Source organism: Vicugna pacos, chromosome 11 (assembly GCF_048564905.1).
Source record: "Vicugna pacos chromosome 11, VicPac4, whole genome shotgun sequence".
Taxonomy (NCBI): Eukaryota; Metazoa; Chordata; class Mammalia; order Artiodactyla; family Camelidae; genus Vicugna; species Vicugna pacos.
This window is the reverse complement of record NC_132997.1, coordinates 30,061,065-30,284,572: the sequence shown is the minus strand read 5'-3', so window position 1 is coordinate 30,284,572 and position 223,508 is coordinate 30,061,065. Positions and strand designations below refer to the sequence as shown.

The 223,508-nt window shown below is 44.8% G+C and overlaps 1 protein-coding gene and 3 long non-coding RNA genes across 9 annotated transcripts; 2 read left to right on the top strand and 2 right to left on the bottom strand.

Moving 5' to 3' along the window:
• Positions 1-63,254: 63,254 nt before the first annotated feature.
• Positions 63,255-212,442, top strand: LYST (lysosomal trafficking regulator). Of its 6 annotated transcripts, XM_072971018.1 has the most exons (54): positions 63,255-63,341; positions 86,034-86,161; positions 87,924-88,122; positions 95,124-95,214; positions 96,876-98,958; positions 100,379-101,399; positions 103,049-103,210; positions 104,928-105,084; positions 107,037-107,263; positions 107,762-107,828; positions 113,590-113,699; positions 115,056-115,482; positions 118,446-118,590; positions 119,570-119,743; positions 123,099-123,259; positions 124,029-124,219; positions 126,643-126,888; positions 128,926-129,099; positions 130,008-130,157; positions 133,491-133,628; positions 137,138-137,336; positions 139,579-139,710; positions 142,285-142,870; positions 143,549-143,726; positions 145,638-145,807; positions 147,215-147,445; positions 149,274-149,440; positions 150,117-150,266; positions 154,055-154,216; positions 154,865-155,056; positions 156,992-157,173; positions 158,836-159,042; positions 164,940-165,116; positions 165,674-165,750; positions 165,887-166,075; positions 167,914-168,059; positions 168,149-168,245; positions 169,181-169,242; positions 170,704-170,759; positions 172,799-172,951; positions 175,966-176,210; positions 177,852-177,918; positions 179,259-179,415; positions 182,156-182,296; positions 184,963-185,180; positions 191,839-192,069; positions 193,762-193,951; positions 195,090-195,226; positions 198,052-198,150; positions 203,373-203,512; positions 204,273-204,370; positions 208,938-209,094; positions 209,505-209,576; positions 210,489-212,442. In XM_072971018.1, exons 3-54 carry the CDS (start codon positions 87,931-87,933, stop codon positions 210,625-210,627), a joined length of 11,520 nt encoding a protein of 3,839 aa, XP_072827119.1. In that variant the 5' UTR covers positions 63,255-63,341; positions 86,034-86,161; positions 87,924-87,930; the 3' UTR covers positions 210,628-212,442. The 6 variants fall into 6 exon arrangements, 4 of the variants coding, with proteins under 4 accessions (XP_072827119.1, XP_072827120.1, XP_072827118.1 ...); XM_072971019.1 differs by lacking the exon at positions 86,034-86,161 and having other exon boundaries at positions 63,267-63,341; positions 210,609-212,442; XM_072971017.1 differs by lacking the exon at positions 86,034-86,161 and having other exon boundaries at positions 63,267-63,341.
• Positions 68,184-72,013, top strand: LOC140699730 (uncharacterized). Its single transcript, XR_012077976.1, has 3 exons — positions 68,184-68,392; positions 70,033-70,172; positions 71,872-72,013. It is a non-coding gene; the product is annotated as an uncharacterized lncRNA (long non-coding RNA).
• LOC140699729 (uncharacterized) lies at positions 84,446-85,218 on the bottom strand. Its single transcript, XR_012077975.1, has 2 exons — positions 85,146-85,218; positions 84,446-84,873 (listed from the first exon to the last, which is right to left on the bottom strand). It is a non-coding gene; the product is annotated as an uncharacterized lncRNA (long non-coding RNA).
• Positions 114,831-118,074, bottom strand: LOC140699253 (uncharacterized). Its single transcript, XR_012077289.1, has 2 exons — positions 117,772-118,074; positions 114,831-115,407 (listed from the first exon to the last, which is right to left on the bottom strand). It is a non-coding gene; the product is annotated as an uncharacterized lncRNA (long non-coding RNA).
• Positions 212,443-223,508: the final 11,066 nt, after the last annotated feature.

Below are 223,508 nucleotides of genomic sequence, written 5' to 3'. Positions count from 1 at the left end.
CTCCCTTCCCTACCTCTAGAGGAAACCAAGATGCCTTCCTGACGTTGGCTGTGAAGTAAGACCGCTGATCTGCTCTAAGCTACAATCGGTGGTCAGTGCTGCCCATGCTCGCCCCTGGGAGGGTGAGCACGGGCCTTTGACTTGGACAGAGCATTGCAGGAATGGGGTGCTCAGAGCAGCAATTGTAGAGAGGGGAACGGGCACATAGTGAAGTGACCTGCTGGTGAAGCGACCATCAGTGAATCAGCCACCAATGTGAGTTTTCTGACGGGGACAACCTATGTTAGGGCTAAAACTTACAGTGTGTTTTATTCTGGTCATAAAATCTGGTTACCTACAGGTGACGTCAGGGAAGGGGGTGGAGTAAAAGCTCCAGGAATCCATCCCTCTAGCAAAAGAACCGTTGAACTGGCAGGAGCCGTCGGAATAAACTCCTCTCTGCCGAGGAGGCAGCTTGATGAAGTGGCTGGTCAATTTTGGTCAATTTCTGTCAGTTTCAGCTTCCCTTTAATATCACCCTCCATCACCCAGCCCCAGGACAGTCAGCCATAGGACAGCAACCCACGTTCCTAGTGTGGCCGCTAGAGCCAGGGGCCTGCTTTAAGCAATAGGAGCTGACATTTCTCATCAAAAATCAGGGTTGTGGGTTCTGATTGCTGATTGCTGCTTTCAGCTGTTGGGAGGGTGGGCAGCACAGAGTGACGACTTCTTCACGACACTGGGTTTAGCAATGATTTCTTGTATATGACACCAAAGGCACAAGCAGCCAAAGAAAAAGAAAAATTGGTCTTCATCAGAATTAAAAACTTGTGCATCAAAGGAGCCCATCAAGACAGTGAAAGACAACCAGTCCACGGAATCTTACATCTGATAAGGGTTAATATCCAGAATATATAAAGAGCTACAATTCAACAATAACAAAAGCAACCCAACTCAAAAACTCAAAGTTTTTTAACAAATATTTTTTCAAAGAGGACATACAAAGAGCCAATAAGCATACGAAAAGATAGTCAACATCATTCATCAGGGAAAAGCCAGTCAAAACCACAGCTAGATACCACTTCACACCCACTAGGATGGCTGTAAAAAAAAGCACCTAACTAGTGTCGAGGAGGGCGCGGAGAGCTGGGAACCTTGCGCACCGCCGGCGAGGTTCCCCACCTCAGACGTACCCTTAAACCTCCCTCAGATACCCGAATGTAAGTACATCTGGCTTTTGCTTGAGAGTGCCAACTGGGAGAAAAATAAAACATAAAAAGCACAACATAGAAGTTGAGAATTGTGTTTTATTCAGCAAACTTACTGAGGACTTAAGCCCGGGAGACAGCCTCTCGGCTCTGGGGGACTTTTTGAAGATAAACGACAAACAAGTAGTCGGAACATCGTAAGATTACTGCTGAAGAAAACCAGACATCTCACGTGAAGGAGTGCTCTTCCGTGCATGGGAGGATGCGGGAGTCTGCACTCGCTGGAATCGTTCCTTTGCGATGCCTTCTAAGCATCTAATGGGCCAGCATCCTGCTTTTGCTGGTCCTGAATCCCCTCAGGGTGCACCATGGGGTGGGGGGTGTCGCGGCAACACGCTTTGTTTACTGCCGTGGCAGGTGACATTCCTCACCCGCGAGAGCCTGTCAGCGTTCCCCGCTGCGTCACCGGGGCCTCGGGTGTCCTTGGCGCTGATGCGCCTGTGCCGGCTGCAGCCCCGCGCCCAGGCTGCCAGCTTCCTCCTGCAAGGCTCCCAGGGAGCGGGCGGAGCCCCGGGCAGGCCCCGCCCCCCGGGGCCCTCAGCCCGGGGCCTACAGCCAGGGAGGCACGCCCTCCTGGAGCCAGAAGGGAGCTGAGAAGAGTGAGTAATCCACCAGCCTCACTCCTCCGGCCTGCAGCGCCGTCTACCCCCTGCTCTGCAGGTCTGTGGTCTACCCCGCCCGACAGGCTCCCTGTCCTTTCCCCCGATGGGCACCTCCCTCAGCATCCTTTTCCTTCCCTCAAGTCTGGGTTATTCAGTCCAGGGTAGTCCCTGAAAGACTTTCCAGGATAAAAACATACCTCATTACCATTACATCTTATGGGGAATAGGAAAACAGAGAGAAAGGCGGAGGGTTTCACATCTCCTTCCAGCAGCTGCTGGTAGATGGGAAATCGCTGGGGTAGCTGGGTTCCCGGGATACGAGTGGGGAGTGATGGAACCGGTTTGTTTTTGAAATGCCAACGTGGACAGTGCACTGGAAGGTAAACCTCTTCCTAACGAAGCAAACCTATGATGAAAAATGTTTCCTATAAGAACGCCGGCGGAAACCTGGTTGTGCAAAATTCTTTTAGCCGGTCCTGGAGCGAGCGCATGGGAAGGCCGAAGGTCTGGAAGTTCTGGGAGGAGGAGGAGGCAGGGCCCCGGCCCCCGGCCCCCCGCCCACCCTGCCGCCGCACCCCGGGCAGGACGGCTGCTGCCCGGCCGTGGCTCTGAGGGCCGGCACGGGCTGCTGCCCGCTCCTCCCGAGCCTGGGTGTGGGGCGCTGCCCGAAGCGGACTCCCTTACTTTGGAGAAGGACCCTTACGAGGGGCCCTTGTGAAAACAACACACTGTTAAGAGACAGAAGGGCCAAAAAGCCTTGAAAAACAGGCCGAGGTTGGCTCCCCGGTAAGGCGCAGGTGGGGACAGGTGAGCTTTCCCGCCCCTGTGACGCGGCCTCCTCGGAGGCAGTTCCAGGAGAGACCACTAGAGGGCAGGGGACGCCGCTCAATGCCCGCCTGGCTCGGAGGGGTGGGGTGGGGTGGGGTGGTGAGCGGTTGAAAATCCCAGGCCTGAATGCCCAGATAACTTCCCCAAAAGAAGCCCGGTTCACACTTTCCCATCGTGCTACTCAAGAACTTTCTTAAGATCAGTTACCTAACCTGCCACCAAAGGAAGTCAAAAGGTTAGTCTCCCAAATATGTTCCAGCCTCTTCGTTTTAATGCAAATTTCCTCCCAAACAGCCCAGCACGGTTCTCACAGGGTCACCTCTTACTTCCCAAGTGTTTGCAGACAGACATCTATGCACTCGGTCCCGGAAATGTGAGAGAGGGACACATAGACGTGTTCACGTGAGCATCCTTCTCTCCAGAGACCGGTTCCCAGAGTCTCTGAGTGGAGGACCGCACAGAATCCCAGGCTCATTCCAGACACTGCAGGCCCCTTGCAAGCAAGACGGGGCCCTCACCAACAAGTGTGTCTAACTGCTTAGTCCATATTAATACCAGGTGGTGCTGAGTGCTGAGTGCCAACATTAAGGCCTGTAATTTACAGAGATCAGAGAAGCGACGGGGCTCCGGAAGGATCCCAGGGTGAGACGCTTTCATTTGCTGAAGATAAATGGGAAATGGGGTTCCTTCCTCAGAATCACCTGGTGAAGTAGAATTTCTCCTGCACATTGTGCAACTCAGGAAACTGAGGCCCAAAGTGAAGTCACTCGGCAGAGGTCATGCCCTTCGTATCAGGGCACAGTCTGGTTTGTGCTAAAGGTACATCCTTCCCACCTCCCCTCTCACAAAATATTTTCAATGGAAATGAAGTTTTACTTTATCTCACTTTATTATTTCTTTGTATTTAATGCATTTGCATTTAGAGAACTAGGAAAGAAAAGTGATGTACAAGAACAAGAAAACATGAGAAATCTCATTATTCAGCAACTGTCTCAATACATCTGTATCTTATCCCAGAAATGTACATATACACACACACAGAGAATCGTGTTATATGTATTTTGTAAAAAAAAGAAACAAAAAACAAAACAACAGCAACAAAAGTGGGATCCTGATAAATATACTTTTAGGTATTTTTGTTTACCTCTTAAATAAACGTGCACATGAGCATCACTTTAAAAAATTTTTTTACTGAAGTATGGTTGATTTATAATGTGTTAGTTTCAGATGTACAGCGAAGTGATTCAGTTATACATACATATATTCTTTTTCTGATTATTTTCCATTACAAGACTTTGAATATGGTTCCCTGTGCTAAACAGTAGGACTTTGTTGTTTACCTATTTTATATACAGTGGTTTGTGTCCGCTAATCCTGAACTCCTAATCTGTCCCTCCCCCTTCCTCTCTGGCAACCATAAGTTTGTTTTCTACATCTGAGTCTCTTTCTGTTTTGTAAATAAGTTCATTTGTGTCATTTTTTATTAGATTCCACGTATAAGTGATACCGTATGGTACTTGTTTTTCTCTGTCTGACTTAACTTCAGAACTCAGAACCCCTGTCTGTCAGGCAGGGTCAGCCCAGGTCTAAATCAGAGGCCCTAAGATAATATTGATGGGGGATGAGATACATCTGTAGATCAATTTGGGGAGAATTGCTTCATTCTTCAGAACACTGAGGCTTCTAATCCATCAACATGGGATGTCTCTCCATTTATTTAAGAAGAGCTGCAATTCTTGAGTAACTATTACTCTGATCTGTGAGTTACATCAAGTATAATCCGCATTTTTTTTTTTTGATGTGTCATCTGAGCCCAGAGAGGTAGAGAAATCTCAAATTTGGCACAGCAAGCATGCTGGAACCCGAGCTTGATCTGTCTGCTACTCTTTCCACTTTCCTCTGTGGTCTCTTCTTGCTACTAAGTGGCCAACAGCCCTCAGCCAGTTCTTGCTTAGGGCCTTTCGTTTGCATAAGCAGTTGCCTTAAAAAAGAGATGGGGGGAGGGACAGCTCAGTGGCAGAGCGCATTCCTAGCATGCACAAGGTCCTGGGTTCAACCCCCAGTACCTCCATCCAAGAAAAACAAAAAGTCAACCAAATTATCTCACCCTGCAAATAAATAGATAAAACTAACTTTTTTTAAAAGAAACGAGGATTGGGTGATCTTTAGTAACATGGAAAGACGTTCAAAATGCAGAGGTAAGCGAGTAAGGAAGCCACAGCACACGCTGTGTCCTGCCGCCTTTGTCGGTACAACCAGGAATATGCGTGTTTTGCACTTAGGGACAGCCAGGAGGTGACACAAGGAATTGGTCACACGGGTTCGGGGGGGGGGGGGCTTGACGTGTTGGTGGGTCAGTGAGAAGGGGTCTAACTTCTCAGCACAGACCATCCTCCACCGTCGTCAGAGTGCTTTACTGGAAGCATGCGTTACCTTTGAGGCGGGAAGAACCTCGGCTGAGCGAGCGGTGGGGAAGGACCACCCCCCACGCCGGTTGCAGAACCCTGCCGATGCGAAGTGCCTCGCTTCCCCTTCACAGCCGTCCTGGCTGCGGGGTACTGCCGCCCTCCCAGGGGCGCCGGGCGGGGGCGGGGCTGCCGCGCCCGAGGGAGCCCCCGTGCTCCCGCCCGCCCCGCCCCCGCCCCCGGGTCCTCCGCGGAGCGTGGTCGTCGCTGCGGCCCTGAAGAGGGCGCCGCCGGTTGTCCGCCGGGGTGAAGGCCCCTTACCCGTCTCCGGAGCTGTGCCACCCAGGGCGACGCAGGGCCTCACAGCAGTTCCTGTTTGGGGACCCCGTGAAAGTGACAAAGAGGAAGCTGTGGCGGCGACAGTGAAAGTGCGGTGTGGAGAGACCTCCCTTTGCCCTCTGGGGAGGGACCGCTCCCGGGACGCCTACAGCAGGCTCTGCCCGGCAGGGGGTGCTCCCTGCCCGGGGTCCTGGACACCTTCACCCTGATCCTCTTTCTCCCCCTGTCATCGCCACCGTCCCCTCCCCCACGGCACCCACCCTTCCCTCCCCCAGCCACTCCTCACCCTGCGCTGAAACGACCCATGTCTTTCTCCTCCTTCCAGACTGGCCTGTGCATTTATTGAAAGTGGGGACTCCATCTGACTCACCTTTGCCTTCTCAACGTCCAGAATCATACAGGGGACGTAACACGCACACCTTACATATTGGCTGGATGAACAGAGGGATGCATGAAGCTGGTGCAATGGAAGGGGAAACGCCCCCACCCAAAAGACACTCCTCCCAAACTCCCTCCCATTGCCTAGACGCGGCCGACCCGGTCAGCCTGCTGCCCAGAGAGCGTGGGCACACACGGAGCACAGCCTGGGAGACACGGGGTGTCTGTCCTCGTCGGCCCTCCTGAGTGTCTGAAAAGTGGAGACAGGTCACAGACTGGGAGAAAACATTTGCAAAACACACATCTGATAATGGACCGGTATCTAAAATACACAACGAGCACTTACAACTCAACAGTAAGAAAACAAATGACCCAGTTTTAAAAATGGGCAAAAGAGCTAAACAGATACTTTACCAAAGAAGATCTATAGATGGCAAATATCACACGAAAAGACGCTCAGCACCGTATACAGCTGGGGAAGTGTAAACTAGAACAGTGATGAGATGCTGCTACGTCCCTATTCGAATGGCCAGACTCCAGGACACTGACACCACCAAATGCTGGAAGAGATGTGGGGCAACGGGAACTCGTGCTAATTGCTATGGGAATGCAAAACAGAGCAGACACTTTGAAGACAATTTGGTCATTTCTTACAGAACTAAATATACTGGTGGGGAGGGAAGGATGGGCAGTGGGAGTGGAGACTCCTTTAGCGGAGTTTTCCCCTGACTTTTATGACCATTCGGCTATGATCTTTGTCCTTTAATATTTTGATTTCCTAAGCGCTTCCTGCCATGGATAAACCCCAGTGCTATGACTGAGGAATGATTCCTCTGTTTTGAAAAGCTAGAAGTTGTTGGTCACCCCTGTAATTTTTATAGAATTTACTTTCACATCTAGGAGTTTCGGCCAAGATGAAGCTGACCTCCTCCTGCCAGGCCGGTGTAGCAACAGCTCATTGTTCACAGTCCTGTGAAAACGTAAAAGACCCCGTCTTAGGGAGCGAGGAGTTTCAGCATGGGTGTTGTTAATGATTACACTCCCTTTGCCGTACGACTTTATGCATTTACTGTCCAAAGGTCCCCCCCCCCGGTGTTTACATGTTACTGACTAAACTTCACTGCTATTTTTAAACACTTTTGCTGAGATATAATTGACACATTACATTGGTTTCAGGTGTGCAGCATAACGGTTGTGAAAGGATCACCACAATAGGTAGTGAATGTGTGTCACACACACAGTTACAATTCTTTTTCCCCTTGTGATGAGAACTTAAAAAAAATTTTTTTTTTGGTGAGGAAGTTAATTAGGTTTATTTATTCTGACGGAGGGACTGGGGACTGAACCCAGGACCTCATGCACGCTCAGCGTGCGCTCTACCACTGAGCTACACCCACCCGCCTCTTGGCAACTTTCAAATACACAACACAGTATTATTGACTATGGTCACCACGCCGTATGTTACATCCCGGGGGCTGACTGACTTTAAAACTGGAAGTTTGTACCTTCTGACCCCCTTCACCCCTTCACAGTGAACGTTTGTTACAATAAAATGCATTGTTTGCTTTGTAAGAATGTAAGAAGGCGCCCGCCCGCCTGGCTGTGCTGAGCGAGAGGACCTGACACCTGTGATTTTACCCTCGATGTGTTTACACGGTGCCTCGCCGGGGCCTCAGCTGACTCCGGTCCTCAGCCAGGAGCTCGGCATGAGCAAAGGCTGCCCATGGGGCTGATCACGCCGGGCATGCGGCTCCCGCTGGAGCGGAGTAAACCGTCCATGGGGCCATCGCTCTTCTCCAGGGCTGACTTCCAAGGAGGCGGTTTGTCCGGGAACCGCTCATCGTTTACAACTGGGGCCTTATGGAAGGCTGAAAGGAACACGGATCTGGAGCCTGGAGACCCAGGTTCAAGCCCTGGCTTTCCCTCTTCGCTGGCTGCATCTCTCCACTTTTCTCAGCTTCGGCGTCTCCTGCGCGGCCTGCGGCGTGGCCTCTGTGACTGTCTACTCGGCAACCGCTCACACGAGCTTCTCCCTGCAAAGTTTTGCCTGGTTTTGTCTGCAACGCTTGCCTGTCTGGGAACTGCTCTCAGGACCTGTTTCTTGGTCCTAGAGGGCAGCAGGAGCCCACTGACTCAAAACTGCACACAGTCCAGGAATACAGTGGCTGCACTGACACAGGAAGTTAGCCAGCCCCACTCGGCCGATCGCTGGGCCTCGGGTCCTGGAATTGCCTGGAATTACCCGGTGCCCTGTTGAAACGGAGGAGCCAAGCCAGGTGAAGAGGAGTCTAGGGGAGAAGGACTCAGTCTTCACCCGGTCCTCGGCCGCCAGGCCCCAGCCTGGTCACGTGGCGGTGAACTCTTGTGCAAGGTGCCCTGTGACCCTGGGTGTGACATTAAGCAGAACGTTTCCGGAGCGGAAAGCTGCGAAGGAAGGACTTCTCCACACACAGTAAGTGAAACCAAACCCAGCCTCACTTCGGGTGAAGGTGACCCCTGCCCCCTTGGTGCACCGCCAGGGCCAGATCCAAATTAGCCAAATTAGACGCCAGGCCAGACCCACAGCAGAGTGGATGTGCAGGGGCCAGTTCTGGCCGCGTCCGTGACCTGTCTGGACTCAACACAAGTGATGAGTTTTGCAAGCAGACCTCGCCCACGGTCAGGTCTCAGACCCGCCTGCCAGTTTATGATTCTTTTCCTTTCCCTTCTGCTGGGTTTCTTTCTCACTGGCTTCATCTGTGAGGAGATCCCTGTTCACCCTGCTCTGTCCCTCTGTGAGCGCATGTGCATGTGTGCATGTACGTGTGTGTGCAAAGCCGCCCCAGATGCGTTCATTCAATCAGCGAATATTGATCAGGCGCTTCCGATGTGGGAGAACGAGGGATGGAGCAGGGTAAAGAGAAACAGGATCCCTGCCCACTGTGGGGCCCTGCCTGGCCGGCCATGTGCTGCTAAGGAGACCGGGGCAACGATGCTCGGGTACCAGGCGGGGCAGCCTCGCTCCAGCTGGGAGGGGCTCGGGGAGACCCGGCTTCCCTGCTTACACGCATCTCATGGAGGGTCCCCCTTCTCAGCACCCACGTGCCCGGCCTTCACCTACAGAGACGCTTGGGAAGCCTTGCTTCTCCCGTGGGCTTCTCAGTGTGTGCGGGCGGAGGCCTTGGCCCACAGCGCCCGCAGGAGGTGTGTCTTCTCAGAGTTGTGAGGGGAGAGGGCATGGCTTTCAGGCCATCACAGGTCTTTTTCTTTCTTTCTTTCTGTTTTTCTCTTCCTTATTCTTTATTGAGATAGAGCTACTTACAGCATTGTGTTAGTTTCTGGTGTGCAGCGTAGTGATTCAGTTGTACACATATATACTCTTTTTCAGATTCTTTTGCATCCTAGGTTACTACGAGCTATGGAATATAGTTGCCTGCATCACAAGGCTTGAGCTTAGGCCTGGCCTCCTTCCTCCAGCAGCCAAGCTGGCTCCAGGGTGGCCAGCAGACGGCCGTCTACTCCTGTGTCTCACGCAGTTTCCCTCTGTGTTTGTCTGTGCCCCCACCTCCTCGTCTCATCCCGACCCCAGTCAGACTGGATCAGGGCCACCCCAGGGACCTCATTTTACCTTAGTCACCTCTTCAAAGGCCCATCCAAGGACAGTCACCTTCAGAGGTCCTGGGGACTAGGACTTCCACATATGAACATTGGGGGACAATTCAGCCCATGACAATGTGTGTGTGTGTGTGTGTGTGTGTTCACACGTGTGTGTGCACATGATGGAAAGCGCACAGCTCGGGGGACACCCTGGTCAGCTGCCTGTCCCATAAGTGCTGGTGCGTGGAAATCCGACTTTCCTTCCTGCCTCGTCTGGGTTTGGGAGTTTCTGGGGAGGCCAGCGAGCTCTTCCCGTCGCCAGGAAGCACGGTTCTGTAGGTCCCGGGAATGGAGATGAGTTCCTCCCACGTGGGTGTGGTGTTCCTCCTCCACTCAAGCAGCCCCTCCCTGAGCACCACCCTGAGCAGCGCGGGGCCCACTGCCCGGACACTGCCTTCAGCAGAAGCATCACAGGCTGGGGGCAGCGGCCCCCGTCCCAGGGTGAGGGGTCTGCCTGCCACCAGCCCTCGGGCCTGACCTCGTGGCCTGGCACTCTCCTGCCGCAGTGTCATCCTCTGTCTCCCTCAGGCCACACTCTCCATTTTTTGTTTTTTGGTTTTTGGTTTTTGGTTTTTTCTGAAGCTAAAAAAGACATTTTTGAAACTCTCTGTCGTAGGTTAACCTCGTCATTTCACAGCGGGAGCTGTTCCCGGTTTGCAGGGGGTGGGGCAGTCGTTCATTTCAGGCCTCCCCGAAGGCGTGCTGTCCACTGGGGATGGGTGATTACCTACGAGGCGTCCTTCGTGGGTTCCAGTAGGAAAGAGAGGGGTGCTCACCAGCTTCCTTCTGGAAAAGCCTTGGCCGTGGAGACACTGCCTTCGAGATACATGTCAGTCTGCCTATCATTACTTATTAAGCACCCATGGTATGCAGGACACTGGGAAGCAAAGTGAGGACATGGTGACATTGGCCTTTTAGCCAGAGGATTCTGGTGGCCATTAGAAGGGTGGGGAGGTGGGATCGAGGCCAGAGAGCAATGAGAAGACCAGGAGTGGGTGGGGGGTGACAGCCTCATCTAAGGACCCAGCAGTGGGTGTCCGTGGGATCCTGTCTCGCTGTGACTTGCAGACCAGCTGGTGGGAATGGGGCTGGGCAATCCTGAGCAGCGTCTCCCCTCGCCTTCCCTCCGTCTGCCAGCACCAAGCCCTGGCCACCAGCTCTTTGCCTTCTCTCTCAGCATTTCTGAGTGTGCCAGGACACCCCCTTCTGTCCTCATGATCCATCCATGTCTGCAGCTGACCCTGTCCTCCCAGGTCCCCAGGGCTGCCCTCCTCCCGGGCTCAGCGTCAGGCTCGCCTCCTCCAGGAAGCCTCCCCATGGAGGTTCCTCGAAGCCCACACTCCCTCGTCTGACTGCCACAGCCTTGCTTTCCACACCCACCATGCTGGTTTTGCACTGTTAGTGACACATTCGGATCTCCTGTCACATCCCTCAAGTCTGGAAGAAGCTCTCTGTGGGAGTGACGACATGAGCCAGAAAGTGCCGCCTCGTAGTCGGAATCAATAGATCACTGATGGATTGATCCCTTATCTGCCTGCCTGCCAGGATGCTCCTCCACAGCACGCGCGGGCTTCAGTGTTACTGGGTGGTATGTGGTCGGAAGAACCAGTCCTGGACGTGAAGTCAGAAGCCTTGACCATTTACCGTAACTCACAACCTTGGACCGGCCACTTAACCTCTTTGGACTTCCATTTCCTCCTCAGGGAAATGGCAAAGGCTGATGCACGGTCATTAACTACCTTTTCTCGACAACAGAACCCCTTTGAGATGTGGACTGGCTTCCGTGCAGCAGAGGGAAGTGATCCTGAGACAAACCCCATCACCCCTACTCCTCCTCCTGCTCCCCCATCCACAGTAGACTGAGAAAAAAATCTGAAATGCCCCAGGGCTGAGTGGTTCCTTCCAAGACTCAAACGCGTCTGTAGCTACAGGACAGTGAAGATGACCCGTGTGATGGCTCTTGGTCTGAGCGCTGCTCGTGTCTACCCAGGCGAGGCTGGGTCTGGGCTACGCTCATTAAGCAGAGGGAAGCAGTTACTGCAGAATTTCCCGAGGAAACCAAAGCTAGGGTTTGGCTTCCACTTAAATTGAGCAACTTCCTTCCAGGGCACTCAGCCCCCTCAACAAATGTTCTCATTCCACACAGGCCGTCCACTAACACACAAGGGTTGTGATTGTACGTTTGCCATGGCTATCTAAGTGCACCTTCAGGAGAAAGCTGGTGAGGAGGTTCACTTGAGTCCCATTGTCCACCTTAATGATCTTGAGAATCGGAGCTGGGCTGAGGCCGCAGTTCAGAGGCCTCCCTTCCCCCAGCTGGGCCCATTCAGCGTGCCCCCCGCCGCCCTCCACCCCAAGCTGCCCCACAGGCTGGGAGGGCAGCTCTCAGCCTTCAGTCTAACCAGGTTCTGAGGAGGAACAGGAAACGGTTCCGTTAAGCTAGGCCGTTGCCTCCACGAGGCCACGTTCCTGGGTTCACGTTCCTCTGACTGGCTCCTGGGCATGTCTGGACTGGTTGTGGCTGGCGGGCTACAAGGACGGTCTTCTGGTTAGATCTGCCGAGTCTTTCCTCTCCCTGTGGGCAGCTTGATCTGAATTTCCCAGCCACTGCCTACTGGCCATGACGCTCGCCCAGCTTAGACCTCCCGGTTGCTCACTCACTTCCAGTTTGCTAACATTCTCTCTCTCTTTCTCTCTCGAAGTAAATAACTTCCAACTTCAGCTTTTTCTACCCCTCAGGGGACGGCTGGGGTCAGAGATAGCCCCTGTGAGCCTATCTGCCCTTGAGCAGCAGGGTTCCTGGTCCTCCTCTGGGGTGGTTGTCGCAGGGACGCGTGGGAACTGTGTCGTCCCCAGAAGCGCGGCTCGGGGTAGCAGGTGGCGGGTGTGGCCAGGCAGCGGCCTGGGCCATCGCAGACCACAGACGCGTCTGCGGGGGTTCAGACCCAAAGAAGCCTGGACGGTGTGTGCAGAGGCGGGCAGGCCGGCAGAGCCAAGCACTCTGACCTCCTCGCCAAGGGGCTGCTGTTGGCGCAGGCAGGACCCAAAGTGAATGAGCTATTTTGTCTATTGGATAATCATCTCCTTTTGGGATTCCGTGTCAGTGATGGTTCTGTCTGTAGATATTTACTACGAAACCCAGGAAAGGGCCTAGAAGTTGAAGGGGGCTGGTGGACTCCAGAATGTTCCAGAGTGGCTTCTGGTCTTCCTGTGGGATGCGCGTCCTGCTATATATGCATGTGGGGTGTCCACATGACGGCTTCCCTCCCAAACCTGCTGTCACTTTCATAGTCATTCACTTCTGTTTACAAGCCCCAGGTTCCAGAAGGTTCTGCATGGCAGTGATTTTTTTCTCTGTTAGCTCTTTCTACAATTATTTATTTATTATTATTATTTTATATTTTAGGGTGATAGGAGCAGCAAAAGACAAAAACCTAAGCCAGTTTTACCCCTAATGAATTGATGTATTTTTCTATTGTTTTTAGGTTATTACAGAATAATGGCTATCTCTCCCCCGTGCTGTACAATATGTCCTTGTTGCTTATCTGTTTTATGCAGAGTAGTTTGTACCTCTTAATCCCCTCCCCCCTTCCCTATTTCCACCGGTACCACTAGTTTGTTCTATTTATCTGTGAGCCTGTTTTTGTTTCGTTATATTCATTTGTCTTATTTTTTAGGTTCCACAAATAAGTGATAACATAGAATATTCCTTCTCTCTGTCTGACTTAAGCATAGCACCTTCTAGGTTTACCCATCTTGTTGCAAATAGCACAAATGCGCTGATTGTTAATATTTCCACATTTGCCTTATCTTTTTCTCTCTGTATACATACATGCTATCATTATTATTTTTTCCCTAAACTATCTGAGAGTTAAATTGCATTATTTTGCCCTTTGCCTCTAAGAACAAGGACGTTATCTTATATAACCACAATACAATTGTCATGTTCAGGAAATTAAACATTAATACGATGCAGGATCTAATATTCAGGCTATATTCAAATTTCACCCACTGACCCAATGATGTCCTTTTGAGAATGGCTTTTCCCTGTTCTGGGATCCAGCGCTGCCTTCAGTGGCCGGGACACACTAACTGTAGGCTGTAGGCTGGGATCGCTCCTCTGTCTCTCCTGTCGGATCGTGGCAGTCTGTGGAACGCCCCTCGTCTGGGCCCGTCTCATTGGTTCCTCATGAGGAGGTTCAGCTCTTTTGGTGGAAATGCTACCCACGTGATGTCTTCTTAGTGTGTCACACCAAGAGGCAGACGATGTCGGTTTTCATCTGTGGGGAGAAGCTATGAAACTATAAGTATCCTGTTCCTCTCCAACTTGCACCCAGTCATTTGTCGAACAGACCAGGAGGCCTCATGCTCTCTGCACCCGGCCGCCCAGACCCTCCCTCATCTTGCCTGGTCCTCCCTGCCTGCCCTCCACCTGCTTTGAGAACAGGGTCTGCTCCTCACACACCCCCATTCCAGAGCTTTGCACAAAACAGGGACTCCCTAAATGCTTGTCAGATGGAAATAAATATAAAAAATATAACCTGAGGTTCTGTATACCTGCCTAGGAATGCGTGTGCCTTTTGGAAAGATTTCACTTACAGCTGATGGAGATGGGGCCTCCAAGAACACAGATATCCTTCTTTCCATCTGCCTGTGGGGTATTCAGACTGAACGACCCCTAGGCAGAATATATGCTAAAAACAAGGAATGGAAAGGGAGTAGGAAGAGATAAATAGGGAGTTTGAGATTCGCAGACACTATTATATATATAAATAGATAAAGAACAAGGTCCTACTGTACAGCACAGGGAACTATATTCAATATTTTACAGAAACCTATGATGAAAAGAATATGAAAAGAAATCTGTGGATGTATATGTCTGACTGAAACATGATGCTGTGCACCAGACATTGACAAAACATTGTAAGCTGAGTAAACTTCAATTAAAAAAATGAATAAATAAATGATTATTGCCAAAAAAAAAGAGAAAGTTTACTGTGAATACACTTTCCATCCCAGCAACTCTGTATCACATGGTGTTTCTGGTAGCAGGAAATAAAAGACCACCCAGGTGTCCTCCCTAGAGAAAGAGTAAAATGTGATGGGTGCAGACTCATTTGTTTACTGGACAAATATTTGTTAAGAACCCATTGTTGGCCCTGTCAGTCTGGCGCGGTCTCCTCTAAAACACAGCTGCGATGAAAACCTGTGCTCGTGGGACACCCATCAGCGCCCGCAAGCAGACAATCAGCAGACGGTACCCACCTGCCTACACATGCACGCTCACGCCGGAGGGACAGCGAGGGGGTGAGGGTGGTATACTTTGCACCATCTGAAGTAATAAACTAGGTTGACAAACGTTCGTGTGAGTAGAACTTAGAACCAGAGCCTATTGCAAGAAAGCACAGAATAAAATGAGCGGCACGGTACCACGTCTAGAACATAAAAACATACAGAATGACGCACTACAGGTGTACATGTACATACGTCTACTTGTGCATATGAGCATACATTCAGGGATACACCTGTCTCTAAGGACATGTACGTAAACGTGCTAGTGTGCAAACCACATGGGGGTAAGAATGGACACCTGGAAGGGGGATAAAGGGGAAAAATAGAAAATAAAACAAGAGATGAGCTTTGGATGGATGCCAGGGTGCCAGGGAACCGAGGTGTGGGATAATCTTAACTGAGTGCACTGGGGGTCACAGAAGAAAGAGGGGGGAGATTTTGTTGCCAAGTACGAAGGAATGAATGCACTTTGCCCTGCTCCATGCATTCCGGGGCCAGGGCTGTCCTGGCGGGCGTCTCTGTGTCTCTCCCTCTGTGGCACCTGCACTCCTGCCCCCGCGGGGAACAAGGCTGGTGGTCCTGCGAGCAGGAGGAGGTGGACCAGCAGGAGGCAGGGATACGTGACATTGAAGCAAATGCCTTAATCTCACTAAAGCTCGCTTTCCCCATCTGTGAAGTGGAGACAGTGCCCATCATCCCTTCAGAAGGTGGCGGGAGGATCCCACCAGCCAGTGCCTGGAACGCCCTCCTGGCAAGGCCTGGACCACAGGGCATTTTTGGCGATTCTGTTATTAGTATCCTCTTCTGCAACCCAAAAAAGACTGCCACACTCGCCTCGTTTCAGAACCTCTCTGCCTTTTCGGCACAGGGGTGATGCCTACCAGCAGGGTACTGGTCGCCTCTGCTGAGGACGCCTGAAGCTTTCACTTTCTAAACACAGCACACCCGAGCCTTCACGGTCCGCTCCCGCGACAGGGGGCCGGAGATCAGGCTGGGACAGACTCCACGTGGGCGCGTCCGGGAGCGAGCACCGAGGAAAGCCTGCACTGCCCTGCGCATCTCCTCTCCTCGGAGCTGCTGGAATCGCTCGTGTTTATTTCCCAGTGCACTGTGCCCAGGACAGCTTCCTTTTTCCAGAAATTTGGGATGGAATCACATCAGTGATTGGCTCAGAGCACCAGAGAGAGGGCGTGTGGAAGCGAGTGTGCATGTGAGCGTATCATCTTGGCCCAGGGAGTGGCTGTGTTCTCATCTCTGTTTTCATTTTGTGGCATTTCCTGCACTCAGCGCTCAGCCCAGGCCGGGGAGGTCAGCCTGCGTTCAGGCCTGATGTTGGCAGGAATTGTGAGCGCTGTCTGGAAAGCTCTCCTTATCAGAGGGCACCAGGTTGCAGAGTGGTGGTGGTTCCAGGACAAGCCAGACTTTCACTGGGACAACCGGTGGAGCTGCTTCTTGTGGCTGAGATTACAGAGTTGTCAAAGCCACTGCGCCCTCTGTGTGGTGGGGGACAGAGGTCACAGGGGCCCCCTGGGAGGAGTGGGGTGGCCGCTGCGCCCTGCTGTCCTCCCTTCAAAATCACAAGCCGGCTAGGGCGACACTGGGAGCTGGCCCCTTAGCGATCAGCAGGAAGTCCCTGTGGTCAGGGGCAGTGCCTAATTCATCTTGTTCTCCTGGGAGCTGGCACAGGACTTGGTCCATAAGTAGCTGTTCCATAAGTGTTGGGAAAATTGAAACAGAGATTGAGGGAATATGATAGAAGCTTATATACATATATTCGTTTTCATATTCTTTTTCATTAAAGGTTATTACAAGATATTGAATACAGTTCCCTGTGCTGTACAAAAGAAATTTGGGTTTTTTTAAAACATTTTTTATTGAGTTATAGTCATTTTACAATGTTATGTCAAAGAAATTTGTTTTTTATCTATTTTTATATATAGTGGTTAACATTTGCAAATCTCAAACTCCCAAATTTATCCCTTCCCACCCCCTTTCCCTGGTAACCATAAGATTGTTTACTGTCTGCGAATCTGTTTCTGTTTTGTAAATGAGTTCATAGTGTTCTTTTTTCTTTTTAGTCTCCACACATGAGTGATATGATATGGTATTTTTCTTTCTCTTTCTGACAATCTCCAGGTCCATCCATGTTGCAGCAAACGGCATTATTTTATTCTTTTTATGGCTGAGTAGTATTCCATTGTATAAATATACCACAACCTCTTTATCCAGTCATCTGTTGATAGACATTTAGGTTTTTTCCATGCCCTGACTATTGTAAACAGTGCTGCTGTGAACATGGGGGTGCAGGTATCTTTTCAAATTAGAGTTCCCTCTGAATATATGCCCAAGAGTGGGAATCCTGGATCATATGGTAAGTCTATTTTTAGTTTTTGAGGAATCTTCACACCATTTCCCACAGTGGCTGCACCAAACTCCATTCCCACAGCACTGTAGGAGGGGTCCCTTTTCCCCACACCCTCTCCAGCATTTATCATTCATGGACTTTTGAATGATGGCCATTCTGACTGGTGTGAGGTGACATCTATCTCATTGCAGTTTTGGTCTGCATTTCTCTGATGATTAGTGATACTAAGCATTTTTTCATGTGCTGTTTTGGACTTTTGCTTAATCCCCTTTACGTTGAGCCCAGATCCACTTTGCTGGAACTCCGGCATGGTACCTGGTAGACGTGGTGGATTGCTAGTGACTGAGTCAGCAAGTCAACTCATGCCAAAGCAAACACTGAAATTCAGTATGTCTGATGTGTCTGACAACATTAAACACCCTTTTCCTTGATTAAAACATCAGGATGTCTCTTGCAGTCACTGTTTACACATCCCTACACAACCTGCCTGGCCTCAGACTCCTAGGCCAACCGCTCTGTCGGACCATCCCAGGCCCCCGGTCTCCCTACTCACCTGCCTCCGTCCTCCGGGCCCCCGTTCAGAAGGGCCTGCTCACAGATCTCTCTCAGACCCTCCTCTCTGACCCCACGACTCCTCCCATGTAGCCACCAGGCCTGGCATGTCCTTTCATGGTGATGAAATTCTTCCTAAGTGTATTTCACTGGGCTCTGCTTTTGTACCCCTCACGCAGCTGGCATCCCATGCACTCGTGCCCTGAAGGTGGCTGGGCTCTGGCATGGCAACGCCTACTGTGACTTGTGCTCTGCAGTGACAGTCCCCAGCCCCCCACTGCCCACCATCCCTGCCCCGCCAGCCAGAACTGCAGTCACTGCCAGCAACTCCCTGCTCTCCAGGGTCGTGTCTCGTGATCTTCCTTCACCTGCTCACAGGAACTCCCAGGCTCCTCTGTAGCAGAGCCCTTCGACTGCACGTGGTGTGTGTGTGTGTATGTGTGTGCTTGCTCGCGTGCACACACCAGGATCATTTCACTCATACCGAGAGCATTCATTGCCTTACGAGGAACCAGCCTCGGGCATCACCACACACTTGACGTTTGCATTCTGTCGTCAACTGTAGCTCAGTACCCTGCAGATCAGGTGGGAGCCTCCACTCCAAGCCGCCCTGCCTTGTGTCTGGCCCCAAGCCCTCGCCGGCCCTCTTTTACACGGCAGTGTTCATTAGCCCAGGAGCTCTCACGTCTGACAGCCCATCCGAATCACTGGAGAACATTTGTCCCGTGTGGATTACATGGTAGCACCTCTGAATCATGGTAGGCTCTGGGAGAGGGACCCTGGAATCTGGACATTTCAAAAGCTGCCCAGGCTGAACCAAGTTTAGGAACCACTACCCTACCAGCAAGCTACCCTCTCCCAGACAGAACCCTCCAAAATGGGCCTCACACGGGCACCTGGTCTGTTAGGGGGCAAGGTGTGATCTCAGTTGTACGGCTGGAGCAAGCGAGGCCCTGGCGGCTGTGTGACCTGTCCGGGGGACAGGAGGATGCTGGCACTCGGGGTGTTTGCCCCCCAGGGCCCTCGCTTCCCACTGCCCACGGTTCCGCTCACACGGGTGAGGAGGGCGAGCTCTGCGAGCCCTTGACATGCACGTGCTGCACCACGTTCTAGATCGTAACCCTGGGGCCACACAGACCACACCTGGGCACCGCCTGACGACAGAGACGCATCTCACCGCTCTGAGGGTTAGAAGTCCAAGGTCAGGGTGTCGTCAGCGCTGGCGCCTCTGAGGGACATGAAGAGAGCCTGCCCCAGGCCCCTCCCCCGCTCCCGGTGGCTTACTGACCGTCCTTGGGGTTCCTTGTTCTGCAGAAGCACCTCCCCGTCTCTGCCCTCCTCCTCGCACGCTGCTCTCCCTCTGTCAGTCTGTATCCACGTCTCTATTTCTTATAAGCGCATGGGTGGTGCTGGATCAGAGCCAAGACTAATGACCTCATTTTAACTCGATCACTTCTGTAAAGACCCTGTCTCCAAACAAGGTCACGTCCCGAGCTCCTGAGGGTTAGGACCCCAACACAACCTTTTTCGGAGGGGACACAGTTTAACCCATCACTCGTTTCATGACTTTGAACAAGTAGCAGACTCAGAAAACCTCACTTTCTTCCCCTCTGAAACCAGGATTTAAAAAAAAAAAGATCCTACTGCATGAGTGTTTTTCTTAATAATTAGTATCAGATTAGATAAGTGACTTAAATCTGTGTTTGTTTTAAAAGCACGGGACAGAACAGTGAGATTAGTTGCTATAATCTGGGTTAAAAGAGGTGGGGGACCTCTCTGTTCTGTGTGTGTGTGTGTGTGTGTGTGTGTGTGTGTGCATCATGGACTGTGACAATCTAAATCATCAGACCCTCAGAGTCTAAGGCAGTCAGACTCTAACACAAACCACATATCACACAAACATGATGACTTCGAGTTCTCACTTGAACGCAAGGCATTATCAACACTAAGATCAAGAACTCTGGGTGCTGCGAAATCGTCCTTGTCATTTTGCTCACAGTGAGTGGTGTGCTCCCCAAACCTCCTGCTCAGACCTGTTAAAAGCACAAATCTTCTCCCCAGAAAGCCGGGTCTGGCCGGTCTGGGTAGGAATTTTTTTTTCACTTTTATGCATTTATGTGTCAATACGTGCACAAGCATCTGTGTAGACAAGCTTTTGTTCCTCTGGGGTTTACACCTAGGAGTAAAATTGCTGGGTCGTACGATTGCCCCATGTTGTAATCTTGTCCTGTCGACACAGACACTTCCACTAAGCTGACCCCATTCACCCAGGCAAACCGCCCGACCAGGACGCGTGCGGCCCTGGAGGAGGCTGAATCCTTTGCAGGACGGGAAGGATGAGCACAGCTGGGCGGGCTTTTGGTGAAATCTGCGCTTTACCATCTGCTGGGTTTGCCGTTTTGGACAGGAAGCCCGGGAACCCAGGCAGAGCGGAGCAGGGCTGGTCTCACGCTGGGGGGCCTGGCTCCCCGCCACGGCTTCTCCTGCTGCTGTCTGGCCAGGTGTAGGTCACCGAGCCTGGGGGTCCTCGGTGTCCTCAACTCCAACGTTGTGCCTGATGTTGAGTGGAGATCTCACAGCCCTTTCCAGCTCTGAGATGCCATCCCTTTGCTCTTTGGTTCACACTTGTCTACATTAGAATATGCTCTTTGCAGGGGGTGGTGGTAATAGCTCAGTAGTAGGGCACATGCTTAGCACGCACGAGGTCCTGGGTTCAATCCCCAGTCCCTCCATCACCAAAAATATAGAATAGGCTACTTGAATACTGCTGACATCTTTTTCCAGATGTCTTCCCACCAGCTCAGTGGGTGTTCAGCCAAGCTGACCTGCTGATGGACCAGAATAAAATGCGGACGAGAGCAGATGACCAGGGAGTCAATCCAGGAGCAGAACAACTTCAGCGCAGGCTCTCCACCTCAAGCAGGGGAGAGACCATCTTGCTCGGCCCTTCAGGGGAAGCCGGGAACCAGCTGGGCGGGTTTGTTCCAGGCTCACCTGTTAACACGGCCCCTTTGTGAATCATTGTTCCAAAAGATGGTTGGTTTTTCAGATGCCCTTGGCAGGCTCAGTGTTTTAGGATGAGCCAATTGTTTTGACTGTTTTGTTTCATCAGATGAAAGAATGAGTTACTCTCCTACCCTGCTGGTAGGAATGCAAACTGGTGCAGCCGCTGAGGAAAACAGTTTTGCAGTTTCTTAAAATGTTCAACACAGAGTAATCATATGACCCAGTAATTCTACTCCTGGGTATAAACCCCAGAGAAATGAAAGCATGTCTGCACGGACATTTGTGCATGAATGTTTATAGCAGCATTATTCGCAGCAGCCAAAAGGTGGAAACCACCCAAATGCCCATCAATGGACAAGTAGATAAACAAATTGTGGTATGCCCACACAATGGAATATTATTCAGTCCTAAAAGGAATGAAGTACCGTTATATGTGCCAACTTGGATGAACCTCGGAAACAGAAGGTTATAGGGGGAGGGGATAGCTCAGGGGTAGAGCAAGTGCTTAGCATGCACGAGGTCCTGGGTTCCATCCCCAGTACCTCCACTAAACGGATAAATAAACAAACCTAGTTACCTCTCCCTCCAGGGGGAAAAAAACCCAGAACGTTAACCAGTCAAAAGGGGTGGCAGGTTGTATGATTTCTTTATACGAAATGTCTAAAATAGGCAAATCTACAGGGGCAGAAAGCAGATTAGGGGTTTCTGCCAGGGCCTGTGGGAAGGGAAACGGGAGTGACCCCTTAGTGCCCACGGGGAGCTCTGGAGTGATGAGAAAGCTTGGAAACCAGAGAGAGATGATGAATGCACAAGAGTGAAGGCACTAAATGCCACTGAGTCATGCGCTTTCAAGTGATTCACTGTGTGCTGTATGGATTTCACACTGACAAAAGGAGAGGGCGGGGTGACAGAGAATGTGGTGGGGGAAGGGAGAACGGGAGAGAGAGAGCGGGTGGGGTGGTGGAGATGTTATCCCCCCCGATGGGATGTTCTGAGTTTAAAGGAAAATGTGAGCACATGTCAGTGAAGCAGAACAGAAAGCATCACTCTGAGCACAGTGACCACAGATCTCCGCGGGGGGTGGGGGGGCTGGCATCACTTCCTCCCGCCAGCAGCGGTCTCTGACACCGCAAGTCACAGGACCTGGTGGCCAGCGTGGTGTCCTTGGACTGACTGACTGAGGCCCCGGCAGCATTCTCGCAGTGTGGCGCCGGCAGCTCAGAGGTCTCCGCTCGGACTCTGGGCCACACGAGGTTCTTCCAGCCTGGGGTCCAGCCGACCACCTCCCTCCCGGCTCACTGGGCACACGGGGCATCCTGGGAGTGTAGGCCCTTCCAGGCTGCGGGGTCTCTAGCCCGTGTGTAGGGACCCCTTTCCATCAGCTCTTCACTGTGTACATCATACTTCTCCTAGTGCCTGGCAGGGTAAAGACTTGGATTTAAAAAAACTAGACACACTGATGGGGATTTGAGCTGGGCGACAGAAGACGTGCCAGCGGTCAGGCTAGAGAACGCATTTGAAAGGGTCTTGGCACAAGTCGTTTGGGGCTGAGCTTTGCAACCCTGATGTCAGGTCCCTTTCAGATGAGTCTGCATGAAGCTGTCAGGCAGGGTTGACCTTGTAACAAAACCTGTTCCTGTGGGGAGGGTACAGCTCAGTGGTGCAGCGTGTGCTCAGCATGAACGAGGGCCTGGGTTCAATCTCCAGCATCTCCATTAAAAAATAGCAAAAAACAAACAAACAAACTTAACCCCCCCAAAAAAACACAAACCAAAAATAATGTAATAAAATTTAAAATTTTAAAAATTAAATGCTAAAAATGTGATTAAAAAATACCAGAAATTGACACAACATTGTACACTGACTGTATTTCAATTAAAAAAAAAACAAACCCAACACAGCTCAGGGTGAGAATGGAGCTCTGCAGAATTCGTTCACTCACAAGTCCTGCCCATGTGGCTGTCTGAATGCCTGCCCTGGGCTGCTGGCCTGGACTTCTGCCTCCAGGACCACCCTGCTGGGGGCTGGAGTCCAATGGTGGGCACGAGCCATCACCACTGTCATCATCCTTAACGAGCAGTGGCTTCCAGATCTCTGACTCAGTCTGTGTCCCACTCGCAGGCAGTGAGCACTAACTCTGACCAGTCCTGGATGCAGGGTCTAGGTTGGTGGTTGCCTCAGAATCTCGGTTGAGAAGCTGTTTGAAAAGAGGCCATGGCGACTCCTAGCACAGTCAGGGTGGGGGTGTTGGGGGCACTCCAGGCGTCTCCAAGGACACATGCTCCCTTAGACCCCTTGGAGCGGAGGCCTCTGCGCTGGAGCCCAGGCAGACCCAGGACTCTGCGGTCCCAGGCCAGCCAGGCAGCTCCTCCAGCACCTCAAGCATTGCTTGTTGTGGTTTAGATCGACACTAGGTAGCTGCCCTGGGCTCACGGCCACCTGGTGCCTCCTTGCTGGAGTTCCCTGCCCAGTGGGAGGGGGCGGGGCGGTCCTTGAAGGGCTGCTTTCTCTCCCCTCAAGTCCTCACTGCCCTGAGCCGGTTCTGAAGCAAAACTCACGGTGCCCTTAGAGTCCTCTGATGGTGGCTGTTTTCTGCACATTTGAGTATTTTGGCAAATGACTTCCTTGTTCTTCTGCCTAAGACTTCCAGGACAGTGCGCAGTCTTTGAATCGGATAATTAAATGAAAATATAAATTGCGTTTGGGGGGAGGGGATAGCTCAGTGGTAGAGCGCATGCTTAGCATGCCTGAGGTCCTGGGTTCAACCCCCAGTACCTCCATTAAATAAACAAATAAACCTAATCACCTCCTCCGCCAAAAAGAAAGAAAGAAAGAAAGGAAGGAAGGAAGAAAGGAAGGAAGAAAGGAAGAAAACATAAATTGCATTTAAAATTAAGTGAAAACTGAAGAGTATTGACATTTACAAAAACGCAGCACAGTTGTGAGACCCGGGTCGTAATCTGCCCCCACGCCCCTCCCCCGCTCCCGCCCCCCCCCCCCAGCCAAACTTGATCCTGGTAATCCTGCCTGGACTCCGCCTCCCGCCCCCGGGATGGAGCCGGTGCCAGGTCTCCCTGCGGGAGCGCACAGCCGCCCGTCACATGGTGTGGCAACTCATGCTTCTTAATCAGAGCATCAGATGATTCGGTGGACGCAGTTGTGCTTTTATTTTCGCAAAGCTTCTCCCCTGCGAGGCCGGCTCTGAGCTCGCGGGCCTCTCCTTGGCTCCACTTCAACAGCTCGATGGATTTGCTGTGCGAGGGCCTCGTCGCCAAGACCCCTCACGTGAGCCACCACATCAGAGCCCGAACGGACTTCAGAGTGTCCGCAGGAGGGGGGGCCCTTCCGTAGGTGGCTTGGGCACCGTGAGAACTGAGCCCTGGCGCAGGAAACTGAAGGAAGTCTGGGCGGGATGTCTTGCTTTGCCCCTTAGTAGCTGTGTGACCTTGAGAAAGTTAGTTGACTTCTCTGGGCTTCCGTTTCAACATCTGTAAAACAGGACTTACAAACAGGATGCAAAGAGAGAAAGGGGCTCAGGCCCCAGAGTGAGGCAGAGATGCGTTCAAACCCCCAGCGCTGGGTCCTACTTGGTTTGTGCCCTTGGCCGTCCCTTGACCTCCCAGAGCCTCAGATGTCCACCTCTGTGAATGGGAGAGATGCAGCCGGCCTCTCTGGGTGTTCTCTTGGAAATTAAAAAAGAAAATGTCTGGACCATGCCTGGCACGTGCTTAGGCACTGAAGAAATGTTTTTGTTGACTATAAAATAAAGAGAAAACACCATATATCTACCTCCATGGACTTTCGAAAGGATCAGATTAATATAGGTGAAAATACAGTGTAGACTATAAAGTAATATAAAATGTCATTATCATTATTGGAATCTGTTTTTTCCCTGAGACCCTTCCTTTTTTTTTCAAATTGAAGTATAGTTAGTTTATAGTGTTGTGTCGGTTTCTGTGTACAACATAGTGTTTCAGTTATACATACACATACATACATTCATTTTCATATTCTTTTCCATTATAGGCTACTGCAAGACACTGAATATAGTTCCCTGTGCTGTACAGAAGAAACTTCTTGTTTACCTATTTATATGTGGTAGTTAGTATCTGCAAATCTCGAACTCCTGTTTTATCCCTTCCCACTCCATTTCCCCCCTGGTAACCATAAGTTTGTTTTCTATGTCTGTGAGTCTGTTTCTGTTTTGTAAATAAATTCATTCGTGTCTTTTTTTTTTTAAGATTCCACATATGAGTTGTATCATATGATATTTTCCTTTCTCTTTCTGGCTTTACCTGTGGCTATTTAAATATTTTATTTTATGAAGTATATTTAACCTGAAGTATATTTGGTTTACAATGCTGTGTTAATTTCTGGTGTACAGCATAGTGATTGTTGCACATATATAAAGTTTTTAATTGCAGATATAGCTCACATTATAGTTCTGTTGGAAAGCACTGTTCTAGAATGTTCTCTCCTGCATTTTTCCCCCTCTCAGGACATGGACACTTTTGAACAATCCAGGCCAGTCGTCTTATAGAAGACCCTACTGCCAGTCTTTGTCTCCATTTGACTAGATCTGGTTTAACCTTTCTGACAAGAATACGACTTAGGTGGAATTGCTACTTTACAAAGCATCACGGCCGGAGGCTCATGGTGTCTCATTATTGGGATCACAGAGTCTGATCACTTGGTTAAAGTGGCATCTGCCAGATGTCCCCAATGTGAAGGTTTCTCCGCCCTCTTGTAATCAGTAAATAACCTCAGGAGTGACCCTTTGAGACCATGCGAACATCTTGCTCCTACAACCTTTAACCCAATGTTTTTAGCATCTAGTGAGGACTTTTGCCGCCACCCATTATTATACATCAGAGGTTGCAAAATTCGCAGGTGTCTTAACTTTTTATTTTGACTCAGTGGCTTGACTAATTTCCTGGTTGTGTCATTTATGTATGCTAAGCCAGGATGTGAGCAATTCACTAACTTATAAATCTCATCACATTACTGATTGCAGGGTTTTCCATCGTATAGAATCCGGAATGCAAAATATTTTATATAATCTCTGTTGGTGATTATTTAAGTCATTTCTGTTTTTTTGCTACTAAAAATATTGATTCCACGAACACCCTTTTAGACTATCCTTGCAAACTTCTCCTTTGAGATATGTCCCCAGAAGAGGCGTTGCTGAGTATGTTTAGCTAAGTTTTTGACACGCATAGTCAGATTGCCCTCCGGAAATATTGCACAGTTCACACTTTTAGTGGATCGCCCAGGATGCGTTGCGCTGCACAGGAGCAACAACCCCAGTGCACACTGGCTTAAGCAACAGAGACGTCTACTTTCTCCCACAAGCCAGAACTCCAGATGAAAGGTGCCATATTTTCACTCGACTTCATCTTTTAGAGAGACCCTGATTGTGAACCAGCAAACAAACTTCGTGTTTACAGTCTGAAAAATACTGGCTTGGACTACTTGGATTCCATCCTGGAGGTGGAGGCAGGCGGCTACCTGAACGAATTCTGACTACTGTTAGGAGAGGAGGCATGGAGTTGCGGGACACACCTTCCCCCAGGCCCCCGCCACCCCCTCCCTGGCCATCATTCAGCTCCCTAGTCTTTGCTGATCTAATAAGTGAGTGGGCTATCTCTCTTTTTAAATTTCATCTGTGTAACAGTGAGATTTCACAGCAGGCAGTACTCTACAGTGTAGGATCTTGTGAGAGAACTGCCTGGCTTCATGGTCTGGAACCACCACTTATCAGCTGTGTGATCTTGAGCAAGTTATTCACCCTCTCTGTGCCCCTGACGCCTCATCTCTAAAATGGAGATAATAAACCTAATAGGCTGGTTATGAGATTTTAAAGAGATAATTTGTATAAAGTGCTCAGCACAGTAAGTGCGTTTCAAAAAGCAACTTGTTTTTCATTTGCAGATTTCTGTTGCTCTTTTGGGATGAAATCCGGGCTTGAGAAGTCAGCTGGAACGGGATCTGTGCTGGCTGGACTGCGTCCTGGTTTCCTGACACTACACAGCTCTGGTACATGGACACTGAAGGGAAAGGCTGCTTGAGGATAGAGCCCTGGGGCCCCACGAGGCCGAGAGAAAAGATGACAGGGACTCTGTCTTCCGGGGCTTCATTAAGGAAAAGATGGCAAACAAACACTCAAATATATATGCCTTCAGCACAGACGTGTTTCATACACAGCACACGCAGCGCCTTGCCCTCTGCTCGCCCCCCGTTTACAGGTTCACGGCAGCCACTTCACCGAGTCCGGTGTCTCCTTTCAGGGTCCTCTCTTTGGTCTGAGATCCTTATGCCTTGGTCCACGCCCTCCCATCTTTGGATAGGGGCCAGCACCCTGTCTGACACAGCGTGCAGGCTCTGTAGATGGCAGGTGATTGGCCAAATAAATGCAGTTTACAGCCACGTAGCGGAGGATGCTGGGGTACTTGGAGTGAAGTTTTCCACTTGATTTCAGCGTTCCCTCTAGGGTCCGCAGCGGCTTATGTACAGAATCTCATCGTCAGTGTCTCTTGAGTGGGGGAGGAGAGCCTGAGTATTTTGGGGAAATGGGAAGTGACAAAAGGATTAAGAGGAAGAAAAAGAGGTGTAAATTGTTCTTGCAAAAGAGCTGATAGTGTGAAAGGGAAGTCTGTGGGACGACGTGGGCAAACTAAAGGGGCGGGTGAAATCGGCTGGGTTTCAGGGCAGACCAGGGCCAGGCTGCTTCATTTCGCTCACGGTCTAAGAGCCTTGACATACTGTCATTTGAAAGCGTGCAGGTAGATTTCAGTTGAGATTAATAAGGAAAAAAGGACTCACCCATAATTCAAAAGCAGGCAAATGACACAAGCAGGTAAATTATAGAAGAAGAAGTCAAATATTGTGTTGACATTGATCACCCAGTGTCATAACTGACACCATCAATATGGTGACAAGTGAACAAGATTGTTTCAAATTGTAACTGGAACGGGCATAACAGTAATAGCCAACAGTCACAGTGATGGTTGTCCCTGTGACTTCTTTTCCCCTGGCGTGACTATCCCAACAGAACAACAGAAATCCACAAACGGAAAAAGCAGTGACTTTCTGGAACGCATTTACCATGCTAAGCATTTTACATGAATTTCCTCTTTTAATCCTCATAACAAATCTATAATGTAGATATTTTTATCCCCATTTTAGATTTGAGGAGCCAGAGGCTCCTTAACAGAGAGGTTAAGTAACTTACTCCAAGTTGCACAGCAGACACCGGGTTATGAACCCAGATCATGAACCCAGGCAGTTCTCTCAGAGCCTGCACGATACAATGCTGTGTGCGTATGAAACCTCACTGCTGTGCAGACAGCACAGAAATGCAGCAGCTTTCTGAAATATAAGTATACTCTAGAGAGTTAACTCAGAGGCCTGGAGATGTCCCCCAGGTTGGTGACACCAGTTATTGCAGTCTGCTAGACAGGGAAGAGTTATAGCTGGAGTGGTGCTGAAATTTCCAGGTACTTTAAAAAATACCTGGGGTTTAGGGGGGCCACTTCTTCGACCTTCATTGTGGGAAATAATCAAATCGAAGTCCCCTCCACTCTGTGACTAATACCCTTTTCCAGGGCAGTCCCATAATGCTACAGCAGCCCCTGTAATGATGAAGCCATCAAGATACCTTTTTTCCTAATGATACATGCTGCATATGACCAAATTCTATTAAGCCCGTCTTTGAGTCTGGACCCGGAGGGGAGATTATGTCTCTGTCTTTCAAATTAGTCTCAAAGGACCAATACCTGTTACCATAATGGGACCCAAGTCTCCTCCTCTGGGATGCCTGACCCCACCAGCTCATTCTCATCTCTTGCCTGGTGAACCTGCTTCAGGCTCATTGTGGGCAGTCAACCGTGATCACATCTCCCTGAGAAGGGGGGTGTTGGACCGGGCCAGGCCTAGGGGCTCCTCAGTGCACCCCATCTTGGGTTATTTAACAGTTTCTCAGGGCCACATACAGCACTAAATCAAGGCAACAAACCAGAAAAAAGCAAGGACCATCATTCACTGCACCAATGTCTTTATTTTTAAGCCGACCCCGTCTGGAGTCCTTTCTGACTCTGACATCCTAAATTAGGGTCCTCAGCAGTATTTATCTAGACAACTTACATCAGTTGATGACTTCCCTGGTTACTTATAAACTGTGAGGGTCAGAGGGGAAGAAACAAGTCCAATTAAGTGTCTTAAACTTGAAGTTATTTCAGATATTGTATTACAGGCATATCTCGTTTTATTGCCCTTGGCTTTATGACGCTTTGCAGATACTGTGTTTTGTTTTTGTTTTGTTTTTTTTACCAATGAAAGTTTTAGGGCACCGTGTGTTGAGCAAATCTATCAGGGCTGTTTTTCCAACAGCACTGGCTCACCTTGTGTCTCTGTGTCATGAAAGACTGTAATTCTCGCAATATTTACAACTTTGTCCTGATTATTCTGTTATGGGGATCTGTGATCAGCAATCTCTGATGTCACTGCTACGACTCACTGAAGGCTCAGGGGATGGTCAACAGTTTTTAGCAATGAAGCATTTTTAAATTAAGGTAGGTACATGGTCTTCTTTTGACACAATGCCATTGTGCATGACAAACTATAGCAGAGTGTGAGCATAACTTTTCTATGCACCGGGAACCCAAAAAAGTTGTGGGACTTACTTTATTGCAGTGGTCTGGAACTAAACCCACAGTATGTCCGGGGTCAGCCTGCTACTGAAATTGAGTTCTAATGTTTGGTGTATGTAGCCTCTTAACCAAAATCCTGGCCTTTTTCTCAGCTTCTGATAATAAAGAAAATCTGTTGAGACTATTCTCAGCTTAAAACTTGTCAGTGGCTCCAGGTTAGCCTCGGGATAAATGCAACCCTGCTACCCTGGTACAGAAAGGTCTTCCCAACCCAGTCTTTGCTGACCTTGTTAGTCTTACCTCTTAGCGCCCTGACCTCTGTCCCCAGCACGGCCTCAGCCCCCTGGCACCAACACACCAAGGTCTCTCTGTTTCTTGGCAGGTCTAGGAGATCCCCTCACCTGTTTTTTTTTTCTTTTAATTGAAATATAATTGATTTACAATGTTCTGTTAGTTTCTAGTGTACAGCATAGTGATTCAGTTATACATATACATGTATGAATTCTTTCTCAGATTCTTTTCTATTTTAGGTTACTACAATGTATTGAATATAGTCCCCTGTGTATACAGTAGGGTCTTGTCATTTATCTATTTTATATATAGTAGTGTGTGTACCTGCAAATCACAAACACCCAATTTATCCCTTCCCAACCTCTTTCCCTCCTGGTAACAATGTTTGTTTTCTGTGTCTGTGAGTCTGTCTCAATTTTTTACATTCCACATATAAGCAATATCATATGGTATTTGTCTTTCTCTGTCTGACTGACTTCACTTAGTGTGATCCTCTCTAGGTCCATCCATGTTGCTGAAAATGACACTGTTTCATTCCTTTTTCTGGCTGAGTAGTATTCCGTTGTATAGATATACCACAGCTTCTTTATCCAGTGTTCTGTGGATGGACACCTAGGTGGCTTCCCTGGCCTGGCTGCTGTGAACACCCCCTCCCTACCCTCATCCCTCCGCTCTTACCTGGCTGAGTGAGTCTTTGTGCTTCTGTCTCTGCTAGGATGCCTTTCCTCCTGGAAGCTTTCCTCCCTCCCCACCAACCCCTGCATGTGTGGGAGCCACTCCTGCGTGTTTCCATGGAGGCGCTCAGCAGTTTCCAGGCTGTCTTATGACGGCCCCTGATTCCCCCAGGTCCCTCTCTGACTGTGAATTTTTTGAGAACATAGACAGTTACCTTCATTGCTACATTCCCAACCCGCAGCCATTGTGTCTGGCACTTAGCAGATGTTTGATAAATATTTGTGATTGAATGCTATCCATGTCCACATGATTTTTTAATATTTCTCACTAACTCCCACTTTCCCCACCCCAAGCTAATGCCTACTCCAGCCATCCGGAGGGCAGTCCTCTCTCCACCCCTCCCACAGACTGAGCCAAGCCTCCACCCTGCTGTGTAGGAACTTGAATGTTACCCCAGGGAACTGGCTTTCATTCAGCTAGGAGGGTGAGTCAGTGGACGTGTGTTTAGGATCAGGCGAGTGTGTGATGACAGCTCTGTGCCAAGGTGAACGTGGGTGGACTGGAGCACAGGAACCTGAGAGGAAGGGAGATTGGTTAGGGAACTGGGACAGGAATCGGTGTAAATTGGGCTATGGAGGATGGGAATGGAGAGGAAAAGCCAGATCTGCACTAAGAGGTAGGATTTGGCAATTCATTAGGTACGGGGACAGAAAAAGAGAGAGGCTAGAAATTGACTTCCAACTCTTGGGTCTAGATAATGGACAGGCAGGTAGGATTAGCAGACACGCACTACTGCATATAAACTAGAGAAACAACAAGGACCCACTGCACAGCACAGGGAACTATGTTCAACATCAATAACCTGTACTGGGAAAAAATCTGAAAAAGAATATGTATATGTAACTGAATTGCTTTGCTGTACACCTGAAACACTGTAAATCAACTAGACTTCAATAAACTTTTTAAAAAATTTTTAAAAAGTAAAAAGAAACTGGGAAGGCAGGTGATACCACTAGGAGAAGTGGGGGCTGCTGGAGGGGGTGGTGTGAGTGTTTTGTTTTTCGGGGGAGAGGTGTGCCTTGGATCTGCTAACAAAGTATGCAAGTTAAGAAGCTCAGTTATTCACATAAAAATTACGGACTGTGTATTAAGTGGCTGCTAGGTACCAACCACTCTACAGCATTCACTTCTTTCATGCTTACTGCAACATCATGAGGTCCATTCTATTACTCTCCCCATTTTACAGATGAGGAGACCGAGGCTTAAGTCCCTTTCCACATTCACGCAGCTTCTCTGGGCAGCGGAGCTGAGAACCAGCCTGGGCTCCGTGACCCCAGCACCTTCAGTCTGGTGGGAACCGAGGCTCCAGAGAGGACTCAGAGCTCTCCGAGGACTTCAGGGCCCTCCGCTGTAGGGTGTTCAGCAAACACTGGTTGGACGAGGTTGTCAACAGAGGTAAACCGGCAGAGGAAAGCATTGAGCACCAAGCGTGGAAACGGAAGACTAAGACGAGCAGTGAAGGAAAGAAGGGAAAACAGGTGGAGACCAAACAGGCACAGCCCAGGAGAGGGGGTGGCGTCAAGCATCGTAGGGTCATGTGGAAACAGGTTCTGGGAGAGTCTGATGATGGTTTTGAGCTGTACAGAGAAGGTCAAGAAGGAGAAGTATTTTCAGGCCATGGGAGTGTTTAGTTACTTGTTGATCGATACACTTGCCGAAGTGTCCCCAGGCCTCTGCAGGCAGAAACGTCGAGGGAGCAATTTGGGTGATGTCAGCAGCATTCCGGGAACCGTACCGGGACCAGCTCAGAAAACTGGAGGGAAATTTGTGCTGTGGTTTCCATGCTTTGAAGTTGCAAAGCTGTGATGTGCCGAGTATTAAGGTCACTTGAAACCCACAGGGTGTCACTCCAGCACAACTAAAGCCTCAGAATCGCTCGGGGTTAACACACTGGCATTTAGTTTGAACACATAATCTGAGTCAGCCTTGGCCCTGCTGTACTGGGGCCTCTACGGTCTTTTGCCAGAGATCCAGGTCTGATTTCGAGCTCTCCTTTCAGGCTCGGCACCAGATGATGGAGGGTGGCCATGTCCAGAATTAGCTAGAACTGCTGTTCATCTGGAACCATTCATGTGCAATGACAGACTCTACAAACCGAGGACATCCTCTTCAAATTTGCCAGTGGCTAATTAATCTCTCAGCTTGACCTGCAAAGTTTCAGAAACTCAAGGAATTTAAAACGATCGCTGCTAACACTGGCCTCTTTGGAAGAGGAGAGCTTTCTTTGCTTTTTCCTTGGTTAAATAATAAATGAACTGGCATCCCTGTGGCTAAAACTGAACTCCCATGAGGGTTGTTTTTTTGAAGTACAGTCAGTTACAATGTGTCAATTTCTGGTGTACAGCACAGCATCGCAGTCATGCATATACACACGTATATTCATTTTCATATTCTTTGTCATTAAAGGTTTTTACAAGATATTGAATATAGTTCCCTGTGCTGTACAGAAGAAATTTGGTTTTTTATCTGTTTTTATATATAGTGGTTAACATTTGCAAATCCCATGAGGGGTTTAATGGCTTCAAAGTATATGTGCCAGAGGGGAGGGATAGGCCATCCCAGTAGTCTTGGAAAATTGTAGAATGTTAAGACTAAAGCAATATTAAAAACCATTACACTCAAGTCCTTATTTTGCAGATAAGCAAAATGAGGCCTGGAAATGTGGAAGGATTGGCTCAAGTCCTGGGGCTGGTTACAGCACTACGACCAGAGCCTAAGTCTCTTCACTTTAATCCACTTCGCTTTCCACCGTCCTGTTCAAAACACGAGGCACCGATCCCAGCGTCCTCTCTCTGGCATCCTATGCGTGTTAGCATCGAATGCCACTTACCATCTACATAAGTTCACACTGTGCCTTAGGCAAGACAGAAGGGAAGGAGCCGGCAGACAAGCCCTTCAAAACATACTGAGCAGGTACCCAAGGAGCTTCTTTTTGTTGTGATTTTTTGTTTTATACTTTTATTTATTTAATTGACATATAGTTGATTTACAATGTTGTGTTAGTTTCTGGTGTACAGCATAGTGATTCAGTTATACATATATATATATATATTCCTTTTCATATTCTTTTTTATTATAAGGCATTACAAGGTATTGAATATAGTTCTCTGTGCTGTACAGTAGGACCGTGTTGTTTGTCTGCTTTATATACAGTACTGTGTATCTGCAAATCCTGAGCTCTCAATTATCCCTCCACCAACCCCTTTCCCCTCTGGTAACCATAAGTTTGTTGTCTATGTCTGTGAGTCTGTGTTTTATAAATAAGTTTGTGTCTTTTTTTTTTTCTTTAGATTCCACATAAGAGTGATATCATATGATATTTTTCTTTCTCTTTCTGGCTTGCTTCTCTTAGAATGACAGTTTCCAAGTCCATCCATGTTGCTGCAAAAGGCATTGTTTTTTATGGCTGAACAGTGTTCCACTGTATATGTACTACGTCATCTTTATTAGTCTTTATCCAGTCATCTGTTGGTGGACATTTAGGTTGCTTCCATGTCTTGGCTACTGTAAATAGTGCTCCTATGAACATTTGGGTGCGTGTATCTTTTTCAATTAGAGTTTCCTCTGGATACTTGCCCAGGAGTGGGATGGCTGGATCGCAGGGTCAGTCTATCTCCAGTTTTCTAAGGAATCTCAAGGCACTTCCTGAGAGGTAACGTGAGCTTTGGGGAAAGACCACCCAGGCTTTGGCATATTCACTCTTGTTTCTAATCTTGGCTCCATCCTATCTCATCTGTGACATGGGGCAAATTATTACTTAAAATCTACATGGCTTGTCTACAGCTGCTGTAATATATTACACAAACCTAGTAGCTTAAAGCCACAGGAATGTATTCCAGTACAGTTCTAGAACAAGTCCAAAATGCGTCCTACAGATGAAAGCCAAGTGTTGGCAGGGCAGTTTCCTTTGGGAGAGTTGGAAGGAGACTGTTTTTCCCTACTGTTTCCAGCTTCCAGAGGCCGCCTGTGTTCCTTGGCTTGTGGCCCCTTCCTCCCATCACCCCAACTTCTTCCATCTCCCCCAACTGACTTTGGCCTTCTTGCTTCCCCCTCATAAGGGATTGTATGTGGTCACATCGGGCCTACCCAGTTAACCCCAAATAATCTCCCCATCTCAAGACGTTTAACTTAACCACATCAGCAAAGTCTCTTTTTTTTTACCGTAAGGTACCACACTCATAGGTTCTGGGGATTAGGATGTGGGCATCTTTGGGGGCCAGTATTCTGTCTTCCACAAACTCTTTGAGGCTCAGAGGTAACACGGGAGATAACAATTTCCATCAAATAGCGCTTAGACATCACTTCCCATGAGAAGTCTTCCTGGGCTCCCCAAAACTGGGTTAGGGTTTCTCTCCATGTGCTCCCAAAGCCGCCTGGGGTCACCTCTTTGCCCTTATGCTGTATTATCACTTCCTGATCGCGATTGTGTCTTCCACACTAGACTACACAACTCTGAGGACCTGTGCCCAATTTTCTCGTGTCTGTCCTGTCCCCAGCAGTGTCCAGCACATGGTAGTGGCTCGATAAACAGTTGTTATCACAAGGATTAAATAGAGGGCACACACACCACGCCCACTGGTAGCCGGCTGAAATAGGTGTTCAGTGGGTGAAGGATGCTGTTACTAACACCTCTAGGCCCAAGCACAGGGGAGGGTTTCTATGGGTGACAAGTAAAATGTCTCCATCCCTAACGGGAAAATGCAAGATGGCATGTCTTCCAGCTCAGGGACAAAGACTCCTGGGGGCAATGGGAGTCAATGTCACAGCTCACCTTTTCTGTTTTTCTGATAACGCTGTTTTGCGCAGAACCCAGCACACACTTGCTGCAGAAAGAGTGCTGGCTGACTTTCAGAAGTCGGGTGGCACAGGAGCTGCTGGGAAGGAAGAAACCCACCACCTGTGCTTGTTTACCCCGCTGGGCAGCACAGAAATGCGACTTTCCAAGTGCCATGAACTTGGGTGTCTGTGTCTTCTCATCTCAGTGGCCAGATCCACCTGGTCCAGGGGAGGGATGAGAAGATGGGCAGCAGGCTCAGGGGTTCGTGGTGGCGAACCTGCCATGTTCTTGGAATCACCGTCTGGCCTCATGCAAGTCGTTCCCCTTTCAACTAACTCTGTGTCTATAAAATGCATGCCTCACCTCTCAGATGCCAAGAAACTCAAAGACTGTTTTCCTGTCATTAAAGGAGAAGAGTTAAATAAAGAAATAAATAAAAAGCTGCCGTAGACATACCTACCCATTATTAGACCAAAGCTTGGGTCAAGGCCAAAGCAAGCTTTGATTTTATTTCAAAGCCTGGAGCAGGGGGTCTGGTGCCAGAACTTTAAAGATGCGTGCTGTTTAGAGGGTGCCCGAGCGCCCTACAGCTTAGATTCAGATTCAGACATGTCCTGCTATGGGGACCCTGGTTCCCCTACGGATCCACTGTTCTGGCCAAGCAGTGGCGTGTCCCGAATGCACACATAGCCAGAGCCTAGCAAACTAATTCAACTGGGATCCACCAGAATTCAGAGATCTTGGGTGAGGCAAAGCCTGCAAAACCCAGGAGAATGTCATACCAGAAGCCAAGGAAAGACGGTGCTTAAGCAGGAGAGTGGTCACTGGTGCCCAGTGCTGCTGAGAGGCCAAGTCCAGTGGGGATGGAGGAACGACTGATTTACAGGGGCTTCCGTGATGAGGCAGCATCCCTGACGGCCTTGAGAGAGCAGTTTTAGTGGAAAGGAAAGGGCCAGGGCCAGCGGGAGGGGCTAGAAGAAAGGAAGAGAGAAAAGGGTGTGGACCAAAAAGACAAACCACCCAATCCAAAAGTGGGCAGAAGACCTAAACAAACATTTCTCTGGTGAAGACATGCAAATGGCTAACAGGTACGTGAAAAAAGGCTCAGTATCGCTACATATCAGAGAAATGCAGATCAAAAGTACAATGAGGTATCAGCTCACAGCAGCCAGAATGGCTGTCATTAAAAAGCCCACAAATGACAAATGCTGGAGAAGGTGTGGAGAAAAGGGAACCCTCCTACACTGCTGGTGGGAATGTAGTTTGGGGCAGCCACTATGGAGGACAGTATGGAGGTACCTTAAAAAGACTGAAAATATATTTACCCTGTGATCCAGCCACCCCACTGCGGGCATATATCTGGAGAGAAAAGTGTGTGGACAGTTTTCCTGGAAGAGGAAGTGAAGCGATGGAGCCATAGCCAAAGGAGAATGTGGGCTCGAAGTTTTTTTGTAAAGATGGGACCGTGGAAATAATTTGTATGTCCAGAAGACTGCTAGCCGGAGGGAGAAACAGATGGTGTTGGAGAGAGGGGATAATTGCAGAGGAAAGTCCTCGAGAAAACTAGAGGCCTCTCAGAAGGAGCGGGGCGCTCCGTTCAGGATAACCAGGACGAAGGGCGGGAGCCAGCGGCAGAGGGGCTGATGCTAGATTCAGCTCAGTGTCTTGTGCTCCCAGGAATTGAAGCTAAGGAGATGTTAAAAAAAGAAAGAAAGAAAAGAAAGGAAAGAAAGAAAGAAAGAGGAAAGAAAAGAAAGAAAGAAAGAAAGAAAGAAAGAAAGAAAGAAAGAAAGAAAGAAAGAAAGAAAGAAAGAAAGAAAGAAAGAAAGAAAGAAAGAAAGAAAGAAAGAAAGAAAGAAAGAAAGAAAGAAAGAAAGAAAGAAAGAAAGAAAGAAAGAAAGAAAGAAAGAAAGAAAGAAAGAAAGAAAAACAACAACAACAAAAAAACCCTATGACTAAATAATTAAATATGGAGTCCAGGTTGCAAAAAGTATGTGTGTTGGTGGAGGAGACGGAGCAATGAAGAGGAGCGGGGGAAATGTGTGATTGTGGAGTGTGCGGCTGTGGAGTAGCTGTTCGAAGGGACAGCTGGAAACAACCCTGTTTGCCAAACTAGGCTGGATGGTATGCTGGACCTGTGAGGGCAGGTGACTCCCCGGTGACTCGGGGAACTGTCCCTCTGCTGCTTCTCCAACCGGCCCTGCTGATGGGAAAGGTCACAGCAATGCCACATTTTGAAGGTGGTATCTGTGGCGGTTCAAAATCTGTCATTAATTTGAAGGAGGTAAAGAGATACGCTTTGCCGTTTACCTTCCCACCTACCTGGGCTTGGAGCCCAGCCTGTGGAAGAGGAAATTCTGGGAGTTCTGAAGCAGCAAGACGTCGCCTCTTTGCAGTGGCTGATATTTGGCCAATTACATCATCGTCATCATCATCGTCATCATCATCGACTGAACACTTGTTATGCGCAAGGCGCTGAGCTGAGTACTTGAAGTAAATTATCTTATTTAATCCTTTTGTAGACCAATGAAGTCTAGACAATTAGTGAGTTCTCATTTTACTCGAAAGGAATCTGAGGCTGGGGACAGTGAAGTTAGAGGAAGTGTGACGGAGGTAAATTTTGAAACCAGTCTCTGCAGAGGCTGCATTTGCTTCTGAATCTCTCTGACCCTCAGTTTCTTCATCATAAAGTGGGACTGAAAGCACCTCCCATGCAGGAGTGTTCCCTGCTTACTATTATCATACTGTAAGTATTTCCATTTTAATAAAGGACTAAAGAGGAAGAGTGTGTGTTTTCATGTGTGTGAGAGGAAGAGAACAGTAATAATCATAAAGTCATAACTTAGGGTTGGTGAATTTTGAATGTTGGTAGGAGAGACTTTGTGGGTTGCTTTCCCTTAACGCCTCAAATCGTACAAGTTCCTCAAGATGGTTTCAATTTTCAGGGCTGGGACCAGGGAGAAGTGAATGAGGCAGTAGCCTCTGGCATAACTTTCAAAGGAACACAAATTATTCGTTAGCAAGATACATTGAGTGTGTGCGTGTCTGTTTAAATACCTCTGAGCGGACTAGTTCTATAAAAGTGTGTATTTCTCCCACATTTGAAGATGGATTTTTGGTATTTAAGCTTTTCACTATTGGGTGAAATTATTTCTCCTTTCTTGCCTTACTCTGAGACTTACTTAGAAATAGTATCTAAATTTTATAGCTCTCCCCTTCTCCCCAAAAAGGAGTTAGAAATGTGTGGGTTTTGCTTTTGAGATACACTTAACATACAGCATTACACGAGGTTCAGGTGTATCCTAGAGTGATTTGATGTTTGTATGTATTGTGAAATGATCACCTCAATAAGTCTAGTTAACATCCATCCCCTGAACATAGGTACAATTTTTTTCTTGTGATGAGAACTTTTAAGATCTATTAGCAACTTTCAAGTTTACAATACTTGAATTATTATTAACTCTAGTCCCAGGCTGTCCATTACATCCCCAGGACATATTTATTTTACAGCGAGATTTCTCCTTTTTGACTCCCTTCAGCCATTTTGCCCACCCACCCCCACATCTGTACCAATGAGGTTTTTGTTCGGGGTGTTTTGTTTTTTAGACTCCCCAGATAAGTGAGATCATACGGTACTTGTCTTTCTCTGTCTGACTTACTTCACTGAACAGGACGCCCTTCAGGTCCGTCCACGTTGTTGCAAATGGAAGAACCTCCTCCGTTCCCATGGCTAGCATCCCATTGTACATGTATACTACATTTTCTTCATCTGTTCATCCACCAGTGGACACTTAGGTTGCTTCTATGTCTTGGCTATTGAAAATAATGCTGTAATGAACATGGCGGGGGCAGTGCATGTCTCTTCAAGTTAGTATTTTTATTTCCTTCAGATAAATACCCAGGAGTGGGACTGCTGGATCATATGCTAGTTCTAGGTTTAATTTGTTGAGGAACCTCCATACTGTTTTCCATAGCAGCTGCACCAATTTACATTCCCACCAACAGTACACAAGGGCTCCCTTTTCTCCTTGCCAAATCTTGTTATTTCTTTCCTTTTTAATAATAGCCATTTTAACAGGAATGCGATATCTCACTGTGGTTTTGACGTACATTTCCCTGACGATTAGTGATGTTGAGCACCTTTTCATGTGCCTATTGACCATTTGTGTGTCTTCTTTGGAAAAAGGTCTATTCTGCCCATTTTTAATTGGACTGTTTGGGGTTTTTATTGTTGTTAGTAAGTTGTATGTGTTCTTTATATATTTTGGATATGACCTCTTTATCAGATATCTGACTTGCAAGTATTTTCTCTCATTCATTGGGTTGCACTTTCATTTTGTTGATGATTTCCTTTGCTCTGCAGAAGCTACTTAGTTTGATGTCATCCCACTTGTTAATTTTTGCTTTTGTTGCTTTTGCTTTTGGTGTCAAATCCAAAAAACTCATCACCAAGACCAACATCAAGGAGCTTACCACCTATGTCTTCTTTCAGGAATTTTATGGTTTTAGGTCTTGTGTTCAAGTCTTTAATTCATTTTGAGTTGATTTTGGGGTGTGATTAATTTAGTGGTCCATGTTCATTCTTTTGCATGTGGCTGTCTGGTTTTCCCAACACTATTTATTGAAGAGACTGTCCCTTCCCCATGGTATATTCTTGGCTCCTTTGTAGTAAATTAATTGACCATATTGTGTGAGTTTCTTTCTGGGCTGTCTATTCTGTTCCATTGATCTATGTGCTTGATTTTATGTCAGTACCATACTGTTTTGATTACTAGAGCTTTGTAATATAGTTTGAAATCAGGAAATGTGATGCCTCCAGCTTTGTGCTTCTTTCTCTAGTTGGCTTCAGCTATTCAGGGTCTTTTTGTGGTTCCATACAAACTTTAGGATTGTCTGTTCTATTTCTGTGAAAAAAATGCCATTGGAATTTTGAAAAGGATCTTGCATTGAATCTGTAGAATACTTGGGTACTATGGACATTTAAATAACATTAATTCTTCCAATCTGTGAGCATGGACTATCTTTCAATTTATTTGTTTCCATTTATTTCCATCAATTTCTTTCATCAGTGTCTTATAGTTTTCAGTATACAGGTGTTTCTCCTCCTTGGTTAAATTTATTCCTAGGTATTTTGCTCTTTTTGATGCACTTGTAAGTAGGGTTGTTTTCTTAATTTCTCTTTCCAATAGTTTGTTGTTAGTGTAAGAAATGCAACTGATTTCTGTGTATTGATTTTGTATCCTGCAGTTTCACTGAATTTGTTTATCAGTTCTAACAGTTTTTTGGGTGGAACCTTTAGGGATTTTAAAATATATAATCTCATGTCATCTGCCAAGAGACAGTTCGACTTTTTCCTTTCTGGTTTGGATGCCTTTTATTTCTTTGTCCAGCTTAATTTTCCTGGCTAGAACTTCTCACACTACGTTGAATAAAAGTGGCAAGAGGGTGCATCCTTGTCTTGTTTCTGATCTTAGAGGCAAAGCTTTCAGCTAGATCATATTTTACTGCAGTATTTTTTTTTTAAATCAAACTGACAAACTGTGGCCTGTGGGTAGCCGTCTGTTTTTGTCAATAAAGCCTTACTTCTAAATTAAAACAGAACTCTTGTTTACACTCATACCAGCAAGTATATGAGTTCTGGAATGTTTCTATACCTTCACTGACACACCAATAAATGGTTCATGTTCCTAGCATTGTGTATTTTTCCTTTGCTTTATAACAGGTCAACACTATGCAGCTTTGGATCTAACTTTAGAAAATAGAACATTACTGAAAATGTAAAGAAAAAGCTCTCTATAAAATGACCAGCTGATAAAGTGAGTCTTGGATCTGTTCCCCTCAAACTACATAGTGACACCAGGTAACAAAACTATGTAACAAAGTTCTTTGCTACACAAAGTGTTTTAGGATATACTCTTGAAGAGGGGAGGGTAGAGCTCAGGGGTAGAGCGTGTGCTTAGCATGCGAGGTCCTGGGTTCAATTCCCAGTATTTCTGTTAAATAAATAAATAATCTTAATTACCTACCCCCCACAAATAAAATAAAATAAAATAAAATAAATAAAATAAATAAAATACATATACATACTACTGAACCTTAGAAATCACCAAGAGAGCGAGCGGAAGGCCCCCAGAGCTTTGCTGGGCCCACAAGTGGCCCATTCAAGGCGGAGTCGCTATGACGCCTGAGAGCCCCGCCCCGTCAGTCACGTGATCTCTCTCTCTCTCTTCGCTAATACGCACATTCTTAGACGAAGGACGTTCATAGGAATTGTGCGCACATCAGAATGATGGTGCCCTGCCACAGTCGGCAGCGGTTTTCAGTTTTGAACGCTAGCACTTAAGAGAGAAACCGAAATAATTCATGATAAGGCTCCTGAGAATGTAGATCTCAATACAGAGTTTTTTCTCCCTTCAGTAACTCTTTAGGGCCCAGAAATGTTAACCAGCAACACTGCAGCTGCCTTTTTCTGTCTCTACGAGAAAGGCAGAGAAAATCGAAGAAAGAGCTTTGCATCTGATTGACGAAGGACCCGCAGGCGCGGCCGCCCCTCCCCTCCTGCGGGAGGACCCGCCCCGCGCGCCCCGCGGCGGCTCCCCGCCTCGTTAAGCGTCCGCCCTGGGGCACGTCGCTCGCCTGGGCGGCGCTTCCATCCCACCCCCAGCCTCGTGGGGCTCTTGTGCGGAGTGAAGGACTCCCGCAGGCAAAGCGCTTAGAATGTCCGTAGTGCGCAGTAAGTGCTCAGTGAATGACGGCTGTTACTAGCTGTTAGAGGTGGTTACGCAAGTCTAGGTGAGACCTGCAGGCCGTGCGAACAAGATTAACAGGCCCGGAAAAGCAGGTGGCTGCGGGGCTGGGGTGGGAAATGCTAACTACATCCACCTTTCTCCCACTCCCGGTGAGGACAAAGGCTGGACCCCATCCTTGGCTCGCCGCTCCTTGTGTTTCACATGCTCTCCGAGGAGTGGTGACTCCCAAACCGCTCTCTCTGGTACCTCCGCCCCAGGTCAGAGCCTCATCAAATTCACCTGGTCTCCCTGCCTCCAGATGGATGAGTCCTCTCAAGTCCACCACCTCCCCACTCCACCGCCCCCTCCCCCCATCAAAACTTTCAGGGACATCTTCCTGCTTAAACCATGGCTTCTAACCATGACTCGGTAACCTCCCCATCAGGCCCGGGCTCATCTCTCTGACTTATTTCTCAGCACTGTCTGGCTTGCCCTTTATTCTCTAGCAGCACTACAGTGCTCATGGTTTCCATGTCCACGGAATGTTGGTTCCATGTCTGGGGTCATGCAGTTCCCTGTGCTGGTAATGCCTTCCTCCCCTTTACCTGGCTCCCGTCCAATGGCATGTCCTCCAGAAAGCCTGGCCAGACCTTCCTCTCTCCCTCAAAATGAATTAGATCTCCTTCCTCTGGGAGACTGTCTTTGTCTTTCATGCAGCAAATCATTGCCCCTGCTACAGAATATTACAGTTATGCACTCCTCTCCCTAGACTGTGAGCTCCTGGAAGCTGGGAAATGTATCTTATTCATCTTTGAATCCTGAGTGCTTAATATAGGGCCTGGCACTTCACAGGCACTTAGGAAGTAAATACTGAATGAATTAATATTTTTGACCTTCCCCTGCCCCCGTACACCTTGAGACTGAGTGCCATTTGAAGAAACTAGATGAATGTAAATATGGACACTAGCTGTAAGCATTTTTGTTATTCTTACTGAGAGATGGGGCCCTGGGAAAGGAGGGTAATTTTTACCTCGCTCCGGTACACACCCAAAATGGGAGGAGGCAAAGCCAGGACAGGCTCATATCTAAACCCACGCCCTTTCGGCCCATCTCATGAGATTTAGAGCCAAGTTAGCAGTGGAGTCAATAAAAGGAAAAGCTCACGCACCATCAGGCTCTTTAGGCATCGCGATGGTTACCTGGGAAGCTTGCTTAAGCTCCTTTCTGAAAATTATTCAGAATAGAATACACAGACCCTTCTAATTCAGAAGCTGGCAGCCCCATAAATATTCAATCAATTTCAATATTAACCATCTCTGGGGAGAATTTCTTTGGCCAATAATCTGTGAGAGCAACATTTCTCATTTAACATCATTAATCATGGTGCCTTCATCATTACGTAGTGGATGGAATATGTATTTACTGGTCACGTGGATTTTGTCTTTGCCTCTGTCCACTTGGCTCTCCAGCTTTATGAACAACATTGACTACAGCCTCTTCACGATCACCTGCAGGGGTTTCCCTTCTCATTTACTGTCAGATATCTGGTTACAGGTCTCCAGGCTCACAGGCCCACAGCTCCTTGCACCACACACCGGAGCAAAAAGTGGGACAATCCATTTCCACTTGAAAACATAAATAATAATGGTCCTGGTTGTTAGTAAAACTGTGAAAGTGGCTTTTTACCCCCAATAAAGTAGAACTCCATCACTTAGTTTTATGTATCATGAAATTGTGACATAAAATCCGTAATGATCCTTCTTTAAAATACTGTGCTTCTTGGTATCCGTGCTAGGAAACAAATTTCACAGTCCAGCACACCTTGTAGAATTTTCAAGAGAAATTAGTTGAGCTAGTAGAGAAAACAAAAGCATGTCACCTCAAATATTTACTTCGGCGTGAACCCGAGTGTCCCTGTGTTCCAGGTTAGGGTCATCAGCCCTGAAGGCTGAAGTGAGGGGATGGGAGCGGGGGGGCTTAGTCCAAACTCCTCTCTGTCCCCATTCCTACTTCCCCTCCTGTGCGTCTTCTCTTTTTTGTGTTAATTTTAGAAAAAGCGCAAATAAGCAACTGGTGTTTGCAGTCCTTTTACCTCTGAATCTGGCATCGCACGCATTGCGTGGGGGAGGGTTTAGGAGACACCCCCACCCCGAACCCCGCTTTCCTGGTTCACATTCAGGAGCCCAAAGCCTGGACGGTCTGTTTCTCTTGACAAAAGAACAGTGTCTGCAGGTCAGAGGATAACTGAGAAGCCTATTTATCTTCCCCAGAGACTTTGACCAGCCACTTCCCCTTTCTCAGTCTCCTGGAAGGCCTTGTACAGCCTTGCCCAGCCCTGTGTGGTGGGCTGTCTCTGCTGCCCCTCTCAGAGCCTCTGGGGATCCCCGTTTTCACAGTTGCTTTTTTATAAACAGACACGCAGGGGGCTCATTAAATAAACAGATGAATGAGGTCTCGGCGCCATCGCCCTTCTAATGACCTTTCGACCTAAGGGAGATACTTGGGCCTCAGGAGCAAAACGAGGAGCCCTCAGAGCCTGGGCCCTTTCCCCCTCCCGATGTGGGGCCCTGTGGGGCGGGCGGTGGCCCGGGTGCGCAGCTAGCGTGCTGAGGACTTAGCCTTCCTGGCTTTCAGTGGGCATTCTCCTTCCAGAACACGCCACGTGGCAGGGCGATCGCCTCGCCTACAGAGAGCACTGAGCCTCGGGGCTCTGGCCTGCCGACCTGGAGTGTAACAGGGACGGGAAGCTCCCAGAGGGCTCTGTGCATCCTGACGCTCAGGGAAATTTGGGGAAAGGTTGAGGGGAAGGGGCTGCAGGGAAGCAGAGGCCACGTTCTACAGGTGGCCTCCTTGATGGGGACTGTGGTGGGACCGAGCCTGCGGGCTGAGTGGCTGGTGAGGATAAAGTGGGTGGATGGGGGAGGGCGGCTTGTAGCAGTGCTACTGCTGCAGGGAAACTGGGCAGGAGAGAATGGCTGTGTCCCAGGCCTGGGGTGCGCTCCTGGGGTGCTCCCCACCGGGTGAGGGTCCTTGGCTTCTCACAGGAAAGAATTCAAGAGAAGCCACAGTACAGTGAAAACAAGTTTACTTATAGAGATACACATTCCATAGACAGAATGGGGTCCATTGCAGAAGAGGGAGCAGCCCCAGCGCATGGGGTCATCTAGGAAAGTGAGAGTGGCCCCCGGGTGAGGGCGTGGTTGGTTTTTACGAACTGGGTAATTTCATACGCTAACAAGTGGGAATATTATTCCAACTGTTTTGGGGAAGGGGAAGGGGTGGGGATTTGCAGGAATTGGGCCCCACCCCCACTGCTTGGCCTTTCCCAGCCAGCCAGGGAACTGACCTGGCACCTGTGGGGGTGTCATTTAGCAGCTGGTGTGTTACAGCGAGCCTATAATGAGGCTCAAGGTCTACTGGGAGTTGAATCGTCTGCCATCTTGGGCCTAGTTGGTTCTAAACAGTTTTTTTCTTACCCTCAATGGCTGTGTCATTCTTTTCACCAGAATGTCCTTTCTTTTCAAGGTTGAATATCTTTCCATTGTGTGGATATGCCACATTTTGTTTATCTATTCATCTATCCATCAATATCCATTCATGCTTCAGTTCCTCCCACCTTTTGGCCATTGGGAATAATGCTGTCGTGAACATGGGTGTATAAATATCTGTTTGAGTCCCTGCTTTCAGTTCTTTTGGGTCTATACCCAGAAGTGGAGTTGTTGGTAATTCCATGTTTAACTTTTTGAGGAGGTGCCAAAGAAATCTCCCTTTTTATATAGCAAGAAAGGATTCTAGAGGGTGGGGAGGTGGGGAGGTGGGATGGTGGTTCTAAGAATCAAGAAACAAGCCCCCTTAGGAAGAAGGTTAACTGAGTTTGTCGGTCCTCTCTGTAGGTGGTGCCCTCTGAGCCACCCCAGCAGGGGGTAACCCTCATGTCTTTCTTATCCAACTGATTTCTCAGCCCTTCCAAACTGCATGAACAGGTACTGAAGGCTTGTGCAAAATAGCTGCTTGAACTTTTCTCTCTGCTGCACCCCTCCCTGTACCTCTGACATGTTCTAACGTGTCCTTCTCTCAGCTCTAATAATAATAGTAGACAACCTATAAACAGGGGAAATAGTTAATGCGGCTTATGTTTTCCTGTTGATCTGTTTTAAAGAGTACAATAACTCTTTTATTTTTCATCGAAGTACAGTTGGTTTGCAATGTTGTGTTAGTTTCTGGTATACAGCATCGTGGTTCAGTTATACATAAATATTCTTTTTCATATTCTTTTTCACTACATGTTAATACAAGTTACTGAATATAGTTCCCTGTGCTGTACAGTAGGACCTTGTTGTTCATCTATTCTGCACGCAGTAGTTTGTATCTGCTAATCCCAAACTCCCAGTTTATCCCTCCCCCTCCCTTTTCCCCTTTGAGAACCATGTTTGTTTTCTATGTCTGTGAGTCTGTTTCTGTTCTGTAAATAAGTTCATTTGTGTCACATTTTTAGATTCTACATATAAGTGACATATGATATTTGTCTTTCTCTGACTTACTGCACTTAGTATGACAATCTCTAGGTCCATCTTCACTGCTGCAAATGGCGTGATTTCATTCTTGTTGTGGCTGAGTAGCATTTCACTGTGTATATATACCACACCTTCTTTATCTAGTCATCTGTCAATGGATATTTAGGTTGTTTCCATGTCTGGGCTGTTGTAAATAGTGCTGCTGTGAGCACTGGGGTGCAGGTATCTTTTAAAATTAGAGCTTTCTCTCTCTCTATATATGCCCAGGAGTGGAGTTGCTGGATCGTAGGGTAACTCTATTTTTAGTTTAAGGAGTCTCCATGCTGTTTTCCGTAATGACTGCACCTAATCTCATTCCCACCAGCCGTGTAGGAGGGCCCCCTCTCCTCCACAGCAACTCTTTAGGGATAAATGGCTTATTCTCCCTTGCATTTACTGTCATTAGTTTAATGCCAATTTAGTACCATTTATCTTGAGCAGATAAAAGATTGAAACTTTTCTCTTTTTTTGTCTGACCTATAGTAACCTATGGTATCTGTCTCATTCCCTTTTGTGCACTGGTTACCAGGAATCTAGGCTGAATTCAGAGCCCAACTATAATAACCAGCTCATCTCAGGTAACTGGTTATATTCATCCATTTACAGAGTCCCTATTGTATTTTCAATCTTGTAAATTACCCTATTTTTTATTATGTTTACATTTGGAAAACTCTCTTGTGCCCTTTCAGAACTAGGCAGGGTATAAATTCTAAATAAATGGAAGTAACACCACACCTTTATGAAGTTAACCCTTTCAAACTACCTGGGTCCCACTTGGTGTATCGGTGTAACAGGGTAACAGAACCGCACAGTCTCTTCAAGACGGAAATATCTCAGAGAAAACCTAGTTTACTGTTTGTGTGGCCCTAACTGACCTGTTTATCCCACAAAATCAGGACCTCCCTCTGAGACCTCTGAGGGAGGATGATCGGCTACTGAAAATGTACATCAGGCATTTTGGAATCTGCTTCAGCTTTCAAGCTGTTTGATATCACTCTGTGACTCAGGAGAGTGTTTTTTGTTTATTTGTTGGAGGGGTAATTCGGTTTATTTATTTGTTTCTTATTTGTTTATTTAATGGAGGCACTGGAGATTGAACCCAGAACCTTGTGCACATTAACCACACGTCTACCACTGAGCTGTACCCTCCCCGCAAAGAGCGTTTCCGTGGTTGAGACCTGTGAAGGTTCTCTGTCTTCCAGATGAGTCACTTGTATCCTATTTGTAACAAAGATCTCTAAGTCCCAAATAGGCCCAAGGTAGTTCTTCCTCCAGAAAGCTTTCAGGAAGAAAACATTAGCTCAGTCCATCAAGCCCCGGTAGGTAATCACACAGCAGTGGTATTAAGTGAGGCAGAAAATACCATGAGAAATGCATGTAACTCTTGGCCAGGGGAGTCTTCACAGGTATTCAAAATACTTCAGGGCCTTTTGTTGTGTTACAGCGTGAAACCAAGCTAACAAACCTTTCACCATAGAGAAGGAATTTTTTTCCCTGGAGGTGTACGTTGATGGTGACTTTATTAGCAACAGCTTTCAGACCGTTTTCGTGTTCTGTCTGTCCCTTTCACCTTTACAGCTCTTCTGTTGGGTGTGTCACTGGCTTAAACCTCGGCTGACACAAGAATGGTAAAGACCATTAACCTACCCTCGTTTCACCGAGGGTGGCTGGGCGGGTCGCAGACGCGGCCAGACAGTGCTAGACGTCACAAGCAGGGATTGCAAGCACTGCTCATTGGGAGGATATTTATCAAGAGGACACGAAATACATTAGAACGGACTTACAACTATTTGTTTAGGAACTACTTACAAAGCCTGTGCCAGGTGCTTGCGTGTTCAGCTGGGCGTGGACATGGAGACCCATAAGGCATGCGATAATCTCTCTTATAAGCATCCACTTAAAATTTTTTAACACATTTTTCTTGTGTTTTTTTTTTCTTTTTTTGGAGGGGGGGAGGAGGCGATTAGGTTTGTTTGTTTGTTTATGAATGGAGTTACTGGAGATTGAACCCAGGACCTTGTGCATGCTAGGCGTGCACCCTACCACTGAGATATACCCTCCCCTCTGTAAGCATCCACTTTAACAGCCATTGTTCTAGGCTTCACCATGATGTTATAATATGAAGTTGTTTAGCTATAATCTGTGCCCAGAATATACCGTAATTAGCACCACTTGCTGGCTTCAGCAGTAACACTGAAAGTTCTGAGCTAATAATACAATTCATGACAGTAATTCAACAAATATTTGTTGCACATTTTCTCTATAGACTATACGCACGTCCGTGCATCTCACATACACTCACACACACAAACAGCAGCCTAGTAAGCAGTTAAGAGCATGGAACTGGAAGTTAAACTGCTTACTGCCACCATTGAAAAGCAGTGGGAAGTCTCAGATTTCTTATCTACAAAATGGACACAAACACTTACCTGGCAGACTTGCTGTGAAGATGAAATACGATAATGTTTGCAAAGTGCTAACCTAGGACCCGGCTTAAATGCTTCGTAAAAGGTAACAATTTATTGTTTTTATGTATACATATAGATGCCCATGTATTGGTTAAAAAAATACTAATTCAGAAATCCATAATCAGCATGGGGTTAAAAAGATGACAATATTTTAAAATCAAAATTAAAAAAAAAAAAAGAGTAATAGCAGGAAAAGAAAAAGGAGAGAGACAGAAGTCAGCATCAAAGAAGGGCAGAAGTCCCTCACTGAACTACACCATGAGTTTGGTGCATTTGTAACCAGAGGGTGGGTGACAGTGGCTAGGCTCAGGACTCACACTTTGGTGTTTAGTTTGGTTCTGTGTCCTCCAAGAACTGCAGAATTCTCAAAACCAGAGTAATGATGACCCTCGCGGAGGTGCTCTCGGGCCCTCCCCTCTGCAGGAGAATCATGGCGCTCTGACTCATGGGAGCCACCACAAGAATCACTAACTGGAAATCCCAGCCGCAGCCACACTGCAAAGGCATCGGACTTGTTTTGCCAAATTCCCCATGTGATCCAAGCATGGCCACCCGCCAAAGAGCCAGAGGCAGGGAGGGCCACTCGCCTTCCTGGCAACACAGAGACTGCCTGGCCCCTCGCCGCAGGGGAAAGCTTACAAGAAGCCCTTTCCAATGCCGACTTGGCTCTGACAAGCACAGCTGTAGTGCCAGGGTGCCTGGTGCATCGTCCCCCGTGGCCACGTGTCTGCTCTTCCACGGGGAAGTTGTGTTGTGAGGTTCTTGTGGTGCACGAAGCTATTCCTCCACCATCTGCTCCTGTGGCTTCATCCGGTGACATGCGAGAATGCAGCAGAGTTTGCCTTTGCCATCCAGTGGGGTTTCAAGCTGTTTGACTCAACTGTGCAGGTTCTTACAATGCCAGGAGCGTGATTCTGTCTGAAGTCAGCAGGACGGAAGCCAGAAGTTAACCACGAACAAGTGACCCCATTTGCAAAACAGCGCGGAGGATTCCAGTTTCACTGCAGCAAGAGTTGATGGTTGCTAATTAGCCTGCAGGGAAGATGCCTACAGCATGACGACCAAAGGGAAGAGCTCCTTGCTCACCTGAAAAAGGTAATGTGTTTCTGAGACATCCCAGCGGCAGCCGAGTGTGTGGGCAGGGCAACTTTGGGGTCAGGCTGGGTACAGGCTGAGAGCTGAGAACCACTGGAAAAGGTGATTAGCAGATGAATTGCTGGCAGCCCTGGTGCTCGCAGGAGTTGCTTCCTCCAGACTGCTGCCCAAAGGAAGGAGAGTGAAGATATTCCTCCGGAGTAGGGTGAGCCAGTGCCCCTCACTGGAGAGATGCCGGCTCTGGTTCTTGGATGTCAGGAAACTGACATTGCTTATCTTGGGTGTGGCATAGTCACAAGGACTTACGCAATAAGTGGGTGCATGTGGGCTCATGGGATGCTGTCAGACAAGGTGCCTCCAACCCACCTCATCCAAAATGCACCTTCTCCTCCTCCCCACCCCTCACTGCTAGTCCTCATTAAGCCATCAGCCTCTGTTATATTCCTGATCTATGCTAAGGATGTCTCATGGCCCTCTATCTTGGAGGCTGGAGACTGGTCTAGGAGAAGGAGGGAGCCAGCCCAGAACTAAGGCTTGGAGTGGGGAATTACGAAGGGATAAAGAAGAAATTCCAAGGCTGGAGCTGTAGGGGAAGGGCAGGCTGCGGGTGAGATCTGAGGGAAAGCCAGGAGGAGGCAGAGCGCCTGCCACATGGGCTGAGGACAGTATGGGATCCAGGGATTTAGAGGTTGGGAGGTAAGAGCAAGCCCAAGGAGGGTCAAGGTCGGAGGGAGTGTTGAGCAACTGTTCTGATGCAAGAGACCTGGAGAGCTCGTGGGTGGGTCAGCCGGGCTGGGGGATGTGGATGAAGAAGAGGAAAAGACAGAAATGGATGAAGAGACAACTCCATCCACTCAGAAGCCAAGTAGCCTGGGTTGCCCTCCTCGCTGCCCACCTCCTGCTGGTCCCCACAGCCCTCTCCATGCCCACATCCTCTCAGCCTGCTCATTCCCACCCCCCTTTCTCTCTCTCTCTCTCTCAGGATATTGCAAGAGTCTCCCCGCCTCGGGCCTCTTTCCCCTCCCACCCACTCCTCACACAACGGCTGAACGTTATCTTTCCAAAACGCAAGCTTGGTCAGGTCCCCAAGTTTAAAGGACTCCTGTGGCTTCCCGCTTCCTGCAGAATAAAGCCCAAACTCGCTGCATGTCATGCAGGAGCCAAAACCTACTCTCTGCCCCCCCCAGCCCCCGCCATTGCAGCTTCGTCTCCTGTAGCTAACCTGCAAGTGCGCCGTCACCTGCAAGTATCTGGTCACGTGGATTCTTTGCTCTTCCTTGAACATGACCTTGTTAATTGCCTTCCTACTTCCAGAAGCCCTCAGCCTAGAATACCTTTTCCTTCTGTCCTGCCTGCCAAACCTCTCGTCATCTTTCAAGACAAAGCCACCTCCTCTGAGAAGCCTTCCTTACACTCCTCCCTCCAGATCAGGGTTAACTGTTCTCTCCTGTTCTGTGTGTGTGTGTGTGTGTGTGTGTGTGTGATAAAATATATGTAACATGGAATTTACCATTTGAACCATTGTTAGTGTATAGTTGTGGCATTAAGTACCTTCACATTGTGTGCAACCATCACCATCATCCATCTCCAGAACTTTTTCATCCTCCTCAACTAATACTCTGTCCCCATTAAACACTGACTCCCCACTCTTTCCTCCCTCTGGCAACCATCATTCTCCTCTGTCTCCGTGAATTTTACTCTAAGTGCCTCATAGGAGTGGAATCACATCATGTATTTCCCTTTGTGGCTGGCTGGTTTCACCCAGCGTAACGTCTTCCAGGTTCATCCATGTTGCAGCAGGGTCTCAGAACTTCCTTCCTTTTAAAGGCTGAATTGTATTCCATTGTTGCATGCACCGCATTTTGTTTATCCATTCGTTCATCTGTAGATACTGGGGTTGCTTCCACCTTTTGATTCTTGTGAATAATGCTGCTGTGAACATCAGAGTTACAAGTATCTGTCCAAGTCCCTGCTTTCTCTCCTTTGGGGGTCTACACCCAGAAGTGAAATTGCTGTGTCATATGGTAATTCTAACACCCATTTTTTCCCCTCGAAAGTAACTGTGCAGGGAGAGTGTGCATCTTCAATATCATAATGTCATCACATATACATTTTCTTGGAATAGTGTTCTATCATTAAAGCACAGCAAAGACTCTGGAAAGAATATTTGACTGTTCCCTGCAGTGAGAGCGGGTTTGCCACACAGAGAAACTGCACAGCGGGTGAAACGTGACAGTGCTGTTAGCGCTTGAACCCTAAAATTAGAGTCTGGCCAAAGTGCTTCTTCGGAAACCCTTTCAAGAGATCCAGTTAGGAAGTTTTGCAGCTATTACTCCGTCATGACTTGCTTGGAAATTTAGAATCAAAAAACCTGAGTTTCAGCCCTGCCCTGCCCGTTACTAACAGTAAGTTACCTAATCCTCCAGGCTCGAATTTTACCATGAGTGAAATAACAAATGCCCCCCATACATTCATGAGAAAAGAGCAACCCAAATGACAGAATTCTGGGAACTTCAGAAAAAAAAAAAGAGGATCATCTGAATTATCGTAATAACTGGCACCCCATGAAGCACTGGGGCATATTTAGCTGACCCGAATGGTGGTAAAGTGGACCCACTTTACCTTCCTTTGTCCTTCGTCAAAGGAAGCTAACTGGAACTTAAAAAAAAAAAGGTTAGTGAAAATACCAAGGACTGAGCCCAGGACTCTGCGCATGCTAGGCACGTGCTCCACCACTGAGCCACGCGCCCTGAAGTTACTTACAGGGCGATGTGCAGCCATACTTGTTCATTCCCATTTGGAGAAGCAAAATCTTTGAGTAAGAAGTGGAATTCCAGGGACATTTGACGAGTGCTAGGAAAGCTGCTGTTGGGGTTTCACAGCTGGGCGGTCAAGGAGACAGTTTTCCATGGATAAGATACAGGCACAGAGGAAGAAAACCCTAAGCCAAGATTGTTTTAAAAAAAAAAACACTGTTGGTAAAAATAGGTGGTGAGTCCTATACTGTACGTGGGCATTCCATCCAGGCAGGACTGATGTGAGTTTTTAGGAAAACCTGTAGGTAGAATACACACTCAAACCTACTGCACATGGTCATTTCTGGCTTAAAGTACTTACCAGGCGTGGCAAAGAGGTGAGAGTCGCTGTTAAGATGTTAGTACCGAATTATGAAATTTATACTGAATAATAAACTGACACAGCTTTCTTGCCTTAGAAGAACCAAGCAATAAAGTTACTTTTAGATCTTGCAACCTACACTCTTCTCTTTTGTGTCTTCAGAATGTCTTTGCTGTTGATTCTCCAGAGGGGAAGACAGTATAAGGCAAGACTACTGATTTTTTTTTTCACATAGACTGGTAAATTAGTTTTGAATGGGATGTATTCTTCCTTTATTCCTCCCTCTTCAATCCCTGAAGTTGATCACGTGGTGAGGAAAAAGAATACCTGTTTGGGACAATGACAGAACTCAGGTGACATAATCCATCACTTGTATTTACAAGACAGAAGGCACAGTGCTATGCACGTCATAGCAGCTACAGAAAAAAATGGGATGGCAGTTCTTCTTCTGAAGAACTTCTGGAAATTAAGACCCATTTCCAGGGCTCTCAGTTGATAGATCTATATTTCTCCATTCTAGACAGTTCACAAACAGCCTAGAAAATAGAAAGAACTTTACTATGCAAGAGAGATGACAGTTCTAATTAGAGGGGAAAAGACGAATATGTGCATGATGTGAAGAGTATCCATTTGAGGAATATGTTTTTGTTTATTTTTGTTTTTTTAATTGAAGTACAGTCAGTTACAATGTGTCGATTTCTGGTGCACAGCACAGTGTCCCAGTCATGCATATATATATTTCATACTCTTTTTTATTAAAGGTTATTACAAGATATTGAACATAGTTCCTTGTGCTATACAGAAGAAACTTCTCAAATCTATTTTTATATATAGTGGCTAACATTTGTAAATCTCAAACTCCCAAATTTATGCCTTCCCACTCCGTTTCTCTGGTAACCATAAGATTGTTTACTATGTCTGTGAGTCCGTTTTGTAGATGAGTTCATAGTGCTTGAGGAATGTGTTTTTTTCCCTGTTCTCTTTCCCTATAAATGGTGTCTTTCACTAATTCTCAGGCATCTGGTTAGGGAACCGGTAAGCAGAGGTGGCACTTGAGGTGAATATTGTTGGCACGCAACCATTTCCCATCATACACACCTCCTTGGCTAAACCAGTCCCCAGTGGCCAAGGGTGTGTCTTATTTTTGAAGATGTCCATTATATGCCTGACTTGAATTGATCCTATTTTAGGAAGCTCCCACACACCTGCAAGTGCATTGGCCCCAGGGATGAATGTTCTAATGTCATTTCTCTTTCTTAAGAATCAGCCATGGTGGGTGAGATGCTCACCTGATAGCTGCCTTCCAGGTGTGAAGAGCTCAGCGTGCGGGGTTGCCTGAGTTGGGCGTGGTGGAGGGCAAGCTCAGGGTTCCAAGCCAGGTTTCCAACAATGAACCGAGGCACAGCTGCCCAGTAGAGACGGTGCTGTCTGCATTCTGTCAGGAAACCCTCACTGTCTCTGAGACCCAATCATTGGCCTGCAGCTGAGGTCCAGAGGTGGTGCTCTAGGTGGGGCCAGAAACAAGCCAGGAGAGGTTATGCTGAGGGGCAAGTGCCCTTGGACAGTGCTTTATCGTACATTTCCTGGCCATCTATTCCTTTGACTCGATGACCTCAGGTTCTTGGCTGATGCTGTTAATGTCTGGAGTAGAAAGTCGTGCAGTATGAGCAGCAAGAGCAGAAGCAGGGCTATAAAATCTTTGCTTTTACTTTAGGTTGCTGGTACCTGATTCTTAGGGCTGTTGGAGGGAGGGAGGGCGGGAGGGAAAGGGGAGTACCTTCCAGAAATCACATAGAGTAAGTCAAGTGGCTGAGCTCACCTGCTCCTGGATGTCGCCTTGGGGCTTTGCTGACTAAACTACTCTATCACAGTGGCTTGACTTTTAAGAAAAATACGGACGAAGATCCAGAAGCTTATATTATTCAATAGACCCAGATGTTTAAAATACCTTGCTTATTTAAGGTCCTTTACAATTCACAGAGGGGCTTTAAAACATCTTCCCTGTATTCCTCAGATTTCTAGAATCTAGAAACACCCTGTCTTGTTTATCAGATATTTCAGCAATTGGTTTTCCAACAAAATGTCTGCATTTTCCCCCCTATTAGTGTATGTTTGGGACTACTTTTACAGGTTGCATAGTGTTATACTTCCAAACAGAGTCTACATCTTCTTTTCAATAAGGTGGCACTCCTGGGCGGCATCTATACTATAAAGTCACACAGCTGTCTCAGAACTTTACTCACGGACCAGCTGCATCAAAAGGACAGAGTTGGCCATAAGTCAGCTGTTTACAAAGTGCATTCTGTGTTCCCGTGGGGCCTGTACATTTCCTGCGTTGCTCTGAAGTCAGCACAAGCTGGGTAGAGACAAGCACTTTGACATCTCAGGACTTAGAAAATATCTCAGATGCAGGTGGGGAGCAAATCTGGATACCAGGCACTAGGCTGTACCTCCCTTCATCCCTTCCCTTCTGCAACCCAAGTTTTATTATTAGATGAGTTTAGGTACCAGAGAGCCTTAGAATGAGAGCTTGTCAGAATACCCTTCTTTCATCATGGAAATCTACTCCCGGAGGGCCCTATGGGGACCCCTACCACTCCCACCATCTGAATTCCACAGGTAAACGCCACTTAGGCTCAAGGTAGGACCACAGTACACTAATATTGAGTTCTGATTCCAAATATGTGACAGTTCTATGTCTCTCGAATTAGTTTACATGGTGAACTGAGGAAATGATTATATAATTTTTACAAGTTTGAGCTCTTGTTGCATGAAATAGCACTTTAGTAACAGGATGCCATATCAGAAGGCACACAAATGTGAAATATTCTGGTATGGCCATTATGAAGAAGTCCACAAATGATAAATGCTGGAGAGGGTGTGGAGAAAAGGGAATCCTTGTGCACTGTTGGTGGGAATGAAGTTTGGTGCAGCCATTATGCAGAACAGTATAGAGAGTCCTTAAAAAACTGAAAATAGACTTACCCTATGATCCAGCAATCCCACTCTTGGGCATATAGCTGGAGAAAATTCTAATTTGAAAAGACATGTATACCCCAATGTTCACAGCAGCACTAGTTACAATAGCCAAGACATGGAAACAACCTAAATGTCCATCAACAGACAAGTGGTTAAAGAAGATGTGGTATATTTATGCGGTGAAATACTATTCAGCCATAAAAAGAATAAAATAATGCCATTTGCAGCAACATGGATGGACCTAGAAATTGTCATACTGAGTGAAATAAGTCAGACAGAGAAAGACAAATATCATATAGTATCACTCATATGTGGAATCTAAAAAAATATATAAGTGAACTTATTTATAAAACAGAAACAGACTCACAGACACAGAACGCAAACTAATGTTTACCAGAGGGGAAAGGGGAGAGGTGAAGGGATAAGCTGGGAGTGTGGGGTTAGCAGATACTGACTACTGTATGTAAAATAGATAAACAGCAAGGTCCTGCTGCACAGCACAGGGGGCTATATTCAGTATCTTTAAATATCCTATAATGAAAAAGAATGCACATATATATGTGTAACAGAATTGCTGTGCTGTACACCAGAAGCCAACACCACATTGTAAATCACCCATACTTCAATAGAAAAGATAAAAAATAAATAAAACAGACTCTCCGTCGCCCACGGAGAGAGCACAACCAGGTACCATGGTTGGTTTGTCAGCCCCAGCTAACTGCCGCGATAAGAGGCCCAAGGTATTTATTTGCCCCCCGAGGGTTTGTAATCTACGTTTGGAGGTTCTTCAGGAAGTGGTTAGACAGTTTAACAATATGGAACATGGCTTCGCTAAAAGCCGACCAGGACGGAATGCGGACTAGTCGCCGACCCGGCAGCTGGAGCAGAGGGGCCGTCACCGTCTGCTCCCGCCTGCCGCCTCCCCAGCGCCACGCTCAGCCTCTTCCTGCTTCAACAGCCGCCGCAGTCTCTCCCACTAATTTTCACACACGCTCTTCCCTCCTCTAGAAGAGGGCTTCCGAAACTTGAGTGTGCGCAGGAATCACTTACTGAAGTGCCAAATCGGACGCGGTGCAGCCTGGGGCGTGGCCCGAGAGCCTGGGTTTCTCCCAGCTGGAGCTCCCCGTGCGAGGAGCGGTTGGGCCTGGGGCGTCCGGCCTGGCCCGTCCTGGTTTCTGGACCCACGGATTTTATAGACTGCCACCGAAAAAGTAAAACTAATAACCACATCAAGAACAAAACAGTAAATGCTTTCAGGAAAGTACCAATCAGCTTGCCCACTTTTCATTGCCAGTTAATTGGTCAAGAAGGGGCATTGCAGAGGAGGGTGTAGCTCAGCGGCAGAGCGCATGCATGCATGAGGTCCTGGGTTCAACCCTCTGCACCTCCATTAAACAATAAATAAATAGTAGTTCGTATCTCCATATCTTAAACTCCCAATCTATCCTTTCCCACCCCCTTACCCCCGGTAACCGTGCAGACACTAACTACTATATATAAAATAAATGATGAGTTTCTCCTGTATAGCACAGGGAACTGTATTCAATATCTTGTAGTAACCTATAATGAAAAAGAGTATGCAAGTGAATACATATGTATGTATGTGACTGAAACATTATGCTGCACACCAGAAACTGACACATTGTGAACTGACTATATGTCAATAAAAAATAATGCAAATTAAAATAAAGAAATAAATAAACCTAATTACTCCCCCCTCCAAAAAAAAAGGACATTAAACATACACATGGCAGCTGTATCATAAAGAAAGGTTATTTATATCCTAAAAAAGTAGGAAGGGCATAGTTTCAGAAAAGAGGACAATCTTTTGAATTGAATAAACTTAACTTTGTGGAAGAACTCACTACCTTGATTTCATTTTTAAAATGTTGTCTTAGACTTGGGGGCACTAAAAGTGTTTAGGAAAAATTGGCCTGCCTGAAACTTACTGAGTCTCTCAAGTCTGAAGTCTAGAGTCAGCTTTTCCAAGAAGTCTTTTGTGATCCCCGAGGTGGGGTTGGATGTCCCTCCTCTGTGTCCCTGAGAGCCCTGTGTGTGACTCTGTCACAATGCTCATCACCTCCACTGTCATTGCTTGTTTACCTGTCTGGAGCTCCCTGTCGTCCTAGAGTGTCTTTTATGTTCCTCTGTGTCCCCAAGCCTCAAGCACTGCAGGTGCACAGAAAAGACACAGTAACTGAACGAATCCCTGAAACACCGCACCAGTCTTACAGTCTTACTAGTGGATTCCATGTGTGGTATCAGATAGAATTAGACACATTTTTTTGAAGTGGTCTAAAATAGCGGTGTGTGTGAAATTATAGAGAATGTGTATATTAAGAATCTTTTTATGTGGTCCAGGATTTTTTTGAGTAGGCAGTGAAACACGTAGATCTTTGCCTGTTCCATACTTCGAACCTGACTGGTCCTTTCCAACTCTTGCTTTGAACAGGTTGAGTAATACTCTGTTTTGCTCACTGGCTGGTAACTTGAACAATTTGTTTTCCTGGCCTTCCAAATGAGCTACCATGAGCTTTCGAGAGTTCTTGTGAATTTTTAATCTGCTCTGATCCCCTGGGCTCTTGGCTTTGTTAACAGGAATGGATAGCAAACATGCATTTCTTATGAAAACACTTCTTAATTTCCTTCCACATCTTAGCCCGTCTATTGTGTTGGATAGACTTAGTTTTCTTTTTTAAAATGAACAGTTCATGCAGCCTACAGCTCAAAGTTAATCAGAAACATGTTAACCATAGGAATATATTGAGAATTAAGACAGACAACTATTAAATGTCAACTATTAAAATAAGAAATGGCTAGTAAATCACTTGGCTAAGAATCATGCTCAATAGTGAATTCAAGTTCCTCTTTTTTCAACAATGGTGATGTGATAATAACAACACACACACACATACACAGACACCTCTGTGGGCATACACACCACTGACTGGTGGTCATTTCTTGTGTAATATCACAGAAGCCTTTCATTTTTCTATGTTGTATATTTGTCTTAACATTTGAACTTATTACTATTATGTATTTTCTGTTCTAAGCAGAAAAAGCAATTCAGAATTTAACAAGAAGAAAGAAACTTTTATGAGAATTACTGACATTTGCCCGTAAGTATAGTCTTTCCTACGTGAGGAAGCAGGACACTGAGATGCCCTCAGCAGGAAAATTTCCCAGCAAAGAAAGGAATATTAGGGTTGTTTTTAATACTTTTAGCTGGTTGAAAATATCATCCCATAAAATATTTTTTAATGTTTACAAATCTTTTGGTACAATGACCTAAGAGTTTTTAAAGTAAAGTATACATACTTTGGTGGATTTAAAGCACTCTCAGTGATTTAGCAGAGAAAATTATATAAAAGAATCTTATTAAAATCCAGTCTGATAAGCTTTACAAACCAGCGTGGATATCTCTAACAACTTAACGAAGACATTAATTATACCTTGACCTCTTCAATAAAGTTTCAAGGGACCTATTAAAAAGAACATTTTTAAAAAAGATCCATTATACATCCCAATAAAGGAAAGTACTCCAAGACTAAATTCATGCATCTATAATTTTTTAATGTAGCAATTACTTGGTCTGTAGTCAAACATGGATGGGTCTGTATAATTGTGACCATGTTACGGTTCTTGACATGACAGCCCTGCACCCCTCTGCCCCTTCACAAAACCATGTCCACTGCGGGGCAATGGAGGGGCATTAAAGTTGTCATGCTTCATCTACAATTATGAGTATCTTACTATCTAGATATTTATCTGAATTTGAACCAAATCTCCTTCATTAAACTATTCATTCAAAAAATATTTCCTGAGTGCTGACTACATGCTGGGTACTGTCCTGGCACCTGGGATTCACCACAAACAGACCAAGAGTTGTTGCCTTCAGGGAGCTTACAGTCTAAATGTAGCAGACAATAAAAATAAACATAGTAAATGGGGAAATGATGTAGAATGTTGGAAGCTGTTAAGTGCAATGAGAAAGATAATGTTTAAGATCACATCATGCTGACTCTTTAGTGCCAATCCTGACTGGCAGAGAACCCATGAGTTCTGTAATAAAATTATTTTGGGGGGTATATTAATCTGCTAGGGTTGCAGTAACAAAGTACCATAGAGTGGCTGGCTTAAAAACAGAAATTGTCTCCTAGTTCTGGAGGCTGGAAGTCCAAGATCAAGGTGGTAGCAGCGTTTTGCAGACAGTTTGCTGACGGCCGCAGTCTCCCTGTGTCCTCCCATGACTTTTTCTCTAAGCACTCGTGGGAAGCTCTGGTGACTCTTGCCCTCCTTATAAGGACGCTAGTCCTATTAGATGAAGGCCCCACCCTTATGGCCTCATTTAACCTTAATTAGCTCCTTAAAGGCTCCGTCTCCAAATAGAGTCACATGGTGGGTTAGGGTTTCAACCAATGAATTTGGTGATGGAGGGTGGAAATCAATTCCACTCAGCACAGATGGCATTTGTGGTATGAAGGATACTAAAGTATGGGGCCCAGGGCAGAGTCCCTTCTTGTCTAGGCTTAGGGCAGTGTTGAGCTAAACTTCATTGAGAAGGTGAAATTTCAGCAAAGACAGGAAGGAGGTAAGGGAGTTATCCATGTGGCTTCTGAAGAAAAAGCATTTCAGGTAACAGAACAGCCCGTGCAAAGGTTAGGAATGTGCCTGGAATGTTTGGTAAACAGTAAAGAAGCCAGTATGTCTGCTGGATGGCGAAGTAGGAAGAGATGAAGTTATGGGGAGTGAGACCGTGAAGAGCTCTGTAGACCATTGTAAGGGCTTTGGTCTTACCTGAGAGAAAAGGGGAACCACTGCAGGCTTCTGAGCAGAGGTGTGACATGGTCTGATTTACCTATCCATATGGTCATGAGATGATTATTTTAACATATTCTGGCGACTTCAATGTGCAATTATCCACAAATACATTAACTGCATCTTTTAAAATCTTGATTTTAGAACCTCCTTTTAAAATCTAATTTTAGAGTCAGTTTATCTGGAGAGTTTCCTACTTACAAAGTTTTCCAGTATGTTACAAGCACATAAGTAAGTCTTCCTTCTAGATATCTATTACTTTTATTTAAGCTTTTTTTATTTTTTAATTTTTGGGGGTAATTAGGCTTATCTCTTTATTTTAATGGAGGTACTGGGATTGAGCCCAGGACCACAGGCATGCTAGGCATGTGTATTACCACTGAGCTACACCCACCGTCCCCTTCCTTTCCTTTATTCTCTCTTCTATTGCATGTACTTGATCACACATTATTTTGTGTGTTCATTTGAATATTTTAAACTAAGTTTTATCTAATATGTATACTTAATATCTCTGTTCTAAGATACTCTTGTACAAAGTCAATACTGTGACAGTTTGGTTAAAAATACTTTATAATTCAGATATGAAGAGACAAGAATAGTCACAAAAGACATTGCTTTGTAACTTTTACCAAAAAATACTACTTTGAGGGTCAGCTGTGTACCATTGTCATAGGAAGTCTGTTTCGTTCTCTCTGACTTTAGAGAAATAATGATCATCTACTATAGTCTACTCAAGAGAAACAGGAACTGACTTGTTACCTAACAGTTCAATGACTTCTTTTGTCCATTGGGAAAAAAAAAAAGTGTTTTTGAGATTAGTGCGTGAATCTTGATGTGTAAATAAGAGTAGGTTGGGTTATTGGTCAAACTGTGAAACATGTCAGGTTTGGCTTCCTCTTCCTCTTTGAGTTCGGGGAAATTCACCAAAGTATCTCCAGCACTTACCACACAGTACCCAGCACATAGTAGGTGTTCACTATTTGTTAAGTGAGTGACATCTCTTTCACTTACTTGCTGGGGACTTGTGTGTTGCACATGCCTGGAGTATTCGCCTTTTAAAGGAATGCCAGAGAATGGGGGCAACCTCTGCACAAAGGTATGAACTTCAGGTGTCGGGGCGGGGTATCTTAAAGTACCAGATTTTCCTGAGAGTCCCTTCAAATCACATCACAGGGTGCCTATTTAGTTGGCTTGTCACTGGGTCCAATGGGCGTTTGAGGTATTAAAAGCTGCGTTTGGTATACAGCCGTAGGATACAATATCCTAAATTATTTTTATTTCTTGAATCTTATGCAAAAATGACTGTAGTTGTTGGTTCTAAAGCAGTTCCTGGCTCTTTGTAGACCAATGCCTATACAATTGACTCTTGAACAACAGGGGTTTGACCCATATCGCTCCAAAATTTCTTCACTAAATCTGTATTACAGTAACACCATCCGAGGCTGGTTGAATCCACAGACGGAGGGCTGATTATAAAGTTATATGCAGGGTTTTCGACTAGCGAGGATAGGTGCCTCTAAAAATTCCCCCTTGTTCAAGGATCAGCAGTGCTTTTTATTAGGTGGGACTGAACCCCAGACCCTCAGACTTCAAAGTTCGGGCTCCTTCCCAATACCTCTGACATTCCACCGCCAGGCCTGCCACAGTGACTGGATGGTGAGGAGGGGTGTCCTCTGAAATGCCGAACTGCTGCATCAGCAGCCTGTCAGCCATGTGCTGGGCCTGGCATTCAGAGATGCAACTAAAACATCCTTCTGTTGAACACACGGTTCCCACACCCGGGCGGCACGGCTGTTTTAGGGCATGCAACGTTGACAGCGCGCGCTGCTTGCAGCTCGGTTTGAAGAGGGTTAGGCTGAAACATACCCCTTCGCGCTGAATTAATTCTGGGGTGGCATCGTAAACCTCTTTGTTTTCTGAGAGATGCCTACGACAACCTTAGTAAGATCATGTTTTTCCAGGCCCCCGAGGAAGGGCACTGTTCCTCGTGGATGATCCCCCTCCCTGTCCCGCCCCTTCCCCTATTCTTTCTACCCCCACCCTCGGCACCCACACAGGAGGACGGGATGACAGTCCGGGTCGGGGAGGAACGCTGTGCATGTGCTCCGTGCGCTGCAGACAGAGCTCGCACGGCTCGAGAGTGACGCAGGCGGGTTCGCGGAGCGCTGGGGAGGGAGGCCCCGCCCAGCGGCCCGGCCCGCCCTCTCCCCTTCCCCATTGGCTCGTCAGCCCCTCGCGTCACGCCTGCGACGCTGGCGCGGCCCCGCCGGTGAGGGGCGGGGCTCGGGGCGCGTGAGGCGGGCCAGCGCGCAGGCGCAGGCGAGCGGGCCTGGGGCGACGGGGGGAGGGAGGGGTGGTGTTCCCGGTTTCCCGGGTTACCTGAGGGGGCGGGGGTGGGGAGCTCGCAGCGGCTGTGGTATCGGCGGCGGCGGCTCGGGGTTCTCCGGATGAGGCGGGACGCGCGGCGGCGGCCAGCGAGCAGGTAAGGGCTGCCGCGGGGTCCGGCGATGCCGACAGAGGGCTGGGGTCCCCGACCCGTCGGTGGCCGAGGGGGAAGGCGGTTTGGGCGTGGGGGGGGTCGCGGCGGCCGGGCTGAGGGCGCAGGGGACCCGGCCCGACGCGCCGGCCCGGGGTTTCTCTCCGGCTCTGGGGCCCCGGGATGTCTCCCCGCCGCTCCGTGCCGCCTGTGGCAGCAGCTGAGCCGCGGCGGGAGCTCCCCGGCCGCTCCGGACCTTCGCGGCGGCCGCGCGGCCCCCGGCCACTAACTTTATCCCCCGGCGCTCGGAGGCCGGAGGGCGAGCGGGCTGGCGGCGACCTGCCGCAGTCTGGACCGTGTTTCTTATCCTGCGCCCCGGCCAGGCCCACGCTGGCAGGCTGACGGCTGGAGTTGACAGTTCGCGCCGCCCTCCGCAGGTCGCCCCCTGCGATCTGGCCCTGCGGCTGCTCGCCCGCCCGCCCTCTCTCCCATCATCTCCCCCGGGCGCCTTGGTCCGCTGCTTTTCTCCTGCCGGCGACACCCTTCGCCCGGGGCAGAGACTCTCCGGAGGCTCCATTGAGACATCTGCCGCCTGCCCCGGGCATCCTTGGAGCCTTGGCTGAGCTGCCCTTTCGCCTCTGGTGGGATTAAACTGTGCGGGAAATGCTCCAGGAAGACCCGGCACCTCAGTGTGGAGGCCAGCGGGTTGCTTAGTGGCGGAGGGGGTAGGCACAGAGGCTTCAGAAAACGCTCCCTAGCTCTCGTTCTTACCAGTTTAAGCAAAACAAAACATTCCCTATATGCCCAGCAGACCATACACACCCAGTGACAGCACTTGGTCGGTGATGAGGTTGTATTAAGCAGACAGAACATTTTGAGGGAGTTGAATCTTGCGTTGAATACTTTGGTGTTGAATTCAGACCAGTGTTCCCTCGAGTATTGAATTCACCTCGCACTTTCCCTAGGGTTTGTTTAGCAGATTGGTAGTACGAACTGAACTGGGCTTTTCTTCCTGGTGATCCTTGGCTGCTCTGCTCTGTTACTTTAAGTTTCCACACCCAGAAACCTTATGCTAGTAAAGATGTTGACTCTGAGCTTTCATTTTATAGAAGTAGTTAATTCATTTGGAGTATCTGTTTTAAAGAGCTTTGTAAGTAGCCAGCAACTTTTTTTTCTCCTGATAGCTCTTTTCTGTTATCCACATTGTTACTGCAGAGATTGGAGAATTTGGGGGAGTGTGGGTTTTTTGAGCATGAGCTGGCCGTTCTCCTTACTTGGCCCTGCAATAAACCTTTCTCTGCCAAAAAAAAAAAAAAAAATCGGAGAAGAGGGGGCGTAAGGAGAAAATGAGTTATTATATAATTTACATGAAAGCAATTTGTAAACTATAAAATTATATATAAACTTAGTATTTTTTGAGCCCTACTGTGTGCCAGACAGTTTTCTAAGCTGATAAATATCCCTTCCTACATGGAGCTTACATTCTAGTAGGGGAATCTCAGATAATAAACAAATAAAATATATGCTGTGTCAGATGGTGTTAAGGACCATAGAGAAAAAAGAAGAGAAGAGAGAGAGACTTGCAATTTTAACTATAGGTAGCCAAGGAGGACTTCCTGGAGAAGGTGACAGTTGATTCCAAGACCAGAAGGAAGCGAGAGGGTAATCCATGCACCTCTTTGAGGGTAGAGTGTTTAAGCAGAAGGAAAGGCACTTGCCAAAAGCTTGGAGGCAGGAGTGTATGGGGCATGTTTAAGGAGGGCAGGGAGGGTGGTTTGGCAGCAGTGAGTGAGCAAAGTAAGAGGGGTAGAAATGAGGGTGAGAGGTAAGTGGGAATGGAAGTCAGATTGTATAAGGCTTTGAGGCCTTTGTAAGGACTTGGGTTCCCACTTGGCGGGTGGAGGGGGAAGGGGGCGCATCCTTTTGAATAGAGAAGGGATATATTAGACTTGCCTTTAAAAAGGGTCACTCTGGTGGCTGGATGGAGAATAGACTGTGTCTGAGGTTGGGTGAGGCCTTGGGCAGAAGTAGGAATGTCAGTTCCAGGACTCTTGCCATAATCCAGGCCAGAGATGATGTGGTATGGACCAGAGTGGAATTGTTGGAGAGACTTAAAGAACACCCCAAGTTTTTGTCCTGAGCAAGTGGAAAGATGGAGTAGGCATGTACTGAGATAGTTTATGAGAGGAGCAGTTTGGTAGGAGAAGGTGAGGAGTTGGTTAGAAAACAATGAAATGAGACTCCACTTGGAGATTAGTAGTAGTAGATGCTAGTAACTTTGTATTGAAGACACTTTTCATGTTATCTTGATTATAGCAGGGGCTTAATATTTTCAACCATGAACTGCCAACTTTTTTCATGCTCCTTTGTTTTTTGGACCCTCCTAGTCATCTTTTTTCACCCCATGTACTTTTGTTTTTCTTTGCTTGCACTGAGAGAATCTTTTTGTTAGTTTCCGTTGTAGAGAAAGCCCTGTAATCCAGAATTTCAGAGTATCTTTTTAGTTTGTTGCTGTTTTTAACTTGAACACCTTCATCTGATTAATCTTTTTCTGAATAATGTTTAGATGCCTGGCTTAAGTTCAAGAATTTTTTTTAAGCCTCAGAAATCTTGTTATCAAATATAGCTTCACTTGGCCATTTGTGAAATTACAATGGAAATGACCTGCATTTTTAATACTTCGCTAATAGTAATATAGAGATTATCCTAATTCTTCTGTTTCATTAAAGATGGCTTGAAATAAATGGGCCATTACATGTTAAATGGGGATCTTTTTCATCAAATTATGCAGCATTTGGAGCCTAGAAGTTGACCTGTAAAACATGTATCAAAAATATATTAACAGAACCAGCATTTCTGTTTCTTCCTTCCTCTTCTAATAAACCTGCTTTTTTCCAAAATACCAAAAAAAAGATCTGCTCCTTACATTAAGAACTTAGGCAATAAGGTAATATTTTTAAATGAATTTTTAACCTGAATATAAATCTGTCAGATAAATAAGTATAAATGGATCTCAAGTCCATAGGGACACTATATTCTCATCAACGCCACTTTCTTTTGCTATTGCTTCTTATCAGTGTTCGTCCTTCTGCCTCTTAGCTCTGGCTTCGCTTTACAGTAATTGAGACATTTGGAAATTTTGAATGTTTTCCAGGTCTAACTTATGGGGAGGAAAAAACAACAACAAAGAAAAATCTTATCTAATAATATGAAAGAGTAACACATGAAGTGTAATCATCTTAATTAGCTGAGAAAGAAATCAATTTTCCAAGAGGCTAGTCATTATACCATTCAGATGTGATTCTTTGATGTTGAAACTCAGAACCAGGAAATAAGAGAACTTATAGCCACTTTAGATGGGTGGAGGAAACACATGAGTGATGAGGTAGATTACTACACAGACTTAGATCTGTTCAAACGACTACTGCTAGTAGTCTTTAAAAAGTAAAGAGAAGATTTTTGCCAGAAACCTAAAGAATTGCACATTTTAAATTAAAAAAACAGAGTGTGGGGAGATGAAGCCCAGAAACTGTACTTTGAACATCATGACACTGACTGATTCCTAGAAAAATTGTAGATCAGATTGCCAAACAGATGCTTTGTGATTTGTGATTAGAAAAGAAAGCATTGATTACTAAGATGTAAAATTGTTTTGTTAAGAACAAGTTCTAGTAAGCTAACCTCATGCACACTTTGCCAAAGATATAATATTAAATAAGCTTTGTAAGCACCTCACATCTTACAGAGTGCATTCCCATTTATTATTTCATTTAACCTTCACAACATCCCTGTGAAATGGGAGGAGGGCCTTAACAGTAGGAGTCCTGGGGAGACACAAAGGGGACAGATGTGGGAGATTTTAGAAAGAACTTGCTCAGATTTGGGAAAGCAGAGGAAGAATTCGAAGTGGGCCTTAAGGAGTCTAGGTTGTCAGGGTGAATGGTGATGCTGGTAGTCGATCTTAATTCTCAAAATACAAGTGGAGGAGTTGATAAGGAGATATGAAGTGCATCAGTTCACATCAGTTTGTTTAAAATAACTGCTTGTTTGAAATAGCTGTTTTATTTTCTTTGTTGGAACCGAATCTGGAATGAGTCACATATAATTAAAATTTTTTAAATATATAGGTCTGGAGCTCAGGAGAGAACCAAACAAAAAAGCTTGCATTCATTCAGTAAATATATTCCTTCAAATACTTTTGGTAAAGAAGGGAGGGCACTGGATGGAAGCTGGAGCAAGGACATGTGATCAGGGAAGGTTTGTTATTATTTTAAAGATGGAGGAGATAAGGATACTTTGTGGAGGAAGGGAAAGGGGCCATTCAGGAAGAGAGAAAATTGAAGTCACAAGAGAAAGAATTAGACTGAATCTCAGAGGAAATGGATGGGTTGGGGACAGGGGCACAGGTGAAAGGGTTATCCTGAAGAAAAGCAGTGATGCATCTTCCTTTTAAAAAAGGACAGGAAACGGAGTAGATACAGAGACAGATGTAGGTAAGTATCCAGGGTAGCATCATCTGTCGCTGGGAAGCTAAGGCTATCTGCCGAGACTGAGAGGAAGAGCATGCATTGGGGAATTTTTGAGGGGGAAAGAAAAGTTACCATTGTGATTGGAAAACGGACTTGAGCAGGCACGAGTGACTAATTGCTAAATAATGTTAAACACCCCTGCAATCACAAATGTAGAAAGAGGCTATCAGAATGGTTAAGCCTTTTTCTCCAGTAGCTCCCATAACAGCAGAAAGCAAATAGAGTGAACCTGGATGGGGATCGGAAGGGAAGGTATGATGGAGAACGTGGGCGGGGGGCCGGGAAGAGGGGGATGGTGTGAAGTCAGAAATTGAGGGTGGTAATGAGGTTGACTGAAGGGCTGAGTCATAGGGATCCTGCTTGATTCTGGAGGAAAGCCAAGACCAGACAGGGCTGATAAACGTGGACAACGAGGAGGATGAAGAGTCCCAGCAGGACGAGTGGAAGTGAAGGAGTACTCGAGACGGAAAAATGTGATGTGGGAGTCCTAAGTTGCAGATCCTGGAGTTGCAGCAGCTGCAGGTGATGGTAAGGGCCAAACTACGGCTGACGGCAGAGGGCAGCCAGGGTTAGTAGTGCTGGTTACGGCGGGAGTAGTAGTAACGAAAGCTACTGCTTACTGAGCTTACTGATGCTGGTCACTGGCCACTGGTCACCGCTGTTGCTTGCTGGTACTAGTCGCTGTGCCGGATGCTTCCCATAGGTTGTCATACTTATTTTCCACAACCGTCCTGGGAGGTGTCTGTGAGGAGCTCCATTTTACAGATGAGGAAACTGGGGCTCGGTGAGGCTATGCCATTTTCCCCAAGGCACACAGCTAGGAGGTATTGAGTCCTTCCAGCCCCAAAGCCCTTATGCCCAACTACTAAACCATGTCAGCCTTCTGCAGAGTAGGGACCACTGACGGAGAGGAAATCAGAGAGCTCCAGATCCTAGGATGTTGGGATTAGTTGCTCTTATGGATAGTGAAGCGCCCAGAATAATAGATCTTGTGTGGAGAGGAAGACAGGAGTTGTATGACCAAGTTCTCAGTAGATGGGGACGAATGACTCAGAGGTGACGGCTGTAAATATGGCTATCATATAGCCTTAAGAGTGGGCGAAATGAAATAGTAATAATGTACAAGTCACCCTGGGGAACCAGGAGAGTACTGCTTGTCTTGTGTGTAGTGATTTATGAAAGGGGGTTGAAGCGGTCCTCCTGGGTGAAGATGGAGGATGGAGGGAAGTTTCTTAGCAACAGAACTAGGGATCCTAATGGTACGGAGTAAAGGCTCATGGAGGGAGGAGGACTCCTCTAGTTGTGCAGGGAAAATCAGAAAGAATGGTAGCAGGCAAGGTGACTGTATAATGTATTGACTGAACAGGTGTTATTTCAGAAAGAAAAAGAATATCGTTAATAGTTACTCTGGGACAACAAGCAAACCAGGACTGCCCTGGGCAGATGGAAATGTTTAGTCATATTGGTGATTGGTACTGGAGGACCCTCACCCTAGAAGGGAGTTGTGGATATTGAGAATGAGTGAATTGAGCCATCAGTTAGAGGGTCTTGAATGGGGCTTACTGGCCTAAGATAATTCTCTAGCCCCTTAACGCTGCCCTGCCCTGCCCTGTTCCAGGTATGTCTTGCTCTATGAGGGTCTGGAAATTTGGAAGAAGTTCTGAATTCATCTCTAGGTAAAAATTTGGAAGCCATTAGCAAAAAGGTGGCACTTGAAACCTTAGAAGTGGATGAGATTTTCCTAGAACACAAGGGAAGGGAAGTGAGGAGGAGAGAAGAATGAAGGAGCTGGCCAGGAAGCAGCCATCCAGGGAGACACAAGGAGAGGCCAGAGGGGCAGGAGGAAAACCAAAAGAGATTTGGCATCTTCCAAGTCAAGAGAGAAGAGAGGTTTAAGGAATGAAGGATTGATAGTCTCATATGCCCCATGCTCCTCAGGTCAAATGAGATAAGGACTGGAACGTGCCTATTGGACTGGCTTTGGCAGTTAGGAGGTTATTGTTGGTCTTGACCTGGGCGGTTTCCGTAGAGCCGTGTGGGCAAATGTCAGACTGCAGGGCACCGAGAGGCGAGGGGAGGTGAGAAGACTGTTTCCAGTGCAGGTTACCCTTGAGTAATCTCGAAAGAGGAAGGTGTCAACAGGATTTTTTTCTTCTTCTTTTTAAAAGTAGGCAGTAGAGAAGCCCCTGGAGATGAGGGGTTAAAAACAGAGGGGATGGAAGTCCAAGCAGTGCCTCCTGATAACGTCTAGTGGTAATCTTGTGTGATCAAAGGAGTGAAAGTAAGGAGAAGATACATTTTAAATCAAGTAAGACAAACTTCATAGTAACTAATTTGTCAGAGGCTGGGGTGGTTGGGGAGTGTTTATTGAAAAGATGGAATTCCTAATTTGGGGAAAGTACTGGAAAGTGACATCTGGGTTGTGGACTAGCTCTGGGGTTCTGTTCCTTCCTCTACTTTTACACCTGTTTTGAGGGGAGTAGTTTAACCACTTTCCACACGTGAAGTTGTTGTTGGGATGGTCTTACTCTTTTCTAGGGATATGTTCTTACACTTCACTCCTCTCTCTTTTAAGTTACCTGTGTCTTTGTACATTGAAAATATTTTCTGGTTAAGTATATTTAAATTTTCTGTTGTAGCACTTGATTCTTGGCTGAAATCGCTGTTTTTAGTAATTTTTATTTAGCAAAAGTGAAATCAAATGTATATGCTGGTTTTATATTATGAACTTTTAAGGAGCAATAATAGTAATTTTTTTCCTTTCTCTTCCCTCTTTAAAATCACTGTGGTCAAAATGTGATTTGCTGCAATGGAATTCTTATTAGTTTTGTAGCTCACTTGTCTTAATTTCCTAGGTAGAAGAATAATAGTCATAATTGCATATATATTATTGCAAAGCATAATTATTGTACTAAGTTTGGATGACTGTAAAATTAAAACAATGGTGAGAAGGATTTCCTCTTTTATTATAACAATGTGCTTTATTTGAAAGGGCAACCAAACATATCTATCAGTTCATAAAATGCATTCATTGTTATTGCTCCCGGATATTCATTCATTGAAGTACAAAATTCAGTGTATTCTAGCCAATGATAAAAGGAGGTTTTGCTGGTGTGACTTGTAGGACAGCTGTCTATATCCATCAGCTCACTCTTACACTATTCTAATATTTGCTCATCTGGACCTTTAATGCACTGTGACTTAGAGTTTTCTAGAGATTAAAGTCCTTTGCCATTTCCTGAATTTCCTCTTAATGAGGCTTCCAAAGACAGTAATGCTGATAACTTGTTTTCCCCTCTTAGCTTTATTTAAATATTTTGGAGAATATTTCTAAAGCCATACATTCCATACTACTGAAATATATTTATTTTTTCTACACCTTATTTTTAAAGAATAAAATCCCAGTAGTTTTGACACAACCTGGTTATGCACAATTTAAGGAAACATTTAGAATGTGTAATTTTAGTCCTAAATTAATCTTGGTGCCATTACTATATGACTATCACTGTATTGCTATTTTCTGACTGCTGTGCTGCACATAGCCTAAAAAATATTTAGAGATCATCTAGCTTTGTTTTTGTTTTTTTTTTAAATATGTCTAAGAAGAATGGGGATCAGAAAGGCTACACACTTTGCCTGAGATTCTGAAGAGTTCGAGGCAAAACAGAAAGCCAGAGTCTTGACTTTTGGTCTAATATTCTTTGTCCTATACCACCAACTTCTTGAACATTTTAACACATTTTAAGAAAGTAACCCCATAACCGAAAGATGCCTTAAACACCATGGAAAATGGTAGTGTTTGATTTCTAGTGTGTAATTCACTTGTAACTCGAACCCTTTTTCTTTGCACTTGTCTACATTTAGATCACAGGAATAGAAACTAAATGGTGATGATACCAGTGCGGTAGGGAAAAAAAACATGAAGTGTAGGTTGAATTTGAAGTGCATTTGCTCAGAAAGTATTTGACATATATTCCATTTCTGTTTCTGTTCTTCATCACTCCCAGCCCCAGTGCCCTTCTCCCCTGCTGTCTGCCCGTCTTCCTGGCTGGTGAGACAGAACAGACTAAGCGACAGGATCTCAGTTTGATTGCACTGCTGTTTTTCTTGCTGTGGAATATTTTGTAACAGTAAACACAGTTGTCTCTACTTGCCTCAACTGCGTTTTTTTCTTTAGAAGGGGGGCTAATTTTCCTTGCCTGTAAGAATTACCCGGGAATGAAGACACTAGTACTGCCTGCACTTGCAAGGTGTCTTTAACTCTTGTAAATATCTGTGTTCGGTATTTCTAAATTTATTTTGCAGTATCTTCTACCTTGTACAAAATATATATTAAAAATTATCGATCATTATGATGTTGCTATATAAATTATTTTTTGTTATTTTTATTTCACATTTAGGATAGGGCTCCAAGGTTTTCAAATTTTCTTTAGGATGTATGGAAAACAATCACGTCTACTGTTGATTTTAAAGAACTTTGAAAGTGTATACTCTGAATTATATAATTTTTCTCACAGGGAATAAACAGCTAAGGTTTTACTGCTGACATTTTTTGGTTTTAATCTGAAAAAAGTTTGGTAAGATTTTTAGGCGTTTCTGTAGCACTTTCCTTAGTGCCTTGAATTCTTGCTGTGGAATGGAGAAAGGCTTTTGTAAATGTGCCTGTTTGTTTCTCAGTGCTTTAGCTGCGGGATATTTCCTAAAGGAATTTGAATAATAAAAAATTTTCAATCAAAGTTAGTATTAAGTGAATTGGTTTTTATTTGTTGAGCTCGTACCATTTGTGGCAAGGTGCTGGTTTTTTGATTTTTGTTTTTTAACTGAATAAGACCTGATTTTCCTTCTTAAGGAAAGTGTAGTCTAGCTTTGAAAGAAATGATATAATCCTGCAATACAATGTGGTGAGTCCTAAGATAAAGGCGTGTAGAAAAGTCATTGGGAATTAATGGGAATTTCTGTAGCAGCAGCAACATGATTAAAAGAAACAGTGAAATAGTGTTGAGAAAGGGTGCACCCGTAGGAGGAATTATGGGGTGGCCCAGTGTGTCACGAGCTGTGCTGAGAGGTTGAAAAGGGTAGGTGGTGGAGGGGATTCCTGAGCGTGATGATCAGGAGCTGGCACCGTATTCCCTAGGAGCTGCAGGGTCGTTTGTGATGTTGAGGAACGTGAGCGACATTTTTAGCAGTTGTAGAATTTGAACTGAATGGAAAATAGACCAGGCAACGTGACCAATGAAGGAGCTGTTGGTATTACAAGTGACAGAGGTGAGGGCCTGAGACTGCTTACACGTAAGGTCGTTAGCGGGGAGGGACCAGACCAAAGGTGATGGGCATGATCGCTGATAATTATTGACCTTCCTGCAGTCGCCAGGCACCAGGCTGTGCATTTTATATCAGCTGTCTCATTTAAAGCCGCAGCAACTTTAGGTGCTCTTAGGAATTCGGTTTTATAGATAAGAAGCTGAGAGTTGAAGAGAGGAAGTCAAGTACCCAAGGTCATAGAGTTCCAAGCAGCAGATGCAGATAGGAGCCAGCAAGCTGTCAAGAGGAAAAACTGACCCGGCCCCAGATGGAGTGCTATTCTGGTTTCTCTCTTGAGTGGCTGGGTAGAGGCCATTAACTGAAATAGGAAAGAGGAAGGAAGAGCTGGTTTGTTGGAGGGAGGAGTCAGTGTTTGTTTTAGAGAACAGAAATTTGTATGCAGAATTCAGAGAGATTGCCTGGGTCTGAATCGTGCCCCTGACACTTGTAGCTCTGTGACCCATGCTTCAGGGCCTGCCGTGTGACCAGTAGGGATGTATTTGTATTTATGAGATTGTTAGGAGGTTTAAATCAGCCACTACAGTAGAGTGCTTACAGAGGTGCCTGGTGTGGAGTGGTGATCATTGATGGTGTCAGCTGGGTCATCACCATCATCATTCTGTCAGAATATGGAGATCTGTTATGGAGATAGAGGAGCTACTCAGGGTGACACTTCTAGCACAGTTCCTCCTGGTAGGGATGTGAAGCCGCGGAAGGTGATTTCCCTGGTAGGGCCTTCCTGGTCCCTTTTCACGCAGCGTCACTGGGGCCAGTGTCTCAGAATCTCCCGCTCCTGTGATGCTCAGGATCACACTCAGCTCCTCTGAGAGCTCTAGTTGCCCAGTTTGTTTGTTTTAAAGAGCGTGAACTGCTTGTTGAAGGGCTTTTTTTGTTTTAATTTTTATTGAAGTGTAGTTGATTCACAGTGTCAGCTTGAGGTGTACAGCAAAGCGATTCAGTTACACATGTATATATATGTATTTTCTTCTCAGATTCTTTTCCATTATATGTTATTATAAGGAGTTGAATATAATTGTGAAGGACTTAAGTCTGATACGTTTGGGTGTGACTTCCTTAGAATTTTCTTTAAAAATCTCCCTTGCTACACTGTGCCTGGGTTCCCTTTGTTTCCTGGCCAGCTCTGTCACACGAGGAGGCAGGATGACCTCTCAACAGGTTTCAAGGCAACTGCTAACCCAGACTTAAGGGGTGTGGGGACGGGGAGGGAGACCGGCTGTTGACTCCCTGAGATGTGAGAAAGAAGAGTACATATACTTTCCTGGAGCCATTGCTTTTTTCATTGTCTACCCTTTCCCCCCAGACCACCACGCTGTTTCATTTTACTGAGTTTTCTATATTTGAGCAGCCTGTACAATTCTACATAAATGGAAAATATTTCATTCAACACGTTTTTGTATGTTGACTTAGCCTGAATGCATAAATACAGGATAAAAGTAGGAACAGCACACCAGTTTTAGCGCCCATTTCCTAGTTAGGGATTGGTACGGTCCTGCGTTTTCAGTGTGGAACATCTGGGTCAGAGCCGGCTTTACCCTCTTATGTTGCATTGCCCATTAGAGCTGAAGGTGTAGTTACTTCTTGTTAAAATGTAAATACTTCTTTCTAGGAGGAGCGGAATTTTCCTTTCCCCCCCCCCCCCAGTCACTTCCAGATGTAAATGAGAAATGGGGAAATGTATGGGAAGAGGTATATGAGCCTGTAGGAGACTGAGACGTGTGGGGTGGCAGGGCGTGTCGCCTGGAGGGCAGACAGGCAGGATTCCTGCCTCATTAGGCAGTGCCAGGCCTGATCACTGAAATGTTCTGGTAGAGAGCGTGCTGGAAAGTGTAGTTTGCCTGTAAGAAGTCTGTCTAAAATTTCATGCACTGTTAGGAAGAACATAAGGGAGGAAACTGAAGAGCTAGCCAGGAAGCCCTGTGACTTTTGGGAAATCTCTCAGCCCCCATCTACCTTAGGGCCTTCCTTATCTGTAAAATTTTGAGGGAAGTGTAAGATTGTTTAACTCTCTGTGTGTTGACTTTATAATAGATTTTCATTCTCAAATAATTCATAACGTGCAAACTGACTTCATGGCAGGTTTCCTCTACCGGCAGACAGCTTGTTGCCTGCTCCAGTGTTCCTGACAGAACTTGAGGTGCGGCAGTTATTTCTCATGAGTGATTGTGTTCCAGACTCACTTCTGAGACGGTTGCTCAGGATGTAAATGAGTTGCCCTCCCGGGAAGTGTTAGATGAGGTGCTTCTTCGTGCCTGGCTCTTCCCCTGGCTGTGTACCCTGCAGCAGACGGGGCGGAAGGGCTGGGGGGATGCTGCGCTTACCTCTGCAGGCTCACCTGGCCTGCTCTTGCCTCTCAGGCTGCTCCCCCACCTCTGGAGCCTTTCCGCAGAGCAGCAGAGCCACCACAGAAGGCTTGGAGGTGTGGGCATCCCTCCTCCCCTCGCCTGACGGGCAGGGTACTGGGGGGGTGGGAGGCACGTGGGTTGCTCACAGTCCAAATTGGTCCAATGTCTAGCGGGGGCTTGGGTAGTTACTCAGACTCCACGTGGTCTGGAGTGCCAAGCCTTAATGACATTTTTTGTGTGTGATACCACATTAGTATCTAAGGAGCTGGAGACCGCAATCCAGACTTCATAAGGATGTGCGACATCCTGACTTCTGATCCGCTACTCCTGGGTGCAGAATTAAGAAAATCAAATTCAGTATTTGCCAAGAAGGGCCTGAGTTCTAAACAACTGCTAGAATCTAAAACAACGCTTATGATTTCTTTTGAAGTTAATTGATTAAATGACGGTTGAACATCGTCCTCAGGTATGGTGAGTTGTCAGTAATTGTGGGACTGTGGCATCTTGTGAAGTTTCCAGTTTGTGAAACCATTTATCTTTTTGCTGATTCTCCGATTCAGCTATTTAATTTAGACTTGTTAAAGTGTCATATCCTTTCCTAATTCTCATTTCAAATTACAAGAATTTTATAAAAACAAGCCCATTAAAATATATTTTAATTTTTCCTATTCAGTGACTATCAAATTTTACTTCAATTTTCTCAATAGAACATTTATTATCCACTATAACAGGTTGTAAAGAGGCTTACATTAATAAAAAATGTATATAATAAAATGATAGGTAACAAGGATATAGTGTGCAGCATGGGGAAATATAGCCATTGTTTTGTAATAACTTTAAGTGGAGTATAATCTATAAAAATGTTAAATTACTGTGCTGTACACCTGAAACTAATATAATTTTGTAAATCAACTATACTTCAATTAAAAAAAAGAAAACAAGCTACTTGCAAGAAGAAAAAAATATCCTAATAAATTTCCTGTCTTAAGTCTGTGGTTGGGAATCATTCTGATGGTTATCACTTAACACATCAAGTAGGACAAAAAAACTCACAGGGTAGAACTTACATTAATAGATATTTCCTTACTTAAGCATTACATAATTTAATTCACCTTACGTGCCTTAACTAGCTTCTTCCTTAGAGAGAATTCTGTCCATCTGAACAAGGTCAGGTCATGGTATCCTCTCCCCTCTGCCACCCAGGTTTCCTGCATGTCAGACATATGGCTCTGTGTTGTAGTTGCAGAAGTGTGAAGAGAGAGATTTTCAAATCTTGTTTCCAGGTGTACACATTGCAAACTAGTGGATTTGAGAAAAGGTTCTGGATAACAATTCGAGACGGCATTTAGTGTTAAGGAAACTTCTTCCCCCATTCTCTAATTTTTAGTTGACCTGACAGAAGAAGAAAGGCTGTGTCTTCTAAATTTGCTTATTTTACTTCTAGTTAATTAGCTCCAAAAATATCGTATAACTCCCAAGACGACTGTCATGGACCTTGGACCCACTGACTTCAGTTTTTGCCACCGATAGAATGTGAGCTTGGAGAATGTGATGTCTAAAGTTTCTGCCATTGTTTATAATTCTGACTTATTCATGTTTATTCCTTTATTCCTGTCATTTATGAAATGGTATAAATAGTGTTAGCATTTTTTCCTTCTTTTTTTTTTTTTTTTTAGTGATGTAAAGAATCTGTGAGATCTTTGGGAAGGTCATTAATCAGTCTATAATCAATATATATTGAACTGTGGAGAGATGGGACTTAGCATATTTGAGTCTGTATGAACCAACCTTTATTTTTCATGAAGGCTGCTTCAAATCATGACAGATTCCGACTCAGCAGAATTCACTGAGTACTTACTATTCTGTACACTGTTTTATTTAATCCTCACAATAATCCTATGATTTGTAGCAGTCACCTCCTTTTTGATGCATAATACATTTCTGAAAAATATTCTTTCCAATGGTAATTTCTCTAATACTATTGTAATGAACAGATTTGGGCAAGTACACAGTGTTATTTTAAAAGACAGTTTAGCAGGATTTTTGGCATTTGATGAAACATTAGAAATTGACTCCTTCAGGTGGTACTGTTTGATGAGAAAAAAGCATGTTTTCTAATCAGGCTATAAGAGTAAAGTTCATTATTACTACCTTTTTTCTTGTCTTTTTCCTTTTCCTTTTCTGTAGAAGGCACAAGGCAGGGAAAAGGCAAAAAATGCTGGTACCCTCTGCTTTTATTTTCAGTGTTTCGTTGGAAACTGTATCAGCATACAGCAGAACATGACCACGCCCATGTGAACTGGCCTGCGAGGAAGGGCTGTAGTGATCTTTTCCTCCTCCAGATGGCACTCTCTGCCATATCATGTGCAGCTCATGCCAGGCATTTGAAATAGAACTGCGTGTAACATTTACCTAGCATGTTAACTGACGTTATATAATCTCCGGAGAGCCACACAGCAGCTCTCTGGGATAGACAGCTTACGGAACAGGAAGCCGGAGTTCACACAGCCGTGTGTGACGGGCTGGTAATTTCTAGATTCCCAGTCTGCTGCCTTTGTTTGCACCACTGTCACCATGCTGCCGATTTGACTATTCAGGACAGTTTCAGAAACTAGCCGAAATAGAAGATATATTGAAATATTTGTTGAAGAAGTAATAAATATGGGTTGAAAGAGTGACTGAGTGAATGAATTAGTGAAAGTGAACTGTAGCACCGTGGACTCTTCCCTTATTAGTGCCACATCACTTGTTATTTCATAGTTGTTGAGGAGGAAAGTTGGGGACCCAAGGAGTACTTCCTGCCATATTGTTGAGCTTCAGATTTTATCTGCAGTGATAAATGTAACATCATTGGTAGCACCAAAGTGGCAAGATATTTGAAAATGCCTGAAAGTAAAACATTGATTAAAGAAATTAAAGAAGACTTAAAAAGATGGAAAGATATCCCATGCTCCTGGATTGGAAGAATCAATATTGTTAAAATGGTCATACTGCCCAAGGCAATCAACAGATTTAATGCAGTCCCCATCAAATTACCCAGGACATTTTTCACAGAACTAAAACAAATCATAATAAAATTTATATGGAATTACAAAAGACCCAGAATTGCCAAAGCATTACTGAAGAAAAAGAAAAAGCGTGGAGGAATAACTGTCCCAGACTTTAGACAACACTACAGAGCTACAGTAATCAAAACAGCATGGTATTGGTACAAAAACAGACATACGGATCAATGGAACAGAATATAGAGCCCAGAAATGAACCCACAAACTTTTAGTCAGTTAATCTTTGACAGAGGAGGCAAGAGCCTACAATGAAATAAAGACAGTCTCTTCAGCAAATGGTATTGGGAAAACTGGACAGCAGCATGTAAATCAGTGAAGCTAGAACACTCCCTAACACCATACACAAAAATAAACTCAAAATGAATCAAAGACTTAAACATAAGACAAGATACAATAAACCTCCTAGAAGAAAGTATAGGCAAAACATTGTCTCACATACATCTCAGCAATGTTCTCCTAGAGCAGTCTACCCAAGCAATAGAAATAAAAGCAAAAATAAACAAATGGCACTTAATTAAACATACAAGCTTTTGCACATCAAGGGAAACCATAAGCAAAACAAAACAACAACCTATAGAATGGGAGGAAGTTTTTGCAAAAGATGAAACTGACAATGCCTTGATCTCCAGAATATATTAACAGCTCATCTGACTTAATAGGAGAAAAACAAACAACCCAATCCAAAAGTGGACAGAAGACCCAAACAAGCAATTCTCCAAGGAAGAAATGCAAATGATCAATAGGCACATGAAAAAATGCTCAATATCACTAATTATCAGAGAAATGCAAATCAAAACTACAGTGAGGTATCACCTCACACCAGTCAGAATGGCCATCATTCAAAAGTCCACAAATGACAAATGCTGGAGAGGCTGTGGAGAAAAGGGAACCCTCCTACACTGCTGCTGGGAATGCAGTTTGGTGCAGCCACTGTGGAAAACAGTATGATGATTCCTCAAAAGACTAGGAGTAGACTTACCATATGACCCAGGAATCCCGCTCCTGGGTATATATCCAGAGGGACCCTACTTCAAAAAGACACCTGCACCCCAATGTTCATAGCAGCACTATTTACAATAGCCAAGACATGGGAACGGCCTAAATGTCCATCAACAGATAACTGGATAAAGAAGATGTGGTATATTTATACAATGGCATACTATTCAGCCATAAAAACCAACAACATAACGCCATTTGCAGCAACATGGGTGTCCCTGGAGACTGTCATTCTAAGTGAAGTAAGCCAGAAAGAGAAAGAAGAATACCATATGAGATCACTCATATGTGGAATCTTAAAAAAAAAAAAGACAAATGAACTTAAATATAAGACAGAAACAGACTCACAGACATAGAATACAAACTTGTGGTTGGCAGAGGGGAGGGCAGGTAGGGATAGACTGGGAGTTCGAGATTTATACTGACAGGTATGTATAGAATAGATAAGTTTATATTGTATAGCACAGGGAAATATGTACAAGATCTTATGGTAGTTCACAGTGAAAAAGAATATGAAAATGAATATATATAGCTTCATGTACAACTGAAAAACTGTGCTATACACCAGAAATTGACACAACATTGTAAACTGACTATAACTCGAAAAAAAATGCCTGAAAGTGAAGAATATATGTAGTAATGGTGTGGTGTGGGGGCAGGTGTGCTAGTTCTGTATGCCAAGAAGATAAATGTGTGAAAATCCACGAGACTGGGGGTGATAGCTTAATTCTGTGATCTTTTGGATGACAGGTTGTGGAACTTAATCACAGAACCAGACCAGAGCTAAAATATAGAAGTCAGCTCTCCAGATATCTATGGGAAGTCTCACTCAATAAAAACAAAACTTACTTTATTGACCATTTCATTTGCAGAAGGTAAAGGAAATCATCAGGGGGCTGATACTCTGAGCCTGATTTTGACCCACTGTGAGGGCTTTGCTAGACAAGTGAGCAGAATGGGAGTCCTGAGAGAAAAGCCACGTCGTTCGTTCAGCCAAGTCCATGGGTGTCTGAATGCCTCCTCAGTGCCACGTGCTGTTCTAGATGGTGTAGATTTAGCAGTACATGCAGCAGGCAGATTCCCTCCCATCAACGAGCTTTCATTGGAAGAGCTTACAGTGATCAGTCATCCAAGAAACTGGCTTCATGGTTACTTACCTGCAGGGACCCAGACTTCACTTACCCTCAGACCCCTGCTTTCAGGGTTGCACTTTGGGTGTTGTTGCCTCTGAAACTGCTTGTTCAGAAATCTGAAAGTTCCCATCTCCTCCTTCACACGTTTCCATCCTTCTGTCGCGTAGAGATTGCCTGCCTTGTGTGCCAGCGCCTGCCTGGCCGCCTCCTCTCCCCTGCCCTTCTGTAGCCCGTCTTTGACCGTACGGATTGTTCTTTCACCTGTACCCCCACTTCCCTTCCACTTACGCCTCTGCCCTGCGAACCCCCATCTCAAGATCAGTACCTCAGTCCGTGTTCTCTACTTAGACCTGGGCAGCTGAATCCTGCTAGAGGACCCCAGACAGCGGAGGAGCTGACCCCACCAGACGCTCACAGTGTCTGGCCCAGGAAGTCCTGTTCTCTGTCCTGAGTCACTGCTCTCCAGCCTTGTTTTCCTGCTTCTCATTTGCTTTTTGATATCAAACGTGCTGTGATTCTCCCAGCGACTTGATGTGAGCCTCCCTTTCTGTCTGTGATGCCTTTCTGCACTCCTTTTCCCCCTCTACCTGCTCCGCTTTTACTCACAGATCATCTCCTTCATGAAGTTTCCCTGACCTCGCCAGGTGGGCTCAGTGCTCCTTATCGGGACCCAGTACCCTGGGTATGGGTTTACCTTTGCCACCATAATATGAGCTCCCTGGGGGCGGAGCCTGGGACTGCTTTCACATTTGGTGTCCTTAGTGCCTGGAACAAGGGGGTGTTTATGAAGAACTAATAAACAGAAAGGAATATGAAGCAAAGCTGGAATGTAGAGAATTGAAGGTGAGAGTTCCTAAATTTCAAACAAAAGAGAGGTAAGATGCCATGGATACAGCCTCTGGAAGGGGAAGTGGTTGCAAGACAGTCATAGACAGTCTTTATTGAGTGGTTGGAAATAATGTGTGAAGGAAAGGTAGAGGCAGTGGCCGGATGAACTCAGATTTTAAAGTAACATGTGCAGAAGGAGGAAAGAAGGATATGAAGGAAATAACAACAAAATTATGTACATAAAGGGGGAGCACAGCCTGAGGAGAGTAGCAGCCTGAGGCTTTGAGAAAGGTTTCGCCCGGCCTTTTACACTATATGTGGAGAAGAAACAGCAAGCAAATAATAGATTCTTCTTTTAAACAAACTGATCCTGTAATCAGATACAGGGAGTAAATGAAACTTCTCAGCTTCTGTTTTCTTTCTGGCTTCTCTGACATGAAGAATGATCTACACACAGACTAATAAGGGTAGAAGTAAGAAAAATAGCAGGAGAAAATTTAAGCCCAAGGTTGGGAGGAGATTGTACCAGAATCTCTGGCTACACTAAATGACTTCACATCTCAGGTTCAGATTCTGAGCAAATGTGTTAATGCCGTTGCTGAACTGGTAGTCTTTGAGTTATTACGGTGAATTTGAAAACTTTTAGAAGACTGTGGAGGAGTGAGATTCCAAAATTACAAAAGAAGAATGTAGATTCCATAGATTTTAGTGAGTTTGAGGTCACCTCTACAGAAGATTCTAGAGATCTTTTTAAAAGATTTGCAAACATCTAGGGAAGGCACAGATGGGCAGTGAAGTTCAGGGGGGTTCTCTAAAACGGATTCACCCAGGTAACCCCGTTCCTGCTTTTGGCTGGATGTGCAGGTACGGATCAGGAGAACACTGGCCGTAGTGCATCGAGATTCCCGTGAGGTATTTGGCATCCTCTGTTCTTGGGGACGTGTGGAGAGTTGGATACAATTACTGAGTGTGTTTCAGTGTCTCAGTACTAATTGGCAGCCTAGTGGGAAGTCCCTTAAGGGCTGCTGGTTTTGACCCTGCTCCACTCATCAGTTTAACACCTTCCGCGTTTCACCCCCAGCTGGTAGGTAACCTTGTGGTTTATTTCACTGAGAAAACAGAAGCATCCAAATCTCAGTCCTCCCGCAGCCAGACACATGGATCTTGCTGGATCGGTGCTCGTGTTGAGTCATGCTTTTTAGGCCGTTCGATGGACCATCGCTGTTCCTTCCACTTGGACGTTGGATCCTCTTCACTTTTCCTTCTCACAGTTCCTGTATTATCTCTTCTCACTCTAGTTTTTCATCTGTCTTCCCTTCTCTGCTGGAGAAACATGCTATAAAACATGCTGTGTATCTCAGCTTACAAACAATTTATAATATCTCTTCTTTTAAAAAAAAATGCTCCCCTATCCAATGTCCCCTTCAAGCTCCCATTTCCTTGCCACACTTTTTGGCAGAACTTCTCCAAAGAGAGTTCTGGATTCCTTGCCTCCATTTCTTCACCACTCCTTGCCGCTCTACTGAGAGCACCTGTGACAAGGTTGTCGGTAACTTCCATGTTGCCAAATCCAGTGGTCAGTTCCCAGTTTCCATCTTACTCAGCCTCTCCGCAGTATTGGACCCAATGCATCACTCTTTCCTGTTTAACATTTTCTTCACCTGGTTTCTGGGAAACACCACTCCTGATTTTTTTTCCCGCCTCCCATGCTGCTCCTTCTTGGTCTCCTGTGCTGGAACCTCCTCCCCCCGGACTCAGTGGTCTTAACCCCAGAGCTCAGTCCTAGCACTTCTTCTCTGTCCCATTCACACTCATTCTCTCGGTCCCACTGTTCATTGCTGCAGCCACTAGCCACAGTCCCGTCCTACAGAATGTTCTATCCATCTAGTCTCATTAAAATGCATCTATATGCTGATAACTCGCACACTGACTCACCACCTGATTCACAAACTGGTTCTCCCCACCTGGCCTGCAGCTTGGTGTGCCCCACGGCCTCCTTCATGTCCTGTGCTTGGTTTCTAAGAGACCTATCGAACGTGACACAGCTGAACCTGAGCTTTACTTTCCCTCCTGGCCAGTTTTACCATCAGTAAGCAGTGTTCTTCATCTCACAACCTTAAAACCTTGGAGTCTTTTTGGGGTGGGGAGGAGGGCAAGGAAAGGATGGGCAGGAAGGAGATTCTCATTCTTTGGGAGAAACAATCCAGAGGGACACCCTAGTCCCTCTTTCCACATCTCACTTCAGTCCCTGAGAAGCAGGAGTGAGTGACCTTTCTCACTTTTGTAGTAATTTCTAACTTCTCTTTTTCTCTCACACTCAGTATCAAATGCATCAAACGTACGCTCATCTGGGTGCCCTGGAATTCTCTTTTCCCACGTACTCATGGCCTGTTTGCTTACTTCATTCTGGTTTTTGCTCAGATATCACCTCTCAGACATTCCTTGCTAAAGACTTTCTGTCTAAAGTAGCCTTCCTGTCGCTCTGCACCCTTATTCTGTTCTGTGTTTTTTTCTTGGCACTTAGTGCTACTGCCTGATGTTACAATGAGTTTATTTTCCCTGTCTCTGCCCCACTAGAATCCATGAGGGTAGAGATTTTATTTTTGCTCTATACCCAGTGCCAAAAATAGTAGCTGGCATATAGTGAGTGTTCAATAAACATTTGTTAAATTAAATGGCATATTGTTGACATAAAACTAAGAGGTGTAGCTAATACATTATCTGTTTTTTGCTTTTTGTTTTCGCCATTTATATTTTACACTTTTACCAGTCACTGATTTAGAGAAAGTGAAACCTACTATGTCTCTGAAAAGGTCATATATATGATTATAGGCATTTTTTTTATTATGCTTTTCATTTATGGTAAATTTTAAGAATATAAAAATTCTAGTAATATTGTTGGGAGCAAGTTTTATTTATTATGACTTTATAACAATAGTTGTATCAGAAGTTGAAAATTGTAATGATGATGAATTTAAAATGTGACATTATAGCTGTAAAGTGCAAAAAATAATAAGACAGGGTCCCTGGCCTTAAGGAACTCATGATCTAGGAGGTGAGAGAGTCATGTGGATAAGTAGCTACCAGGTGTCCATGTAGTGTGGAAACGGGCAAAATACAAAATGTCCTAAGCACATCTTAAATTTATATATTAAAAAAAGAAACAAAACCGCACGCCCTGTATTTGCAGACTTTGTGGACACCACCGTAACACGGGGCTCTGGAAGCTCAGGCACCGCTGTGTGTAAGGGGCCGTGGCGGAGTGCCGGCCGGCGGGATTGCCGTCTTGGATGCAGTGAAACCCCGTGGGCATCCCAGCTGGGCTGTGTACAACAGAGATAAAGAAGCCACGTCCGCTTAAGAGCATTAGAAAAAGCCCTCAGCGTGGCCTAGAAACGCCCCTCGGTAGGAGAGAGACAGCCGTGGACCCAGCTGTCTGTCCGCCCTCCCTTCTGAAGGCCATGCCGAGGCAGCCGGGGTCGCTCTAGTGTCTCCGCCCTGCCGTGGCCCAGCCCAGAGGGCGCCCGCGGGCAGAGTGGTCCCTGCGGTTCCATCTTTATGCTCGTTCCCCGGCCATCATTTCAGAGTTAAAAACCTGCGGACGCTGCGGTGCGAGCAGCTGCGGAAGGCGTGCCGTTTCGTTAGGTCCAGCAGTTGGCGCCCCGGCGCCGGTGCCGGCCAGCGGGGCGGGCGCGCGGGCTGCAGCGCGGCTGCGCTCGGATCGCTGCGCGCCGGGGCCGCGCCGCTTGGGAGGGGGCGGTCTTTCCTCATTCACACGAAGTCCTCTGTCCTGTTTCCTGCCTGCTTCATTCTCAAGTACCTACCACAGTGCGTGATATTAGATCTGTTTGTTAAGCAGGAAGAAATTCAAGACAGTTGTCTAGATTTGAGCATTATAAAGCAATTAAAGATCATTTTGATTTTAAAACTTGCGATTCAAAATAAACCTTTATGTTTGCCTTATAACTATAATAAGGAAATTTTCTTCTTGCCTCTGCCTGGTAAAAAACTATAGAGAGAGAGGAAACGACAGAGAAGCATGTTGTTGCCCAGAAGTAGGAATTTATCCTTTAGTGAACAGAAATAGCCTTCATTGTGTTGTACACAAAAGATTCATTCATCGGGGCGAGGGTGTATCTTAGTGGTAGAGTGCACGCTTAGCATGCACAAGGTCCTGAGTTCAATCCCCAGTATCTCCGTCAATATAAATAAATAAAACTAATTACCACCCCCCAAATAAATAAATAAATAAAAAATTTTTAAGATTAATTCATTTTTAAAAAGTCAACAAAGATAGGAAATTTGGTGGGGTTTTATTCATCGTTTGGCTTTAGTATTTTCTGAGTTCTCATAATCCTCAGATATTGTTCAGTTTTACAGGAAAGTAGTAACTTGGCTGTGCATAGTATACACGTGATAGTCCATGGCCTCCTAGATTCCGTTGTTAAGAAGATTGATGTGTCTGATTCTCCTTCCTTTATAGTGATTTACCTGGACGTTGGGAGCTGGGAGTTGGGAGAGGAGGCGTAGGGAGCTACGATCAAGTTGTTTTGTTCCGATCAAGTATGTTCCAAGACTCCCTCACTCAAGACTCCATTCTTGAAGCTACAGGTATTTTTTAGTGTGCTCTTGAGATTGAGGAAATTTGTTGGCTGTTTCATACATCAAATATGAGTATTGGCCACTGGTTTTGTGTTGGAACTTTAGATGTTGCATGGTGGATGATCTTGGTGGCCCAGGAGATGATATTGTATGGAAAATTCTAAGTGATAAGAAAGCATTCGGTTATAGTGTAATTGGCAGGTGTTTTTTTCTTTCATAGTGGTACACTAAATATTATGTATCTTAAAATCAATGACAGACTAGGTGAAATCAATTAATAAAGTTGGATAAATATGGACTGAATATAAATTGGGTTCTTTGATTTGTTGAACAATTTTACTTTATGAAAGCTGATGAAGAAGTAATATTATATATAATAGAGATTATTGCTGCCTTTTGGGATAATGAGTTATGTACATTTTTTAAACTTTTCTTTTTCTAAATGTTCAGTATTGAAAATAATGGTACTTGTTATGTTAGAGGGAACTGTTGTTGTAACAATACCTGGAATTCTGATGGGAATCCAGGAGTTAAACCATCAGGCCCTAGAATGAATAGGAACCGAAGTAGTATTAGGCATTTCTTTGGTCTCTCCCTTTCATGTTTATCTATTTCTCTTTGCATCCTCTTGGTTAGTTTTCACCGAGGTGGCTTCTTCTGACCCTCAGCTACCTCATAGTGACCAGCACAGGCCTATCTCTGTGGGGCTTCTCAGCATAGTTACGTCCCTTAATTCAGATTCCTCTGAGAGAGAGAAAGCGTGGTTGGCCAGTCCCTCTTTGCAGGCTGCCCCACACAAGTCACATCTTGCAGCTGACCCTGAGTCAGTGCGTGTCAGTCGGCGGAGGCCCGGAGACTGGCAGTGCCCCTCGGCAGTGGCACAGTCCCGTGGCCACTGCCTTCTCAGCAGGGTCCGCCGAAGGGCCCCGTCACCGTGGGGGAAGGAAGACTGCAGTACACATTTTATTTAATTCAACCTCTTAGGTTAAAAAGTTCTCAGGGTTACTCAGTGTCTTAGAATTACTTTTAACCCTAAGGTGAAACTATTTTGAAATCCTTTGGGGATTTTGTTGTTCATGCTTTTTCCTTTTCTGGAGGTTTATTCATTCTTTTCTTTGTATTTGTGTTTCTGCTCTCTTTTGTCTGCTTTACCTTACTGTTGTCCTTAATCCTAATACACTAAATACACTGCCCTGTATTTGATTCGGATGTGTAGCAAGAAATGAACTGGCCTAAGGTCAGCTGCTGGCATTCTTCTATTTTGAGTCACCTGGTGGTAGATCCTTCCTCTCTGCCCACCCCCCACCCAACCATTAACTGAACTCTGGGAAGGTGGGCCAGTGACTGTGGATTCTATCATGGGAAAAACAGTTTATATTTTTAAAGGATCCGTTTATCTTTCAGAGCATGTACAGCAAGAATTTTTGTAAGTAGTGGGTTTATTTTTATTCTACGGTGAGGCTCTTTAAGAGGGAAAGTCAGCATCTGCCGTAACCTCCACCACCCACTGGCATCTCCTCTGCAGGTGCTCTCCCGTATCCCTGCTTGGCTTTGCTCAGGCGCTTCACACTGGGGCTCATTCCCGCCCTGCAGGAATACTCACAGAGCACCTGGCCGACTCGGAGCTATGTCTGGAAATTTGATAAGGTTAGGTGCCAATGCTCTGTAATTTAAAGTCAGTCTTTAGTTAAAAACAAACAGCAGCAAAAACACATAGTTTTAAACATAAATTTTTGTTTCTCTAATCTTTTTTGTCATGTTTATCTTACAGCTCAGTCATGAGCACTGACAGTAACTCCTTGGCACGTGAGTTTCTGACCGATGTCAACCGGCTTTGCAATGCAGTGGTCCAGAGAGTGGAGGCCAGGGAGGAGGAGGAGGAGGAGACGCACATGGCAGCCCTTGGACAATACCTTGTCCATGGCCGAGGATTTCTGTTACTGACCAGGCTAAATTCTATCATTGACCAGGTAACATTTTCATGTCAAATAACTTTTCCATCAGTATATTTTAGTTAATTATAGATACACAATTTCTGGGTTACACAGTGTCTGAGAATCTCTTTGAGATAAAGTCCTCTCACATCATTCAAGGGAAGGTAGCTCCATTTATGAACATATTATTTATTTGGATACTTTCCACAATGTCTTTAATATCTCACAGTTACTAATGATCTTTCTTCTAAAATGGTTTCATATATACTATGCTTTTTGTCCTAATATCAGTGTGAAATAACTATGATTAGTGGAGATAAGGTTACAATTCAGAAGCATCATGAATTTGCACTTTCAAAAAAATCACATGTTTTTGAAAAGTTTAGTGTAAATTATATTTAGGGAGCTTGCCCATTCTGGGGTGAAAGTAGAGAATCCTTTTGAAAACGAACAATTACTGAGTCCTTTGTCTTGCATTCATCTGGCTTTTCGTACATTACTGTGTTTGCTGAAACGATGGTGACACCATGTGGTGTTTTGCTGCTTCCTTATTCTAGAATTAGCAGTTTTAAAGCTGGTTGAGACGACGGAGAGACTTCCATGTAACATCGTTTTGTAGATGAAAGACTGAGGTCCAGAAACATTAAGTAACTCAAACAAGGTTAACTTGAAGCCCAAATGTGATTTACATCTTTATTTTATTTTAGTAGAAAACAAATGTGTATTTTATGAAAAAAAATCCACCATCTGCTTTCACCGTCTACTAATTAATGTACAGTTAGATAGTAGTATCTCAGTTAACTTGAACTGAAAACATAACAGGGCTCTGTAGCAGCAATGTGACGGACAGCTTAAACCCCTTTAAATGTCACTGGCTTTCAATATAAACTTAATCATTGCAAAAGGAAATTTCTTTACTATAAAAGCACTTCTCTAATAAATACATATATTGGGTAAATACAGATAGCAAAACTATGCGTTATCTATTTTCACTGTAAGCTAAGGAACTTAACAAGTATAAATCAGGAAGCATCATGGATTTTCCAGAGTATCTGCAGGTATTTGTGAAGTTTATATGTTTTTGTTGGGGTGGCATTGATTTATACTGTCACGTAGGCTTAGGTATTTTTATTCTTTTTCCTGAATGTGATTTATTAAATGTGTGACTAATTGTAATTTAATTTTTATATATTTGTGTGACTTTTCTATCAATACATTTTAAAATCAGAAAAAAAATTTGTTAGACCACTTGCAGTGGTTTTTTATTTTAGAATTTTGATGATTTAATATGCATATCATGTTCTGTTCATTTTCTGACCTCACATTAGGACAATTCAGCACTTTCTCTTTTTTTTTTAAGATGCTATGTAAGTAGCATCAAAAATATCAGTTACCCAGGAATAAATCTGATAAATTATGTACAGGTCTCTGTATAAAATTCTATAAAAATGTTGTTGAGAGAAACTAAAGAAGACCCAAGTAAAGGCAGAATTGCGTAAGTTTCATGTGTTGGGAAAAATCAATATTGTAAGTATATTTGTTTTCTCCAAATTGATCTGTAGATTCTCATGCAATCCCAATCAAAATCTCAATAGCTTTTTTTTTTTTTTGACTGACAGATCCTGCCTCAGGTTTATTTGTACAAACAGCACAGGTAGACATGAGCCCCAAGCAGACAGCAGTCCCGGGGTCACACTAGTCCTTATATCCTCACATCAGTAGATGAAAGCCTCTAGTCTGGAGCCTCTGTGGGGCCTGGGCGCCTTTGGGAGCCAGAACCTGAGCCTGAGCTGCAGCTGCAGCTAAAGCTGAAGCTGCGGCTTGGTCTGAGCCTTGTCCTTGGCCTTTGGCCGACAGAGCCTGAGACCCTTGGCAATGAGGGCACGAGCATGTTTCCCAAGCTTGGGGTGAGCAGTGCAGGCAAGTCAACTGAGCCTGCGGCTGTCACCCTGTGGGATCTTGAGCTTGGCCTCCTTGGGCTTTCCGAGAGTCTTGGCAGACTCAGCATGTGCGCTCGTGGCCTTGGCGTTGTTGGCCTGCATCTTCTTCAGGCCCTCCTTGCTGTGCTTCTTGGCAGAGCGCATGTTCCTCAGGAACTTGGGGTCCACCCCCTTAAGAGATTCGTATCGTTGTGGTCGGGGTTTTTTGATGCCGTTTCTGTGCCATTTTCGGGACTGTTTGTGTGTGGTGTGGTTCTTCGAGTTGGCCATGTCTGCACCGGAGCCGGGAGATCCCAAATCACCTGGGACCGGAAGAGAAAGAGGAAGCTCAATAGCTTTTTTGGATGACAGCTTTACTAAGATATAATTCACATATAGAATCCACCTGTTTCAGATGTACAGTTCAGCGCCTTTTTATGTCATCACATGTATGTGCAGCTGTCACCACAGTCAATTTTGGAACATTTTCATCATCTGAAATAGAAACCCCCTGCCTTTTACCCATCACTCCCCTTTCCCTCCCATCCCCCTTGGCCCTAAGCAAACACTCGTCAACTTTCACTCACCTTCCTCTTTTAAGTTGTGGGATATCTTTGAATGTGCTGTTAAATGGTTGAAATCATTCAGCTCATAAATGCAACAGCATTTTTCCAGCGGCAGTGTTTTCAATGCCCTCTTTTCCCGTGGTCGCTCGCTTTGTGGCGTATCTGTAGCAACGACAGTAGTAACAGTAGAAGTAGGAGTATTTTTCAAATAGCTGTTAAAAAAATAGGACTTACCAAGATTTAATTGTTCAAGCCAGAAAATGGCGAATGATCATTTGGTTCTTTAAGGGAATTTAATTGTGCAAGATTTAATCATTAAAATGGAGTCAAAACACTAGATTCACAGTGAAAAAGAATGTGACAATGACTATATGTGTTCATATATAACTGAAGAATTGTGATCTACACTGCAAATTGACACAACATTGTAAACTGACTATAACTAAATAAAAAAAATAAAATTACAAAATTGAAAAAAGAAAAGGAAAAACCCCACTAGATTCAAAGCTGTACATTTCGGGAGGAGCTTCAGCTTTTCTATCTGGGTGTCTCGTGAGTTGAAACCCTTGGATACTCTGGAGAAGAGTCGTTTTAAGGTCTTGCCCTCCTACTGAATACTCTTGCTTTATCAATAGATTTTAATATAAATTAAGTAGACTTTTTATTGGTTTCCATATAGTAAATGCACAGATGTTGAATGTATTGTTGGGTGAGTTTTGACAAATATATATACTCTGTAACCAGCACCCAGATCAGTGGTTAGAACCTTCCCACCACCTGAGAAAGTTCTATCTCATTCCCTTCTCAGTCGGCCACTCCCCTTGCCCCTGCTCAACAACCGCTGTTCCGGCTTAAGCACCTGAGTGTGGCGTTGCTTGTTCTGGAGGGTCACGGAAGCACAGTCATGAGCACGTGCTCCTGTGTCTCGGAGCTCCATTCCTGCCGCATAGTCAGGAGTTCACTGCTGTTTGTTTCTGAAGAGTATTTTGTTGTGTGGAGATACCACAGTTTGTTTAACCATTCACCTGGCGTTTAACCATTTGGGTGATGTCTTTGTGTGAATATATTTTCATTTCTTCTGGGTAAATATCTAGGCCTGTGATCGCTGGTGAAAGGGTAGGTGGTTGTGATTGACTGTGAAGTCAGGCACTGTCCCCCGGCTGTTGCACTGGCAGCTGGGCCCTCAGGGCCGTCCTCCTCAGGGCTGCGATTCTAGCTAGACGAAACACCCGTGCTTGCTTCAGTCTCATTCTTTTGAAAGGCCCATGGTTTCCAAGAACTAACTCACTTCAAGAGATGGTGGCAACAGATACGAAGTCCTGAGAGGGGAGAAAAGACATCATGGGGTGGTGCTGGAAGAGAAGCCCCCCGGAGAGAGCAGGGGGGCCACCAGCGGCGTGGGCAGGAGGGGCCAGGGCCAGGGCTGCTGCTCACGCTCACGCAGCGCCGGGGCTTTGCCAGTGTCCTGCTGTGGAGCCGGGCTGAGTAGCAAGCACAGCGTGTCCCTAGCACTTCTTCACACCCCGCTGAGGTTTCAGCAGCTCCATCGGAATGTTACTAGTTCATCTGCTAAAGAGAAACTCATGTCAGGAGGAGTGACATGCTCAAAGTTGGTTTATTTTTTTTTTTTTTAAAGACCATGTATCCTTTTCTGATGTCCTTTTTTTTTTAAATAAGTTTCTGTTTGTTTTGGGAGGGAGTAATTAGGTTTATTTATGTATTTATTTATTTTAATGGAGGTACTGGGGCTTGAACCCAGGAGCTCATACATGCTAAGCTCTGAGCTGTACCCTCCCTGTGGGGTCTTAAAAACACCGTGGAGGTACATACTGAGTCTGCGCTATACATGGAAATGTTATCTCAACACCTTTAGTCTTGCTAATTTTGAAGTAAAGCACTTGGAAATGGGGCCCTTTGACACAATTTTCTTCTTTGAAGTTCTTCCAGAATTCAAAGTCATTCATGCAGGTAGTGTTTATGAACGCCCAACAGTTCGCCAGGCATTGAATGGCAGGAAAGGGAGGTGACTGCTAAGGGTTAGGGCCTGAGCCCTGGAGTCCATGCTCTGAGAAATGACTGAGAAGAGTGTTTGGAAAAGTTTCCTATTGTATTTAGAGGTGGATCCAAACTCCTTCGCATGACCCACAGGGCTGTGTTGGACCTGGCACCGTTCACCTCGCTGACCTACCCCTTCCAGCCTCGTTTCCCAGCGCTTTCCCCGTGCGATGGTCCAGTCACACTGGCCTGCTTGCTGGTCTGTGAAAAAGTCAAATCCATCCCCAACCCTTTGTATACTTCCTGTGAGCCCTTTTCCTCCAAGTCTTTGCACGCATTCTTCCTTCTCATCAATCAAGTCCTGCTCAAGTGGCCCATCCTGACCTGCCTGTTTAAATGTCCCCCTTTCATCAGTCTGTAACCCTCTCCTGTTTAATTTTCTCCATAGCACAGCATTCTGTCTGAAATTTTCTTATCTCTACCCATGATTTTGTGTCTCCCATGCTAGAGTGTCAGCTTTGTAAGGATGTGAGTGTTGTCTTCCTTGTTCACCACTACATCCAAAGTGTCTGGCCCGTAGTAAGGGCTCAGTAAATATTTGTTGAATGAATGAAAGAGGAAAATGGGCATTCAGACATCAACAGTCGAGCTAGTTGATTGCTGTAGGGGAGCAGGGACATGAAACCTAACTGGATCTGGGGTTATGGAAGACCTGAGGGATGAGTTGACATTTGGCAGGTGGGAGAATGGTGATGGAATGACAGGGCAGAGTAAGTGAGGAGAATGTTTGAAGCAATACCAGGACCACGGTGGTCAGGAAACCCTCACTAGCTGGACGTGTGGGGAAGGGGCAGGGGGGTGTGGACCAGGCAACAACGAGCATGTCCCCGAGGGTCTCCGAAGCCTGCGAGGAGTTCGGGGTTTACTTCTGCAGGATTTCCAGCCTTCTCCTAACCAGGACAACGCCAGGAAGGAGCAGTCTGCAAGCCGCGTCTCTGCATCCTCCTTCCCCTCCGCTCCTCAGCCTGACGTGATCATACTCATGCCCTGATCACTCCATTAAAGGCGCGTTTGTTAAGGCCACCCGTGACCCTCTTCTTGCTAAATGCTTTTCTGCCATCATCTTGCACAATTAAAGAAGAGCAGCTCTTGACCTTTCTCCCTGCACTGCTCTCTTCCCTTGGCATTTCTTGTTCTCGTCTTTGGGGGAGCTGCGTCCCCATCGTCCACCGCCGTCTCTTGTCCAGCATACTCCCGCTAGCAGGTCTCACACATGGCCTTGACTCGGCCCCAGGGACTCCCAAGTCTTTTTGTTTACTTCACAGCTTTGTCTTAAGCTCCAGGTCTGGATATCCAGCTGTTTACTAAAAAGAGCTCTCATTTGCATGTCCTACAGACATCTCACAGTCTCTATGTCTAAACCATGACTCTGTCATCTTTACCCCAGCCTAATGCCACTGCTAAATTTCCTGTCTTGGTGGGTATATTATTAGTTACCTACTGGCCCAAACCAGAAACCTTCCAGTTCTTTTAGATCTTTTTTCCTCTCCCATAAACCCCATAGCTAGTCAGCTGCAAGTCTCTTCAGTTCTCCCTTACAGCTGCTCAGATATGTTTCCTTCTTTTCAGCGTTACCGTCACTCATGGAGGTTATGATTTCCCTGCCTCTGTCACTGGTCAGTCCCTTCCCCCTAATTCTGTCCTCTGTATAGTGGCTGAAGTGGTTTCTCCAACAAGCAAATCTGATTGGACCACCTGGACCCCTCCCCACTGACCGATGTGACTGATTTGCCATTAGTTCCTTGGCCACCCGTGTCCCAGACGTCCCCAGCCTAGCACTTCTACACCGCTGGCCGGTAATGACGGCTGCTTTGCCGGAGCCCCTGCCCTGAGTGCCTGTGCCACACCCGGGAACTTACTCACACTACATGCCTTCTGTTGTTCTTTGACTGTTTTGTGTGTATGTTTTATGGACCAAATGAGGGGAGCTTCTCCAGGGCTTGGACCATAGCCTCCGGGAAGGGTAAGGCAGTAAGTGGTGTGGAAAGCGTGTGCAGTCAACAAATAATTATTGGATGACCTTCACTAATAAGTCTTTCTCTCTTCATATATATTATTTTATTAATAATGTCCGTTTCTCCTTTTAAAATTGTGTTCTCTGAGTTTTAAATTTAACTGCATGAAGTTTTTATGGGTTTCTTCTTGTAACTTACGTTACTGGTTTGCTAATTAATAGGGCTTAACTTGTCATTTCCACCTAGCGAACGTGTTTTTTCATGGGTGAGGAATTCTTACAGTGTGCATGGTGATAATAACAGCTATTTTGGAAAAAATCAGCAAGAATGTGCTAAATACCATCAAAGACTGTTACATTCTTCTGTCATTGGAAAGGTTTATAAACTGCAAAGTATCTCAGCTTTAACTGGATTTGAGATAGGTTAATTTGATTCTTCCTTCTCAAGAAAAAGGATTTTTTAAAATTCAGTTTAAGAAAAGATATTAGGCATTACTGTTTTATGACCTTGGAACATAAAGGATTCTCTTATTTCTAATCCAGGCATTGACATGTAGGGAAGAACTCCTTACCCTGCTTCTGTCGCTGCTCCCCCTGGTCTGGAAGATCCCTGTTCAAGAGGAGAAGGCAGCTGGTATGTTTGTTTTCTTTCTCATACTACTTGTTTTATCAGAGTTCCACTGGGGGAAAGTCTCATTGAAGAGCTACTTCTGACGTAACGGCTGATACAGTTCAGGTTCAGAACAGCACGTATTAGTGTGCTACTTAACGTGAAAAATTCTCTAGGCAAATACATCTTTATTTCTTCCAATAAAACGAAAACCATGGTGCTTCTCAGGGGATTTGGATGCAGCGACGATTAGCAAATAACACGCAGAGGTGGAGCACTTGGCAGGAGACGTGTGTCCAGATGCGCAAACGGACGCTCGCTAAGTGCAGGGTAAAAGTTTGAAGAAAGAAATGAAAGCTTCCTTACTTATTTTAAAGACTTCTTTTTCTTACCAGCACTCAATCAATGGCTTTTGCAGTTTCATTTTTTTTTAATTTTGCTTTTAAAGGATAAATTTGAAGTAATATTTTGTTTCAGGACTGGGTAGAATTATTACACTTACGGTTTTCTGATTAGATTCTGATAAGAATTCTGATTCAGAAAAAAAATGTACATATATAGCATAATAAGTGTATGAAACTTAGTTTAGATGTCTCAGTGGCAGAGTTCGCAGTTCCCCCCGTGACCATTTCTGGAATGTGAGACTTGTGAGGTGCTTCTGCGTCTCTCGGGTTAAAAACAAAACACAAAAAGCCTCCTACGTTGTATTTTAATGCATCTCTGATGTGGAGCTTTCTTTTTAAGGCGTTATCTAAGGTCTTACAATGTTATCCTGCTTGTTTATTGACTCACCAACTCTGCCCTTATTTTCTTCTGAGTTTGTAGAATTCACAAATTAATTACTCAAGAAATCTAATTAGTGATCTTTTGGGGGAAGCTGTCTTCATTGCCTGTATCTTTTGCCTGCATGTAATTTGTCAGACTCCTTTTAAGCACACCCCACCCCATCCCTGCCTCTTTTAGTTAAAGCACAAACCTTTTATTTACAGATTTTAATTTGTTCATTCTAAATTGCAACTCTATGTTTCATATAGATTTTATTCCCTATTATTGCAAATGGAAAGACCAATTTCATTATCTCTTTCATCAGTATGGAGGTTTCTTCATTTCCCCAAGAAATAGGTATTGAGCGGTGACCACATGGCAGGCCCTGGTCCCAGGCACCGAGGATGAAACAGGGACGTGCCTGTGCCTGGTCAGTGTGGAGCACATGCAGTGAATGTTTCAAACGCATAACTCTTTTAACCTCAGTCTTGGAGGACATTGGTACTGTTGTGTGACTTTGGAGAATCTTCCTGTTCCCAAGGTGTATCAGGGCTACGAACAAAACACTGTTTTTGAGACTAATATACCCCTGCGTCTTAATTCATGGCATCACTGGAGGTCCGTACAGTGGTAGGGGTGGTAGTGCCACGTGCCAGCACTGCTTTCCTAATTCTCTTCTCCTTTGTTGTTTTCAAAATCAGTTTGTGTCCTTTGAACTAATGCCACCTGGTACTTACTATGAGCAGGACAGGTGTGGGGAGGAAGTGAACCAGCAAAGCGCTAAAGGAAATCAGTGCTGTAATAAAAATATACTGAGGGTACACACCTAGAGTGGATGGTAAATAAGAGGGACTCACCTATGCAAATTGAGTTTCGCACCATAGTGAGCTATTCTAAATTTTCTTTCTTCATTTCGTTAGATTTTAACCTGCCGTTCTCAGCTGATATCATCCTGACCAAAGAAAAGAGCTCTAGTTCTCAAAGATCTACTCAGGAAAAAGTATATTCAGAAGGAAGTGCCCCAGCTGGTCAGGTTTCTGCAAAAGTAAACGTTTTTCAAAAAAGCAGAAGACAGCGTAAAACTACCCAGCGCTATTCTGTAAGAGACGCGAGAAAGACCCAGCTCTCCACCTCTGACTCGGAAGCCAATTCAGATGACAAGAGTGTGGCAGTGAGTAAGCACAGGAGGTCCCACCTGCTGCAGCGTTTGGTAACCCAGTCTCCTAAAGAAGACCTCCTCACCGCTGAGCTTGACCGCTCATCAACCAAAGAAGAGCAGGTTCCTCCTGCTGCCATGGCTCTGGACAATTCCAGGGAGACCATTCCAAGACAGGAGTCAAACACTGACATTTTAAGTGAGTCGGCTGCCTTGTCTATTATCAGGCACATGAGCAATTCTCCATTTGACCTGTGTCATGTTTTGTTATCCTTATTAGAGAAAGTTTGTAAGTTTGACATTACCTTGAATCATAGTTCTGCCCTAGCAGCCAGTGTAGTGCCGACACTGACCGAGTTCCTAGCAGGTTTTGGGGACTGCCGTGATCTCAGCGACAGTTTGGAGAGTCAGATGGTTTCTGCGGGTTGGACCGAAGAACCCGTGGCTTTGATTCAACGGATGCTTTTTCGCACGGTGTTGCATCTCATGTCGGTAGATATTAGTACCGCAGAGACAATGCCAGAAAGTCTCAGAAAAAATTTAACCGAATTGCTTAGAGCAGCTTTAAAAATTAGAACCTGCCTAGAAAAGCAGCCTGACCCTTTTGCACCGAGACAAAAGAAAACACTACGGGAGGTTCAGGAGGACTTTGTGTTTCCCAGGTACCGCCACAGAGCCCTTCTTCTGCCCGAGCTTCTGGAAGGAGTTCTCCAGATTCTGATCTGTAGTCTTCAAAGTGCAGCCTCAAACCCTTTCTTCTTCAGTCAGGCCATGGATCTGGTTCAAGAGTTCATTCAGCATCACGGATTTAATTTATTTGAAACAGCAGTTCTTCAGATGGAATGGCTGGTTTTAAGAGAGGGAGTCCCTCCCGAGGCCTCAGAACATCTGAAAGCCCTAATAAATAGCGTGATGAAAATTATGAGCACTGTCAAAAAAGTGAAATCAGAGCAGCTTCACCAGTCGATGTGTACAAGGAGAAGGCACAGGCGTTGTGAATATTCCCACTTTATGCATCACCACAGAGATCTCTCAGGTCTTCTGGTGTCGGCTTTTAAAAACCAGGTTTCCAAAAACCCATTCGAAGAGACGGCAGATGGTGACGTTTATTACCCGGAGCGGTGCTGCTGCATCGCCGTGTGCGCGCACCGGTGCCTGCGCGTCCTGCAGCAGGCCTCCCTGAGCAGCACGTGCGTCCACATCCTGTCAGGGGTTCAGAGCATCGGCATCTGCTGTTGCATGGACCCCAAGTCCGTGATCATTCCTTTGCTCCACGCTTTTAAGTTGCCAGCGCTGAAAAACTTTCAGCAGCATATACTGAATATTCTTAACAAACTAATTTTGGATCAGTTAGGAGGAGCCGAGATACCACAAAAAATCAAGAAGGCAGCTTGCAATATTTGTACCGTGGACGCTGATCAGCTCGCCAAGTTAGAAGAGACCCTGCAGGGAGACTCCAGTGCTGCCGAACCTTCGTCAGGTTTATCCAGTCCTTCTTACAGGTGTCAAGGGATCCTGCCCAGCAGCGGCGCTGAAGACTTGCTGTGGAAATGGGATGCCTTAGCGGCCTATCAGAACTTTGTTTTTGAGGAAGACAGGTTACAGAGTGTACAGATTGCAAATCACATCTGCAGTTTAATCCAGAAAGGCAATGTAGTTGTTCAGTGGAAACTGTATAACTACATCTTTAATCCTGTGCTCCAAAGGGGAGTCAGACTAGCACATCACTGTCAACAGCTCGGCATTACTTCAGCGCAGACTCATGTGTGCAGCCATCATCATCAGTGTCTGCCCCAGGAAGTGCTTCAGATTTATTTAAAAACCCTACCTACCCTACTTAAATCAAGGTTTGTGTGCGTGTGTGTATAAATTTTTTTTCATATTGCATGCTTTTGAATGTCTTTACCCTTTATTCTATCCTAGGACTTCATTTTAGTTTAACACCAAAAAAATGTTCCCATCCCATGTCAGATTCTTTTTACCATTTATTTATCTGTTAATTTGTTTCTTTTTACTAGATGGTAATAGAGAAGAGGATAATACCATTGATTTTAATTTCTCTGGGGAAAAATAACATTTTAAATATATTTCTGAGAAAGCAATAGACACAACACAGGTATCTTAACAGCAGGGGCAAGATTAGTTATTTTATATTTACTTGATGAAATATTATTGGCTATTAAAAAGTGTTTACAGAGATGTTGGGACACGGGGAAATGTTTATAATATTTTATTAATAAGATATACAAAATTAAAATATCCACTTATTTACAATTATGTAAAATATGCACATATATAAAATGATTATTTATCATGGCAGTGAAATTAAAGAGATTATTATTTTTTAAATACCATATTTACATTTATTACCTAAGCAATATATGTAGAAAAAGTGGAAAATCAGGTAAGCAAAAGAAGAAAATTAAAATTACTTAGAATCCCACCAATGAGTTTTCCAGATTTTGTGATTGTCAACTCTGGTACTTAAAAAATAATTTTATAAATAAAGTTGCTTCTGATAGATAGTCTGGCCTTTGAAAGTAATGCAAATACCATTTAAAAAACTTAAAATATAACCTACCTGTGATCATTATCTTTACAATCATTTTTAAAAAGTTCCTGTCATTGTGACAGTGTTTACATAGACCTGACTTTGATTTGAAAGTTTAATAACTCCTTGGCATATTTTTGGACAACCTGGGTTTTTGCTGAGCTAATTTATATTAAAGTTATTACTCAGATTCCAGTGATCCAGACCCACGAGTCTCACCTGAGATAGAGCTGGAGAAACTTCAGATCTGTGGTTTGGTTCTTTCCCTTTATGAGGTACAGATTGAAAATAAAGAAAAGTCCTGAGTGAACCATCAGGCAGGCAGACAGATGGACACACAAATGCCTGCCTGCTTTCAGAGTGTCCATCTCAAGTTTGGTGGTGGCTGTGGCTTTGAGAATTTCTATAGAGAAAGTTGCCGTTTGGAGGAGAGTATTCTTCCCTGATCTGCTTCTTTTAACTTGAGAAGCATGTAATGTGTTGTTTTCAAATGCTGCTGAAGTCGTGTCTGCAGTGTCTGAAGCGGGACGTGAAACTAATGAGGAAGCAACTTGAGACCCTGGTCCTGTCTGACCAGGGACTGCAGCCAGGTGACTGCTGAGCTAGAACAGGCAGTGTTTACTGTCTGTGGTGACGGCATATTGAAGCAGTATGTGTTCCTATTTATAAATGATTTTGCTATATGTAACATTTCTTGTATTTTTTTCCTCTCATAGGGTAATAAGAGATTTGTTTTTAAACTGTAATGGAGTAAATCAAATAATTGAATTAAATTACTTAGATGGTATTCGAAATCACTCGCTAAAAGCGTTTGAAACTCTGATAATCAGCCTAGGGGAACAGCAGAAAGGCTCTTCAACTCCAGCTGTTGATGGGATGGACACTGAACAGGAGTCGTCATCTTTCAGTGTAGCTGCTTTGCGTGACCAGCACGCTTATTCAGATTCTCAGAGTCTTAGCAAATTTTATGCCCGCCTCAAGGACACTTATCCCAAGAAACAGAAGTCTGTCACCCAGGATGTCCATATCAGCACGATCAACCTGTTCCTCTGCGTGGCGTTCTTGTGTGTGAGCAAAGAAGCCGAGTGTGAGAGAGAGTCAGCCAATGAGTCGGAAGACACTTCCGGCTACGACAGCACGGCCAGCGAGCCTCTGCAGTGCGTCCTGCCATGCTTGTCTGTCCAGAGCCTCATCCTGCCTTCGCCCGAACAGATGCACCGCGCGGCAGACATCTGGGCCATGTGTCGGTGGATCTACATGCTGAGTCCCGTTTTCCAGAAACAGTTTCACAGGCTTGGTGGTTTCCGAGTATGCCATACACTGATATTTATGATAATCCAGAAACTATTCACAGGTTCTGCAGAGGAGCAAGGGAAAAAGGAAGGAGCTATAAATGTGGGCGAAAACCAAGATTCAAGCAGAACTTCTCAATCTGAGGTCCCCGGGAAGGAAGATTTGTTATGTTTAACTGTAAGAGGTCACCTGGCTCCGTCAGAACTGGGCGGCCTGAAAACGAGCGCTGGTGGTTCAGGTGAGCTGGAGTCACAGCACCTGTCCTCCGTAAACGTGGGGCAGACTTCAGCTGCCGAGGCTGCTCCCGAGGAAGCAAAGGTATTTACGCCTGGAGAAAGTGGGCCCTCGCTTCAGAGCATTCGACTTTTGGAGGCTCTTCTGGCCATTTGTCTCCACGGCACCAGAGCTAGTCAGCAGAAGATGGAGCTGGAGCCAGCTCATCAGGTAATAACTTGCCTTCGTCCCGCTTCTCACATAGTGCTGACGTCACTTTGATTTTCCAAAGATTCTAAGTTTTGAGAAGCGCCTGGACGCTTAGCCCGCTGCCAGGTTCTGTGGAGGACGTGGAGGAGGACATGACCCGGTTCTTGCCCTCAGGAAGCTTGCAGTTTGGCACACAAAACCCATGTGAGACAGGTCTACCAACCCTGAAAGGCATTAGATACACATTAAAAGTCAGATGAGGGGACGTCGTGTTTCAAGGCTGTAACGTCTTATAGGAAGTGTGATTCTGTCCAGTGCCCTGCCAGGCTGGAGGTCCGCCACCCGCTGCAGACATTTGCCGCACAGGACTCACAGCTGCACACGTCTCCCAGCAGTGCCCGTGGCTGGCGAGGGAAGGGGGCTGGAGCCAGTGACTGGCGGGTGTGGCTCCAGGGGTAGGGATGGGCCCTGAGGTGCAGGGCAGGCTCTCCAGCTTCCCATGGAGTTAGGCTGTGCCTAGACATTGATTCTGAAGCTACATCTTTGCCTGGATTCTTTCCCTGACAGATTTTGTTTCCCTCATGCCTTCACAAATTTCTCCCAGAGCACAACTCAGCAAAAAAGGAATCTTCAGTTTCAGGCCCTGCTTCTCAGAAATCTTTGAATACGGCGGATCGCTTATTTCCTTATGAACCCACCCCTAACTCTGTGCCAGCCAGCAGGCTCTCCCGACTGCAGTCCCAGCCCCCACGTCACCTCCTGTCTAAGATGTCTTGATGCATCCACGTTACTCACAATTAAAGTAGACCCCTCTTAGTGCAGCATGCAGAGCCCTTCACCGCTTGCTTCCACGTCCATGTTTAGCCTCATTTCCTGTCACGCTGCAGTCAGCCCTACCCAGCCAACAGCTTCTCAAGATGCCATCCTTTGTCTTTACTTATGTACGTGTGTACATGTTCCGCTGCCTGGCACATCCCTCCCTCGGCCTCTGTGCCTGCCCCCCTCTGACCTGGTCTTCAGTGTCCGCCTCCTCCAGTCCCTCCTCTGGACACTTTGACAGGCCTCTCAGGCACCCTCTCTCTTTTCTGTTCTGGGAGAACTTGGTTTACGGTTCCAGTATGCTCGTCATCATATCTTGTCTGGGTGTCTCTGTGTCTCACATTGGACTCAGAAACCCTTAAGGGAGAAGTCAGCTTCCTACCCATCCTTACGGCCTCAGCCCTGAATAGAGGGACACAGGCAAGCGGCAAGGGTTCCCATCAGGGAGGAAGGGAAGGAGTAAAGAAGGAAGAGAAAAGGGTTAGAATGTAGGCTTCTTAGAGTCTAAAGGAAACTCTAATAATAAGGAATTTGTAAAATCTAGAGATGGTTAATCAAAATACTGAAGTTTCAACAAATCTTTTTTTTTGCATAATATTGTTAGTTTATGATACATTGAAATTCAAAACCAAAGAAGATGAGTAAAGCATTTGACAGGTTAAAATGTTATTATTAATTGTAACAGCATGTGTGTAAAAGCTATTTATAGTCATTTTCATTTCATATCAACTGCAAATAAATGGACTAGCTTTCTACTTGTTAAGTAAGTATTTATCATTTATTTTGTCACTGTTTAACTTTTTTCTAAAAGCATGTTATTCATATTCTTAGTCTCTTTTATTTTACCTTAGAACTTGTCAGTGGAAAATATATTGCTTGAAATGAAGGACCGTCTTTCCCTGTCCAAGGTGGTTGAAACAGAATTAGCAAAGCCTTTATTTGATGCCCTGCTTCGAGTTGCTCTGGGGGATCATTCAGCAGATTTTGAACCCAGTGATGCCATGACTGACAAGGTATGAATGACACATGGTGGTATTGTTTGGGTGTGACTCGCAGAGGCAGAAGTGTGTGGGGTGGGAATAAGACACCAATGGATGTGGTAAAAACACATGGGCCAGGATTTGGTCCAGTGAGTTGGACGGGTCCTGTCTCCATCCTCTGGGATGAGCATTGTTTACTGAGTGCCTGTCTCACACAAACAGGAGAGCAGTCTGACATGCTTCTCCTTATCTCACCTGTAAATTTACCAGGAATTACTTCTAGTAAGATGGAAATTATTATTTGATAAGTCTTACGCATAACTGATAGCTTACTAAGTGCTAATTCAGGGATGGTGATGACTCCCGATGTCGTATCTGATCCCCTGCTGGTACAGGTAATATTTCCAAAGCTCTCTACTCACTTTCATTTTAAATCATTCAACATGAAAATGACTAGTTCTTGCATAGAAAAATGGCTATCATGGTTTTTCAGCTCGTGTTAACATTTTTTATTTTTTTCTTTTTTTTTTAAGACTTAGAACAGTGAATTTTTTTCATTAGAGTGTAGTCACTTTGTAATGTGTCAGTGTCTGGTGCACAGCAGTATGTTGCAGTCATCCATATGAATACTTATATTCCTTTTCATACTAGGTTACTATAGGATGGCACACTTGACTCGCATCGGTCACAAGGAGGAGGGCTCTGGGAGTGGGGCCCAGGACATTTTTTTCTAAGAGAACTATTTTAATTTTTTTCCTGAAACTGTGACACATACTTCATTAATTTTCTCCTCCTTACGTGTTTCTTTTACATTTAGTTAATTGTCACCTGTCCTTTATGTAACTCCTCTTTTAATTCCTTGTCTAGACATACATATGACATTTTATAATCTTCTGCCATAATATTTTTTATTACTGCTTGTCGTAACTTAAAAACTTACTGAGATAACTACAATGCCTTCATCATGTTATTGACTTGGTTTCAGTTGGTTACCTGAAAAACGTTAAAACACTTACCTAAAATGTTAAAATACCTACCATACCTATTTTTAAAAAGGTATTCTACCTTTTATTAATGTTGCAGTGACTGAGTGCTCTGGGTTTCTTCAAGGGCATTTTCTAAAGTGGAGATATTAGTAGTGTTTTTGTAAGAAAAGAAAACTTTCCTGCCGTGGGATATTGCACAGGGAGTTAATGCTGGAATTTCTGGAGGTGTTTGTGTAGACAATTGCATTCTGAAATCTTAGAACTAATCTCCTCGAAAATTTTTCGCGTCTTCTCCAGTTATCTAGTTTATGAAACATACTATTTATTAAAATCCTATGAAAAAAGTCTTTTTCTATGAACAAACATGTAAAAATAAGATATATTTACTAAGTTACAAGAAGTATAATTAAGAGGTAATTAAGTTGTAAGAAGACTAGTTCTATCTAATTGTGGGTTTTACTCATTTCCTATTATAGTACTGAAATGAAATTTCTTAGACTTATTTTTCAGTAAAACTGAAATGATCTATAGCTTAATCTGTTAGGACACCTATTTTTTGAGGTGTTAAGTTGTCTGAGAGATTCTGGAAAATTACACTGTGTGAATTTCATCATGTGCAATGGTTAATATCAATTCCTAAGATTTTTTTTTCTTAATGGAAATACTGAAGCTGTCCTTAAAATGACTTTTGGGTAATAAATACTTTATTAATAAAAGTGAACAAACATTGCAACTTTTGCCTTTCAATTACACTGATCTTACAGAGTCACCAGTCTGAAGAAGAATTGTCATCCCAGCCCGGTGATTTTTCAGAAGAAGCCGAGGATTCTCAGTGTTGTGGTCTTAAATTGTTGGTGGAAGAAGAAGGTTATGAAGCAGACAGTGAGAGTAACCCTGAGGACAGTGAAACCCGAGATGATGGTAAAGTATCACTGAAGTTCTTGAGATTGGATTTGCAAATCGGCTTATTAATTAGCAAGTTAGGCTCTTGTATTGCCTTACATTAAAAAATGCATTGCATCATCGTTCGCTTTGATCTTGACAACACATTCTGGCATCCTTGGAGGCAATTTAAAACAAAAATGTATTTTGTTATCACCACGGTTGACTGAGTGCCTAAGAATACAGGGTAGAGGAAGTCCCTGCTTTCATAGATACTCTAGAGGAAAAGACAGTAAGTATCAGAAATAAGCATATGAAGAAACAAAGCAAGGTGGTCTGACAGCACCCGGGCGGTCAGAGAAGGCCCCTCTGAAGATATGTTTACACTGAGGCCTAAATAAGAAAGGTCTGTCCAGACAAACACTGACGGGGGGGGGGGGGGGGGGGGGGCGCACTGCAGGCAGTCTGCTACAAAGAATAAATACTACGAGGAAGGCAGACGTCTTGTGGCATCCGGGGAGGCTGCAGCACAGATTTCCTTTTAGTTCACGCGGCCCAGCTTGTCCTTAGGATGAAACTACAGTTGCTATGACCCTTTGTTTCTGGGCATAATCTGGGTAGAATGGAACGTGTGGACTGATCAGAGCCAGGAGGGTTCTGGGAAGGCCCCACCTGCTTCTGTGCTGGCCTGTGACTGTGCCAGCGCCCTGGGTCTTCACTGAGCGTATAGCACTTCACCGTCCTCAGGTCTGCCTGCTCTCTCCCACCGAGTGAGTGGGAGTAATCACCAACGTCCTACTTACAGGGCTTGATGGACCCACAGCAGGTGTTTTTCGTTTGTTCTTTGGGTTTTTTTGGTTTTTTTTTTTTTTACCATAAAGAGGTGAAAAGAACAAAGAAACAGCCACAAACTGAAAGTCACACGTATATATTCGTATCAGTCACTTGATTTATTAAACAAACTATTTTTTCCAGTTTTATTGAGAAATAGTTGACCTACATCACTTGTAAGTTTAAGATGTACAGCATGATGGTTAGGTTTACATATATTGTCAAATGTTTGCCACAGTGGGTTAACATCCCTCATCTCATACAGATAACAATTTAAAAGAAAAAGAGAAAACCTCTCCTGGTAATGAGAATCTCCTCTCGTAACTTTCCTGTGTGTTGAGCGGCAGTGGCGGTTGTAGTCACCGTGCGCAATACATCCCTCGTGCTCGTGTGTCTTATAACTGGAAGTGTGTGCCTTTCGACCACCTTCCTGCAGTTCACCTTTCCCCCTACCTCCTGAGCAGGTGCTTTTGAAAAAATACTGGTTTAATGATATTGGTTTTATCATAGTACAGACATGATTTTATAATGGCAGTTTTCCTCCTTTTTATAAGCTTGCTTACTAGATCTGAATTTTAAAGAATCTATAAATTTCTTTATAAATTTGTTTCCTATGTGAACGTTTTGTTCTAGAGTATAGCGGCTTCTTTAAAGGGTGTAACAGTTAAATTTTCCAAAATGTAATTTTCAGGTAGACAGTGTCTGTTTCTCCCTTATGAAGAAGGCAAAGTATAAAATTCGTGCAACCAATAGCCAAACCTACTATTTTCACAGGGGTATGGGCAGGCAAATGAACTACCCTGTGATTTAGGTATTTTGGGGTCAGAAAGTTTGAGATAGTATTTTTTTTCCATTTTTGTCAAAGGAGTGTGTTAAATCTGTATTACATGTCCATTAAAATGACTGTTGATAATATTTGTGGCTCTGTTGAAGATCAAAGTTGCTTTTAGGGCTACTCATTCATTGAGTACTCAAATATCGTAAGACTTGATTCTTGATAATACTTACTGTAATCAAAAGCCAGGTAGTAGGAAAAGGTTTTATGAGACCTTCTTATAAATAGCACTTTTGCCACTAGATCTTCTAAATGATGAGTGAGATTTGACATATTTATTCACCGTTTGGGAAATAAAAATAAGTTTTTTCTTTTCCCCTTTTAGGGGTGGACTTAAAGCCTGAAGCAGAAAGTTTCAGTGCATCAAGCAGTCCTAATGACTTACTTGAAAACCTCACTCAAGGGGAAATAATTTATCCCGAGATTTGTATGCTGGAATTAAATTTGCTCTCTGCTGGTAAAGCCAAACTTGATGTGCTTGCCCACGTGTTTGAGAGTTTTTTGAAAATCATCAGGCAGAAAGAAAAGAACGTTTTCCTACTCATGCAGCAGGTAAAAGATGTACTTAGTTAAATGTGACCAGTATCCATCACGCTCATACCCCAAGTACTCATTTCCTTTTAAATATAACCCAACTTGTCTGAAAATTATTATGTCTTTTATAGTACCTTAAGGTATGTTTTTTACCTGTAAGTGGAAATTCTAAAGTCTTCTATTTCTGTAGTTCTCCGAAGTAGCATAAAAATTAATGTTGTAATTGGCTAACTAATAAGAATTCTAGTATGGTTCTGAGAATGGGTAACGTTTTTTAAATTGCATTTAATTTTAACTTATGGTCATTATTTTTAAAAAATCAGAAAACAAAACAGTATGAAAAGTAAAATGAAAATTATGTGTAATCCTACATCTAGCATTCTTTCCGCTTATTTTTAAATATATATATATGTATATATGGTAGGCTATCGAGTAACTTACTGTGACATTGCAGTTGCTTCATGCTTTCATGAGGTCAGAAATGTAATTTCTAATGTTTTGTTTTTGAATCTTCAGGGAACTGTGAAAACTCTTTTAGGAGGGTTCTTGAGTATTTTAACACAGGCTGATTCTGATTTTCAAGGTGCGTTGAAACTGTTAGTTTTAAACAATAGCTTTGAAACTATTTATTGTTGTGTGAAATGAAGAGTTGACAGTAATGACTCCCGTTGGCACCGTGCTCTGCGGTTTCATGGTAGCTTTATGTGCATTCTCTCTTGTTTCTCAGAACCACCAGTGCAGTATAAGAGTATAAGTATCAAGTTCATGGGAGGAAAATCTAGATTCCAAGGGATTGAATGAGTTGTTCAGGGCTGTGCACATAGAGGTGGCATTGCGGGGACTGGAACGCAGTCTGAGCACTGTTGCTGCTTTATCAGATATCGACTGCACACCTACTCTCTGCTCTGTCCTTTCACAGACTTTTGAGAAATTCATGATGAATGTATAATATGATTATATGACACACCCCGTGTAGAAACCTAGATTTTAATTGGAGAAACCTATCTTTTAATTGGGATTAAGGCTAACATCACAAAAGGCTAGCTTGGGCTTGTCGGACGTCTCCTTATGACTAAGTTCAGGTTATCATTGGGGCAGGCACAGCTCGGACGTGGGGTCTGCCTTCTTCAGTGCACCTTGTCTTGAAGTTGTGATGCCTGCGTCTTATTGCTGGTGACCGCGACTTTGATCACTTGGCTAACGCGGCATCTTGCCAGGTGTCTCCATTGTAAAGTTATATGTTCTCTTTCTAGTTAGTAAGTATCTCGTGGGGAGATAACTTGAGACTGCGTTAATACCCTTTTGTCGTCCTACTTTAACCCACTGATTTTAGCGTTCATAGGTGATTCTTGACGTCAGTGGTCACTGCTGTGGTGTTTGCCAAATAGTGATTTTCTCTTCCCATCATTCTGCCTTCATTGATTAATTGGGATTTTAGTATAAGGAAAGCTTTCCTTTCTTTCCCACTTATTTACTTAGCGTATGGGCATATTTTTATTCACTGTGCTAGGCACTTAGTGGACCTTTGTGATCTGAAGACTTAGTTCCAGCTCAGCTTTGAGAAATTCTATTCCATTGTCTTTTAATAACAGCTTTATTGAGATATAATTCATATACTTGAGATATATTTGCGATATAATTGAGGTGTAATTCATGTACTATACAGTTTGCCCATTTGAAGTATACAGTTCGGTGTTTTTTAGCAGATTCAGAGTTGTCCATTTTAGAACATTTTCGTCACCCCAAAAGAAACCCCATACCCTGTAGCAGCCACTCCCTATTTCCTGTTAACTTCCCCACACACACACTCCCCAGCCCCTGGCAGTTACTCATCTAGTCCCCGTCTTACAGATTTACCTGTCCTGGGTATTGCATAGACGCGGAATGGGGGGGTTTTGTGACATGTTCCTTTCACTTAGCATAGTGTTTTCATCCATGTTGTAGCATGTATCAATATTTCAGGGTTTTAAAAATCATTTGTTTCATTTTATTTTTGGTTTCGTGTGGATTGCTTTTTAATTTGTTTATTAATAGACTTTATTTTTTAGAACAGCTTTAGCTTTACAGAGAGATTGAGCAGATAGTACAGAGAGTTCCCTGATTAATATTATTATAATACATTTGCTGCAATTAATGAACTTATATGGATACATTATTATTAACTGAAGTCCATAGTTTATTCACGTTGCCTTAGTGTTTACCTGATATCCTTTTTCTATTTAAGCAGATCTTATCCAGGACACACATTGCGTTCAGTTGTCATGTCTCCTCAGATTTCTCTTGACTGTGACAACGTCTTAGACTTTCCTTGTTTGATGACCTTCAGAGTCTTGGGGAGGACTGATCATACCGCAGAACACCCCTCTTTGGGAATCTGTCTGATGTTTTTCTCATTATGGTGTCTCGCTGTGGTTTTGGTTTTCATTTCCGTAATGATTAGTGATGTTGAGCATCTTTTCGTGTACTTATCTGCCGTTTGTGTATCTACTTTGGAGAAATGTCTATTCAGATCCTTTATCCTTTTTAAAGTCAGAGTGTTTCTTTTGTTGTTGTTGAGTTTTAGGAGTTCTTTATGTATTCGGGATATTAATCCCTCATCAAGTTATGATTTGCAAATATTCTCTCCCATTCTGTGGGTTGCCGTTTTACTCTGTTGATAGAGTCCTTTGATACACAAAAGTTTTAAATTTTGATGAAGTCCAGTTTGTGTATTGCTTAATTTTGTCGCCTGTACCTTTAGTGTTATATCCACAAAATCACTACCAAATCCAATGTCATGAAGCTTTTCTCCTGAGTTTTCGTCTAAGAGTTTTTATAATTTTAGGTCTTTGATTCATCTTGAGTTCATTTTTTATATGGTGTTAAGTAAGGATCCGCTTCATTGTTTTGCATGTGGATTTCCAATTTTCCCAGCACCATTTGTTGAAAAAACAATCTTTTTCCCCTTTTTCTTTGTCACCTTTGTCAAAAAGTCATGATTACACTGCAGTGCGGCTTTTGGGAGTAAGGTCTGTATAGAAGTGAAGTGCCATTTTCATCACGTCATATCAGGGGCACATACTTCCAGCACGACTGATGACTGTTACTGTGGACCTTGGTCGCCTGAATTGAGGACTGTTTGTTAGATTTCCTCCCTATAAAGTTACTCTTCTCCTCCCTCCCTCCCTTCCTCTCTTTCTTTCTTTCTTTCTTTCTCCGTTCTTTCTTTCACTGAATAGTATTCAGTGTTTTATTTATCTGTCAGTTGAAGGACATTTAGACATTTTGGTTTCATTTTTTTTCTCTTATGAATGATGCTACTGTGAACACTCATGTACAAGTTTTTATTTGGATATATTTTCATTTCTTTGGGGTCATATGGTTACTTTAACCATTTGAGAAAGTGCCGGACTGGTTTCCGGAGTGACTGCACCGTTTCACACCCCCGCAGCAGGGCATGAGGGCTCTGCTCTCGTCACATCCTTGCCGATACTTACTTGTCTTGTTGATTGCATCCATCCTTGTGGGTGTGAAGTGATATCTCTTTGTGACTTTGGCTTGTTTTCCTGATGGCTAATGATATTAAGCATATTTTCATGTGCCAGTTGGCCATTTGTGTATCTTCATTGGATTTCTTTGGAGGAATTTCTATCCAGTCCTTCACTCATTTTAAAATTGGATGATTTGTGTTTTTCATTATTGAGTTGTAAGAGTTTTAATATATTCTAGATAAAAGCCCCTTGTCAAATACATGGTTTGCAAATCCCTTCTCCTGTTGTTTGTCCTGTCTTCTCACTTTCTTGGTGGTGCACTTTGAGTTATGAATGTTTTGTTTTGATGAAGTCCAGCTTACCTGCTTTTGCTTTTGTTGCCATGCTTTTGGTATCACATCTAGGAAGGTCCAGCCTCTGTTCACAAAGATTTATTATTCTTAAGAGTAATTTTCTCCTCTTCGTGTTCTCTGCTCCCGTTTTCTTACATCTAATTATAATCCTGGGCCTTCTTGAATTGACTTTGTGTATGTCTCCTCGCTCCTCACATTGTCTGTGCTCTTCTGTGCTGTGTTCTGGGAGATCTCTTCAGTTCTCTTCCAACCTTTTATTTATTTTCTAAGGTTGGCAATTGCCTTTTGGTCTTTAAGAGCCCCTTCTTGTTCGGTTGCTTTCCGGTTGTCCCACTTTCACGGGAGGGTGGAATCCGTCGTGTGTACGTGTACGTGTGCATGTGTCTGGGCATAGGAGTGGGCGTTTCACAGGGTTCTTCCCTCCCCTGAATTATCTCATTTCTTCTGCATTCAGTTTATCAATCTGTTTTTTTTTATATCTTTGATTTTCTCTCTTCTGTATTGCTGATTCTTGAGAATTTTGTGAATCTTTTTTTGCCCATTTCTATTTAAGAAAGCTGTTGGAGGCTTCCCCAAATGTTTTTAAAAGTCAACCTGTCTTTCTTTTTGACCTGCATTCTGCTGGGAAGCTCTGTGTGGGTGTGCCAGTGGGTGACAGGGGCTCCCCAAGTACCATAACGAAGAGAGCTTTACTTTCTGGGGGACTTCAGGGCCACTGTTACCCATGTGGCATTTTGTGTATGTTAGAAAAATCCACCCTCCACACATAGGGCTTGGCTAGTGAAGAGCGTCTTCGTGCTCGGAAGGCACCCCCTTATCCAGGCAGCACAGCGCGATGCCTGGATGCAGGGCCTGGTGAGTGGCGTTCAGGTTTGAATTCTGTTCCCGCCTTTCCCCCTGGTTAGGCGGCTTGGCCCGTCTGCAGCCTTTCCAGCCATGCCTGGTAGCCCTGGTGCTAACATCCCACCGCACATCTCAGCTTTTGCCTGGCCATCCATTCAGTTTCTTTAGAGAAGAGGTTTGGGGCATAAAGGAAGAGGTGAGCTCTCTCTGCTCTCTGCTCTCTGCTCAGAATCCAGGAGAGAGGGAGGTGTTCACAGACAGACCTTTTATCGGTCCTGTGTCTGCAGCTCCCTTCTTACCGCCTCTCCACACTCTGGGCAGACTGCTGTCCGTTCCTCTGAGCCCCTTTGTAATTCACAGGGATTCCAGGCTGCGGCCTTTTCTTTTATCCATCTCTTCTTCCATCTTCAGGAAATATCTTTACATCTCTCACTTGGCGTGCTCCCTGTGTCTACTGCCTCCCCTACTTTTCTTCCCCTGTTACAGGTTTCTTTCTTTCTGTAGTTCTGTTCCTTTAGTTCAGTGACTTTTCCGTAGTAGACAGAGGCAAATATATATGTGTGTGTGTGAGTGTGTATATATATTTCTGTTCCCACATTTTGAACTGGAACCTGTCAGTTTTGAACTGAAAAAAAAAAAAATCCAAGCACATACACTTTATGTTGATCATATACCTTCTTACTCTAAACCTTGAGCAGATTCCTGTAACTTACAGGATAAAGCGCATGCTATGCTGTGGTCTCATGGCAGGTGTCTTTCCAGGCATATGTGCTGTTACACTGCTGCATCATTTCCTCCACTTCTGCAGCAAATGTTGCTTAAACACAGCCTCTGTTCTCTGGTTTCACATCAGGAAATTTGTGTCATGTCCAAAATGCAGATAATACATAATCTGTAGGATTTTTTTATTAGGGTCAGCTGAGATAATGCATGTAAATGTACTTTGATCCCTGTAATGTATGCTACAAGTATTAGTTATTATTTTACTCTAAACATTTTTATAAATTGTGTGCTACCAGTTATATTTCATGCTAAACCCCTGAAAGAATACAGAAAGCGTTCAAACTAACAGTTTGTGATATTTAAATGTTTTCATAATCTTTAATATATCTACTTTTATTTATGTCATCTAATTTTGTATTCAGAAAGTTATAGTCATAAATTAAACATTTTCAAGATGAGGAATAGCAGACTATTTCATGGTACCTAATAGTGTCAACTTATTTAAGAAACACTGTATTAATGAGGGGGAAGGGTGTAGCTCTGTGGTAGAGTGCCGCCTTAGCGTGCACAAGGTCCTGGGTTCAATATCCAGGACCTCCATGAAAAAATAAACAAAACCTAATTATCTCCCCCCAGAAAGAAAAAAATAAAAAATAAATTTAAAAAAGAAGAAATACTGTATTAATGTACATTTCCTTAAATAATATGTTTATTTTACTTGGAGCTAACCAGTGTTAAAGAAAATAATGTTGTTGTTTTTTGTTAGTTGATTACTTGGTCTGCATTTAATCATATTGCTATTTCTTTAGCAAATTTTTGGGTTATTCGATTATTTATAATCCATTTAAGATGTGACAGTAGTATTTGATGTCTTTCAGCGAAATTGTTTATTCGGTCCCTTTAATTACTGTGTATTGGCTTTAAATTTTTTCCTCTCTCTCTTTCTCTAATTTAGCATGCCAGAGAGTATTGGTGGATCTTTTGATATCTTTGATGAGCTCAAGAACTTGTTCAGAAGAGCTAATCCTTCTCTTGAGAGTATTTCTGGAGAAATCTCCTTGTACAGTAAATATGCAATACTTAAACGTTTTCACTGATACTTAATAGAATGTTTTTTCATTATTTAGAAACCACTAAGCTCCCTCTTTTAATGTGATTATTGTACGATCAAGTCCACGTTATTGTGTGTGAAGTTCTCAATTATTTTATCATTTGCACGTGTTTTAATCATTTCACTACTGTTCTGGCTAACTAGCCATGTTGTTAGGGTCATAGTCCCTTTACCCCTTCCCACCCCAAGTCTTTGTGCTTAAGAAATGCTAAATTTTAGTTACTAATGGTAACTTAATTATAACCATTTTGAGGATTGGCCATTCTTTTTAGAAAATGAACCACTCTTCACTCATCTTTTATCACTTCTCCATTGTGTAACTTAATGACTGAGCATTCTTCGCTGAGAACCCCATTTATAATGAAATCTTGACTAGAATCATAAGCAAATAAAACAGGAAACCTGGGCGCACCTTGCTTCAAAGCAGAGTTGGGCGTTCCTGAGCCCCGCCCGTTCCACCCTCTCTGCAGCCTTGCGGACCTGAGGGAGCCTGTGCGGCAGGAGGGCCAGACCTCCAGGACAGACGGTTGAGGGCGACTGTAATTTATGGAGTGTTTCTGTCCTGTTTTTCTGAGTTCTTCTCTCATTGTAATAATCAGCATTAGACGTCATTTTAGGCCGGGGTAGGGCATTGTACTAGGTTAATCTCCTCAGTCATTGCTTTTCCCTTTAATTAAAGGATTGTTTCTTCATCTCCTTTTGACATTCTACATTTCAGTTTCACCAAAAACTTGTAATCATAAATAAAACCTAAAAATCTTATTTTAGTTTACCAAACAGAGATGAAAGAAAATTCATTTGATTAGGGAAAAGTTATGTAAAATAAGCTGGAAAGTAACTGAGCGCTCTGTTTTATGAAGACAGTCATGGTATAAATACCACTCAGAAGTCTGGGGGATCTGCAGGGTCTCTGGTTCCAGCCCTTGTTTAAAAACAGACCAGAGAAGTGACTGTAGCCTACTCGGAAGTAAATGTCTTTCTTTGGTGGAGATGATCCGTGGTGTAACTGTGTTTGATTTCTCCTACTTAAAACCAACTTGTAACTTTCAGGTTTATGCCATAAAAGCATCTAAATCTAAAACCAGTTAACCACAAGAGAGTATATATTTTCAGACTGAAATCTCTGTTTCATATTTTATCTTAACTACACACACAAAAAGAACATGTCAGTGATGTGGTAGACGGGGTGGTATTTAAACGGGCTGATATGTCTATGTGTGTTTGTATTTTCACTTATGACCTGGCTTTCAAGATTATTATGTACTTTGTAAGATGGTTGTAAAGTTTTGTTTGGTTTTCTTTTTGTCTAGGAAATTCTCCTTCTGGGCATTCTGAAAATTGTTGAAAGTGACGTTACTATGAGTCCTTTGCAGTACCTGACCTTCCCTTTACTGCATACTCCGAATTTAAGCAACGGTGTTTCATCACAGAAGTGTGCTGGGGTTCTCAGCAGTAAGGCCATGGGGCTGTTGAGAAGGGCACGCATTTCACGGCGCAGGAGAGAGGCCGGCAGGGAGGGCTTTCCCCAGCAGCTGCTTTCCTCCTGGCACGTCGCCCCCATCCACCTGCCGCTGCTGGGGCAGAACTGCTGGCCGCACCTGGCGGAAGGCTTCAGCGTCTCACTGTGGTTTAATGTGGAGTGTCTCCATGAAGCAGTGAGCACTGCAGAGAAAGGGAAGAAGACAAAGAAAAGAAACAGATCCTTAATGCTACGCAGCAGCAGTGTGGAGGGAACAGGTATGGACGGCGTCGTGCACTGCGCTAGGACTTGCCGACCGCAGCTTTGGTTGAGCACTGAGATGCGATGCTCTTACGCTCCACGCGTTTCTCACGGGAAGCCTTAGTAACGGCAGACAGCCTTGAAAAGTCCCTTTTCTCCTGCACTCTTGCCTTGTGTAGGGGTGCAGGTGAGGGTGACCACCAGCCCCACCTCCTCCCTCTTTCCTGGTCCCACCACTGGGTTAAGGTGGCTCCTGATGTTTGAAAAGGAAAGGATAAAACCCTACAGCCGCTTGTCTGTCCTCTGCTGCCTGGCGGCCAGCCCCTGGCAGTCCCCGCCTTTCATCTCTCCGTCTGTAGCTCAGGCTCTCCTCCTCATGCTGTGTGTCACCTCTGTGCCCCTCACCTTCCTGTCACAGGTTTATACGCATCAGCCATCCTCCAGAGTTAGGATAAGTTTCAGTCCAGTCCTTGCTACGGTGGATGGAATCACCACCATGCTGCTGTGAACCTGCTGTGCACAGTGAACGTGCTGGCTAAAGGCAGTTTCTGGTGGTGGGAAGTGAAGTGGGTAGGCCAATTCTTAGGATCCATGGGATGAGCAAATGGCTGGACATGGCAGATGTTTAGGGGGTTGTGATTATAGGAGGTGCTGGCCTCAATGGCTCTTCATCCCACAAAGCTTGCACACCCACTGAGCTCCTCTCAGGACATGGGGCCTTCGCTAGTGTCTGGCTCCCAGGGGAGGTCCTCCACCACCGACCTAGAGCTGGAGAGGAAGACCTTAGTGGCAGTCAAGAGCGAAGGCTGGGAAATGCCACCTGATAGCCACAGCTGGAGCTCTGCTTCTGCGTTCCCCAGACATGTTCCCAAGTTACCAGCATGGTTTGCTTACGTACTTTGACGGGTTAGCCTAGGAAGCCAAACATTTTCAAAAACTTTAGCAGATAACTTGTAACGTGTCAGGTGGTTACAACATTTTTTTTAAAATTGAATTTTGCCACCTAAGAACTGACAGCTCTGAACGATATGCTTTCTGTGTTGCGTCACTTTGCTCAGGTCTTTCTCTGTACTTTTTATTTTTTTCTTTAACAGAGGGACTGGGAATTGAACCCAGGACCTCATGCATGCTAAGCACGTGCGCTACCACTGAGCTCTACCCTCCCCCTCTATATATATTTTTAATCTTCACAGCAGTTCAGTCAAGTGAGTGCTCATACTGTCCGTATTTGCAGATGTTAGACCAGTTTATGTCTCTGGTAAGTAATGGAAAGGGATTTAAACCCACCTGTATTTAACTCCAGAGTTTAAATGTCACCACCACACCATACACTGCAGATCTCTCTCTCATGTTTTAAGTGGAAACAGTGATGATATAAAGCATTTCTTATAAAATGAATAAACATACACAATGACCTGAGAAAAGTATTGGGAACATTTAAAATATTTCTTATTGTAAAGGTATATTAAAAAATTCAGAAAGATGATTTTGTATCGACATTTGAAAAGAACATTTAAAAGTAGTCTACATACAGAAATTTTTGAAGAGCGAGATGAAGAAAATATTACAGTGATAACACATCCTTTGCCACTAAACCAGCTGTGGGCCAATGAGCAAGTTATTAACCTCAGCACCTCAATTCTGTCACCCTCGGAATGAGGATATATAATGTTTACCTCTCAAGATTGTCGCGAGCACTAACTTAAGAAATATATAGGGGGAAGATATAGCTCAGTGGTAGAGCACATGCTTAGCATGCACAAGGTGCTGGGTTTAATCCCCAAGACCTCCATTAAAGTAAATAATTTTTTTAAATAAATAAATAAACCTAAAAAAAGAGAAATATTTATAATATTACTACTCTGAGTTCCTGGGTATGCACTGGGTTTTGTTCTAGCCTTTTATTAGTACAAGCTCAGGTTTGATATAGAAACATTTTTTATTTTTTATTTTTTTAATTTTTTTTGTGATTTAAGAACTTTATTTAGGATTAATCCATCATATGCTTAAGTTTGTTCTCATTTATTCACTAGGAAACACTTTTTAATATCACATCAGATATGAGTTCTCTGTATATCTTATATCTTATATCTTAGTCCTCAAAGTAATCAATGAATTTAACTCTTCTTTTAAAAGACTATTGCCAGGGGGTGGTGTTCTTAAAAATTGGTGGCGGTTATACCTGTTGAAAAATGGCGATCTATATACATGCAGTCTGATAATGGATAGCGATTACCTTCTCTACAAGTCTGTACGCTTGGACCCGCGTTTTACATTTTGGTACATCTTAACTAAGGTAGCTTTACCTGAGGCCATGAATCACAGGAGTAGGCAGAGGTGAGTATTCAGGCAGTGCTGGGTTTTAAGTGGTGAGAAAGGGGAGTCAGGATCAATAGCCAGATGGCCCAAAGCTAGAGCGTTTACCTTAGAGAAACATGCTGGTTTCAGAACTACTTAGCAGTTATATTCAGAGACCACTCCTCAGGGAGTCTAAACAAAGAATATATTCAAACCACAATTTTTCTAAAAGGAATTTTAGTATGATCAATTTTTAAACTCATGCTATCATAATTACAGAGATTTTTGGTAGCACAAGGCATGTGACGAGGGTGTGCTCTCTGGGCCAGGGTCCGTGATGTCACAGTGGCCCCGTCTAATCAAAGAATCATGGCACAGATGGTAACAGGTCCCTGCAGTGACATCACCGCAGTCAGTTCATTCCCGCAGCTAGCCTTCAGCTATCATACATTTTAAAACACTTTAATTTTTAATGCAATCAGTTACTGTTTTCACTCCTCGTGCTTTTTTTTTGGAGTTAACATCTAAACTTTGGAAATGTTGCTTGGACCAGGTCAGGTTCAGACATTCCAGGTAAATAGTTTACTACATGAACAACTGTGCTTTATATTCTTTTAAAGTCACTTGTGCACTCAGTTTTTATCAGCTGCTTCACTGACCATTCTAACATCCTTTGTCATAGAGGACAACAGACCGGAAGGTGCAGAGTGCACGAATCCTGGGGAAAGACTCCTAGAAGATGGCTGTGTTCATCTGATTTCACTGGGATCCAAAGCGCTGATGATCCAAGTGTGGGCTGATCCCCCCAGTGGCTCTTTTATCTTTCGGTAATGATTCTCCTCCACTCCCCACAAATAGGTCATGTATTTAAATAATTTATGTAAGAGACATAACAGTGACATCGCATAATAAAGATCATTAGAGCTGAAAGAAAATTCCTGTTAAAAGAGATACAGCTGTTCATATAATCTTTGTAACAATATATTATTCTATCTAAAAATCTATGCTTAGACTCTAAAATAGATTATGTTAATTTTCAACTGCATTTTAGATTAAATATTTACGGACCTCTTATCTATGGAAATATCCTATTAGATATTATCTGATAGGATGGTCTTACAATGTTGTTGGTATCAGATCACTTTTTCATGCAGATTATATATTTAATAGTCATTATCTAATAAGCTTAGATTCTCCTTGCTATCTTGTCTTTTTTCACCATCTCCTTTGTTAACCAGTATAGATACAATCTTCCATTTGTATTGGTATAAATAGTATGATACTGTTTTTATAAAATTTTAAATAAATAAATATATTACTTGGGGATCTATGCTCTGTAAAAGTTACAGAGTGCTTTATGTAAATTATATCTTAATTCTCTCCATAATCCCTCAAAGTAGGTTAGAGCAACAATATATCATAGCATCTAGACACTTATGTATAATATATATTAATTTTTGTATGAACCAGATATTAAACTGTAATTTCTAAAAGGGCAATGACTATATATGTAATAAGAAGAAAATTTTTTTTGCAAATTGAGTTCTGAAAATTATTGCCCAAATTGTTAACACCAGCAAATGAGCCAAATCTATTTTTTAGTTCATGAGGGAAAGTAACAGTGTAATGAAATAGCTAAAGAAATTATGGTGTAAAACAAAGACCTGCTGGCTTTTCAAGTTGGTTTAAAAATAGAACTGCTTTTTAATTTCACTTAAATTTCTAACATTACATTTGTTATGCATGTTAAATACTGAGATCAGAAATTTCATGCTTTCAGCCTGTACCTTTTCTTTTTTTGTGTAGTGTGTGCATGGATTCAAATGATGATGCGAAAGCTGTTTTACTAGCGCAGGTTGAATCACAGGAGAATATTTTCCTCCCAAGCAAGTGGCAGCATTTAGTACTCACCTACTTACAGCAGCCCCAGGGAAAAAAGAACATCCATGGGAAAATCTCCACGTGGGTCTCGGGACAGAGGTAGGACACACTTTTGGTAAATGCTTACTAACTTTAGTGACAATTTTAAGTTTAATTATTATTGTAGTTTCTGAAGAAGATTACAGAAAACTATAGATAAAATTCACTGTATAATAATGTAGGAATCTTTGCCAAAGTTAGATATTTTTTCCTATATACTGCTTTCATACAAAATCCATTTCCCATAGAAATAATTGTTGAAAATTAATGTTTGGGTTTAGAGGAAATCTGAACATGTAGACGTTTATGCAGAATGTGTATTCCATCAGGGAACTGAACCTATAATTTAGTCCATCAGGCCTACGTATTATAAAGGGAATCCTCAAGGAATTATTTAAATTAGGTGGCTAATATAAAGCTAATACCTAAATTAAATCATAGGGTTTCAAAAGAAATTAGGATGACTAGAGAAAAATATAAGCCAATATGACAGGTTATAAGATTAAGACAGAGCTCTCAGAATATACCAAGTGACAGGTTTGGGTATTCTACTATATGATTTTCACAAACTAGGGGAACTGTGGGTCAGGTTCATAAGAAACATTTTGTGGAATGTCTTCATGTGAAATTTAACCCTGAGCTATAAGGTGTCCTGGATTTGTAAGAGGTGGGAAGTATTTCACCGAACAAAACGACGTCAGAGGGCTGCCGAATTGGAAACTAGTGTAGCAAGGAGCAGGCTGGCTGGAGCGACCAGTCTGAGCTGAGTCACGAGAAGGAGTGAACGGACTCAGTGCAGCTACGTGCCAGCAGGCTCTGATCCAAGACGAGGAGCCCAGATTTCACCAGACAGACGGTAAAATACTGCATACCCGTCATGCTGCAGGCTTTCTGCCAGGGGCTTCGCATAACCCTCCGGCTCTCTCAGAAACCTCTCCAGGTGGGTTAGGCCATGGAGATAGCATGTGCCCTTCGCACAAAGGGACCTGTTTTTCATTTGTTTGTTCATCAAATACTTATTGAGGAATTACTGTGCGCCAAGCTCAGGCTGTGTTAGGCCGGGGGCGTGGTAACCAAACTCCCAGCCCTGTGAGGAAGCAGATGCTGAGGATACACAGTGAAATGAGTGGATACAAATTGTGACAAGTTCCATGAAGGTAGCAAACGGTCCCGAGACAGGGGCTATCAGGTTTGAGGCTACTTAAGAGAGACACATCAGGGAAGACCTATCCAGGCGCAGATTAAGCTGAGGCCTGCGGGAGGAGGTGGGGCCTAGCCGGGTGGGCGGAGGAGAGGGCCTGGGGACCAGGGCAAGGCAGGCCGGCATCGCCGCAGGGGAGGGGCTGCCGGAGGCGCACTTGCCGCCGTCCGGCTGGGGGATGGCTTCAGGGCAGCCAGGCCACACTGTGTCCCACAGGAAATAGAATCAAGGCTTCACTTTTGATTTCTTCATCTAAAAAGATACATGAAAATATATCATTGAAGCTTGATTTCCACTTTCCGAATAAAGTATTTTCTGAGAAGTTCCGTCTTCACAACCACCTGAGCCTATGTGGCAGCTGCAGCCAGACCCGGGAGTTCGTCCCAGAACCCGAGTTAGAGCAGCTGGGCTTGGGCTGCGGCTGCAGGTGGACAGCCTTCTCCCCGACGCACCCTCGTTTCTTGAGCTCTTGGCAGCGCGCAGGCAGTGTGGTGAGCACTCGACCCAGATGACCTCACATCGCCCTCCCAGCCGTTCTGGGCAGCAGGTGTACTTTACACGAGACGCAGCTGACACCCAGACTGGGGACGGTGACTGACCCGAAGTCACACCCACAGTAAGGAGGAGGACGGCTGAGACCCACCTAGAGTCCCGCCCGGGATGGAGCCCACGTTCCAACCCTGGGTGCTGCCACCCCCGAGCTTCGGCAAATCATGCCAGCCAACGAGACGCAGGAGTCATGACCTAATCGTTGGGCGTTCTCAGGAGCGTCTGAGTGTCCCCAGGGCCAGTTCTGACGTGAGCATTGGCCCTTGGTTCCAGAGCACTCGCTTTTCAAACCCACCCACCTGCTTCCACACCACTTTGAAGGAATTTTTTGCCATTTGGTACAAGTTAATGATTTATCTTTTAATAGACAATGAGCAGGTGACCAAGGATGAATACATTATGCTATTGATTTAAATTTGGCACGGTCTTTATCACTCTCTGACCTAGTAGAATAATTTCTACAAGTGGTACATTTTAAGAGGTCACTTTTAATAATACAAAATGACACTGAAAAATAACTTACTAGTAGTTTCTATTATTTTTTATTTAATGAACAGCACACAATTCTGGTAGGACTACATGGCACATCATGGATCATGAATTATTTTAGTATTTGTTGAACTCATCTTGCAATGTTTTCTTTACCCTTAAAAACTATGAAGTCAGAAAGCCACCAGGTGGCAGTACTGTTTCAGTTACAGCCACTTGGTTCAAGAAAGAGATGCCAGTACAGCAACAGAAGTTACCTCACGATAATGGATGTCAGTTATACCTCAGTTTTAAAAAGTTAGCTTACATCTTTTTTTATTAAAAATATTCCTATTAAAATAGTTAAATTTATACGTTAAATATGAAACAGAAAGCCTTAGGGAAAGTTTTTAAATAAATATAACAAAATAGAATTTCTCACTAAGAGCTAACCACTGAGCTTATTCTGAGTCCTTTGTCTTATTTACAAACTTTGTCTCTGTAAGTTACCTTAATTTTCTTAGTATAGAGTTAAAATATTTGTAAAAAGGGGGTAGAGCTTGTCACTCTGCAGTTTCAACTACACTCCCCATCGTGTGGGTCTCTTAGGAGAAAGCATTGCTTTACCTTTTCCTGCTCTGCCTTCTGTAAGGATTCCTGTACCAGGAAGAAAAGCAGGAGACTAATCAACAGCTCTGTAATGACTTAGGCTGAAAAAACAAAATGCAAAGAAGCATTGGCATTTCAGAGCCACATCAGGGCAAAGCCTGAAGAAGTGATTTTCTTTTCCTGTTTAGTTTTTGAAGCCCTCATAGAGGACGTGAGAGTTTAGGACTCCGAGAGGGGAGACTTCGTGATAAAATCAGGGAGGCGGGTAGAGTTGCATCTTAAACCAAGAAGGCGAATATGCAGAAGTCAGGAGACCAAGAAAACTTGCAGCAAAGTCGGGTCGCAGGCTTCCTGTGGCCTGATGTAGGGTCACCGGCATCTCGGTTCCGCTCCCCTCCTTGGGGGCTTTGTGCTGCCTGCACCTTGGACCAAGAGACAACAGAATCAGCCCTCCTCTCTCTCCCCGTCACCAGCTGTCTGATACTGACCGAGAAACCTGTTCAAGAATTCCCCAGTATTATACATTCATACTTTTAAAAAGACTTAGTCCACGCTGAAGTGACTGATTTAACTTTGTTTTTAATGTAGGAAGCCTGATGTTACTTTGGATTTTATGCTTCCAAGAAAAACGAGTTTGTCATCTGACAGCAATAAAACGTTTTGCATGATCGGCCATTGTTCGCCATCCCAAGAAGAGTGTTTACAGTTGGCTGGAAAATGGGACCTAGGAAATTTACTCCTCTTCAGTGGTATATTTTTTGCCTTCAAAGCATTCCAAATTTTTCTTTCAGTTAACAAGTATTAAACCAAGTAAATTATCCTGGACAAAACAGTAATCCCTGTTCCTGCACGTGGACTTAATAAGCACTGTATTTCCTAGATTCCGAGGTGTACTTTTTGAATAGCTTAACATTTTTATAATCTAGATGTTGCTTATAGTTGACACACACATTTAAAGTAGAGACGCACATCTCACCCCTCCCCCACCCCCAGAGGAGACGCCTGTGGTAACCAGTTTTATAACCCATGACAGGTGAGCTTAGACTGGTTGTCTCTTCTATTTATAATTTTAGTATATTGCTTTAAAATGCCAAATTTTAGGAGAAAAAGAAATACATGATTTTTAAAAATATGTCTCTAAACCTGGCCCATAGTAGCATTCAGACAGTGTTTATTGAATGGATGGATGGATGGAAAGAATAAAGAAACCAATCCACATTTCATTTTGAAAACAAATTTACTGAGGTATAGTTCCCAATTACTGGCGGAAAAAAGGCAAAACCAAACAAAAAATCTGCTTTCTAGCATCTGTTTTTCAATTCATCTTATGTCTGTAGTTGCCATAGGTTATTTGCTTATTACACTAATTTGGAAATTGAGGCTTTAGCAGTTTTGAAGATACAGTGAACGACTAAAGGAATCTAGCAAAAAAAACACACAAGTCTTTGTTTCTTGCTTTTTATGAAGAATTCTGGTTGCCGTGTTTTGAATAAGTAACTTTCTTTTTCTGCTGTTCAGGAGCTAAGCTTGGTTCACAAGAGGCATTTTATTTATATGCTTGTGGACCCAACCATACGTCTATAATGCCTTGTAAATATGGCAAACCTGTGAATGACTATTCCAAGTACATTAATAAGGAAATTTTGCGATGTGAAGAAATCAGAGAACTTTTTATGACCAACAAAGATGTGGACATTGGTCTTTTAATTGTAAGTTTTCATTTTATAAGTTTTAAATTTTTAGTAACTTATTTATGTTTATTGAATATGTCATTAACAGTGAATTCGCTTTCTAAACTTTTTTTTGTTTCTCAGCATTTTCTTTCCTTAGAGATATTTTTTTAAATTGAAATACTTTGACCTCAGAATTTGTTTCCAGGTTTCAAATTTTTATCTCCTTTTTCTTGAAACTATATTTCTATACTAAGTATCAGTTTAGTTTAGGTTAAACCTATTAATCATTCAAGAAAATGTTTATAGTATAATGAAAACATAACACATGTTAGCATAAAAAATGCTCAGTATGTTTCCTTTCCATACTTATAAATAAATACTAATTTTTTATTTATATTAATTTTAATTGCATATATTCAGATTTTAGACTATTCTCTAATATCGGTTACACCTAGGAATTTTGCTTTCAAATTACTGCTAGCGTTGCTTATGTAAGACTGTCAGATCGCATTTATGCATTGTTCTAATATTTTGTTATACTAATATTCAGATTAGGGGCTTGTGATGGATACTTTCCATTATAGCAACTAGGAAACTGCCCTTCACCGTCTTAGAACATCCACTGAAAGCTGGTGGATCTGGCCGTGAAGCTATGTTCCTCCAGCTCCTGCTTTCTGATGAGGACCTGCAGTTATAGGTCCGAGAGATTTCTTACTTGAAGGACACTGCTATTTGGGGGTATATTTTGTTGTTGTTGTTGTTGTTAATGAGGTGTATATTTCACAACCAAAATAAATTATGTTTTAAAGCTGTAACATTTGACTAAAGTAAAGGAGACGTTTTAGATCAGTTATTTTGTAAAACGTGTAAGTCTTAAGTGGTATTAAATACATACCTGTGGTAAAATAGACATAGAACAGATACCTCTGGAATTTAACTAAAGATCTGATTCTAGGCACACAATCTTCTTCTCCCTAGAGAGCACTTAAAGTTGGGGGTGGGGGCATTTTGGCTGTCCACTCCTGCTGAGTCCGGGCCAGGGTTCTGAGTGTTCTCCGGTGCCTGGGCGATGGTGCACAGCCAAGAGTCAGCCCCCCGAAATGTCCCGCCGTGGGCAGAACATGCTTTAGTGACATGGTTCTCAAACCTGAGTGACGTCAGAGCCACACACAGACTGCTGGGCCAGAGTTCCCAGTTCAGTAGGTCTGACCAGGAATTTGTGTTTTTTAACGTATTTCCAGGTGCTGCTGTTCCTGTTTGGGAACCATACGTCAGGCATCTAAGTGTTTGTAGAGATAATGATTTTAACTCTCTAGTTTTTAGTTAATCCATTTGTTTTCACACAAAAAAATTCTTAATCCTTTTATTTTGCCTGAAAAGAATATAGGTTATGAGTTATGAAATTCAGCGGTCACAAATGAACATTATACAGGTTCTATGTGAAAACTCTTCTTAGAAAGCAGGTTTTTTTAAGGCTGACTTCCTAATTTGGGGTGAGGCATGAGTGGGCTGCCAGGCAGAGACGGTGCCCACCTGGCACGGCGCTAGGTCAGGTGCTGCTTGCTTCTGGTCATCAGGAGTTTTACCTGACTTCTGGTGGAGACTGTCGCAGGTGTGCGGGCTCGTTTCACGCAGCGTTGTCACACGCAGTCGGCTGTGCAGCCAGCAGTCGGTGTGCAGAGATGCTCAGTGACGCCCGATGAAACTGTGCTTAAATCACCGTGGGCCGACAATGATCAAAGCCCAGGGCCCCCACTGGCTTCTGTGCGAGACCTGAGTGCACAGGGCGTGGTTTCCCTAAGCCGCAGCTCCTGCAGCTGCCTCCGCTGAGAACACCTCAGAGTCCATTTTGCATTTAAAGTTGACCATAGTTCTTAAAGCAGTTAATAGAATACTTGACAGCCAGACTCTGATCAAAACTACCCCCTGTGTGGGAGCAATATTGAAAATTCTATTCAGTTTTAGTTGGGTATGCTAATAGTTTGGAATTTAATTCTGGTAGAATGATCTAGAGTCATGTTTAAATCAGTAGCCAGCCCAGGAGCAAATTCCGGACGAAATACATTTGAATGCTTTGACCCAGAATTCCCATCTCACAGGGCTGTCAAGATTGGTTGTTATTTATAAACGCAGAGCACAGTGCCCGGTACACAGTGAGTGTGGTATGTGACTTAGCTGTTGTTATTAGTTTATTGTAGGTGTAATTTTATGTTCATTCTAAAATGATCAAAGCTGGAACGTTCTCAGCCGTGCTGTCGCTTACACGTATTGATCATTGCTACATGGAACTGATCTTTCCCTTTGTGGGGAGACGTCTCTGTTTAGTGTTGTGTCTGTGTTTTTTAAAACAGAAGGAAAGATTTGTTGGTTGTCTTTTCACTTTGAAATATTCATCTCCTTGTAGACTGCTTGCTTTTTAAACTTTGTTTAGTTACTGAAGGAAAATATTTGTGTTTCAGGAAAGCCTTTCAGTTGTGTATACAACTTACTGTCCTGCTCAGTACACCATCTATGAGCCAGTCATTAGACTTAAAGGTCAAATGAAAACCCAGCTCTCTCAAAGACCCTTCAGCTCGAAAGAAGTTCACAGCATCTTATTAGAACCCCACCATCTGAAGACGCTCCGGCCCACTGAGTGTAAGACCGTTCAGGGCATTCTGCACGAGATCGGTGGAACTGGCATATTTGTTTTTCTCTTTGCGAGGGTAAGGATCACTGGTGATAGTTTCATCTAGAGAGAAGCTGCTTCTTTATTGTGATAAATTTTAATACTTCTTTTTGGTAACAAAGCTGTACATCAACTGTATTAAACCTTAAAGTTTAAAAAAGTACATAGTGTTTATGGTTAGGATGTCATCAAGCTTTCTGCCACAGATAATTTTTTGATTAAAATTTCTTTTTAACTTATGAAGATTTTGAAAGTTTTCTATTATCCAGATGTATAGTTAGAACAATTAAGTGTTAAATGTACAAGACTTAAAATTGCCAATGGAGAAAAAAAATGCATACTGTAGTAAAAATATAGGAGAAACGTATTCTTTGAAATAAGGTTTGTGGAACTTGTTTTTCCCTTGAAGTTTGCAGAAGCATGGAACAAAGACAAAGGGCAACAAATAAGTACAAAAATAATTTATTCGGATTTGACATGTTCTTTTTAAAAGAGAAGGAGAAATAAAAAGTTTGACTCTTGTCATGGGTACTGTTTTAGAAACACTTGTTTAATTATCAGTTCTATTTGGTCGTCTGAGGGCAGGGGCAGTGTCCTTCCTGATGGAGAGCAGGCAGGCAGTAGCTCAGGGATTGCTACAATCCAAGCAGGGGTGCAGATGGGCCCACTTCAGTACAAATCGTTTCTGCTTCCTTGTGCTCTGTGTCCTTGTTTAATTAAAGCATTCCTGATCTTCTCTCAGCCTCAGAACTTTATCCTTAAGTGTAGCTTCTGAGACATTATAATGCTGTCTCCCTGACTGGCTTTCTTCCTTTAATGGGACCACACTTGATTAATTTTGCAACGAGAGATGTCAGCGGTCGTTATTGGTGGTACTGTTCTTGTAAACATTTTGTGAGCATTTGACCCACCGTACTCTACGCTGTCTTTCTTTTCGTCCTCTTACTTTTTTAAACTTTTTTTTTGCATCTAGTATCTAGTTGAATAGATTTTACCCTAGTGTCTTAAAATTAAAAGCTTTTCATTTAACTTCTCGTCAGCATTTTGTGATTTACTTTTATAGCGTTGTATAATTTTAAAATGTATATCCTTGGTTTTTCCTCTTTCATCAAGTTATTGAATATAAATGTGTTATGATCACTGTTACACAGTGACTACATGTGAGAGAAAATGGTTAATTTTTTATCTTGCATACACATAGAATCTTACAAATAAGACTTTTAAAGGATATCTTTATACTTAAAAGCTTTGTTCAGTATCTTTCCTCTCCTACAAAAATAAAATTTGGTCCCTTAAAATCCTTACACACATAGGCTGCCTTCCGAGCCTCATCTCCACCATCCAGCCAGAGTGGCGGCTGCAGCCCTCTGGATGGACCATGAGCTTCCGGGTTTAGCTGTTCCCCTCTCTCCTGGCCGTGCCTCACCCCCGGCCCCATTCACCCCCACCTCCTAGGCTGGCGCCCTCGTTCCAGGCCATCTGCTCCATGCAGGCTCCCCAGCTCAAGCGGAGTGGAGTCAGACGCATTTGTGTGCTCTCCTGGCATTCATGTTGTCTCACTCTCCTTTGGCTTTTTGCATGAGAAGGTGTGTATTTCTTACATGTAGTAGTTTCCAGAAAGCACTGCAGGACTTGAAGTACAAGGTACAGTCCATAGCTTTTATACAGACGTCTTCTCTTTTGAGCAGACAGCAGGCTGCATTGGAGGCAGGTACATGCCTGCTACTTCATCTCCCACAGCGCATAACACAGAGCCTGTTTGTTGACTGACTGACTAATCATCAAAAATTTGAGGCATTTTGCTGACATTTCAGATCACTAATAAAATGCTACTGACTTCTAAGGTTATCAGTGTTATTTGAGTCAATTTATAGAATAAGCGACAAAAGAACATGGAATTTATGTTCTTAGTTTTGTTTCTTTACGGTTCTTAAATAATAATGAACAGTGTCAGCAATAAAAGACAAGCATTCAAATGAAACTGATGGATTGATATTACATAATGATAGATAACCACACAGGTAAAATTTTTTATCACAACAAATTAGAAAAAAATATATCTACTTTTTTTTAGGTTGTGGAACTCAGTAGCTGTGAAGAAACTCAAGCATTAGCACTGAGAGTTATCCTCTCATTGATCAAGTGCAACCAACAGAGAATACGTGAATTAGAGAATTGTGATGGGCTTTCCATGATTCACCAGGTGCTGGTCAAACAGAAGTGTATTGTTGGCTTTCACATGTTAAAGGTGTGTTCTCATAAAGTTGATTTTCACTGTATACGAAAATAGTTTCATACACAGTGGTACTTACCGCTTCAGTGAAGTCTCCAGTAGAGTTTTGTGTTTCAGTTATTCCTGAAGAAAATGAAGGAAACCTGGTAGTATGTATTTAATCAAACGAAGGCTCTTCTGGGTCTTTTTCATCATTTAAACAATTACATTTCAATTTCCTTTAAAACATTTTAGAAGACTAAAAGAAGAAATGGAACTTAGAGATTTTAGATCTTGAAGAGCCAGCGGTGTCTCCTCGGCTGGCCCCTCGTTCTGTAGGTCAGTGAAATTGAGACCCACGGAGACACTGCTGTTGGCTTCAGCTCCCGCAGTCGTGGAAGAGAACGCAGTTCCCCAGACACCTGGTGCTGTCCCAGTCCCGTTAGGCAGTGCTGCTACAGAGCTAGGTTCCTAAAGCCATATTGTGTTGGCTTTTATTACGACCCAGCAGTCATCACATGTTTAAGTACCTTTCTGACTTAACGCGTTTGGTAACGGTGTGGAAGTGTCTGTCTCTGAAGGTATGAGGACGAAGGCGAAGACCTCGCCTCCACTCGTGCTCCTGCACCCCTGCCCTTCAGGCTGTCAAGATACTTATATTTATGGCATGAATACTTTTTGAAAAAATTTAAAAAATAAAAGTAGGATGTGGTTTATTTTACCCCATATTTGAAATTAAATAATCATTTATAAATATTTGAAATTTCAGGGTTTTCTAATTATTTGTGTTGCAAAACAAATTAAAGCTACTTTGTGAGATGTTGTTATTCACTAGTTTTCCTTTGAATTTTATGTTGTGACTGTGACGATTGAAAGCTGAATATTTCTGTTGAATTTTTGGGCTGATTATTCACACATCTTGTGTTAATGCCTTTTTCCCATAGACCCTTCTTGAAGGTTGCTGTGGTGAAGACATCATTCACATCAACGAGAATGGAGAATTTAAGTTGGATGCAGAGTCTAATGCTATCATCCAAGACACTAAAGTGCTGGAGGAGCTCCTGCTTGACTGGAAGATATGGAATAAGGCAGAGGCACGTGCTTTTTTTAACAGTGAAAAGCGCTTGTCATGGGTTTACCCCCTTAGCAGTCGGTGAGCATACGGTGCAGTGCCAGCTGTGCACACTTCGTTGTGCAGGAGCTCCGCGGAGCCTTTTCATCTTGCTTGGCTGAAACGCTGCCTGTTGAACAGCAGCTCCCATGTCCCCTGCCCCTAGGCCCTGGCCCCCCCATCCTGCTTTCTGTTTCTGTGAGTTTGATCACACCAGATCCTGACCACTTGAGCAGGATGGTTCCGTTGTCTTTCTGTGACGAGCTTGTTGGCTTAGCCTCGTGTCCCCCAGGTCCATCTGTGTTGTAGCGTGCCAGGTGACGTCTGTCTTTTTTAAGACTGAGTAGCGCCCCACTGGATGCGTGGACAACAGTCGTCTTTTTATCTCCTCCTCCGTGGATGCACTTAGGTTGCTTCCACATCTTGGCTGTTGTGAATATGCTGCAGTGAACGTGGATATGCAGAGGCCTCTTCGAGATCCTATTTTCAGTTATTTTAGATGTATACCCAGAAGCACGATTGCTAAATCAGGTAGTAGTTCTATTTTTAAGTTTTTGAGGAAAGTCCATACTGTTTTCCATAAGAGTGGCACCATTTTACAGTCCCATCAACACTGTGCGAGGGTTTCAATTTCTCTACTTTGTCGACAATAATTGTTATTTTTTCATAGAGGCTATTCTGTAGGGTTTGAGGCAAGAGCTTGTGGTTTTGATTTGCATTTCCCTGTTGATTAGGGATGAGTGTCGTTCCATCTACTTATTGATCTTTTCTGTGTCTTCTGTGGAGGGATATCTATTCAAGTCCTTTGACCTTTTTCAATTGTGCTATTTGAGTTTTTGTTAGTGAGTTGCAGGAGCTCTTTATATATTCTAGATACTGATCCCTTATCTGATACATGGTTTGCAGATATTTTCTCCTGTTCTGTAGGTTACCTTTTCACTCTGTTGATTGCTTCCTTTGCTGTACAGAGAGGCATGTACTTTTAAATATTCACTTATCATTCTTCTGGAGAACAGAACAAATTAACTACTTCAGTGTAATGTTAGATGTAAATGGAATCTGGAGATTATTTTCTGTGCAAGGGTTTGAACAGCCATGGGTAACGCTGGGCTGGAGGGTCAGCACCAGAACTGGGCTGCCGGGAAGAGCTAGAGCTGATCTTCGGCTGGAGAACCTGGGGTTCATTCGAAGGGGACTTGCCTTTACCATGAGCTCTGAGACGGGATCCTGCCGGGAGTGTGAAGAGTCGGACCAATCAGAGGGAAATGGGCACACTTCTGAGGAGGGGCGCCATGTTGCCAGGAAGTCATAGAGGGGCCAGTACTCAGGGCAAGGCTGTGAAGTCCTGGCTTCATCGCAGGCACAAGCTAAGGCGCCTCCTTGGTCTTAGGTGCAGGCAAGGCAGCTCCACAGCTGCATGGGTGGGGGGCTCCCGGGGTCGCAGCAGGGAATGGACACAGGGCTGCTGCCTCTCCGCCCTGTGCTGAGCACGGTCTTCGGAGTTTGGTTCCTAGAGCCTCCTGAGCTCCAGGCTGGAGGAGGTCCTAGAGCTGCTTAGAGGGGACAGCGCCATCATAAGCACAGCTAACTGAGGACCAATCCCAAGGGTATGTATGCCTTTAGGATTTTTTTAAAGTTGGTTATTTCAGATTTGGCAGCGGTTCCCCCTGATTTACTCATTATCAATGGTCAGTTGTGAAGCTGAAAGACACTTTTCTAATCTATGATTAATGAAAATAAATTTTGAACGTGCTAGAGGAAAGACAACTATTTTTCTATTCTCCCTATATAAAGTTATTTTAGAAAATTACTGCTGTATGAAGAAGCAGTCAGAGAACATGCTGCCAGAACCACAGGAAGCTTCACAGAGCTGTGTCAAGCAGCTCACTATTGCTTTTGCTGCATTTTGTGGTATTTCTCAGTTTTTAAAACTTTCTATTTTGCTATGATTTCTTTTCTCATTCTGAATAAATACTTTCACAATTTAAAAAAATCCATATATGTGTATGTATGAAAATATGCATAGGGCTGCAGGACGAGAAAGCAAATGAACATAGACACTATATGCAAACAAATTGGATCAAAGGCAGTGTAACTATAAATGTGTGTAAAAATATAAAATTATAGATTGGAAGATCAAATCTTAACTAAAAGTTGGACAGCTGTTTAACTTAGTATTTCCAAAGAGCTAATTTGAGGTGGTTTGATTTAAAAACAGAACATTTTTTGTTGAATTTGAAAGCGATATGCACAAATACTTCTGTGGGCTTGAAATTAGATTTTCTTCCCTAATGATTTTTTTTGCCTGAGTTGTTTTGTTTCTTGTTTTGGGTGATTTGTTTGCTTCGGCTCTATTCTCTTTTGCTCCTATTCTTCAGGCATAAATAAAGTTTTCATACTTGGGCTGCCCTGTCTCCCAGTTTTCATATGTCTCTCTTTTGGGGCACTTTGGCCCTGTCTTATGAAAAGAGAGGCCTTGGTTAGAACAGCATGATTGAGTCTGTGAACTCCTTGACCTTTCATTACACATTTCCATCAGACAAGGGCAGGAGAAACAGCAAGGCCTGCAACCCGAGCCAGTTAGTTTTGCTTTTTGTTAACAGCGTTGTTGAAAGATTATTTGCGGTGATAAAATGAAGTGAAGATTATCTTCCCGTAGTACTTATCTAGATAAGATTCCTTTTTCTCTATTATTATTTAAAATTGATTCAACATAGGAGAAGCATTTTAAAGAACCTTAAAAGAATAGTAACTACTGTTTGAAAGTGCACATTTAGTAATTGTGCAGAGAATTCTGTTATTTGGACTTAAACGTAAATTAATCCAAAAGTGGAGAGTTTCTACATTGTTGGTAGCTTTTTTCAATTTAGTATAGTTTGGTCTAAAATTTTTTGATTAAGTGCTGTATACACAAAGTAGCATTGAAGTCTTTACATTTTTAATAATGCTCTTGAAAATAAATTATTTGTAAACAGTTAATATTGATAATGTGTTTCTCTATAGTGAATAAATCCCCCAGATAATTTATCTTTTGAAAATATTGTGTATCATTTAATGCCGCAGAAAGGTTAATGTACTAAATGAAGCACCTAATGCAATACTGCATTCAACATAAGTATTTAGAAATGACCAGTTGTCAAAAATAATAATAATAATAGTCTGGGAATAACTTTTAAGATTTGCTTTTTCAGACAGATTTAATCTTTGGCCCTGCGTGTACACGCAGTGTTAAACTGCTGTATTGCATGCTTTCTAACAAGCATGCAGCGTGGTTTTCGGTGACCGTGTGCTGACGGGCCTGTGTTCATCTCCTCAGGAAGGTGTCTGGGAAGGCCTGCTGGCAGCCCTGGAAGTCCTCATCCGAGCAGACCACCAGCAGCAGGTGTTTAACATTAAGCAGTTGCTGAAAGCGCGAGTGGTTCATCACTTTCTGCTGACCTGTCAGGTTTTGCAGGTACTTTTCATGTGACTTTACTTTTGGAGTTATTTCCTGCAATCATTTATGTTTAATAGCTCAGTGCTGTGCACTCAGACTTCTGTGGGACTTTCCATGAACTTATTTTCTGTGTTCCCTTCTCTCCAGGATCCCCTCTTTCAACGAATAGTATCGGAGGTTTTCAGCGCCTGCCTCTTGTAGCTTGACCTTTATGTTGTCACCATTCCTAACTCAGTGAAAAAAGAACAGCTACTGAATTTCTGAGATGTTTCTTTCTGTTGGGCTAAAATAATAATTTGATAGTCTCTTGAACATCAACAATAGTGAAATTTTAACTTGTTCCATGTTCCTTAAATAACAAGTACAAGTATGTGTTGTTTTAATAAGTGTATTTGTTGAAGATCTGTTTTATGTACTAGACTTAGTATATTGAAAATATATCACAAATATAATGTCAAAAAGTGGCCCTACCTTCACCAGGCGCTTTGCAGAGCCTGTGCTGTGGCCTGGCTTCTAGTGGAATGGTTCTCTCTGCCTTCGCAGATTCCCTTTTTCCAGCGGGGTTGGTGAATTCGGCCGTTTTCAAGTCGGCTTATTTTCGTTGCCCGAGGCAGACATTAGGTCTTTATCCGCTCGGAGGAGTCCAGAGGCCCCGTGGGATCAGTAGCGTTGCCTTCATTTGACATCCCTTTGTTCCCGTTGCGCTGGTGCCTTCTCACTGTTCTTGGGGTAAAATTAAAAACCTACAACTTCTGTGAGAAGGCTTGTGTGATCGGCTGCACTTCAGCCCCACCTGCAGCCACGCAGCCCCCGCCTTACTTCTCTTCCCTAAACAAGGGAGCCTGCTTCCCAGCGCAGGACAGGCAGGACAGGTGATGGTCTTTCTGACCTGGCCAGCTCCTGCTCCTGCGTTATGCCGAGCGTAAACCTGACTTCCGCGCCCTTTCCCCAGAGCGCACGCTGTCTCCCTCTGCACGTGCACGTTTTGTTAGTTTTACGTCATTCATGAGTTGATGGCTCATTTCCCCTGCGGACTTCCTGAGGGCATGAGTGAGGTTTTCTGTTGATCACACAGTAGTCCCAGTACCTGGAACACAGAGGCCTGCAGTCAGCGCTTGTGGAATGAATGAATTCTGAAGTAACAAAACAAAAATACGTCATACCCTTCTTGGCCCCTGTGGGAAATTAGAGTGCTGTCTTCAGGGATACAGTACAGTGACCTCCCAGACCCCTTGCTCACCGAATGTTTTATGTATCACTCAGTTTCTTTCTCCTTGTCTGTCCACTTTGAAACTTGTTGGCCAGTTTTAATGAATTCATATGACAGTGTGAAGTTCTTATTCACTCTTTCCATGTCAGAAAAGTGGCACTTATCAACTTGGAGCTTTCAGTATATTTTTCACTTCCATATTATTAATTAAAATGCTAGAAAAATCCAGGTATCAATTCCTTTTCGTGAAAGGTGTATTTCTTCACCCTTCTGCATTCAGAGAGCCTATTTTTTGAATTAACAGCTATTTATTAAGGATAACTTTATGTTAGGTATCGAGGGAAGTATGTAAAGAAATGAACTTAGTCGTTGCCTTTCAGATATCTCAGAGTATTTAAGGAAGATTAAGAAATCAGTAGAAAATTAGGCGTGGGCCAGGTTCATCTCTCCACTAGTACAGCGTAAAGACCTGAGCTTCGAGAGCCTGTAAAGTGGGCGTGTACAGGAAGGAGGAAGACTGTGAAGGTTAGTAGGGTTAGTAGGGCCAGATTCTGTTCAGATAGGAGCCACAAGAGAAGTCAGATAGGGGACATCTTGAGCTGGGAGACTAGGAAAATGATCACGTCATCACAGAGAGGAGGAGTGAGCGTGAACGGAACATTCTGCACTTGAGGTTTCCGTGGGCGTTCAGGGGCGGTGACCGCCAGGCACTGCGATGTGCCAGGCGGGAGCTGAGGGGACGGACGAGAGTGAGATCGGACATTGTTAGCACTGATGAACAGGGGAGCCACGGGGGTAGGTAAGCACTCCAGGATAAACACATGCAGCGGAAGGAGCAGAGAGAGCTGAGGTTTGCATCGCAGGAGACAGCCGTTTTCAGGGTGTGAAACCGGAAAAAGGAGCTATTGAGAGAGGTGTAGAAAGAATTTCCACCCCCCACCCCCAAAAAAGTGGGTGGTTGAAGAGATGAAGAAGAACCAGGAAGCTCAGCAAAGTGAAAGCCAGGGGTGGGCAGAGGGGAGAGAACTGCCCAGGCGGAGGAGTGAGGGCCGCATGATGTACAAAGTTCCAGGAAAGTGCGGACAGGTGAAGGGCCACCAACTTGGAAATTCTTAGTGGCGGATGAGATTTCAGTAGAGTGAAGAAGGCAGGAACCAGATTTCTGGGGACTTTAGGCAGCATGTGTGGCAGATCATTGGAGGCAGTGAGAATAAATGATTATTAAAAAGTCCAGCAGCAAGAGAAAGACAAAAAGTGTTAGCAAGCATTTCCCAACAGGCCAAGTTAAAGGATTTTTTAAAGAAATGAAATAGATTGCCATCGACTATTTGTAAGGAGTCAGTGGATCAGGCTGGGATGGGTGAGGAGTGAGTCATTGAGGTGACAATCAGGAGAGTTGGGAAGTTACCCCGGGGATGATTTAGAAAAGAGGCAGGTGGTTGTAGCAGGGATGACAAAGACCCGGAAGTTGGGAACCCTGTGCTCTTGGCCTGGCTTGGCCCCGTGGCAGTTGTGAGGTCTTGACGAGGGAGTTTTTGCTTACTTTTGTAGACTGGGTGTTCTCTTCTTAAATCCGAGGTAGTTAGACTAAAGTGTTTCACAGTTATCGTCTAGGTTTTACGTTTTCTGATTCAGCGATGCACAAGAGTAAATGAAGAAGATTGGGTGTGGAGACACAGTGTCTGTTTGGACAGAGAGAGGAAAGACAAGGAAGTTTACGCCCCACGGCCTTGCTCTAGAGGCCGGCTGCTGCCCGCTGGGGAGGTGGGATTGGAGAATATAAATAATGTATTTATATCCGCCTTCATTTTTAGTAATTCCTTGGCATTCTACCAGGTCTCACTGGTCCAGGCAGTCAAGAGGTCTGGGTTTGAGTTTCAGACGCACAACTGACATGTTTTCTGTGTGGTTTAGCAAGTTAGTCATATAACCACTTCTGGTCTTCATATTCTAGAAACGAAGGGTAAAACCTCTCAGAGCTGTTGTGAGAAAGCTCTTGGTAAAGTGGAACGTACTGTGTTAACGTGATCAGCACTCCGTCAGAACTTGACCCTCCTGAACCCACAGTAGGAGCAGAAGCGGTGCCAGCGGTGGTACTGGTGCTAATTGCAGCTGACATTTACGTGGGGCCACTGGTGTTCGTGCATTTTTATAGCAGGATTGCCTGAACTGAGAAATAGCAGCTCAGTGTTGTGAATATGGTCCGACCAGAGTGATAAGCCAACACACTTCTATCTTAAGAGGAATATCTTGCTTAAATGAAAAATGTTAAGTTGACAGTTCTCTTTAAATCTAAAGAGAGTTTTTATTTTTTCAGGAACACAAAGAGGGGCAGCTCACATCCTTGCCCCGCGAGGTTTGTAGATCATTTGTGAAAATTATAGCAGAAGTCCTTGGATCTCCTCCAGATTTGGAATTATTGACAATTATCTTCAATTTCCTTTTAGCAGTCCACCCTCCTACTAATACTTACGTTTGTCACAACCCCACAAACTTCTACTTTTCTTTGCACATAGGTAGGTATAATCATCTTTGCAGATCTTGGCTTTTCCACTTTTGTTTTTCTTTTCCCAATTGATCTCCATTTGTTGGGTATTTATCAAATGGTCTCTGTGCTAGAAATTGCCCTAATTACACAGTGGAATTGGGACAAAGCGGAGAGCTAAAATGAGCCAGGCATGAGCTTAAATGCCAAGAGGTGAGGGGAGATGTACACTCAAATGATTATAGTAAGAAACGATTTCTGGTAAGTACCCAGTACATGCAAAAGGAGAAGTACTCAGATGTCAGAGGAGTGAGGGCTTCATCAGACAGCTGTGGAGAGAGACCTCATAGATTATGTATCTGGCATGGGCATTGAAGACTTTAGGTAAAATTCCATGGGTAGATTGGAGAATTAGCATTCCAGGTGAAGAGAATGACTTAAACAGGAGGAAAAATAGGAAAAGAAAATAAAGAATAATGAACTAAGTATAGGGGATTTATGAAGGAGTAGTGAGAAATAATACCATAAATATAGTTTGGGACATTCAATTACTTCCCCCTCAAGGTCATATTAAATGAGTCCTTGACTATAAGGTCAGAGAGTTTGAACTTGTATTCTAGTTAGGGGTAATTGAAGGATTTTGCTTTGTTGTGTTTGTTTTGAGCCAAGGAACATGCTGTAAGTAAATTATTACAGTAACATTCAGTATAGAGAAACGACCTGCATAGAAGTGAGTTGCAGCTCTGGGAACAGAAGAGACCACTGAAGAAAAGCTCTGAGACGGAAGGAAAAGGGAAGCTAAGGACAGAACTGCTGGCAGCAATGCTGTGCAGAGGGGGGAACGAGAAAGAGCGACCTCGGTGTGACGAACAGGCGGGATGACCAGGTTCTCAGAGGGTGAGGAGAGCGGGCCGTGGTGAGAAAGCAGGCGAGAGCGCGCCTGGGAGGGAGCAGACTGCAAGCTTAGACGGGAAACTGTTGTGAAGCAGCCATTTTAAGGAATGTAATCAGTGAATACGATGATTCAGCCACAGTAAAAATCCAAGTGGGATTATGAGCATGTGAGGTGTGTTAGGTTCAACAAACATTCAGTGAACCAAGATCCTGGCAGCAAGGCGGTTGCAAAGACAAGTAACATGCGGCCCCTCCCTTGAGGAGCTCACGGTCCAGCAGAGGCAGGGGGACGTGACAGGTCATTACACCACGTGGAAGGCACGGCGCTGTCAGCATTCCGTCTTCTGGTCCCACAGAGCATGGTGAGGGCATGTTTCCTGGACGAGGTGGCGCCTACTCTGAGCCTTAAAGGTTGAGTGGGAGTTGAAGGGAAGGGCCTTCCCAGCAAAGCAAACAGCTTGATGTTGCTGCAGTAATGTAAGAAAAAAGGCTGGAGAAGCGGTGTGTAGACAGATCGTGGAGACTCTGTTAGACGAGAAGCTTGGACTTTGCCCAGGGTGGTACGGAGGCAGCAGAGAGCCACAGGAAGGTTTTTAGCCAGGGCTGACATTTGGTGGAGAGAATTCTGGCAGCTCTGAGGAGGTGAGGATGACCAGATGTCCATCACGGATACCACTTAGAAGTCTGGTAAGAATCCGGGTGACAGGTGAAGAGTACCTGCATTATAGCACTCCTCTGGGGATGAGAAGCGTTCACAAGTCAGCAATCAGTAGCACCCGAGACTGACAAGTCATGAATAGAGGAGAGCTGTGGTCAAGGGTGGCTCCTGGTTCCTGCATGGGAGATGGGTGCATCCACCAAAGGGACCAGAGAGCAAAACAGGAGTGAATTCAGGGCAGAAGGATGGCTCAGGCTTAGATTTAGCACATTTGTGGTGCATTTAAGGAATCAAGCAGTTGAATTTACAAGCATATGAAGCTCAGAAAGGAAGATTAAGCTGGAGGTATCAATTTTGGAGTCGTATTGGACATCGAAGGGCCTTTGTACAAACATAACACACAGCCCTTTCCTCAAGGAGTGAAGAGATGAGCAGTGTCCTCGGAGAGCTCATATTAGCAAATACAAAGTGAAGCGTCAGGCTGCTGAAGCACAGCAGTGACTGCAGGTTCCGAGGGCCTGCAAAGCAGCAGAGGTCGCTGTGGCCAGGCGCAGTCAGAGAGCCTAGGGCAGGACTCGCAGGGCGCGCTCGCGTACAAGGTGCGCCATGTGTGTCTGCTTTGAACTTCTTTTCATAAACATTTGCATTTGATGATTTGCTTTTAAAGTTACATTTTTGTTTTATACTTTTTAAAAATTCTCTCAAACCGTTTTGATCCTAGATGGCAAGATCTTTCAGGAGAAAGTACAGTCGATCGTGTGCCAGAGGCGCTCTGGCAGTGGAGGAAGGTCTGTTACCAGCCCTGGACTGACGGTCATAAGCCCATCTGCTTTTACTGCTTCACCACCCGAAGGTAAAAAAAAATTAAAAAATAAAAACCCAAGAGTGAAAGTGTAGCTAATTCTGGGTGTTGATAGATAGATAAATCATTCATGTTTTAGCAGCATAGTCAGCCTGACACTCAAAGTAAACGAAGGCTAAACTTAAAAACTATGGAGCATGTTGAAGGCATCCGTTTCACTACTTTCTGGAACCAGCAACTCACACTCCAAACCACAAGAAAGGCTCAGGAGAGCCTAGGAGACGGGTGAGGCTCCTGCCCTCTTGCTCTGGAACTCTCTGTCCCTTTCGGTCATAGTCACGTGGCTTTCTGTAAGCTTCTGATTTATTTTCCCGTTTTCTCCAACAGCTTTGTTTGGCTCACTGTCTCCTTTCTACCTGAAGTCATTCTAGACAACATCATTTGCCATGTGAACAGCCGCGCACACTCTGCCTCATGTCCCTTGACTCTGGGGACCTTTCCCTCTACTTTATTGACCAGTATGTTTGCCTTGACCTTGGACAGCATCCGAACACACTTCTCACCTCTGAACCTCCAGTGTCCCCCTCCCTGACAACACCCTCCTGTCTCTCTGGTTTCTTTGTCATCATCCCAATTTCCCCCTTCCTTTTTCCCCTCCAGCCTAGTCCCCATTAGCCAATAATTTTACTTCTTCATTTTCCTTGTCCCCTTGGCCTTTTATGCACTCCTGACCTGAAAAACCCTAACCTTTCCTCACTCTAACCCTCCTCACACTGCTGAAAGCTGCTCGAGAAAGTCACCGCTGAGAACTCCTGCAACCGTAGGAGGGTCTGCAACTGTAGTTGGCCCTTTAATGCTGCCCTGTGATTTTTCTGTATGTTCAGAATCAATTCCCCCTTTTTCCGTAGCAAGTATATTCAAGTCTTTAAGCTAACAGTATGTTCCTCTCTTCTTGGTTTATCTTAACAGACTACCTCATTTCTATCTTTATAGAGAAAAAACACGTGCACATCTCCTGGTTGTGAACTGACTGTGTGTCTTTTCCTCTCCTGACTGCTGTCCCCTTCCATACTGAGACATTCCTTTCATTATCAGTCCCACCTAGTCTTGTCTGTAGCTCCGATACAGATGATGAACTAGTGCTGGTAAGATAGAGAGATGGCGAGAAAGGACAGGATATCTGGGCATTAATCTCCAAAGTGTTTCAATTATTCTCTAGCACATTTTATGGCCTTTTGTTTGAATATTTTAAGGCTATGTTTAATTAGTTTTATTTGGAATTTAATAGGAAGTGTTATTTTTAACATAGTCGTGCATCACTTGAAACATTTTCAAGCACATTCATGCCCCCTTTGTTTCCCGGTCGTTTGAACAGAATCTTTTCAGCAGCCTTATTCCTCCAGCCGAAGTCCCGAAATAAGTAGGAAAACTTCTGAGCTATGGAGCTGCTTTATTATCACAAAGCCTGTGCTCTAAGCAGTCCATTCGGTGCTTGTTTACTCCGTCTCAGTGCCTCTAACATTTTAGCCTGCCGAAAACTTGCCTGGAGGGCTCGTTAGACCAGATCCCTGGGCCCTGCCTCATCCGTTCTGATTCAGTCGATCTGGAGCCTGAGAGTGTGCATTGCTAGCAGTCATGCAGGTGCTCCTGACCCCGGGCGCGGCCGGCCCGCAGACGACACTGTGAGTGGCAGTCACTTATGGCCCATGCACTGAGGAGGAGAGTGACTTTCTGTCTCCTCCTACTTAGAATATAAGAAGCAGCAAAGTGGAGAGCTGCAGCAAGAAGAGAAAAAACATTTTCTTCTCACTAACAGAGCAAAAAGTGACTGCAGAATTGGAGGAGTGGGGAGGGGGGCGTACAGCTCAGTAGTAGAGTCTTTCGAGCATACACGAGGTCCTGGGTTCAATTCCTGGTACCTCCATTAAATAAATAAATAAACCTAATTACCCCTCCCCCAAAAAATTGAAGGGAAAAAAAAGAAGACCTGGAGGAGTGAGAGAACGGTCTAGGGCCGTTTGGTCCAGTAATAGCAACACCAGGCACGACCGTTACTGCCTGTCCTTGAGCACCTGTCCTACGGCAGGCAGTCTGCGCTTTGCATCACAAGTGTGACCTCACATAATCCTTAGAGCAACCTTGCAGAGTCGAAATTCTGAACGCCCTTTTTACACTTGCAGAGACTAGCACTCACATAATTAAATGACTCACTGGAGGCCACCTGAGCAGCCAGGGGTGTCTAGTTGCAGAGCGCACACTCTTCCCCCCGCGTCCACCTGCGGCCTGGAGACCGCTCGCCAGGGCGAACTACGCTTCACTCAGTTCATTGAATTTCACTTCGGTAGAACCATTAATCCTACGGCTTTCAATCATTGAGGCAGTACTGTATTTTGTTAAGGAGACAGGAGAAGACCTGTATTTTCGGAAGATTTTAATAACAAGTAGTTGAAAGAAAAATAGTTTTAACTCTTAAGAATGTTAAGCACTAGTTACCGGGAACGCTAACCTGTCGGGATTCTTCCCCGTCACGACGCGGGGGGGTTCTCGCTGCGGCGGTGACCGAGTGTGCAGAAGGGGCCCCACCGGGCGGACGCCTAAGTGCCTTTCCCTGTCTGCTCCCGCCAGGAAGCGGCTCCGGCAGGGCTCTCCCGCAGCAGGCGGCTGCCCGCATGCCGCGTTCCCGAAGCCTGCCGGCCTTCCCGACCTCCTCGCCTCGGACTTGGCCACGGAAGCCGCCCGGAAGTGTGGGGGGCAGCATCGACGGGTTGCAGAGGGTCGTGGACAGTTACGTGGCTTCCCGGCCAGAGAAGCAGAGTCCGCCGGGGAGCTCCGAGACGCTGAGGAGAGCCGGGGAAGATGCCTTCCTCAGCAGCTGCGAGTCCGCGAAAACGGTCTGCGAGGCGGAGGCCGCCCTGCCAGCCCAGGCCCCTGTCCCCGGCGTCCCGGGAACGGCGGCGGAGCCCGGATCCGAGGACGCCGGTCCCGGGGACGAGCCCTGCCCGCGCCGGCCCGATCACCTGAGGGGGCTGGCCTCGTTCCAGCGCAGCCACAGCACCGTCGCAAGCCTCGGACTGGCCTTCCCGTCACAGCACGGAGCTGCCGCCCTGGGCCGCTGGCCCAGCCTGGCCGACAGGAGCGCCGAGGACTGGGACAACTTTGCCTTTCCTCTCCGCTGCGAGCCGCTGGGCCGCCGGGCCGCAGGCGCTCACAGGTGCTCACGTGTTCTTATGCGCAGCTCCCCCCCCTACTGCCCTTTACTGCGCTGGGGAGAACCTCCGTGCTTGTAGAAGCGGCTTTATCGCATGACCTCTTAAATACAGCATGTGTGTTGGTAACAGAGGTCCCTCCCTCCTCATTTTAATACTGAGTGATGCTGAATTCCACTTTTAACCAAAGGCTAAACCATAAATAGTTCTTGAAGGAAAAAACATCTGTGGTTCGTTTAATTCCATATGGTTATTAGAGACAGACTCTTCAGTTTAGGAAAATTATATGATTTTTTATTCCTTCCAAAAGCGTCTCCACCAGCACGGTCAGTGAGACTCTGCAGTGATGGGAATGCTCGCCTGTGCCGTCCCCTGGGGTCGGCACATGCGCCTAAATGTGCAGCTGGGCAGCTGCATTTTTATTTAGCTTTAGTTAAGTAACACTCGTGGCTCGTGGAAATCACAGAGGTAGGACAGACTACTGCTTACCTAAAAAGGACCGGTGGTAGAAAGTGGTGGCAGCCTTGTTAATCACAGCTAAGTCAGGAAGCATCTCTTTAAACCTTACAGACTTCTGTTTCACATGTTAAAATTACTGCCGCTTGTCGTGGCTCTCGGGGTCGCGGTGCGCTGCTTCCCTCCCCGGCACTGTGTCAGTCAGGCTCTTGGGGTCTCTGTTCCAGTGTGACTGAAGACTGCCTGGTCCCCATATGCTGTGGGCTGTACGAACTCTTGAGCGGGGTCCTTCTCATCCTGCCTGACGCCATGCTGGAAGACGTGATGGACAAGCTCATTCAAGCAGACGCGCTCTTAGTCCTCGTTAACCACCCGTCACCTGCCATACAGCGAGGAGTTATTAAAGTAAGGGCAGCTCCTGAATATGTTGTTTTAATTTGGAAAAATAAATATATGTGTAACTTAAAATTTGGGTATACATTTTAAAATAGACCTAAAGCTTTTTTATTCTTAACCCTAATGAACTGATACAGTTTGTTACCTTTTACTCATGTTTTTATGTGGAGTATCATCCAATTCAGCTCTCCTCCATATATTGATTCAGAACAACGTGTTCTTTTTTTTTTAAATTACTGAACCATATACTTAATTTTTTATTATTATTTATCTAATGGAGGGACTGGGGATTGAGCCCAGGACCTCGTGCATGCTAAGCATGTGCTCTACCACTGAGCTATACCTACCCCCCAACTCATGTCAATGTGTTTTTTGCATCTACTGATTACAAGGAACACATAGTTCATTAGGATCCTCTCCTGCAGTGTAGTGTCATCAAATCTTAGACATTTACTTCAGGTTTCAGCCCCGGTGTCACCTTCTCAAAGAGGCTTTCCCTGACCACCTCGCAGAACGGCTTCCTTCTGGCCCTGCTCCTCGTTTATTCTGTAGTAGCATCCTAGCCAAGTCTTGTAATTATCTCTTAAATTATTTGTGTACTTGTTATTTTAATCTCCCACACTGAAATATAAACTCTGAGAGTAAGAATCTTGTGTCTAATATATAAAAGATCCTAAGTATATTGTTGAATGAATAAATGTTTAATATGAATAGTTTTCATTAGAAAATGACATAATACTGAAATGGCCTTTTAAAGATTCTCATTTTCTAGTTTGTCTTGATGTAGGGTATTGTTTAATCCCTTGCAGTTCAACCCAGTATTTACTTAGCTTCCATGTCATTATGCAAAACACTGGGCTTGTTGCTATGTGGGATAATATAAGCCCCTGCATTCAAGCGTTTATAGTCTAGTCAAGGAGGGAGACGTGTACCCAGCTAAGTAAAATGTAAGGGCTTCTGTGACCAGTGCTTCAGTGGGAGTGTTAACAGAGAAGCATGGGAGCGTAGGGAAAGCAGTTCATTCTCATGGGGGAACCAGGGACGGATTCATGCACAGGTGTATTTTTGTTTAATGCCGTGAACTTAGAAAGCTTTTTAAGTAGGGCAGTACATGGGTGTGTGTTTTGGGAACAGGAGCCTGTCACCACTGTGAGAGAGTGGATGGCAGGGAGAGAGACGTGGAAGTTGTCGGCTCTTGGCTAGCACAGGAGTCTAGGGGAGAAATGATGCCTTCCTGACCCGGGAGGCGGGGAGTGGAAGACAGGTGAAGTTGAGAGACGTTAACTGGGATGGAGGAGAGATGCCTTCATAGTTACAGGTGGGAAATCAGGACGAGGAGAGCCAGAAGCGAGGCTGAACTTACAGTCTAGGAGCCCGGTGCTTCTGTGTCTGAGATCAGAGCCACGGAAGCAGTGAGTCTGGAAGGGAAAACGGTTACTTTGGTTGTACCCGTGCTGCATTTCAGATGCTGAGGAAGGGTGGAAATGTAGGCCGATGCCCAGGATAAACAGTCGGCCAGAAGTCTGAAAACCAGACGTCTAGGATATATGTATGTTTTCAGAGAAAGCGTAATACAGTGTTGGCTGATTTTTCTTGCTTCAGAATCAAAGTTAGGCACAAATACTCTACTGTACTCGACCAAGACTGCCAGTCTACTAGGTGTCCATGCTCAGCTAAAAAGCTGGTTTCCCCTCACAGGTGTGCCAGGAGCCCCAGGACCGTTGTCGTCAGCGTTCCGGCGTAGTCAGGGACGAGGTTTATTTCTGTTTTGCTGTGGAGGTGGCATTTCCTTTCAGCTTTCTATGTTCTAAATGAAATTAAACAGTAATTTCCAACTACACGTGTAATACAGTGTCTGATTTGTTTATGTCATACAGAATTTTCATACATTATCTAAATTGTCTAAATTTTTTTCCTTAGCTACTGCATGCATATTTTAATAGAGCATCTAAGGAACAAAAAGATAAATTTCTGAAGAATCGTGGCTTTTCCTTGCTAGCAAACCAGTTGTATCTTCATCGGGGAACTCAGGAATTGTTAGAATGCTTCATTGAAATGTTCTTTGGCCGACGCATTGGCCTTGATGAAGAGTAAGTGGGTCCTTCCATCCATCATAATTTGGGATCCTTTGTCTTAAATGTAAAATTTATTAAACTGACTGCTAACAAAATTATTTGGTCACTTAAAAAAAATCTGCTGAAAGTCATTTTCTAGGTGAATCAATGTATTATTTTCCATTTGATATTGTTTCTAATATAACTTCTTCCTTTGCATTTCATTCACTAGCTAGGAACTAGAAAGAATTAAGTGAAAGAAGGTGATGGTTAAGATTTGGCATATGGGGAGAAAGGGGTGGGAAGGGGTAAACTGGGAGTTCGGGATTTGCAGATATGAACTACTATATTTAAAATAGATAAACAACAAGGTCCTACTGGACAGCACAGGGAACTATACTCAATACCTTGTAGAAACCTATACTGAAAAAGAATATGGAAGTGTATGTATGTATATGTATGACTGAAACATGATGCTGTGCACCAGAAATTGACACAACATTGTAAACTGACTATACTTCAATTAAAAAAATTTAATTTAATTAAAAAAAAAAGATCTGGCATATAGTGCTAACCTGAGAAGGTTAACTGAAAAGAAAGGTGGCCCCTGTATGCTCAGCAGCAGATTCCATGAGTGGCCCCCAGGGAAGCTCCTCACTCTGATCAGAGCCTCAGGTTGCGGGAGAAGAACCCGTGCCTCCCCTGGGTTTCTGGCGCACTGGTGACTGAGCTTTGACCCTGGTGTAATGCTGAGGGATTAGCCAATACGTACAGAAAATGAAGAATAGTTTTCTCCCAAACCAAAAGTTAGGCAGAAAAGTTAAACTATTATTTCTGTCTATGATGGAGGGGAATGTGTGTCTTTTTATTATTATTAAGTGTCTCCTGCTTATTTGTAAGTGGTCAGCTCCGACCGTGATCAGTTGACTTGTTACCTGCAGCAGTGACACTTTTCATCCACGTACAGCTGTTGCCTCTTTCAAAGCAGCTCTGTGTTATCTCATGTGATTCTCACAACAGCCTCGAGAAGAAGGTAGAGCACTTATCAGCACACATAGTGACAGATGAGGGAAATGAGGTATCAAACACTTGAATGATTTGTTTTTGTCTGCACCTGTCGTGTAGACCCCTGAAGCAGGAGTTCTTTGGGCACCTAAGGGGTTCGTGGACAAATTAAAGTGAGTCAATTAAAACCACGAAATTATATGCATGTTTCATTTGAATATTGGCATATTCACCTTGGGACAGTTTTAGCAACATCTTTAATCTTGTTATTGGAAGGGTCTGTGAGCTAAAAAAAAGGTTAAGGATCCTTGCTACCCTAACTTATGTTTCATAGCTTCAAAATCAGGTCAGCCAAACGGCCCATATTGCAATCAGTTTTCTTTATTTCATGGTTAACTGTTCCTAATGTGGTTTTTCACTGTGTGTTATTTATTATAGGTTTGATCTGGAAGATGTGAAAAACATAGAGCTTTTTCAGAAGTGGTCCGTCATCCCTGTGCTGGGGCTGATAGAGACCTCCCTGTATGACAACTTGCTCTTGCATAACGCTCTCCTGCTGCTTCTGCAAATCCTGAATTCTTGCTCCAAGGTGGCGGACATGCTGCTGGATAACGGGCTCCTCTATGTGTTGTGTAACACGGTGGCAGCCCTGAACGGGTTAGAGAAGAAGTAAGTTTTTCATCATTATTGAAAACTGCTTCTGATGAAAACTTTGGAAAGGGGAAAACTTGAGCAGGTTACATGAAAGCGTCTAATGTGTCAGAAAACTCAGAGAATTTCTTTCCTCCAAAACTGATAGAATTAAATTAAATTGAATGAGGGGGGCCTGTTTTCTACTGTTTTCAATAAGGTTTTTCAAAAAGGTGTTTATACGACGTACTTTTAGGTATTTAGGACCTAAAGACAAGCTGAAATGTATTTACCAGGCTCCCACTGTAGTCTTACAAAAATGACCCCCTCCATCAGGAGCAGGAGACTGAGGGTGAGAGAGACCCAGCAGCTTGCTGGTGATCATGCAGCTGGCAGAGACCTGGAGACTGAGTCTGCCTCGCCACAGAGGCCTGTGCTCTGAAGTCATGGTGCTGCCCACGTTCAGCACACGTGTCCTGTTGCCATAAATTAATTTCTAATGACCAAAGTACGTCAGCAAAGACTGCCCTCCAAATTGATTAACAGCTTTATAAAATATGTTAGTAGATTAATATTTTTATTTGAATTTTGTGCCTTTAGTGTCTGCATTTATGATGTACAGCATAGCATTCTTACTGGCATATTGTTAAGACACAAATCTCCAGAAGCATCATCTTACTGCGCATTAAAGCATTAAATGTTTAATACATTTCTGCAGAGAAGACGGATCATAACCTTGGTAATTCTGTGGGCCAAGGAGGCTCTCTGGGTACGAGAGAGGACTCCTTGTACTTATCTCAGTTTAATTTTTATTGGACACCTGTTTTATTTAGGATCTGGGTGCTAGGCATATGAGAAATACAAAGAAGTGCAAAGTATTGTACCTCCTCCAGACGTTTAGCCTTGATTACAGTGCAGGGCGTGATGCTGGCAGAGCTTAGGAGGAGTGCTGCAGGCTGCTCCTGGAAGTGGTTTGTTGCTGTGCTGTTTTGAATAAATTGTGCTTACTCAGTGCCCCTGTGTGCTGCTCTGCTAATCGACTCAAAGCAGTTACCATCTCTAACTCTAACTTGATTTTTTTTTTAATTGAGTTATAGTCAGTTTACAATGTTGTGTCAAATTCTAGTGTGGAGCACAATTTTTGTTATACATGAACACACATATATTCATTGTCACATCTTTTTCACTGTGAGCTACCACAAGATCTTGTATATATTTCCCTGTGCTCTACAGTATAATCTTGTTTATCTGTTCTGCATGTGACTGTCAGTATCTACAAATTTCAAATTCCCAACTCTTGCCTGATTTTGGAAAAGTAAATGGAGAGGCTTAATGTCACACACTGAAGTAGATTTTATAAATAAGTTTAAAAATTGAGGGACAGAAGTAACTAATTCATATTTATTAGGTATTTATAAGTGATTAATATATGTTCAAATCTATTATCTCACTTAATCCTTAAAATAACTATAATTTGTGTAAGTGAGACTCAGAGAGGTTGATTGAGTCAAAGTCACCATCCCTGAGAAGCCTTCTCAGAACATCCCTGTTGGTGCCCCCAGAATCTTCCTGTTCAGCATGGCACGAATGCCTGTGCACTCCCTCAGCGTCTTGTGTTCACCTCTTGTTGTTACACTTACGCCGTTTACCATTCACAGTCACCTGGTCACCTGTCGGGCCCTCTGCAAGCCCGGCTGTGACAGGAGTCAAGGGTGTCATCTCATGTCTGCTCCTGGCGTGTGGGTCGGGTGACCCGCCATTGAGTACGCAGGATGCACACCAAGGGAACGCGCCGAGGAGCCAGTGCTGGTGGGCAGGAGTTTAGACCAGTTCTTTTCGCCTTACGTTATCTGTCCTTTTTCTGTAGCGTTCCTTCGAATGAACACAGACTGCTGGCTTGTGACATACAGCAGCTCCTCATAGCGGTTACAATCCACGCTTGCAGTTCCTCGGGCTCACAGTATTTTAGAGTTATTGAAGACCTCATTGTACTGCTTGGATATCTTCAAAACAGCAAAAACAAGAGGACACAAAGTAAGATTTAATTTTGATGGATTTGGCGGGTGGGGCGGGGGGAGTTGTATAATAGCCAAAAATGTTATTATTAGAACTTAATCCTCTTTCTCCGGCTTCCGTGTAGAGAGTGGGTTAGAGAGAGAAACTGTTTTACTAAAAGTTCATCCTGTACTTTGTTTACCAGCTTTGAAAAGAAGCCTTAAGTGGCAAAAATAAGACAGTGATTCCTTGATGTAATTAGTAGCTGGCAACACATTATTCAGGGAAGCTGCTGATTTTTCTTACAAGTAGAATCAGAAGACGTTTGCTGAATAATAATACCCTTTAGTTTTCTTTAATGGCAAATATTAAAGTGAATATGGGGCAGAAGAATGTGAGGATTTCTGGTTAAACTTTTGCCTCATATGTTAAAAAGCCTGTTCTTTGAAACAATTACATAGAATGAAATCAATTTGTGAGCTAGTTTTTTCCATTGAATTTTTTGTAGTGATCATTTGGAAATTTGCTTTAGAATTGTTTTTAAGAACAGTTAAATGTTTTTGCCATCAAGGACCCATGTTGATCAAATTTTTTAAAAGTGATGTCTAGTAATAAACTATTGACAATTTAGATATTGCATCAATATAAAAATCAATTCAGTAAAAAAATTAACAACCACATAGCTTGAAAACATTCTAGTGTCTTCTGTTCCTAGATATGGCTGTCGCACTGCAGTTCAGAGTTCTCCAGGCGGCCATGGAGTTTATAAAGACCACCGCCAACCATGACCCTGACAGCCTTGCAGACTCGTGCCAGTCGCCTTCTCCCCACCATGCAGTGTTGCAGAAGCGAAGGAGCATTGCTGGTGAGCACGAAATCACATTTTAATCGTCATAAATTGAAGGTAGCTCGACTCTCCTGTGTTCTGATGCCATTCACATGTTTAAAACATTTCTTTGTTTAAAAAGTCAAACTATAAAATCTGAGATTTTCCTCCCGGAGGAGACTGTCCTGCTGCTCTCTTTTCAGTGCTCTTCTCAGTCAGCTCTCTGCCGAGCACCCGCCCTGTGCCGAGCACTGCGGTAAGTGCTGAGGGTACAATGATGAAAATAAAGACGCGGGTTCTGGCCTTGCAGAGACCATGAAATGGCAGAGAAATGTGGAGAGCAGGAACAGAGAGCAGAACGGGGCAACCTGACCCACACCTGGAGTTAGGAAGGAGATTTCAGCACAGGCACGAGGGGGGAGATGGGAGGTAGCCCGAGTCAGAGGAAGAGTGTTTCAGGCGGGGTGAACAGCTCGTGTGCGGGCCCCGAGGCAGGAGAATGCTACGCTTGCTCAGAGAACGGGAAGAGAGCCACTTGGCCAGAGCGCAGGGCTCCGTGAGACAGGGAGGCCGGCTGAGGCTGCACAGGATGGCACGGACCGGTTCACGTGCGGTCAGAGAGGCCGCGTTAGGGAGTGTGGGTTTTATCCCAATGGGAAGGTGCCAAAGGTCTTTAAGTAGGCAGCGTGACATACCCAGATTTTCATTTTACACAGACCGCTGTGGTTTCTGCATAGAGAGTGGATTGGAGGAGGGTGGGAAGGGTAGTGGGAAGTGCAGGGAGGAGGCTGCTGCGACAGTGAAGGCAGAGGTGACAGTGGCTCGGGTCAGGTTAGAATGCACGTGACATTAGGGCTTGCTGTAAATTAGGACTTATCATCAAGTAATAATCACTAACATTGTTAGACTTACTTATTTTTTCCACAAAATCCACTCTGACCCTTATACACACAATCCAGGAATATAGCATAAATCCTGCCCCCCAAATACACATTGGCTGTGTACACACATGTACATGTAAATATGGTGGATATATGTGTACGCACTCGCACACGCACACACACACATCTCCAAACAGAATACTTGGTAAATTGAAGTTTAATCACCCTTGCAGTCTTAAGGCCTTTTGAGTCAAGATCTTTCCTCTACCTGTGCTGAACTATGTCACTGTGTTTTGTGCTGTTCCAAATTTGAAAGCCATGAGAAACACTCATCTGGAGAGAAAAGCTGTTAAATATACATGGTCTCACAGGAATATGTTTAGATTATGTGAAAGAAAAGCTTATGTAAATAAAGCTTCTGAAACATCCACATAACCCACTGCCCTGTACCTTCTTCCTTAATTTCTTGCCTGGACACACTCCCTCCTCGTGAGCGCCCCTCCTGGTGGGCCTGCCTTGCCAGGCGGAGTCCGCCTTTCCCCAGGCCTGGCAGCCATGCCCAGCTCCCTGCCTGCCAGGAGGCCGCTTCTGGAACACCTCTCCTTTGCAGGGTTTCTGGATGTGGAAGAGAAGTGGAACGCACCCTTCAGCCCTCTCTCTGAACCTCCTGCCTCTGCTTCCTGACTCCTCGCCCCTCACCCTGGGGCTCATGCTTTTACTCCGTCTCAGGAAATGCAGTCGCTCTGGGCCATAGGAGGCTTATAGACTCCTGCAAGTTTTGAAGTTGATAAAAGACTTTGTAGGTCACCCAGTGCAGCTTCCCATTCCTCAGACGTACTGGGGCCTAGAACTAGACACTGCTGCTGCCCACCCCCTTGCAGCAGCTCGGCGTGTCTCCAGGACCCTCCGTCTCAGGTCTCCTGAGAATTCTTCCTGCCTTGAGTACTGCCTTATTTAAATTCTGTCTTCGTGACTCTGGTTTATAAAACGGAGTGACTTCATGACTCCGTTTCATATATGTTATGCTGTTGCTTGGTAATTCCTCCCGTGTTGTTTTACGCATGTATTTAGGGAAGACTGTGTTTTAATAGCTCACTGTTAGTCAAAAGTTATTGTCGAAAGTGCATTGGCTTTGTGCACTTGATGCGAAGTCCCCAGTGCTGAAGCTCCCTGCTTCTGAGCAGCGTGGTTACCAAACTCATCGGCCCACTTGTTCGTGATGCTGCAGTGACTAAGCGGAGTCTGTTTCTCCATCATTTAGATGGTGAACTGTTCCTTCAAAGATTCAAAACTGGCTGTTCTCATTAGTGATAAATGTTTTTTGAAGGAGGGGGGATGTTTTTTCCTGAATAGAATCACTTAGTTTTTATTGAAAACTGCTGAGACAGGTGGCGTCTCCAAGCCCACAGCCCCCTGGCCCCGCACACCAGGCCCTCTGACCGTAGGCTGTGAACCCGGGACATCGGTGGCATGGGGCCAGGGTTTCTCCAGCAGCACTTCCGTCATATCTAGATGTAAGTTCTCATGCTCTTAGAGGCGTGAGCTGCTGTGTTACCGCCAGCTCAGTCTTCTCTCAGCCTGACTCCTGGGCACCGTTCTGCTCAGAGCTCCAATGGAGCCTCCTACCCGGCGAACAAAGCACCGGTTCCTGTGGGTCCGTGTCTGCCTTTGATGTGGGCGTGTATGAGAGAGAGGACGCTGCCTAGGTAGTGTCGTTTCCAGCCTTCTGTCTGTAGACTGCTTGCTGTTTCCGATCAGTGTGCTGTGGACACTTTTCCATGTAATATATTTTTATAGTGAATGCATAACGATCGGTTACGTTGATTTGCCATGATCTCCCCCCCCCCATTATCAATAACAAAGGGGTTTGTTTGTTTGGTTTGTTATTATTACATTGCTATAATGTAAGTTCTTATATACGTATTTTTTCCACTTATCTACCTATCAGTATGAAAACCTTTACATATCACCTTAGTACGCAAAGGAAGAAGTAAGCGTTAGAGTATTATTTAAAGTACTACACGTATGTTTAAACTGTCATAAATAATCATACATGTGCGTGTGCATATGTATACAAATATTGTGTTATTGACATAGTTCACATGCAAATGAATTTCCTTTATATTTCAACCATTAATAGCAATACCAACTGTTAGCTTTTAATTCTTTGTATGAGACAGGCAGTGCTTCACATCCATTATCTTATTTAATCCGCATAAAAAACCTCTTTATCCGTTCATTCAGCTATCAAACATTTATTGAACATCAGCCGTGTACCAGTCATTACCTTATCTGCTCTCATGGAACTTGTGTTTTACTGGAGGAAATGGTCAATAAGCCTGTAAGCATGTGCATTTCCTGTAGCGTCAGATAGTGACAAGTCCCCACCTGTGAGGTGGTCTGCACTTTGCCTTCTAACCCACATCTCACGTGTAAGGAAACTGAGGCTAAACAAGCACCATCCTTCAGGCCACGCCGGCTCAGTGCAGCTCCCAGCTGGCTGCTGGGACGCCCTCCCGCTCTTCCCGGTGCCTGGCGCTGGAGGAGGCCTAACATCTCCTGGTCTGGCCTATTGCTGTGTCTCTGAATTGTGACTATCAGCTGCTTATCCAGCATGAAAGCCATCAGAGATGCAGACATTACAAGAATCTTCTTAAACTAAGAGCATAGTCTGATAATATTTTTCTTGAATGTGTCCCAGATATGAAGTTTTTTCTTCCCACTTAGTTTGTTTTTGTCTCCAAGGTGACTCTACCCACCAAAATGTATTAACTGATGAAAAATACAGATTATCTGAAATACTGGGCAATCTGAAATGCTGTTGAAATGTGTGTGTGTATCTTGCAGGGTGAGTCATTACAACCTATCATAATTTAGTCATATGTTAAGTAATATTTATAGAGGCTATTTATGGAAATTGATACATGGTTTCATAATTTTAAAAAGGTTCAATTCCAATGAAGGGCTCCATTATTCCTCACATACCCAGACGTCATTTTGGTTCCTATGGTCAACTTCCGATGCCCTTCTCCTTCAGTCCGTTACACCAAGACTCAGTCCCCTCCATCTCTCCCGGATCCACGACCTGTGTGGTACCTCCCGGCGCAGGTGCAGTCATGGTGCCGGAGCAGCACCCCTACCTCCCCACCGGAGGACACGGTTCTCAGGGAATGCCTCTGTGGGACTGAATTCGTAGGGTGCCTACGTAACAAATCATTTTAATAATGAATTACTGGAATGGTGCTTTCCTTTCTGACCTCTTCACCTTCATTGGACTGATTTCTACTCTGTCACTTACACACTTTTTCAAAACTACTCTACAAAATTCAACAATGTCAATTACCCAGAAGGAATAATGTTCTTACTAAAACATGATGTGCCTTAAAATCTGTTGATTATTCTGGAATACAAGGAAGTGAAACAGTATTTGAAAATATTTTGTCAGAACATTCGGAACTACATACACGTACCCTTCTAAATCTTTGAGTTTTTCAGAAGATTAAAGTTTTGCCAAATGATATCCATCCCACGAAGCTGTGTCACAAGCTTCAACATTCGTGCTTAGGACTTGGAAATCAGAAGTACTGTTGCACTTCTTCAGAGAGGGAGAAACATCACTTTCTCTCAATCGCTCTCTTTCCTTTGTATGAATCACCTCTTCTTTTCATGGTCTGATAATCAAAAAGTTACAGCAAAAATAGTTTCCTTCATCCTTCTTAAGTCTGGCATTTGACATTTTAATTCATATTCTCGAAGGTCCTCGAAAATTTCCTCTTGCGCAAACTGACTCTCTTCTGATGAAAATGCGCTCGGTAGCAAGTGATGAACTTCACATGATGATGCAACGGAGGATGAGCCAGGAGAGCCCAGTCCAGGCAACCGAGACGGAGCTTGCCCAGAGGCTGCAGAGGCTCGCCATTTTAGCAGTTAACAGGATAATTTACCAAGGTAGGATAAGAGAATAAATATGTTCTTGCTCAGGTATTGCATTAAAAGAGAAATAATTTAAGAAAGAGCTGACTAGGCTTCAAATTTTTAAACAGCATTATATTTTTATTCTTAGCATACACACTATTACAAGAATTTTTTATTTGGGACTAATAGCCATGAATAAAATTCTGCTTTTTAATATGTTAAATGCTAGATTGAGCATTGAGTTTGAAACAGTACAGCACCTCTGGTATATCTTTTAAGCTTTTATTGAGATAATCATAGATTCACATGCAATTATTAGGAAGTATTACAGAGAAATTCCATGTACCTTGTATCCAGTTTCCTCCAATGGTCCAGTATCACCACAGGGATATTGACCCTGATACTGTTGAGAAAAAGAGCATTCCGTCGCCACAGGGATCCTTATGTTACCTCTTACAGCCACACCCACTTCCCGCGATCGCCATTTCTATATTTTCGTCATGTCAAGGATGTTAATAAGTGGAATCATACAGTACGTGGCCTTTTAGGACTGGCCTTTTTCACTCAGCACAATTCTCTGCAGAGTCATGCCCATTCTTGTGTGTGTCAATATTTTGTTCCTTTCTGGCTTTGGTGACTAGTCTTCCATGGTGTGGAGATACCACAGTTTAGCCATTTGCCTGTCGAAAGATGATCTGGGTGTTTTCCAGTTATGGGCTATTACAAGTAAAGCCAGTGCTATAAAAATTCACATGGAAGTTTTTGTGTGAACATAGGTCTTTGCTGTTCTGGGATAAATGTCCAGAAGTGCGGTTTCTGAATTGTATCGTAGTTGTGTGTTTTGTTCTTGTTAAGAAACTGCCAAACTCTTCCAGAGTGGCAGTGTAATTTTACATTCTTGCTGGCAATGTATGAGTGACCCAGTTTTCTTCACATCTTCACCAATATTTGGAATCCTCACTATTTTAAATTTTAGCCGTTCTGACAGTGGAGGGATAGACCATTGTGCTTTTAATTTGTGTTTCTGTAGTAGCTAGTGATTTATATATTTATGTGTAAAATTTGATATCTACAACAACCACTAAAAAGCTGTACAAAGAAATACACTCAAGAGGGGGAGGGTAGAGCTCAGTGGCAGAGTGCATGCCTAGCATGCGTGAGGTCCTGGGTTCCATCCCCAGTCCCTCCGTTAAAAAAATAAACAAACCTAATTACTTGTCATCCCCCCGTCAAAAAAGAAATATACTCAAAAGTGCTACAAATACGTCAAAATTCTAAAAAATGTTCAAATGACCCTAAGAAGGGCAGGAAAAAGTAAAAGATACATGAAAGTTGATCACTAGAAAAATATAATACGTTCAAGGTTTTTTGTTTTTTCTTTTAACTTTTCTAATTTATATTTGGGGCAAACAGGCTAAACTATGAAATTGAACCATTTTTGTTTTGTCTTTTTGGTGGGGGATAGTTAAGCTTGTTTATTTATTCATTCGTCTGTCTGAGGTGCTGGGGATTGAACCCAGGACCTCGTGCATGCTAAGCACACGGTCTGCCTCTGAGCTATATCCTCCCCTGAAGTTGAACCATTTGTATCACATGCAGCATTTAATGGGCTAGCGTGTGCAGTGAAACAGGTCTGCACGTCCATCAAATGTAAATACCACAAGGTTTGTGTTTAATTTGTAGAAGAACCTCATGACTTTAACAGTATTGCAGTTTAATTCATCGTCATTAGGAAAATCAATCTTTAATTTAGAATTGCATGTCTTACGTATGTTTAAATGTCTACGTTGCTTTAGGTGAATTCTGTTGCTCTAGTGTATTGTAGTTTCTACATCTAATGCACCTACCACACATTTACAGGGTGATAACCGAATTAGTAGTTACACAAAATATTTTTTACCAGCATCACTACCATTTGTGATGGCTAGGTCCTGGTGGTTTGACTGAATTTTTTTTTTTAATTCAAAGAGTTTAATCCAGACATTATTGACATTTTGAGTACTCCAGAAAATGCTGCTCAAAGCCAGACCTCAGTTTCCGAGACTGAAATTTCTGAAGAAAATATTCATCATGAACAGCAGCCTTCTGCTGTCAACCCGTTTCAGAAAGAGGTGTTCACCTATCTGGTAGAAGCATTCAAAACATCTACTGTAAGTAAACCAATCACATGGAAGTGCTCATTCACACAGAAAGAGCAGAGGTTCTGTGTGCATCATATGTTTTCAAAATCACTTTTCTACTCTTTCACCCAGTTTTCTGAAACTCAGACAACTTGAATTTTAATAATGGAGTAAAATATGTTGCTACCTTCCCTTTTCCAAAAGGGCTCACTTCTTGCAGTGAGTTTTTAAGGCTTTACCCAAAAGTTGTTTTCTAATATTGTGATTTAGTAACTCAGATCAGCATCAGAAAGGAGTAGGAACTCGATGGTTACTATGAGAGTTTAATAACCTGTTTTTTAAAGACTTTATTTAAAGCTACTTACTCTAGAATTATTATTGTTATTACAAATAATTACAAAGTTTAGATCTTGGCTTAAACATACCCAGCTTCTTCAGATTTTCACAGAGAGCACTGACAAGCGTCAGGCTCCATTTTCCATCCACCCCACTGGGTCTCTGTGGGCCACGCACAGCTGGCCGCAGGGACAGTTGGTCAGCAGGCTCCGTGGAGACCAGAGGCAGCTCTGCTTCCAGCAGAACTCATCGGTCACGACTGGGCCAGGCTCTGACCTAAGCTCGATGTTGTCTGTAGGTTCCACTTAGATCCAGATCACTCATGCAGGGTCCTTAGGACTAGGAGTGACTGGAGAGCCATTTCCGAAACTCAGAATGAACTCTAAAGTGTACTGATTCCAGGTTTTAAACCAGATACAGGATATCTGATCAGGGTGGGGTTAGTCTCAGTGGGGCCACATTGGAAGCAGCTTGCTTGGTTATTTGTTGGGGGTGTTGATAGTCAGTTTACATGCAGTTCTTAATTCGTGACAGTTATGCTCAGTATTTTAGTCCTAATTCAGATCTTTATTATGGCTTTCTCTTTTATATTGCAAAATCGATGTAGGCTTAGCTACTATTATTTTTTGATGGTTTTTTTCTTTCTTTCTTTCTTTCTTTTTTTTAAAGTTTCCAAGCCCTAAGTAATTTTGTTAAGTGACTTAGGACTTTAGCTTCTTTATCTATTCTTTTTTTTCACTTGTGGCAAAGTATAGGTAACATAAAATTTACTATTTTAACTGTTTTTAAGTATATAAATCAGCAGCGTTAAGTATATTCACGTTGTTGTGCAACCACAACCAGTATCCATCTCCAGAACTTTTTCCATTATCCCAAACTGACACTCTGTACTCTTTCAACCTAAGTCCCCATCAGCCTCTCCCCCAGTGCCTGATAACCACTGTTGTACTTTCTGTCTCTATGAATTTGACTCTCTGGATGCCTCTTATAAGTTACACAATATTTAACATTACTTACCCTTTTTGTGTGTGGCTTATTTCGTTGTTCATTTCAGTGTAATGTTTTCAAGTTCATCCATTCTGAAGCAGAACTTAATTTCTTTTCAAGGCTCAACAATATTCTATTCTATGTATATACCACATTTTGTTTATCCATTCATCCAGCAGTGGATATTTGGATTGTTTCTATGTTTTGGCTATTTTGAACAATGCTGCTATAAATAAACATCCATGTCTGTCTGCCTCTTTCAAACTCCCATTTGTGTAAAACATATTCCTTGATTTTTAGGGCTGTGTTGATGTTAGTTTATTGTTACTTAAGAGGTTTGATCCTAATTCATTCCTGTTTTGATTTAAGGGTTCAAGTAAAACCAGTGGTCCCAGACAGCAGTGGGCTAAACTCCTGGGCTCCTGCAAGGAGACCTTCCGAATGCAGCTCGGGAGGCTGCTGGTGCATATCTTGTCGCCAGCTCACCCCTCACAAGAGAGAAAACAAATTTTTGAAATAGTTCGTGAACCAAATCATCAGGAAATACTACGAGACTGTCTTAGTCCATCCCTGCAAGTAAGTGTCAGTGCTTCATAAGTAAAAACTATTGGTCAGACATAAAGGTCAGACATAAAGCTGTACAAAACAAGGACTGAAATTAAACTGCTTTTTCTTGCCAAATGCCTTACCAGACAAATACTTTCTGAATCTTTCTTTACCGAACTCAATCTGACCTCTCTGTTTATTTCCCATTCCTTTTCCCAGTAAGAAGTTCTGCATCTGAGCTGGTGTAAGATCCTTTGCAATTTGTTCCTAAATCTTGAAGTGTTTTCTTTAAGAGCTGTGGGGAGACTGTTTTAAGCAGTGTATTATCCATGAGACATCTGTCCTGAGTAGCTTAAACAGCAGTACGTGTAACATACTTCAAAAATGTTTACAGTAAGTTAATACAGAAAAATATGTGTTGGTCATTGGGAATGATAAAACCAAAATACTCAAAGAATTACAGAGTCTATAAATCCTGTCACTTAATGAGTGATAGGTGGCGGATTTAAATGATACAACCAGTTTAGACGGCTGTTTAGCAGTTTCTTATAAAATTAAACATACCCCTAACCTGTGACCCTAAAATTCCATTTTTGGGTATTTACCTAAGAGAAATTAAAACATATGGCCATGAAAAAATTGGTACAAGAATATCCATGGTAGCCTTTTTACTAACAGCCAAAAGCCGGAAATGACCTGAATGTCTGTCAGTGGGACAATGTATAACTAAGTTGTGATGTATTTACACAGTGGACTATTACACAGCAATAAAAAGGAACAGACTACAGACTACTGCTACACCTGCCAGTAAGGGTGAAGCTCAGAATCATGGTGTTGGCAAAAGGGTACATGTTGTGTGGTTCCAGTCACAGGAAGCCCGAGGACAGGCAAAGTGGAGATGTGGTCAATTCAGGACAGGAGCTGTCCCTGCGAGGAGTGGGGGCAGTGAGAAGGGGAGCTGACCAGAAAAGGGGGCACAGACAGATTTCATGGGGTGATAAAAATGTGCTGTGCCTTACTCTGGGTGGTGGTTACATGGGTGTATGCAGTTGTCAAAACCCATAGAAATGAACACTTTAACATCTGTGTGCTGTACTGAATGTAAATTACGCCCCTGTAAATAAAGTAGTAAATGATGCCGAAGGAAGGACAGATGGCCCTGTTATATCCCCGGGAAACTCAGATGGATCGTATTAGGAACCAAAAGGTGATAGTTCTAAAGTAGTACTTTTAGGTGCTCTTTCCAGTATTAAGACTCTCTCCAGTGGGCTGAGAGCGTTGTCTTCCCTTTTCCAAGGCAGGAGTGTGTCTCGCCCCGTAGCTTCCTTCTGTGGACAGTTCAAAGAGGTGTTCTTTCGTTGCTTTATACTCAGCAAAGCTGCCGTCCTTCGAAACCCAACCCCGATGTCTGCAGCCGCTTGCCCTCCCCGCTACCCTCTCCGCCTGCCCATCTCCACCTGCTTTCTGCTGGAAGCGTCGGAACCAGGGGTGACTCCTGTCTCTGCAGTCCACGTCATCCCTAAGGCCAGTCATTTGTCCGGCGCCGTCGTCCCTTGCAGTCTGCCCACCTGTCCTCATTCAGACTTTCAGCCCTTGTGCCCGGATCACTGCACCGCCTCCTCTCCACCTCCAGACCACCAGATTACTGCGTCCGATTTTCTTAAGTGTATTCTGGCAGCATTCAAACTTACCTAAACCTTGGGAGCAATCAGAGAAGAGAGCCGCACATGACTATTGCCCAGCTTTAATTGTTCTTTGTGGTGTTTTGAAACAAATGTCAAGGAGCAAATCATTCTACCTGTGAATACTTCAGTAGGTACCTCTGACTGACAGGACTTTTTTTAAACTTACGACAGTCAGTGATGGTAATATAATTCCTTGTGATCATCTCATCCCCACTGTCTAATTTTTCCCAGTTTTGTCATAATTGTTTTAACAGTTCTCCTGATTCTGGGTCCCGACAAGGCCCACGCACTGCCGTGTGTGGTGTGTGCCACGTCTTCTTAACCCTGACACCCTCCCAACCACTTTTTTTTTTAACGTCCTTTACTTGTTGGTGAAACTGGGCCCTTTGTTCTGTAGAACTTCCCACACTCTGGATCTGGCTGATTGCGTTCCTGTGGCTCTAGTTCTAGAGGCTGGACTAGGTCCCAGTTCTCGATTTCATGATCGGCTGAGGGGTGCTTTGCACCTTCCGTGACATCATGGCAGGAGGCAGAGCACGTCTGGCTGCTTGCTTTTTGTGGCATCAGCCTGATTCAGCCACTGTAGAGCTCGCCCTCAGTCCCTCACCTAGTAGCTGGAGCAGCCAAGATGCACGTTTTCATTAGGAGACGCCAAGTAGTGATTTCTCCACGTTTCTCGTTCCACCAGCGTCTGTCAGCTCCGATTGTCCCGCAGGGAAGGCCGCTCCCTTCTTGGCTATTTGGCTGCCCCGCAGTGTGGTCTGCGCAGGAAAGGCAAGGTCGATGCTGTGTCTGCTCCTCTGTTTATTTTTAGAATAATGAGTTAGTGCCCTGGCAACCTCTAATTTTTGTATTTGTTTTTATTTTTGAAGTGTGGGCACAAACTCAGGTATTTTTTTATAAATGTTGTGAGTAGTTTCAAACCGTTGCAGTTGTTTTTCTGACGGATTCAGATTAACACCTCTGTAGATTCAAGTTGTTACATCCTTTTAACACGGCCTTTCAAATTTTTAGCAAGTCAGTGTGATTAACTTCTTTCTTTTCTGGAGCAGAAGAATGTCCCAGGCTCGCCTTGGACATTTCCTTCCCCAGAGGGGCCCCAAACCTTGCCCCCAAGGAGCCCCTGTTCCCTTGCACGGAGGTGATAGCATGCAGAGACCACAAATCCCGGGTTAGGCGCGTCCGTTTCTGTGGGGCTGCCACTTCTGCTCGGCCTGTTTAGGGGACAAGCTAGGGAATGTGTTTTTTAGAAAAAGAAACAAAGCATGAGTTCATACTGCTACTTTCACTTTTTCTTGGATTTTTATGTTTATATTTCTTCTTATTCATGTTGTTCATCTTAATTCCTGATGACATTAACATAATTAATTACTTGCTCTATCTATCTATAAAACATTTTCAAAATAAGATGACAACATTATCACTTGTAACAAGCCTACTGACTGCAGTTTAAGATTTCTCTGTGGTTCTTTTGCCCTTGGGATGCCATTATGAGTGCACCGTGAGAACACTCCATTGTAAGAGCACTTGAAATAGCTTTCTCTATTTGGTTAGGCCACCAACTGGCCATCAGCTAACTGGTTAGGTTCTTTTTTGGGGTTTTTTTTTCAGTTATCTTTCTGTTTTTAGAGATTCCATTGGGTTTTTAATTTGGGTTTTTTAATACTGTTTTTAATTGTGTAAAATATCTGCCTGCTTCCAAAATCAAAATAATGAAACACAGATGTTCAGAGAAGTCCTGTCTTCTGTACTCTCCCCTCAGTCTTTCCCTTTCTCTGTAGGTGACCATCTTTACTGGGCTTTTATTTCTTTTGGAGATACAAGCACATCTGTGTACACACACACACACGCACACACACAGAGTGTATGTATTATCTCCTTCACTTCTTCATACGAATGAAGTGAATACTCGTGCTCTTGCTCACTTTACTTTCTTCGGGAAACAGCACATCTGGCGATCGCTCTGCAGCGGTGCAGAGGGGTCTTCTCACGCCTTTCACAGCTGCCTGCGCGCTGTATCCCACTTGTAACCTGCCTGATTTTTAAAGCCTCGAGCTTTTCTTCTGTAAGTTCAGTCTGAGGAATCCTCCAGCTGTAGCTCCTCCTCTTCTCAAAACAGTCTTGTCCTCATCTCTGGTGGCCTCTTCCCCAACAGCGTCCTGCTGACTGGCCGCTGTGTCACAGTGTCCGCCCAGCACACAGTGCCTTCTGTCCTGCCCTTTGTCTGTCTGGGCCCCCATCGATCCACGTAGCCACACACCAGCTCACACTGGACCGCCTTCAGAGCCTTCCTCCTTGTCTGTAGTCCACTCGGAATGCTTGCTTCTTAGAAACTTCATAGAAAATTTTACTTTTACACATTGCAACATTTTACTCTTTTCTAAGGATATGTGTTTAATAGATTCAATTCAGTTTTTTGAGAGCTGAAAACAAGACTATGTGTCTCTAATAACACCTTTTCTAGGCCTAGGAACTACAGTCAATAAATGATTGATCAGAGGATGTTAAAATGAGATATTAGAAACAACTTCAGTGTCTAAGAAGATCATGCATTTCTTTGGATATTCAGAATAAATAAAAATGTTTCTGGTAGTTTTTTAAGACGACTTGAAAATGTCACTGAAAGCTGAACTGAAGTATTTTTGGAGTTATATCAAGAACATCACCTCTGAGACACGCACTGAAAATACTGCAGTCACTCACCACTGCTCTTTGCTTGCCGCTCCTCGGGCCTCTGACCTGCAGAGCACCTGCTCATTCTTCTCATTTGCTTGGCGGCAGCTGTCCCCTGACTGATTCAAATGCTGCATTAAAAGGACCTTTGCTATTTTCAGCATTGCATGTGTTCATCTTATACCTTGGGTAAAGACATGATGTGATTCAGCATGCTAATTTAAATGTCACCCAAAATGCAATAGTGTCCAAACCCAGTTGTTGACTATTCACAGCTTAAAATATCCTAAAGCCAAATGCAGTGACATTTGTATGGATGCAGATTTTTAAAAGGCAAAATTACGCATGTTTAACTTGTTGGCAAAGTTGATGTCTAAATAATATATAGTGTACACGTAACGTTCGGATGTAATGTCTGGCATGAAAGGGCTACTTAAAAGTCATGAATGGGGAGGGCAGAGCTCAGTGGTGGAGCACGTGCTTAGCATGCACGAGGTCCTGGGTGCAATCCCCAGTATCAACAAATACATACATACATACCTAATTACCCCCCAAACAATTTTTTTAATAAAATTTTAAAAACTTTTTTAAATTATGAATCAAAGTTCAGTTTACATTTACACTGTGCAGGAAAACTGTCATTTCCTTAAGTAACACTCTAATTCCATTTATAGGGTCCGTTCATGAAAGATTGGCTCAAATCAAACCTTCTCTGGACACGCACAAAATTGAGTGCTGACACCTTACTGGTTTAGAGTTTGTCGCCATTAGTGCTCCCTGGGGAGTAGGGGGTGCTTACAAACTAATCCACACACGGACCCAAAGATGCATTTTTGTTCTAGAATTGTCCCCAGTGCCTGTTGTGCCAAGAGAAAGAATAAATGTGCATGATTCTTTTGTTCTTTTACTTCTGGGTTTAAAGGAAGGTTTCCTTTCCAGGTCAGCGTTGCCCTGAGAAGAGCCGTGGAACTTACTCATTTTCTGTATTCCCTTAGTGAGTCCTCTCCAGAATTCTTCCCCAGAAAGCTGTGTGCTTGCTTTCTTCCTTCTTTCCTTCCCCCTTTTCCTCCCTCCCTCTCTCTCTCCTTTCTTCCTTCCTTCTTTCCTTTCTTTCTTTTCCTCTTTTTTCCTTTTTTTTTTACCTTTTACAATGAAAGTTTTCAAACATACTAAGAAGAATAAAATAGTGAATACCATATGAATGCCATATAACCATCACCAGAATCTCAGTTGTTGGTACTTTTATCACATTGGCATCGCTTCTTTTTTTCTGAAGCATTTCAAAGTAAATGTAGAAATCATGCCTTTTTCAAAAGACGTTTTCTTGCATAACCATAACAGCATTATTGTACCTAACAACACTAGCCCACACCTTAATGTCATCGTATGCCCAGTGCATAACTGTGTGACAGCTTCTTCAGTTTTCCCCAAAATGTCTTTTTTAGCTGATTTATTTAAACCAGATCCAACCAAATAAATCTAGCAGTGTAATTTTATTTACGGTTAAATGATTTGAATGTAAGAAACAAAAATTCTTTATGACTAAAAAACTGTTACTTTTCTTTAAAGCATGGAGCCAAGTTAGTTTTGTATTTGTCAGAGTTGATACATAATCACCGGGAAGAACTGAATGACGAAGAGCAGGACACAGCGGAGCTGCTCATGAGCGCGTTAAAATCGTGTGGGCACAAGTGCACCCCTCCCAGCGCAACAACCAAGTCAGACCTTCTTAAAGTGATCAAAGAGGTGGGTCGGTGGAACCATAAGAGATTTTCCTAGGAGAGCCCACTGAGCGTAACTAAAGAGTGATTGGAAGATCTTTGTTATTACGGAGTACCATTGATGATCAATTCAAAACGATAGGTTTTTTCCTTTATGTTGCCTTTTTACTGTGAGAGAGCAAACAGGTGCGTTTTAAGGCGCGTTTTATTCTCTCTGGTCATCCTTGTCCATTATCAGCGAAGGGAAAATTTTAATGGTGACAAGCAAATTCAGTTATCAACTTTAAGTCATGGGTTCTTTAATGAAAAAGCAAAATAAGGAAGCAAACAACTGTGCAGACCCGTCAGGCCTGGCAGCCCCGGTCAGCTCTGCCACCCGACTTCCGCGGCCCAAACTGTGCGGAATCAGAGGGGAGTTATTACGTTATTCACGTGGCTAGTGTATTTTAATATTCTGGACTCCTGGGGACAGTCCTTTTTCCTTTGTTAACGTGGTTTTAAAGTTCGCTTGTTGGGCTCTGTGCCAGTGTTAAGTGATAAATAATAAGTTTTATGTAGTATATTATTATCTAAATCTTCTAGGAACAGAAGAAATATGAAACTGAAGAAGGCGTGAATAAAGCCAACTGGCAGAAGACAGTTAATAATAATCAGCAAAGGTAGGATTTTACGTGTTCTGAAAGCTGTGTCTTTTAGGAACCCGTTAGACTTCACATATACCTTAGTTGTAAAGTGCCATGTTTTGATACACATTTAATGTTCCACGTATGCTCAACCCTTGGGCATCTTGTTTAGTCTCTTTCAGCGTCTCGATTCAAAATCCAAGGATATATCCAAAATAGCTGCAGACATTACGCAGGCAGTGTCTCTCTCACAAGGAATTGAGAGGAAGAAGGTGATCCAGCACATCAGAGGCATGTACAAAGTGGACCTGAGCGCCAGCCGACACTGGCAGGAGCTCGTCCAGCAGCTGACGCATGACCGGTAGGCAGCGAGGGAGGGCAGCGAGGGCTGGAACCTTTTATCTGCCGATGTTACTTTCATCCCAGAATAAAGATTCATGACGTTATCTCCTTAGTTTATTTCTTGTTTGATCATTTGTGATTTCTTTTAGCTTGAAGAATAATCCTATGGGAATATTTTTTTAAATTCTTGGGGGAGAAAAAGTAATGAGAGGGAGAGACATTAGCTCGTTCAGGGACTAAAATCTACATATCGGCTTTAAATGTAAAAGACGATCTTTGCAAAAGAATAATCACTGAAACAGGATAGTTGGGAAATAGACCTTTCTCTAGTTAAGACTTTAATAATGTAGTTAAACAGATGCATCACAAATAATGAAAAGAGAGAAATTAAAGTATTATTCCCTTAATTTGATTAAGGTAACCGATTAGTGTGACTTTGGGGCGCTAAAATGCACTATACATTATACACGGAAGCAAATGCCAGATGAATGAATTAAACTCAAAAAGTTTACAAAGTAGAAGAAAACAGGATGTTTATCAACTCTGGTGGACAGATAATTTTCTAAGATCAAACGTAATAGAAGAAACTACAAAGAGGAAATGAATGGATTTGAACTATGATTTTTTCCAGTGTATTTAACAAGTGTAACAACAAAACGTGAGAATTTATCTTCAGCAAATATTTCAAAGGGTCAGCATTTTTATTGTTTTAAAAATTCGTAAATATTTGAAAGTAAAATATGAAGATCCCAAAAATTTAAATGAGCAAAAGACATGAATATACTCTTTACATAAGACAAATGGAATTGATAAAAAGGTGGGAAAATAGTGAATATTGCTGGAGGTTAATTTAGTTTTTTAAAACCTTTAGATCCCATGTTTTACCTTTTGTGTTACCAAAAAGAAAAGAAGGAAAGAAAATTAGATGCTAATCTCCACAGCGGGAAGAAAGGTGTCTCAGCCGTTGGTCAGAGGTTTGGTGGCATTGTACACTTTGACATTTTATGTCAGGAACCCTACAAACATTTTATTTCTAGTTCCAGTTATCCTATTTTAGTGATTCTGTCCTGAGGAAAATATTCAAAATATGGAAAGGTAGTAAACATAAAGGTTTTCATCTCTGCATTGTTTATGCTAGTGAGTGGATTAGATACCACTTAAATATATAATAATAGTAATAGAGTTAAATACATTATGATGCATCCACTCAGTGTAATGTTAGCCATTTAAAATGGTGACAGTAAAGACTGTACTGTGTTCGGTGAAGGAAGGCAGGGTATAGAAATGTCTATACGTAATAATTATAACTGCAATTTCAAATGACGGAAAATAATCCCTACCAGTATTTTGATATGTTTAGGGAAATTTTTTTCTCTTATCTATTTCTAAATATGTATTTAGTAAGTTCTACTATTTCCTTTCATTTACAATATTACTTTATTTTAAAATATAAGAAATGTGATTAACTGTAAAAATGAACTAATTTTATTTTTTATATCAGATAGTAGGCAAAATGGGAAATTCATTTTTTCTTAAGTTAACCATACTGAATCTGATAAATTGCTAAGCATGTGGTAATCATGCAATATCTTTTTTAAAATTTAATGGACAGCAGAAACTGGGAGCAGAGCCTGCCTCTAGGCAGGGAGCCCGGGACTCCAGAGCAGAAGGAGGCTTATTCTTTATGCTGTCCCTTTGTCCTGTGTGTGTGCAGTTCCTAGTCTCATTGTATAAGTAGTCGGGGTGGGGGTTAATTAACTAGATCATTGATGTATTTATTCAGCTTCTAGAATGATTTTTTAAAGCTGCAAGTACTCCACATTGCCACTAAAAGCATTCTTTTCTTTCCGCTCGCAGAGCCGTCTGGTATGACCCCCTCTACTATCCAACTTCATGGCAGTTGGATCCAACAGAAGGGCCGAATCGGGAGAGGAGGCGTTTACAGAGATGCTACTTAACCATTCCAAATAAGTACCTCCTCAAGGATAGGCAGAAATCCGAAGGTAATTGTGGCTTCTTGACTCCGCACGTAAGTATGGCAGATAACATTGCTCACTTCACAAAGATAAGAATGTCCTTTTTTCCTCAACAGATGTGGTCAAACCACCACTCTCTTACCTATTTGAAGACAAAACTCACTCTTCTTTCTCTTCTACTGTAAAAGACAAAGCTGCAAGTGAGTCTATCAGGTAAATCTGAATCCGTACGACGCCATCTCTTTCTCTGGGTGTCAGAGACTTAAAAGTCTGTTATAGTGCTTATGTGCTGCTGATTTTGGAGCATGCCATGGGTGTAGGAAAGATCGTAAACACAGCTCAAGAGAGGACAAGGTTGAGTGGCCAGAATCCAGAAAGAGCAAACATTTGAAGGGAAGGACTCACCGGACCTCAGTCCTTGTGCTCTAGGCCTCGTTGGCATACATGCATTTTTCAGCTGATGTTTCTAGCCACTCTGTGAAATACACAGTACTGCTGGTGACATCCACAAGGGGCAACCTAGCTGGTGATTAAAGGTTCAAACTCTAGTCCCTCCTCTTCCGAGCTGTCTGCTCTCAGGCAAGTCGCGTAGCCTCTCGGGCTGTTTCCTTGTCCCTTGCACGAGGAAGGTGGTAACGCCCAGTTTCGCGGAGTATTGCCTGGATCAGTATATGGTGACTAGTGGTAGTGTCTTTGTGGTGGTGGAGGTTGTTACCCTGCCCATTTTATAGATGAAAAACTGAGACTCAGAGAAGATAAGTGACTTGACTGAAGAAGAGAGGAACTTTTCTGACTCAGAAGCCCCTCTTTTTCCTGGAACGCTCAGCTTCCTTTCTCTGTTTGGATTATCCAAGGCATGAACCAATGAATGGAAAATATGAAATATTGAAAACGCTTTTAAATAACTGAATCCCTTATTCTGCACAAGGGTCTAGAGGTTGTTCACCTTTTCTAAAAGTGTCTGTCATTTTCTCCTCTATCATAATGTCAAAAACTGAGATACTATTTTCATGTGGATTTTAACAAGACATTTTGTGCTTTTGAAACTCCAGTCTGCTTTGCTGAAATCTTCTGCTAGATAAAATGAAGCTTTTACTCTCTGAAATGGGTCAAAACATTTAATCATATTTTTAAATATGTTTTGACAGAGTGAATCGAAGATGTATCAGCGTTGCCCCATCTAGAGAGACAGCTGGTGAATTGTTACTGGGTAAGCCGCGTTTGGAAGATTTGTACACGTATTCCCCCTGCCTTATTTTATTCTTAGATAATTTGAAGCGTTGTTTGGACACACTGCCATTAAATGAGATAAACTTTCTCTAACATTACATGGACTGTTTCACCTTAACATTGTGTACCTCGCATATGACTCAGGAATGTGAAGAAACGACGGTCTTATTTCCTGAAAAGCACATGAACGGCATTTTAATTTTTATAAAGTTAACTTTCTTCATGAGTATACATCTCCATATTTAATCATCCCTTTTATTATATATCAGTTTTTATTTTTAGGGTAAAGAATTATTGCCATACGTAGATGCCCACTGTTTTAACAGATATTCCTATGCATAAGAATCCACTCTGAGATTGTTCACAATTTATATTCTTTATTATACTTCTGAGAGAAAGGCCAGGGCTGTCGATCCATGGAGAGTACATTTGGTGAGAAACTTTTTCCCCAAGATATGATGAAATAAAGTTATACCACTTGACTTCTGTTCCCTTAAAGAACCAATCCGTGTGCTGTAGGCCTGTTGTTCTCAAAGCACACTCCCCAGATCAGGAGGGGCCGCCTCCCAAGGGAGCTTCCAAGAAATACGCATTTTTAGCCCCTCCCCAGGCCCCTGGAATCTGAAACCCTGTGGCTGGGGCCCAGCAGTCTGCATTTTGATGAACCCTGCAGAGATTCTGCTAACCTTCAAATTTGGGAGTCGCTGCTGTAGGGTAGCTCTGTAGCGTCCAAGGCCTAACATGGAGAGTTCCGAGCTTGCCCGAACCAAGCCCCATAGTCCCAGGATGGAGACGGTGGCTGTCTCTGAGGCAGCCAGGCAGCGCCCTGGGCGACCGGAGGGGACCAGCGCACAGCACAGAGCCCAGGGAAGGGCCTGCTGTTTGGATACGTTAGTAGGGACATGCACTAACCGCAGCCTACGAAGCAGGGAAAATTGGGAGACTGTCTTTTAAGCTCCTGTTCTGCCCTATTGAGTGTTTAAGTCAGCAGAATAATTGAGGGTTCCTCTTTTGCTAGAAAATTTGGTTTACAACTTGACTTCAGCTAATGTGTGACAAAATAAAGCCAAATAATATGCTAGTAATGTAAGAAGAATACTGGTAATAATAAATAGCCAAATTTTTTAGCACTCTGTGCCAGACACTGTTAATAACCACTGTACGTATATTAAATTTAATTCCACAGTAACCTGTGAAATAGAGTCCTCCCCTGCCTCTTCCTGCCCCCTTCTTTTTATAAGGAAACTCAGACACAAAGAGGTTAAGCAGCTTGCCCAAGGTCTTGTGGATGCTCTTCAAAAATACATTAACTGAGTATTAGGAACTGTTTCTGGGCAGTGGGATTCAAATCCAGTCCAGCTAAATCCAACGGCATGCTTTTAACCATATAAGGTAATAGTGCACGTACATTTTTAAACTCACATCCAATTATGTTCTGCAGGTAAATGTGGAATGTATTTTGTGGAAGATAACGCTTCTGATACAGTTGAAAGTTCGGTGAGTAGAGATTACGTTTGCACTTATATAAATCAAGGCAGATTCCCAAAATGCATACATTTAACATGACGAGAGAGCAGGTAGAACTATTAGAGTTCAGCTGTTGTCACACTATGTGTAAATTTGAATTTTTTTTTAAGATAATTTTACAAAGAAGACAATGTCATCCCCTCCGGTGGCGGCCTGAGGCCCGTGTCAGCATTATGGGTCAGTTGTAAGGGCTCCTCTCACTTCAGCTCCCATCTGCGTGGTCCTCACTCCCACCCTCAGGAGCCCCAGATAACCACCCCGCCTCCCCCAGCTTCCTGTCAGGCCCATTTGCCTTCAGAAAGAAAGGAAAACAGTGTATCGTTGAATAGCTTCAGTCATCCTGATATTCACGTAGCTTAGTAACCGTGCTTTTATTCTTTTGGCAATACTGGTGTTAATCAGAAAATAACCTAAAAAAGACTCTTAATTAGCTCTTTTTATACAGTAAAGCTTTTTATCCATTTAAATTGGTTTGTATGCCATTAAAATATTGTTTTGAGATCCCTGTAATAGAAAAAATAAGGCTTTTTGTTTCAGAAGTTCTAAAGCCAGGATTTCCTAAGGATACACTTAAATGTGATTATGTATGATTTAATGGTGAGTACATATTTGACTGAAAGAAATTAATGAGTGAAAACATAAAATTTTGTTGTAAAACAAATGATGTAAAAAAATTCATTAAAATACTTAATACAGCCCAAAAAATTGCGTGGGCACTCTTTCCCAATTTACATAGCAATTACTATAGTATTGATCCCAGCAAGTAAAAGTATAGTTATGTTATTTTTCAAGATGTATCTTTTTAGCAGCCATGGAATTCAATAGTTGATACATGAACCAACTTTTTTCTGGATTCAAAGGTGACATTTTCCACCTTGAAAACTCTAAAAATACCCTTGTTTTTTAGTGCACTGAAGGACCCTTTCTCCCCCTGTACTTTTGTAGCATGAATTCTTACTTCTTGTAGGACATTTGCTCTTTTGCATTTTAAATGTGTGTACAAGTACCTCACGCCCCCTCTTTATCACACTTAGGTTTATTTCATGCAGAGCACGTTAGCTGGGCACCTTGCCTATAGACGCTTAATAGATGTACGTTACATTGAATGTATGCTGAGTGTTGAAGCTAAACAGGGAGGAATTCAGTTTTAAGAATGAGAATATTACATTTGCATTAAAATATTTTGTTTTCTTTGTAACATATTTCCTCCCGCTACTTCTAAAAGTTATTTGGGACCCAGTACCATAGTAAAATACGCAGAATTGGCCTAAGTGTCACTCCCTCCTTTCTGCTGTTTTTCAAATTTCTCTTTATCTTTGACTCCTGGAGAATTCATTTCCCTTCCTTTCTTGCAAGCTCAGCTATATATTTAGAAGACTGCTTAGTAAAAAAAAAAAAATCCATCTGGCAAATCTACATACTGTGTGGTTCCAGCTCTGTGACATTCTGGAAAAGGGAAACCTGGTGACAGTAAAAAGAGCAGTGGTTGCCAGCTGGAGCACAAGGGGGTTCGGAGCAGTGGAACCGTTCTGTGCAGAACTGAAATGGTGGGCGCATGTCATTAAACATCTGTCGAAACCCATGAATCCACGGCACAACACCGAGATTCAGCTGTGACTGAAGTTCAGAATACTGTATTCAACGGGGGCTCAGCCGTGTTCACAGTCAGCACACAAGTCCCCACGTTCACAGCACGGGGACTGAGTGTGGAGGGGTCTGCACGGGAACTCCGGGCTCTCTGCTCAGTTTTCTTGCACCTAAGACTTCTCTGGAAAATAGTCTATAAAAAAGTTTAAATGAAACCTAGTAATTAAAATATTTTTCTTAGATTTTATCCAGCATTTTGAAATATTCAGCAGTGGGAGGATTTTCAGAGAATCTTATCTGCCATTTTGCCACAAAAGGAAGACTTTCTGTTGCATTTTGATACTTTTTAAAAATCTAAAATTAAAATGATTATTTATATTTCATGTAAATCAAATACTTCCATGTATTTCCTTTGTCTTTAGAGCCTTCAGGGAGAATTAGAACCAGCATCATTTTCCTGGACATACGAAGAAATTAAAGAAGTTCACAAGCGTTGGTGGCAGTTGAGAGATAATGCTGTGGAAATATTTTTAACAAATGGCAGGACACTCCTGTTAGCATTTGATAACACCAAGGTAACACCTTTATTAATAGATACACTTTTTTGACGTGATCATAGGATTGATGTAGCTATAGTCATACTGATTAAATGAAGTTTTAACTTATTTAAACTTTAACTCACTGTTTCTGAAATCAAATAAAAATTGCTTTGTTTCTTAGTCCTGATTAAAGTAAACCCTTGGTTATATTAAAATTAGTTTTGTCCTCCAAAAGCATATTAAATTCTATTCCCCAAAGTGACTGCGTCTAAAAAAGCAAATGAACGAATGTATAACCAACCTGAAAGTGGTTTCAACTTGTAGATTCCATGTTTGACAAACCCTTCCTTGGCCACCTTGTCCCTTCTGCTACTGTTTGCCTGCCGTCCTTCACAGAAGACCTCCTGGGAGAAATTGTGTGCCCGCGGCCTGCAGATCCTCCCCTCGATGCTCCTGTGAGAGGCTCGTCACCCTCCCCGTGACCTCTGCCCGGCACCCCCGGTCACCTCCATGTTGCTCGGCCTGTGGTCTGTTTGCTAGTCTCCGTCTTACTTGACACAGCTGGTTACTCTCCCTTTCCTCACAGAGAGGGAAAGAGGAAGCCAGAGCCCCTCCTCCCTGGGCCTCTGGGTTCCCCCCAGCTCTCCCTCGGCCTCACCCGCCGTGCCTTCCCCGTCTTGTTTGCAGATGCCTCCTCTGAGCGTCTCAGGGCTCCTCCTCCTCACCTCTTCTCGTCTCATCCCATCTGCTGACTTTAAGTACTGTCTGTATTATAACAACTGATGAATTTGTATCACTACCCAAACCTCTCCCCTGGATGCCACACTCAGATATTTAAGTTACTCCTTGGCATCTCCACTTGGAAGTCTCACTGGCAACTCAGATTTAACATGTGTGGAACTGAACTCCTAATCTTCCCCCCAAAAGCTCTCTGTAGCTTCCCCATCTCAGTAAGTAGCAGCTCCAGTCTCCCTGATGTCCCGGCCCAAACCCTTGGGACTATCCCCGCTCCCCTTGTTCCTCCCTCCCCCACATCTGCTCGTTAGCGAGTTCTGTGGGCTCTCCCCCAACAGTGCATCCAGAACCTGATGGCTTCCCTGCTGCCGTCTTGCTCTCACCATGGTCCCCCTGCGCACATATCATTATACTAGACTCTGCCTGCTTCCGTAGCCCTCCTGTTTGAGACTATTCTAAACGCAGCGGCTAAGGTCAGATCGTGCCATTCCTCTGCCCAGAGCCCTCCGCCCACTCTCTGTGTCACTCCGTTAGAGCCTGGTTCTTGCAGTGTTGAGTAACCTGGCACTTCCTTGCCCCTCTGACCTTACCTTCTCCCACCCCACTCCTCACTCCCGTCCTGCCCCTCCACCTCCTCCATCCATGGAGACACCAGTGCCTCCGATCCTTTGCGCTCGCTGCTCCCTGGAATGCTTTTCCTCCTAGAAATCTACATGGTTCACTGCCTTACTTTTTTCAGGTTTCCGGATCAAATGCCTTCATATCAGAGAGACTCCCCTGATTACTGTAAATAAAATAGCAACCCCCCTCACTCCCACCCCCAAACATCCCTCGTCGCCTTCACTCTGATCTATTTTTCTCTGCAGTGCTTTTCTCCCCAATGGAAGGTAAGCTTTGTTTTGTTGAGAGCTGCAGCTTTAGCACCTTGAACATACGAGGATACAGGTGCTCACTAAATACTTGTTGAATGACTAAATGTTTCCTTCTCTTGCTGAGCGTAGTGTGTAGACTGTCCTAAATTCTCTTCATCAGCCTTACCTTCCATACTCGTCACCCTTCAGATCTAGACTGCAGATTGGGGGTGGGGGGTACTTTTTTGCCTTGAACAGATTCTTTTTTTTTAATTGTGGTAAAAGATACATAACATGAAGTCAGCATCTTAACTACGTCCAAGCATACAGGGCAGTCGTGCTGAGCACACTCTCGCCGTGGAGACGCAGACCCCCAGGTTGGGCTCTCCACGCCTGCGACCTTGCCCGTGGCTCCTTCTTGTCATTCGCCTCTCGTCGGGCTCTGACGCCCCACCTCCCTGGCTCCTCCTCCTGTGCCTGGAGCACCCACAGTTTAAGAGGAGTGCTTCAGGTTTGTATTTAGCAGGGGTCTGGTTCGTGTGTTTTTCCCGTGTGTTACCAGTTACTGTTCATCGCTGTAGCAGAAACCAGAATACCGTGCCCTTTTTTGTGGTAGAACGTTGTGTGGCTCTTAAAAAAAAAAGTTTCATATGTTAGTTTTCAATCAGTAGTGAAAATCAAGTGTTGTGTTTTACATAGGGTGTTTTATTTCATTCTTGTGAAATAAGTATGATGGCCCCTGTATTAGAGATATAGTAACTGCAGCCTAAAGGATTTAAGCAAGAAAAAAGCCCAGGTCTGCCTAATTAGAAAACCGTGCTCTTTCTACTACATCACGTTGCATTTATTTAGATGAAGACTCTTGTTCCTTTATTGATTTTTTTCCCTTGGGGTCTGTATATACGTGACTTTTCCATGTATACTTCTTAGTTTATGAACTGATTTCTCCAGCAGCAGAACACTGTGGTTAATAACAAGCCACGAATGAATGAGTGAATATAACAAAACAGAAGCAGACTCACAGATACAGAGAACAAACTAGTGGTACCGGTTGGGGGGGGAGGGGAGGGGCAAGAGGAGGGTTGGGAACTGACAGGTCCCAACTACTGTGTGTGAAATAAATATCCATTACGAGGGTATACTGGGCAGCACAGGAAATACAGCCAATATCTTATAACACCTTTAAATGGCATGTAATGTATATATTGAATCATTATGTTGTACACCTAAAACTAACGTTAAACTGTAAATCAGCTGTTCTTCAGTAACTAGAGAAATAGCCCAACCTTTGGAGGAAAACCTGGATTTGAATCTCAGTTCTTCGCACGTTAATGTTGTTGGGAAAGTATTTTCCTGGAAGGCTTGGGATTAGTGACACGCCGACAGCATCCCAGGGTCCTTTGTAGGAACGTGCCAATGAGCCCCAAAGTAAAATCTGCTTTTTTTCCTCTCTTTCTCTCGGAGGTCCGTGATGATGTGTACCACAGCATTCTAACAAACCACCTCCCTAACCTTCTGGAATACGGCAACATCACGGCTCTGACAAATTTGTGGTATGCTGGACAAATTACTAACTTCGAATACTTGACTCACTTGAACAAGCATGCCGGCCGGTCCTTCAACGACCTCATGCAGTACCCAGTGTTCCCGTTCATCCTGGCCGACTACGTCAGTGAGACCCTTGATCTCGGCGACCCCGCCGTCTACAGGTGAGTGAGGGCGTCAGCCCCTTTTGGCTGTGTCAGTATGCCATATTTATTTCACTAAAGTTCTTGTTGTGAGAATTTTCAAACATACACAAACATGGAATGAATATATAATAAACCCCCGTATGTCCCTCACCCCAACTCAATTATGAAGACCTTTGCCAAACTTGCATCTTTTTTTTTCTTCTTAAGACAGATCACACGTATCTTCTATGTCACTCGTGTGTTCTTTAGTACACATCTCTTAAGAAAAAAATTGAACATTTTCTTGTCTAACCTCAGTGCCATTGTCATTGCTGATAACAGTGCCTGGCCCTGCAAATGAAGATTTAGCCAGCAGGACAGTCCTCATGTTATTTTTTAAAGTAGCCAAAATTTAGAGACAACCTAAATGCCCAGCACTAGGTTTGAGTAAATTGTTCCCTGTTGCCGCCATTAAAAATGTTGTTGTAGAAATGTATATTTGGGGGCAAAAGATGTTCTTTTTATTTAAAAAGTGAATATGCACACACAGATAAGGGGAAGACGCCCGCAAAGGCATATGCCCTTCCAGACACACTGTGAGTATTAGAAGCAGTTTTATGGTTGGCTTTTGGTTTTTCGCTCATCAGTAATTTCTGATTTTCTAACCACAATAAGGATTATTTATGTTAAAAAAAAAACACTATTTACACTCTTTAGAAAAAAAATTGCGTGCCAGAATCTGCAACGTGATTTCTCCGATTTTGAGATGTGAATTTGTATCTATTCTGAAAAGCTATCTTTACTTTTTAACAAAGCGTTTAGGATTATAAAAGTCTCAAAAATGAAATTAATGTGTTTGCTATTGCTAATTTTAATATCCCGAGGCAGTGATTTTCCCCCCAAATAGATAGATCAGCATCCAACTAAACAGACCTGGTTTCACTTGCTGAAGTCTGAGCAAATCTTGATGTTGATCTGGGTACGGTGCCAGCTGTTGACACTGCAGGGGCTGCATCCTGGTGCGGCCCAGATGGCGCCTCGGCCAGGGAAGCCTGCGTCCCTCACTGAATCTTGTTCTGTCGCTTCTTCCGGGCCCCAGGGAGCTGCTGCTTGACTCTGTAGCCTGTAAAAGCAGGGCCTCCTCCTCGAACTCTCGGCACAGCGTTGCCCCTCGCTGTCCGCAAGTTAGTTCAGTGCTCAGGCTCCAGAGCTCAGCGTGGTCATTTGAAGCCTATGTTGTTTCTTCAGTTTTCCCTGAAAACCTGATAATTCCGTAACATTTCCTCATGATCGTATTTCCTGTCCAGACTGCCCTTCACTTTCACTGCCTTACTGGTGTGGAGTCTGGAGGTGGGGACAGGAACCTGGGGCCTGGTGGGAATCAGCTGCCAAGCGCAGCAGCAGTTAGGATTTGGAGCGAGCGGAGGGGCCAGCAAGGGGAGGGAGAGCGGCAGCTCTGGGCTGGGTTACTCCTGAGTCCGGAGTCCCAACACCCAACTGCGTCTGCCCGAACAGTTACGAAAGCGTCATTGTGAGCGGCGACTTGTCAGTTGCAGAGCAGCATGTGTAAGCACTGTGCTGTTGGCCAGTGGCTCTCTTATTTGCCTGCAAGCATCTGGGCACCTATTCCTGACAGTGCCAACATGCATCCTGTGCTTTCCATCGTCTCTTCCTCTGTAGAAACCTCTCCAAGCCCATCGCGGTGCAGTACAAAGAAAAGGAAGACCGGTACGTGGACACTTACAGGGTAGGTTTAGTTTTGCCTCATGTATTTTGATAAAGGGAAACGATTTTTGCTTTACAGGCTTACGTTTTACCAAACTTTAAATTTATAAGGTTGATTTTTCTGTTTCTCACTTCCTTGTGCTTTGGTTGACAGGCAACTGGAAATCATTAGATGATTTTAAGTATTAATCTGTCTTAATTCTCTGAAGACATTTTGCCCAGGAAAAAAAATATACTTGTTGTTGCATAAGTTGGAAGCTAATAGTCCATTGTTATGCTGAAATATATAAATAATTGCATTCCTTATAAAAATCATGAAGATTTTCAGGGACTCACTCTTTGTATCCCCTAGTGTTATATGTAATAGCGTCAGTACGTTTATAATGTACCATAATCCCTTATTCATATTCAGCAGGTTATGCTTTGGTTTATTAATAAAAATACCAAATTTTAAAGTTTAAAAATAGAAAATAATTGTCCATTTCTGTGAAATTAGTATTAATGGAATCCTGTTGGAAATTCAGGAGGTCTCGTTAGCCGTAGGCTGTGTTCTTCACAACAGTATCAGGACTGGGCAGCTGAAGCAGTGTCCCCCTATTCCGTACGTTGTCTTACGTCAGAATTCCAGAAAGATCCCTCCAGGCATCTTATGTGACAGTTGTGTCACTACTCGATTCTTCTGCAGCTGAGAATGAGACAGTGTCGTGGGAGTCAAGAAGTGACTCCAGAAAATTCACTGTCACCTGACTTTGTTATTAGGGACAGAAGCTGTGGGAGGCGAGGATGGTGCCAGACATTCAAAGTTTGCTTGCGCTTCCTTCTTTATGATGGGAGATGGGAGTAGTTGGAAATGCCTGAAGTATGTGTTACGTCTGTGTAACTCCACTGCAGAACAGCCGTAAAGAGTTCTGTTAAAGAATTCCAGTAGTGTAATACCGTTTTTCTATTTCTGTGGCGTTCCCACTGCTAGAGAAGCGCTTCTCTAAAGAATGTAGCTTTACCACTTGAACCTTCTTAAAATGCAGCAGCCCCGGTGAGAGGGGCAGCCCTCACGTGCTGAGTGCTCAGTCCACTCAGACTTTGTGCCCATTGGCTGGGAGCCAGGGTGATGGAGGTGGGTGCAGAACAGGTGGGTTTTCTCAGAGGGAAGGAGAGGGTCAAAGTGCAGGCTTGGGGGAGGCTTCTTGAGCGCCCAGGCCTCAGCAGGGCACCGTGGAGGAGCCTCCAGGCCCTCAGGGTGGCCGAGGTCCAGACAGGGGGTGGGGGGCAAGCCGTGGAGAACAGGTCTAAGGGACCACAGAGAGGACGGGCGAGCTTCCACGCCCCGCCAGCGCTCAGCGCCGTGACTTCTGACCCCTTCAGTACCTGGAGGAGGAGTACCGCAAAGGGGCCCGCGAGGACGACCCGATGCCCCCGGTACAGCCCTACCACTACGGCTCCCACTACTCCAACAGCGGCACGGTGCTGCACTTCCTGGTCAGGATGCCTCCCTTCACCAAGATGTTCCTGGCCTACCAAGGTAAGCCGCCCCCAAAGTCAGCTTTGTCGTGGGGAAGGCGGGGAAGCACTTGACAGGCAGCCTGAGCGTGTGTTGAGACTAATCAAACCATGAGAGAAAGAATTCCACTTACTCCTTCCACGGAATTCTCTCCAGGAAACCTGCAGGAAGCCAAACCACCTCACCCCGTCTCAGACTTTAGCTTCAAATTAAACATGTCTGAGTTTTTAAAATGCAGTTCACATTTTAAAAATTAAGAGGTAATTCCCATAGTATAACTTTTACCCCTTTAAAGTGTCTGCAGTTCACTTTTTTAACATGTTCAACTGAATAATCATTTCAGATCACCTAAGTGCTCTTTGGACCCTAATGGGGAATAGGTTGTTGTAAGTCAGAACGTGTAACTGGTTACAGGAGAGTCACGCTGCCCCCTGCGCCTCAGGGACTTCCCGGTTGATAATCTTCTACCTCGGCATGTTCGGGGACAGCCTGCAGGCCTGCAGATGACTTAGGCAGAGGGGAATCCTTGTACACACAGGGACACACCTACTTAGCGGTGTCTAACGAGGGCCGTGGCAGTAGCCCTGTGGCTGTTCCTCTGGGCGCTCGGAATCCTCTGTGGAAACGTCATCCATTCATTTCCCCGACCCTTCTTGAATGTCTTTCTGTGTTTATGCTCACATGCAACCTCTTGGAGGAATGAGTTTTGTGTCTGTACACCACTTGGTCTGTAAGAGGGGCTTTCCTAGATCTGCCCCTGTCTGAGTGCACAGAGCACAGGGTCCACGTGACAGCTGCACTGGGAGGTTGCTGCCCTGCCCCTCCCTCCTCTCTCTCCTGTTTACTGCCAGGCTGCTTGTCCTCAGCTCTTAGGACGTTGGGTTGAGAGCCCCCTATGTGCAAGGCCTCCTCCAGCTGCTGCACGGAGCACACAAGGAGGGAGACAGTTCTGGTCCTGGGGAAGAGCTTCGAAACTCACAGCTGAGCCGGGCTTGCTCTGCTTCGCAGGCCTGGCGCTGTGCTCATCTTTCTGGACGTGATTTGCGAATGCCCTTATTAAAAAGTGGCCGTAGGAATAAAAAAGAATATACCCGACGTGGTTTGGGGCAACTGCAGTGGATAAGAGAACCGTTACTGCCCTCATTTCTTTTAATGTAGCCCATGAACCTGTTAATGTAAAACTCCCAATCAACCATTATGCTGGGTTTTCTTCATCGTGTGTTAAAGAATGATTTTAAAACAAAACAGCAATGACCTCAGTCCCCATTCGCTTTCTTCTGATTGGTTTAAAATGACTTTGTTGGCTTTTGAATTTACTTCTAGGCTTCTGGCTTAGCCTAGCCTTCTCAGCTTGGCGCCGTAGTTGCTTTGAGCCCCTAGTTCTTTGTTCCGGGGACTGACCTGTGCTTTGTAGGGCGATTTGCAGCGTCCCTGGCCTCTCGCTGCCAGAAGCCAGTGGCATCCCCCACCCGCCCAGCTGTGAGAGCCAAGAATGTCTCCTGGCATTGCCCGAAGTCCCCTGGGGGGCAGAAGTGCTGGGGTAGCGACTGCTAGTTGAATATATACATGTTCTAGATTATAGGAGTCTGCAGTATTGCTTTTTTTTAAATTAAGAAACGGCAGGGAGTTTTAAAATCTGGACGGCACCCTCAGTGTGCTCGTCTCGTTCCACGGCCCTGTGCTCTCGGAGCTGGGGCCTGTGGCTCCACAGTCTTACACGGGTGCACTTATTTTCCTTGATTCTACTTAGATCAATAACTTCTCCTCCTGAATGCGTTAGTAAACATTTCTTTAAGTGGCCCTCCCTACTTTCTGAGGGAAAAAAGACGTATTTATAAACCCCATTTCTTCCCAGATGTTATTCAGTGGCCAGCCAGTGCTAACGAACTGAACAGAAGGGATGAGAAGGTAATAAAAGTGATAGAGAGCATCGCTCCGCAAAGCAGGTCAGGCTGGGGGCAGATTTAGTGTCTCTTTTAAAACTGAGCCTGGCTTGATGCTGAAATTAGTCTTTGACAGCCTCCCAATGAAAAGATGTGTTCCAATTCCAGCAAGTTCAAAGGAGTTTTAGCTGCTGCATCACAGTTCCTGAGAGGCGTCTACACTGCTGGTGTTTTCAAGGGCGGGCCTGTGGAGATCATTTAGCATTCTAGGCTAGAAAGTCTGCGTAACTGTTGACAGGAAAGACAGGCTCAAAACTCAGTTCTTGATTAATCTGCACCATTTATGTGAAATTTTACTTAATTTTTTGGCATAGAGTTAGAACATCTAAAAAGCAGTGCCCCCCAACCCCGACAGAAGAAAAAAGGGAAAGGAAAAGCGAGAGGAAGAGTAGTCTTACTGGTCAGAGGGGAGAACCGTTTTACCTGTTTCAGCTATGGTTGTCCTGCCCTATTCATTTGTTTATTCAGTGAACAAACCATTGCCCAGTCCCTCGGGTGTGCTGGGTACGGCTGCTATCCCAGGGTTCTGCTTCTGTGGAACTTCCATTCTACTTGGGCAGCCTGATCATAATCAGACAAACAATATAAATGTATCTAGTCACTTGCACTGTGAAAGCATAATACAGATTAAAAATAATATAACGCAGTCCCCAATAGATACAGAAATATTCATTTTCAAGAACGTGAACAAACTTTTAAACTATGGACAAACAAAAGGAACATTATTTTAATCTTTTTGAAATAGTCAAAGTAAATTAACAGGTTTCACATGGAATCACGTCTTTGTATCTTAATTGTGAATTTGTGTTTCTTTTTAGATCAGAGTTTTGACATCCCAGACAGAACTTTTCATTCTACAAATACAACGTGGCGTCTGTCATCTTTTGAGTCCATGACTGATGTGAAGGAACTTATCCCAGAGTTCTTCTATCTTCCAGAATTCTTAGTTAACCGTGAAGGTATAAGAATAAATCATTTCTAATTTATATTTCTGAGAGTTTGTACGTATTTTATAATTTTCCAAAAAGAAAAATAGCTTTGGTGAATCCTAAACTTTTGAGTCCCCAGGGAAGAGAAATACCTTTACTTATTAAACATATAGTTTTATTTCCAAGTGAGCTTGAGGATTTTCAGTCTTTCATTGGACTAGGTATATTTGAAAAACTGTAACTTATAACTATTCAAAGTATTTGCAAACACATATTTTAATTTTGTTACAGAAATAACTTAATTACTTTTTCTGACTACAAAAGTGATAATATGTTGATTATAAAAAAAGAATCATGAATTTATTAAAGCACAATATAAATTAACCAAAATCTTAATGATATTATGAGGAATGACCAAGTTAGAAATAAAACACTCTAACCAGAATTATCTAACAATGGTAAGGGATACCTGGAGATAAAATCACCTTTTCTGTGATGCCAGTGACCAGCAAGCTTGGCCAGTCTTGCTTGCTCTTCAGCGTGAGATCAGTTAACCCTTTGAGAGGTTACCTTTGGGTCGTTTTCCTACATTACCGATCTCATATTTTTATGGGACCTTGAGGAGTATATGTATTGAGAATTCTATCTTTAGGGAAGTTAGCGTTGGGCAACTTACTTTAGAATTTTTTCTGCTTTAACTGGCCTCTCAAGTTACTGGGCACATCGTTGATAAATTCATGCTGCAGTTTACCCGGAGCAGGCGCTGTCGTGTTGCCCGAGTGAGAAATGCCTCAGTGAAACGTCAGCACCTGCAGTTTGGGGTCCCTGCCTCGTGGCTGTCATTCTGGGACTCATTTGAATCTACCACTTGCTCTTGTCCAAGTCTCTTATGTGTATGTTCCAGTTATCCACAGCTGCATGACAAATAACCCCAATACTGAGTGACTCCAAACAACGTTAAATGTATTCTCCATCGGAGTTTTTCAGGTCAGAAATTGAGAAACAGCTCAGCCAGGTGGTCTCTGTGGTTGGCGCAGGGTCTGTCATGCAGTTGCATTCAGACTGGCTGCAGCTGGAACAGCTGGAGCAGAGCCACTGGGGCTGGTGACATCTCTCTTCGTGTGGTGTCCGTGGTTTCCCACGTGGCTTCTCCACACGGACGAGTTCAGAGTTCCTCATAGCATGGCCACCTCAGACATCCTACCTGGTGACTCGGGGTCCCAGGGAGAGGAGCAGAAGCTGCATGGCCTTTTCCAGCCAGGCCTTGGAGGTCACACACTGGCACTTCGGCTGCATTCTGTTCGTACCGGAGCCACAGTGCCTGTCCACATTCGAAAGGAAAAGGCATGGGTGTTGCCATTTGATAGGGGGTAGCAAAATTCTAGAAAAGTGCGTAAGACAGCAAGTGTTGTTATAACTGTTTCTGGAGAAGGTAACTTGCTACATGTCATGTCATTTCCAGTCAGCATTCCCACAGGATGCTCTCAGTAAACCTCCGGTCAGCTGCTCTGGGTGAAGAGGGCCCACCTCTGCGATGTGTCCCCAGAGCACCTGGAAGCTGGGAATGATTTGAGTTCACGGAGACCCCTGCCGCTCAGCCCCTCCCCGCTCAGCTCTTAGATGCCTCATCACCACTGTTCAGTCAGTCTGCCTCTGCTGCCTCCCCTGGAGCTGCCCCCAGCGGGTGCATCCTAACCGTCAGCCCCTGCCGCTGTCGGTCCCATGACTGCAGGGCTCGCCAAGATGACCCTCACCCCTACCCCCTGCTAAGCTGACGTGACCCCTTGGTGTATATTTTACCTCATACCATTTCAGAGTGCTTCCAGTATTAGTGAAGCTCCTTCTGTTTCCACAAGATCAAGAAGGAGGCAGACAGCAACTTAATTTTATGTGAAGCAGAATCAGCTTGTAAAGAGGTCCTTTCAAATTTGTATTGTTACGGTGTTTGGATTTTCTGTCCATAAAAGGTAGCCCCTCCCAAAAAAAAAATCTCTGTCCAAAGGTAATGTTTCCTTTAGAACAATTCTTTTAAGGAAACACTTCCGAGACTTTCACATACACTAGCAGACTAATGAGACAATTGGATACCACCTTATGTACATCTCAGAAGATTCTCTAATTCAGGATGCTAGGATAATTTTGTTGTCCACCAAGCATTCCTTGGTGGAAATGAATCAGAACAGACCTATAGATTTACCATAAAATTAATAGACTTAAGACAGTTCATTCTAGGAATGTGTGTACCTTGTATTCACTGGGCGTTTTAAACTACTGAATGCTAATATTTACTATATATAAATAATCTTAAATTTATTATAATGTTAACACCAGTAATTCAGAAATGCTTATACAAAAGCCTTCGCTTTATTTTAATCAAGTTTACAATTGAATAGATATTTACACACTTAATGCATTTGAGGATTTGATAAACTGGATTTGGAATTAGCAGGCAGTGATTTTCTGCTTTTTTTCCCAATATGATATAAAGTGTTGGAAGAATGAAGCGGGAAGGTCTCAGGCTCGTTAGGGCAGCACTAATGCACATAGTGATGAGAGACGGCGTCACTGTCCTCGCCGCTCCCTCTCCTGGTGACAGCCCACAGCAGCCGTTTCTGTGAACTCTTAGGATCTGCTCCGTAGGCCAGATGAAGCATGCTCTGGGGGAGACAAACATTAGTGTCAATCTTGTGTTTCAGGGTTTGATTTCGGTGTGCGTCAGAATGGCGAACGGGTTAATCACGTTAACCTCCCACCCTGGGCACGTAACGACCCTCGCCTCTTCATCCTCATCCACCGCCAGGCTCTGGAGTCCGACTACGTGTCCCAGAACATCTGCCAGTGGATCGACCTGGTGTTCGGGTATAAGCAGAAAGGGAAGGCCTCTGTCCAAGCCATCAATGTTTTCCATCCTGCTGTAAGTGACTGTCTTTAAAATCCGCGTTCATAGAAGGTAGAACCTGGGCAGTTAAAGACTGGACTGTTTCTTTGCAACACCCAGTTACCAAGGAGAGTTGGCAGAGACCCTAAATGTGGCAAGATTTTCAGGTTGGGTGTTCCACCTCTTTGAGAATAACTGAGGTACTGTCTGTTGGGGGTCCCCTGGGGCCTCCCGCAGGTTGGATGAGGACGAAGGACTCGGCATGTAGCTGTACAGCTAAGGCTTATTACAGGGGAGGGTACAAAGCAGAACCAGCAAAAGGACAGGACGCAGGGGCGAAGCTGGAGGAGACCAGGCACACGCTTCCAGGAAGCGACCCCTCCCAGTGCCTCCCGCAGAACTCGCTCCCTCCCTCCAGCAGCCAACTGTGACTGCGTGTGCGATGCCGCCCAGCAGGGAAGCTCACCAGGGGTGCGGTGCCAGGGCTCTCCTGAGGGCGGGTCACGTGGGCGCCCTCGGACTCGCAGGTAGTGAGACTCCCAGAAGAAAAGCAGGTGCTCAGTGTAAAACACACTCTTTGTGCAATGGATTTGGGCGCAGTGGGCCCCTCTTATCAGTTACAGAATGTTGGGGACGCTTCTGAAATCCATGTTCCCAGGCACCAGCCCAGGGCCCACCCTGCAGGAAAGGCCTTTCCAGGGAGGGCAGGTCAGGCCCGCCACGGTAACTCTTTTCTGCACATTATCCCGTATACGTGTTCTGTGTTTAAATGGCACCATTTTTCCTTATTGCACAAACAGTCTTTGTGCCTGGTTAGGAAAATGTACATGCTACAGACTACCAAAGGAAGGAACTGAAAACCAACTGTGATGTCTGTCTGGAGACAGACATCAGAACCGCCTTCTAGACTTTTTTCTGCACAAACGTATCATTCCGCTTGTGTAATAATATTAATACCGCTTGTTATTCCAGGTATGGCTAGCCAGTCATTTATTTAATCAATCCCCTGTTGTTGGATATTTAGTTAGTATTTGCTTGCTACTAAACTTAACACTCCTCAGGTTACTTCTTTACGTACGTCTTTACTTCTTTAAGGTAAATTCCTCAGGGTAGAATTGTTATACTTTAACATACATTTTTTAATGTTGTTAGATCGTCTACCTTTAAATATATATATATCTATTCAGGAAACATTTGTTTTGCTAGGCTCTGGGGATGCAAAGATAAATAAGATTCACATAGAGAGGGATGATCTGCAGATGGCCAGTAAGGAAGTGAAAAGGGTGTGACATCTTTAGTCATCAAGGGAATGCGGTTTAAAACCACGATGAGCTGCCACTTCGTACCCTTGAGAATGACTCAGAGTAAAAAGACTGACAATCTGGGGGCTGGGCAAGTGGACAACTCAGCGGCAGGAAGGAATGGACCTTACACAGATGTGGCAACAGGGGTGATTCCCCAGAGCATTTTATACTGAGAGAAAGAGGCCTTACTTAAGGGTAGACTGTGTACGAATCCACTCCATTTACATGGAATGCAAAAGCAGGGAAAAGTAGTCTTAGTGAGAGAGCCAGAACAGCAGTGCCTCTGAGGAGCAGGGCGTGCACCGCAGGAGGGCACCAGGGCGCTTCCTGGTGATGCGGATGTTGTGTCTTGATTTGCGTGATGGTTGCATTGGATTGTTCTTTAAAAATTTGTAGTATTTTACTGTATGCAAAATATACCTCTTTTTTAAAAAGTGTAGGTTTTTTTTTTCAAGTTTTAAAGACAAAAAAAAAGATTCAAATAGAGAGTCAGGCTAGAAGGAAGGTTAGCGTAGTTCAGCCTGCCTTGATGTGGGAGTGGGGTCCAAGTGAGGCCTCTGGAAGGAAGTTCCTCAAGGAATGAGAGGTAAAAAGACAAATTTTGAGGAGGAACCTATTTCCTAGTGTTCTGCCCAGATGCTACTCAAAGAGAACTAGAGATGAACCACTAATCCGCTGCATAAGACACACAGCCTCTTTGTGTTCCTGACTTTAAAATTAGGAGGCGGAGTTAGATTGATCGCGGACTTGCCCTCTGGCTGTGACTTTCTGTGTAGATGCATGGAGTGTTTGCAGCAAACACAGCTAAAGTGCATGCATAGATCCTCCAGTAACACACTCTGTATCTGGGCTTATTAAGCCAGAGGTCCATTCCTGAATGGTAGTTGAAATAAAAATCTCTTTAGTCCATTTTGCTCGGTAATTGTTTTAAGTGCATCTAAGGTAATAGAAAATTAAATTTCTTAAGAGGCTCACAGTCTGGAAGAGACTCTGACAGATGCACTGGTGACTCTGGTGGGCCTTGAATGCCCTGGCCCAGTGGTTGAAAAGGGCGTCGTACAGTTGGATTGGGGGCTGATAATTGTCCACAGAAGCGAGTGTAAAGCAAAGGCGGGGCCGCAGGGCTGATTTGTGAACTTCATTCATACTTGATCTAAAAGATAACTTTGAAAGCAACTAGGGATTTGGACATTAACCTCGAGATACCCTGTGCCTGTAATCCAGACACATCTTTTCAATTATTCTTACTTAAAATTCACATTAAAAGTACCTGCGTGTAGCAATATATGACATAATTCTCATCCTACTGGAATTTTTTCACTAATTCTTTGGGACTTTAGAACTTTAAAAAGGATAGAGTTCTAGAAATTTAATAAAACTCAATTCATGGGGCAAAACAAAGTGTAGCTTCATCAGTGCACAGTCTCTGAATTCAGAACTGAATTCGAATCCTTCCTCTGTGACTTTGCCACTTGCTGTGTGACTTGGTGTGACCTTAGCCTCTCTGTACCTAAATGTCAGATGTATAACATGTGAACAATAACACCAGCCTCATAAGTAGGGACTAAAGTTCATACAGAGTGATGCCTGCCGTACAGTTACGTATACATAAATGTTAACTTTGTAAAAAGGAATGTAAAAATGCCTTTTGATCTTAAGTCAACATTCACCAATATATGGGGTCCACTAGAAACTGATACCACAGAATGGAAAGAAGGACTGTTTTAAAATAAATTTGAATGAGTTCCGGCCGTAGGGCTCTTCCAGTCTTCATGTGAACTTTCAAGTGTATGAGATCAAGCAACCGCTAAGCAGGACCCTGCTCAGATGAGCGTGGTAACAGGGGTCTGAGTCCTCGTGGTGCTGGTGGTGACGGTGGTGATAGTGATGAGGGGAGTGAGTGTGGAAGACTGTTTAACATCTGAGAATCTGTGAAACTCGACTTTGGCATTTATAGAGATGTCACGTGTAGATGCATACGTGAAATTTGCTATGACGTTACATGATAATGCTGAATTGTACAGGGGACGCACACAGCAGGACAGATCTCTACCCAGCTACTGTCTGTGAGCTTTAAAAACAAAAACGTAAGTGCACGTCACTCTCATCTGACTCTGAGGAACGATGACACTAAGGAGAGAAGTGTAGTAACACCCTTTACATACGAGCTTGGAGTTGTCGCTGCTGCTCTCTGAGATTCCTTGCAGTTTTCACTAGAACCTAAATAATTCCTACCAGCACTGTGTCTTCATTTCACTTTTCCCTCTTCCTGTATCTCGCTTTGGACAGATTACTTTTTTAATAGTTTAGTACTACACATGAAGCCTTTTTTCTTATTCCAGCACTAGGTGTTAAATCCTGACTCGTACTCCTTTCCCAGTCTGATTATTGCCCTAACCCCCCTTCATGACCTAAGAAGGGCGACAGCATGGAGGACACCAGTCATGGACCATCAAGTGTGTCGGCCTTTCTGCAGCCTTTTGGTCAAAAATGGAATGCCTGACTTTGCTTCTCAGCCAGTCCTCTGCCTCTGGCACAGCCTTCTCACTGCCAAGTTCTAGTCGGGCTCAGCAGTGTATGTGGAAGCCTCCAAAGCAGACACACAGAGAGAGGAAATCAAAATTAAATTAATCCTCTCCAAGAGTAAATAAAGCATGGATGTGTTGCTCTTGAGCTTCCAGGGTAGAAATCGGAAAGACTTTGCTTGGGTTTCAGTGATTCTGGTGTTCAGACTGCTGATTCTTCAGCCCAGAAAAGCAGAGAGGCGGAGACCTCCAGAAATGGAGGCTCCTTACTGATGTCTATATATGTAAGGAAACGTGTCTCAGTAGTTGATATTTTGGACATCTTCTACCTGGTGCGTGCGAATTAGCAACAGCAACCAGCCGTTGTGTCTTGAGAGAAATCAGACTTAGCATATTGACGTCAAAGAACAAAAGTGGGTGTGGGTACAGCTCAGTGGTAGAGCGTGTGCTTAGCATGCACGAGGTCCTCATTCAACCCCCAGTTACCTCCACTGAAAAAACGAAGAAACAGATAAACCTAATTATCTTTCCCCTTGAAAAAAAAAAAAAAGAGAACGAAAGGGCATTTGCATATGAGACAATTCCAGGTAGATACAGATGGCTGTGAACTTCTAGCTCCCGTGGTCATCCCCTGAGAGAACTGAGGTGGAGCTGGGTCCTCTGCTTGTCTTCAGACTCTGTGTTGCCGTGTACCTGAGTTCTCTTGTCTCCTCCCATTCTGCTGACCACCTGGAAAGGTTTTGACTAAGTGCTTGACTCTAGTTTTCTAACCACTATCTAACAGGCAGCTACAGAAAAAATACAGCCACCTACTAATCTGCTTGCAGAAGCTATTTTGGATGAACTTAATTGAAAATCTTGGTTATTTTTCTTCAGTGCTCACTGAGAGACAAGACCAGAGAAAACCCTCAATTTGTTGTTCTTTTCTTTTCAGTTGAGGTATGATTGACACACATTATGTTAGTTTCCAGTGTACAACATAGTGATTTGATCATTTGGGAAATGATCAACACAGGAAGTCTAGTTAACATCCACCCCGTATATAGTTACAAAATGGTTTTTTTCTTGTGATGAATACTTAAGATTTATTCTCCTAGCAACTTTCAAATATGCAGTGTGATGTTATTAGCTATAGTCAATAGCTACACATTACATCCCCGTGACTGACTTATTTTATAACTGGAAGTTTGTACCTTTTGGCCCCCTTAAGCCATTTCACTCAGCCCTCACCTCTGGCAACCACCAACCTGTTCTCTGCATCTGTGAGCTTGGTTTTTTGTTTGTTTAGATTCTGCACTTAAACGAGATAGTACTTATTTGTGTGGTGTTTTTCTTTCTCTGTCTGACTTGTTTCACTTAGCATAATGCTTTCAGGGTCCATCCATGTTGTCACGAGATTTCATTCGTTTATGGCTGAGTGATATTCCATTGCATCTGTATGCCACATGTTCTTCATCCGTTCCGTCCATGCACGTTTAGGTTGCCTCTGTATCTTGGCTTTTGTAAATAAAGCTCAGTGAACACAGGGGTGCACATATCATCTCAAATGAGTGTTACTGTTTTCTTCGGCTAAATACCCAGAAGTGGGATTGCTGGGTCATGTGGCACTTCTGTTTTTAATTTTTTGAGGAACCTCTGCACTGTTTCCATAGGGCTGCACCAGTTTGCACTCCTGCCAGCAGAGCACAGGGACTCCCTGTTCTCACATCCTCGCCAGCACTCGTTATCGCCTGTCTTCTTGGTAATAGCCGTTCTAACAGGTGCGAGGTGATAGCTCACTGTGGTTTTGGTTTACACTTTCCTGATGGTGAGTGATGTTGAGCACTGTTTCATGTACCTGTTGGCCATCTGGATGTCTTCTTTGGAAATGTCTGTTCAGATCCTCTGCCCACTTTTTAATCAGATTGCTTTTTTACTGTTGAGTCAAATGAGTTCTTTATATATTTTGGATATTAACCCTTTATCAGATATAATGTGCAAATAATTTCTCTCATTTGGTTGGCTGCTTTTTCACTTTGTTGATGGTTTCTTTTGTGGTGCAGATAAATGAGGTCTTATATGATAGTCTCTTAAATTTAAAATCAATTTTTTTTTTTTTAGATTCCACATATGAGCGATCTCATATGGTATTTTTCTTTCTCTTTCTGGCTTACTTCACTTAGAATGACATTCTCCAGGAGCATCCATGTTGCTGCAAATGGCTTTATGTTGTCGGTTTTTATGGCTGAATAGTATCCCATTGTATAAATGTACCACGTCTTCTTTATCCAGTCATCTGTAAAAAAAACAACAAACAAAACATAAATACAAAACAGAAACAGACTCATAGACATAGAATACAAACTTGGGGTTGCCAAGGGGGTGGGGGTGGGAAGGGATAGACTGGGATTTCAAAATGTAGAATAGATAAACAAGATTATACTGTATAGCACAGGGAAATATATGCAAGATCTTATGGTAGCTCACAGAGCAAAAAAATGTGACAATAAATACATATATGTTCATGTATAACTGAAAAATTGTGCTCTACACTGGAATTTGACACAACATTGTAAAATGATTATAAATCAATAAAAAAAAGTAAAAAAAAAAAGTCAATTTTATAAACATACCTAATTAGCACCGGACAATCAAGATACATTATTTTCATTCATCTACTGAGAAACATTGATTGTTCCTACTCGGATCTCTTTGAGACTATTAATGATTATTAACCTGATCGAAACCATTAGAACTCCTTTCCGTCTGAAGCAGAGGAGGGTGGACCGCTGCTGAGAGAGCAGAGCCAGTTGTTTCCCCTTTGGTGTTACTACCAGTGTTGTTCTGGTCACACGTCTCGGCCTCTTGTTCTCTGTCCCCCTGCAGACGTACTTTGGGATGGACGTCTCTGCAGTGGAAGATCCAGTTCAGAGACGAGCGCTGGAAACCATGATCAAAACCTACGGCCAGACCCCTCGTCAGCTGTTCCAGTCGGCGCACGCCGGCAGGCCTGGGTCCAGGCTCAGCATTGAAGGAGAGCTCCCTGCCGCCGTGGGGCTGTTAGTGCAGTTCGCGTTCAGGGAAACCAAAGAGCAGGTCAAGGAGGTCACCTATCCGGTATGTCGCTTGGATTTCAGTAGAGTTCAGCAAAAGCTGGTGCAGCTCGCAGTATGTCAGACCCGCCCCCAGGCTCTCGGGGCCAGGAAGTGAGCAGCGAGGTCCCAGCCCAAAGGGGTGCGCGGCCCGTGAACACAGACGCGCCCTTGAGCTGCGATGGTGTGTGTCGTAAATGCTGCCTCAGTGACGTGAGGGGGGTGCTTTGGGAGCTCAGGTCGGAGTGCCACCTCCCTGAGGGTGGTTATGGGGAAGCCTCACGAGGCAGGGACACGCAGGGGCTGCAGATGAGAGGGAGGAGCTCTCCCGGACCAGAGAGCAGTCAGCCAGTGCAGACAGGCCTCGCCTGCGCCCACTGTCACCTGCCACCAGAAGTCCCGACCAGCTGAGTAAATGTTCTGGTTTACAATTCAGGGGGAATCTTACACATTTTTTGGCCCCTCTAGATTGTAATGATAAAAAGTATTGCCTCTTAAAATAGGAAGTAGGTATACTGTTTACTCCGAAAATGAAAAATGAAGCAAGCAAACCTTAAGAATAAAATGAATTCTAATCCTCAACTAAATTCTTCATTATCAAGGCAGCATAAGATGGGAGCCTGTGACTTGTAAAGTGTTATAAGGGTTTACAGAGGGGATGGCAGAACGTGAAAAGAAAGGGGAGAGAGGTTGTGAAGGAGCCTGGAGGTGAAGACCAGCGCAGACCTGAGGCTGCGCTCATCCGTGACCCACCGTAAGAGAAGACGGTTTCACAGCCTTGTCCTGACCGTCCTTGCTTACAGTGGTGTTACTTAAATACACTAAACGTTGAACACAAATAGAACACCCAGTGTAAATTCTTTCTGGTCAGAGCTCACATACATCAGATTTACCTGTTAAATACAAACAAAACTTACACAACCAGTAAGACTGAAATTTAAGGGATCATAATGACAGACAGTGTTGAACCCATTCACCAACGTTGTGTTTCATAGTTGAAAGCTATAGTTTTTTGTTTTGTGTTTTCTTGTCAATTTAACTGTACGGTTTTGAAACCTTGTAAGTCATTTTAGTCAAGATCATTACCAGGGTCATCATTTTTCACTAGAATCTATTTTAACATGTCAAAATAATGTATTAGTACATCCCTGAGAATCACAAGTGCCGTCTCATTCGCTGCTGCTACACAGCTGACTTACACTGCGAATGTGCAGGGTCTGGGCAGCGTGTCTGTGCAGCGCAGTGGGGACCTGGGACCCGCCCCACTCCCCCCAGGCCTGCGTGTAGACCGCTGCCTCCACCAGGAAGGCCCGTCCCCAGACATAGCCCTGGTATGCTCTCTCGTTTCATCCCGGTGTCTGCCCAGACAATTCAGAGAGGCTTCCCTGACCCCACCTCTGAAACAGCAGCTTTGTCGCTCTCCTCCTTCACCACCTGACGTCTTGGATGCGTGTTTGTTTGTTTATTTGTCTGCCCCTCCCCAGATAGCCGCAACGCCACGGGGCCTGGCACCTTCTCTCGTTCTTCAGTGTGTCCGGTAACCAGGACACGTATCTCCATACGCTGAGCACGAGGGAAGCAAAAAATTATACAGTGATTCTTCTCTGCAAAGGGCTTATAATCAAGCTGCTTTCTCTTACTTTGTTTAGAATTAAGTTAGTAGCAGTTCTATATTTACTGTTTTTCTAATTGTACTTTTTACTTTCTTCATTTTCAGAGTCCTTTGTCATGGATAAAAGGCTTGAAATGGGGGGAGTACGTTGGCTCCCCAAGCGCTCCGGTGCCCGTGGTCTGCTTCAGCCAGCCCCACGGGGAGAGATTTGGGTTTCTCCAGGCCCTGCCCACTAGAGCAATCTGTGGTTTGTCGCGCAACTTCTGTCTTCTGATGACATACAGTAAAGAACAAGGTAAAACACGATGACAGTCGTTCTGGGTGTATCCATCTTTCATGAGACTTCAGTGTTTTCCCTCATCTCTGCTGCTGTTTTGTCCCAGGCCCTCCTCACGTTTCTAAGTGTCCCACACACACTGGGAGGCCAGCCATGTTTTCACCTCCAGCAGTACCTTCCGAGTTAACCATGTCACTAAATGCAAAAGAACCCTCCCTGCTTACCAGGCACAGGCTTTGGGTGCCGAAATGACTGAGTAGGGGCCCCCTGTCTGCTGCAGCCAGCTGTGTGCCAGCGAGGGGACCAGACACCTCTGGGCGGTCCGCCCTGGTGCAGCTTCAAACCATGTCCTGTGCGCTGTGCTCCTCGGCCCCCGCGGCCACCCACTGCAGGGAGCGCCCCAGTGCAGGGGTGCCTGACCCGTGCCAGCAGGAACGCCGCGTGCCGGCCGGCTGTGTCAGACTCACTCTTGGTTCTGTCGTGAAATGAGTGCTTGCCTTTATAGTTGTTAGCAGGAAAAGAGGCTGCATACTGTTTTATCTAGGTTCAGTGAACTAGCAAAGTAAGGTAAAGGTGTTTAATCACAGCTGTGGTATCAGTGGTTTATCCTCACTGGTATGTTGCCATTGGCTGTAAGGTGTGTCACAGGTTACTGCTTACAATTCGTAATGTACCCCAAGTGTGAATAACTTACTTGTAAAAAAATTAGAGTGGATTGAAGTTTATTTCTATGGAGCAGAAGAGAAAAGGCTGGTGTTACCACTTAGTGTGAGGGACTCACCTGTGTTGGATGTGACACCAGCCTGCCCTTGTTGCCCACGACAGCCTGCGCCTGCAGCAGCCCACAGCAGCTGTGCTCGCTCAGCTCGCCCTTCGCCTCCTCGCAGAGCGTGCTTGGGGCTCGTCAGAGTCTGGGTATGTCTGGGAAGCGGACAGAGGCACGCTAGTGCCACGGCCTGAACTTCACCCGTAGGGTCCCGTTGGCGTTACAGGAACTAAACTCCCATAAACTGGCCCAGCTCGTCGGTATAAAGATGGTTTTGCGCTGAAACGACCACGCTCTGCTTTGTAAACGTCAGCCTCCGAGCTGCCGTGGGGCTGGGCTGTCCATCAGTAACTGAGCAGCGGCATCGGTGCTTTTGTTTCCCTTGCTGAGGTGTGAGAAGCATGAACAGCACTGACATTCAGTGGTCAGCCATCCTGAGCTGGGGCTACGCCGACAACATTTTGCGGCTGAAGAGCAAGCAGAGCGAGCCTCCAGTAAGCTTCATCCAGGGCTCGCAGCAGTATCAGGTGAGCGGCTCTATGACGTGCTTTCTGACCGTAATTGAACATGACGCCTAAGGGCTCAGACCGATAGCAACCCATCTCCCCTGCCCCGCAGCCGGCCCGGTCACGAGGCTGGGCTTTCGCCTTGTCTGCGGGGCTCTCAGACTTCCTAGCTCCCGCCCTTCCGCCTGTGTCCCTGGGATCCGGGCCCGCCCAGCATCGCACTGAGACAGCGCTGGCGCTTCCCACGCAGCGCCGGCTGGGGGCCCGGTGCTGGGACACGTCAGCGTTGCTCTCTTCTCAGCGTCCACTTGCCTTCTGTCACCGTGTCATTTTCAGTGCCCAGAGTGCCACCTTCCACACCTGGTTTTGCCTAAATGGACCAGGTATTTGGGCATCGTGACGTGGTGGAAAGAGCGCTGGGCCCGACTAAAGCCCTGTGGTCTGTGGTCTGTCGCTCACTGGGTCGCCTTTGGCAGGTGGCTTAGCCTTTCCCGCCCTGAGCTGCTTGCCTCCTCCGGGAAACTGGGCCAGTCATCCTGCCACTGCGCGCTCATACAGGTGCTGTAAAAGTGCCTCCAGTGCTCGTGAAGGTGCTCTGCAAACTGTAAAGCACTGTACACACATGCACACACACGCACTGCTGCCACAGCTTTTCCCGGCACTAAACTGTGTGTTAAACCTTCTCTCTTTGCCCTTCTTTCCACGGGAAGTTCTGTTGCCATTTCTGACGTCCGTTACCTGCCTTAACACCCGATGCCTGTTCACACTCCTGACACTCGTCACCATTCCCTGAGCACTCTGGAGCTGGAGGCAGCTACTTTGGGGCCTTCTTGGCAGTGAAAGAAAGGAGAGTAGTGACTGTTTGCTTATTAACCTTCAGAAAGGGTCATCGCCTTGTGTTGTCTGACCTAACAGTAAACTCACAAAAGTAAAAATAAAGGATGGGGAAAAACAACCGTATTAGAAATTTTAATGAAAATTTAAGCACTGCACATTTTTTCTGTCATGTAAAGTTGGTCACAGAAACATCATTAAAGATGAAAATGTACCCCCATCAGTCCTTTAGCAAAACGGTATGATCCAGATTTTTAGCGAACACAGCGTGATAATAAAGTACTTCTGGTCAGAGGACTCCCTAACTAGGGAAGGAGGCCATATTTCAGTTTGTCCCTTAGTTTGAGAAATTCCATGGAGGGTACTCACGTACAAAGACTCACACGCTGAGACCTCACTTAGCTGCTCAGGTGCATCATCGTCATCCAGATCAGCGGCCCGCGCCTCTGCCCTCGTCTCCGACTGCTCTCATGACTGCCAAGTACGTGCCTGTCAGCCTTCTCTTTCCTGTTACCCCTGGAAAATGAGACGTTCTGAACCCCCCGCTGTGCCCGACGGCAGCTGAAAGCAGACCACAGACACGGTGTCTCCAGTCTCTTACACTTTCTCGGAAGACGACAGCATTCTTTCCACAGTGCAGAGAGGAAGCCAGAGATGACGGTTTAATTCACGCTACCTTGTCCTCCCGGGAGACCCGTCATTCTTCCATTTTCTTATTTTGTCTGTTTTGCTTGAGCACAGCTGGGATAGTTGAAGAGTAGTGATGAAGTAATTCCTAGAATGATGAAACAGCAAAATGTTTCAAAATAGAGAAAAAAATGAGACGTTAAAATCCTGTGCTGTAACTTAGGTTTCTGAGAGTTCAGTAGTCCCACATAGTGGTTGCAGGACAGAATGAGTTTTATTCTGTGTATTTTAAAAAGTACATTTTCTTCTTGTTCTTTGGAAGACCTTTAAGAAAGGATAAAAATTATGAAACATCAATCTTTACAAATAATTAGAACCATTCAAGAAAGAAACTCTAAAAAAAAATTGGATCCATTGGACTCTGATGATCTATTGAGAGATAAGAGGAGTCAGGATCAAAGACAGTCATTTTTCAAGATGGCAGACACTTGAACACATTTGTAGGGCCAGGAGGGGAGAAGCCAGCAAAAGACAGTTTGCAGTTCTGAGAGGGACGTGGCAGTCGTTCTGAGAAACACTGGGGGCGGAGGGCGGGGGGCGCTGGCCTTAAAGACAGAGGGCCTTCTCCTCTAAACCAGGAGACCACACGAGACAGTCTGAGGCACAGAGAAGGGGTGGGGTGAGGTCTGTGGCTGACGACCTGCGTCCTCTTGGTGAATTGAGGTGTGTGGGTGTTGCCGACTCCACCAGGAGAGGTGGGGCTGGAAGGGGCCATGGGAGCAGAGCAGGTGGGGGCAGCTGCCGTGGGCGTGGCGCTGGGGGTCAGCCAGTGCTGAGGAAGGCTGTCAGGCCAGGCAGAGGGTCTGGCTGACCATGACAAGTGTCTCCATGGTTGGGGCTGAGGGGTTATAATCCCAGATTCTATTCTCTGTGTTTGTCTTTCCTCCTCCTCCTGCTGAGCCATCTTTAGAGCTGTTAGAAGCAATTCGTCTATTTATAAGGACCCTGTTTCCCCACAGAAACAGAAGAAGAAAACAAGGAAATAGAAGTGTAAAAATCGGGTGAAATGCATCTCACACACACTCAGCCCTGCATCTGGCTGGTCCTGGACTGTTTTGTTTAAATTTCTGGGGAAGAAGTGGCCATGTGTGTGTGCATACACAGGAAAATGTAAAATCACAGACAGTGCATTATAATACATTCTAATTTGGGAGCAGCTTTTAGACATCTTAAAGTTACAGGATATTATTCTATCTTGCACCGTTCTAATCACTTTAAAGGTTTGCCTTAAATTTTGTGATCGTATATTTTTAAAATAATAGAAAAACATGTAGAATTTCTCATGCTTTTTAAACACAATAATCTTTGGTTTGTCCTTGTTCAAGGTGACTAGTTGTGCATGGGTGCCTGACAGTTGCCAGCTGTTTACCGGGAGCAAGTGTGGCGTCATCACAGCCTACACCAACAGGTTTACCAGTGGCACGGTAGGTCCTGGGCTTGTGTGGGGTTTCCATGTCGGTGAGGGGAAGAAACCCTTTATGAAGTATAATTTATAAGTATAAGATTAACTTAAAGTTTTTGTGCTTTAATCTCTTCTCCACATTAGCTGTAAAATGTGAAAGATCACGTATTTACCTCGTCAGTTTATGGTTGATTGGGATCACGAAAAATCTTGAGAATGACTGTAACGGTCTTAGTGTCTGGGGTCAGGGACATAGTATTTTGAGTTTTCGTCCGTGTCGCGTTGGGTTTTTTGACGCCGTGTTGACGCATGCCAGCCTGTGTCCTTGGTGGCGGCCTGGATGCACGGGAGCCTGTGAGGCTGGGAAGCGAGAGCGCGCGGCGCCACGCCCCGCGTCCACGTGCTCTCTGGGTGATTCAGTGGCGGCAAAGTCCAAGTAGCCTGTCTTGATTTCTACCAATTACCGGAAGAAGTTTCTTCGGCTATTCGCTGAGTCTTTAGGATTTAAGAGTTAAATTGCTAAAACAGCTCGGTGAAGGAGACAGTATGCAGCACTTGTAATTTGCTGCCGTTCCTTCCTTGAGCCAGCTGTCTGTGGCTGCGGATCCGTGGCGGGTCCAGGGTGGTCCCTCAGTGACGATCATGCAAGGCTGGAGCGTTCTCCGGGCTTTTTTTCAGTATGGTTTTCTCCGTTATTTTATGAAACACGTCTTACTGGGTGAGGCCCGCGCGCCTAGCGTGGCTGATGCTGGCTCTTTACTTCTCTGTGCAGGTTTATTCCCTCGTAAGCCCTTGTTAGGTTCTTTGCCACAACCCTGGGGGGCGAACGTGACCATAGCATTGCCTCTGTCACGTAATGCGTTCTAAGCAGGGGTACTGTGCTCCCGCCAGCATTTGAAGGAGATCACTGCCGGCCAGGAGAGATGCTCGTGAGGGGCGGCGACCAGAGGGCGGGGTGTGGCGGGGATGCGGGCCCGGCTGAGGGCCCGGGTGGGCAGGACCGTGAAGGGCGTGCTCTAGGGAGGGGTCGCACCCACGTCAGAAAAGCACAGAAGAGGCACCAGCCGATGTCAGGGAGCCTGGAAGGCACACTTGAGCTGGGCCTCAGAAGCTCAGCTCACTAAGTGGAGAAGAGAGGGAAGAGTGCTGCGCGGAGTCAGAGGCCGGGACTTGGGGAGCGGCAGGTGCGTAGAGTGCCGCGTGCTGGGGAGGGTGGCAGGGCAGCGGGCGGAGTGCGGCTCTCAGACGCGCAGGGCACTGAGAAACGCTCGAGGCCTGAGCGGAGAAGTGCCTCAACCTTGGAGGTCACCCGCTTCCTCCCTTTTGCTCCCAACGGCCTGAAGGGGTTGTTAATTTTGTAGTGTCTCTCATACTAACTGCTGCCGCCACCTTTCACCTTTTGAGCTCACCCTTCTGTTTCCTCTTTCCTGCAGAGGTATTCTTTCTTTATTTTGTTTTGCTGAAGTAGAGTTGATTTACAATGTTGTGTTAGTTTCTGGTGTACAGCATCGTGATTCAGTTATACAGACATACATTCTTTTTCATATTCTTTTTCATTGTAGGCTATTGAATATAGTTCCTTATGCTAAACAGTAGGATCTTGTTTATTTTGTATACAGTAGTGTGCATCTGCTAATCCTGAACGCCCAGTTTATCCCTCCCCCTTCCCCAGCAAGTGCATTCTCACCACTTGTGCTCAGCACGTGTCCCCTCATGTGCGCAGGTCACGCTGCACCACGTCATGGCTTTGAAATAGCAGAGCGGGGTAGTGACTGTCGTTTGAACGCAGTAAGACATAGGCTTCTTTTACTCTGAAGTTGCTGGAGGCTTGTGAAGCCTTATGTCACTTACCTTTCCTCAATTATATATTTGGCTGAAAGTAGGTTTTTCAATTTATTTATAAGAGTGCTCTTTTTCTCCTAAGTATTAATACCACTGGGTCATCAGTTCATGAGATGAACAGTTGCTATTTAAACTGTGTCCAAAAGTGCATCCTGGCTGTGTGGCTCTGTCCTTGTGTGGTCCGAGGGAGGCTCACCTGGTCTTTGTAGGTGTTGCTGCTGCTTTCTCTTGGGGACCATCTCATCATCCGGGGGCCTCTGAAGCTGCAGGTGTGACCCTGTGCCTGTGGGGTCAGCAGCGAGCGCCTCACATTCACAGGACTCCACGCTCCCAACCCAGCGAGCGCCGTGCTTCTGAAGTGTCTGCGCTCTCACCGTGCTGGTCTGAGCTCCCAAGTGCCAGGCAGGATATGCCCAAATGATTGCTGCTTGAAAATACTTCCAAGGAGGGCTTATGAAGTACCTCCCAGAGCTAGTGAAGCGCTTCTCACCTGGGGCATCGTGTGTTCCTGTTGAGTCTCCCAAGTTAGTCTTCTAAAATGCATTCTACAAACGGAATGATGAGTGAGTTGACAAGTTACAAGGAATTGTTACCTATAAGCCATGTATGTGTTGGAGAATAACGTCTTCTAAAAGGGGTAGCTGATTTTAAAATAGTTGATCTTACTAACTACTGTATATCAAACACATAAGCAACAAGGTCCTACCGCACAGCACAGGGAGCTGCATTCAACACCGTGTAACGGCCTATAATGAGACCAGTATATGTATGTGTGTATAACTGAATCACTATGCTGCACACCAGAAGTTAACACAACATTGTAAATCAACTGTATTTCAATAAGAAATAGTTGCTCTTGAGTCATTTTTTCACTGATTGGATAGTGTGGCCACATCACCTTCATACACGTGAACACCTGTATTTCTGTTCTCTGTACTGATGGTGGTGGGACAATATGTATGCAGTTTATCCAAGCTAATATTACATCATTCAGGAACATCTTTTTAAAAAAACAGGCCAGCATAGACTTCTGTTCTGCCCACGGAGATTATTGTTTGATCCATCAGGGAGTCATCCAGTAACACTAACGCTTGAGTCATTTTAAAGCGCACAATCTATAAAATTTCAACAACCACTGTAGTGCCTGTCCTGTGATTATCCCATAAGTATTATTCGTGGTCATGAAGTTAAAAAAATACACGTACACAAACACACACACATATATATTTGTTTGTTTGTTTTTAAATAAACTGGGAGGGAGCTTTAGCCTTGATGGCATTTGCCAATCCTAGAATATTGACACTGCCCTCGGACAGCCTCTTGTGAGAGGAATGGAAAACAATACCAAGGGACAGAGCAAGCTGGGGGGTCCCAAGGAGGCTCTTCTCCAAAAGGCTTGTCCCCATAGTGAGGTCCCCAAGAGTGAGGGTGCGTCAGACGGGACCAACTCTTGCCTGGAACTGCAGCCTGGATTGGGATTCCCCAGGTGGTCAGGACCCTCAGGACCTGACCCTTGGGAAGGCGGCCCTAGACCAGGATGGTGCCCCAGGTCTCCCAGCAGAAACAGTCACTTGCATTCTATTCCACAAATAAAGGAATTCTGACAAATAATTTTTTAAATGCAGTAACGAACACAATAAAACCAAGCACACAAATTTACAGACAAGAAAATGAATATGTGAAAAAGTTAAACTTAGTTATAATAAGAGAAATGTAATTTAAAGCAACATGATTGCCATTTAAAACTTGGGAAATTTTCAAAGGTTTAGAATGAGAGTTGAGTCACAAACTCAGATGCTACAGGGTCCAAGCAGAGAAGGGAAGGGACTCAGGCCTCTTTGGGCAGGGAATTTCTGGGTCCCAGGGCCCCTGAAGCATGGTCTGAACGAGTGCTAGCCCACCCCACGGCCCTGTGGAGAGGGCCACAAAGAGCCAGAAGGGGCCCAGACCAGGACCCTTGCCCTGTTCAGAGCCATCCAGTCGCTGTGATTGTGTTCAGGTGAAGGTCACATGCCCCAGCTAAACAGAAGCCACTGGCACACAGCTCAAGCCAGTTGTCGAAGGAAAACCATGAGCCTGGTGTTGCCTGGTCATTTGAGTCTTTGAATATAAAATATGTATTTTTACGTGAATAAAACACTGGCATATAAGGCACTTAAAGTAAGATGCGCTGCAGCTGATGAATCTGCACTGATGTTTCAGAAACAGCGGTAAACAAAAGGGCCAGATGCAGCAGGTCCCTGACAGCAATACCACATTTATGAGGTGTATCGACATGAAGAACAATGTAGCGCGCTGTCTGTTGCTGTAGTAATACGTGTAGCACCTAAGTGCTGCATGCGTGGGAGACACGCAGATTCAGAGCAGCAGTAGCTCTGACAAGGGAGAGGAAACAGGCTGTAAAACCGTACAAACTGTGATGTTTAACGTTTTCTTTATTTCAAAAAATAAGCTGATCGTATAATGTTAGGAGCAGTTTAACTGAGTGGTCAGGATGCAGCTTTTGGCACCCACGCCTCCTTTCTACTGTTCTACATTCGTTGAAGTGAAGGACTGAAATACTTTAGACAATAAACGGCTACTAATGAAAAGAAGGGTCAGACTGTGCGTGGGCATCTGGCCTCTGTGAGCCAGTGCGGACCTCGGGGCAGCAGCTTGCAGCCTGCGACCTAGAAGAGCGCTGCTGCTGCGTGACGGGGGTGTGGGGACGCGGCGCCCTCGGCGGCGCCCCGCATCGGCGCAGCGCCCTGAGCAGCGCACCGTCCAGAGCCACAAAAGTACTAAACTGGCACAGTGTTGTAAACTGACTGTGCTACTCCATGTACACAAAAAAAAGAACTACAAAGGTATTAATGTTCACTGATCCACTAGTAGGATTCTGGAAGTTTGTTCTAAAGAAGTGGTTTAGAGGAGGAGCAGACTTGTGTTCATGAAGGATTTAATGATGGTATCCACAGTTTTGAAAAAATTCAGAACAACTTTAAATGCCTATCAATAAAGGATGCTCGAGTAAATTATGACATACTAACTATATAGAAATTATGACACTTAAAAATCATCTTGAAGAATGGTTAGGTGTGGGAAACGCTTATGGGAGATTGTGTAAAATACAGAATAGAAAGTTGTTTGCATGGCAGTCACCACAGCTGTAGAAATACGTGTGTGTTTGGCCAGAGACTGGATAAGAACAGACAAAAATGAAAAGCATATTAGTTGATGAAATTATGGTCAATTAAAAAAAGGTTAATGTTTAACTAAAGTTTTACTCGTTAGAAACCATTGAGCTTGGTTGAAAACCGATACGTTTGAGAAGAGTCACTGCAGTGGTTTTTCTGTTTGAGATACAATGTTAGGACACCTTTTGCTGTGGTTTTTGTCTTACACTCAATTCTTTTATTTCAGCCCTCGGAGATAGAAATGGAGTCTCAGGTACATCTCTATGGGCACACGGAAGAGATAACCAGCTTATGTGTGTGCAAGCCGTATAGTATAATGATAAGTGTAAGCAGAGATGGAACCTGCATCATATGGGACCTGAACAGGTATGGCTGCGCCCCACCTTGGTGTCGCCGTTCACATGCCAAACACAGAGGCACCAGCGTGATCGCTCTGCCTTGTAACAGCTTTAAGCGTGATATTCAGACTTCACCTTTACAAGCTTAATGAATTAAAAGATCAGTTAGGAATGTAGTCAGGAATTCCCTTTAAATAATAGGTACATATACACTGAGGAAAAAAATTATACAAATAAGAGAATATAATTGTATTTAATGATCATATTGTTACCGAACTGAATCTTGGGTCCGCTCGCCCACTCACAGTAAAACCAATCTACTGACACAGGGTTGTGGTGAAGCAAAGTGCAGCGTTTATTTCAGGAGCCAAGCAAGGAGTCCAGGACAGCTAGTGCACAAAATCCTGAACTCCCCGATCGATTGGTGTCTGCAAAGCATTTTTAAAGGCCAGGTGAGGGAGGGGGGTCAGGGTGTGTGATCAGCTTGTGCACAGTCCTCTGGTGGGTGGATGGTGAGATCACAGGGCAGGGGCACGGGTTCACACCATCAATCCTTAGGCTCCAGGAGGTCTGGGGGCTACAAGCTCATGGTCATCAGCTAGTTAATTTCTCCCGTTTGGTGGGGATTTCGCATCTGTAAGACAGCTCAGGAATGTGCTTCAGACACTGTCATCTAGGAACTTCAGAGACAGCTAGGGCAGAGGATACGAGGGAGGGGGTCTGCCCCGGGAAGGCCCACAGGGTCCTGCTCCGTAGTGATACGCAGATTCATGTCTTTGGTCTTTCAGGCTGTGCTACGTACAAAGTCTGGCGGGACACAAAAGCCCTGTCACGGCTGTCTCTGCCAGTGAAACTACAGGTGACATAGCCACCGTGTGTGACTCAGGTGAGCAAGCCCCAAAACCACAGCACAGGGTGGTGGCACTAGCAGTGCACTTAGCCAGCTGGTAAGCATCACAGGTTAAGCGTGGCGCTGCCTCCCTCGGACCCCAGCCAGACCTGAAGGCGTAGGTGGTAGCACGTGTGTGTATCAAAGTCCGGTAAGGCCGAGGGCTGAGCTCGTCAGCTTGGGTGTCGCCCTCTGCAAAAGTCGGCACTGTCGTAATGCAGCTCTTTTTCTGGTACGTGTGAGACTGCATTCGAGCACATCAGAGTCACGGAAACTATTGCCACGTAATTATCTGGGTTTTCTTGGGGTTTGTTTTCCTGTCCTTCTTTGCTTCTGCTTTTTAAGTACTAGCTTTGCCACCTTCCTGCTGAGTAGATGACCAGCATCAGCTGGGGATGGACTCTGAGTTTATGTCTCCCGGGTCCTGAGAACGCTGCACAGGGCACCTAGCGGAGGCGTGATTTCCCTGCAGTCTACGTGGCAAAGACGTGTCTCCCAATCGAAGCTCTTGCTTTGGGGTTTTCGGTTTTTTTCATTTATACACATTAAAAAGCTTGATGCATCCAGCAGGGAAGAACAGTTGAAAAGTTGATGAATTTTCTGTTTTCACTTCTATTAATTGAAAGGATCCTCTGAAACCCTTTCTTTCTGCCCACTGAGTTCAGACTGTCTGTGACACGCCTACAGCTGCTGGTCTTCTGTCCTTTGCTTGCATTTCTGATACTGTTTTTCCCTGACACCAAATGTGTGGTCTTTCCAGACACCAGACAGTTCTCCATTTCTGTGACACCAACTGTGTGTCCAACGATGCAATTCAATTCTGACACTAACTAGTTGAAGCTAGCAAATTTAGGGGTCCCAAGACCCCCGAGCAGGTTCAATAATTCTCTAGAATGACTCACAAAACTCAATAAAACACTCTACTTACGAATATAGCTTATTATAAAGGATAGAAACGAACACCCAGATGGAAAGGTACCTGGGGGAGATCTGAAGGGTCTGTCCACGAGGGGTCAGAGTGCACCACCCTCTTAGCATGTGAATGTGCCCCCCCCCGGCCTGGAAGCTCTCCTCACGCTGTTGTTTAGCAGTTTTTCTGAGGTCCCACTATGTGTCCTGGTAGATCAGATCATCAGCCACTGGGACCTGAGGTCACCCGCCAGCCCCCTCCCCTCCCCAGGGTGGGAGGGGCTGTAAGTTCTAACTTAGTCATCCCAGGGTTGGTTTTTTGGTACCCAGCTTCTGTCCTAAAGCAGTCTTGGGCCTCCCCGCAGGAGTCAACTCATTAGCATACAAAAGACAGTAAATTCACCAGGGTTCCAGGAGCTCCATGCCAGGGGCCTGGAGCGAAGTCCAGATATTTATGTGTTTTGCTGTCCCACGGACGCCTCTCAGAGTTTCATTGTTTGTACACAACATTCATTCATTCTTGTATTCAGGAAAAGGCATGTCTCCAGTCATGCTTAAAGATTTCAGACATGAAGTACTTGCCAGTCTCAGCCCCCAGTCATAAAATAATGACGTGAAAACATTTTTATTTCCTAATCATCATAACTAAGGAGGGAGAGAGTTGACTTTGGCACCACGAGTGTGGGCGGGTGCTTGACGACCAGGCTGGCCGTTCCCCCTTGAGGCGCAAGTTAGCAGCTTGCAGTGTGTCACGTCAAGTGGGAGTCTGGGGAAGTGCTGCAGTGGTTATTTACATACAGTTCTCTACCTCCTTGTTTTGGCAACATCTGAAAGTTAGGGCTGATCCTGAGGGAGCTGAATTTTGTGAAGTTAATTACTTTCTGGCTGCCAGTAGTGATCTATGTCTGTGACATTGTATCAGCTAGTCATGGGAACAAGAAACCAAACTGCTTATGCTTGCGATTACCAGCTCCCCAGTAGGGCACTCAGGTGTCCCCAGGGAGCGCTCAGTGTGACAGAGAAGTGGCTGGAACTTTCCTTCCGGTTTGAACAAAAAGGCCTTCTCAGCTCGTCTGAGGCCTCTTGGTACATATAGAAGAGGAGTCGTAATGAGCACTTAGTATGTAGAGAACATAATGAAAATAATGGCTTTTTAAGAAAGAGGACAGTTTATTTTAGTGACCCAGACTAGCGTTCACTCCCCCATTCCTGTGGTCCAAGAAGGGAAGGAGATTAGCAGACGTAGCCGACCGAATGCCTTGGCTCTTTAGTGAGAACCATCCAAGTAACCTTAAGATCAAAGTTTTAAATAAATACATGTATGTGTGTGAGTGTGTGTGTGCATGTGTGTGTGCACATATATAACCTCAGAAGTGCCTGGGCTGCAGCTGAAGCTCACCGGCAGGCTCACTCCTCCTGGTCCTGGTCTCCCAGTGCTCACCACGGGCTGTGGCTGTGACAGTGATAAGATGTGGAATGTATTAAAGTGTGTAAGTGTTGACATGGATGGCTCCTATGTTTTTTTAGAATCATTCTGCCACTGTATCAAAATGCATGCATTTCAGCCAGGGTCTACAGCCTGGCCCAGCACTGCCAGTGGCATCATAAAGTTAACACAGTCGTCTCCGGGTCAGAGCAGGGGTGGTTCTCTCATTTATTTTAATTTTGAGGAAGATGTACAGGAAGAATAAGGATTTTTCTCAGGAATGCCCAACTTGCTGACTTTTGATTGATGTGCTAAATTATACATGAAGACAGTCTGGTATTGGGTAAGGGCCTTGATTTTATTTTATTTTATTAATTTTTTTAATATTTACAATCTTAGGCACATGAGTAGTTACTTGGTGGTGTGGTAGACCACGTTTCTGGGTGACCTGCAGGGTCATTCTTTGCCTGTGAAGTTCCATACCCTGCTTCACAGAGTCTAGGGCCACACTGAGACTTTCTGCCCTGAAGGACTAAGCCCTGTGGTAGCTGTGCCTTGCAGTTACCCAGCCCTGCTTCGGTGTCTTTTATGGACATGTATCCAGTGACTGTAATAAGCCTTCTAGTCTTTCTAGTACATATCTGGTTACTTTATGTATTTTTAAAAATCTGTTATTAGATATTAAAGGCAAAAGAAAGAGTGAAATACAATCTATTCATGTAGAAGATGAGTTATCTGGTCTATGATTGTATTTCTTTAGCATATTGAGTCTCTGTGTCTTGATGCTTTATTTGGATAACCTCTCCTAATCAGTCTTCTACCATGGAAAGGAGACCCCTGGGCGTTTTTCATCTTTGTGTGTGTGTGTGTGTGTGTGTGGTAAAGTGTATGTAATATAAAAACTGCCCTCTAAACCATTTAAAATTCAGGGGCATTATTACCTTCATAGTGCTGTGCAGCCCTCACCACTGTCTATTTCAAAAACTTTTCATCGCCCCACACAGAAACTCTGTGACTGTAAGTCCCTGTTCCTCCCTCCCCAGTGGATCCTGGTAACCTCTGTTCTGTTTTCTATCTCTGTGAATTTGGATTTGCCTAGTCTAGATATTTCACATAAGTGAAATCATATGATATTTGTCCTTTTGTGTCTAGCTTATTTCACTTAGCATAACATTTTTAAGATTCATCCATGTTGTAGCCCGTGTCAGAACTTCATTGCTTTTTATGGCTGAGTAATATTCCATTGTATAGATTTACCACATTTTGTTCATCCATTCATCTGCTGAGATTGTGTCTTCTGGCTATAGTGAATTAACGCTGCAACACACCAGGCGTTTTGGTTTGTGATATTCAAAGGTCTTTAGCATGTCTTTAGATAAAGAAATCTTTGCAATATTTATTTCTTTTCTGTAAAATATGAAATCTTTTCATTGCCTTATAAAAGAGAGAAATAAGTTCTCTATTTTATGTTAGTTATAACGGAGAGATAAATTAAGTGGAGTTAACACATTGTATCATCCAAGCTTCATCATGCCTCTTAAGCTCTCTCTTCATCAGCATGAGAGTATTTCTCCAAAGGAGGCTGGGCACACACATCTCCGTGGGCCCCCAGACCACCAGCCCCAGTTGGCAGAGGCTGGCAAGCGCTTACTACCTCCTCCGCCCCCGGAAAACTACAAGAAGTCTGGTCACTCGTGCTCTTTGAAAAGAAAGAATTTGTTTAATAAGGCATTGATTTACAAGATTCAAACTTGGACATTCTGAAGAATTAGATTTCTCTCTCATTTTTTAAGAATTAGTTTTTAACTCAGCTTTTCCTGTAGCTGCCTTTTTCTCCAGAAACCCTGTGAGTCATGCATAGGTGGTTTCAGAGCGTGTTCTCTGTGGGGACTGTTTAGCTTTCCAGGTACTTTCAGCTTCAGATTTGGCAGTTCGTGTGCTGAAACACTGTGACCACAGGAGGACTCATGGTTCATTTCCCTCGTGGCTCTGCACTGTAGGTGAATGTTTTACTTTTATTTTTCTCACTGGGCGTCATCTCTAGACAAATATGCAAACTCTGTGTGGCTCATGATGTAGTGACACATTTACACAGTCTTCAGTCATGTGTGGTCTGTAAACTTCGTCACTCAGACAGACAAGCTGGCCTCAGGGAGGCGCCGCAGGGCCCCGCGTAGTGGGCCCTGCGCCCTCCTCTCTAGTGACCTGCGGGTGACCATGGTGTTTCAGCTGGTGGAGGCAGTGACCTCCGACTCTGGACGGTGAACGGCGACCTCGTTGGACATGTCCACTGCAGAGAGATCATTTGTTCTGTCGCCTTCTCCAACCAGCCTGAGGGAGTATCCATCAACGTGATTGCTGGGGGATTAGAAAACGGAATCGTGAGGTAAGAGGAGTCCTGACGTTTGTGCGCTTCTTGATCATAAGGACAGGACGGTTTCGAAGGTTCATTTTCACTCTCTAGGCACATTAGTATTTGATGTTTAGAGATTTAAAACCGCCTTCAGATCTAGGCTCTTCAGTTATTCCTGTTTAACTTCTAAATCATAAGGAAAGCGTTAGTGCACTTTTGAGATTTTATATTGTTTGTTAACTATAAAACAACAATATGAAAATAAACAAAGTTAAGTTGACTCACTCCCACGCGCACCTGCACGCTTCCCAGAAGTAACTGTGGGTAAGCGTTCGCTGTGTTGCCTTGCAGATGCTCTGTAACACGGAAACAAACATGCAGGGCTCCTTAGTGAAGGGAATTTTAGTTTGCAGAGTCAGGTGACGACTCTCTTCTCCCTCCAGGTTGTGGAGCACGTGGGACCTAAAGCCTGTGCGGGAAATTACATTTCCTAAGTCAAACAAGCCCATCGTGAGGTGAGTCTCCCGGCCTCCCACCTGCATCTCGCACCCGCGACTGTTCTCGTGACGGGGACAGTAAAGTGCCAGCGGTACAGAGATGTGTGACCACACTCATTACAGACCGCCGAGCACATGCAGACACTACGATGTCCAGGCCCAGCGGCGGGAGGAGGCCCAGTTCCTGTCTTCCTGGAGCTTAAAATCCGGGTCAGGAACTCAGTGTCCAACAGAGAGCTCATGGGGACGGAGCCCCGGGAAGGCCCCACCAGCTGCAGCAGCTGCTTTTTTCCTTCCTTACTGAGAGCCCCATCATGGTGACTGAGCTGTGGGAGTGAGTGTGACAGGTTGATAAACAAGCAGTTCCCCTTTGCTCACAAATTCGACTTTAAAAACACAATTAGAAGTCGGTGATTCAAATGCTACTTTATTGAAATAAATTTCTTTTTAATCCACTTAATGTGAAGTTTAATGAACCTAAATTACTTACTTATTAATGTTACATTTTTACCCTTCCCTTTTTCAGGGAAATAAAGTATCTCCATAATATAATCGTTATATATTTCTAGAGAGAGAAAACGGGGCAGTGTTCTGTTTTTAAAGTGTCTGTACCCGAGTAGCTGTTGTGTAAGTCACAAGGCTGAACAGGAAGGGCGAGGAAACATGCAGAAGGAGCAGCATGCCCGCCCCTTCTGGTCTGGGCGGCGTCTGCGTCACTTGGTGAGAAGGAGCTTCACAAACAGCCAGCACAGCAATTAAACGGCATTCGAATTACAGTCAAAACCAGTGAGTTGCAGGCGGGCCTCTCTCTGTCTCCCTGCACCAGCAAAGCTGTCTTCGCCCCCTTAGATGGTTCCGGTTGGTGTGATCACCAACGTGCCGATACAATGCTGAGAGACCTGGTGTTCAAACGGGACTTTTGTTTTCCAGCCTTACGTTTTCCTGTGACGGCCACCATTTGTACACGGCCAGCAGCGATGGGACGGTGATCGCCTGGTGTCGGAAGGACCAGCAGCGCCTGAAACAGCCCATGTTCTATTCCTTCCTCAGCAGCTATGCGGCTGGGTGAGCGCGGAGGACCTCCCCTTCTGCAGAGCACTTCAACTCCAAGCCAGTTTGCTGACTTCGCCGGGTCCAGAAGGTTGAACCTGAAGACGTGTTTGACCAGACAGACCACCCAGATAACGATCGAGTCTGTTCATCTGCACAGAGTTCTGCAGCCTCACAAGGTCCTCAGGGGAAAGTTTTGTTCTAGTTTAGTGATAATGTGGAGGGTCGCGTCAGTGTGCACTGACCAACAACGTTTAAGGTTGGCACATCCATTAAAATCATATTCTTAAAGTGTTTTTCCACAAGGGATTCTAAAGGAAGGATTAGTGTCTCTCTTTTTCTGTTTTCTATTAGTTCCTGTTTTCTATTTTTCCAAAAAGACCAGTAGAATTTAAGTTGGTTAGCTAATTGTTTATATAAAATACTCTAAAAAAAGTTACATCTAAAAAATTTTCTGCCAGGATAACACACACCTCCCTCCTCAAAAAAAGGAAAGATAAAAACGAAAAATTCAGGACTTCATCATCACTTTCTTTGAGAAGTATGCGATTCATTAGGTGCCTCTGCACCAAACATTTTTTGGAATATCCAGATATCAGACTCTCAGTGTTAAGGCAGTTTTTGCCTGTTGCCTTCTTAGCTCAGAGTAGAACCAGAATTTTTGACATTCTGTTTCTTCATAAAAATCCTGCTTAAAATCCATAACACTAGATATTGACTGTCCTTACTTGAGTCACTAAGATTTAAACACAGTTTACAGAGTGTCAAGCACTGAACAGTTTGCAGCAGGAGCCCTGCACAGCAGAGGACGCTTGCGCAGGCATGAGTGATGCAGGCCTGACACGGCCTGTAATCTAACATGCAGGAGGAGTTACCGAAGAAAAGGACAGCTTACTCTGTGCCTAACAGGAGGCAGAATAATTCTTTTAGGAAGCAGTTTCCACTCTGTTTCTGCTAACCTTTACCCCCCGAAAACCCTAGGAACGATAGAAAAGTCTTCGTGTACCCCACAGCAAGCTTACATGCGATGAAGACAGGCTTCCTGAAAATCCCGGGTCAGCCCGTCCCTGCCGTGATGCTGTGGCTGCATCTTCCTTGGGTGCTGCTGTATCGGCTTTGAAAACACTGTCAGAGCAGCTCAGTAACGCTACCATGAGATAAAAGTGTGTGTTCCTGCCTAAGAATAGCTTGCGTGTTTGTTCTGGGAAACTGAGTTCATATGGTGTTTACAGAACTACTTTTGTAACTTCCAGACTTTCTAAAACATTCTGCTTAAAAGCTGTATAACGTCCAATTCCAGAGCCTCTGCTGCGGAGACACACACGCGAGCAGGCAGGTGGCCGCGTGTGCGTGGGACCTCACGTTGCGAGCGGGGCGCCCGGCCGCCCGGGTCAGGGTCTGCGCAGACCCGGCGGCGGTCCGGTCCGGGCAGCTGCGGAGGCGAGGGTCTTCCTGCTCACTTTGCAGTGACTGGCTCTGTTTAAAAGGAAAAAAAAAAAGAATTGCAGGTATTGCCTCCTTTCCCTTTTCTACTGAGAACTGTAAACTGGCCCCTTGTTAGAATAGGGTTGCTACTCGGTCTGTTTTTTTAAGGCTGAATTTCATTTATCTAAAGAGAAAATATGCACCATAACCGGTCTTGTCAAGAGTGCAAGATTATATTTTTATGTAAAAAGTTAAATTGGGGGGTTATTTATTCAGCATGAGACTTAACGTGTGTGTCTGAAACGCGTCACAACGTGCATGTAGCAGGGAGACCCCCGCCAGTGTCACTGGCTGTCCTATCTTTGTGTGCACTGCCGCTTCAAATCGGGAATAAATTTCATAAAACAGACTTAAGGACTACTCTTAACACAAGTTAAATATTATGGCCAGGCCTCAGGTTGATGGCTTTTTTAATAACCCGTATAAGTTCTCTCTCTAGCTCTCCTGTAAATTTATGTTGCTAAAAAGGGTAACTTTCATTTCTTAATAGTGGGCTTGGTGAGACATTATGTATTTCAACTTTCACTACTGTCAAATGCCGTTTAGATATTAGTCCCAAGGTCAGACCACTCGCTGCTGAAAAAGGAGCATCTCTCCCTCCCCCACCCCTCCAGTGGCATCGCGTTCCGGCCCCGCCCGAGTACCGGGCACCGGGCACCGGGCACCGGCGAAGGGCTGGCGGCGCCGCGGTTCCCGCACTCCCGGGGGTCACAGGCTGCAGAGGAGCTCGGTGTCAGTGACGTAGTGAGTGAAGTTACAAAACGGGGCTAAGTGCTGGGAACGAAGCGTGCAGGGTCCTCTGAGGGGAGGTAACAAGAAGAAGGGGGTTCTGGGAAGGCCCCCGAGAAAGTCACTTTCTGTCGCGGAGATTCGACGGGTAAAGGTGGCGCAGGTGTGTTCCAGGCAGGACGCGGGCCAAGGCCTGGGGCGGGGGCGTCAGGGAACCGAGACCTCAGCTCCTCTCGGGGTCTTGCCAACGGTGAGTGAGGCCACCCAGCAGCACTCCAGGAAGCCGGGCCTAGTCTGTCTTCTGCTTTGAACCTGCAGCATTAAGGATGCTCGAGACGGAGCACACCTGCTTCTGGGTGTCTGTCCCCGAAAGAGCTCGGGAGCAGCGTCTACCAGCGTGAGCTGCCGGCCCAGCTGTCCCAGGCTGACCCCTCTGCTCGCCGCCCCGGTGGATGGCCGGTTCCGCGCACGCCCACGCGGGGGGGGGGGGGCGGCGGGGAGGGGGTTCCTCCAGCTCTCAGAGCCGCTCCTGGGCATCTGCTTCTCGCTCTTGTGGATGACCTGTTCATGCTCTGAATCAGACAGAAGAGCTCCAAGGTGCTCTGGTTCCAGACGGTGACACGGGAGGGCCCTGTGCACACCCCTCCACCTCCCGTACGGACACACTGTGTCTGCAGCTACAGCAGAACAGTTCCCTCGGAGAGGAACCCCCAGATGAGCTCAGCGACTCCCAGAATCTGGGTATAGGAGACACAGTCACCGGCAGCCCCACTCCCAGCACAGCAGCCCACAACTGGAGATGGGCACACAGCCCCCAGCTTCTCCCCGCCGAGCAGGTGGTTTGAACCCCACATCGGGCACCCCGACTTTTACAACCTCCGTCTGAGAGATGGACCCCCCAAACATCCAGCTTTGAAAGCCAGCGCGTCCACAAGACCCACAAGCTGTAGCAGATTGGGAAACGGATCTTAAAGTTTCTGGACCCCGAGCTAAGGTCCCAGGCCCAGCACGTGCCCAGTCCTCCTGGGAAGAGGCCTGTTGCTTATCTCAGGAGCTGCAGCCTGAGGGGCCCCTGCGCTGCTCTCCGAGATGGGAGGCGGCCGCACCGTCTCTGCCCACCCCACCTGTCCCCGGAAACCGGGTTGTGCGCGTTCGGGTTTTTGCGGCTCCCCCCGGGGGTACCCCCCATCACCTGGTTCTGGGGGCCCTCAGGCTTGCATGCCCGGGTCCCTCGGGCAGCAAACCCCCAGACTTTCCATGAAAGAGGCCAACTGGAGTCCTCTCTGGAGTCCGGAGGGCCCATGGGTGTCACATCTCTCCCTTGCCTGGTGTCTCGGAGAAGGGACCTGTGAGCCTCTCCAGCACCCCCGCCCTTGGGTCTGCCACCCAGAGGACATGTCCCTTGAAGCCTGGCTCTGGTGGCAGCCTTGTGTTCACGGACTCACTGGGAAACAGTAGCAAAGAAACACTTTCTAACTGGCTAACACCCCGGGGCTCAGAGCAGAAGGACCAGACAGAAACGCCCATCTCCCAGGCTCCCCTGAAAGGGGTACGTTCATGAACTTTAAAAGCTGCTGCCTGGGGGTCCAGCTTCCAGTCAGCCTGCATCTCAGTGCTGATGGAGACCCTCCCTTCAGAACACCCCCACTACCCGGGCCTCGGAGAAGAAAGCAGGCTGCTTGCACAGAAGGAGGTTTGAGAGCCAAGTCCCCCTAAAACCAGGTTCCTCTGCCGGGTTTACGATTAACTTCTCTACCCAAAACCTTATTCCTCGTCTTATCCTGCCTCTGTTTCCCACAGGATCGAGGGGTATCCCCAAAAGGGAGGACTGAAACCACACAGGACTCTCCCAGGTACAGAAGCCCTTCCCTGTCCCTGTTTCTTGTTTGTAGAAAAAAGGCTTCAGTCTCCTAGGCCTCCCTGAGTCCCACAGAGCGGGCTCAAGGCTAGAATAGACCCAGGACTGCCGGTTCCTCCCGAAGGGATACACAGAGCAATTGGAGGCACAGCTTTGAGCTGTTCTCCAGAAAAGTGGGCCCCCACCCAGCAGAGGACGGGAGCTGCACGCTGGCCACCAGCTCGTAGAGCCCAGATTGGCTGGAACCAGAAGGTTGAGATTCTTGAAACATCACCCTGTTACCTCACCACCAACCAATCAGAAGGTCCACGAGCTGATCACACATCCTACGACCCTCTGTCCTAAAACCATCTTTGAAAAGCTTTGTCTTGAGCACCATCGTGGAGACGGGTCTTTGGAGCATGAGCTGCCTGTCCTGGCTCGGCCCGGCCACAAACCTTTCTCTGCTCCAGACTCCGGCGTTGCTGTTGGTTTGGTCTCGCTGTGCACCAGGCACGCAAACTTGGGTTCGGCAGCAGTTTCTGGGGCACCAGCCGGCAGCCTGTGCCCGCGGCAGGTTGGCCCTGGCCAGGGGCTGCCCCTTCCCTGGGTCCCAGCAGCTGCTGGGGTCATTTTGCTCCAAGGAACCCCGAGGCGGAACATCCTGATGTCTGGTCAGCCTCCGGTTCCAGCTCGGGTGAGTCAGTCCGGCCGCACAGGCTGGGACTCCCCACTCTGTCCGGGCTCACGCCCTAGCGGGAAGGGGGCCCGTCTGGACCATTCCCTTCTGGAGCCGAGCTAGTCTGGTTCGGAGGCCTCGGCTCGGAGGGGGAGTGGAAGTGCCGGGCTCTGCCTGTCCGGCCTTCGGTCTGTGCGGCCGTGTCTGTCGGTGGTGCGTTCGTGTGTCACCATCAGTTCTTGGGTTTTTGACAAAGTGGAAACTACTAGCTCCAGCCCTGTCTTCCCGGGTCCTGGAGGCTGAGCAGGACAGCCGATCCTTACAGGCCTCAGTGAGACCGTCTGTGTCTCTCTTCCCGGTTGTGACCCTCGTTAGGGGGCCCTGGTTGGACTTTCCTAGGAGGATCCTGGCAACTTGAATTATTTGGGGGGGGGTGGCGCCAGCTCAGTACCTGCAGAACCTGCGTGTGCTCTGCTAAACTACCCGCTGGGAGAACTCACACAGCAACTGTCTAGAGAAGGGAACTTCAGTGAGCTAAGAGGAGCCGAATCTGTCTCCAGCAGCCCTGTTACAGGCCTCTGGGCAGCTGGGGACAGAGCCTCACCCCAGAGCTGAGGTTGTGAGCAAGCCGCCATCAGTCCTCCCAGGGGCCCATTAGGGTGCATCCTGGGTCTGGAAACTCTGTGACTGCCCCACCAACGCAAGAACAACTTACTTCCTTCTGTAAGACTGTCTGGCCACGACACCAGCTAGGTGAACAGGAGAAACAGCCAGAAAGCGGCTCCCTAAATTACACCACCAGGCTCCAGCTAGACTCACTCTGCGAGAGAGGAGAGACGTGAGATTCCCCGTGCCCAGTGCTTTATGGTCCTGGACTAGGGCCAGGGGCTCCAGGAGGAATGCAGGCTTAAGTGTACTCGGTGGTCTAACTTGGAGAGGAAGACCATACTCCCTGTTTTGAAAGGACCCCCTGAAGACCCCTTCAATTTCCCTTTGCTGCCCGTGCTCCCAATAATTACGGCCAACTTCCAAAGATGGCAGGAGGGCCTGATACCCCTGCCTCCCAGCTGGTTGAAGGGGTCTTTCGGGTTTTCAAGAACCAAGATGTGGCAGAAGAAAAAAAGAAGGCCAGAAGGTGAGGAAGCCGGCTGCCCTGTTTGCAGTGGGGCTGGGGGCCACCCCAGGCAGCCCCGGAGGAGAGAATGAGAAATGTCATGGGTGAGCGCCCTCTGCCCCCAACGTGGGACACAGGGCCACCATCCAAGCTGGGGCCTCATCGGTGCACTTAGTGGGAGGAAGCAGGGATGCCATCACTGTCCCCAGAGGGCAAGGCCTGAGCCAAACCCCTTCCTTTCAGCTCCCGCTCCTCAGCTGGTCCTCAAAACATCCCCTCAGCCTCCCCTGATGAGCCCTGGGTTACCTTAGAAGCAGGAGGAGAGCCGGGGGAACTGGGGGTAGAGAGCAGCTACCCACCACGTTCCTGGTGTTAACAGCCCAAAGGGGCCTCCTCTCCAAGAGGGAATGCGACATCAAAGAGGTGTCAGGGATGGAAGGTACCAGGAAGTCTCACCTGAAGATGCCCCAGACCAGACTGACTTGTTGACCTAAAGCTGCTTCTGCACACGGCACACCCACACGGGTCCACAGCACCCGGACCTGGGGCAGAGCTGAACACAGTTCACCTCCAGCCACTCCTCCGAGGCTGGGAAAGGGGGCTGTTTTAGCTAGGGCTCGGAAACCAGCACCGAGTCGAGGAAAAAGAAGAAACGGGAATACATTCCAGGCAGAAAACACACTAAAAGCTCAGAAAAATACCTTGATGGAACAGAGATTAGTGATTTACCTGATAAAGAGGCGTAAATATGCTCACCATGCGGGGATGAAATAAAAATCCACATTCTAAGGCCAGAGAAGAAAAAACGTAAAAGCGATTTCTCTGCCCGTTTGGGCCCCTCCCTCCCCTTGAGTGTGCACTGTGCATGTGTACTGTGGTTAACCAACCCCCATGGCCGCCTCCGGGCACCGGCGTGTAGCTCCCTGGAAGGTCACGTTCCTTCCTCAGTCCTGTCCGGGGTCACACCCACCCCCCACCCACTGTTTACGTGCAGACATCTCTGGTGACCTTTGTGTGCAATGCCCACATACCATCTCCCTTAAGGACCCCGTGGGTGCCGAGCCGCCCGGCCAGAAGCCGCAGGGAGCTCGCGGGCTACACCTGATGGAAGTTCGTAGCTTAACTACTTACTTGCTACGACCTTAGTGATGTCGCCAGCTGTGTACTAGCATTCTGCCTGTTTTACAGGTTATTGTTTCTTGCGTTACCAAGTGTGTGACTGAGCCTCAGATGAAACTGATGATCAGCTGACTTGAAATGATTGCCCAAATATGTATTTCTGTAAAACCAATGATTGTAATGGTGTAACTCGGGTTTGGGGAAAAGCAACAAGAAGAAACCGTTTCCTGGACCATAACAGGCTAGTAGCACGGGCGGCCCAGAGGCGTTTGGTCTCTGTTAACAGCGCCTAGTCCAGGAACAGCGCAGTGGGTGCCCACCACTGAAATCCTTGGCAGACCTGGGAGTGAGCATTCCTAGCCCCGTGGGACCAGCTGGTCACTCAGTGCCTCCCAAACCTCAGTGGAAATGAAGACCCAAAGCGAAGGGACTGTAAAGTGAGTGTCGCCCGCCTCCCAGTGCTACAAGGGTCAGGCCACCAGCCGCTGCGGGCGCTGCCCCAGACGCACCGTGCAAGGCGTTCAGGGTGAAGATCGGGGGGAGGCCTCTGTGCTCCGGGAAAACGGACAGAACAGGCCCTTGGTGAGGTAGGTATTTTCAGGAGAAATTTTTCATAAACCTGGATCCTTGCCTCCTGCCATACTTAGAAAAGCACGAAGACCATGAAGTGAAGTGTCTGCTCCTCGTGGCTGGCAGCCTCTTTCTGCTTAGATGTGTGCTTGATCGCACACACTGCTTTGCCAAACTCACGTATGTACTGCTCTCCCCCGACCACTTCAGAGCAGCGCTCAGAGCTCCGAGGGGCTGTCTCTCGGGTGATGAGCCTCAGTTGGTCTCAGGTCCGATTTTCCGTTTCTTTCTTTCTTTGGTTGTTGGTCAAGGGCTCTTTTGTTGCTGACATTTGCAAGGAGCACAGCGCGGGAACAAAGTGAGAATTTCAACAAAGAGAAAGAAAACACAAGAAGGCGCCAAACAGAAATCACAGAGCTGGAGAATGAATGAGATGAATGAAGATAATCAAAACTGAACTGAAAAATGCAGCAAAGGGCTCCGCAGCAGACAAGATGAAGCGGTGAACTCAGAGACAGGGAGGCAGCGGAATTCATCCAACCAGAGCAGGGAAGGAATAGAGAACGGGAGTGAGGAGGGCACCAGGGCTCGTGGGAAACGTCCCGCAACCAAGATCTGCCTTAGAGGGACCCAGCGGAGAAGAGAGAGGAAAAGGGGCGAAGACGTCCCTGACCTGGGGAAGAAAACGGAAGTCCAGATCCGAATGCCCAGAGAGGAACCCACACCAAGGATGCATCACAATTAAACTCAAAAGGTAGAGAGGAACCACAGAGTCAAGGTTTAGCAGAGTGGGGAGGAGAGCAACTCAGTGGCTTCACACTTGGGGACTGAAACTATTCGAAGTTTGTTTTTGGAAGTGTTTTTTCTTTAACTTCTTTTTTTTTTTTTAACTGAAGTCTAGTCAGTTTACCATGTTGTGTCCATTTCTGGTGCACAGCATCCTGTTTCAGTCATCCGTGGACACACGTGTGTTCCTTTTCATATCCTTTTCCGCCACAGGTCACTACGAGATACTGAATAGAGTACCTGTGCTGTGCAGTAGGACTTTCTGTTGTGTATCTATTTTATGTAGTAGTTTGTATCTGCAAACCCCAAACTCCCAATTTATCCCTTCCCACCCCCTTTCCCCACTGGTAACCACAAGCTTGTTTTCTATGTCTGTCAGTCTGTTTCTGTTTTGTAAATAAGTTCATTTGTGTCTGTTTTTTTTAAGTTCCACATATAAGTGATATCACATGGTATGTTTTTTCTCTTTTTCTGGCTTACTTCACTTAGAATGATGATGCCAGGTCCATCCATGTTGCTACAAATGGCATTGTTTTATTCTTTTTTGTGGAGAGGAGTATTCTGTTGTGTAAATACGCCGTGGCTTCTTTATCCAGCCATCTGCCGGTGGACGTGGTGGCGGTTTAGATTATCCATGTTACTCTTTCCTCGCTGATGACCCTTCAGCTATTTCCAGGGTGTCCCAAATTGGAGGCAGAAGGCCCCCATTTGTTTCTACTCTGTCCAGTTCTTGGACAGCTCTATTACATATATCAGGATAACACTCCATAGTCTACGAAGCCACAGCATTTCAAATACCACAGGCTGAAAGCCTTTGCAATGAGGACGACCCACTGGGAAGCAGCGGCAGTCGGGGGGTGTGCAGAGGGGATGAAAACAAACTCAGGGCTGCGGTCAAAGGGAAGCAGAAGAGGTTTCAGGCTGAGCACAAACTGGTATTCTGGAGCTTCACACACAGAGCATCAATGCAAACAGTATTTACCAGCTGTTTCCCCCAGATTATGGCCCAGTTTTAAACTCCACCGTTTAAAAAGCTGCTACATTTGGGATACAAAATACACACAAGTGAACCTACACTGAACTGGGAAGGCGGTGCCACTAATTTTGCCGTGTGTTATGTGACCTAAACAGAAAAACACACCCTGCCCCGTTGGGGACACTGGGTTGCAACTCAGCTATTGAAGACAAATTAAATAATACAGTGTGTCCTTTGAGACCAAAAGGACTGGGAGACCGCTTGAGACCGGGCTGCGATATTCCTGCTCCCGCGCCGAGCTTGCGTCTCCTCTCACGGGCAAAGGTAATGAGAGGCGAGTTTAGGGGAGAGCGTTTCGTGGCAAAGTTTGGCTCAGGCCCAAAGTGAATTAAACTGGTCTTACTAAAACTTCTGAAGGCTGCTAACAGTCAGTCATTCTTTCATTCTCATTTTAATTTTGCCAAAAGAGCTTTTAAAAAAGTCACTGGAATCTGGTTTCAAGCATTAAGAGAAAAAGACCATCTTTTCTGAGACTCCAGGGAAAACTCTAATGTTCGCCCCTGTTGGGATGATCTAAATATAGATGGTCAGTTAGCTAACTTCATCCTGTGCTTTCTAGAGACAATACTGTATGTACAGAGTAGCATTTTATTACAAGTAAAATCTCCTTATGGGTATTCCTAGCTGGATGAGAATGAAACATCTATTTTATATTTAAGGATGGTCTGGAGAACACCCTTGTGAGATCTGATGCCTCCCAGCCTGGAGCTGAGACTGAAAGAACAGGGTCTTCCACACCTTTCTAGCCTGTGCATCTGTTCCCAAGTCCAAACTCGTTCTGCTCGCCACACGGCAGGCCAATAAATCGGGAGACGAGGTGTTGGGACAAGGAATAGCGACTTTACTCAGAAAGCCAGCAGACCGAGAGGATGGCAGACCAAGGTCCTGGAGAACCATCTTCCCCAAGCCAGAATTCAGGCTCCTTTTACACTAAAAAGGGGAGGGGGTGTGGTTGGTTGTTGCAAGTCTCTTGGTGTAGGAATTCTTTGTTCTTGGAATCCTTTGTTCTTGCAGCCGTCCACGTGGGCCAGGTCATGGTGTCCCTGTAAACCTCCAGCAAAACAGACCGGTATTTTCTCCTCTGCAACTTACCTTTGTATGAATGGAAAAGTGTGAATATCCTTAAAGGTCAGAGCCTGGAGAATGGGCTCTCCTTTGTACTTCAGGCTCCAGGCAACATTCTTTTACAAAAGGCGCAGAACCAGCAGGACTGAGCCTAGGGAGCAGAGCACAGGGTCAAAGCCAAAGGAACAGATTTAATAGGGAGTCAGATTAGTTCTTTTCTATCACACATCTTTATACACAAACATCGTTCTCTGGTCCTGGGTGCAGGCGTCATTCACAGAGCCCGCTTCAGTTCTGCCTCAGAGGTACATGTGCTTTACACTGGTGCCCCTGAGTGAGCCGTCCTCTTGCCCATTGCTTTCTGTAGACCTGCGGTCTCTTTTCTACCGCATTTCTGGATGTTAAATTTCTTTCAGCGATTACAATTGACTATTTTGAATATTCTCAATGTTGGGAAATCTTTCTCCCGTGAACGTATATGCGTTTTGAAAACAAAGTCATTCAGAGCTGAATCTGATAAATAAAATATGTGATAATTGTTTTAGTCAAAAACAAAGTACAATTACAAGGTAGTAAAAAAGAAAAAAGTGTGATTCTGCAGGTAGTTCCAAAAGAGGAAATTCTGAATGTTTTGAGCAGCTTATTACAGTATCATTGGAATAGAGTCAATTAGGTATATGCTGGGAAAGAAAGATGAATGGATGGGTGTATAGATGGGTCTATGGGTGAATGGATGGAGGGACAGATGGGAGTATGGGTGGATGGATGGATGGATGGATGGGTAGGTGGACAGATGCACGGACACTGTATGTCTCATTTGTTTGTTTCTTTGTTTTTAAGAAAACTTCCTAACTCAAAACAAACTACTGAGTCCTAGGTTACTTCCCCGGTCTTTGGATAACATCTTTCACAGGGCCTGAAGCCCACACTTGGGTTATCTTCACTTACATTTCCTCAAGCTTCTTCTTTGCTGAGAAACTCCCTACCTTGGTGTGAACTTACTTGACTTCCCCTGAGGAGTCTCTTTCTTTCTCGTCCTGTGTGTCAGTAGATCACAGTTCCTCCATGTTTATCTCAGGATAATTATTATACAAATATAAAAATAGGATAAGAATGACAGGGCTGTGTACACATGTCCATCCAGGGATCACAACAGTTCCTGGCAGATCCACCCAGAATGGCTCAGTTAGACCCCTGTTTAAGGCCCCAAACGTAGTTATCACTCAAGAGATGAATTGTGCCATAAGTAATGAGTCTCTCTCAATCTGAAAACCCTTGTATTTTCTCTGTGCAATAAATTGTGAAGGAAAAGCCCAGCTGGGCTAACAAGCTAAGTCACAAATCTAAGTGCAACAAGTGTCGGATTACTGATCTGAGTTCTGCTGGGCTAACTCATAAATCTGAAGTTTAGTGTCAGTCTATTGGGCTAACGAGCTCAGTCACAAATCTAAGTGTGATAAGTGTCGGTTTACTGATATAAGTTCTGCCGGGCTAACTTGTAAATCTAAAGTTTAGTGTCAGTTTACTGGGCTAACAAGCTAACTCGTAAATCCAAGCTCAACAAGTGTCAGTAACGTGATCTGTTCCAAATTGATAAGCCCCAGTGTACTGATTCCTTGCTTTTTGTTGTTTGAACCTTATTGGCTAATAGCCCCATACTTGTAATTAACCCTATAAAACCTCATGTGCACGTCTTGGAGGTGCTCAGAGCTTCGGAGCAGAAGCCCCTCTGAGCCCGCCGGCGTAATAAATCTGAGTACTCCAACCCTCCGAGTGGTGCTTGTTTCTTGGCTGGCCTGTCATTTCCGTAACAAAATCACTCCATATCAGACAGTATTTTTGCAGTTTTTAATGATCACTCTATCAACTGATCCTTGAAAACTCGTTATTCAGGAAAAATGTTCAAAAGCCAAGGCTTTCTGTAATTCTTCCTCTAAGTGGAACCAGTCATACACCAAGCTGCCCTCGCCACATTCTTTAAAATATTTAAAATTAAGCAGATTAATAAGCACACAGTTTTTCTTGATGTCCCACTAAACATAAGGTCCCATTTAATGTTTTTTGAGCCTCTACAACATACCAGACACAAATGTTTATGAGATGGGCTCTTAAAGAACTCATAGCATGGTGGAGAGAGAGGTGATTTTTTCTTTTTAATTGTGACACTATGAAGTATGTTTCATAATATAGGTTTTATAGGTCAGACTAAAATGAGAAGCAGAGGAGCAAATGGGCCCAGTTTCCCAAAGATGCTAGTGATTTAGCCAAATCTTAAAGAAAACAGAAATTTTCTAGACTTGGGCCAGGGCAGAAGGAAACCAGCATTGCCAGGACTCAAAGGTGTAAGAAAGCAAGCAGTGGAAGTGGTCAGTGTGTCGGGGACACACATGAAAGTCAGGGAATGGGGGGAAATTAAACTGAAAAGACAGGCCAAGAACTGCTTCTGCCCACCTTGGGGAAACTGGGCTCAGACTCACCCT

Excerpts from the sequence above, each read along its gene's own strand:
- LYST (XM_072971017.1), top strand. The coding sequence starts at position 63,307 with ATGAGGCGGGACGCGCGGCGGCGGCCAGCGAGCAG. Across the intron at positions 170,760-172,798 it reads CTGATACAGTTGAAAGTTCG|AGCCTTCAGGGAGAATTAGA; the intron begins GTGAGTAGAGAT and ends CTTTGTCTTTAG. Across the intron at positions 198,151-203,372 it reads ACAGGTTTACCAGTGGCACG|CCCTCGGAGATAGAAATGGA; the intron begins GTAGGTCCTGGG and ends CTTTTATTTCAG.